Source organism: Spinacia oleracea, chromosome 1 (genome assembly GCF_020520425.1).
Source record: "Spinacia oleracea cultivar Varoflay chromosome 1, BTI_SOV_V1, whole genome shotgun sequence".
Taxonomy (NCBI): Eukaryota; Viridiplantae; Streptophyta; class Magnoliopsida; order Caryophyllales; family Amaranthaceae; genus Spinacia; species Spinacia oleracea.
The window spans coordinates 130,692,359-130,958,777 of record NC_079487.1 but is presented as its reverse complement, the minus strand read 5'-3'; the positions used below and the strand labels follow the sequence as shown (position 1 = coordinate 130,958,777).

The 266,419-nt window shown below is 34.8% G+C and overlaps 25 protein-coding genes, 1 non-coding gene and 1 pseudogene across 31 annotated transcripts; 14 read left to right on the top strand and 13 right to left on the bottom strand.

The window, feature by feature from the left end:
• Positions 1-5,388: 5,388 nt before the first annotated feature.
• Positions 5,389-12,020, top strand: LOC110803976 (linoleate 13S-lipoxygenase 3-1, chloroplastic). The gene is made up of 8 exons (XM_022009528.2): positions 5,389-5,864; positions 6,511-6,791; positions 9,062-9,299; positions 9,402-9,725; positions 9,818-10,011; positions 10,116-10,417; positions 10,611-10,874; positions 11,016-12,020. The coding sequence occupies exons 1-8, from the start codon at positions 5,462-5,464 to the stop codon at positions 11,770-11,772; spliced, it is 2,763 nt and encodes a 920-aa protein (XP_021865220.1). The 5' UTR covers positions 5,389-5,461; the 3' UTR covers positions 11,773-12,020.
• Positions 12,021-16,144: 4,124 nt separating this feature from the next.
• On the top strand, positions 16,145-19,992 carry LOC110802863 (trimethyltridecatetraene synthase-like). The gene is made up of 2 exons (XM_022008324.2): positions 16,145-17,158; positions 19,201-19,992. Exons 1-2 carry the CDS (start codon positions 16,247-16,249, stop codon positions 19,828-19,830), a joined length of 1,542 nt encoding a protein of 513 aa, XP_021864016.2. The 5' UTR covers positions 16,145-16,246; the 3' UTR covers positions 19,831-19,992.
• A 4,680-nt stretch (positions 19,993-24,672) lies between these two features.
• On the top strand, positions 24,673-27,748 carry LOC110803966 (trimethyltridecatetraene synthase). The gene is made up of 2 exons (XM_022009518.2): positions 24,673-25,694; positions 26,972-27,748. Exons 1-2 carry the CDS (start codon positions 24,789-24,791, stop codon positions 27,602-27,604), a joined length of 1,539 nt encoding a protein of 512 aa, XP_021865210.1. The 5' UTR covers positions 24,673-24,788; the 3' UTR covers positions 27,605-27,748.
• Positions 27,749-33,001: 5,253 nt separating this feature from the next.
• On the bottom strand, positions 33,002-35,181 carry LOC110802859 (probable serine/threonine-protein kinase PBL12). The gene is made up of 5 exons (XM_022008319.2): positions 34,576-35,181; positions 34,341-34,476; positions 34,115-34,251; positions 33,716-33,842; positions 33,002-33,495 (listed from the first exon to the last, which is right to left on the bottom strand). Exons 1-5 carry the CDS (start codon positions 35,044-35,046, stop codon positions 33,023-33,025), a joined length of 1,344 nt encoding a protein of 447 aa, XP_021864011.1. The 5' UTR covers positions 35,047-35,181; the 3' UTR covers positions 33,002-33,022.
• Positions 35,182-59,901: 24,720 nt separating this feature from the next.
• LOC110803956 (serine/threonine-protein kinase RIPK) lies at positions 59,902-62,916 on the top strand. Its single transcript, XM_022009510.2, has 5 exons — positions 59,902-60,455; positions 60,759-60,894; positions 61,041-61,177; positions 61,324-61,450; positions 62,178-62,916. Exons 1-5 carry the CDS (start codon positions 60,075-60,077, stop codon positions 62,777-62,779), a joined length of 1,383 nt encoding a protein of 460 aa, XP_021865202.2. The 5' UTR covers positions 59,902-60,074; the 3' UTR covers positions 62,780-62,916.
• A 3,950-nt stretch (positions 62,917-66,866) lies between these two features.
• On the bottom strand, positions 66,867-76,381 carry LOC110803947 (exportin-T). The gene is made up of 15 exons (XM_022009501.2): positions 74,247-76,381; positions 74,074-74,163; positions 73,882-73,971; positions 73,648-73,752; positions 73,215-73,274; positions 72,636-72,698; positions 72,463-72,558; positions 71,304-71,468; positions 70,877-71,050; positions 70,700-70,765; positions 70,531-70,629; positions 68,044-68,190; positions 67,640-67,811; positions 67,487-67,537; positions 66,867-67,371 (listed from the first exon to the last, which is right to left on the bottom strand). The coding sequence occupies exons 1-13, from the start codon at positions 76,002-76,004 to the stop codon at positions 67,722-67,724; spliced, it is 3,003 nt and encodes a 1,000-aa protein (XP_021865193.2). The 5' UTR covers positions 76,005-76,381; the 3' UTR covers positions 66,867-67,371; positions 67,487-67,537; positions 67,640-67,721.
• Positions 76,382-93,503: 17,122 nt separating this feature from the next.
• Positions 93,504-97,930, top strand: LOC110803937 (probable GTP diphosphokinase RSH2, chloroplastic). Its single transcript, XM_022009494.2, has 6 exons — positions 93,504-94,608; positions 94,846-95,031; positions 95,673-96,133; positions 96,270-96,428; positions 96,518-96,869; positions 97,427-97,930. The coding sequence occupies exons 1-6, from the start codon at positions 93,961-93,963 to the stop codon at positions 97,742-97,744; spliced, it is 2,124 nt and encodes a 707-aa protein (XP_021865186.1). The 5' UTR covers positions 93,504-93,960; the 3' UTR covers positions 97,745-97,930.
• A 2,551-nt stretch (positions 97,931-100,481) lies between these two features.
• On the top strand, positions 100,482-103,105 carry LOC110802848 (uncharacterized). The gene is made up of 5 exons (XM_022008314.2): positions 100,482-100,857; positions 101,312-101,740; positions 102,353-102,445; positions 102,639-102,706; positions 102,804-103,105. Exons 1-5 carry the CDS (start codon positions 100,570-100,572, stop codon positions 102,925-102,927), a joined length of 1,002 nt encoding a protein of 333 aa, XP_021864006.1. The 5' UTR covers positions 100,482-100,569; the 3' UTR covers positions 102,928-103,105.
• Positions 103,106-103,835: 730 nt separating this feature from the next.
• LOC110803929 (E3 ubiquitin-protein ligase SPL2) lies at positions 103,836-110,656 on the top strand. Its single transcript, XM_022009481.2, has 6 exons — positions 103,836-104,336; positions 107,009-107,110; positions 108,309-108,479; positions 108,597-108,718; positions 108,955-109,074; positions 110,132-110,656. Exons 1-6 carry the CDS (start codon positions 103,968-103,970, stop codon positions 110,439-110,441), a joined length of 1,194 nt encoding a protein of 397 aa, XP_021865173.1. The 5' UTR covers positions 103,836-103,967; the 3' UTR covers positions 110,442-110,656.
• Positions 110,657-112,506: 1,850 nt separating this feature from the next.
• Positions 112,507-117,481, top strand: LOC110803018 (E3 ubiquitin-protein ligase SPL2-like). Its single transcript, XM_022008479.2, has 6 exons — positions 112,507-113,069; positions 114,133-114,219; positions 115,361-115,498; positions 116,180-116,316; positions 116,421-116,569; positions 117,177-117,481. The coding sequence occupies exons 1-5, from the start codon at positions 112,722-112,724 to the stop codon at positions 116,566-116,568; spliced, it is 858 nt and encodes a 285-aa protein (XP_021864171.1). The 5' UTR covers positions 112,507-112,721; the 3' UTR covers position 116,569; positions 117,177-117,481.
• Positions 117,482-130,720: 13,239 nt separating this feature from the next.
• LOC110802996 (growth-regulating factor 5-like) lies at positions 130,721-133,113 on the top strand. Its single transcript, XM_022008454.2, has 3 exons — positions 130,721-131,186; positions 132,090-132,591; positions 132,814-133,113. Exons 1-3 carry the CDS (start codon positions 130,976-130,978, stop codon positions 132,821-132,823), a joined length of 723 nt encoding a protein of 240 aa, XP_021864146.1. The 5' UTR covers positions 130,721-130,975; the 3' UTR covers positions 132,824-133,113.
• A 2,176-nt stretch (positions 133,114-135,289) lies between these two features.
• LOC110803921 (transcription factor bHLH47) lies at positions 135,290-138,471 on the top strand. The gene is made up of 5 exons (XM_022009469.2): positions 135,290-135,575; positions 136,043-136,178; positions 136,917-137,035; positions 137,160-137,287; positions 137,886-138,471. The coding sequence occupies exons 2-5, from the start codon at positions 136,108-136,110 to the stop codon at positions 138,279-138,281; spliced, it is 714 nt and encodes a 237-aa protein (XP_021865161.1). The 5' UTR covers positions 135,290-135,575; positions 136,043-136,107; the 3' UTR covers positions 138,282-138,471.
• Positions 138,472-141,263: 2,792 nt separating this feature from the next.
• On the bottom strand, positions 141,264-144,218 carry LOC110803913 (uncharacterized). Its single transcript, XM_022009456.2, has 2 exons — positions 143,785-144,218; positions 141,264-141,917 (listed from the first exon to the last, which is right to left on the bottom strand). The coding sequence occupies exons 1-2, from the start codon at positions 144,116-144,118 to the stop codon at positions 141,388-141,390; spliced, it is 864 nt and encodes a 287-aa protein (XP_021865148.1). The 5' UTR covers positions 144,119-144,218; the 3' UTR covers positions 141,264-141,387.
• Positions 144,219-146,297: 2,079 nt separating this feature from the next.
• Positions 146,298-146,371, bottom strand: TRNAV-CAC (transfer RNA valine (anticodon CAC)). Its single transcript has one exon. It is a non-coding gene; the product is annotated as a tRNA-Val (tRNA).
• Positions 146,372-148,721: 2,350 nt separating this feature from the next.
• LOC110803903 (leucine-rich repeat extensin-like protein 3) lies at positions 148,722-150,599 on the bottom strand. Its single transcript, XM_022009443.2, has one exon. The coding sequence runs from the start codon at positions 149,948-149,950 to the stop codon at positions 149,213-149,215; it is 738 nt and encodes a 245-aa protein (XP_021865135.1). The 5' UTR covers positions 149,951-150,599; the 3' UTR covers positions 148,722-149,212.
• Positions 150,600-152,393: 1,794 nt separating this feature from the next.
• Positions 152,394-155,813, bottom strand: LOC110802990 (putative disease resistance protein RGA3). Its single transcript, XM_056834537.1, has 3 exons — positions 155,306-155,813; positions 154,045-155,200; positions 152,394-153,852 (listed from the first exon to the last, which is right to left on the bottom strand). Exons 1-3 carry the CDS (start codon positions 155,811-155,813, stop codon positions 152,394-152,396), a joined length of 3,123 nt encoding a protein of 1,040 aa, XP_056690515.1.
• A 4,278-nt stretch (positions 155,814-160,091) lies between these two features.
• Positions 160,092-165,805, bottom strand: LOC110803895 (AP2-like ethylene-responsive transcription factor BBM). 2 transcript variants are annotated; one of them, XM_022009438.2, is made up of 9 exons: positions 163,964-165,805; positions 163,246-163,735; positions 162,820-162,902; positions 162,574-162,582; positions 161,844-161,932; positions 161,665-161,738; positions 161,485-161,535; positions 161,143-161,219; positions 160,092-160,855 (listed from the first exon to the last, which is right to left on the bottom strand). In XM_022009438.2, the coding sequence occupies exons 1-9, from the start codon at positions 164,202-164,204 to the stop codon at positions 160,332-160,334; spliced, it is 1,638 nt and encodes a 545-aa protein (XP_021865130.1). In that variant the 5' UTR covers positions 164,205-165,805; the 3' UTR covers positions 160,092-160,331. The 2 variants fall into 2 exon arrangements, with proteins under 2 accessions (XP_021865130.1, XP_056684585.1); XM_056828607.1 differs by lacking the exon at positions 162,574-162,582.
• A 1,136-nt stretch (positions 165,806-166,941) lies between these two features.
• LOC110803879 (ubiquitin-like protein ATG12) lies at positions 166,942-171,892 on the bottom strand. Of its 3 annotated transcripts, none has more exons than XM_056828651.1 (7): positions 171,739-171,892; positions 171,561-171,619; positions 169,180-169,239; positions 168,969-169,037; positions 168,826-168,888; positions 167,450-167,545; positions 166,942-167,368 (listed from the first exon to the last, which is right to left on the bottom strand). In XM_056828651.1, exons 1-6 carry the CDS (start codon positions 171,770-171,772, stop codon positions 167,486-167,488), a joined length of 345 nt encoding a protein of 114 aa, XP_056684629.1. In that variant the 5' UTR covers positions 171,773-171,892; the 3' UTR covers positions 166,942-167,368; positions 167,450-167,485. The 3 variants fall into 3 exon arrangements, with proteins under 3 accessions (XP_056684629.1, XP_056684626.1, XP_021865116.1); XM_056828648.1 differs by having other exon boundaries at positions 166,942-167,348; positions 171,739-171,891; XM_022009424.2 differs by lacking the exon at positions 169,180-169,239 and having other exon boundaries at positions 166,942-167,348; positions 171,739-171,887.
• A 4,439-nt stretch (positions 171,893-176,331) lies between these two features.
• LOC110803866 (serine/threonine-protein kinase GRIK1) lies at positions 176,332-184,284 on the top strand. 2 transcript variants are annotated; one of them, XM_056828625.1, is made up of 13 exons: positions 176,372-176,639; positions 176,842-177,169; positions 177,331-177,423; positions 177,515-177,589; positions 177,674-177,718; positions 179,158-179,232; positions 179,796-179,883; positions 180,006-180,130; positions 181,076-181,171; positions 182,921-182,987; positions 183,086-183,201; positions 183,355-183,433; positions 183,815-184,284. In XM_056828625.1, exons 2-13 carry the CDS (start codon positions 176,846-176,848, stop codon positions 183,976-183,978), a joined length of 1,347 nt encoding a protein of 448 aa, XP_056684603.1. In that variant the 5' UTR covers positions 176,372-176,639; positions 176,842-176,845; the 3' UTR covers positions 183,979-184,284. The 2 variants fall into 2 exon arrangements, with proteins under 2 accessions (XP_021865102.2, XP_056684603.1); XM_022009410.2 differs by lacking the exon at positions 177,331-177,423 and having other exon boundaries at positions 176,332-176,639.
• A 691-nt stretch (positions 184,285-184,975) lies between these two features.
• Positions 184,976-188,261, bottom strand: LOC110803873 (uncharacterized). Its single transcript, XM_022009416.2, has 9 exons — positions 188,000-188,261; positions 187,764-187,847; positions 187,617-187,675; positions 187,023-187,118; positions 186,836-186,913; positions 186,687-186,749; positions 186,218-186,391; positions 186,032-186,127; positions 184,976-185,221 (listed from the first exon to the last, which is right to left on the bottom strand). The coding sequence occupies exons 1-9, from the start codon at positions 188,175-188,177 to the stop codon at positions 185,144-185,146; spliced, it is 906 nt and encodes a 301-aa protein (XP_021865108.1). The 5' UTR covers positions 188,178-188,261; the 3' UTR covers positions 184,976-185,143.
• A 2,201-nt stretch (positions 188,262-190,462) lies between these two features.
• LOC110803852 (uncharacterized) lies at positions 190,463-198,940 on the top strand. 2 transcript variants are annotated; one of them, XM_022009402.2, is made up of 9 exons: positions 190,463-190,766; positions 191,616-191,784; positions 193,360-193,543; positions 193,876-193,934; positions 195,708-196,490; positions 196,971-197,102; positions 198,028-198,348; positions 198,438-198,494; positions 198,585-198,940. In XM_022009402.2, the coding sequence occupies exons 2-9, from the start codon at positions 191,656-191,658 to the stop codon at positions 198,744-198,746; spliced, it is 1,827 nt and encodes a 608-aa protein (XP_021865094.1). In that variant the 5' UTR covers positions 190,463-190,766; positions 191,616-191,655; the 3' UTR covers positions 198,747-198,940. The 2 variants fall into 2 exon arrangements, with proteins under 2 accessions (XP_021865094.1, XP_021865087.1); XM_022009395.2 differs by having other exon boundaries at positions 191,613-191,784.
• An 886-nt stretch (positions 198,941-199,826) lies between these two features.
• On the top strand, positions 199,827-208,802 carry LOC110803843 (developmentally-regulated G-protein 2). The gene is made up of 12 exons (XM_022009384.2): positions 199,827-200,052; positions 200,614-200,702; positions 201,035-201,102; positions 201,720-201,796; positions 202,042-202,222; positions 202,394-202,450; positions 202,654-202,728; positions 205,509-205,628; positions 207,155-207,325; positions 207,813-207,926; positions 208,052-208,222; positions 208,449-208,802. The coding sequence occupies exons 2-12, from the start codon at positions 200,633-200,635 to the stop codon at positions 208,542-208,544; spliced, it is 1,200 nt and encodes a 399-aa protein (XP_021865076.1). The 5' UTR covers positions 199,827-200,052; positions 200,614-200,632; the 3' UTR covers positions 208,545-208,802.
• A 772-nt stretch (positions 208,803-209,574) lies between these two features.
• On the bottom strand, positions 209,575-210,169 carry LOC110802981 (high affinity nitrate transporter 2.4-like; annotated as a pseudogene).
• A 2,226-nt stretch (positions 210,170-212,395) lies between these two features.
• LOC110803835 (U-box domain-containing protein 44) lies at positions 212,396-226,206 on the top strand. Its single transcript, XM_022009372.2, has 4 exons — positions 212,396-212,620; positions 216,465-217,033; positions 217,896-218,211; positions 224,471-226,206. Exons 2-4 carry the CDS (start codon positions 216,479-216,481, stop codon positions 226,036-226,038), a joined length of 2,439 nt encoding a protein of 812 aa, XP_021865064.1. The 5' UTR covers positions 212,396-212,620; positions 216,465-216,478; the 3' UTR covers positions 226,039-226,206.
• Positions 226,207-230,272: 4,066 nt separating this feature from the next.
• On the bottom strand, positions 230,273-233,591 carry LOC110803828 (high-affinity nitrate transporter 2.1-like). The gene is made up of 3 exons (XM_022009359.2): positions 232,751-233,591; positions 232,515-232,630; positions 230,273-231,136 (listed from the first exon to the last, which is right to left on the bottom strand). Exons 1-3 carry the CDS (start codon positions 233,549-233,551, stop codon positions 230,488-230,490), a joined length of 1,566 nt encoding a protein of 521 aa, XP_021865051.2. The 5' UTR covers positions 233,552-233,591; the 3' UTR covers positions 230,273-230,487.
• A 4,314-nt stretch (positions 233,592-237,905) lies between these two features.
• On the bottom strand, positions 237,906-241,388 carry LOC110803818 (high-affinity nitrate transporter 2.1-like). Its single transcript, XM_022009350.2, has 3 exons — positions 240,501-241,388; positions 239,586-239,701; positions 237,906-238,816 (listed from the first exon to the last, which is right to left on the bottom strand). The coding sequence occupies exons 1-3, from the start codon at positions 241,299-241,301 to the stop codon at positions 238,156-238,158; spliced, it is 1,578 nt and encodes a 525-aa protein (XP_021865042.1). The 5' UTR covers positions 241,302-241,388; the 3' UTR covers positions 237,906-238,155.
• An 8,043-nt stretch (positions 241,389-249,431) lies between these two features.
• Positions 249,432-253,035, bottom strand: LOC110803809 (high-affinity nitrate transporter 2.1). The gene is made up of 3 exons (XM_022009342.2): positions 252,125-253,035; positions 251,865-251,980; positions 249,432-250,362 (listed from the first exon to the last, which is right to left on the bottom strand). The coding sequence occupies exons 1-3, from the start codon at positions 252,923-252,925 to the stop codon at positions 249,696-249,698; spliced, it is 1,584 nt and encodes a 527-aa protein (XP_021865034.1). The 5' UTR covers positions 252,926-253,035; the 3' UTR covers positions 249,432-249,695.
• Positions 253,036-266,419: the final 13,384 nt, after the last annotated feature.

The following is a 266,419-nucleotide window of genomic DNA, read 5'->3' as shown; positions in this document are numbered from 1 at the left end:
CAAAAATTTGTATCTTTTGTAACAACCTAATAACGATGGGTAAAAATCATGTCGTAAAAGGGCTTTTGCGACGGGGATAACAACCCAACAAAGACGGGAACAACCGTCGCAAATGTCATTTACGGCGGGTTAACGACGAGATTTTCCATTAACGACGACCCCCTTTTATGACGCGTTCGCGACGGAAAATCCCGTCGTTAATCAACAATTATTGACCTTTAGCGACGGGATTTCCCGTCGTTAATAGTACAATTTCTTGCAGTGTGGGGGTCCAAAAAAATTTATGATTTGCTTTTTAATTGATCATATTTGCTCTTTATAGAGGGTTAAAGGTGAGAGGTAAGTACTCGAAATATTCAAAACGCTATAATAAAATATGTGGAGGATTTATGAACTTTAATTTTGGATTTTCATAGCAATAAAACTCAACACCTAGTCAAAATTACAAACAATGACTTGGGCAATTTCAATTGAAAATGAAAAACTCTTATTTACTTTATTACAATAATTACCACTAGAAGCATATCTTATGAAAACACAAAATATTTTTGAAGAAAAAATAACATTACTATTTTTTTGTGTTTTTGTAAAAGAAAAATCATGAACCATTATAGAAAAAAAAAGCGATGAAGAAAAAAAAAATAACATAAAGAATTTAGATGATCAACGAAGGGAACAAGTAAAAGACACACAAAAAAATGAAAATAATCCTCTTTAACTTCGCTTAAAAGGATGAAGCTTGGTCACTTGGGTAACATAGTACTTAAGCAACCATTATGCTAGAAGTACATTTCATTGTCATTAATGTAAGTTAATTATACATAACTTAACTATTTCAAGTGTAATTAATTACCCTCAATATCAATTTTACAGTTTTTTTACAAAAATAATGGGGTCCAAGCTATGTAGGTCCGCCCCTAGTCACATGAATCTAACCCATGTGGATAGGAGAGAGAAATAATTAAGGGGTTTAATGGGGATAAAAGGTTTACCCGAGAGTAAACAAGTTGGCTACTTGGATAGAGTACTTATATGAAGATATAATAGGGATAAATGCTGGATAAATAAGAAAGATTCCAAAATTGACTAATAAAATAAAACAACTCAATATAGAAAAAGGACTTACATTCAAGAACGGAGAGAGTAGTGGCCGGTATTGTTACTTTATTTATAGGCCGTAATCTTGTATATATGTTAAATCCAATGTCAATTCAACTACCCTGCCTTTAATATTAGGTGAACATAAAATCTTATTTATAAGTGGTGTACAATATTTAATGTACAACAGAGTAAAATTTAACTCAAAATGCATAAAAGTTACACTTATACGTAGTATATGTTAAAATTATCTATTTTTTAATGATAATTTTTTCATTTTTATAAAAATCATTTCTTCAATATCAGTAATAGTGTATACAATTAATCACTTAACCCTTTAAAATGTTAATTATCAACTTTTGTTTATAATATAATTAAACTTAGTGAAAACATATTAAAAGTGACAAAAAAACTAGGTAAAAGAGGACTAGAGGGTGGAAATGAGACACATCGAGTAGTCTATCGAGTTTATCATTGCCTTCATAATCTATTACATTATACTAAAAAAGACACCAGGAATGACACATGTCATTTTCTAGTGCAAAATTTCCCCGCCAAAAACTCTTTCCTAAAAAAGATATCTACTTTATTTATTATTTTATTTTCTTTCCTTTTGTATAAATTGCTACGTATGAAAAATATATATTTCGTATAAGATCATAGAATATTATTAGACGATTTTGACAATGTTTTAGTCAAATCGGTATATTAATTACAGAAAACATATTTATTCAATATTTTGGTCAAATTAACACATTAAGCGTATCAAATATTATGGTCAAATTATCATGTTCAACATATAAGATATATAATACGTAGTAGGGAGAAAATTTCATATTAGATGATTAATTGGTACGTTCTAGATTTATTAATTACGCATGGGCTTTTTAAGGGATAAATATTTCAGTTAAATATTTTATAAATGATCAAGTAATAGTTTTCGGATATCCGTGCGTGCACGAGACCTAATCTAGCTTATGAGTATTACAGAGTAGTATTTAAGTACTCCATATCTTTTAAGATTATGCACATAACATTGTGAAAACTGATAGACAATAATTAAAGGAAATAAGATGCCGCTTGGTTATTTTTTTCTCGGTGAAAAGTCGGTTGATTTTTTATTTTCTTAGTAAAAGGACTGTTAATATCTTTTCGATAATCTTCATTGTACAACCAGATATACCATAAAAAAAGATAATAATTATACTATATTTATAATACAATCGATTGTACATAGAAAATAATGAACAATTCCTAGACGAAGAGGCCGGTTAGTTTGTGTACATACAAGAAAAGGCGAGATGCACGGACTCGGCCGTTTTTCGTGGTTTTGAGACATCCTCTCGTTGTTGTGGCCGGTGACAGCAATTTATGGAAATAGTGTAATACTTTCATAACAGTCAATTATTATTACACATGTAACACATGCATTGACTTTTCAAACCCCGACAATTATTTACGTTTTATTCAGTAATTTCATTTCTCTCTCTTCTTCTGATTGCTTACTTGTTGCTTCCTTGTTCCCAACAAGGAATCGCTCCACCTATTTTTACTGCCAATAGATAAGTACTCAAACTTTGAAATTATGCATCATCACATTGCCTATAAGTTTACACCAAATTCGAGTCGCACAAATGGCTTATAATTACACATATTTAAGCAAGATATAGATAAGGGTAAAGAAATGAATTTCAATTTTTTTTTTTTAATTATTAAGATATCCAGCATCGATAACGTACAATAATTAATCATACCTTACATGTTTTAATTACCTTTTAATTAAGATTAAAGTGAGTTGTTGACTAATCCTTTTACCTGTGTGCTTTAATTAAGAGTAAAACGGTGACTAGTGATCTTCAATTAATATATTGGCACTACATAAGGTACAATTCTAGCTTTCACCACTATTTTTCGAGAAGTAAATCAGGCGGCGGATTTCATGTACTATTATTTGTTCTAGCTCCTATATCATTTAAAATGATGAATTAGGTTAGTTTTATGTTAGGGGCTAACCTGTTTTTATTTCCTTATTAGAAAAATAAAATAATACATGTACATCCGAATTATGATATAAAAGGATGAAACGTTTATTACTCAAAAGCTTAGCTAGGAGAGAAAAACCATATCGTGATTTGGGGTGGCCTTGTACACATTTCTATCCTATATGCTTGTAGTTTAAGACGACCGACCCTGATAATTCCAATTCATGAAGAAGTTTCGTACTTTCATGGGAGGATGAACGTAATTATTGCTATTTTTATCTTAAAAGGAATTATATGAAAATGAGGTATTATATGGGTGGTTAAAGTCTTAAGTTAGGTTTAATTTCTCTGGTTTCGTATTTGTTTTAGTACATACTACACTATTTGACTATTCCACTACATGAATAATTTTCAGAATTATCAGTGGTTTCGTAGAAGTTGATGAACCAAGAAATTAAGAGGAGCTCATCAAGTGAATCAAATCAATCAATAATGCATTAATGCCTTTTCACTTTCCTTCACGTCCTTTAATTTGAGCATGATTTTGAGTTTGAGTTTTTATTTTTTATGTTTTATTAGTATTGTTATTATTACGGAGCATATGTGAAAGAAACAAAAGGAAAAGTGGGCGGAGAAATTTTAAATATTTCTATAAGAAAGTAGAAAATGATAACTATGTTCACCTTGTTTTTACTTATTTTTAGAAAAACAGGTCTAGTTTAGATCACCTCCAATGGTTATAGGTAGGGACTAGCTTGAAATTTATAAAAGTTTCGAGCTAATAGCTAGACCATTAGAGTAGAAATAATAAATTAGCTTGGCCAAGCAAATTAGCTTGTTTAAGCTAATTTGCTTGATAACTAGCTCTCAAAATTGTCAAATAATTAATTGACAAGTGGGACAAATTTAATTAACAAGCTGGTTGCTAGCCATTGGAGCACAAATTAGCTAGACAATAAAATAGCTTGAAATCTTATGTGGAATAACAAACTAATTGTCAAATTAGCTTACCATTGGAGATGCTCTTAGTTCAAGTATGTGGGTTTGTTAGGATGCTCAGTTGTCAACGGGCCGGGGCAGATTTATATTAAAGGTCGGGGAATGATCTTGAGAATTTCCTCATTGAAATCAACCATATTCGACTTCTTGTGTACAAGCAGAACATTTATGAAGTGGCTTAAGTGAAAGTTTTGGGAAATCAAAGATTTTAAGAGTGAATCGTGATATAGGATAACAATCAAACGATTATAGAGTTCCATGTAGTGACGTATGCGCTAAAGTTCAGGAAATATAAAAGCTACCCAACTACAATTTATAACTAAAATAAGTTCAGTTAATAAGTGAAAATCAGGTAAATTCAATTAATAAGTCCAATTAAGTTCATATAAATTCAAATAAGATGAGTTCAGAGAATATAACTGAAAATTAGGTAAATTGAACACACCCTAATTTTATAACAATATCATTTGCATGTTGAAGAAAATAGAAATAAAGAATTATATCCTAGGGGGTTTAAAATTTTATTTATCCACATTTTAGAAACTTGGTTAGGTACTAATGGGAAAAGTATTTAGAAATTCCGGAAAGAACGTTTAGGAATTCCAAAAAAAATGGTAAAAGTAGTAAAAAGTACAAACAAGTGAAGATGGTTATAGGTCGGGTCATGTGCCTGATCGGGCCCAACCCAGTCAAGACCGCTTATAACGTGTCAGGCAAGACACAAATTTAAAAATGCAGCCCAGGCATGGCCCATGGCCATGTGCCCTCATGTCGGGCAAGATCATCATGCCTAAGCCTATTATTACTTAATTTAACGAGCATATTCGTGTCATGTTGAGCCTAATTGTGCTTTTTTTTTTCTTCAAAAAATACAGCCTAGACGTATCTTAACCACATCCTACGACTTTGTGTTGGTGTTGGACCGTGTATTTTTCGTACGAAATATAACCCTGGATTTTTTTTTTGTTTTTTTGATAATATAACCTTGTAATTGAACTTTGACCATATTTTAAAAATTGTAGCCGGTAATTAATATAGTCAAGTTACAATTCTATTAAAAAAATAAAAATAAAGTCTAAGTTACAAATTTACAATAGGATGGAAAATACGGAGTAATAAAAAGTGGGGTTTCCACAACTTATAATAGGATCACATCAAATTACCAACTTTTATTTCCAAAAATTAAAATTTTCAATTTTTCATACGGAGTACTATCAGTCGGAAAAATCAACCGTGTTGACTGGACCTTTCTCCTCATTGACCATCGTTCCCATTTCCCAATATAAACACTCCCTTCTCCCACTTCTCCCCCCCATTGCTAACATCGCCCCCATCAATAAAACCTCCTCCTTCCTCCAAAATCCTCCAAAAATAAAATAAAAATGGCAGGATCAAAACAAATAATGGGCACATCAATTCTTGAAAAATCTTCATTAATTTCTTCCACAAAATTAATCAAAACATTCCACAATAGCAACAAAAGAAATTGCCCTGTTTCTTCCAAAAATAATTTCAGAGGGAGAAGATTATTGTCTGTGACACCCGTTGCTGCAATTAGCGAAGATTATTACTTGATCAAGAAATCTCAACCGTCTGATCTGGGTTACAACAATAAACCTGATAATGATTCTGGTGATGCTAAGATCAAGGTTAGAGCCGTAATTACTGTGAGGAACAAGATTAAGGAAGATTTAAAGGAAGCTCTTGCTAAACATTTTGATAATTTCTCTGATAAGATTGGCAGAAATGTTGTTCTTCAACTTGTTAGCACTGATATTGATCCAAGTAAGCATTATTTTAATTCTATTTTGTTCCTCTAATTTTGCGGATTTTCATCTACATCATTGTCCTTTTTCGCCCCTCATTATCATATGACACATATCACATATGGTGACGGTAAAAAGAAATGGTTGTTTATTTTATGGCATTACATTATTGAACGTACGTATGTCGATATTATGCTACATTAAGTAACATTATTAACGACAGGTACTTTTACATAAAAGGTTACTCATAAAATTAATTTTTTATATAGATCCTATAGTTATAGGTAGATTTTGCAAATTGACTATTATTTTATGGGATAAGCATGCAAATAGAATAATTTGGCGTGTATTAGACGAACATAGATCATATGTTCTTGTACGTAATTAATTATAATTACTCCGCATTGTTATTTGTCCGTCATCGTCAGATTTTTTTTTTTTTTTTTTTTTGTGTTAGCACCCGGTTCACCTTTAGGGCTTATACGGATTTGGGGCGAATTTTGGGTGGATAGGTTTCAGTCCCCTCCTAATTATTATCACGGGGATCGGATACGAGTTCTCCCTACCAAGTTCAGTCCCAATCACGACTGAACCAATTCCAACAAGCAATTGGTTCATCGTCCGAATTATTGATTAAACATATGGTGTTTATTTTGGCATAATAGGGGCAAGAGGACCAAAGAAAAGTAGAGAAGCGGTGTTGAAAGATTGGTCAAAGAAATCAAAATTGAAGGCTGAAAGAGTAAATTACTTGACTGAATTTGTGGTGGACTCCAACTTTGGTGTGCCAGGAGCAATCTTAATCACCAACAACCACCAACAAGAGTTTTTCTTAGAGAGTATTACTATTGAAGGTTTTGCATGTGGCCCTGTTCACTTTCCTTGTAACTCTTGGGTTCAATCTTTCAAAGATCTTCAAGCCAAGAGGATCTTTTTCCATAATAAGGTAATTTATCTTTTTACTTTTGCCCTAGTAACACCTCTACATGCACTCTTTTATATTTTCTTGCTCACGTGACCATGCAAGTTTCTCTACTTAAAAGGCCAAAAGGGTGCACCTTATTATTTATTGGTAATTTTACATTTACCCTCTCCTCTTGTGAAAATTTTAAGATGAATGATAAATAGAAGTACGTACTATATGTTATGGGAATAGTGTCGGTAAACTGCCCGGATAATATGAAATGAAGGGTGTAAGAATGATGGAAAAATTGCTTAGTTCCATTCAAATTATTTTGTCTAAACTCATTTTCTCTTATCTTATATGAAATAACTTTATAATAAACTTATTTGTATGTGAAAGTACTATTAACTGAACTTATACACAGTACTACGTATGAACTTGTGTGAATTTATGTGAACTAATATGAAATTATATGAACTTATTTTGCCATGAATAATTTCAAATAAATATAGAGCATACTAAATGATAAGAAATGAGAGAAACAAGGTCGATTAACAAGTTTTTCGATACATATATCATATTATATGGTTATACAAATAAATCGAATGATTTTCATACGATGTTACGTTCGAAGTATTATTATTATTATTATTATTATTATTATTTTTTTTTTTTTTTTTTTATTATTATTATTGAATAGCCTCTTGAAAACAGAAAAGTGACATGCAACCAACAATACGGGTAACGGGTGAGTGGTAGCATACTAGCATTGATAACTCGATATAATTGAATTGCATCCTTTGATTTTTCTTCATTCTTGTCAAAATCATTTTTCAACTTTTTAGTATAGGCTGATTTTTTTATTGTATTTTAGGGTTGATTTCCTTTTGCTTAAAAAAATAAAAGACTGGACTTTTTTACTTTGACAACCCGAAGAAATAATAATTGAAGATGGTACTTAGATTACCATCACTCTCAAACCGCAATATTCGACAAAGGGTTCAAAAGTTTGGAAGACTTTAAAATCTTTACTTTATGTGATATGATCTTGCTTTGTGGCGCTTTTCATGCTAGTAATATAATGCATTTCATCATTTTTTGGCACGTTTTTATTATTGGTTTTTCTCAAGAAACATCTTTGATGGTTTTTATTATTGGTTTTTGTGGGCACCATAATATTATTTTCCACTACTGTTTCCTTTTCTGGGGGTGAAAATAATTTCAGCTTTGTAATAATAATTTTGCAACAATTATCTTTAGCCATCATAAGCTCCACTTTCAATTGTTTTGCTAAATGTCAAGCTTCACAAATCACATCAATGGGCTTCACTCGTTGAGGGGGGGAATTCACTTTTATGTACGTCATCAATGTCCGCCAAGGCTAATATACCTTATGGGAAAGAGTTGACATACACTTGCTCAAATGCAAAATGTGCCACAACATTGCCGATTCTTTTCACATGAGAAATAAAGAAAACCTCTAACGGTGCCGCTAACTCAAAGCTAGATACTCCCTCCGTATTTTAAAAATAAATATAATTTGACCGGCACGTAATTTTAGGAGAATCAGTTGAATTTATTAAAATAAAATGAAAGTGGGGTAGTGGATGAATTATTTATTATACGAAGTAGTAAAAAGATGATGTGAGTAATTGTAAGGACTACATGAAAGAGAAATATTAATAAGATTGGAAGTGGGGACTAACATGTCCAAAAAGGAAAGTGTGTGCTTTTTTTAAAAATACGGAGGAAGTATCTCCACCACAAAAGTCCATTGGGGCTCTGCCAACTTGCTTCTTCTTGATTGCTTTCACAACCTTAATGGAGTCACTTTCACTTTTTTTTATCCATCATAACACACAAAATTTCATATACGGAGTAGTTCTTTTTTTTTTTTTTTAAATGGTTCATATCCATGTGTTTCATATCCCTTTAGTAGAAAGTATTGTGTGTTAGAATAAACATAAATCAATAACAAAAAGGCAATGAAATTTTGTTAAAAGTATAATTCACATGTGAGTATTAGACTAGTAATCCCATATTGAAGAAATAGAGAGACACTGAACAAATAAAATTGATAGTCTACTCCACTTATCACCAGTTGGTGTTAGAATAGAACCATATCAAGCTTATATGTGGTCAGACTCTCTTCCGATATCAACTTTCAAGACGATATTAACAGAGTTGCAAATTACATTTCATGTGATTGTCACCATATGAAAAAAGAAAGTGCCTAGTGTTTTTTTTTACATATGGACATGTAAGTCCCAAGATCACTAACAATATTCCATTTGATTGTTGGTATGGTGCAGCCTTATCTACCACACGAGACACCTGCAGGACTGAGAGCACTAAGGGAGAAGGAGCTGAAAGAATTAAGGGGTAATGGCAAAGATGAGAGAAAAATGTCAGACAGAGTTTATGACTATGACATATATAATGATTTGGGAAATCCTGATAAAGGACCCGAATATGCCCGCCCTATTCTTGGTGGTGAAAATATTCCATATCCTAGACGCTGTCGTACTGGCAGACCTCCTATGGAAACTGGTTAGTTAAAAACCACTACCTCAGTCTGGATTTAATGGTCACACAAATTTATCTTGATTTAATGGTCACATTTATTTATGTGATTTCTCTAATTGTGGCTAGATATCAACTTTGAGAGCCGTGTGGAGAAGCCGTTACCAATATATGTTCCTAGGGACGAACAATTCGAGGAGTCAAAGGCAGGAACATTCTCTTTCTGCAGGCTAAAAGCAGTTCTTCACAACTTGCTACCATCTTTAACAACCAACATCTCCTCTAAGCATGATTTCACCGGGTTCAAGCACCTTGATAGCCTTTTCAGTGAGGGCTTGCTTCTTAACCTTGGTTTGCATGACGAACTTGTTAAAAAGCTGCCACAAGTTGTTCACAAAATTCAATCCACGAGTCAAGGCTTACTCAAATTCGACACTCCAGTCATTATTTCTAGTAAGTCACAACACCTACTTAGGCTTTTGTATCTGCTCATTCTTAATTATAGTCATACCATTTTTCTAATGTAATGCTTGGTAAATTTGCAGAGGATAAGTTGGCGTGGATGCGAGATGATGAATTTGCTCGACAATTTTTAGCCGGTGTTAACCCTGCTAGCATTGAGAGGATGCAGTCGTTTCCCCCAATAAGCAACCTCGACACAGAAACTTATGGTCCGGTAGAATCTGCCCTTAAAGAAGAGCATATTATCGGATACTTAGATGGAATGTCAGTTCAACAGGTAGATAAACTGATAAAGTATTATTAATTTTCATCATGTTTTGCTAATATTTTCCTGTTCTGTTGCTTACGAAAGTGAAAACTTGGTCATGTTTTATTTCTCAGGCTTTGGATGCAAACAGGCTATTCATTGTGGACTACCATGACACATTCCTGCCCTTCCTGGAGCGACTGAATGCTCTGGATGGCCGAAAATGTTATGCAACTAGAACTGTGTTCTTCTTAACCGCACTTGGCACCCTTAAGCCTATCGCCATTGAGCTAAGTTTGCCACCATCTGGTCCTAACTCAATGTCAAAAAGGGTTGTGAGTCCTCCGGTTGATGCCACTACTAACTGGATTTGGCAGCTCGCTAAGGCTCATGTTTGTGCCAATGATGCAGGTGTTCACCAACTCGTTCATCACTGGTACGCTAATCTTTAAGAAAGACCTTACTCCTAATGACTGTTTTGTTTTCTTCATTTGAAAAATGCTTATCTGAACTAATGTGAACTTATCAAAACATCATTTACTTTTGAATTGAAATTGGAAATTGGAAATCCCTATATATATGTTTGAAGATTTTATATTGATTAAATTTGACTTATAATGAATATTTAGGCTGAGGACACATGCAGCACTGGAGCCATTCATCCTGGCAGCCCACAGACAGTTGAGTTATATGCATCCTATTTACAAGCTGTTGGAGCCACATATGAGATACACTTTGCATATTAATGCTCTAGCTCGCCAAAACTTGATTAACGGGGATGGTGTTATTGAGGCTTGTTTCGTCCCTGGACGCTATAGCATGGATATGAGTGCGGCTGCCTACAAGAATTGGCGCTTTGATTTGGAAGGCCTCCCTTTTGATCTTGTCCGAAGGTAGAAAAATATGCAATAAATTTACCTGTTATTTCCCAGTTAAAATATTGGATATGAGTTCAGTTCAGTTAATTTCAGTTCAACTCTAAAGAACAGGGCGTAAGAATCTAATTCTTTTTCTCTTACAATGGTAATTTTCAGAGGAATGGCAGTACCAGATAGCACACAACCACAAGGAATACGACTTTTGCTGGAGGACTATCCATATGCAGCTGATGGTTTACTACTTTGGGAAGCCATTGAGAATTGGATTCGAGGTTACGTTACCCATTACTACAAGGACCCCAACCTAGTAGCCGATGACAGGGAACTTCAAGCCTGGTACTACGAGGCTGTGAACGTGGGTCATGCTGATATACGCGATGCAAGCTGGTGGCCAGAACTGAACAACACAGATGACCTCGTCAGAATCCTCACTACACTAGTATGGTTAGGGTCTGCCCAACATGCCTCTCTAAATTTCGGCCAGTACCCTTATGGAGGGTACATTCCAAACCGGCCTGTTTTAATGCGGCGTTTAATCCCTGACGAGAATGATCCCGAGTATGCAAACTTCATGTCAGACCCTCAGAGGTTCTACCTGTCTGCCATCCCTAGTGTTTTACAGACGAGTAAGTTTATCGCTGTGATTGACACCCTGTCTACCCACTCTCCTGATGAGGAGTACCTTGGGGAGCGAGCTCAACCCTCCACGTGGACTGGGGACCCTGTAATAGTCGAGAAGTTCTTCGAGTTCTCATCGGAAATGAGAAGGATAGAGAAAGAGATTGATCGGAGGAACTCTGATCCTAGTCTTCGGAATAGGTGTGGTGCTGGGGTTATACCTTATGAGCTAATGGCACCCAGCTCTGAGCCTGGTGTTACTTGTAGAGGAGTGCCTAATAGTATAACTATTTAAGGACTAAATAAATAAAATCATGATTTTCTTTTATTATTAGGACTTCAACCCGAATTTAGTGGTTGAAATCTGGTTAAGTAATGCTAAGTGTATTTACTATTTAGAGAGTCAGTCGACTGTATCGTCTATAATGTAATATGCTAATGGGGTTAGACAAGGTTTAGATGAGTATGAATATATGATTTTGTATAAACTAAAATAACTAGAATTTAATCACCTTCTCTTGTATATGAAAACTAGTTTCTGTATTTTTCTTTTGCATATGTTAATCCGGTTTACAATATAAAGGCACCCCTAGCTAGGGGTGGACACGAGCCGAGCCGAACCGAACTCTATATGGCTCAGCTTTGTTTGGTTAAATTTTCCGAGTTCGAACTTGAGCTCGAACTTACCTCGAGCTTAAAAATCCTTATCGAGTCAGGCTTGATAAGAATTTTTCGAGTTCGAACCGAGTTTCGAGCTTTCTCGAGCCTTGACTCAATAAACTAATAAACCATATTCTACCAACAGATACAATAATATATTAATAATTTTCTTAATCTAACATTATAATAGTATTTTTCTTGGACAAGTTATGTAAAATATTTTTCCCTATTTGTCATTCAATTGATAATTTAGACAATGGTATTAAAATTCTCATAAATATACAGTATTATTCTTAAATTAACGAACTTGCAAGCTTTAGAGCTGAACACCGTTGAGTTTGAGTTTGGTTCGTTTAGTTATCGAACCATAAATTTAAGTTCAAACTTGGTTCACTTTCAAACAAATCGAGCTCGAGCCAGACTTTTATCGGATCGATTCCGAACTATTCACGAACTATATATAAGGTTTGTCTCCACCCCTACTCCTAGCTCTTCGCTACACCATTGTCCTTTTAAAGTAGGACAAGTTATTCATCACGTATAATAAAAGGATGATTAAATGTTAAAAGGTCTATAACAATTTTAACTCGAATTAGCTCGGCCTAGAAGTGGTTGTCTTCTACTTGGTAAGTCAATTAGTTTGTGTGATCTTCTTAATTCTTATCAACTTCTATCACATATTCAAGGAATGAAAGTATACGTTTACAATGCTCTTTGCATATACGTAACGACGATTCTTCTTTATAGGCTTGGTGAGCCCGGTCCTCTGGACGGAAAATTTTATAGTGTACTTTAGTTTTAATCCTATTAAAATTTAAATATTACATTGTTTAATTGTTCTGCTATTCCACTTTTCCACACAGTAAAACTAATCAAGATTCGCTGCTGCATATACTATAGAATTGGGAAAATTGGAAAATTCGGAGGTGAGCCGCATAAAAAGAAATGGAAGGGGCTGAGTTATAAAAATATCTAATTCCAATAGATCAAAACGTGGTATTATTGTGTCCCAAAGATGGAATAAGTGGTTATAAATTGCGATCGTAGTTGGGTCAACAAAGAGGATCAGAAAGTATGTAACGTTTTTTTCTTCTTTTTATTATTTCGTGTGGATTGCTAGCTTAGTGTTTTCTGTCTATAATCATGATTCATGATACCATAATTTGGTCAGTTTTTGATGGGAAGTGTCGGTAGACGGTAGCACATATTGCACAAACTGGACTATTTGACTCAAGTTAAAGTTCATGGCTAATATTTATTTTTGTAGTAAGTTATTTTTTACAGTAACACGTAAAAACCCCTTTGTTGAATGGTTTTTGACTTCTTGTAATTTAGATATTATTTTATTTCGCTTTGCTAATTTCATAAGATTTGTGTCATGAGTTTTCTTTCAAAATCATCGTTCACACCCAATGAGTCAACATATATTAGAGTACATAATTTTTTTTTTTCTATACCACTATATGACCTTTATTTTTGAAGCTACAATATTTATACGAAGTATAAAAGATTACGCACACATTGCAATTAAGCATAAAAACTAGTACTCCCTCCGTATTTTTTTAAGAGATACACTTGCCATTTTTGGTAACTTATCAACCCCACCACCTAATTAAATAATATATCTACTACACCTTATGGCCCACCATCCAATTAAAAAATTAATTTTACAACTACACCCACCCCACCCCCACCTAAAGATGGCTGTGGGCCGGCCCGGCCCGACCCGCCACGAAAAAAGCACGGCCCGGCACGAGCACGCAAAAAGCACGGCCCGACACGGGCACGAAGTCGTGGGCCGTGGGCCGGGCCTGGGCCTTAATTTTTTGGAAAAAGCACGTTAAATTTAGTCAAATTAGCCTTAGGCACGACGGGCTGGCCCGGCCGGGCACGAAAGCACGTGGGCTTGGGCCGGGCCCGAGCCTTATTTTAAAATTTTCGGCCCGTCACGACCCGACACAGAACTATGTGGGCCTGGCGTGGGCTCGGCACGAAGCCCGACCCGGCCCGGCCCACAGCCATCTTCACCCCAACTTGTTCAAAAGGACATGGTCCCTACAGTACTTACTTATTAAAATATCTACCCTAACTCCACTTCTTTTATTCTTTTTAAGACCCGTGCCCAACCAAATGTATCTCTTTAAAAAATACTCCGTACGGAGGGAGTAATACGTACATTGTTAGATCAAGCTACTGTTTAAGTGTAATGCTAGTTGGTTATATTCCGCCACCTAACAATTTCTATATTTGCTATAAAAAATACCAATTTAATTAACTATGTATAAACTTACCTAAAATCTTTCCATAATCTAATTGAAAACTTAGACTAAGCCGACTTTTAAGTCATAATAAATTAGCTAGCAACTTTAAAATGGCTACTTGCCTTTTCTACTTGAAGCTAGTTTTGTACGCATTTGGCTTCAATTGAGGTCAATCTGTCATCATTTTATTACAGAACTCGTCATTCTCCACAGGTCAGTCAAAAACCTCTAATGGTCTAAGTTAATGTTTTCCAGCAAAATACTCCGTATATACATATATAAAGACTAAGGTGTCAACAAAATATAATTTAAGGTTGTGTTCCCTTCACTTGATTTTTCCGACTTTTCTAGTTTATGTTATGGTTGTATGTTCTAATTTTTCCTTGTTTGGGTTGGAGGTTTGAATTTTTTTTAGCCTAAACGTTTAACGTAGTGTTTTGATTTTTACTAGTTTGGTCTGATCTGATTTTTTTCCTTCTACCTTTTGACAATTTTGAGTTCTATCATTTGTTGATTTTGCTAATAATACCTCTATTTTCCTTTATACTATATACTGTTTGACTTTCATCCCGATCAACACAAAACTTTAATCAGTAATATCCATAATATATATCGAAGTACTAAATATTGATCATATATACTAATAAATGATGGAAGGAAAATTGCAAAATGAGGATATAAAATGATATATAGTCCATTGGAAGTTGTTTCGTGCCTCATTTATCAATTTCTAAATTCGCCATTGGACATCACCTTCCAAAACTACTTTTGTCCATCCGTGAGCATGTGCAAGTGCAACCATCCATGCAATTATGTAAAGCTGGAATATGGAGCTAGGTGAAGCTTTATCAATTTTTAGGGTTTCTTTACCTTTCAATATACTACGTAGGTTACTAATAATTATTCTTATTCACCGTAACTTGTACTACTTTTTTCGTATCTTTTTGTTCTTTACGTTTTTATTGGGAGTCCTAAAATGTTCTTTACATTTCCTTTTATATTATCACATAAATGCTTTAATATTCTATCAAAATTTGTGTCAAATAATTATTTTAACCAATTAAATTTATTGGGTCATTTAATCTCTCACACTTTCCCAATGGGACATTAAATAATTCATATTTTTCCAATATCAGAATTTTGATAAAAGTGAAAACATTATAAATAAACGTAATTTTTCTTATTTAAATAAAAAAATAGAGGAATCTCAATGTACATTAATTAATCGTTTAAACGCGTGTAAAATACCAAAACATAAGGAACAAAAAGAGACAAATGGAGTAGTAATTAAGTGTGTGGTGGCACTAATTGAGATCAATCATCATTTCGAAAGAACTCGCGCGATCGTCATTCTCCATATGTAAGCATGATCTTCTAACCATACTTTAAAATAATATGGGCAAAGCATCTATTCCAAAAACAAAATTGAGGTCTACAAATAAAAACATTACATTAACTCTGTTACTTTGGTTTTATGCACTACTAATTTACTATTCAATTATACTAAAAACGGAAGTTTAGTAACTGATTAATCGTATTATAAGAAGACGCGCGTCTCTGCTTATGTATTGATAGACACTTTGCCATGACATTATTTATTTTTTGGTGCAAATGAGTCACAAGGGCGGGGATATGCAGGATCATCTGGAATCGGAATGGAAGCTCTAACCAACTGAGCTATTCATCACTCTCACATTATTAATTTATTTAGTTGCTTGTTGATTCACTTATTAAGTTATTATAAAACCCCCAACACTCATAGAGTTAACCAAACCACTTCCTTCTCTTACTTGAAATCCATAAACCACAAATTTATTTCATAAGCTCCACTAAACCATTCACTAATTAATGGAGGCACCAACTTGGGCCGCCTACGCAGTTGCATTGCTAGCGGCGATAACACTAGTACAACTTACTAACCACCTCTTGCTTCGCCGTAAACTTAACCTACCACCGGGCCCAAAACCATGGCCCATTATAGGGAACTTCAATCTTATTGGGCCCCTTCCTCACCACTCAATCGACAAGCTCTCTAAGAAATATGGGCCTATAATGATGCTCAAATATGGGTCAGTACCCGTGTTAGTGGGCTCATCGGTGGAAATGGCAAAATGTTTCCTTAAAACAAATGATGTAATCTTTGCCGGCAGGCCTCAAAATGCTGCCGGAAAGTACACAACATATAACTACTCCGATATTACATGGTGCCAATACGGTCCATATTGGCGCCAAGCGAGAAAAATATGCTTAATGGAGCTCTTTAACGTTAAAAGACTCGAATCATACGAGTACATACGTGTAGAAGAACTTAATTCCGTCTTAAAAGGTTTATATAACATAAACGGAGAATCCACACGGTTAAAAGATCACTTATTTACTTTGAACCTAAATGTGATTAGTAGGATGGTGTTAGGGAAAAAGTACTTGGAAAAAAACGACGACGAAAAGTCGGTTGTAACAATAGAGGAATTCAAGGTAATGCTTGATGAGTTGTTCTTGTTGAATGGGGTGTTGAATCTTGGAGATTGGATCCCTTGTATTAAGTACCTTGATGTTCAAGGTTATGTAAAGAGGATGAAGATTTTGGCTAAGAAGTTTGATAAGTTTTTGGAACATGTTTTGGATGAACATAATGCTAGAAGGGAAAAGGAGAAGGATGATTGGGTGGCTAAAGATATGGTGGATGTGTTATTACAACTTGCTGATGATCCTAATCTTGAAGTTAAGCTTGAGAGAATTGGAGTCAAGGCTTTCTGCCAGGTATTTTTTTGGATCTTTTACCAAATTGACTACTTTTACAATTTTATTTACCAAAATAGCTACTTTTGAATTCTATTTCCCAAACTAGCTACTATTTATTTACCAAAACGACTATTTTGACTTTGGGGCAAAAAAAAAAACAATGAACCGATTTGAGTTTTTTTAGTAGTGAACCGGTTTGGTTTTTTTTAATAGTGAGCCGGTTTGGTTTGAGTTTTTTTTTTTAGAATAGTGAAATGATTTTGTTTTTTAGGGACTCTCGTCCGTATATTTTCTTGGGTTCCTTTTATTTTTCTATACCTAAGTCGATCAAGTTCAATTTTTTCCAATTAACCATCGACATTCATAAACCCTAATGTTTTTCGATTGAAGATTCCAATAGAAAAATTGATAAAAGTATGTAATTTTCTTTCTCTTTGAACATTTAAAGCTTATTATTAATGCATATTATATTTAATTATATTCAATTTTATGGAACTTTGGTTTCATTCTAATAAGAAATCAAAAATTTCTTTGGGTTGAGAAAATTTGAGAATTGTATACTTTGATTGAAAGTTAACGTCTATCATAAGAGAGATTTTAGCTTATGAGGTTGTAAGCCCTTAGATATGTATTTTTTTCTTTATTTTCTAAACTTTGGGTTGGTTTATTGTGTAAGACAATAAAACTTAGTTACAGACCGTAGTATTTGTTTATTTTGCCTAAAACTAATAGGCCTTATTATGATATGTGTGCGATTGGATCAATGTTTATGTTTTCACGGTACTTTATTCTAAGTATAATACGAGTTATTTTTTCTTTAAAATAAAGTAATTATTCTTTAGTTTGTAATTTATGTTTTGGGTTGATTTTATTTGAGTATACTTTGTCTAAAAGTAGCTATTTTGGTATATAAAATAAATGGCAAAAAGAGGGAAAATAGAATGGATCTTTGTTAAATGCTTTGGTTTGATTTTAGTAGCAAAAAGTACTTGTTTTTTAGTCTAAAATAATAATTAAAAAAAAAAAAAACCAAACCAAATCAAACCGGTTCACTATTAAAAAAATCCAAACCGGTTCACTACTAAAAAAAACTCAAACCGTTTCATTATTTATTTATTTTTTGTCTCAAAGTCAAAATAGTCGTTTTGGTAAATAAATAATAGCTAGTTTGGGAAATAGAATTCAAAAGTAGCTATTTTGGTAAATAAAATTGTAAAAGTAGTCATTTTGATAAAAAATCCTATTTTTTTATTCTAATTTTTATGTTTCTAACGTACTTTCTCGACCTGACGTATAATCTTTAAGGGATACAATATTTGAGGGACGGATGGAGTATGTACGAGCTTAATAGTTAATATATTATAATATTATCGATGGTTAGTATGTCTACTTAATTACTTCAACTACTCCCTCAATTCAAGGAATTAAGTACTACGTAACTTATTAAGATATGAACAAAACATTTTTGTTAAAAAGTAATTTAATTAGAATTACGTAGGACCGGTTTGTGGACATGCATAACGTTACATGCAACATGCTTACCTATGTAGCTGTGTTAGTTCGCTATGTAGACATCTTATGCTATTAATTAAATTTGTGACATGCATAAATAAGAGCTTATAAATTGCATACTCCAAAATTCATGATATCATGGTTAAATTTTAGTTTAAAAAATAAGATACTTTAATTATTAAGGTAACTAATTTATTGAACTCTTACCAAAAAAAAAAACTAATTGATTGAAGTTTCCAACCACTTCATCATAGATAGAGTATTTCAAAATAGGATGGATGATAAATGTCGCAAGTTGCGACAACATTTAATTGTCGCAATCTTATGTGTCGGAGCTTAATTGGTACATATAGACGCCACGTAGGCTATGCATCATTAAAATATATTTACTATCAATGCAATATTTTTATTGTGACACAGCTTAAAGGTTGCATGTTGCGATCATTATCATTTTTGTTTCAAATGTCAATGTGTAATATAATTGATTATTATACAAACTATCTAATTATTAACGATATTTTACCCCAAAAATGCATGTGTTTCATCAGGATTTGGTTGCTGGTGGTACGGAGAGTTCAATAATAATCGTAGAGTGGGCAATTTCAGAACTCCTAAGAAAACCAGAAATCTTTGCAAAGGCAACCGAAGAGCTTGACCGCGTAATAGGTAAAAATAGATGGGTTGAAGAGAAAGACATAAAAAACTTACCTTATATCCGCGCAATTGTGAAAGAAACAATGAGATTACACCCTGTTGCACCTATGCTCTCACCTCGTCTGGCACGTGAGCAAGTTCAAATTAAAGGTTATGATATCCCAAAGGGTAGTATTGTACTTGTCAATACTTTTACCATACAAAGAGACCCTAATGTGTATCAAAATCCTGAAGAGTTTTGGCCTGAGAGATTTGTTGGAAATGATATTGATGTCAAAGGTCATAACTTTGAGTTGTTGCCTTTCGGGTCGGGTAGAAGGATGTGCCCGGGTTATAGTCTTGGACTTAAAATTATTGAGTCAAGTTTGGCTAATATTCTTCATGGGTTTGAATGGAAATTGCCTGGTAATATGAAGGTTGAAGATTTAAATATGGACGAGATATGTGGTCTTTCTAACCCAAAGAAGATTCCTCTTACTGCTTGTGCTCAGCCTCGACTTCCTCGTCATATATATCATATGTGATTCGAATATGGGATCATTTTGAGTTTGTGTTAATTAAGCTTGTGCGTTGCTCGGATTTGTAAAAAAAATGTTGTTGTTTTCTTGTCCCTGATAAGAAAGAAGAATAATACTGTGTAATACTTTGAACATTAATCTTTGATCGTGTCATGGTATGAATTATCATTCGGTTTTTTCATGAAATGCCCTCGAGGTTTGAAGAAATTCACCAAATACCCCTGCACTTTTCATAATACACCAAATACCCCTAATTCAAAACTTAATACACCAAATACCCTTGATGACGTCATCAACTCTTAATCAACCCAATTAACATATAATTAACTCAATTAATCCCTAATTAACTCCTATACTCAACCCACCCATTAACAAACCTAATTAACCTATCCAATAACCCAATAACCCACCCATTTATTTTCTCTCTTCCCTCCCTTCTGCCATTAACCACCACCGCCTTCATTGTCAGCTCCCTCCTTCTGCTTCCTTCCTTGTCTCGCAGCTCAGCTCAATCGAAGAAAAACCCGGTCATCCCTCTTCCTCTCTCCTCCCCTTTTTTTCTCCTCTGTATTCCACCGTTTACTGCACCACCGCTCACCGAGAAGTTGGTGCAACAAGGGATGATGTTGAGATTGCTGTTAGCTTCAAATTGGGTCGACACAAGACAAATGGGTAATTTGAAATCCCGCTCACCGATTTTTACTTTTGTTTATCTACCAATTTTTTTTTTTCTAGAATTGAGTTTATTTAATTCTTATAGAAATTAGGGAATTTAATTGGAGAATTGAGGAATCCAATTGGAGAATTGTGAATTTTGATTGGGGAATTTTGAAGGTTCAACATGGAGGAGAGAGAAAGCTTGAACTAACTCCAATGGTGATTCCATGGCAGTGGGGAGAGAAATAGAAGGGAATGGGTGAGATGAGAAACGAGATGGAGATGGGATGGTGGTTGGAGCGAGGTCGGCGGGCAGCAGTAGGCGAGCAATGGTGTCGGGTGGTTTCTATGGTGGATTGGTGGTAATGTGGGAAGGAGAGAGAAGATACAGAGGTGGAAGAAGCAAGTAGGAAAGAAAGAAAAGAGAATAGGAAGAGAAAAAGGAAAAAGACATGTGCTAATTGGAGCTTAACGGGTTAATTATATGTTAATTGGGTTAATTAGGAGTTGATGACGTCATCAAGGGTATTTGGTGTATTAAGTTTTGAATTAGGGGTATTTGGTGTATTATGAAAAGTGCAGGGGTATTTGGTGAATTTCTTTAAACCTCGGGGGCATTTCATGAAAAAACCGATTATCATTTTCATATCAATTGGTAACAGGAAAAGTAGTCTACTGGGCTAATAAGTTAATCATCCTCCCCATTTTCCATCAACATGGAACTAGTTCAAAGTCTTTCAACTCACTTGAGGGTTATATATACTTATTACCTCTGTTTCATAAAGATCTTTATATTTACTACTAGATTAGGTCCCGTGCACGCACGGATATTTAAAAATTATTATTTGACCATCTTTTTTATAAATTTTTTAATTGAATTATTTATCCCTTAAATCTATTGCGTAAATTAATAATCTCGAATGTAATCATTTTATCATATTTTAACTTACTACGTATTATATATTTTATATGTTTAATATGATGATCTGACTAAAATATTTGATATATTTAATATGCTAATTTGACCAAATTATCAAGTAAGAATATTTTCTATTATTGATATGACAGTTTGACTAAAATTTTACCAAAATTTTAATAATGGCATATTCTATAATCCTATATTTTTTTTCCATTCAAACATTTATACAAAAGGAGAGAAAATAAAAAAAGAATAAAATAAATATATCTTTTTAGGAAAGAGTTTTTGGCGGGAAAATTTTCCACCAGTAAGTGACACGTGTCATTCCTGGTATCTCTTTTAATATATAGTAATAGATTTGCACAAATATTAAGACAAAATTAAAAAGTTGGTTGAATATAATAAAATATGGATAAAGTAAGAGAAATGTGTAAAAAGGTGGGTGAGTGTAAGAAAAAAAATTGAATAAAATAAGATAAAATGAGTAGGAAATGATAAATATTGTGGGCTAATAAGGGTAAGATAGTAAATTTAATGTCCAAAAATAGAATAAAGCAAAGCGTAAAAAACATTATGAAACGCACTAAAAAGGAAAATGTAAAGATCTTTTTGAAATAGATGTAGGACTTCGTATATCTTAACGCTATGGTACTAGTTAAGTTAATTAAGGTGTTCTAATGAATCTTAAAAACGACTATATAGGTTAAGTCAACTAATTGAATGTATTAGCTAGCTACTTAGTTGATTAGATTTTGGAAGTATTACCGTCTAACACATATATATATTGAATATCGTGATCTAAGATTTAGACCATTAATTTGTTTTCCAGAGGGTAATGGACCTGTTGAAAAGGAGGACTCGAGTCCTCTATGAGAATTTTTTTTTTTTTGCCGTGAGGTTATTTGTTAAAGGAAATCTAGTCTTGGTCAATCAACTCATACTAGTTTAAAAGCCCATTTGTATATTCAAGGTTTGGGGAAATTTTCACCAAATTATAATTTTGAAATTTCTAAGTTAATTACAACAGTCAAGAACGAAACTCGAGTCAAATTATAAGTTGGTAAAGACAATACAAAGAAACTTACACTTGAAATATTTTGTAAAGTAAAAGAATATGGTATCCATCATCCATGGCATTTTTATTTAACACTATATTTAGTACTCCGTACACTAGTACAGACTCTGTCACATTAAGTTTTCACTAATTATATATTGAATGATTACTACCTAATTAATTACGGAAGGTTTTTTAATGGCTACACAAAATTGGTAGCCATTGTAATTGTTAAAAATCAAGACCCTAGAATTTTGTAGACTTAATCTTGTCCCTTAGATTTTTTGACCAAAAATTTAAGTTAATTATGTTAAAATATTAATCTAGAAAATTCTAGATAATACACTTGTAAAAATCTAGTAGTGAAATGTATATTATGTAAAACAATTCAGAAATATGATTGTACATTATAATGTAGAATAATCTTAGAAAATATTTAGGAGCTAGCCTAGAAAATTCTAGTAATTAAAATGTCTAGAATTATCCTAAGAAAAATCTTGATAAATGAGGGGAGTAGAAGAATCTAGAAATCAGAATACAAACGCTATAAATATGTTGTATTTGCATAAGTTTAGAGGTGATCCAATCAAGAGAGAGCTCCCACACAAAATATGAGAGGTAAAAGGTAGAACCAGAGATTCTACCAAAGAGATAAGTGAGAGACATGAGCTCTCGCAAATATTATTGTACAATTCTTATTAATATAATCAATGATGAAAATGCAATTTTGTTATATTATTCAGGTCTATCAAAATTTTCGCGTGCGTCCTCAAATTTCTATCAAATTCGATTATTTTGATTTCCCTTTAAAAAAAAAACTGCTAAGTGAAATCCAATTATGGCATCATTCAGTGGAAGAAAATGAATTGTGTGACAATCAACTTTCATTTTTAAGGTTGAATTAACCATTCTTCTTTTTAAATCCATGAAGTATTCATAAGCCATGGGCTCATGGTATATAGAACTAGAAGTTATCCAATATAGAGTATAAAAGAAGTAGCATAAATGGGAAAAAAAAAAGAAAAAAAAAACACCTCCATTGGTCTAGTCATGTGTGGATATGGTTCTCTGTAATGTGCCACAAACTCCTTTTCCCACAAAAATTAGAGAGAGATTGGACAGATCATCAATGGATTTCTTTAAAGTAACAGCGCACAACAGAGAATTAGAGAAAAGAAAAGCAGAGGGTAGTATAGTATTTTCCTTTAAAATAAAGTCTTAGTCAATAAAATAGAGGGTGAAGATTTAAAACAAAAAATAAATAGTTCAGATCAAAATATTACAATATTTACAGAATTAGTGTAGCCATTGTAAAATCATCCATTAATTTTTAAGACTCGTACAAAACTTTATATACTTATACACTTAAACTTCTTAATATATATTATGTGGCATGACTTTATTGGATGGGAGATACGTATCTTGGCATACGTGAAATGTTACTCCAACAAAGTTCTGTCTAGAGTTTCTAAATCTAAAACTCATGCACTTACAGACTTATACATGACTTTCTTTATCAAATACCCAAAGATTTCTTGCATGAGATTCTCTCCGAGACTCCCAATAAACACACTCTTAACATTATAAATTGAACTTACGACAAAGTTTCTCCAGCAAAAAAATTTACATTTTTCCATACCTAACTTTTTCACTGTAGAAAAATATTTATGTCGGCTTTAATTATAAATTATACTACGTACTCCATAATAATTTTCTTTTACTCAACTTTCATACTTCGTATCAAATGTATAGGGGTTGGACGGTAGTTCAGTGGAGACAGTACATGAGAGTTAAAAAACATGACTTATACTTGAAAAAGAAACCACGTTGAAAATTGTGAATAAAAAGGGTTACAAAGGTAGAAAAGTTCCTCATAATGTTCAATTAATATATTAAGCACATCTAAGAATTTTCAATAGAACCGAGTCTAATTTCCTGCAAGGAGGATGGACCACTTCACCCCATTGATAACCAAAATAACATTGAAATTTCTGAAACTGAATAATTTTCATATATGGAGTGGAATAACGTGGAAAAGGACCATTGACAATTCCAAACTGACTTACATTATTGAAATTGTCTAGAAATTACATTGCAATATCAATTGCAAATACCAAAAGAGTCAACAAGTCCACATACCAAACTCAACTTTAAGCATTACTAATTCTTTTTCTTTCTTCTTTCTTCCATTATTTCTCCTTATTATTATTATATACACCCCCTTACAATTTTATAGTTAACCCAAGCCACTTCCAACTTCCACTTCTACTTCCCAAAACACAAACCAAAACAAAAAAAAAAAAAAAGTTGTTCCATCACCACCAAAATTCACCAATGGAGCCACCAACTTGGGCCGCCTACGCGGCTGCATGGCTAGCGGCAATAGCCTTACTACTCCTTACCAACCACCTCTGCCGCCGTAAACTCAACCTACCACCAGGGCCAAAACCATGGCCCATCATTGGGAACTTCAATCTTATTGGGTCGCTCCCCCACCGCTCTCTCCATGAACTCTCTAAGAAATATGGGCCTCTAATGATGCTCAAATTCGGGTCAGTCCCTGTATTAGTGGGCTCATCAGTGAAAATGGCAAAACTCTTCCTTAAAACTCACGATGTAGTCTTTGCCGGGAGGCCTAAAACCTCCGCAGGAAAGTACACAACATATAACTACTCTGATATTACATGGTCTCAGTACGGTCCATATTGGCGCCAAGCGCGAAAAATGTGTTTAATGGAGCTTTTTAGCGTAAAGAGGCTCGAATCATACGAGTACATACGTATAGAAGAGCTTAATTCTGTATTAAAAGGCTTATTTAACACTAATGGTGAACCCATTATGTTAAAAGATCACCTCTCAACATTGAGCCTAAATGTGATTAGTAGGATGGTGTTAGGGAAAAGGTACTTAGACAAAAATGAAGAGAAATCGATAATTACACCGGATGAGTTCAAGCTTATGCTCGACGAATTGTTCTTGCTTAATGGGGTGTTTAATCTCGGGGATTGGATCCCTTGTTTAAAGTACATTGATGTTCATGGTTACGTGAAGCGAATGAAGGTTTTGGCTAAGAAGTTTGATAGGTTTATGGAGCATGTTTTGGATGAACATAATGCTAGAAGGGAAAAGGAGAAAGGAGATTGGGTGGCTAAAGATATGGTGGATGTGTTATTACAACTTGCTGATGATCCTAATCTTGAAGTTAAACTTGAGAGAATTGGAGTCAAGGCATTTAGTCAGGTACGTAGTATGTCCTAATCTTACTTTCTTTTTTTATTGTTTAATGACTAGACTTCATTAATTAAACACATTACCAAACGTCTAATTTGTATTATTAGTCTACTTATTTTAATCATTTCTCCTTTGAGATAAGATAGATTACTTAATTTTTATGGTTTCATATGTTAAAGGAGCATGGATGAGATACTCACAATAGTTCGCAATTAATTTGTATCAACTCTTTCCTAGCCTTCAAAATATCTTCACTTCAAGGGGCATGAATTTGCGATAATAATCCTACTTAACTTTTCCAAAAAAAAATTACTTGATTAAGAATATGGTGATTAGGATATTTGAAAGAAAATGTAAGGCGTGTTAAAGATTAGGCTTTCTATAGAAATGGTTTTTGGTGTGCAGAAACTATATTCATTCGGATTATTCTTGTGTGGACCTGGTCCATAATAATATTAGTGTAGACCCAAAATCAATAGTTTTATCTAATACCTTTTTATACTCATAGTGACCTTTATCGCTCTTATAGTAACTATAATAAATTAAACATCTAACCATTTTTTGAAACATAGCAATCCTATATTTTTAAAAGCGAATTGTGACTTAAAATCACATTATTAAGGTACAACATATATCAACGATACTAGTTTGATTTTTGTTTTTTCATAATATTCCTAATAAAATGCCAAAATAAATTGGAAAATTTGGTAATATTAATCCAACCTTTGGCCGATTTTCTTTTATTAATCCCACATACGACATATTTTTTAATAATCCCACCTTTACTACCCAACGAATTTTATTGGGCTTAAATGACCGTTAACCAGTGAAAAAGTCAACAAGATGGTTATGAATTGATGATGATGACTGAATATATCGAGAGAGAGTACTAACACGTAGGGATATATTACCGCCTACAACAAGTTTATTACCTGTTGGGCCCAATAAAAGTCGTTGGGTAGTAAAGATGGGATTATTAAAAAATATGTCGTAGGCGGGGTTAATTAATAAAAGAAAATCGGCCAAAGGTTGGATTAATATTAACAAATTTTCCAAATAAATTAGGAACAACTTGTTGACTTTATTTTTAAGGCATGATCCACAAAATGATAAGAATTGGTGGTATTCTTTGATGTTACTAATGTACGAAAAATGATAAAAATTTTAAAGTACGTGTCTGGTGTCTCCTATTTATTTTAGGCGACTCTAAAAGGGTGACTCGACCCTTAATTAGGGTGTTTTTATAGTAATTACTAATTAATGAGGCAATTGTAAATGAATTACAGGATTTGATTGCTGGAGGTACAGAGAGTTCAGCAGTAACAGTAGAATGGGCAATATCAGAACTCGTAAAAAAGCCAGAAATCATTACAAAGGCAACCGAAGAGCTAGACCGTGTAATAGGAAAAGATCGATGGGTACAAGAAAACGACATACGAAACCTACCTTACATTCGAGCAATAGCAAAAGAAACAATGAGGTTACACCCAGTTGCACCAATGCTCGTACCTCGAATGTCGAGGGAACACGTCAATATCGATGGATATGATATCCCAAAGGGTACTTTAGTACTTGTGAATACATTCACTATACAAAGAGACCCTAATGTGTATGAAAAGTCAGAGGAGTTTTGTCCTGAGAGGTTTATTGAGAAGAATTTTATTGATGTGAAAGGTCATGATTTTGAATTGTTACCATTCGGGTCGGGTAGAAGGATGTGTCCTGGGTATAGTCTTGGTCTTAAAGTTATTGAGTCAAGTTTGGCTAATCTTCTTCATGGGTTTGAATGGAAATTGCCTGATAATATGAAGGTTGAAGATTTGGATATGGACGAGATTTTTGGTCTCTCCAACCCTAAGAAGAATCCTCTTATTGCTTGTGCTGTGCCTAGACTTCCTAAACATTTGTACAATATGTGATCATTATGATTATATTGGAGGTAGTTAAACTAGGATTATGATGTTCTTGTTGACTTAATTATGTCTAATTACATGCTTTGTGTTCCTTATTGTAAGAGACTACCTATCAATAAATAAAGAAATTTCGTTAGATATCTTATATATTGTCTGTTTGTCTCACCAAAAAAAATATATATAATGTCTGTTTGTAACATTTTCAAAACTCAAATTTATATGCGATAAATGTCCCAAAACTTCAAAGGGTTTTAACAATATAAATCTTAATAACGGACATTGTAGATATTTTATTTACGTTGACACCAAAATTCTTAATAGATCTTTTAATAGAGATATGGTGATTAGTTGAAACTTTTTAGGAGTTCGGGTTAATGGTTATGCCCATTTCATTTTCGCTTTAAGAATTCAGTCTAGTATTAGTCCTCTAAAAAGGTGGCCTTTTAATTGGGCCTAGACCCATAATCATTTAATTTTGATTGGGTTATCGTATCCAACAACAGCAGCACAAGATTGGATTATGCCCATTTGAGAGGGCCATTTCTTACATATTTAAGCCCATTGGATTGTAATTGTCATAATTTTCCCTAATTAGTCTAGTGTTGTCCTAATTGTCCCAAATGAAGTTTATGTTTGACTGTTTTGTTGTCAAATAGTGATACATCAATTATATCCTTTCACGTGGAGATCTTGTTAGACTTATATTAGTTATATCAATAAATATTTTAAGATTTTTAGTAAAAGTGACGTGCCAACTGAAAAATAACGCACGAGCTAGGTTCTCGTGACATGAAATTTCCATTACTAATTGAGTGGGGCTAAATATCTCAATTTAACTACACTAGACTGAATTTATTAAAATTCAATCAAATTAAATAATATATTTTGGTGAATTATCAAGGTGTATACCGTCGACAACAGATAAAATAATATCGCTTGCTTATGGACTATTTTGTACTCCGTACTTTGTACAATCTATTAATGAGGCCATTATGACACTTTTTGGCACTTAATTGTAACAATCAACAAAAATAAACTTTCATCGTCCAATCCGAACAATGTAACAAGTAGATTGTGACACATAAACGTCACCAAATTGACCAAAATCGCTCTTTTTCAATCATCCATTGGGTAATATTCTATTGTTCTTCCTTTGGATAGCCATCATTTTTGTTGTTAGTTTGTTACTCTCAAAGCTTACATTTTAGTTTTCACTTTAATGCAGCTTTCATAGTGATGAAAACGAATGTATGATGACATAATTTAATAAGTATTGCAAATTGCAACGATTGGACCTAGTATGATAGTGTCACACACTCACACAGTTTTATATACTGTACGAATTGCAAAATACTTTATTTATATTTTATTTATACGTTAGGAAATACTTCGTACAAATTATGAGACCCTTCTCTAGAGGGTACAAGAGTTGAGGAGTTACGAGCTATTACAAGTGTTGACGAGTTATCAATTCCGAGTAGCTTGTAACTACACTAAGAAATGAGAGATGAAATCAAAAATCAAAAATGGTAATGAAAGAGTTGTTAGTTTGTAACTCACTAAGATAGGTAGGATTTGTCAGTTGGATACGTAATTCAGTATCTGGTTGGCTAGTTTATTTAATGTCACATCTGAGTTTTTTTTCTTTGTACTTTGTTTAATTTCATAAACCAGTCGGAACTTTTAATCTTTAAAGAATCATAAGGTCATAATTAAGATTGATAATGATTTTTACAACATTGTATAACATATCTTGCACAAATTGAAGAGTGCATGTAGCATGCCCCTAGTAACTAAAATCTTCTATTTTGTTAAAATTGTTAGTTATCGGTATTACTACAAAGAAAATGAAATCGGATTATTTAATTTAGTTCAATTTGGATTAATTTTTAAATTTAATGCAGCTTTCAAAGTGATGAAAAGGAATGTTTGATGACATAATATAATAACTATTTCAAATTACGGGCAATCATATGGGCCTAAAATGATAGTATCACAAAGTATGATCTATCGAAAGGTCTTGTATGCACAAGATGTACAATAAATTTATTGTGCACCAACATAACTTTTACCTAGTTTTCTTTAACTTTTACTCAATTTTTTCTAACATTTATATTATTAAAAAAATATTAATAGATAAACATTTTAAAGTGTTAAATGATTAATTTTCTACATTATTAGTTATTTTGGAGATTTTTTTTTATTAAAAATGAAATTTTTTTATTATTAAAAAGTAGATAACTTTTACATATATAAGGATAACTTTAAAGCATTTTACGTCAACTTTAATTTCGGTGTACAATATTTATCGTACACCCCATGTAAATAAGAATCTATGATGACCTATTGTACGGATTGCAAATTATAAGTGTTTTTTTTTGGTTCTTTTAGTTGATAAATAATTAAGGTAAAAATATACGGAGTACATTATGTGACTCTCCTTTGAGTATTGAAAAGTATTCCCTCCGTCTCTTTTTGTTCTTTACGTTTGATATTTTTCACGCGTTTTAACGATTAATTAATTTGCATCGAGATTCCTCAATTTTTTATTCAAACAAGATAAATTACGTTTATTCATAATGTTTTAACTTTTACCAAAATTCTGATATTGGGAAATGAGAAAAATTTAATGTCCTAATGGAAAAATGTGATAGATTAAATTACCAAATGAATTTAATTGGTTAAAATAGTAATTTGACACAAATTTTGATAGAATACTAAGTCATTTATGTGATAATATAAAAGGAAATGTAAAGAACATTTTGAAATACCCAAAAAGGAAAACGTAAAGAACAAAAAGAGACGGAGGGAGTAGTTTGTAACTACACTAAGAAACTAGAGATGAAATAAAAGTAAAAAACGGTAATTAATTAAAGTGTTGTTAGTTTATGCAGAGTAATTAACTACGGTTGGAGCGGTAAAATTTACCAGCTGAGTACAGACTTAAGTTGGCTACCTTACTTAACTCTGGCTCTTTTACTCGTATCTTTATTTCATAAACAAGTCAGTTGTTTTTTAAAGAATCATAGATTCATAAGATTGTGTTTTTAAAAATATTAACACCGTGATTTTAAGTTTTTAACAACGTACATTGTATAACATATCTTGTACAAATTTGAAGAGTGCATGTAGCATGCCCCTAGTAACTAAAATCTTCAATTTTGTTAAAAATGTTAGTTATAATTAAGTTATTACTACAAAGAAAATGCAATTTGATTATTTAATTTAGTCTCATCCAATTAAAATGATAGATGGTACAATGGAATTTATATTATTATACACTTTCCATTGTACTATCTGCCATATTAAAAATATTATAGTATATGAAGTATTATAAATAAATTAAGCCGTTTTTGATTGGGCAAAAAATCAAAGATGAGGTAAGAAGGTTCTAGAAAGGTGACAGTAGGAGTATGTTTTATTGTCTAAGAATTAGGCACGCCCACATTTGAATAAACCCCATTAAAAGGGCACAAAGTCAGACAATTAAGGGATATGTTAGTTGGTATATCAATTCCTTCACTCATGACATCTAACTAATTAATCATATTATGTACTTCTTCCTTAATTATTTCATAAACTGTATTTGGCCGGTTCTTAATTATATGAATCTCACTTTAGTCTTATGAATTAACTAACCAAAAACTTTTTTCTATGTCATAAGTTTCATAGAAAATAGGAATTATTTCGCACCCATTATTATGTTAATTTGGATCAGCCACTGAATATATGCATGTAGGGGATGATTTGGATTATGACTAAATTCTATGGATTAGTGCACCTAATTAGAAGGTACTAAGGTAGTTTGACTACAACTAAAAGATGATTATGATATTATTGAAGAAATGTACTTCAATTTGGGTTTGTAAGTATAGGTTAAGTGAGTTTGGTGAAAATCTATGTGATATAAACTAACTTAATTTAAGGTATATCTCAATTGCTAAATGGTGGAAGAAAAACTAGCTAGTGTCACTTACTTGACTCTAGCTAGTAATTGGGAGAAAAGTCTCACCCGTTACTGAATTGAAAGAGACGACGGGTTTTAAAAATATGTATCACAATAAGGGCCACCAACTTTCACAATTTAAACTGTATTCGAACCTGTAACATGTCGTACACAGTCACATATGAGCTTTTAATCTTAAACGATAGGTCAAGATCGACCTCATTTGTTCCACAATTAAACCAGTAATTTGATCGTCTAATTACCAAGATACTACAAATCAATCTAAATTACGGTGTACGTAAATACATATTTTTGGATATGAGACTACTCCCTCCGTCCCGGAATACTCGACCCGGTTTGACCGGCACAGAGTTTAAGGGACTTGAATTGACTTATTTAATTTAATAGGTAGTACTGTAGTTGATAGTGGGGTATTATTTTAATGTAGTTAGTGGGGGGTGGGTTAAGAGGTGGGGTTGGGGGAGAGTAGGGGTTGAATTTTTAATTATTTTTTGTATGGAGTAGGGGGTAGGTGGGTTAATAGGGGTGGAGTGAGAAATAATATAATATTGGTAGAATATTTCCATTTTTAGAAACAGGTCAAGTATTAAGGGACGGCTCGATAAGGAAAACAGGTCAAGTATTCCGGGACGGAGGGAGTATGTATTTAAAATATCAATATTGAACTTGAAATTACATATAATTTAGATATACAAAGTATGGCCTATGGACTACTCATTACATTATCCTTTTTAATTGTCGATTTACCATTTATACAGTAATTTAGGGGATGAAACTAGATGTTTTATTCGTATTATACGGAGTGACTAACAAAAATTATTAACAATATCAAATCCAAACATTAACATTGTTGAAATTCTCTTGGAAATAATATTCCTATTATATCTCTTTAGAGCTAGTACTCTAATTTCCCGGTATTACTAAGCATAGTTTTATAATTTTCACTCCATTTTTATAATAACGACAAATATTTTATTGCAATAACTTAAACTGTCAATGAAAAGTTACACTAATAATCTACAAACGACAATTAAAACAAAACAGAGAAAGCTAGTTAACGAAGTGACAATTGAAATGAAGGGAGTAGTATTTGCCAAAAGAGTGTATTCTTCTCAAAGTTCCCAACAAGGGCAAAAACAACGTGGAGTACAAAACATCTAGAAATCAATGTACTACGACAAATTATACTTGGTATTAATACTTGTACATCATCTCCGTATTCTTTGATTATTGATGAAAGAATTATAGTACGTACAAACTTAATTAAGCCGTTCGTTGACCATATAGTATTCACATTTTACATTCCTTAATACCTTTTTTTAAGTGTATGTATATTCTTTAAGTTACTAGTCAAAACACCAAAAAATAAATTAAAAAACCCTTTTAATTTGTATGTACATTTCCTTCTCCAAAAGAAGATCATTAATTTTTTTATATTTTACTATGTCTTTAATATATTATCTACCGAATCCAGGGGAATCAACACCATTGCTAAGCCTACTATGTAAAGCATTGTGTCTAACCCTATTATTATCTTTGTTCATTTTCCTTTCTTTAACTTGGTTTGCATATTCTTTCTTTTCTCCTTTTGGTACAACATACACGAAATGGCTCGGAATATCGTTCATCTCCATTAACGGCTCCAAGGTCTTAACCACTGAACTCATTGTAGGTCGCGATTTCGGATTATGGCTAAGGCATTGATAAGCCAACATGGTGGTTATTTTAGCCCCTTGAACCGAGTATTGACCCTCTAGCCTCGAATCCATGATTGTATCCATTTTTCGAGGATCCTTAAGAAGTGGCCTAGCCCATTCGACTAGGCAATGTTCTCTTCTTGGACGAATTTTGTCCATGCATCTTTTCCCGGTCAATAACTCTAGAAGAACTACTCCGAAACTGTATACGTCACTCATAGTTGTCAAATGACCTGCATATTTGTTGTTTATAATTTAGTTTGTTAGAATATTTGACAATTTTATTTTAGTGGTTGGAATAAGTATTTCTTGATTGATATATACGAATTTAAATACCGTAAGTTTATACGTATTGTACGTGACTTTATGTTGTTACTAAATACTAATCGTCAACGTTAAACATACCGAAAATGTTAATTAAGAATACTAATTCAAATTAATGTATTAAATTACCTGTCATGACATATTCTGGAGCAACGTAGCCTTTAGTGCCTAGGATGTGTTCTGTAGTTACATGACTTTTATCTCCATCTGGTCCATCTCTTGCAAACCCGAAATCTGAAAGCTTTGCTTTGAAATTCTGCACACCAAAAACTTATAATATAAGTAACACTAACCCAAAAGTCCGGAAAAAGTCACTGTGTTAAATTTTAACGTAATCTATGTTACTCGGACTCAGATACTCACCCAAGCACTCGGGGTTTAAGATGTACTCAAGTGTTAAACTTGGTTAGTACGTAGTATTTTACAACAAAAGTTTCATGTTTTTGATTCATTTCTCCATGCACGAGTAGGGTAAAATGAAAAGTCCGAGTAACAGATGGCTATAAACAAAATGAAGATCGAACTTACAGAATCTAAGAGTATATTTGCAGCCTTGAAATCCCTTAAAATGACAGGCTTATTGGCACCATGAAGGAATGCGAGGCCTTTGGCAGCTCCGAGCGCGATTTTCATTCTAGTCAACCATGGTAAGGCAACAGAGCATCCTGCATTCATACAATATATTCATGTTAATACTTGATCTTATATTAAAATAAATTCATTATATAACCAAAAAATAAAAATAAGAACATACTTCTGAATAATTGGTTGTCCAAGTTGCCTCTGGACATATATTCATAAACAAGAACCCTTTGTTCATTCTCACAGCAATATCCGATCAATTTTACCAAATGAGTATGCCTCAATTGTCCCAGAAATATAAGTTCAGCCTGAAAAATTTAAGAATCATATGATAATATGTTAGTCAAAAGTTGATAATAAAAATGTGATATATTTGGGGTAATAATGTGAATGCAAGTAGTATTTACCAGCCACTCATTATGGCCTTGTGATCCTTCCAAATCCAAGACCTTAATAGCCACACTTTGAGCTTTTAAACCGGGTCTAAGCTTTTCATCAATGAACCCTTTATAAACAGCCCCGAACCCGCCTTCGCCAATGAAATTGCTAGTGTAAGAGAAGTTGTTTGAGATGATCCTTAGTTCATCCACTGTAAAAACTTGAAGGTTTGACCCGACAAAAGAGGTCGAAAGATCGTTGAACGAGAACTCGAAATTCGGGTTGCTAATGTCTGAGATGGATATCCTTTGAGGAGAACTTGGTACTACTCTTTGTGGTACAGTCTTAGTCTTGGTTTTGGTTGTTGTTTTAGTTTTGGTTGTTGTTTTGGTTTTGGTTTTGGTTTTGGATTTAGTAATGAGTTTAGGTTTGGATTGTGATCCCTTTGGCTTGAAGCAACTTGGGAAAATGGATTCCCATGTAATCTTTTTTGAAGCCATTGTTTTTGTTTTTGTTTTTTGTTGCTTATTTCCAAATTAAGGGGAAATGTATTGAATTGATGAAGAGTAATTGCTAATTTTGAAGTGGGATTTGGATTTGTGATGGTTGTTGTTTGTTTGTAGAGTTGTTTGGTTGTTGGGAAAATGCACCAACTAAAACTAATATTTATAGACAAGTTGTGAAATGAGGAACTTTGTGCCGTCTTCGTCTATAGGTTTGACTTTTGCCTCCCTTCCTTTCCCCCACTCCCTTGAAATTTCTTGTTGATCAAGCTGGCTTAAGTGTTTTAATTATTCAACCAAGAAACTAAAACTATTGGTTACAATTAAGCTAAGGTAGGTATAAAAAGTAAGATCGATCGAGATTAGGCAAACTTTAAATAGAGACTGTCTTAGAGCAAGATTAACGTTGGTCTGAGCAATAGTTTGAGCAATAGTTTTATTGAGTATTAACTTAAGACCTCCCATTTAAGTGTAAGAGTATGACAAAAGTCTGAGCAAGAGTATTTAAGACGTTTAAATTGTAAATTCAATCTCAATTATTATTATTTTTTATTTTTTATTTTTTTATTTTCATAAATTTTAGGAGTCTTGAATGAGTACGAGGGGTAAAGTGGAAAAATTAAGTAAATCTGAAAGGGTCTTGACAAGAATCTGATTAATAAAAAGATGATGTGGAAGTCTTGGCTTATACTAGCGCTAATCTTGCTCTTAGGATTATAAGAGTATAGCTATACTTCATAATTAGACAGTTATCAAAAAATTGAGCAAATACAACCTAATAAATTTTCATATTTGTCAATTACAACCTCAAACTTCTATTTTTATCAGTTACTACCTTAAATTTATGCCTCCATTTAAAATTACAACCCAGAGTCATTTTCCGGCAAAAATCACCAGAAGATGATGCCATAAATGTTATTAAAAAAAACAATTACATAATTTCTATAGAAAAAAATTAAATTAAAAAATGTGGAATAAATAGAAAAATAAAAATTAAAAAGAAAATAACTTTTTATTATATAGATATTATGTATTATGGCATCATCTTCCGATGATTTTTGCCGAAGAATGATTTCGGTTGTAATTCAAAATAAATGGATAGCTTCAAGGTTGTAATTGGCAAATTAGAAGTTTGAGGTTGTAAATAACAAATAGAAAACTTTGTTAGGTTTGATTTGCCAAATTTGTCAAAGTTACCCTCTCCTTGTCAAACAATAATGCTTAGTTTTTAAAAATAATTATGCTTTGTTAGTTATCTTTTCTAATTAATAGAAAAAATTATGTTAACATAATGTTCTCCTTTTAATAGTTATATTTACTATTTAGTACATAGTTTTAGCTTAATAGTTACGGATTATAATTAATTTTGTGTTTGTCATGAGTATAAGACGATTTTACTCAAAATTTGCTCGACTAACCATTGGGCCATTAAATTAACAATGAGCCAAAAGTCTAGCCAACAATATGTACCTTTTTTATTTATGTTTCCTTCTATAAACAAAAACAAACTTTATTTTGTTTCATGATTACCAAGGATATTTTTTGTCACCAAAGTTATCATTTTATAATCATCTTTGTATCGAAATATTGGTATTTATGTAAGTGATGTGTGCGCACCATTTTATATAAATATTGTATATTAAACTATTAAGTATTAAGTATTAATTTAAAATAATATTTTTATTTATAAACTTTGTTAACATTAACAATGGTAGTATAGGGGGACACGAAAAAATTAAGCTCAAGTAGTCAAGTGTCTATTACATTTACTATAAGTAACAGACATCAGGAATGACGCATGTCACTTCCTAGTGTAAAAAATTTCATCCAAAAACCCCTTTTCTAAAACAACATATCTACTTTATATTTTTTATTTTCTTTCCTTTTGTATAAATGTTTATGAATGAAAAAAATATTGGATTATAAAACATGACGGTAATATACAATTTTTATAATATTATAATCAAATCATCATATCAATAATATAAATTATATTTACTCAATATTTTGGACAAATTAACATATTAAGCATATCGAATATTTTGGTCAAATTATTATATTAAACATATAAAATATATAATACGTAGTATGTAAAAAATTACATATTAGATGATTAAATTATTACGTTTAAGATTTATTAATTATGCATTAATTTTAAGTGATAAATATTTCAGTTAAATATTTTATAAAAAAGATGGTCAAATAATAATTGCAATTATCCGTGCATATAAGGGACCTAAGAGCAACTCCAATGGGATGTTGTGGCTAAGTTTGCCACATCAAATTTCTAACCTTAATTGATTAAAACTACAAATTATCACATTGGTGGGCTACAATACTTTATAGCTCCCTATAATATTTAATTTAAATAATTTATTTTTTTGAGCTATATTTTTTGTGAGCTACGTAGCGCAAAATAGCTAAAAGGTTTTAACAGCTGCTTATGTCATTGTTGTACCAATGGCGGGCTACCTGCTCACGTACATGTTCATTTTTTTGTGAGCAGGTCCCTTTTGTAACCATTGGAGTTGCTCTAATCTAGTTCCCTTATAGAATAAAGATACTAGGATCTCTCGTATCTTTTTACGCAGTGATCTGGATGGTATATGATGAGGATAGTCTTATCTATTTCTAATATTCTTCGTAAGACAATATAGGCAGGATTCTATTATACACTTGGATGCATCATTATTACTACTCGGGATGAAATACGCTTACAAAACAAGACAAACAAAAATATGATGAGGATAGTCTTATTATTATTACTTATTTTAGGAAATTTACGAAGAAATACGTACCCTTACAAACAAGACAAAATCAAGATTTTGTACGCGGATGATGATGCCAAAAAACTTGGGGAATAAGTTTCATAAATAAATAATGAAGATATTAATTAAGCTCGTAAGTTAAATAGAAGGTTCTAATAATAAGCAATAGCCCCCTACTATTTTGGCAAAAAATGAGAGTTGACTTAGACCGGCTAATTATCCAGAAATATTGAATTTAATTTTTATGAAAATGGGTTTTAAGTCTAAACGTTGTTGCTAAAAATATAAAATATTCTCAACTCCGTGTAAAAATAGTGCACACTTTTGCGGCCATGTGGCACTTGGATATACCATATACGGAGAACGGAGTACGTAATAGCTAGTTGCTCAACAAAAGTTCCAATTTATCAATGATGCATTCGACTATTGATGTATAGTACTCTCTCCGTTTTTATTTAAGCGATACATTTGGTTGGGTACGAATATTAAGAAGGAGAATTGAATGAAATAAAATAATAAAGTAAATGGGGTTGTGTAGATATTTTAATAAGTAAACAAGTGGAGATCGTGTCATTTTGGTTTGGTGGGGTGGGAGGTGGGATGCGTTTATTATATTATTTGTTTAATAAGATGGTGGGTCATAGGTTAAATTAGATGTATTATTTAATTAGATGATGGGGTTGATAAGTTACTAAAAATGGCAAGAGTATCCCTTAAATAAATTCGGCCGGAAAAAGGTAAGTGCTTAAATAAATACGAAGGGAGTAAGGGTTTGTGTAGTTGTGTATAATAGGTCTTAAGTTCAAACAATGGCGGATCTTAGGTATGGCTGGGGTGGGCCTGGCCTCCCTGACCGAAAAATTTTATAGTGTAATTTTAGTTACGGCCCCCTAAAATTTGTGTATAATTGTATAATTACATAGTATATTGCTTAATTTTTTTCTTCCGGCCCCCCTCATAAAACCGTTCAAGGTCCACCACTGAGTTCAAATATCTCCTTCAAATAGCTTTTAGTGCCCTTTGAACTCATTCACTCTAAAATTAAAAATAAAAAGTTTGAATTTGACGCTTAATAGTTCAAATAAAATACGGAATATTGGTGTTGCTTTTAAAACATTCCAAAGTTATAATGATATCGAAGTATTAATAGCTTGTTTGGATAGCAAGATAGAAGGAAAACAAGAGGAATTTGAGGTGAAAATTAAAATAGGGAGGGAGGAATGTGAGATCCATCTTCTTTCCAAATTTGAAGGGATGGGATTTATTAAGAGGAAAATGAATCTCTTCCTCCCCATCTCCTTCATTTCCCCAACCATTTATCCAAACAGGGTAGATTGTTCTCCTCCCTTTCTGTTTCTCTCCATATTCTCATTCTCAAACAATCTGTAAGGCTTGTTCTTGTCGTTTTGTTTTCACTTAATTTAGTTGTAACAAATTTAAATAAATGTCAATCAAAAATTGTTGCAAAAGATCTTGCACTCACTATGTATGTGTGTAATAAATTTATTGTACATCAAACGCAAGGCTAATTCGTACATACTAGCTCTATTTCCCTCGCTTTTTTTTTACCTATTTTCAAGTGTAGCGAATAGTCAGACAAGTCCATATTCTGTAAGTTTAGGTAAGATAAGTTCTTAATAGATGATTAAGTTTAACCGTAATAAATTCAGATAATAGAGTAGTCCTATCAAAAAAAAAAAAACCTCTTTAAGCGATATTAAGTGGCCCAATTACAGGTTTTAATTAGAACCTCCGGACTAGGTCAGACAAAAAAAAAAGGACAAATTAATTGCGCTTAAGTATACGTAGTTAAATAATAAGCACCCGAAAGGCCGAAAGAATATTTGTTATCACTAATTAAACATTCATAAGATGAAGAACTCGTATTTCGGTATTTGGTTCCTCATCTTGTTTGTCCAATTTCCCGCAGACAAAGAAATTAAACAACTACTTACAAGTTAACAAGGTGCAGGCCATTTGAAATTTAAAACAAGTACAAATAAATTAATAAAGTAAATCCACAACTCTATGATTTATTAAACAATAATTAGAATAAAGAGTCCCGAAGAAGAAATAATTTGGACTTCAATGCGATTCCTATAGAGATTATTTGCTTTAATTGTCATTTTATTGCAATAAAAGAGCTTTAATTTTTCTCTCTTGTGGCTTATAAGTAATAAGAGTTATAATTGTGTGATGATAATATATCTGTAATACATTATACAGCGTATATATAATGTCAAATCAACCGTCCAAAATAGAGATTAGTAGTAGTACATGTATGTGAAATAGTGAATGTTGGTTGTTAACTTGTTATACGATTATATTTACATTTATAAGTATATATCATTCTCTATTGGAATAATATCTTTATGACAATTTTTATACTTTAGTATTAGCTAGTCCCTAAAATTCAAGTAATTTCTTTTACGAAGTACAATACTCCCTTCATCCTTTAATACTCGCACCGGTTTGACTGGTGCAGAGTTTAAGACACTTGAATTGACTTATTAATTTAATGGGTGGTAGTTGATAGTAGGGTTTTTTTTTTTTAATATAGTTAGTGAAAAATGTATAAGTGGTAGTGGACTAGTGGGGGTGTAAATTTTTAAATGATATTTTGAAATAATATAATATTGGTAAAAAAAATTCATTGATAGAATCGGTGCAAATATTATGAGACGATACGAAAAGGAAAGCGGTTCGAGTATTAAAGGAAGGGGGGATTCCTGATGATATGAATTTTACTTTTGATATTCTTAAAAAAGAAAATTACACATAAAGATTAGGTTCGCTTTCTCTCAAGACTATGACCTAATTCATCAAATAGGAGAAAATAATAAATTTTACTATTTGCAAAAGGATCTATGTCTTGGTGGCTATCCATCAAATGTCCAAGTGGAAGCTCAGTAATCTGCAACTCTATTTGCTTTCCTGAATATATGACAAGAGGCAAATGAATCAAACATGCGTAGGATGTTCTTGACATCATCCATGAGTAATTGTATATTTGTATTGAATTTATCCTACAAAATATTACTTCCTCCGTCTTTTAAAACTCGCAATGTTTGGACTTTTGCCACTATTCATATAATCTACTTTGACTATTCGTAGTGTTTTTTGTATAAGATAAAACATAGTCATGTGGGATCTTGTTAGATTCGTCTCAATGTGTATTTTCAAAATATCAACTTTTTATAATTTTTGCATAAAAAGAATTTAAGATATAAATAATCAAAGTTGTGCATTAGCATGCGTGAAACTAACAAACGTTGCGAGTATATATTAAAAGACAGAGGAAGTATTACATAAGATTATCCCCTTCATTCCTTCAACAAAAATGTTCAGTATGCAAATTAATATGAGTATTTGGGTTCCTCACCAGTAAAAGATAAAAGCAAAGACTCCACCTTAATACTTTCTCCGCTTTAAAATAGTTGGAATACTTTATTTTTTGTACTATTTACATATCTACTTTGTTTATTTTTTATGATATACACTGTAGGAAAACACATATTCATGTGAGATCATGTTAGATTCGTCTTAATGTATATTTTGCGAAAATAAATTTTTATAATTTTTACTTATCGATAATTAAATATATTAATTGTTCAAGATATGCATTGGCAAGCGTGAAAAACAAAGTGTTGCAACTAAAAAGAATCGGAGGAAGTACTTCGTAGCATATTTGCGGATTATTATTCTTATTGTCGGTTAATTTTCAAATAGAACATCACTTGATTGATGTTAATGGATTTTTGTCTCTTTCATTTGTTACAATAAATTGGTATCGGGGTAAGGAAGTTTTCTGAATCTATACTAGATATACCATTAAAATGGTATATTAAGGACAAAATAGTAACTTCGGTTGGTATATTAAGGGTTATATGGTAAGTTCATGTAATAAATTGAGTCTGGTCAACGATAAATGACATTTATCTTTGACTTGTGAGTACCAAACTATTTTGTTTGGAACCAAATAAAAATGAAACCATGTTACCAAACTATGTTGTTTGGTATTACATGAGAAAATACAACTACTTTCCTTATACTCAACTACGTGATTTGGTACTAAATAAAAATGCAGAATATTAGTATACCATTTCAATGGTATACCCAGTATAGATTAAGACTTTCTCTCAGAGCAAGATCCAGGCAGATTGTTTGAACCTTCAGATTGACACCATTTGTATTTGGGTTTTTGTGTATTGACAAAGCCTTTATTTGTTGTATTCTTAGAGATATGCAATACACATAGGGTTTGGGAATTTTTAATTTATTTGTCCGTTTTTGTTCAAGGTACATAATCACAAGAGATTGTTCAAATATACCTTCTTGTGAGGGTTTTGTTCGCGAGTACTAGGCATGAGATATAGACCCATACCATGTATTTTGGTTGAAAAAACTTTAAGATCTTTAAACTCATTCCTCAAACGCCTAAAGTATGGAGTTTAGAAAACCAAGAGGGGTGGATTTACTCATACCGTGCCTCTATTCCGGGTACTATATAAAAGAAAAAGACTCATCCACAAATTTGAACCAAACACGTGAAATTAAGAATTAAGTTTCAAACTCATATCACCTTGATATTATTCCTAATTTCAACCCCATACCGCAGACATACCAAACACCCTCTTATCATCTCATGTAAACCAAAGAGAAAATTGATCATATTGTATTACGCAAGAAGACCAATATATGTATTGCTTGGGACTAAAGGTTTCACAAGCTTAATTTCATATTTGCAAGCAACACTATAGTATAAATAATAGTTCATACCAAACACAATTAAATTGATTAACTAATCAACTACTAACCAACCAATAATGTCTAGTAAACCAAGATTAAGAATAAGCTAATACATTGTATTTAAGACAATAATATAACATAACATAAGACAATTATGCATGTATATGTCCAACAAATACGAACGTGTGTAAACGAAACATTCTTAAACAATAACAACAAAGATTTCTGGTCAGTGGTTCTATTGATAAATATCCCATTTAATTTATTTTAATAGATTTGTTTTTCTAAAAGCTAATAATAATGACTAAAACCTTTCATCTGTGTGAAATAATTGAGCTTTTTTTTCTTGAGGTTGGCACCTTTTTTTAATGGAAGTTAAATTAAATTGTATTACGGAGTACAACTTGCTCATTCCGGCTAAATTACGCAAGAAGATCTATTTTAGAAATTTTGTTTACTAATGTCTAAGATTTTCAAATTCTAGCAACCATTTGCTTTTGATTGTTGAATGAGAAATTTGGTGTATATCATAATTATAATTTTGAATGCTTTTTTTTTTGGGGGGTCCAAATAGGAGGAGAGGAAAAATATAGTTCTCGGGATTTGACACTAGATTTTTGGTATGTGGAGTGAAGAAGAAGTAAGAGAGAGAAATGCAAAAATACAAATTAATCGATGTGAATTAACATTAAATAAATCAACAACAGTTAATATGCAAGGGTATATCGAATATTTAGAGTGTTAAAGCAAATATTTTGTTTCCTAAATGGAAATAGTGCAATGTATGTGGTAGTTTCTTAAAAGACAAATGGCAATAATATTGAAACAGATGAATTACAATACATAAAAGCTATTTCGAATTAATGTAACGAGTGTCACTGTCACGTACCGCTATGCACCACTAACGGAAACTAACCAAAATGAGAATTTTTTTTCCTTTTTTCCCACTACAAAAAAGGGTACCACGTATAAGTAAACAATCGATAACGACGGGATTACTCGTCATAGCCATTAGCCACGACGCTAGGAGCAACCTTTGGTAAATCAGAACTACTTTTGGTAAATAGTAGTATCAAAATGTAAAAAGGAAGTCCAAGACTAATTAACCTTAAAAAGCCTTTTTGTGGATTCTACCAAGTCCTTAAAGGTGTGTAGACTTGCTTTTAAAAGGAGGTGTATATGGACGAGAGAAAATTGGTCACCAAACAAATGGATGTTACCCCGTATGTAAGAATATAACTTTGCCAGGTGGTTCGCCCTAATTGCGTACTTGAACCGTAGTAGAAACAAATTTAAATTTTCTGTCTCACAGTTTATGTACTACGTAGCACGTATTTAATTTCTTTTGTTGATATAGGGCGTGTTTCGCGGTAGCGTTTGAGGTAGCGGGTATCGTTTTGACCGAGTCAATACACTACTTGTGAAATTTGTAAGTGTTTGGCGAGTTTGCGGTTTAGGTAGCGGTTAGTGGTAGAGGTAGCGGTTGAATAGCTTTTATCAAACATTAGCGGGTAGCGTTTGACAAATTTATATTAAAGTTTTATATAATATTTCAGCTTTTATTTTATTTTATAATATCAACCGTTACTTTTAACGAACACTCATAGCAGTTACCCGCTACTTTGACAGCTAACCGTTACCCGCTACTATTGAACTCTACCCGCTATGCCAACCGCTACCCACTACTCAACCGATACCCGCTACCGCTACTTTTGCCGAACAAGGTCATAGATCAATAGGTAAGGTAATTAAAGTAGTACATAAATTGTGGAACGATAATTAAGAATTATGTACATTAGTTGCTATTGTGGAGTATAAAAGAAGTAGGTCACAAAAATGGAAATCAAAGAAATCATACAGAAAATTTACAGGTTTTTCTACACGCACCAACCACACCCAATATGATTTAAGATGATGTTCATATAAGACCAAGACTTAGTACTCGATCGTAGTACGGTGGTAGACTGCTTCTGCTTGTGTGGTCTCAACTCTCAAGTCTTGTGTTCTCAAACAAAGAAAAATATCTGATCTTAATTAAGAATTGAAGAACCCACCATTATTAATCTTTTCTTAAAAAAAGCGTGATGCAATTTTACGGATTGTATTTCTTTTTCCATAGTGGAATGGTATTATGGTCATAGATAATAATGTTCATAAACCATAAGCATTCACATGTATGTATGTATATGTATGAACTCCGTTATTACTCTATTTCTTGTTGTGGCTTAGACTTGATGAATATGTTTGAATTAGTTCAAAGTATATATGAACAAATCTTATGTAATAATTACTTCAACAAGTGGTATTGTTACGTTCCGAACATTTTCTTATGACTATGTTTGGTAATTAGCGTTTAGCTGGTTGATCTATAAACTTTAAGATGTTACTCCGTTGATGTTTGCCTGTTTAGGTGAATTAGTTGCTTAGTTAATATAAAGGGTTTGGTAAATTAGTTATTGGAGTAGTTTTTAACTGCTTAATGTGTAAATGGATATTGAAGACATTGACATAAAATCACGTAGGTAGGTAAGTGTTGTATTTTTATTCAATAATAGAATAAAATTGTCATTTAACACCCACTTTTTCAAATCTCTAATTGAAAAAGCTCTTATATTATTGTGTTTTTCAAATTAGGTTTTGTTATCCCAAAATTCTCTTACAAACCTCTAATAACGAAACATTTTCCTTAACTTTAATAGTCAAGCCTCTAATGCACCTAAAAAGCTCTTTTTTATTCAAACCTCTAATGTCCTGTATTTCTAACTTCTAATATAGAAAAAGTAGAACAAAATTAGTTAGAAAATGAACCAACAAGAATGAGGAGCAATGGCCTAAAACCCCACTTCTAGGGCCACTCCACCCCATTTTTTCATCATTTTCTATTTTAAGAGGATGACATTGACATCTTAAAGAGGGCGCATTTGGTTCTTTTATCACTTTTCAATTTTTAGTTTTAAAATTTTCAAACTCATACTCCGTATAATTTAGATGAATTAAAAGGCTGTTATTTCTATAAATAGTCATACGGAGAATTGATTTTGTAAACTAACAACAACAAAACTAGAAGATAACATTTATGGTTTTCATATTTTTATTTTTAGTATGTTTTCTGATCGACACCAAAAAATTGAAAACAAAAAACGGCGGATACCAAATGAGTGCTATTATAAATTATCATAACGAATTCTCCAATTGTCCTCTTTCATAGTAGTTTCATGCATTGACAAGCTAGCATGGGTATAAGATATGGACCATCAATTTCTTTTAGAAAATGGAAAGGATCCCGTCTAATATTTAGTTAATAATCCAACTTAACATATGGTGAATTATTTCACGCATATAATAATTCTGAAAAATCAGTCTATTGGAATAACAACAATTAAACTTGACTACATATCCAAGATTTCTAAATCAGGTATATTTTCCACAGACACCTTGGACTAGTGAGCCATGTAGTATTAGATATTTTTCTTAAAGTACTCGGTAGTGTTTAGTAATTTTCTAATTTGGATAAGTGAGAAAAGACCAAATTAAATGAATTAATGTTAAATCTAACCCCTCAAAATCTATCAATTACGGGTTCAAACTGAGAGAGTGTGTTGCTAAACATGAGCCCCCGTTGAATGAGTTATGAAAAAATAAAAATGTTCCACCCGTTAGACGAGTTATCGGAAATGTTAGCGATTCTCATATTTGATAATTTCTCTCAAAAGGTTTTTGTTCTTAATTACAAAAGAAAATTTTGTTGATTAAATATAATAATGGGTTGTCCTTTTTGATAACTTCTCTCAATAGTTTTTTTTTCTTATAAAGGAAATTTTTGTTGATTAAAAAAAATAAAGGGTTATTTAATTTGCCCACTACAAGAAATTGTATTATTAACGACGGGAAATCCCGTCGCGAAAGGCCATTAATCATTTATTAACGACGGGATTTCCTGTCGTGAACCCGTCATAAAAGGGGACCGTCGTTAATAGAAAATCCCGTCGTAAATCCATCGTAAACCCGTCGTAAAAGACATTTGCGACGGTTATTCCCGACATTGTTTGGTTGTTAGCCCCGTCGCAAAAGGCTTTTGCGACGGAATTTTTAACCCGTCGTAATTAGGTTGTCGTTAAAGATACAAATTCTTGTAGTGGCCGCACACAAAAAAGTAATAAATGAGAACCACCACAAAAAAGTTATATACAGTATGACGATCTTATGCAAAGGAACAACTTCTTAACAAATAATTTATTTTTAATCAAAAAATTACATGCTGTGATTAAATAGTTATGTTCGACATATTATAATCAGTAAATAATTACATTTTAGAATCAAATAGTTGCACTTTATCACCTTTATCGGAGTTAATTAAGCCTATGATTGGGGTCTAAGTTTTGCAAAAAATCACCAAATGGGACCTCACTTTTTTTTGGTTAATAATTGGGACCTAAGGTTAGATTTGTGGTAGTTTAACTCACCTTTAACTCAAAGTTGACTATTCAAACTAATAAAATAAATCAAAAATAAATTATAAGAGTTATGAGTTAATAAGTAGTATTATTTGCCAATTTTTTAAGGGTTTTATTGGATTTATTTTGTTCGTCTTTAGATTTGAGTTCATTGGTACTTGTTAATTTTGTGATTTTAAGTTCTCCTAAAAAATTGTGATTTTTTGTGAGATTAATGATTGAAATTGGTTAATTTTGTGATTTTGAATGATATTAATGCTGCTAAATTTTATTGTTTTTGTGTTGATTTTGATCGATTTGTTATGGTTGTTTGATTTTTTTTTCTTTTTTTTAATGTTCACTTTGTGATTTTATACCTTAATCACATAAGAAGAGCGAACTTTTTGCATGGTTTCTAAATTGTTTGAGAGTAAAATGACATTCGGCCATTGTTTCGGATGAAGATGTTTTTTAAAGGGGTGACATGCAGTGGAAGTATGATAGATTGATACGCTTTCTTTCGTTTTCTTTACTGCTTCACTAAAGTACGAAGTATTTTAAGTTGTGACTCGTATACTAATTTTCTTTTTTAAAAAAATGGGTCGGGACGGGTTGGGTTATGTTAAATGGGTCACTTGAACTGACTAAATATGACTAGTTTATGACCCGAACAGGCCAACTTCATTAAGTTTGGGCCTGCCCCGCCCGCGACATGACCCATTTTATAGTTCTATGTTAAAACATTCAGGCGAACATTTTGGTTTTGTTGGGTTTCTATGTAAAATGATGTGAATATTAGAAATTAGTTACTTAATATTTTTTGATCAATTTATCGCTAACATGTTAACTATATTGGACGAACTTCATTAATAAAGAAAATAATAATAATGGGGTGTAAGTGAGAGGGGGTTCTTTGAACCCAATTGCAATTAGTTTTATGATAGACTTCAATTAGGTTTTGTAAGTGGTCATACTTATCTTCATTCATCCAATAAGAACTTAATTATCTCTATATTCATGCTTGTAGAAGATTTATAGGTTAGATACTTGCAAGTTTTTTGGTTTCAAACTTATTTTAAATTATTTGACTTATTTCTAAAATAAGTTCAGTGACAATAATTTATTTTTTTCTAAATTATTAAAAATAAGTATTTTCAACCAAATAAGTCTGATAAGTTAATTTCAGGTGAACCATACACCGAGCGATCACTATCATACCTTTAAGGCCAATATAGAAATGTTCCCTCATTACAAAAAAATTATACCATTAATTTAACGACGGGAAATTCCGTCGCTAAAAGTCAATAATCGTTGATTAATGACGAGATTTCCTGTCGCGAACCCGTCATGAAAGGGGGTCGTCGTTAATAAAAAAATCTCGTCGTTAACCCGTCTTAAAATACATTTGCGATGGTTGTCTTTGTTTTGTTGTTAGCCAGTTGCAAAAGACTTTTGCGATGAGATTTTTGGCCCGTCGTAATTAGGTTGTCGTTAAAGATACAAATTTTTGTAGTGCCTCCATCCCGAATTACTCGTCTCGCTTTATTTGGCACAGGGTTTTAGGCAATATAATTGAGTTCATATTTAATTATGTGGAAATTGATAGTGGGGAAGGCTTTTCAATGGCTACAATAAAAGGGGAGCCATTGTATTTATTGTAATTCATATCCATCCGATTGTTTGACTTAAATTTTTTTTCAAAAAGAGAACTTTCCTTTTTTTAAAATCACAATAAAAAAATAAAAATAAAAACTGCATTTATATTTTTACGTTGAAGAAAGCGCCTTTATACCTCCAAAATCTTGCATCTCCATTAATGCATTTCCTAAATATCTCCGTTAATACTCTACACCTTCTTCAATATTTCTACCACTATTTATCTTTTCTCTTCCTCATTCTATCCGATTTGTAAAATCCAATTTCTCTCATGCTATTTGTGAAATCGGAGTAATGTTTTAATCTAAAATTTTTAAAAATAAGGAATTTGAATCACATGAATAAGATCGAATGGAAGCAAGGAAAATACGGGGAAGAAGAACTCAATACACTAACAAAAAGAACGAACATACTGAATTTTTTTGTTACTGTTAATTTTTTTATAAAATATTTTTTGTTAAAATATTTTAAATATAAAGTCAATCTCATCAATGGTCCTAATTGAATATTGTAAATTCAAAGGTTCTGGTAAAAAGAAATAGCAATGGCTACAAAATTAGTGTAGCCATTGTACAATCATCCTTGATAGTGTGGTAGTTTTTTAATATAGTTAGTGGAAAATGTGCTTAACTTTTTTAGAAAGTAGAAATACAATTGGGTTATTTAAGTGAGAGAAATTATATAAAATTAGTAATTCATGTCATTTATAAAAATGGGAAAAGTAAATTGAGATGACTTTAGCCAGTTCTTCTAAGATTTTTTTGGCTGAACTGAATTGAAATGAACTGAACTAACTGAATGGAACATAATGAATAAATAAATAATGAATAATGAGTAATAAATAATAAATAATAAATAATAAATAATAAATAATAACGCCCTTTTTTACCGGCCTATCTTCTTTCTATAAGCAAACTCTAAATAATAAATAAAGAATAATAAATAATAAATAATAAATAATAAATAATAAATTAATAATTACAATAGTAATAGTAATAATAATAATGATGATAAAAATATAAAAATATAAAATACAATATAAAATAAAGATGAACATTACAATATAATTAATAGTAATATTTAACATTATAATAATAAATAAAATAAGATCATTAAAGAAGAAGATGAACACAATGTCGTTCTTTTGAACTGAATTGAAAGGAACCTAATGGAGTTGAACTGTACTGAACTGAACTGAGCTGAGTAGGGCTGAACTAAACTGAAGTGAATGGTACTGAAATTAAGTCCAAAGCAACAAGGCCTTTACAAGAAAGCCAGTTCGAGTAATTCGAGACGAATGGAGTGGGTGCTTTCCCTGATAAAGTTAGAGGACACACTTTCCATGAATAATTGCATTTTGCAAAGATGATGATAATTGAGGGTTGACCTCAGCTTCGACTCACATCAAAATCATGGTTTACTTCAAGAACGACCTAGACCTTCACTTTACATGAACTTTGATGTAATTGTGAATTACTCCAATATCTTTAACTAGTCTACTACTTAGGGTCCCATACCCATACATTTTTCTAATATAATGATATTTTCCTTTGAAGTAGATGTTTATATCTTTTCAATTTTATCTTCACTTAAGGGTCTTTCCAATAGTTTTTTCCATAGCTTTCTTTTTCTTATATTAATTTAAGAGGTGGTTTCATTTAATTTGGAAGTGAGCAATTCATTTAGGAAATCCTAATTTCATTTAAAAAAAGAAATATCTGAATTTGATGGTTCTGGTAAAATTATATTTAGTTCACCTTAAAAGTATAATTTTAAAGTACTCTGTGGTAAAAACATGTTTAATATGTGTTATCTGATTTTTCAAGCACACAATATCACGTAAATTATATCACTATCGACATCTTTCACAACCATCATTCCATCAACTTTAATTTTGCAACATAGCGTCACTCATCTACTCTCTCTCCATAATTATCTTACATGGTTAATTTTTTTTAAGATCATACTAGTGTTTTGTTTTCCTTTGTCGTCATTTAGGCACCAACAATCTACATTGTTTTAAATTAGAACTAGATTAAATCCCGTGTATACACGAATTTTGATAATTTTTTTCACAAAATATTTAATTGAATATCTCTCAAACTACTGCATAGTTATAACATTTTTAACATACTCGTTTAAATTTATTCATCTAATAATGCATATTTAAAATTCTAATATGGTAATTTGACCAAAATATGGAGTGATATATTTTCCATTATTAATATAGCGATTTCACTAAAATATTACCAATTTAGAATAATTATTATTATGTCGTATCTATTATTGCCATGATTTGTAAACTAAATTTTGTTTCCATACATAAATAGTTTATAAAAAACGTAGAGAATAAAATTAAAATAAAACAAATACACTTTTTTGGGAAAGTGGTTTTTGACGGGAAAAAAGCGCACTAGGAATTAACATGTGTCATTCCTGGTGTCTCTTTTAGTATATAGATATTTTCGACCCTTTTTCTTATTTATTAGTTCTTTCCTTTTTTAATGTTTTATTCTTCGTCTTGTTTTCTTCATGTGTAAGAGCATTTTTACCCGATTTTTGGATTTTCATTTCTCATATGTGATATGAGTTTTTTATTTGCAGGTTGATAATAATTGGGAAAGTGATATGCATCCAAAAGGGCACATGTCAATCAGGTTTTTCATCAATTCTTCTTCGATCCAAACAATATAATTATAACACGAAATCAAATAGTGAAAACATTCTCTTGAAAATACGTGCAAACACCAATTGATTGTTGGTTCAGTGGTGATTGGGGCTGAACTTGGTAGAATGGTAGGGAGAACTCGTGTTCGATCCCCCGCAACAATAATTGTAGGGGACTGGAACCTAACCACCCAAAACTCGCCCCGAATCCGGTTTAGCCCTAAGGGTGAACCGGGTGCTAACACCAAAAAAAAATACGTGCAAACACTGGAAAATATTGTTCACATCCAGATTGAAGCGGTTAAATTATACTTCCTCCGTTCTTATTTACATGACACAATTGGATTTTCGACACTATTCACACAAGCTCATTTGACTTCCTTTTGTGATTTATACTTAAGAAAAAACATAGTCATATGGGGTCTTATTAGAATCGTCTCAATAAATATTTTTCAAATATCAACTTTTTATAATTTTTTGTTATCCATAATTGAAGATATTAATGTTTGAAATGTGCATTGGCAAACGTGCCTAAATAATTGTGTCATTTAAAAAAGAACAGAGGAAGTAGATCGTGATAATCATTGTAGATCGATAATAACGACTTATTACGGAGTATTAATATATATATTGTTTCTTCCCCCCCCCTAAACAAAAGAAACCTCTCACAATTCAACCATATATATTCAAGCCAACACATTTGACCCTGTTTGGTTAGGAGCTGTTAGCTGATAGCTGGTTTAATTAGCTGTTGGCGATTAGTTGATTTGACTAGCTGGTTGCATTAGCTGTTTGAGTAAAAGTGTTTGATAAATTAACTGATAGTTGTTAGCTATTTAATACGTAAAATACTATTAAGGACATTGCCATATTTTGTTTCTTATTAATATTAGACAAATAGTTTATTGTGTTGATTTTTTTTCTAGTAAACATTGACTAAATAAAATAAATTTATTTTAAAAAAAAAAAAATCGTAATTTAATTTTTTTTATAATACATATTTTTCAAATAGAGAAATATTACTAATGATATTTCAAGCATGATTGCAATATACTTCAATTTCTTCAAAGTACTAATATAAAATTTATTACAACAAAAAACGAATCTAGTAAATAAGGCGAAATGAAAAAGAAAGTATGAGTAATGTTTTTAGGAGAAAAATATGTAGGGTACCATGGTTGATAGTAGTTGTAATTATAGACAATAGTAAGACAAAATAGTCATTTTCATCCACTTTCTCAAACCTCTAATTGCAAAAGGATCTTATATTGAGCTCTTTCAAAATTAGCTTTTTCACCCCAAAACTCTCTTTCAATCCTTTCCTAACCAAACACTCCCAATTAACTTTTTCAATCCTCTCCTAACCAAACACCTCTAATTCACCCCAAAAAACACTTTTTCCCTTAAACCTCTCCTAACTAAACACCCCAAAAAGACAACTTTCAGTTCTCATGGAATCCATGGCCTGATCACATATATTTGTATGTTGATTGGCCTTTAAATGTCAGCGGCAAATCTATTTAATCAAACTCAAAAGAAATAATGTATCACTTGTTCCGTGAGGTTATGTTCTGTCACCTTTTTCATTTATTAGATCAGATTAGATCAAAAAAGGTAAAAAAACACTCACATAAAACATTTAGACCATATTAGATTGGGAAGAATCAAAACCTATTAATTAAATCAGAAGGTAGAAAAATCAGGCCAAATCAAGTAAAGAGATTATCCTAACTTTTTTTTATTTGTTTGTGAAATAGAAAAGATGTTTTGAGTAATTAAGAGAATAAAATAAAATAAAAATGAGATTAACGTGGGTTAAAAATTCAAAATCTCACCAACTTAGGATTGATATTTGTGAACTAATGAGCCATGCAAACCCGACAGCCGCTATTACTGTCTAATGTCTTCGCCCCTCCGTACGTAAGGGGGTGGACTTCAATTAACAGCGTCTCCACTCTCCCTCTCCCCTCACTTTTTCCTTAACTCGTTTATTCAACCAAATTGTTTTAAAGTACTGTACCTGCTTTAATAATATTTGAATTTGCATTATTTTAGGATATTCGGAAGACAAACTACAATACGTATTTTTTTACTAGATACTCCGTATTATGTAAAAATAAATAATCTTACCATCCTACTTAATTAATATCTATCAGTCTATCACAGTATCACAAATTAGTCACCTCTTCGCTTAAGAGACTCATAACTATTTCACAGTTGATAGAGCTCGACCATATGACCTCCAAATTATAAGGCGAGTTCCCGCCCAACTCCACCAACTTATGGTATACGTCCTGTATTAATGTATTGTACTATATACAAGTATATGTTTCGATATATAGTCAAATACTACTACGTGTCTACGTAAAAGGCAATTAATTTCTAATTGATTTCTGTTTTGTATTGTAACCTTTATAATTAATCTGGTTATAGCAATGTCACAATTTGTATTATAAAAATTAATTAAATATCTGAAATAAGAGTTGAATTCATTTAATAATCAAGTATCTATTTCTTGTAAAACATCTTGCGCGCCTATAGAGTTGTGAGTCTGTGACCGTCACTCATGATAGTACATACATGCATGCAGGGTGTATAGTTGTATGATGTACTACCTCCGTTTCATAAAGTTTTTTACAGTTATTATTTGCACGGACTCCAATGCAATATTTAACTAATAATATATTCAATTTATATGTTAAAAAATTATAAAAAGTTGATATTCTGAAAATGAATAACGAGACCAATCTAACAAGATCATGCATGTAACATATTGATGTATATAATAGTGAGAATTTTTGGTCAAAGTTTTCATACTTTTGACACATTTTCCAAAGCGTAGAGAACTTTCTGGAGGTAGTACGATAGTACGAGTATTGTTTAACTGTGTGTTATTTATTTTTATTTTTTTTGACATAATTGTTTAACTGTGTTATTGATAAAAAAAAAGCAGGCCCGGCTATAATGAATGGACCTCCAGCACAGGGCCCTAAATTTTTGAGGCCCAAAAATTAAAATTTGGTGATAATACACATAGCCTAATTATAGGTTAATAGTAAATGCGAAGCTAAAAGATATAAAATTAGCTCTGGGTCAGTGGTGCAACCTTCTTTAATTACTTTGTAAGTTGCTTTCTTAGCTTTTTATCATATTACATAGTTATTACTCATAACGTCTACAATAACCACTTTTATTTACTATTTATTACTAATAATATACTTCGTATTACACTATTAAAAAAATGAGTGTTATTAATTATATTATTAAAAAAGGGCCTCCCGTCAAAAAGTAGAACAGAACATCTAAATTTTCGGAGACGGCCCTACAGAAAATATACATGAGGCAATCAATATGCATGTTCTCGTACGTAATACATACGTAGTACGAAGTAATTAAGACATACTATATATAAGGTTACTATGCCTCAAAAAATGGTTACTATGTCTAAGAATTTTGGTGTTTAATTTATTACCGTTACTATAAGAACAATAAAGATCACTATGAGTGTAAAAATGGTGTTAGAGAAAACTGTTGATTTTGGATCCACACTAATATTAGTGTGGATCAGGTCCACGCAAAAATAATCCTTCTTCCTAAAGGCTAAAATTCACAAGGAGAATATGGCAAATCGATCTAGAACGAATTGAAATAAAGATAATATGTATTATTGTTCCTTGAAACTTCCATGCAATGTAATTAAAAAAGTTGAAATTTCATATGTTCCAATGTAAGACAAGGATGTTATACCTTCTCCCTTGAAAACACCTTATCACAATTGCATGAATTAATTCAACATCCTTATCTTTTAGGGAAACTATTCTTTTGGAGATTCGGTTGTTGCAACTCGTGATTCTTTAATTACTTTGTTTTTTCTTAATTATAGAACATTCTTTAATTAGTTCTACTTAACTTGCTCTCCAAGTGTTTTCTTCTATTCGAAATTTATAATCATGTATACTGGTAGTAGTCAACGTTCGTCAGTTATCAAGGGCATGCATGCATATGCTGTATACTTTTACCGTTTAAAAAAAATTACAACACTTTAATTAGTACGGTTACTAAGATATAACTTTGGCCATAATTATCTCTAATAATTTTTTTCTAAATAATTATAAAATTTAATATTATGAAAGTATATAATGAAATCAAGTAAACAATATTTTACTTAAAATTTGCATTTAATAAATTAGTAAAAATATATGATCAAAGTTCATATATGAATAGTAACAAATCTAAAAGTTTTGCAAATTTTATGAAACGGAAGAAGTATCATGAAATTTCTTATAAAAGTATGACTTCGTACTAATCTTCATGGGCAACATACTTGCTACTTATATGTGGGCTGCACAACTTTCTTCAGTGGGCCATATGTTCTAGGTAATTAAGACTGTAGTGTAGTCTGAGTATGTGTTATTTGTGGGCTGCACAGCTTTCTATAGTGGGCCATATGTTCTTAGGCCTTTTGTGGGCCGGAGTTTCTGTTGTCTATTTATTTGAATTTTATTCGTGCACTGAGTCCATTTTCTTGGCCCACTCTAATTTGTACGAAGTATATATTCTTCTTCCTAACAATCTTCAAATCTGCATCTTCCAGAACATTAAAATTTCCAATCAATCTATCAACTTTCCTCCATCGTCACTAGCTTAAGGGCGGTACATTGTTGTTGCAAATTTTCAAGTAGCTTTGATTTTTTTTAATTAAACTAGATCAGCAAAATTTAAATCAAACAAGATCACACAAGACAATCTACCTTATCAGATTAGAACTTTTTAAATTCAGACCGTAACAATTTTTTTTTTTTTTTTGTTGCGAATGAGCCACAACGGCGATGATGAGAATTGATCATAGGATCGCCTGAAACCGGGATAGAAGCTCTAACCAACTAAGATATCCATTATTCTCATACCGTAACACGTTATTTAGACGAAGGGAACAAACTTTAACTTCAAAAAAGCTCAAATCCAAAAAGACAATTTATCGAAAGAAATATTCTTGAGTGTACAAGTCCAAATAAGCCTCCAATCTTAAATAAAATCTCCGTAACTATCATGTAGTCATAGTCTATTATACGTATTACTTATGTATCATGACCTTTTTTCACACATAGGTAAAACGCGAAACATGAATCTACTATACTTGATGAACAACTTGAAATTAATATCAATAGGAACAAAATACAGTACATTTTTTGTTCTCGAATATTATTCTCTTTTGAAACATTTACATTATTCACAATTGAAGATAATCTTCTAATTTATTTTCAATACGTATTTCAAAACATAAAACAATTTGAAAAGTCAAAACATGACTAATATTTAAGAACGGATGAGAGTAGGAGATTCGGAGATTGGATTTAGAAAAATTAACAGCTGAAAACTATGTAACGCGGGTTTGAAAAAAGGGTAACCTCCTTTTAAGACATGAATTTTTGGTGAAGGATTAAAAAAGAGATGAAATTGTGGATGAATTGCAATAGTTTTGTTTAGGTCTTAGAATCATGAATGAATACAACAAAAAACAAATCACCGAGTTTACAGTATATAGTGACATGTGCCCCCATTCCAGAAAGTGTCTCTGTTCTAACCCACTAACATTTTGGTGGGCCCAAACCCAGCCAAAAGCTCTAAAATGGGCGATGACTATGGGGGCTCACTCTTTTAACCATAATATTCTTTTTCATCTCCAATCTCTAGAAACATAATATCATACTTCAATTATACGGAGTAATTATGATGGTTCAATAAATTATTATCTCTATTATAGTTATACTCCCTCTTCTTATTACCGAGCTTAACATGAAAATTTTGGAAAAAAATTAACCACAAAATATAAAAATAAATATCTTCTCCATAATTATGATGGTTCAATAAATTATTATCTCTATTATAGTTATACTCCCTCCTATTGTTACCGAGCTGACGAGCTTAACATGACTCCAACTGACTATATTATCGAGTAAACTTTGTAAAATTTGACCCAAAAATAAAATATTACCTCCATTTCTCAATACATACATCATTTCTTATTGCTCGTCAATCGACTTTGACAATCTTTCTTTAAACATTATGTACGGAAAAACATAGTTAAGTGATATCTTGTTAAAATTTAACCGGTGCGAGGATTTCAAATATCAACTTTTTATAACATTTACTTGTATGCATTTAGAGATATTCATGTCCAAAGAAACATGTCGGAATATTGATGAGTCATATTTGTATAGGGTATTTTAGGCGCATTTAGGTTGCATTATTAGGCATTTTTATCGTTTTAGTTGCATTTAGGATCACAATTGCATAAGTTATCGTTGTCGTACTCTATTACGCCCCGTTTGTGTTTTCTTAATGTTTCAGGTGATTTTACGGTCATTTGGATGCTTTCGGAGTGTTATGAGTTGATTTGGATGATGAACGGATGGAATGTTGACTCGAGGATCATTGCATATCTCTAGGGATAATTTTGAGTCAATAACGAAGCTAAACGCTATTTTTCTAAGCATCAAAACGGACAAGCGTTCACTCTTTTGATGATATCTCAAGTTCTACATGTCGGAATGAGGCGATTTTTATTGGCCTAGAAAGTAGACTTCAAGAGCTTTCCAACGACAGGTCACACGTCCTTATAGGCATTGTAGAACAAGAGTTATGACATAAACAAGATGGCTCGACTATCCGATTCGCCCGAAGCCCAAAACGATGGCCCAATCTTCCCCTTGGGCGCGAAAACCAGCGACCCACCAGCGGGCCCGCTGGTTTCTCCGCCCAGCTACTTCCATGCGGGTTCGTTGCATCGTTTCTCGTGATCGTTCAATTAAATGATAACTTATGTAATTATTATTATTTTTCCTTTTTTGTTGAGAATTTAGGAAACACTAAAATACCTCAAGGGATTGAATGTATTCCCTTATGCTTTTATTTTTTTTTACGTTTTTTCCCCCGGAGAATTATTTTTCACGTCAGTTCTAGTTTTCTATTCTTCTCTTATTCCATTGTCGAACCCTAGCTTTCAATTTTCAATTCATCAATCTAGAGGTAATTCAATAATTTCTTTTGCTTTTATTCTTTCTTATTATTTTCGTTTCTTAGATTAATTCGTCCTTTGATTATGAATCTCGTTTTCATTATGTATTTCATGCTTGTTAATTCAATTATGAGCGAGTAGTTATATTCTAGGGCTAAGTTAGGGAAGCCATGTTTATACCATGATTGTTATGCAATAAAGTTTGCTAATCTATAGATTATTGCTTGAGTAATTCCAATTGATTTGTTCTTAATCGTTGATTCATGTTATCGGCCAATTTCATGGATTAATTATCTAGCTAATAGGAATTAGAATCGAAAGATCGTGTTTTTAGAGGCTTTGTACAATTGGCAATTCTGATTATGTTAGCGATCGTACTGCATATGTTGAATTGAAAGTGTTAAGACCCGACCGTAGGATTAGCATGTACTTTAATTACTCGGCCTAGTTTATTCGTTGTCGAATTGAATTGTGTTATTGGATTGGTATAAGCATGGTGAACCGAACAGACGCCCTAGACCTTTAATTCATTGATAAATTACGCATTTTTATTATTGTTTTAGCTTTAGTAGTTAATACTCAAACTCAACTTTCGTTATTGAAATAGTTCGTATAATTGGGCAAAAACTAATAGAACTTGTCTCCCTGTGGGATCGACCCGTATTTGCTAAGTATCTGCTAACAACAGACACCGTGCACTTGCGGTATCACTTTTTAATCTATCAAATATGTGCAAAAAGAAATGTTGCATGTATTGTGGAATGGAGGTAGTATTATGAATCGGAAAGAATATAAGCTAACTCCTGAGAAGTATAGTACTCTCCAAAAATTACCGATACCCATATTTTTTGTACAAAAAAGTAGCACATTTTTTTTTTGAAATTTAAAACAAGCAACCCGTCCCTATAATTTTTTTACAAGTATGTAAAGTTGAATCCAATTAATTTAAATGTGTTTAGTTGAGTGAAATAAAAGACTTGCATCTAAGACATTATAGAAAGTAAACTTTCTTAGCACGTTTTGATTATTCGCAAAGTAACCAAAAGATCCCTAATTTGTCTTGCATTTTAAAAATAAAACTTTGTAATCCGTCATTAAAAGAGAGATCCAGTCTTATTTTTACAAGCTCAATAAGGTTTTACCTAAAATCACAAGGCAACAAGGACAATAACTCCTTTCACGTATCTCATTTATCATTGTCAAACATTCACAAGTTAATTATTTGGGTTTAGCTTGCCCTTTATATTTCTCTCTACACCAAAAGCACATGTATTATTTGAAAAGAATATATTTCAAGACTAATAAACTTCTTATTTTCACCAAAAAAATATCCTTTATTTAGCTTATATTCGATCCGAAGAATATAAAAACCTTCGAATCGAATTTCATAAGAGTTTGCCTCGAAGAAATAGAGTACAATTTCAATTATCAAAAAAATTGCAACCTCGTGTGCAACAAGGACCACAAAACCATTTTAATATTAAAATAAAAAAAATAAAAAATATAGGATCACAAGGTTCATAAACTTGGCTTAATTGAACACTTTGGCCTTTCAATTTTGGCCGGTCTTTCTTTGTTAAAGTATCCTTTAAAAAACAAAAGGTATTCTTCCAAAACCACAAACCCATTTTCCACTATCATTTCTTTTCACATCAAACTATACTCATTTTGCTTAATCTTCAAGCTCTTCCCTTAAATTGGAAGACCAAACCCCAAAAATAACAAACAACAAAAATGGCACTTAAAATGGCCATGTGTTGTTTTAGCAATACTCTTGACACAAATGATGAACTTGTTCATCCTAAACAAACTCCCTTACCTTCTCCTCAAAGAGTATCTCATTTAGGTTTAACCAATACTTACCTTTACACCTCTGATATGTCGATCAACGAGCTTTCGAACTCGATTCCTGGTTCAAACCTCCATGTTTTTAGCCATGATGAACTTAGGTTAATCACTAACAACTTCTCCTTAAGTAACTTCCTTGGTGAAGGTGGGTTCGGTGCGGTTTATAAAGGCTTCTTACATGATAGTCTTAGGCCTGGATTAGAGGCTCAAGCTGTTGCTGTTAAGGTCTTGGATTTGGAAGGAACACAAGGCCATAAGGAGTGGCTGGTAAGCTACTTCTATTTACTTTTTTGCCCCTCCATTACAACATATCCATGAAACTTTAAATAACCAGCACAAAATCTATCTTGTATTCGGATACATCTGCAGCTAGATGTTTTGTTTTTTAGTCTAAATAAGCTACAAACACAGTATAAACACTTACAGTTAGATGTACCCAGTAGTATTTTGTAGTATACAAGGTGATCATAAAAATCACAAATTACAACAATAAAATTTGTTACTATCGCAGTTTGCGACCTTTATGATATAATTACATACTTATATGAGTGTGCACAAAATTTGTTATAGGCTGAAGTGATATATCTTGCGCAATTAAGGCACCCTAATTTGGTGAAGTTAATTGGGTATTCATGTGAAAATGACCAAAGGCTCCTTGTGTATGAGTTTATGGCAAGGGGTAATTTGGACAAGCAACTTTTTAGCAGTAAGTATATATATCCGATCCTCTTTATCATTGAACAATCAGTGAAGAATAACACTGTTTTATTCTATCTTTATTGTTTAATTCCAATTTTGACCCTACCCTAATTTAATTACTTTCGGTTTGTGTTTCTAATTATGTGAATGTAGGACGTTCTGTTCCGTTGCCATGGTTGACAAGAATCAAAGTTGCATTAGAAGCTGCAAAAGGCTTAGATTTTCTTCATGAACTCAATAAACCAGTCATTTTCAGAGATTTTAAGGCTGCTAACATACTCTTAAATGCTGTAAGCCTCCGTCCATTACTAGTTGTCGCGTAACCAGTTCAAATTGCACTGTTATATCTATAAACGTGACAATTAATTCCAGACAGATGACGGAAGTTTCCGGATTTAATTTTACCCTCCAACTAATAATTTGTTGGTTTGTGTAGGATTATACTGCAAAACTCTCGGATTTTGGGTTTGCAAGAGATGGGCCAGGGGAAGATAAGAGTCATGTTTCAACCAAGAACATAGTGGGCACTCACGGCTATGCAGCCCCAGAGTACATTATGACAGGTAATTTATTAAAGCCATTCTTTCGGGACAATGATTTCTAGGCCCCGTAGTGTTACACTACACAAACAATCGCCTTTTAAGACCTCATTCCTTTCACGTGATTTTCACAAAATAGTTTAATGTAGAACTAATTAGAGTGACTTAAACTTGAGTTGTACTAGTCAAAACTAATATTTGTTGATTCACCAATGTTTATCTTATTGAATAAGACCTTGTTCTGTCCTACTATTTCAAGAAAAAATAAGTTATGACAATATAACTTCAGGAGGAAAAAAAAAGGTGAAAATCAAGTAAATAGAACACATCCTTAAAACTCTGTTTGTTTTTGCAGAAAATACTTTTCTGAAAATTTCCGTTTTTTGTTTTCTCAGAGGTGGAAAACAACTTTCCTTTGAAAAGAAAGAATGCCACATTTTTCTCTCAAAACCCCTTACATTTCTTTTTCTCTTCTCCTACCCATCTTTCATTTTCACTTCTACGTTTTTTTTTTTCTTTATAACTTTTCTTGCAAGGAAGTGAACAAAGAAAAACTATTTTTCCTTTATATTTTCCCTTGAAAATTGTTTTCAGGAAAATTCTATGTAAGGAAAAACAATAACATTTTCTTTTGAAACAAAGTATAGTCAAGGAGAACATGACCTTAAAGAAGTGTAAAAAGTAATTCAATCATAACGAACAATATTGTACATTAAGTAACATCCTATGTATTGCTTGAAAAATAAACCAGGTCATTTGACAACCATGAGCGATGTCTACAGTTTCGGGGTAGTACTACTAGAGATACTAACAGGAAGAAGATGTATGGACAAAAAGCGCCCGAAAAAGGAGCAGAGTTTAGTAGAATGGGGGAGACCTCTACTCAAAGATCCTCGAAAAATCGAAGGCTTAATGGACCCGAGACTAGACGGGCAATACTCTATCGAAGGTTCGAAAATAGCAGCTCAATTGGCCTACCAATGCCTAAGCAAGCACCCCAAAACACGGCCGAAAATGAGTGCAGTGATCAAAGTGTTGGAACCCCTTTTGGAGCTCAATGACATGCCATTTGGGGGTACTTTTGTGTATGTTGTACCTAAAGAAGGTACTCAAGTAATAACCAAGAAAGAACAATCATTGTTATGTGATGTTAAAGATGAGGATGTTAATATAATTGATGTAAAAAATGAAGTGGTGAAAGTTGAATTGGAAGAAAAGGAGGTTGAAATAGGAGAAAACAACAAACAAGAAGAAGTTCAAATTGGAGAAAAACAAAGGATTAGAGAGCATAGAAGATCATTGAGATCTAGGGCTGTTAAATCTGATTCAGATCTTTGTAAAGCTCAACAATAGGAGGCTTTAATTTGTTTTAATTAGTAATTATGATTTAATTCACTGCAAGTGTACAAAGTTTTTTGTTGGAACAAATAATGAGTTATTTCAGTTGTGTAACTAATAAGAAGAAAGCTATGGGCATATTACAATCAAAACTCTAATGAGGTTTTGGTATGCTGGTTAAAACTGAGAGTCTGTGTACGGTAGATCTTAGAATGTTTATTCGCACCCTAATCTATAACTTGTATCGCCCTAGTGGCTCATTCGCAGTTCGCACCCCAAAGATGAAAATAAAAATAAAAATAAAAATACAATCAAGGCTACTTATTGAGTTATTTTCATGTGCTAACAACAATTAAATAAAGTTTGGTCGTATCATGCACAAGACAAAAATGATTGTATATAGAAAATTGCCTAAACTTTGTTTGCCAATTTTTAAATTTATTTGAACATTTTTTTCCGTAACGACGTAAACTTAATTTCTTTATTTAAATTATCTTATATATTTTATTCGAGCTTACTAACACTATCTGAAATTACTTAAGAGTGCTACCTTACCTACCAAGAGAAGGTTATGTGTATTAGTTTACATCTTCATTTTGTCAATTGGAGTGGTTAATTATTTAGATGAATCATAATATCATAAGTTTTAAAGAATGTTCAAAATAATTATAACATCCTAAAATATTAATAGAAAATATCATAAAAATATAATTTTTGTATGATATTTTAGCCCCTCGCTTTTAACTTTAGCAAAGAAAAATCAATATTTTGGAAGTAGATATAGACCTAGCTAATTAGCGTTAAGTTTTCCTACAAAAGCAAAAACATCTTTTTCTTTTATAATGGACCTTTCCGTAATCCCATTATAAGCTTCTCATTTTAATAGAATAAATTATTACTTCGAGTATGTTCTATATCCAATCCCATGAAATTAAGATTTCGAAATTGGCAATAATGCTGTTTAATTATTCTTATTAGTAGTAGCTTAAAGTGTCCACCTCAAAAACCCTTTTCCTCTGCTAGCTAGGTTACTAAAGTTAAGTTTACAGTCTCAAATCTACTGAGATTATTTAACTTTATCGTACGGATACCGATTTGGTTAAAAAATTTGAAGATCAAATCATGACTATATCATTACAATTTGTGACTCCACTACAAAATTATGCATCAATTAGAGATGGATTTTGAGACGTATACAACAAACGTCTCAAAATTGAGACGGATTACTAAATTTCGTCTCTAAATTAAATTTGAGATGGAATTATATGAGGAGTTTCAAAAATTCCGTCTCAAATTTGTAATGGATTTGCAAGAATTCCGTCTCAAATTATTTTGAGACGCTCTCTATAGAGACGCCCTACTTTCGTCTCAAATCCGTCTCTAAGCATCATTTTGAGACGGATTTGGATTATATAGAGACAAAATTCCTCGTCTCTATAAAATGATTATTTTATAGTGTTCTTTCTACGCGCGTGCACATATACACACCAAAAGAAAAAGAAAAACATATGAGAAGTAGAGAATTGAGATGAATGGTGGTCCATGAATATTGGACAAGACATAATGCATGTCATAATGAGGAAAAAGAATAGAGAACCATGTTCTTAATTAGCAAGTTAGGAGTCGTGGACTCTCCTTGTTCATCAAACGCCAAAAATTAAAGACAAACTTGGAATGGAAAAGTGGAGTATTGAGTATAAGGGTCCTAGACTCCTTACCCAAACGTTCTTATTAAGGGTAGGGATGTCAATGGGGCGGGGCGGATGCGGATGTAGGTCCCTCCATCCCCATCCCCACCTAAAATTTTCATCCCCATCCCCGCCCCATCACCCATGGCGGGTACAAAATTCATCCCCATCCCCGCCCCAACGGGTGTAAGCTAAAATCCATCACCGCCCCACCACCCAACTGGGTATCCATCCCCATCTTATCCCCGCTTCATACCCGCGCTAATACCCGCCTAATTTTTCTTATTTAGCAACCATTTGCCATATATACGGAGTAATGAAAGTTAACTATTGAAAAAATACATTATGACTAAAGTTAACATATATAATCGAAAATAATACTCGTCATAACAAAAAAATTCAAACAAAAAACTTAGTCTCACCTAAATTCATATTACCACCTAAAGATGCAAATGAATCCAAACTCACCCATCACTCATGGTGGGTATGAAACGGGGTAAGTGGGGATGGGGCGGGGCGAGTGGGGATGGGGCGGGGCGGGCGGGGATGGGGCGGGGCGGGCGGGGATGGGGCGGGTTCAACACAAAATCCACACCCGCCCCATCACCCATTGCGGATACGATTTTTATACCCATCCCCGCCCCATCACCCGCCAAACCTACCTCCATCCCCGCCTACTTGGGGCGGATACGGGGCGGGTCTCCCGCAAAACCCGCCCCACTGACATCCCTAATTAAGGGATAGGTAAAATTTAAAAGCTCCTCAAAAAGTCCTTTTTCATCGAAGCTACTGATTGCTAGTTAGGGGTCATGGGCTCTCATCTCATGGCATGGCATGTGTTCATCAAACAAAGCTTAAAAATGGTTCTAGCATGCCTTAATTTTGTTTTGATCGAATTCTTGATCATTGGTACCTGTTTTTGCTAGTATGAGATTGTGTTTGGTTCGCAATTCGCTACCTAATTTGTCAAGACCCAAAAAATAAATTACTTTCATGTTATAATTCGTTTTTGGATTCACAATCCAAGGGTGATTAGGAAATTAGGTAACGCTGATCTTGATGCAAGACTAATTTTTATTCCACGAGTATAGCTTACACGGAGAGGGATACCAGATACATGTACAAAAGGGTATATGTTACGCATTTTATTAACCAACATATATATAAGTTGGTGGAGTTGGTGGGGAACTTATAAGGTCAAGCCCCATCAACTGTGAAATGCTTGGGAGTGGGTCAAGCGAATACTGGGTTGGTTAACTTGTGCTAAGTGTTGGTTCAGTAGGGTTCCTTCTTCTTAACTAGTAAAAAAAAGGACGCATTTTATTTACGTGATTGTCACTTACCTAAATCATGAAATTATAGACTCCATCAACTTGATCATTTTTAATGAATTTTAAGCGAAAATAAGGTCAAACATAAAAAAAATTACTTATTACTTCGCTCTTATGGGCTATGAGCCTATGATGCCTTCATGGCTTCATGCCTATATACTCCGTACTTAACACTCGGGGATTTTGGATCTGGGCACACTGCTCCAAGCTTATTAACGCTCTTATCTGTATTAGTTAAGCTCCTGTGTATTTTTATATTCCTTCCGGTCCCTTAATACTCGCACCGTTTTAACTGGACACGCTTGTCAATGCACAACTTTGACTACCAATATTGCATGATATTTAATCAAATCATCCTACTTAAGCTAACACTGACACTGTAGCTACTTAGCTAGTGTGGGGGTGAAAGATTGCTTAAACAAAATTACAGACATTAATTTCAGCACCGATGTGGACGGTGTAATACATTCGGAGTATTCCATATTGTAATACTCCGTACAAATCGTGAGACAAAGGAACCTTCCTACTTAGCAAGGATGACATTAATGATTGACACATGAATAAATATTGAAATGCCTAATTGACTAATTTCGAATAACATACTTTTAAGTACACCAACTCCCATTACTAATTTACTCTTCTTTAAGAAATGAGAATATTCTATGCATAAGCAAAGCCAGAAAGCAGGACATGTCGATCATGAGTGAAATGGTCGAGAACTGATTTTAGCACACCTATCCATAAATTGATCGAGAACCACCACGTCTAAAGTTCATTTTCGATAGTCGGTAAGACAAAAGGTTTATTAGAATGACAGTGTTACCACGTTACTCTCGTATGACATAGGGAAAAACAAGGCCATTCCAGAAATAGTAAGCGTAAACTTAAAGGCATATTGAATGAATTACGGCAAGTACTCTGGTCAACACGCAATATACCATAGGCATTCTACGCCTTGTGAATGTCCTAATTGATTCTCTACTGTAACCCATCAAAAGTTCAAAACAGCACATTCTTTTTAGTAAAAAGGAAAGCTCGACGTAAAAAGGAAAGCTCGACGAAGAAAACCAACATCTCCCAAAATTAAACAAACTACGCTCATAAATTGTAATTTCAAGTAAATACTCCAAAAAACAAGCTCGTATAAGAAAGACTGGTAACTACTTTCGGTCTTGGCATGACGGGCGCCAGCTATACAGGAAAGGTCGGGTGTAAGAACCTGACGCCCCATTCCGTTTGGGGAGGGGAGAGGGGCTAACAGCTAACGGCTAATCCATACTGATAGTCACCTAACTATGTAAATTAGAATAAGAGTAAGATTACATTCAAGTCTAGTAAAGTTACTTACAAACCAAAATTTTTATGGGATCAAATATCCCACAAATTCAAAGAATATGCCTTCTAAGTTCTACCCCATAACTAAACCTGAAATTCACCGCATGTGTTTTTTTTTCATTTTCTGTTCTATTTCTTTCAATTCCCAAATGGCACAACATCTTGGACACAAATTGCCACTTTCACTTACCATGACAAAAGTGCTTTCAGATTTCCATTTTAGAACCACAAAACTGCTTCCCAGAATTTACACCTGTTTAAGGGAAGTAACAAAACTAAGTCAGAAACCCTGATACCTATCTGCTTCTTGTAAAGCGAGATTGCTAATTGGATAATTGCTCAAGGAAAAAGACCAGCCGCTTCCTTACCTCACGGACCAGTGAAGTAACGCAATAAATATTTACAGCGGAGGACAAAACCTGCAACATTAAATAACATCAAGAACTGTCAAAAGATATTTGTCAAAAGAACTATTGAGTCATTAATGAGCAGGCATTATCAGAAACAGAGGTATAGCTTACCTGTACGGGAAAAAAAAAAGTAGAGCCATAATAAACGACAATGAAATATGGAACATCGATAGTCATATATCCTTTGAAAGTGCTATCTGAAAACGAGGCTTCCATTCTGTTGCTGTCTTAGATTTTCTACGAGGGACTGGTAGAACGATTTAAGAGCTTTGGTGTCATTGCTCTGCAAATCAAGACCACCGGCACAGGAATAACAAGTTAAGGTAATTGCTAACTCAAAGCAGAAGAAAATGAAAACCAAAATGCAAAATCATGTTATACCAGACTACCAGGACACCATTAAGAACTATAACTAAGCAAGAACTTCTGATTCAACTATCATCAGAGATCATAAACCTACGCCTAATATACAAAACCGTAAGATTTAGAAAGGAAGCACTGAAAAATTTCCTAACCTGCAATTTCTGACGATACTGCTCAGCCAAATTTTGGGAACAGTTTGCAGCGAGAAAACCCTTGGATACAAAATTGGCAAGAAAGTTCTCACCAAATTTCTCATACATGACCTTCTGAGCCGTCATTATTTCTCCAAACAATGCATGCTGGCAAATAACAAAAAGAAGGTAAGTATTGTTACCAAACAAGGATAGAAATCATAAGCTAAAGAAAAACCACATATTGGAACAATAAAATTAATGTCGTTAAAACACACCAAATTTACAAATCTACAGAAGATGGATAATACTTATGACGTACACGAAAAACAAAATGGAGAAAACCTTGACAAATAAAAAGCTATAGTACAAAAATACACAAGGAAACGCACTACTGGATGATATGAGACTTGAATTTTTGGACTAAAAAACGGTAAGATTTGAATTTTTGGACAAAAATACACAAGGAAACGCACTACTGGCTTCGCAGACTATTGGGGCAGCTTTTCCAATGCCCCTCAACAGTTGACTAAGTTGTTATGCAACACTGCCATTAAGTCAAATACACATGGTCCTTTGCCACAGATGATGTTGAATCTCACATCAGATGTAGAGCGTTGTCCATCTCTTTTAGAGGAAGGTAACAAGACACTCGTAATGTGCCAACTCATGTCTGGTTTTAGAGTCTAAAAGGAATTCCTAGAAATAGAGATAGGAAACTATACTAAAACCAGCCAGCCAATGCTTCATGTAGCCTGCCCTGAAATTCGTAAATGAAATGCCAAAAATTCTTATAAATTGGAAAAAAAAGAAAACAGCCATCCGTCAAAAAAAAAAAAAGAGGAATCAGCCATAACAGCAAACATCACAGAACATGTCCAGTTCAAGTTCTGTAGGCCGTAGCCTGAGCCCATCCAAAGCCTGGAGCCAGTACTTTCAAGGTTTAGCTTCACCATCTCTGGATTGGTCTGATCCAGCTGACCTCCACCTGTAGGGATGTAGATCCCCGCACAATTAGCGTCCATACAGGAAACTACCAAACTCTCAACTGCATTACCATTAAAGAACAGTGAATCCTTATTCAAGATGATTTTAATCATTGGATTTTCAGTCAATCATACCACAGGGTAAATGCTGCCAACTTTCCTGCTGAATCGTGAATTATCTTAGAACTATTATAATACTATCATAGCCTGTTAATAATAGTGGTACTAACAGCTTGTTTGATAGGAATTTAGGAAGAAGGGTTGTCGGGGGGGGGGGGGGGGGGGGGGGGAGGAGGAGGAGGATAGGATTGGCCAAGAAAAGGAAGGGATTAGGAGGGATAGGTTTTCCTCCCTTCCTTGATGAAGGAAACTAGAAAGGCCCGTGGGTTTTTTTGGGTGTATCTCTCAAGAAAATGTTTGCCAATTGGATTCATATAGCAATGGAACTATTGCCAGTTGTGAGTTGGGTGAACAGTTATGAACAAATACATGTCACTGTAGCTAGGTTTAGACATTTAGTGGTAGGGCTTTCTAGTGAATTGAAGATTCTCAAAATGAGGAAATGGTGATTTTGGTAAGAAACCATACAGGTGACAAGTTCCATGAACGTCTTCATTTTCAATCCTCAGCATCTCATCAAACTGTTCTTCTGGCTGCTCCGCTGCTGTATCCGTGGCACTGGTCATCCTCCTGCTAACTTTGCATACAGGCTTCAAATCCTTTCCTTTCGCAATTGTTATCCAACCCCTTCTCCCTCCCCTCCCCTCCCCTCCCCACCACATCCTTAAATCAAAATTTCAAACACACTGAAGCAATTAGTTCATCTCCAAAACTAGAGTTACCCTACCCATTATTAACTTAAAATTTAGCTTAGGAAACGACAAAATGACCACTTTCTGCGAATGCTGCCCAATCACTTCATGTTTGACATTGTCTAACATACTATGAGAGATTAATATTTGAACAATTAAAAGTCTGGCCAAACTCATACACACTTCAGCAGACACTCTTAAAAGATGGTCATGAGAAACCATCTGATAGAAAGCCTTAACAGAACACCAGTGCTATACCAGAAAATACAGAAACCAAAAGTAAGAAAGTGTACAGAAGCACGAAAATTCTAGCAGCACAAGTGAATAATTAGAATACCTAGATGCATAAAATAAAACAAAGTAACGTGTGCACAGATTCTACCATGAGCATACCACTTGCAAATGGGACACCTAGAAACGCACAAAAGACTGTAAATACAACAAAGGGTTCCAGAGGAAATACAAAAATTGGGATCGTTAAGCACGGAACAAGATTGGGTAGAATAGTGAAAATTGAATTCACTACTACAACGATATGAATAAAAAAGATAAAAACCAAACAAACCATACTGGGCACTTAGCATCATTATATTTTGAAAGTTGTTCACATAACTATGATAAAAGAAAAAAGGAATGAGAAGCAATAAACAATTTGGTGAAAGATATTGTGCAGAACAATGCAGTAAATAATTCAGAGTATTTCAACTCACAGAATTTGCATCCCGAAACTCAAAAGACTTGTCCAGCACGCTGTACAGACAACAATTTGCAGCAAAGGTTTCAAGTATAAAACTCTGAAACCCGGGTACCTGGAAAATACCCGTCTTAATACAATCTCTCTGACTAAATAAAATCACAGAGGAAATTCCGAGAACAAACCTTCTCTTCTCCATATTGACCAGTGCACCAGTCTTTGATTAGTCTGATAAATATCTGCACACATACCTAATTGAAAGAAGCATGGTTAAGATTAAGATCATAATAAGTTTCCACACAGAAAATCAGAAGGAACCCGTAAGAAAAATCAGTTGAACTAGAATGGAGAGAGGAGCACACCTTCCTCACAGTAATATCCTTATGGTTACAACATGAATACAATAGCAGCTGCATTATTCGATCGAGGTAAGCACGGCATTTAGGAGAGATGAAAACTGAAGACAAGTCATGTGTGGCTATGGCATTGAGAAATATGAAAAATGTACGCTGAAGTTCCTGAAGCTCACGAATTTCCTACAATGGATTAAAATAAATAGTATGAGCATAAAAATAAAATCTTCAAAGCCTTATTTATTGGGAAGGATAATTCAACATTGGATGCTCTTCATAGTTCTAAGCAGCTTGATGTGGTATATTCTGATTCTCTGTATACAAATCCAGTTTGCCATCCTCGGGTATGAAAAAGAATCACTTTTTTCATGATTAGGGAGTGAAATATAAACATCAAAGCTATCAAAGTATGATGACCACACCACTGTAACCATACCTCTGTGATGCCCCCTGGTCCACAAGGAATTGCATCCTGTGGAAGAACAGAAAATACCCTACTAGCAATAGCAGGAAATACTTCATCCACTATGTCATGAACTGAGGTGCTGAATTTGCAAATAAGTTGATTAAGTAACACAAGAACTCCAACCAACTCTTTTGGCTGCCACAGAAAACATAGTAAAGTTAGCTACATAATCAAGGAAAACTTGAAGGATGCCAAAGCAACAAAATAACATCCGAGGTATGAAAGCTCTAGACCGAAACAGAAAAGATATACTACAAATACACAATGAATCTTTCAGTACATTCCTTTTGCTATATATTTATTGTAAGGCATTACAGGGTAAGCGACTATAACAGAAAACAATCATGTCTTTTCATTTATATTTTAAAAGGTAACATTCAAAGCAGGGTGACCACACCATAAGCTCCATTTTCACAGCAAGAGCCATTTTTTAATCTTGAAGGAAACCCGGACAACAATTAACACATTACATTACTGATGAAATTGCTCAAAGACCAATTGCTTCGGATTGGTTAAAGTACAATTATTGTCTGATTTGCCCCGAAAGGCTTTTGCTTCATCATTCTGATTCAAAATCAATCCTCATTAAGTTTTCAACTATCTCCTTCTCAGAAAGTGATGGACACTAAAAACATTATGAATTCTTGCAACGTTAATGGTCATTGTGTTTGATAATTTGCTTCCAACATCCTGACTTTCCTGAGTTAGAAAAAGTAATATCCTAGGAACTTGAAATTTGAAATTATGTGCACAGGGGAAAGGCTAAAAAAATAAAGCGAGAGGAACGTTAACTCCAAAGTCCAGGAAGATTCTCCAAAAGCACAACAAGCTTCAGTTCACAACAATTTTAAGAACTTAAAGAATCATACTTACAAGACAACAGATATTCCGTTTCATATCAACATAGAGTTAAGTATATATTGAAACAATAAAAGAGCACTAAAACAGAGAAGCATGTTGATAAGCAGGCAATAACTAGGATACTCAACCAAGAAAAAAACCGACCCTACTATCCTAGAGCACGGTTCAGGTGGAAGAATGGGACTATGGGAGCCACCTCACACAACAAAAGCAAGCAAAAGAGGAAGCAGTAAAAATGCAACTCATGACCCACTACTTCAAAAATTACCTCAATATCTGCAAGCAACTGTTCCACTGCCTTTGGCAAGTAAGGAAATACAGATACACCCAAAGTTTCAACCATGCGGTGGACAAACGATGTGACCTAATAAATAAATAAATAAAAGTAAGATTAGCAAGGATCAATTAAATAACCCCGAGACAGAGTAATATGAAATATACCTTACTGCGCAAGGACTCCACTTTTGGATAGACAACGAGGATTTGAAGTAAAACATCTAACGTCTGCATCGCAAGTAAAAAATAAAACTAGTTATGTAACTCGACAAAGTAAACACTTAAGGGGAAAGTATTATTTAAAGATAAAGCATAACCCCTGAAAGATTGAGATAACTGGTACCAATAACATAATCCCAACATTGAGGTACTAAAGAAAGGTAACACCGACTTAAAAATTGTCAAAAGCAGGGGTGGAATATTTCTTGTATAGGCATTACACCGGTTAAGATCACAGAGTTAACTACAAATCAAGCAGGCAGGAGTCAGACACCAAAATGTGTCAATAAGTTTCACAACCACCACATGGACTAAACAGACAGTTGATATCCATTAGAGGTCAGGAGGTCAGGTCACAATTAGTGTAAAAATTATCAGTATCAATTGTGGTTGATACCTAAAACTTAGCACTTACTGAATTGTCATTTCAAGTAGTTAAAAAATTTCATCCATATTCAACGAACTAATACATTGTGAAAATAATGCAATAAAGTAAGCAGCAAAGAGAGGCATAGCAAATCAAACCTGCTTAAACATGAGACCGATGGCTGGACGGCTGGCAGTTACAAGATGTTCATTAAAACCCTGCATCCATAATTAGTACTAAATCAGATCGACCAAATCTAAACATACGCAGGGGAGGCCAGACCAAAAGCGGCATTCAAGCTCAAAGGTTGGATATAGTTACACATTTCATTTATGTACAGGATGATAACACAGCCACAAGCCTACAACTAGCAAAGACTAGCCCTTCAACTGTTTCAAGTATAATATTCCAGACAAAAACCGTATCGCTGGATTTAGCTATTGAATTGGAATGAGACTAAATCAAGCAATTAACGGCACGAACTACTTGTCAATGATCTGCCCTAACTGGTACTTTCGTAGTCGATTTAAAATCTGTAAGCACACCAGTATAACAAGATATTTATGTAGCGAATATCAAAGAGGGGCAAACCTTGCTGAGTGCATTAATTGCCATAATGATTTGCTGAATGATTAAAACAGTTGCCGGAGAACCTTCTGGATTTTGTATTTTCCCACTCCTGAGCAATGCCTCCACCTGTAAATGGAAATTTTTTAAGACAAATGTTTGATACCATAAATTAAGGTTTAGCACTTAATCAACATATTATAAAATACACAAACATCAAAAAAGATTTATTTAGACATCATAGCCACAAAACTTAACCTGCTGACATAGAGGTGTGAGTAACGAGGAGAGATAATCAGTTTGCTTCTCAAGCGGCACACTTTCCATCCCAATCAGAATACCAATCGCCTATGGAACATAAAGAAAGCAACAAAGTTTCCATATCAGATCAAAGAAAAACAAGCGTAGTAGTTTTCAACATTTTATCTACATCACAATAGCATTAAGAACCTCAAAAATGTGACTTCCATCTTCAGCTCCAATCATCTGTTTAGCTGCAAAGTCCATGCTGGTAAATCGAGCAACGACGTCTTGTAAACTCTGATAGTATGTTGAGGCAGAAGTTTAGGCAAGCAAAAAGAAAATCAAAAGGTCCTAAAAGTTCATTAGAAATGCAAAATCACCTGTAAAATTGTCTCAATATAAGGCACCAGCTTTGATCTAAGCAATTTCACAAGTCTCATAAAGAGATAACTTGCCCTCCGACTGACATTGATATTAGGGTGGTGTATACCTCTTTCGTCAAGAAAAGCTGCCAGGGCCATGGGTATACACTGAGCATTCTCCTGAACATACTTCATGTACCTTGTAATTGTCTCCAAATATGTAAGAGCAACAAGCCTATTAGAGTGGCATGGGAACCTTGTTGATAAAAGCATGGTCACTAACTCTCCTAAAAGCCTACTCCCTGTTCTCATTGCCTCATCACTCAATGATTCCCCAAGCGCATACAAGAGCGAAAGTGCAGCTTCTACCTCCTCAACATTCCTCTCAGAAGAAGATGCAACCGCACTACCAAGTGAATTTTGGATAAATAATTGAGTCAAATCAGGTGCTACACGCCCCACACTACGGAGCAAAACAAGAAAGTCTTTTCTATATTCAAGCATCCTGTCCTCTTCTTCAATCCCTATTTTATCCAGTACATCAAGGTGATCACGGTAAATGGGATCATAGCATATCTGTGCCCTGATCACTTCTAAAATCTGACGCACATGAACCAGCTGTTTTTCAGTAAGTGGAGATAGATTCTTCATGGTAGCTACATAACTAGAAAGGAACTGCACTGTACTAAACGTAGCATCTACCTCACAACTTTGCATTACATAGAAAACAGACGGCAAAACCTCTTCTAGAAGCTCGGAGGAAACTCGCTTACCTTCCTCGGAGCTTAACCTCTTTGCACATTCCAAAATCTCAGTTGCATATCCAGTGAGCAAGCTGGCAATGCTAGAGACCAACTCAGTATCAGTTTCATCACTAATCAAACCAAATACACGATTGATTTGCAGACTCTTTAACAGTGTAAGTTTCACTTGTGAATCCATTCGCTTCATTACCACAGCCAACACACAACCCGCGGAAGCACTCCTAAGCTGCTCAGGCAAACCTTCAACCAAGAGTAACTCAAACAACAGTGGTATAAACACGTCATTAGCAATCAAACTTATATCTATCCAGGAAATGTATCTCCTCATCGAATCCAAAACGCTTGCACAAATCTCGGAATCTGAGTTCTTATAAGCTGTAACAATGTCATACCACAATCTAACTATCTGAGGGACACATTGCTGTCTCATGGCATCCTTAACTCGACCAGCAACCGCCACATCATCAGCATTGCGAGGATAGTCTAAACTAATCAATTCATCATCTAAAGCAATCAACAACCTACAGAACATATCTATAACCACTGCCCCCCGATTCAAATGAGGCAAGAAATCCACAAACACAGAAGACCATATTGACGGGTATTCGAAATAAATCAAAGTAACCAAAACCTGTGCAAGCTTATTCTTAATAAAAGCAGGGCTATCTAAAACCCTAACAACTGCATTGTTACTGTCATCAACTCCCTCATAACAAGCCATGGCGAACACAGATTTTCGAATGAATTCCTTTTCTTCTATGCCCATCGATGACGAATAACGAACTCGAACTGCGTCGTGCAAGCATTGCAAGCACCAGAACTGAACTTGCACTAATTTACTGGTAAACAAACGCTCAACACAAATGCTACAAATTGTCGGGGTTTCCTTAATTTGTTGGCAATACTCGATTGCTTGCGACTTTAACACGGAATCAATAGTCCCAGATTCATCAAAACTAATCAAAATCGCTCTCTCTAGGTCATCCATATCACGATTAATCAACAAATTCATCAAAAAAAAAAAACCTAGAAAAATTCAATCTTTAAACCCTTAGTTCCGAGTATTTATCATCAAATTCACACTATATTAATATATAAAGTTAACGAAGTTCATTCAATATTTTTGGGGGAATGGTGAATTTAAGCAATGCTGTAAGAAGTGAATTTGAGGAGAGAGAAAGGGATCTGGCGGAAGTACCAAACTAACCTTCAAATTTGATTTAGGGTTTGATTTAGGGTTTTTGAGTGCTGTAAATTTGGTTTGAAGAGTATGAAGTAGGGATTTGAGGATTTGGGGGAGAAAAGGGGAGATCGTGTTCTTCGTGTTCTCGGAGTGAGGTTATGGTTTCAGAATTTGTAGACGGAGGTTATTTTGTAGGGGAGAGTTTTGGGGCATTTTATATGAACCTTTTTTTTTACGAAATTAGCCCTAGGTGCTGCAAATTGCAAAATTCTGTGAATAATGGCTACTGTTGCTTTGCTTACCCAATGGGAATCGTCTGAGCTGGAATTTTAACATATGAGATGGCAAAATTTAGAAGGGACCCAAATTGATAATTGCACTTTAAACCGAAAATCTGAATTGATATAGATGAGATTTGATCGCAAAAGTACTGTATATAAAACTGCATCTTTTTAAAACTATAAAGATGTATTTTATTACTAAGGATTTCTATTTTATAAAAGAAATTCTTGAGGTCATTATCGTAAATGATCTTTTTGTGTTCTCTAAAGTTTAAAAAAAACCTCTACTATTTACCACCTATATTAACATTCAGATATTCTTAAATGGACTTGGTCCACACTAAATTTATTGTGGACCATGCTTTAAAATAAAATCAACAACTTGTTCCTAATTTATTTTGGCATTTTATTAGGATTATTATGGAAAAAAATATCAAATTAGTGTCGTTGATACATGTTGTGCTTGAATAATGTGATTTTAAGTCACGATTCGCTTTTAAAAACATAGGGTACTATGCTTCAAAAAATGGTTACTATGTCTAAGAATTTTGGTATTTAATTTATTATAGTTACTATATGAACAATAAAGGTCATTATGAACATAAAAAGGGTGCTAGAAAAAACTATTGATTTTGGGTCCACACTAATATTATTGTGGACCAGGTCCAAGCAAAAATAATCCATTAACATTAATTGTAAAATAAAATAAAAATGCATAAATGAAAATCAATTAATCAAATTTAATTACAGCTGACAAAATGGCAAATATAAAAAAAGAAAGTCATAATCATATACTTAATCACATCAAATAGTTATCACATAATTTATTTATTTCTTTTAAGTATTTTATTATTTCCACATTTTGATATATCCACAAATAAAATCATACTCCGTATGAAATATTTTAATTTATTTATTTTTGAACAAAATTTAACCTAACAAACCTAATAAAAGTTCATTCCCCAATTGTTTAGTTGTCAACCTTTTAATCAGAAAAATTTTGCGAATGATTATTTCGAAATAACATAGTTTTGCCTTCTTAAATTTCTTTACACGCATTACGAGCATATGATACTAGTTTAGTTTAACGTAAACCATACAACCCTCTAAAATGTACTGAGTATTACTACGTATGAAATACTCCACGGACTTACGGAGTACTGCTTGGTTTAAAGAAGGCCCAGTAGTGCAGTATGAAGGTTTATTATTCAGACAGCCTAGTCGTACATTGATAGCATGTACAGGCTACAGAGTACATATCTACTTGGAACATTGAAGCCCGATTCTAATTTGGAGTACCATACAAATGATACAATGTTAGTGAAATCAGATGATTAGTTAAGTGGCCCAAGCCTAACTGTAGTCTAATTCTACCCAGGGCCTAGGGGTGTCAATCAATGGGCTGGATTGGACTTGTCAAAGTCCAAATCCAATCTAAACTTTTTTACTTGGATCCAGCCCAAATCTAATCAATTTTTTTTTTGCATGAACTCGGATTCCTCTTCTTCTGTTCTTCACCCCAAAATAAATAAAATAAATGTAGAAAGTACATACTCCATATATTTTATTTTATTTTGGTGCAAATGAGCCACAAGGGCGGGGATGAGAATCGATCCCAAGATCACCTGAAACGGGGATGGAAGCTCTAACCAACTGAGCTATCCATCACTCTCACATACTCCATATATTAGTTTGAAATGATTTTATTTTCAAAGTTAGTTGAATTTATTATTTATTCTTACAACTTTGAGACATTAATAAGGGTATAATAGAAATTTTAAAAGAAAGACATCAAGTCATAAAGAGTTAACTATAATAGAAATTTTCCCTCAAAAAAATAGAGATTAGGAATGAAGGAATTTAATAGTGGTTTAAAACAATGATTGGGAAAGGTGAAAGAATATTTTTGTTTCCCAAAGGAACAAATAAATTAATTAAAACAAATAATCATAATATAATTTGGTGTTTCCCTCCTATCGGTATTTAAATTATTTTAGTGGATTTGTTTGTCACTTTCCTCCTCCAATTTCTACCAGCCTGATAAACCTGTTGGATTCAATACTTTTATACTGAAGTAAATGGATTCAATATAAAGTATATCATGGAAAAAGGATTATAAGTTTGTTTATTTTATGTAATTCTCAAAACATAAGGCCCCTAAATTCCTAAATTTACTCACAATAGATACATTTTATGATGGCAAAAGGATAATCACGGTACATTCATACTAGAGATCGAAGTAGTTATTTGTAATAAATAATTCTATAATTTCAAATCTGTATTCAAGTAATAGTAGATATTCCACATACCTACCCCGATTCATTACCTACCTATCTACCATACATAAAAGTCAATTTCTCATTATAAACTATAAAGGGAGTATGGTACCACTGAATGTTAGGAATTTTACATTTCTACTCCCATGTTTTTCAAGTTTAGGCAATTTAATGTTAGAGTTATGGTATGTCTAGGGTTCTAGTATATTTAGGAAACTATAGTTGTGTTAGTTTAGAAATCTAATAGAGTCGTCATAAATCTAATAGATTTATGTTATGGTTTCCTATATAAATCAATGATGTAACCGGTTATGTTTAAGACATTAAGTTATATTATCATCAATCAATATTATTATCTTTTGTAGTTTAACAATTAAATTAATTTCAAACGCTAAGAGTAGAGCATATGATGTTTATTGCAGACACATAAACATAAATCCAAAAATGAAGTACATCATCATATATAGCAAGTAACGGGTTGAATAATAATTTTATATGTTCAACCCAAAATTTTGCAATTCTTAGAACGTGGGAGGAAAAGAAGACACTTGGAGCGTTTAAATAAGTAGACATTTAAATTTCAAAGGCAGGCTTGAAGAAGAAGAAAACTAAATTGTGAAATAGTAGTGAGAAACATAAACTCTCCTTAAGAAGAATTGAATGAATTGGATTGTTGTGACAATAGTTTTGGCATTTAGTTTTAAAGGTCCTCAGACTCTTCACATCTTGTTAATTAGGTACTGGTTTAACAATTGCCATCCAGCAAGAGCAAGTAAAAGTTAAGTTATTGACATGTTGAAAACGTTAAGGCAAGAGGATTAGTTAGTTAAAGAGGAGTCATGAATAGTGGCAATAATATTGATTGGGAAAGACTTCTAATATGTCGCGCATCTAAATTGTCCAACTCATAACATGCACGCGGCTACCTCATTGCTTCCACGCTAGCTATTCATCTAAAAACAATGTTTGCCCCACGCAAATTGTCCGCAACCTCGATCTGCACCTTCCTTCCACTCCTTAACTAATTTGTAATTTCACTTCCTTCTTATTATCCAATTGCCGACATTGTCTACCAGGGGCGAAGCCAAACTCGGTTATTAAGGGAGGCCGAATACTAATTAAGCAACCGGGCTTAGCCGCTTAGGGGGATCAGTCCAATAGAAAACTATCTAATGTTAACTTATTAGTCTTTTATTTAATAGGTGTGGTTGGGCCTTCAGGGGGGGTCATGGCCTACCTAGGCCTTCACTATGCTTCGCCCCTGTTGTCTACCATCAAACCAAATTTATCCGACCTACTTCATCTTGCATTCAAGTATATCAGATCATACTTCATATTATGTCACACCTAGTTTTAAGTGCACCCGAGTATAAATATACTATTTCATTTTATCTTAAGGAATAAATTAACCGAAACTCTAATACTTCATCCGATCATATTTACTCGCAATGTTTGTCACTTTCACGCATGCCAATGCACAACTTTGATATTTAATATTTTTAATTCCCTTTAAGCAAAAATTATTTAAAAAGTTCATACTTTGAAAATAAACATTGAAGACGAATCTAACAAGATCTCACATGACTATATTTTATCTTACGTATAAATCACCAACAATGGTCAAAGTATAATAGGTGAATAGTGTAAAAATCACAAACGTTGCGAGTATTAAAAATCGGAGGAAATATATTGTTAAATGTCAATTATCAATTTGTTTGAGTATGGTTATTGCAGTTCATGTTAGATTCAAAATAGTAACCTACATGTAAGTTAAAACTAATGGTTTCACTTGAAAAAAAGAAGAGAGGCGATGATTGGCATATAAGATATGTGAGTTACTCCACTTATGGCTAATTATCTTTATTTTTATCTTTATCTTTATGAAAGCTAGACCTTTTAGTGTTTTGATTTGTAAACGTAGAACAACCCGGCCTGCGGAGTGAGGGCATGTATTAGGACTATGGGCTTAAAGGCTTTAATTATACTCCCTATACAACGCGCAGGGTTTAAAGATTCTCTAATTAGTGAGGAGTCGTATTCGTCCTTCGTACAAATATCATTAATTACTTCTCCGTATTTTATTAAGTGATGCACTTTTTATAATCAATCTTATTTCTTTAAGCGTTGCACTTTCCCTTATGAAAACTTTTGTTAGAATAGTTATGTGATTAGAAGGCAATTTAAAGTCTACCCTGGAAGACTAGAAAAGTTCCAAGTTGATGAAAAATCTTCTATTAAGATATAGAAGCAAGTTGGCAACTGATTTGACTCGACCACTACCATTCTAAATTTCTAATTAAAATTTACCAAATAATAAAAATAAATAAAATGAAAATAAATGAGCAAAATGCATGCACCCTCACAATCAAACATATTGACAAGAGTCAACATGGTCCATTATTCACTGTTTGAATGATCATGCATATCCCAGCTTACGTGGCTCATCACCGTTGATTTATCAGATTCACCTTCAATATCTCCCTGCATTACGGGTCGACAGCTCTCACTACAAGAAATTGATTAATTACCAACCGCCAAAATTGGTTGGTAAAACACGAAAAACGGTTGGTAAAAGATTTGGCAATACAAATTGGCAATACAAATTAAACACCCAAAAAAAACGGATTAGTATTAAAATATAAGAGTACGTCATATTTATAAAAAGGTTGTATTAGTATTAGCATTTAATAACCAACCTATGAAGAACAACTAATAACATAATGTAATGTAGTCGGTAAGTAACCTTTTAAAATATGCAAATCAATCAATAACTGGTATTTAAAAAGGATAATCATATATGATTAGTTTACACGTGTCATCCTACCATATATGATTAGTTGACACGTGTCACCCTCATATATCTTTCATCCATAAATTTATTTAATTTTTTTTCCAATTTTTCATTTCGTTGTTTGTAATACGAAATATTTTACAACTTCAACACCTATTTCACTTCATCTTCCTCATTCAACGTCAATTCACAATTTAATTCATATATTCATTCAATCGCTTCCACCCGACTACTCCATCTCCCTTTGTAACACTCAAATTAATTCACCATTTAATTTATATTATTTTTTCAACTTTCACCTCTATATGAATCATCTATTCCCACTAAATGCAAGCCCTTGGTAAAATTAGCACTTTAAAAGACGGCTTAATAACCACTATATAATAATGAACGGGCTCAAAAGCTAGTTTTATTAAACAAATATGACAATACGTACAACACAAACTAGACACGAAAAATAATATATTTTGGGGTTGTTTGGTTGATCGTGGAAAGTAGAATTCTTTAGGAAGAAACTTTTACTATAAATAACCATTTCTCAGGATATGGATTATAGTGTTTGGTTAAACATGAGAAGCAAATTCCCATGGAAAGTTCCACTCATCTAGGAGAACCTAGTTAAACAACTTCCTCCATTTTATAGGAAGTTGACTTCCCATATTTTTGTCAACCAAACAATTTTAAAATCTTCCACTTCCTAAAATGTTATACTTCCCATAATTTTTCATATCAACCAAACATCACCTTCGTATAACGTCAAGGGTTTTAAGTTTTAACTTAACTAAATGTTGAATGTGACGTAATAATGAGTCGAGATATCTTTAAAGTTTTAACCCATTTAAATTCGACACAAATGCGAGTATACGACCGACACGTTTGCCTGCTCAACTATTGGTGACTGTATGTGATCATGGGCCCTGACCTGTTTTTTATGCTTGGTTAATTTACTTTATTTTAGTAGTGCTGGCGGCTCGGTTTTGTTACGTGTGCGCTTGGTAGTAGCCTAGAAGATATACGTGGCATTGAGAGTGCAATGGTTGACAGTGACACGTGCAGGTCACGTGTTTGATGAGAATAGGAATTCTTCTTGAGTTTTTGTGGAGGGAGATGGATTGAAAAAATGGGAATGGTAGGTGCAAGTAGGAAGCCGTAATGAAGGGAAAGGGATTCCGCCCTTACGAGGAAAGTGCCCTTGTTCATTCATGGTACTTTTTATATGGTTTATTGTTATAATATAGGACATACGGAGTATACGGAGTGTACGGAGTATAATAGTGTTATTAATGTTAATATTGTAGAGTCCTATTTATGTTAAGTTACTTGTTTAACCTTCTTAGGTTAATTACGTTGTAATATATATACGTGGTTAATGAATGAGAAGAACAGGAGTTTGAGCCGTATTTGTCATGGTATCATGAGCTTAGGTTAAAACCCCTAATTTTTTCCGCAATTGAGAGATTTTGGAGTTTGAGAAACGCAATCATCGTGGTTGCTTGAGAACGTGAGTTTGCCTATTGATTTAATCATGGGTACGGACGACGAAACACCCAAGGTAGACACCACAGTCGATCTCGACTACTATCTTGGATCGGGAGATGGTCCGGGTGCTTTAATTACGCCGGTCAGATTACGTGGGGCTTCAAACTACGATGAATGGGCTAAGGCTATGCGACGTTCCTTGATTTCCAAATGGAAATATGGGTTCATTGATGGTTCAATTGTAGAACCAACGACTGATGTGACAAAGAGAAGGCATTGGATTGCCGTTAATTCCACCGTAGTCTCTTGGATTACAAACACGGTAGATGAGAGTTTGAGGTCTACATTAGAAGACTTTGATATTGCTGTAGAGTTATGGGCACACCTGAAGACAAGGTTTTGTGTGGTGAGTGGTACACGGGTGTGTCAACTCAAGATGAACTTGAGTGCGTGTAAGCAGACGGCGACCGAAACCATTACTGAGTTTTATGGCAGACTTTCGAAAATTTGGAAGGAGGTGGTTCAGCATGCTCGGGTTCCGAGGTGTTCGTGTGGAGGATGTAAGTGTAACATTGCCCTACAAGTAAGTGAGATTCGTGCCGAAGATCATTTACACTATTTTCTGATTGGGCTTGATAATCAGTATGAAGATCGATGTGCTCAATTATTGGCCCAAACACCACTGCCTTCGGTAGATGAAGCCTACCAATCTGTTATTAATACCGAAAGCCTGCGCACCAAGTCTGGAAAGGAGAAAGAGGCAGTGATGGCATTCAAAGTAGAATCAAAACCAAGACCGAATGATAAGTTTTGTAATCACTGTAATCGTGAGGGACACAATGAGGACACTTGTTATCAATTGATTGGCTTTCCTGACTGGTGGGATGAGAAGAAACGTGGTGGTAGAGGACCGGGAAGGGGCGGCAGGCACACTAGTTCACGAGGGGGCAGAGGAGATCGTAGTATACTTGGCAGGGAAACGGGTGCTGCTGTCACTCGTGCTAATGCAATCAGCACGGGCAACAATTCTTCACAGGCAACAGCGTCAGTAGCTTCACATGGACTTGCGGGTGTGTCCGATAATCAAGTGCAACAGATTATCGAAATCTTGAATAAGCCTCAACCTAAATTGCAAGGTAACACAGACTCGCGATGGATTATTGATTCCGCAGCGTCTAGTCATGTGACTGGAAATTTGTTGAGTTTGAGTAATATCAGAACGTCCGGAAATTGTCCGGTTGTGTTGCCAGACGGTCAGACAGCCAATTCGAATCAATATGGTTCGGTAACTTTGGAGGGTGGATTGGTGCTTAATAATGTTTTATTTGTTCCTAAATTAAACTGCAATTTAATTTCTGTAACTCAATTAAGTGACGAATTACATTGTTCAGCTCAATTCACTAACAAAATATGTGTATTACAGGACCACTTGACGAGGACGGTGATTGGCGTGGGTGATCGACAGGAAGGGCTATATTTTTTCCGTGGGGTTCCGAGAGTGCGGGTGTTTGCTGTGGATTGTGTAGTGGATTTGTGGCATCAACGTATGGGTCATCCATCGGAAAAAGTACTGCAGTTGATCCCTCCTGTGAGTCATACTATTAGGAAGAGTAATAATATTTGCGACGTGTGTCCACGTGCAAAGCAATGTAGAGAGAGTTTTCCTGTTAGCGAAAAACATGCCAGTAGAATGTTTGAATTAGTTCATATTGATTTGTGGGGTCCCTACAAGACGCCCTCGTCTTGTGGAGCCAAGTATTTTTTAACAATTGTTGACGATTTTTCAAGAGGTGTTTGGATTTATTTACTTAGCAATAAAACAGAAGTTGAGTTGATGTTCTTAATTTTATTGCTATGATTAAACGTCAATTTGATAAAGTTATTAAGGTTGTTCGTAGTGACAATGGTACGGAGTTTAATTGTTTGCAAGGATATTTTTTTAAGCATGGCATGTTGTTTGAGTCTTCGTGTGTTGGTACCCCTCAACAAAATGGGAGGGTTGAGCGTAAACATCAACATATTCTCAATATAGCGAGAGCATTGCTTTTTCAAGGAAATTTGCCTAAAAAGTTTTGGGGGGAATGTGTAATGGCTGCATGTTATTTAATCAATCGTACACCTACCCCGTTACTTGAAAAAAAGACTCCGTATGAAATGTTGTTTGGAAAGCCGCCTTCATATGTTCCTATTCGAGTTTTTGGTTGTCTGTGTTATGCGTATAATCAACGAAGTAAGGGTGACAAGTTTGAGTCGAGAAGTAGGAAGTGTGTGTTTCTAGGTTATCCATTCGGGCAGAAAGGGTGGAAATTGTATGATCTAGAAACACGTGAATTTTTCGTTTCTCGTGATGTCAAGTTTCATGAACGGGTGTTTCCGTACGCGGATACATCAAGTACGTCGTTGTTGGTGCACAATCACAAGGGTGAGAGTGAGGATATGTGTGAAGGCGTGGGTACTATTGATCATTGGAGTTTGGAGGAATGTGATGAGAATGGGATGGGGTCTGTGTGTGTGATGGGCAGTCATGGGAGTGTGAGTGTCCAACAGCCACAATGTGAGGTTGTGCAGCGTGGGAGTGTGGAGCGAAGAAATGAGGAGCAGCCCTTTGTGAGCGAGGCGCTGAGTGATGCGAGCAGTGAGGCGCCAGGAGAGGCGCACAATGGGGCGCTGGGCGATGCGAATGGGGTGCTGGGCAATGCGCAGGAAGCGCTGCAGGGGTCGGGTGCTGAGGCGCTAGGCAATGTGTCTGATGTGCAGGGTCAGCAGCAGCAGCATGGTGCGCAAGGGAATACAGGGCGTACTGCTGTTGTGTGCGAGAAGAATAGAGAGCAAGGGAATGCAGGCCTTGCCACAGCTGCGTGTGAGCAGCGTTGTGAACAAGGGAGTGAGGTAATCCAGCCAGCAGTTACGAGTGATGAGGGAGTTCGTGGGGATACGAGTCAGGAATTGGGAAGAGGGAAGAGGGAAAAATTTCAGTCGACGAAGCTGCGAGGGCATCTCCTGCATACAATACGGGAAAAATATAGCACTTCTACAGACTCATCTACGACATCATCTTCCTTAGGTACTCTATATCCTATCACATATTTTGTTAATTATGAACGTTTTTCTCCAAAACACAGAAATTTTATTGCAGCTTTACAGGAAGAAAAGGCACCTAAAACATTTAAACAGGCTATGCAACATGAGGGATGGCGAAAAGCAATGTCTGCTGAAATTGATGCTCTTGAGGAACAAGGCACTTGGACATTAGAGACCTTGCCAGCAGGAAAGAAAGCACTTGGGAGCAAATGGGTGTACACAGAAAAACGTGATGAAGATGGGAAGCTGTTGCGCCTTAAGGCAAGGTTAGTTTGTTTGGGTAATCATCAGGAGGAGGGATTGGATTACAATGAGACATTTGCTCCTGTGGCAAAAATGTCAACAGTTCGCACTTTCTTGGCCGTTGCCGCGGTTAAGAATTGGGAGGTTCACCAGATGGATGTCCATAATGCATTTTTACATGGTGACTTAGAGGAGGAGATTTATATGAAGATTCCACCTGGATTTCAGAAGAATAATTCTGATAAAGTATGCAGAATGAGAAAGTCGTTGTACGGTTTGAAACAGGCTCCTCGATGTTGGTTTGAGAAATTGTCTACGGCCCTATTGTCTTATGGGTTCCAGCAATCGTATTCTGATTACTCTTTGTTCACTCTTTCCAAAGGTTCGTTGCAATTGAGTGTGCTCATTTATGTCGACGATATGATTGTTGCAGGAAATAATACTTTTGCACTTGAGAGTTTTAAAGCATATTTGAGTGAATGTTTTAAAATGAAAGATATTGGAGCCTTGAAGTACTTTCTCGGCCTCGAGGTAGCTCGCAGCAGTCTTGGTTTCTATGTTTGTCAGAGAAAGTATGCCTTGGATATTATTACAGAAACTGGGTTGTTGGGAGCAAAGCCGGTTGACTTTCCGATGGAACAGAATCATAAACTGGCATTGGCAGAGGGAAAGGAGTTGGAAGATGGAGAGAAGTATAGACGTCTGGTTGGCCGTCTGATTTATTTAGCAGTAACAAGACCAGACTTGGCGTACTCTGTTCACATTTTGTCACAGTTTATGCAGGCACCGAAAGAGGAACACTGGGATGCAGCCCTACGTGTTGTTCGGTACTTGAAAAAGTGTCCGGGTCAAGGGATACTCCTCCGCTCTGACAGTTCGTTGCAACTAGAAGGTTGGTGTGATTCTGATTGGGCGAGTTGTCCGTTGACTCGTCGTTTGTTGACTGGTTGGTTTGTTCTCCTTGGGTTGTCTCCGGTGTCCTGGAAGACCAAGAAACAACATACTGTTTCTCGTTCCTCGGCAGAAGCAGAATATCGTTCAATGGCAGCTTTGACATGTGAGTTGAAATGGTTAAAGCAACTACTGAGCGACTTGGGGGTGGCGCACAAACCAGGTATGAGCATGTTTTGTGATAGTCAGTCTGCATTGCATATTGCACAGAATCCGGTGTTCCATGAGAGGACGAAACACATTGAGGCAGACTGTCATTTTATTCGTGATGCGATTAAGGAAGGGATTATTTGTCCGTCGTATGTTTCGACAAAGGTACAGTTGGCAGATATATTCACCAAAGCATTGGGGAAAGCGCAATTTGAGTTTTTTCTTGACAAGATGGGCATTCGAGATCTTCATGCTCCACCTTGAGGGGGGATGTTATAATATAGGACATACGGAGTATACGGAGTGTACGGAGTATAATAGTGTTATTAATGTTAATATTGTAGAGTCCTATTTATGTTAAGTTACTTGTTTAACCTCCTTAGGTTAATTACGTTGTAATATATATACGTGGTTAATGAATGAGAAGAACAGGAGTTTGAGCCGTATTTGTCATGGTACTTTTTATATGGTTTATTATTAATCCATACTCCATAGTCCTATGTTTCGAATTAATGGTTATAATTTATCTTGTCATATTCATTAATAGTAAATGTTTAAAGATTATATCTCTATATTTTCTTAAAAGTATAAAAAAATAATATTTAGAACGAACATATCGTTACAAAGTAAACAAAATCTCACACGACTATATTTTTCCATACGTATAAATCATAACGGATAGTCAAACTGAAATTCGTAACTAGTGTGAAAAAAATCAAAGTTTATCCATTGTTTCATACGGGATGTAGTATAGGGTAAATTTCGAACAATACAAAGAAAAAATAGTATGAAATTGTCTTTTCCTTGAAAAATATTTTAAAATATTTTATATAAAATTAAAATTGTTTTTCACTAAAAAATTTGCAATAAAATCAAACAAATTCGTAGCGAGAGATACCTTACAGATCGTAACTCCGATAATTGTAGCTATAGATTTACTTACAATTTACAAAAAAAGTAAGCTATTAGTTTAATCATTGAAGTTATTAAATTAGCTTAGCCAAACTAATTTGCTTTTAAAAAAATTGTCCATAAATATTTAAGTAATAATTAAAATTAAACTGAAATTAAATAAGGAATTATAAAAGTGAATCATTTAAAGGTATATTAAGGTAGTTTAGTAAATTAACTTACTATGGAATTTAAATTAGGATTTTTTGGATAAAACCACCTTTTAAAGTTCAACTTTTTGAAATAACCACCTTATATGTTTTTTTTTTTTTTTAAAATCACCTTAAACTTTCAAAGTTTAAGAAATTACCATCTTCTGTTAACTTCCGTTAAGTGTTCCGTCAGTGGGGCCCACATCCAACGGCCAAACATTCGGAAGTTAATGAAACATTTGACGGAACATTTGACGGAAGTTAACAGAAGGTGGTGATTGTTTAAACTTTGGAAGTTTAAGGTGATTTTTTTAAAAATAAAACATATAATGTGGTTATTTCAAAAAGTTGAACTTTAAAAGGTGGTTTATCCATAAAATCATATAAATTAGCTTAAAATTTTATGTGACACGTCATTCGAGTTGTTTTGGGGGTTGGTAGGGACACACTAGCCACTAGCCACTAGCCAGAATGCAACTAAGATGAATTTGGTGGGTATTTTTGTAGGATGCTTTATCTTTGAAGGGATTCTTCTTTGTTTTCCTTCGTCATAAGGAGAATCTTCTATTCCCATCGACCACCGTTCAAACACATGAACAAATCTAGTCGGTCCCATCTCTATACAACTTGTTTCCCCATGCATTATGACTAGGGATGGCAATGGGTCCAAGACCCGACCCAGATCCGGTTGGACCCGGTCCATTTTTAAGGGTCTGGGTCCAAAAAAATTAGACCCTGTGGATCTGGGGCGGATCTGGGTCTTTGTTCAATGGGGCGGGTCTGGGTCCGGGTCCAAGAATTAAAGATCCAGATCCGGTCCAGATCCGACACACAGACCCATATATATAATTTTAAAAAAATTATTAAAATTTAAATATAATTCAATCTTTGCGTGCTAAACTTTATTCAGTTCTTATGATACTAAACTATTTAAAAATTGTTTGATGTGACATATAAATAATAATATTAGAAACTTTAAATACTTATTGTATCACAAGGCTAATATGATTTTTTTTCCTAAACAAAATTAACGAATATTCCATATTTAGTGGTTTTATTAAAGCAACGTTACGTTTACATACAAAAAATGGGCGCAAAAAATTACATATTATAAGAAAAATGAGGGACAATTTTTTTTGGAAAACAAATACGCTTAGACCCATTTAGGACCCAGATCCGACCCTAAACCCATTAGACCCAGTGGATCTGGGTCTGGATCTGATTTTTTTGGACCCAACGGATCTGGGTCGGATCTGGATCCACCTCTTAAAAAGCGGGTCTGGGTCTGGATCCTGTCGGACCCGGTCCAGATCCGACCCATTGCCATCCCTAATTATGACTAGGCAATTTACCATCCATTGGTTTCCTTTTAGGACAAATTAGTATCCGGGTTCGGGCAATGCCCCGAATTATTATGTGAATATTAATTAATTATTAATTCGCATATTCTTTCATAAAATTATGTTTTAATTTTGTTAACTAGATAATTATTATATATTAATTGATATTAATTTTACAAAGATAGCATGTAAAAGGTTATATTTCAATTGGATAATGGTCTACTTATGGATTGAAAGAGAGCGTCATGTGGGTGTGTAGACATTTGTTGAAACGGCCTTTTAGTATATAGTACTCCATAAATTACAATTACAATACATGATCGAAGCGTATAATTTTACCATATTATGCTTAGCCTAATGAAAAAGATCCCATCTCCTAATTTTAAGGTTTAAGTGTAATTCCTATTACATGTATTCTTTCTTTCTCTTATTGTTTGCCTTGTGCATCAAATATATTTTATGTGGGAGTAAAATTGTGATTCGGTGATTATTTTTAGTATTTGAGTACCATTTTAGGAACTTACCAAAATGACAAATAGGACAAACAAACAGAGACAGACGGAGCAGTTTATTAGGATGTAGAATATTCTTTTACATTTTCTCTTACTTATAAAGTTTATAATCGCTAATTCAAATCGAATTGACGAATTGACCAGTTGACCCAATTAAGATGAGAATTTACATGGCGAAATCATTATGTAAGTACCTTAAGAAAATAAAATTTATACTTTTATTCTAGAAACTTTTTATATTATAATTTATGCATCATGTGAAGATCCTCACTCATATAAGATTTTAATCTACAGTATTAATTTATAAGCTATAATGTAGTTCTACATGCAACCGGGTTTAAAAAAAACTACGTAGGAAATCTAATGGTTTCGGTCAATGAAAAATATGATCTCGTAATTATTTTGAATTAAAAAGTCTAGTTCCACGCAGATAAATAATGAAGTGCCACATAGATATTTTAATTTATTAATTAATTATTAATATTACGCATATACAACTTTATCAAAAAAACACAATAAGAATTAAAAAAATAAATATAAAATGAAATTCAATCCAAAAAAAAAAAAACTAATCTAATATAATATATAAAATATAACAGTTGGTATATACAGGAGTTTTATTTAAACTTAACAATTAATACGAGATAAAATCTAGTATATATATAACAAACGAGGCATATTTGCTGAATTATTAGAGTGCCGTGTAGGAAATCTTGTGTTTTCTGCCAATGAAAAATAAGATTTCTAATTTATTTTTGAATTAAAAAACAGAGTACCACGCAGATAATTAATTATGTGTCACATAGATGTTTTAATTAATTAATTACTAATATATACAACTCCATCCAAAATCAAACACTCTAATAATTAGAAAATAAATCTAAAATAAAATTCAATCCAAAATCAAACACTAATAAAAAATAAAGTTCAATCCAAAATAAAAAAACTAATCTAATTTTTGAGAGCCACGTGGGAAACCATTCTAATGGTTTTGGCTAATGAAAAGTAAGATTTCGAAATTATTTATGAATTAGAAAAGTCGAGTGCCACGTAGATAAATAATTAGGTGCCACGTAGATTTTTTTTTTTATTAATTAACAAGATTTTATCCCGTGCGATGCACAATTTTTATTATATTACTAAGTTAAAACAAAACTCATATATACCAACTGCTATAATTGATCTATTAGATTAGATTAATGTTTGATTTTGAATTGAATTGAATCTCATTTTACATTTATTTTTTTTAGTTATTAGAGTATTTGATTTTGGATGGAGTTGTATAAACTCCGTACGTAGTAGTAACTACTCCGTAATTAATAAAAAATATCTATGTGACACCTAATTATTTATGTACGTGACATTCGACTTTTTAAATTCATATATAATTTCAAAATCTTATTTTTCAGTGGCCAAAACAATTAGATTTTCGATATGGCGCTCTAATATTGGAATGGTGTTTGATTTATGATTGAATTTTATTTTAGATTAGTAGTTTATCTGGGTTGAATTTTATTTTAGATTATTTTTAAAAAACGTATTACAGTGTTTGATTTTGGATGGAGTTGTATGTATTAGTAAGTAACTAATTATTTAAAATATTTATGTGGCACCTAATTAACATCCATGTGTCACTCGATTTTTTTAATTCAAAAATAGATTACTAATACTATATACAACTCCATCAAAAATCAAACACTTTAATAATAAAAAAATAAATCAAAAATGAAATTCAATCCAAAATCAAATAATAATCTAATATAATATCTCGTATATGAAATATATCAATAAGTATATATAGAAGTTAAATTTTAACTTAACAATTTAATAAATCCGTACATTCGCACAAGCTAAACCCAGTAATTATTATACTGCGTAATTAACAAATAGAATTACTGGATAACGCAAAAAATATGTGAATCGGTTTCATAATGACTCTTGGCTAAAATTAATTAAAAATTAATTTGTCACAAATAATAAAATATCCTTACAGTGTCTCAAGCTGAAAAAGTCTCACCCAAAACCCATTAAAATAATACCATTAGCTATTCATTCGGCTAAACTTATCCACAACCTCCATTATCATAATGAGTAATTTATCCATTTCAACACAAAATCATTTAAAATTTGGCTAAAGAGGTAGATCTATAATCTAGTCGTTAACTTGCCTAACTGGACAACTAATCCATTCTAAATTTAATCATTGCAAATCTGCTAACTTTCTCTAATTTTATCCTTTTATCCTTTACCAATTTTCGCAATTTATCGATAAATTAGAATATTAAACGAAATTTTAGTACTCCGAAGTAGACCTGGTTATTGGACAGGGTAGTCCAATGGATATAGTGTTAGAGTCAAGTTAATAGGCTTTTATTGGTCAGGGTTCTTATTGGACAGGGCCTTTATTGGATAGGGTCATTATAGGGTCAAACTTATACTACAATTATTTTGAAAATTAAAATAGTAATGATACAAAAAATTACGTGTATAGCTTCGTATTCACTTGTACTTGCACATGACTCTTTTGTTTTTCATTTTTCATTGCTCGTTTATTGACCCGCCCACTAATGACCCGCTATTGAAATGCGACCCGCTTTTGACCCGTCCATTATCGAACCGCTAAAAATGACCCTTTCAATACCCGACCCTCTTTTGACCCTCCCCGACCCTGACCCGACCCGCCCCGCCCGATAACCAGGTCTACTCCGAAGTAAATTTCAAAATCTATATTACGGAGTATGTTAGAGCATATTACATACATCCGAATCTATATTACGGAGTATGTTAGAGCATATTACATACATCCGAATGTATGATACACCTTCTCGCATATATTATTAACACGTAATATGTGTTTTCTCAACATCAAAATTGTTCATTATAGATTTTTATCTCGAACAATCACAGATATAGTGACATTAGTTATAGATTTTTATCTTTGTTTGCTTGGGGCTTTGCCCTCCTTTATCACCAAAAAAAACGGAGTTAAAGTTAAAACTAAAAAAAAACAAATCAAAGCATCCGTAATTTGCGGTACTTTCCAAGGGCTATCTAGTCTTTCTACTGTGTCACTCCTCCTGGCCATTAACCGAAATAAGAGAGGATGGAGATGAAGCAAGCAAAGTATCTGAATATTGTAAAACCATTATTGCTTTAATAAATACTCCGCCCGTAATAAAATAAATCCCCTTATTTTAAACATATCTTCTCCACACATACGCCTTTTCTTCTCTCAAATTTCTCTCTCTTAAATTCTAGGTTTAGGGGTCGTCGTCAATTTCCCCAATTCATATTAATTTCTTCAAATTTAGCCTTCAATTTCAATAGCAGCTAAAAAAAATTAGATTCACACTGAAATTTCAATTCGAAAACCTGTAATTAATCTTCGTAGTTGTAATAATTTGACTTTTTGATTCTTCTTCTTCTTCCTTTGTTTTTACCCTAATTCCAAAAAAATTAGTCACCTCAGATCTGCCTAATTCAATATTTCCATTGTATATATAACCCTGTAATTAGAAGATAAGTAAAAAATCTGCAAATTTCAGCTCAAATTTCAAAAATTTATTTGAGGTCCATTAATGGCGGTTTCAACAATTGCGCTGTATGCAAGTCCACCGAGTGGCATATGTTCTACACCGCATCCTTCAATCAATTCTCACTCTTCCTATGATTTCGATCTTAACGGAAGATCTCCATCCACGAGCTCGCAATCGTCATCATCAACCTCTCAAAGGCCGATAATCGGCGGTTTATCGCATCTTCTTAAACACTCTCCCACGTCGGTAAATGAGGAGTTTCAGAAAGTAGGGTTGGATGATCATCATTATCATCAATACGGCAGTTTGAGCAGCTCATTTCGGTATTCGAATTGCTCGCCGTTGAGTTCTTCGTTGAAGCGAGATCTTCAAAGTCCCGTTTCGGTGTTTCAGGGCCCGGTTTCGGTTTCGGGTTCCAGTAGCTATAATACCGTAGCTTCAGGATCATATTCGGGTTCATTTCGGGTAAATAATACTACGAATGGGTTGTTAAATGGGTTTGTGAGGAATTCTTTGGGGTCGTGTTTGGATCGTGATGTGGAGGAGCTTACGTTTAATATGGAGGAGCAATTTGTGTTTGGTGGTAGTGTTGCGGAATTGTTGGCAAGTGCTCAAAACAGGCATAAGATTTTCTATGAAGATTTTGTGATCAAGGCGTTTTATGAGGCTGAAAAGGCTCATAGAGGGCAGGTAATTCATTTTTTTTAATGTAAATTTGTATTATTATTTCACAATCAGCAATTATTTTTGAAATTTCCGATCTTTTTTATGCTTTTATGTGAAAATGCTGCAAAAATATAGAAATTTGAGTAGTATGAAAGCTGGGAGTAACATTGGTTGACTACATTATTTTATCAAATAGAAAGTAATGTTGTGTTGTATTTGATTACTCCGTATGAAGTTTATGTTTGGCGTTTGTATGTGTAGGTGAGAGCAAGTGGGCATCTATACTTGCATCACTGTGTGGAAACCGCTGTGCTTTTGGCTACCGTAGGAGCAAATTCGACCGTCGTAGCTGCTGGGTTATTGCATGATACCATTGATGATTCGATGGTTACATATGACTACATCCTAAGCATTTTTGGATCTGGGGTGGCTGATCTAGTTCATGGGGTAAGCCTTAAAAGATTCAAGTTTTAATCAGCACTAATGTTTTGTTTGTTTGTAAAATGCTTATTTGGACTTCCCAGGTTTGTGAAGCTGTGATGATTTTGTTTGCTTATGAATCAGTTGGCCGAACTTCATGTTTCTGTTTTGCTTATGTATATGGGTAGATCAGTTGCTTGAAGTAAAAGATGAGGGTAGACTTTGATTGTTTAATTGATCATGCAGTTTTCCTTTGATGTATGCATTGATCTTCATGAGTAGCATAGGTGTTATATGTCTAAGCATCTGATCTCTATGAGATTCAATAGTTGGAGAAGAAGGTATTAGTTTTTTATACGTGGTGCATAGATGCAGGACACTTTATTTCGTTGTAATTTGTGCTTCATAAGGTGGATTCTTTGACATACTTTTATGACTCTTGCACTTGCCATTGGAATACGGGATAACTAGGCAATAGACATGAAGACCTTTCTCTTTTTATTACTGTGTGTCCTCTCTTTTTTAAAGAGGAATTGTTAGTAAATGGAACCTTAATAGTTACCTTGAAGCTGTTGGATCGGATTTGTATACGAAGTATGAACAATGAGGGATATGCTGCAATCAGTTCCATTGATGGCTTACTTATGGTGGATGCTATTTTGTTTCAGGTGTCAAAACTAAGCCATTTGAGCAAGCTTGCACGTGAAAATAATATAGCAAATAAAACCATAGAAGCTGATCGGCTGCATACAATGTTTCTTGCTATGGCAGATGCCAGGGCAGTCTTAATTAAATTGGCAGATCGATTGCATAATATGATGACACTCGATGCATTACCCTCTCATAAACAGCAGAGGTTTGCGAAGGAAACGTTGGAGATATTTGCACCACTGGCTAACAGGCTTGGTATCTCTACTTGGAAAGAAAAATTAGAGGACTTGTGTTTCAAGCATCTTTACCCAAATCAACATGATGAATTGTCTTCCAAGCGTATGAACTCATTTGATCAAGCAATGATCAAATCAGCAACCGAGAAACTTGAAGAAGCTCTTAAGGATGAAGATATATCTTACCATGACTTGTCTGGTCGTCACAAAAGCTTATACAGCATTCATCGCAAAATGTCGAAGTATGCTTTGTCTCTAATCTTTTTCTCCTGTTTGATGGAGTACGCTATGTGCCAGACGTTTTTACTTACTCTGGCATAGTGGGTATGTGTTCCTTTTTTTGCATAGTTTGCTAACTATATATTCAATGACATGTAGGAAGAAGCTCACAGTTGACCAGATTCATGATATTCACGGGCTGCGATTGATTGTTGAGAATGAGGATGAATGTTTCAGAGCACTTAAGGTTGTTCATCAGTTGTGGCCTGAAGTGCCTGGAAAGTTCAAAGACTATATTCATTGTCCAAAATGCAATGGGTAAGTTATTTGTTTAATACTCTTATGTTGCAAGGCGTAAGTCTTCTGCCGATTATGTACCTGATATTTTTTCTCTTTGTTGTCTGTAGATACAAATCCCTTCATACTGTTGTGCTCGGTGAAGGAATGGTTCCAATTGAAGTTCAAATACGGACTAGGGAAATGCATCTACAAGCAGAGTATGGATTTGCTGCACATTGGAGGTATAAGGAGGGTGATTCTCAGCACTCTTCTTTTGTGCTTCAAATGGTGGAGTGGGCTAGATGGGTGGTCAATTGGCAGTGTGAGACAATGAACAAAGACCGACCATCAATGGACTATGCTGATTCCCTCAAGCCTCCATGTAAATTCCCAACTCACGCTGAAGGTTGTCCATATTCCTACAATGCTCAGTCTAATCAAGACGGACCTGTATTTGTCATCTTGATAGAGAATGACAAGGTTAGTCTTTGATATCCTCCTCCTCTTCCATTTCTTTTATGAACAACAAAGCTTTATGTTTCCCATGTTTCCGATTAATTTGGTAAGTAAGAGATAGTGAGCGGTTTACTGTGGTCGATTCAGTATGTGTGGTCTAGAAAGGGAATCTGAGCTGAATAAAGCTCAACTAAAACTCCTGGTCCTCCTTCTCGACTGTTTGGTCTCATATAACTTTTCCTTATCATGTGCCCTTTATTTTTAGTTTCTGATTCGTCCTTTTGAGATACTTCCTAGTAGAGGGTGAACCTAGTAAATTAACAGGACATTCGATTGGATCAGTCATATTATGCTTGGTTTTGTGTCTAGTTTCTTTTGCAGTGCATTGTTTTTTAATTGGTAACTTACTGTGTCTGGACTCTGGAGTGATATAACTGTATAGGACTTGATAGTAAGCGAAAATGTTATTTCTATTTGGGTCCATGATTCTCATGGAATAACGGCTTGAAATTCCAAATATATCTCTTCTGTTAGTTCTCAGTTCTGTGCATTTATAAGTTTGGCATCCTGTTTTATTCCAGATGTCTGTTCGGGAGTTCCCCACAAACTCCACCATGATGGATCTGTTAGAAATGACAGGCCATGGTAGCCCCCGTTGGAGGTCTTATGGCTTCCCCGTGAAGGAAGAGTTGAGGCCTCGGCTGAACCATCATCCCGTGAGTGACCCAACTTGCAAACTGAAGATGGGAGACGTGATTGAGCTAACTCCAGCCATTCCCGACAAGTCTCTAGTTGAGTACAGAGAAGAGATTCAACGCATGTACAATCGGGGTGTGTCGGTGTCCCCCAAACCCGCCTCTGCTGTCACAAATGCCAGTGTGGTTGGCTGGAGTAGTTGACGAAGAACGCATATGTATCTTTATTAGATAGGATTATGGTTGAATAACACAATCTGTTCATGTAAATATATCATTTGTACAGAAAATTTATGTTCTTGTATCGTGGGAAATATAAGATTGTGGCTAACTGAATTTGTTTATTGAAGAAATGAAAAGATCGAAAAAAAGAACAGATATTCCCACAAATGGCCTGACATGGTTTTTACCTCTTTTTCGATTCGATTTGTTCATACAGTGATTGAGAATCGAAACTTTAGGAACTGGTAATTCCTCTCATATGCGAATCAGTTGATGAGAGCGATTTCTATGATCAGTCAAAAGCACTGTCAAGCTGACGACTGATACATCGTGTTATTCGTCTGTAAGATTCTTGAAGTAAAGGGGTTGTTATGGAGAATATACTATGATGGGAGATGCAATGTTGAACGTGAAAAAAACACAAGCATAAAAAATGTTGGTAAAAAACCCCAAAAAAGGATATCTTTTGTCATGATTCTCTCTGAGTCTTGAGGGTGATAAATCGGTTCATATATCAATGCGTTCTATAATATACTCGTATTGATTAAGCAATCCCCATTACGCATGTCTGCTGTGCAGAGAAGTTGTTCTCTGATTATATGATCAATTAATTACAGTCTAATTTTCATGTTACTGATCAGAAATTGGTTTTCTGATAATCTGATCACTTAATACTACAGTTAGTTAATTTCTGATAAAAAATAATAGCTGAGTAATGATCAAATGTTCATAAATCTGCAACAAAAAATGCCCTGTATATTATTCAACCTTCTGAAACTTAGAATTACATTCTGAAATCACTAAAATAGACAGTTCTTTCTATCAGAAAACACAAGAGTAGCAGACACTAGACAGGCAGTGATTTCTCTCATTTCCAAAGAAAATGTTGAACAGAGTCTTGCCAGGACAGAACAAGCATCAGCATTACCAGAACCCCAGCAAGTCCCAATGAAGAACCACCAACCCTAAACACTGATGACGAGTCTGATGACAAGATTGATCTTCGTTCCCCTGACATCGACGAGGATGATGGTGATGAGGTGGTTTTAATCGCGATTATGAGTCCTGCTAATACCATTGGCAGAACAAACCCAGAATTCCATCTAATGTCATAACGTGTGTCGTTGCTCCTAGTCGTGTATAATGGGGATAGTATTACAGCTGAAACTAATGCCAGTGCCATGGCTATCGGTCTTTGAGATGTTATTTGGGTTGAGTATGCGTAGGTACTAGCCATTTTTGGTGAATCTTAATGCAGAAGATTCACGAAGAGAAGATGGTGCAAGAGTGGAGAAGAAGGTTGATAATGTAGAAGGGGGTGTATATATAAGGGATGAAAGGGTATATAGACGAAGGAATCTGGCTGTAAAGTATGGGGTTTTGGGTGGCAAAAAGACATAAAGTAGCCGTCCATAAAGTTGGAAAAGGTAATAGACATATTGATTGATATTGGGATGGGGGGAAGGATTTGAATTTGAGAAGTTTTGGAGGTAAGGTATATACTTCTCTTTTATGGTTCTACAGTTCTTGCTTTCACACCTAAACTTCGTTTCTATTATGTAAGCCACGTGTCACGGATGGGCCTTTTGACCGCCCGCGTGGCACCTAAATGTTTTGGACTTGATCGATGCAAGCCAGCCTAACTCATATGTGCAACAAGCATCGAACACAAAATAATAGAGGAAATAACACGTAATAATAATAACATGCAACAAGATACATGCATTAGTAAAGACACACATGCTCATGGGAGTTGCCTTATATGTGACACGTTGGGCCTTAGCGTCGGAAAAATGTAAATGCATGACAAGCTCCCCCACCTAAGCCACAAAAGCCCTCGTATCTTGTCGCTTCCCAATGCACATATCACGCATGCAACTCTTGTACAACACACGTGACATGCACCCACCGCGCTCGCCTAACTATCAACAAGCTAGGATGCTAGCACAACGAATCTCACTCCTTAGCACCACAACACATCTCCTCTTTGGACACCTCGCTTGTTGTACACATTTCTCCCTGATCGCTCAACACGTCTATTCATAACAGGTTCCGCCACGTAGTAGTCACGACATACCCCTCGGTCCATCAGGGGCTCTCCCCTCAAGCTCGCTCGCCTAGTCCCATTGTCAACACGTGACTCAAGGCTAAAGTTGGTACTTCGTATATCCTACTGATATGTGTTGTAATGTATGTGACTATAAGAGATGTTATCGTGTGTCTATCTCATACAAGATTTCGTTGACCTTCTCCCTAATTGTTGAGCCTCTTATCTTAGAGCGAAATACACATCAGTCCGTCCACTCCCAAACATTTCGCAGATAACAGAACTCAACCCTATGATCTCCAAGTCACAACATAAACTCCCCACAAACTCCACCAACATTAGTTGGTCTCTTATCCACTCATGTTATTGACACGAAGCAATAAACTAAACAAGACTCGCATTTAAGTAGAATACATAAAAGTTATCGCTTTTTGGACGTTAAAGCTAGAAACTACACATACAACCGTCATGTTTAGTTTCTTAAATTAAGAAAGATACTTCTTTACACAAAAGACACATCTCATTGTCATCCAACCTTAGCAAAGAAGTTAAAAACTGTCAAACTGTCCAACTTATCAGGCATATTTCATGTCATCCGATTCCTCCATTCTTTTTTTTATTCTTCTTTTTTTAATATAAGATTCCTTCATCGTATATATAACTAGCAAGTTCAACCGTTCCTACAAAATTAAATACTTGGTTAATTCAGAATCAAGAAGAGTAATTGAGGTTAAGGTAAGAGATAATAGTAGATGCAACAATGGTGTATGCAAAGGTATTTCGTAGATATTTCTTCAATTTACTTATGACTATCAATAAAATTATCACAAACGTAACAAAGTTAAACCTACCACCTATATTTGTCCCAATAGCTCATTTCTTACTCTCCTTGTACTACAAATATTGTGGTCTCTCTCCATGCACCGTTGATTTGGATGATCAAACTACCATGCATTTTTGGATCTCTAACCATAAGCGCCATGGTCGACCTAACCTAGTCCTCATCCATGGTTGTGGTGGAGATGCGCGCTGGCAATTCCTCCCCCAGGTACGGACTATATATACCTAGTTTTTACTAATAAATCCTGAACATACTCATTTAATTAACACAGTAATATCAGGTCAACTTAATTAATCTTACATGGCGAAATGATATGATTGCTCAATTTAGTAATTTTGGTTCCTTAACTGTCAAAGGACCAACTCAACCAAAAGCTTAAGCTGATGGTTGAAGCCCCGAGATTAGTTTTATACTCTATCACGCCCCCTCACATGAAAGCCCTTTGGGCTTGAAGTGTGGATGTAGCATAGGCCTCTTCATACCTAGCGCGAAATATTCCACTTTGAAAGGAGGGGTGGATGAGATTCGAACCCGTGACCTTTGCGTCACGTTGGCTCTGATACCATGTCAAAGGACCAATTCAACCAAAAGCTTAAGCTGATGGTTGAAGCCCCGAGATTAGTTTTATACTCTATCATTAACATATATGGTTATTGAGCAGATAGGATCACTATCGAAATCATTCAACATATACATGCCAGATTTACTATTCTTTGGAGAATCATACACCAAAAACAAAGACCGTACGCCTCGTTATCAAGCCAAGTGTATAATGGAAGGGCTAAAGAAGGGATTTGGTGTTAAGAAGTGCACAGTTTACTCAATCAGCTATGGAGGGTGGGTAGGCTATTCAATGGCTGAGATGTACCCTTGTGTAGTGGAGATGAACGTGATCGTTAGCTGCGGTGTAGGAACAACCGTAGATCAGAAGCAGGATCAGTTAATTAGGGTAGGGAAGCAACTAGAGGAGGTGCTTGAAGTGGTTGTACCAAAGGATCCTGATGCTATTAGATTGTTGGTACAAAAAGCTGTTTACAAGTATGATCTTACAAAATGGGCTCCTAATTTTATACTTTGGGAGTTTATCAAGGTTAGTTTTTGTTTGATACCAAGTACTTCCTTTGTTTATTTTTCCTCGCAACGTTTGTCACTTTTACGCACGTCAATGCACAACTTTGATCATTAATATCTTTAATTTCCTTTAAGAAAAAATTATAAAAAATGTAATATTTTGAAAATACACATAACGAATCTAACAAGATCCCGCATGACTATGTTTTATCTTACGTATAAATCACCAACAATGGTCAAAGTATAATATATGAATAGTGTAGAAATCACAAATATTACGAGTATTAAAAGTCGGAAAAAAAATTAGAGATTGATTTTGAGATGGATACAATAAACGTCTCAAACACGAGACACATTACTAAAATTTTGTATTTAAATTAAAATTGAGATGGAATTGTATATGGAGTTTCAAAAATTCCGTCTCAAATTTATAATGGATTTGCAAGAATTCCGTCTTAAATTTTTTTGAGACGTCCTCTATAGAGACGCCCTAATTCTGTCTCAAATCTGTCGCTAAGCATCATCAGGTAAATGAAACGTACCATAAGTTAACCATTTACTTTTCTTGTTTCCTGTTTCGTGGACGGTTCGGGGTTCAATGAGACTAATGCTTTGTTTGTTGTTGTTTTAGACAATTGAGAATAAGAACAGGAAGGAAAAAGAAGAGCTTATGAAATGTGTAATGTTTGAAGATGCAGATTCCAAGATTTCTGCTTTGTCACAGGTAAGTTCTCGTGTCGGATCCTTCACAAGTCAACACAGGGTACGAATACTTAACACGTACCACATTTTAATCAAAATCTACCACATATATATGACATCACATGAGTTCTCGAGTCCGAGTAACATAAAATTGAGTTACTTGACTATAGTATGTGTTATCTGCAAGAAAATGAAGTATATATACTGTATGGCAGGAAACACTTCTAGTATGGGGCGATCAGGACTATTTCTTCCCAAAAGAGATAGGCCATCAACTTCAAAGGTGAATCAATAAATCACTAATCAGTAATCTGTAATTAGTGCATAATTGTAATATTAATCATGGTTGCTAATTGTTAAATCAAAATGAAAACCTGCAGGAAATTGGGGCCTAAATCAAGGTTAATGATAATTAAGGAGACCGGGCATGCAATAAACATTGATTCACCCAAGGAGCTTAATGAGTTGATCAAATCATTTGTATTTGGTCAACTAGATAGATAGCAAAAATCACTTCAAATGTAACTATTCAGCAAGTTATGTGTTTGGACTTTGGCTGATCAAATTATTACCCCTTTCTCAGTTTTCTTTTATTTATATAATTCGAAAATAAAACGAAAAATCAAGAGATGCTCCAATAATTAGAGTATTAGACACATTATTCTCGTAATTGAGAGACTCAGTATTTGATTCTCAAAATTGTTTGACATTGTGCTTCGCATTTTTAAATGAAAAACAAACAAACATTCACAAGTATTCGCTACTAATTGGGTGTTTGAACAAGTTATTCCATAGACGGAGTACATTTTAGCTTAACACTGCCAGTACCACTGCTACCAAAACTTAAATACTCCATTCGTTCCGGAAATATCGCACCATGGTTGACTTTTACTCCTCTAACCGTTACTTTAACTCTTAATATCTCAAATCGTGTGTAAGCAAAAATTTAAAAAAAAAAAAAATTAGAAAATATATATCGATACGAATCTACTATGACTCCACATAACTAAAATTTTCTTACGTACTCATCACGAAAAATAGCCAAAATCGTAGGGTGAATAGTGTAAAAGAACAAGTGTTGCGATATTTTCAGAACGGAGGAAGTATACTAACATCGGTAGACATCGACAATTTGTTTTCAAAATTGCTCCTTAAATAATAAAACTAGTCTTGTATTAGACCATTTGATAGTCTTTTACAAAAAATTGGCTTTGATCAACTCAAAGAAATACTAAGAATTAATGTTGTTGGCTTTTGGGCTTGCAAACATGAGCATTTGCATTCAAAAGTTGGACTTGGCAAACATAAATGTCGACCAGACGACCAAGTAAATTGTGTCACAAGAAATTGTCATTTTTATCTATCATTCCTTCTATTTAAATCCAAACAAGCCCACAATAATCCAGTAACCACTTTTCCCACTATATCCAAGTGGTAAAATTACTAAACCACCCCTCCGTCGACCGATACATATTTATCTCCGACCACTAACCGCCTTTCCCCAACTCACTCTCTCTTTCTATCTCATCACAAGTATACGAACAATGTCGGCGGGGGACCAAGCGGCGGTTGCGATTGCGGCGCAGTTACTTCTAGCCGGCGACGGCGCATGTCTAGGATTAGCCCTTGGCTACGTCGCAGTCCGAAGCCTTACAAAATTTGCCGCCACGTCGTCGGCGCTTCGGAAAATTGGCGACGCGCCTTCCGTGCAAGTTTCCGATCTACGGTTCTTAATAAAGGAAGATTCCGGTGGTGGAGATGAAGGAGAGAGAAATTCGGAGGTTTTAGTGGTTGTGCGAGGTTTGGTGGCGTCGAAATCGGCGGTGAAAGGAAGTTGGAAGAGTTTGTGGCCTGATGTACTTGTTTCTCACGAATCTGGTGATCGTGGTGTTGTTCTTCAGCGATCTCAGAAGGTACAACTGTATAATTCTTGTTTTCTTGAATGCTGAAATGGAGATTATTTTGGTGGAAATTAGAAGTTACCGTAGTTGAAACTAGTGTGATTTGTTTTGGAATTGACATTTCAGGAGTAATGAAACTGTTGACGTCGTTTGCTTTGATGATATAGACTGAGAATTTTGTGTAAGGCAGTGGACGGTTCTAAGTTTTTTTTTGGGGGTGTTTTCCTCATAGGATGAATATGCCACTTGAATTGAATGTTGTATGACTTGTCAGTTAAAAACACCGATGCAATGTTGCTTATCGTTTGCAAGTAGAGTCGCTTATTTAGGACTGGAGGAGTAAAAAATGGTTGATAATTGTGTATGTCAGTTGACTTTGTTAAGTGCGATAAGGTGTAGGAACGTAGGATAGTCAATTTGATGCAGTTAAATAAAATGGAAGGAAATGAATGAACTTTTCACTGAAATGAGGGACTTGATATTTAGATAGGTTGGAGGATGGGTGTGGACTGTGGAGAATACAAAATGGATAGAAAAGAGGATTGAATAGACCAAAATGCATTGATATAATGCTTGCTTGGGTCCTGGAGGGGTTGAAAAGGTTAGGAGGCAAAACAAAGAGACGGAGTTACATGAATAACTAGTTGCAATATATAAACATTCGGTATCTTTATTTGTATATGTAAACTTCTGTTAAGGCTGTTCTTTCGCTGTATGAACTTCTCTTATAAGAATTTTCTGAGGCAAATTAAGCTCATGATATGAGTTCTCTGCTGTGTGCCTTGTGCCCCTATTACGTGTTAGCCAATCTTCAGGCATCAACAATTGTGCCATTCAGTCACTGGGCTTATGTCCCACCGCGATAGATAATGTTCAGTATTATCATTAATATTAGCTCCTTCATCATTGTTCAATTATCCCTGAGTAGGTGCAGATATTATACTGTTGTGCTGCTGCCATAATGGGGCTCAATTTGGTTTCAAACTTTCAACAGATTTTGTAAAATGCAGAGATGGAAATTAAGTAGACACTAATTTAGCCTAGTTCATCTGGTAACCTTAGCCCTTAAGCGTAATGCACCGTCTTGTTCATTGCAGTATTTTAGTGATAGGTACTACTTTTTGCTTTAAGTACATGAAATGTTACACTTGAGTTTGTGATCCTGGAGTGAGAGTCCACAGAATAAAACAATTGATAAATTGGTAGTAACTTTTTGTCATCCCAGTAGGATTTTGCTATAATTGGATGTGATCTTGCCCTTTTTGTAGGGTGGTTCTGATGCGGTGGGCATGAACCTCAGTCTAGCTGTGTTACAATGGGATGGTGTTGGGCAGGCAGCAATTATTGTCATGGCTTAGAAAGAATTGGTGAGGCAATAACTTGTGGTGTCTTGACATTGGTGAGGAAGACACTAGCATAGGAACATAGGCATTGTGCAATGGCTTGCGTATTATGCTTTTAGTGAAGCATTACTTTTTCCTTAAAACTTGCGTGATGTTCCAAAATCAAGCCACAGTTCCTCTTTTAAAAAGTAGTAATGTTAGTTTCGGAGCTTGCGTTTCATTTTCCTTTTCATTTTAGTTTATATACTGGCGGTAGTTTTTCTCGTTCCAGTAGGTGTTCTAGTTACCTTGTCCAACTAGGACTTCAAACTTTTATCCCAGTTACAATCATGTAAGGGATCATAGCTTACTAAGTTATTCAGTTTGTGCAAATTTGATAATTTACTTCAAAATTAAGAGGGAGTCTTGTTTCTCTCGAATTTTAGTTTCAAGTTTCTTTTCTGTTTGGTTGTTTGATTATACCTGGTTGTTTTTGTTCTGTTTGATTCAAAATCTTGCCCCGGATTGTGTTATCTCCGGATTTTGAATTAGTTTGTATTTGTCTCTTTATTCTTATCCAAGTTATGAAAGTTCCTTTTGAAGGAACTTCTGGAGGACTTATGAGGACTTCAGTTGCAAGAATGGCAACAACAATTTTTTTGACATACCAATGTGAGATTATTTTGCTGAAAATAAGTTGTGCCACAAGAGATGAACAATACAGAGTACTGTACTATTGAAAAGTTGCAGATTAATAGACGTTCTTTCTCTTCTGAATCAAGCTTTCGTCTTTGAAAGAAAGCAGGAAAACTAAGGAAGTTGAAAATTTTCTTTATTTAGTTTCTTGTGCTGATGCTGAAAATTTGACGTTTTAAAATTCTGTATAATATGATGTGTATATGGTGCTCATTACACACTTTTCGTCTGTAGGACTTCAGAGGAATTATTTTAGACCCGATGTGCTGCATCTTATATGCTTAAAGTTACTGGTAAATATGAAGAAACTTCCAGATGCTGTGGTTTTAAGAAGAATACTTTATTCCATCCTACTGAAAAAGAAAAAGGGGCATTGTGTTTGGATCCCTGAATTTAAGCTTGAAAGGGAGTGGTCTTTATAGAGTTATGGGCAATCCACATCTTGAGACTGCAAGTTAGCTATTTGTCATCACTAACTTGTATGTTTGATGATGCAGCTTTGTTCATTTTATGCTCTTGGCATCGTTCAAAATTAATATTATTTTTACTTTAGGCCTATCATCTTATGATAAGATTGAAAGGCATCTTGTTCTGAGATTTCTCTTTGTTATTTACACATTGCCTTTTCATGTTGTATCTTACTGTGGTCTTTCCTCCGCTGTGAAGTGTATATACAATGAATGGAGAGGATTTTTTGGATGGTATCCAGATCTACGTGCAGTCTTGTCCAAAGCCTGGAGAGAACAGGGTACTACCTCCACTAGAACGGTAATTTTCTGTTGGTCTTGTTATTCCTAAATGGGGCAATCTTTTCTCCGCTTCCTTGCTTCTGTGTTATGCATATTGTAAACGCTAGCTTGCGTATCTCAGAATTAAAGGGAATCTGCTTCATGATTAGAAATGTTTAAATTTGATAATTGTGTTACATTGGTTACTGACTACTTTCAAGTACACTGTAAGATGAGTTCATCTGTTCGCTAAAAATGGTAATGATTTTTAAGCAATACCGTGGAGAACCAGAAATTGAAAAAGGCAGACCAAGATACGGAGAGGATATCAAAGTGCAAATTTCAGGGTTTTTAGTGACCATTTTTGGAACATGGCAAGCATATTTCCCAGCCACTATCATACAATTTTGTTCTGTATTTTATTCTTTTGCTTTCATCTTCTAGGTAATTTTGCGTCTTTTAGCTTTATCCAAGAATCCAGGGTATATGAAATTGTGTTTTTATTTTTAAATTATACTGTTCGCCTGTTCGGAACCTTTAATGTCCGTTTCTGATTTCTTTTTCCGATTTTGCACCTAAGAAACATCTTACCAGGGCATTTGACTATTTGAGGATGTGAGCAGAACTATCTTGTCAGAATTTAAGTAGCATACACTAGATAGTAACAATATACAGAAAAATGGGAAGATTTAAGGACATAATCATGGTAGCGTAACTGGATGATGTCAGATTCTCTATTAGAGCTCGCCTGTTCCCCGCCCCGATAGAATAAGAAAAAAGAGGTACACTGAGAGGGTGCATGGAAATAAGTGAGGCAATACTGGTTAGTAGTTTTGGGGCTGACCTGAGGTAACTGTGCAACGACTAAAGATTTGTGCTACATCCGTTTCACAATACTTGCATCATTTCCTTTTTCACGTATTCCAACCCGTTTCTTTGCATCATCTCTAATTGCATATTAGTAAAGATTATAAAAAGTTGATATTTGGAATCCTCGCATTGATATGAATTGAACAAGATCACTTGACTATGTTTTTTCTTACATAATGGTGAAAGAAAGATTGTCAAATTTGGTTGATAAATAGTGCCAAATGAGAAACGATGCAAGTAAAGCACTGTCCAGCTAATTTAATTTAAGATTTTTTCCCTGTCATATCTTTTTAACACTGAGAAACATGATTTTGTTGAGCTTGTTCTAACGACGTTAAAGTGTAGTTTTTACGATGTTCTTTTTTCAGGTCCCTTTTGTTCTTGTTGATGGTCGTCAACAGACACAATCTGAATATGTCGTGGTTGACTTGGATGGTTCAAATCATCCACTACCTCTGACAACGATCTACCAGCATATGCAACCAATTGAAGCCTCTCCTTATACTTTTCTTCAGGCACTTTTTGGGCATGAATACCCTGTGAGCTGCTAACTTTCCTGTTCACTTGATCGTGATTTTTTTCCCTTCTTTCTTCCTCAATCCTTAACTTCATATTCTCTTGCTTCTTCTCTAATGCAAAATGTGACTGGCTCTAAGGTTGGCGTGCTTGACGAAGAGAAAATTCTTCCGCTGGGAAAGGAGGTCACAGCAGTTGGCATCTGTTCTTCAAAAAGTGGGGCTCTTGAGATAAAGTCATGCAGAGATCTTCCTTGCTTTCTGTAAGGCCATCAGATCTACTGTTGTAAATAATTTTATTTCAATACCTTTCATGTAACTGGACCTACAGTTTTGTGCGCATTGGGGTGGGTGCTCATAATCACTATTGTCTTTGAACCTTAAAGAGAATGAACATAATTTTTAATTAACAGGTTTAGGTTGTTTCAGGAATGTTGTGTGAGAACTGGTTCCCAATCTTGCCAGATAATTTTATCATATTATGTTGTTTCTTTTGCAGGTCTGAGTTGTCCAAAGATCAGATATTAGTTCAACTCTCTTTCAGGACGAAGATCTTACTCTGGAGCGGTATTTTTATTGGTTCAGTGTCGATCGGCATACTTGGTTATGCAATTGTTAGGTATTATTACAGATGTGCAATCCTTTTATATATATTGGTTGCTGCTTTTCTGTTCATAACATAGATTGCCAGATTGGACTGGAATTAAAGTTAACAACATTTGAAGATTATGTGCCTCTGAATGTGCCTGTGACTATTGGTGTCCTTGTTTTGTTTTTTTTTTCTTTCTTGGTAAGATAAGTGAAATACGTAGTATTAAGAAAGTACTAATTACAGAGTATTTGTTTTCCATTTCAGAGTAGGTATTATCATTTTTTTTTCTATGATTGCATGTATGTTGTGCTGCAATGTAATTTACTGCTACTGGTCATAGCTGGTAAACTGGATGTTGGTTGAAAGCATTTGATTTTGTTTAGTGAGTGATATATACAAGATTTGTTGAATTCTTGAGCAGGAAGTGACATTCTTTTGTTTAGCTGTTTGATTTTCCCTTTACCCTTCCTTCTACTAAACTAGGTGTCATTGAATGAAGTGTATGTTCCCCTTCAAAACATTTACATACACTTAGGCCGCAATTGATTTGGTGTAAAATGTTTTCAGTGCAAAATGATTTTCCAAGGAAAACACAATTCCAAACTAGTTTTCCTTTGTTTGGTTCCTTAAAAAAAAGGGAGAAGATGGTGAAGATTGAGGGGAAGGTAAGGAGGAAAGGAGAAAATGTGGAAAAGTGGTTTCGCCTCCTTCAAATTGAAAAAGTTTTTCCACCTATGAGGGAGTTATGGAAAATTGTTTTTCATCCCTTGCCCAACCAAACTTCCTTATGAAAACCGTTTTACACCCTACCAGACGGAGCCTTAATCTATGCTAATGAAATACTTACAGAAAGTAAAAGGATGGAAAGGATGGAATACTGTTGAGAGTAGGCAAAGTTAGAGGCATTCGAGTGAATTGTGATTAGGAACTGTTTTTCCAACTTTTGACTATTAATTAAATATGGATAGTGATTAAAGGCATTCAAGTAAATCTGATAGTGATTAGAGGCATTCAAGTAAATCTGAGATTGATTTGTCGCTCATTGTTGGCCTGTTTTCAACTGCTTGCCTCTGATTTCTTGCAGGAACTGGAATAAGTGGAAACAATGGCGGGTGCAAAGGAGGGCAGAGCAACAAAACCATCCCGCAGCTGCTGAAAGTGACAACAGCAGTCCCGAGTCTGAAGTTGAAGACGTTGATGAAGATGTGGGTGATGTTCCTGATGGACAGTTGTGTGTAATCTGCCTTATGAGGAGACGACGGTCTGCATTTGTACCGTGTGGACACCTGGTTTGTTGTAGAAGGTGCGCGTTTTCTGTTGAAAGAGATTTAGCACCGAAATGTCCTGTTTGCCGGCAGTCTATTCGTGGTTCTGTCAGGATCTATGATGCTTGATGTATTCAACAGATATATGTCCATGTTTTAGAAGTAGCCTAACAGACAAGGAGATGAAGCTTTTGTGAATATGTCTCATTGCTGAATAAACTGACAAATATTTAAGGAAATGTTTGAAGGCTTCACTTCCTTTTTCTGTGTATGAAGTATGAACTCCACTGTTATGTTTATGATGTTTAAGCATCCTTGACGGTGGAGCAGGGTTTCACCATGTACATAGTTTATCTCTTCTCTTATCTCAAATTAATCCCAACTTAGCGATGAAACTCTTTTCTCTTTTGTGATTCCTGGCACTCTCAGAGAATATATTTTAGAATGCTGTGCAGTACTACGTTGTACAAAATTTTAACGTGGAACCTAATAATTGATTTTGAATGAAACGTAATGTATTTAGTTGAACATTTGACAACCCTCTTTTCATTGTTCCGGGTTCATTTTTGTGAGCTAACCACTGTCCTCTGACCATGGAGTTATTGTTTATACATCGCCTTTGTGTGTGTTTTTTAGGGAATTCATCTTGTGAAGCACAAAACTTTTTGATTTCAACTGAATAGTGATAACTATAATCTTTTATTTTAATCTCATTAATTACAATATTTTTGAAACTAAATCCATACAAAATTAAAATTATATCACGAAAAGACGTGAAATCAATAACATTCAAATCCATTTTTAAAATTCTACAAACATACCGAGTACATGCAATACTGCCAGAATCTCAGTCACAAGTCTAACAATACAAGTGCAAGCAATCCGACCCAGTGAACCCGATGGGTTTGTCCAATAGTTTAGAATACGAACCGTTTAGGACCCACGAGCTAAAATTTGAAATTTGATCCGGTCCGATATATTCAACCCAAACCCGACCCAACTCGCTTATGTTAATCCGATTAAGATCCGAGTCCGATAACAGACCGATCCGTTACAATCCGTATCCGTTTAATCCGAACCGAAGCGATCCGAAATCCGTTTATGATCCGATCTGTTTGAACCCGAATCCGTTCCATCCCGAGAAAAATCCGTATAATCCGATCTGTTGTAATAAGTGACTCGTTTAATCCGAATTGTTTCAACCGATGGCCCGTTTAATCCGAACCAATTTCGATCTGAACCCGTTTAACCCAAACCGTTCACTACCCATAAGAGAACATTAATTATGTTGCACTTACTTTATTAATTCGTTATAAATTATACTCGTTAACTATTACTTTATTAGTTCATTAATAAATGTTTTGCTAATACGACGTAATATATTTTATTACTTCAGTTCCCTAAAGTTATTTACTCTTACTATTTTGCACGGAATATAATGTAATATGTAACCACTAAGATATCCAATTCAGTATATGAATGGACCTAACCTGGATTCCAACCCGCTACTGAATAACCTGATCCAATATGAAACTGAATCCGATGTAACCCGACTAAATCTGTTTCAATCCGACCTATGTTAGTCCGTTACGTGATTAATCCGACCCGATATGAACCCGAACCCGTTATAGTCCGGCTAAACCAGTTAACGATTCATCATGTTTCAATCCGATCCGATCCGACCCAACCCGACTACAATCCGACCCGTTTCATACCCGATCCGATATGAACCCGTGCATAAAAAATCCGACCCGTTAAGTTTTAAATCCGTTCCGATCCGATCCGATAGCTAAATGAATCCGTTTCAACCCAATCCGTTTCAATTCGAATCTGATGAGTCCGACCCAAATAAATCCGATCCGTTGATCCGATTTGACATCCCTAGTTATATTCGACTTATTTTGACTTAAACAAGATAAAGTTCAATAAAGTTGAGAAAAAATAAGTATTTTTTTTTTCTCCTCTTCACCCTTCACTACGGAGATTCGTTCCTAGGATATCTCACACATAAATAAGTTTATTTCAGACAAAATTAATAAGTCTTTTTAGATAAAATAAATACAGATAAGCTTAAATACTATAAGTTACAAAGTAAAGCCAATATAACGATAATTAGGTTTATATTTTTAACTTTATTACTTGACAGGAGTCATAATAAAAGGATAAATTTAAAAAAAAAACGTATAGCTTATGAAGTATGCACCGCATAGGTTTCTGAATTTCTTGACCAAAAAGTCAGCTAAACCCTGGACTCATATTCATATAATCATATCCCATTAACAACAACATATAAGATTAAGAACACTACCTTCCTCTTCCTCCATAAAAGTAAACCCCCATTAATTTAACAACGTATAAGCCTTCTCTCGATCATATACAAATTAAGAACGTAAAAACCAATTAAGAAGAATGTTAACACTATCTGCCATCTCCTCGGCTGCCCTGGCCTTTTGGGCATCAGAACAAAAGGCTAAGATCAAGGAAACCAATGCCATGGTCGACACCCTTAATGCCACATTTGAATATCCCATGTCCTGTTTAGGGTCACTCTTAACCAGTCTTCCCCACCAAGATGTGAAAAAACTCGTCTTTATTCGCGGTGTTATTTTGCCAACATCTTTTGCCAATATTGGTGGTCTTGACAAGGTCTCATCGTCGTCGTCGTCGTCGCCTAATCAAGGTGTTGGGTCAGCAATCAATATACTCCGCTCTCCTAAGACCGGTCAGCATGCTGTTGTAGTTGAAAAAACTACCACGGTCAGTATCATCCTTCACCATATCAAAATACTACGTACAATGTCTATAGGGTTTATCTTTTTTTTAAAAAAAAAAATTAAATTTGTGAGGATTAAATTCATAGATTGTTTTTTTTTTCCTGTGTGTTAGCACTTGATTCACCCTTAGGGCTAATACGGATTTGGGGTGAGTTCTGGGTAGATTGAACACGGGTCCTCCCTACCAAGTTCAGCCTCAATCACCACTGAACCAACAAACAATTGGTTTAAATTTATAGGCTTTTAAAAATCTTTAGTAATTTTTTATCAAATAGTTACACATTGGATCAATAGTTTTATGTTCATTAATTATAATCAACCAAATACTTTATTGCGGAGTAAAAGTTTTATGTTCATTAATTATAATCAACCAAATACTTTATTTTCTAATCAAGCTGCTACACTTTATTATCATACGGAGTATAGTTGGTGGTCTTACGGAAGTTCTACTCGGACATTGAATTTATGATTTCCACATCATGTTAATGTGTTGTTTGAACATGTTAAATTTAAATTGTGGGTGATGGAAAAGGTTGCAAGTTGCGAGAATATTTAGTTGTCGCAATCGAGTTTAATTGGTAATTTGGTACATATAGGCACCACGATATGCGTTATCAAAATATTTTTACTATGAAAATAGGTAAATATGGTATTCGATATAAAGAAGGAAACAAATTAGAATATTAAGATTTTTCTAACTTTTTTATGAAACATTTAAATATTTTAGTTTACAATTTAAATCATGATAAATAAAGGCACGGCTTAAAGGTCGCAACACATTTTCGTTAAATTATTTCATTATTCGAACCACGCAGTAGCAATTTCATTATAATGGCCCTGAATTTTTTTATTTTTGACAAGGGAACTTTTTGGTTGCTAATTCACCAAGTTTAAGAAAAGATTCATGTTAAAATTCTCCAACAAAAAAATAAAAGTGACTTTGTGAGTTAATAGAAAAAAAAAACAATTTTGGCAATTTTTGTTCTAATACTCCGTTGGTAGCTGATTTCTATAATTTTTTCTTTCGTCATGTATAAATATTGAAGCACGTATACAATGAAACATCTACCAACTTGATGGGCGACAACAAGAAACAAGAGGGAACTAAAATTGTCTCCAAGGCACGGAAACAGGTAATATGATACAATATGTTTTTTGTTCAATATATGGCTCATAGTCAAGTCAAGTTAATTGTTAGGATTAGACCTGTAAAACAGGTCGGTCGGGTCGGGTTGGGTTGTAAAAAATTATTTTCGGGTTCGGGTTAGATCGGGTCGGTCACTTTCGGGTTCGGGTTTACAAATGCTTGTTCAAGACCCAGAACTTTCGGGTTCGGGTCGACCCAACGGGTTGAGAGATTTTAAAACGCGCATTATATTTTCATTAATTTAGGTGATAAATATACAAAATATGGGCACAAATTAACAAATTTTCCTACATAAGTTTATATTTAGTCAAATTCAACCGTAAAATGGCGTATAATTCAAATTAAAATCATATTACACACAATAATAGTAAAAAACAGCGTGTTTATTATGCTTAAATTTTCTCATAATCGCATTTATTACTATAAATACAACGATTTTCAATCGGTCGGGTCCAAAACGGGTTCGGTCGGGTTTTGACCCATTACTTTTCGGATTGCTCGGGTTCGGATAAAATCGGGTTACGGGTCGCAAAATCTTGTTCAGGACCCAGTATTTTCGGGTCGGGTTCGGGTCGGTTTTCGGGTCGGGTCGATTTTTGACAGGTCTAGTTAGGATTATTACTCAAAACAATTCCATGTCAACAAATTTGAGCTCCAGTCGAAGAACCCTAGCAAATCCAACATGCATGTCCAATATATACTCCCTCTGTCCCTTAATACTTGACCTGTTTTGACCGGACACGTTTGTCAATGCACAACTTTGACCACTAATTTCTTTAAGATGAAGCCAACAAAATATTATATACTAACATTCGTTTTCATACACTAGAAATAAAATAGGGTCAAAGTGAATTATGTGAATAGTGTAAAAAGTCAAAATGGGTCGAGTATTAAGGGGCGGAGGGAGTATATGCTGATCACTTGATTAGCTAGCATATACTTTGTACCTAATATTATATATTAAAACGAATTTAATAAAACCTCACATGAAAATACTATTTCTTATGGATAATGAGAAATCATGGTACAAGTTTGAGCCGAAAAATTACAATAGATAATCTTTTAGGTACGGAGGAAGTGTGAATTATATGATGGATCCCAGTATATGTAAAATTGTGCGAGTGCAGGTTCCCTTTATTATTGCGGATCACATTTCAGTACCATGCAACGAATACGTGGTAATCAACTTAGAGGGTGCAGATGTTGAAGTTCCTCTACAGAAAGTCTCTTATGATAAGAAACATATTTTTACTCACAATCACAATGTAAGTAAGCATATTCGATCACATACATGATACATATATTCCCGATTGTTTAAAAGTTTGAGGCAAATTTGTTAAAAAGGACCTTTTATAATCCAAATTTTGCGAGAAAGGACCTTATATATTTTTTTTTGTGAAATAACACCTTAATGTAAATTTTTTTGCGAGAAAGGACCTTATATAATTTTTTTTTTGTGAAATCACACATTAATGTAATTTTTTTTGCGAAAGACAACCAAGAGTAAATTTCCGGCATTGACTGAGTTTTTTCCGGCCATTGACTTGCACGTGAGAAGCACGTGTGGCATTATTTTGCTAATCACACCCAATTTTCCTCCAAAATTCTAAGCTTTAAAACCTAAAGTTGAAAAGAAAAACCGAAATAAAATCAAGTTTGAAAATTCAAGAGTCAGGAAAATCATTGTCTTTAGCCAACGTAAGCCACACGTGCTGCTCACGTGCAAGTTAATGGCCGGAAAAGCTCAGTCAATGCCGGAAACATTCCTTAGGTCCTTTCTCGCAAAAAAAATTACTTTAAGGTGTGTTTTCACAAAAAAAATTATATAAGGTCCTTTCTCGCAAAATTTGAGTTATAAAAGGTCCTTTTTGGCAAATTTGCCAAAGTTTGACGAGAAATATATACGGAGTAATAATTTGTGGCGTATTATATATAATTAATTACAGGGGCGTGAATTACAAGTTGATGAGGTTACTGAAGAAGAAATCCTTCCAGTGGGTACAGTTGTTACTGCTGTTGGCATCTTTAGCTCTGAAAATGGGATTCCAACTATCAAGCCCTTTCAAGATCTTCCCTATTTCCTGTATATTATTTATTTATCCTTTTTTTGGATTAAAACATCTTAATTAATTAATTAATTAATAATTTTGATGAATTTGTTGTTAATTAATGTGTATTATATTGTAGAACATCCAAGACCAAGAATGAGATGATTGCTGAAGTATCTGCTAAGTTCAAGAATTTAAGAGATACGTCTGATTCACTGTCGCGCTGGTCAGTTGGTTGTGCCTTCTTTGCCTTTGGTGTTTATTTAACACGCCTCGCACAATCTTAAGGTATTTATTCACTACCTACTTTTATAATTGAGTTGCATAAACTGTATGTATGACCATGTTCGGCAAATTTAGTTGTTAACCACGCCTCTTAATTTATGTATTTATCCACTACGTACCTACTTTTATAATTGTGTTGCATATACTATATGACCATGCTCGACAAATCTAATTGTTAACCACACCTCTTAATTAAGGTATTTATCCACTACGTATCTACTTTTATAATTGAGATGCGTATACTGTATGACCATGTTTGGAAAACCCAGTTGTTAACTACACCTCTTAATTAAGGTATTTATCCACTACGTAACTACTTTTATAATTGAGTTGCGTATACTGTATGACATGTTTGACAAACCTAGTTGTTAACCACACCTCTTAATTAAGGTATTTATCCACTGCGCACCTACTTTTATAATTGAGTTGTATATACTGAATGACCATGTTCAGTTAAGATATTTATCCACTACTTACCTACTTTTATAAATGAGTTGCGTATATTGTGTCTGAATGACCATGTTTGGCAAACCTAGTTATTAACCACGTCTCTTAACTAAGGTATTTATATATATGGACTTTCCTAGTGATGCCTTTTCTTTTTATATAGGCATATGATATGATGCGGTGAACAGAGGATATTCCAACACAGAGGCCTGCTTTATACTTGAAGGGCCTACGTTCACTCATACTTATACTACTACATTTACAGTTTGAGAAGTTAGACGGTTATTCTGTTTTTTCTTTTTAATATTCGTGTTTGATTAACACTAGTCGGAGTATAATTAGCATAGAGTATTTGGAACTAAGTCTATATCATCATATATCATTGGTTGTTTTATGAATTTTTCGGTGTATGGGATTACCATGGACCATGGAATACCGTATTCTATGCAGAAGTATGAACTAGTGACACTCCTTTCGTACTCTTTCCTACCGCCCGAAATTAATAGTCACAAAAATAATATTATCCATACTCTATATGTGAATTAATTATTTCATCCATTCCAAAATTAATCGAACTTTTTCATGCTTCCACTTGGTTTCGTGTTTGGTATATGTTTTTTTGATCTTGTTCTATCCTCCTTTGTGCTACTTGCATGTTGGATTCTCCATGTACATTTTCTAAACCAAAATTTCTCATAACCGAAAAGGATAAAAGAATCACTTTTACACAATACATATTCTCAACCCGCACGATCGATCCAATTAAGGCACCGTTTGACAACATTAGCTAAAAATGGACTGAAACTGATAAAGTAGCTGAAATGGGTAAGATAACACCTGAAATTAATAAGGTTCTGAAACTGATAAGGTACCTGTTTGCATTAATTGTTTGGTAAACTAATTTCTTAAGTAACTGAAATTTTTAAGTATTATTTTATTAATATTTATGTATCTAAATATTTCATTATAAGTATAGTTGCAAATAACTCTAAAATTGTTTATACTATCAATACATTAAAATTACAGAGGGAATGTAAGATTTATTACTTTTTTTTTTTGAGGTAAAAGTATTAATGACAGGATTTCCCGTCGTAAAAGAACAATTACAACGTGATTCCTTTACAAGCTCGTTGTGAATGTGGGTTGGATCGTCATAATTGACTACCTCGTCATATTTCACTTAAAATATGGGATTTGTGCCCGTCACAAATAGCCCTTCGTTAATGAGATTTTTTTGTGTGTGTGTAATGTAGTTGTATATATAGAACATGGTAGTTGACTCCTAATAAAATTTATTTATTATTATCTTTTACTAAGTATTTATTTATTATTTAGACTCCTAGCAAAATTTATCTGTTATTGTCTTTTACCGGTATTTGACTTCTATTATATTCAATTTTATCTCACTATTTTTTATTTAGACTCCTAGCAAAATTTATATGTTCCTATTATATTCAATTTTATCTCATTATTTATCATTTAAAATTAAAATTAACATTTGATTACGTGACTGGACAATCTTACGTGAATATTTTAATGTGAATATTTATACAACTTTAAAGATAACCTTATTTTAAAAGAATTAAATAATCCCAACCCTTCATCAAAACCAAAGAAATTTCCTACCTTAAAAAATTAAACTAAGTTGCCTACCACTCAAGTCCCCAAGGCCCAACCTAGAAGCCAACATGTGATATTTCTCTCCTCTTCTTCTTCTACATTTCCTTCTTCTAGTTCAATTCTTTCATATTACCCGAATCTCCTTTCGTTCCTTCAATCCTTCATGTGAAAAAATAAATTAAAGACTCGAATATTTGCCATCTCTGCTATTGTTACTGGGGTTTAAGCGTATCAAATTTGTGATATTTGTACGTAGATTTTCCGGATTTTTTATTTTTTTCGGGAGTTTATAATCTTGTCTTTTGACAGGAAGAAACGAACGAATTTCAGCTGACTGATTTTCAAACGTTACTTTAGATAACGTCTTAATTTCAGTCCATTAACCCATCTTAAATTTTATTTCAACTCTTTCCCAAACGCTTCTAATCATTTAAGGGTAACTTAGAATATTAGCACCTACTCATTTAAGGTGACTAAAAGTGATTGTCAAACAGAGCCTCAGAACACTGAGAGACTGAGGGGTATCAACATGGGACAAAGGGTAAAGTGTTTACCCCCACCCCTTTAAGATTAGTTTTTTTTTGACATAGGAATAAATTAATTGTTACTCATTGTTAAGATTTAGAACAAAAAAATATTATACGGAGTAGTGCGTTAGCGCAACGACTTTTGCGTAAAAAGAAACCAAGTTAATCCAAATAAATCGGTGATAGGTGCATTGTTCCTTCAATTTTATACGTTAATCAACTCACACGTAGATTAATTTTCTTAACAGAAAACCTAACTCATCATTTCGGGTAAGATATTTTATTTGGTTTATCTTACATGTACCAAATGAAGAAGGATTTATCGTTGCATGCATTCCAAGTTTGTAGCAAGTAGTAGTAGTGGAGTAGGTGCTTGTATTTTGGAGGCCACATATTGCCATATTCTTTCATTCATGATTCGTCTTAAATAGCCGTGGAATTTTGTTATTGTACATGATGTTTTGTCCCAATTACACACAACAACAAATATCCAAGTGAGGACCATTTCCATGCATTCAATTGCTTTTGGAGCTGCTTTAACTACGTTGTTGGTTTATGCGACCGATTTCTTGCATTTCTCATTTCAAGGGACAACCATAGTTACGTAGTATTCATTAGTGTTATACGGAACAAATGAAATTGTAAAAATATATGAGTGACTATTTTCGTTCGTACCAACTAGTACTTGATCTAATGGTAAGCTTTGTCGTATCCGAAACCTCAAGCCTCGTATAACCAAACCCCACTAAGGCACTAGTTGGTGATCGATTTTCCTTCGGCACTATTTCTGCGAAAAAAATACTAATAAAAATAGGGAAAACTTCGACAACCAGACTGTTGTTTCCTTCAATCGGGATTTTATTTCTTTAGTATTTAGCTGTTGTTTTTCCTGGCCTATAAAAGAACAAACGTAAACTGACTCGAGGGGTTCCCGAGAAAATCCTCTCCGACGCTCAAGTCAATTCTTGTAGAGAGAGAAAGTAGTGAGAGAGTAAGGTTATGAATAATTGCATACCTGAGTAATGATTAGGTGGGTCATATTTATAGTAATACTGGTGGACATTATTAATAAATATGAGCAATGGTAGGAGTATGAAACCTTGCCTGTAGGAGGTTGAAATATGGGTTTGAGCCCATTAAAGGGTTTGTGTTTAAGGGTAATTGAGTAAATTTCCTTAACAGGGATATTTTGGTAAATTTACCTTAAAAGTGGGTCCTACTAAGGGGTCCAAAGACTCCAAACAAATACCATTTCCCACTCCTCTAACCTATTACTTGGGCCAGTTTGATAATTTGTCTACCCGTGTAGGAGTTGGTTCAGATATTTAATTGGTATTTGGTAAGATACACTTCTCCTTACCATTAAGATTATACTACAACTTTATAAGTTAATACTTTAAAATTAGTTTAACTATGAAATGATTTGCTCTCAACAGAGACCATATACTTTAAAATTAGTTTAACTATGAAATGATTTGCTCTCAACAGAGACCATGTGGTCGTTCTAAATCATAGATACATCAGACTAACTCTTAATTATTTACATACTTGTAACAGTTTTTAATTAATTATTCAACCAAGTATAAGAATTATAACACATATATTCTGAGTTATCCTAAAACGTGAAATGTCGAACTTTTCCAATGTAAGAGGGTATAGAGATGTATGTTAGCCATCTACCGACATAAGCATGCAACGCCAAAACGTCGTAGTATCGTGTCAAATCGTACTTTACTGGTATAATGTTGTGTACAACTTTTTTTTTTTTTTTTGGTCGGAGACTTTTTTTTAATTTTGCAATGGCTTTGGACCTCTAATATTTATGCAATGTGTCGATAAGATGAGATAATAATCAATTTAATAATTATAAATACAAGTTCAATCATTTCCATTGGTAAATAGCAACCATTTTTTAAATTTTATTTTATAAAAAATGGTTGGTTTTTTGTGTTTAAAATTTAGAGATGGCAGAGCATCGAATCTAAAGTAATGTCAGAAGGGAAATGCAAAGGTAGATAAGATGCGAGGGGAGTAGGAACGCTATACGAAACATCTAATCTTACTTACAAAGTAAAGTCATTAAAACCGTATACATGAACTCTTGAAATCGAATCTCATCTTATCTTATCTTATCTTACTCGATCTGTAGACAAATCTCATTTTGATACTTAAAAATATCGATCGATCTTCGTTTCGCCTTTCCGAACCGGATCGGAACGGAGTGAAATTGAATTCGATCTGAATGACAAGTTTGCCACCTCTAATAAATGTTACGACGTAGCCTTATAAATGTCACAATCGGAGTTAGACACGTAACCTAGAGGGTGTTAAAACGCAGAATGGGGGGTGTTAGGTCCTTGTTCCAAGTGTTAGAAAGGAAATGGAGTAGCATGCAATATAATTCCCATCTCAAACATCATTATCACTGAGACACTGACGATGGGTAGTGGCACCCTTTTCCAAATCGTCCCATGCAATTCTACAGAGTCGTGCTTTAATTTGTTATTTTTTCTTAATTGCTTGAAAGTGATTTTTCCCACACCCCCATAATTAAATTACCACAATTGTCCCTCCAATAAATCCATCTCTATGGATTGGGAATTTCTGAACCCAACTCCATCTACCTTTAGCATGTGTCACTAACCTATCTTAAATAAATACGGAGTACGGAGTATATCTTAAATAAATACAGAGTATATATCATGTATTCATGCTTGTATCCGGAAAGTACAGTTGCATACATTATTGTTTTTATAATGTTCGGAAATAATTACGTAGTATAAAACTTTAAACACGGATTTGGATATATAAATTATCTTAAATATGGAGTATCATTGCTTATAGATCTAACACGCCAGATTGTTGCATCACTTGTATGGACTACGGAATAGTTCGCCTTTGCTGATCGAAGGGACAAAATATCAACCTAAATCGATGAAATACAAAGTCTATGTTAGCTAGGAAACTTAGGATCGAGTTAGGAGTTATGCGTAATTGCATATAGTTTAAAAGTTGAACTAAAATCACTTGAGCATGTATATTCTCATACTAAACACCAATCTAAACAAGTTACGGAGTATTACATCTTGTATTGTATCTTATAGGGGGAAAAAAAATGAATTACAGAATGCATTTATAGTCCTATTATTGCCTTTGTAACTTATTTGCATAATAAAGCAAACACTATACAGAATATTTTGTAGCACATTTATGAAAACAGTTTTAGTAAAATGACAAGGAGTCCTAGTATTGGAACAAAAGAATATTTGAAGGGGAATAATATGTTGTTGAGAAGCCAGTTACGTACGTTGCTTATAGGTCTAGCTAGTTAGGGTAATGTTTTTTATACGGAATATTTGCTAATAATTGGATCCGAGGGATAATTAAGAGTCAGAGTCGTGATTACTTTATCCTAATTGGTAAATCATTAAAATTTCAAAAGAAATTCTTCAAACATAGCTTTATATCTTCCATTCTGTTTTGAAATAATGACAACACCTTATATTTTCACGATTTTTTTTTTTTTTCAACGCTTCTCATGTTATCATTATAGGAGCTGATTATTTATGGTTATTGATTTATTTTCCTTACACAAAAGTTGTTACAAGTTAGTTAGTCCTAGTCAGCAAGTTGTTAGGCTAAGCTTGTAGTATTGTTGTATTTAAACTGCTGCTTTCTCTTTTCTTCTTTCTCACGAGATTCAGTTAATGGAAAACTGATAATTCTCTCCAAAATATCTTCATGCTTGCGCCTAGTTTCTATATGGTATCAGAGCTTAATCTCTGGTAAGAGATTGAGGTTGCTTGATCTTGAGGTTTTTCTCATATTATTAACAGATTAAAGATCTGTTTTCGATCATCTTATCTGAAAATTTGTTGCGAAAATTTCTGCGATTGCGAAATTTTCTTGCGCAAAGTTATAGAATCAGATTGATTGTTCACCTAAGATTGTGATGGCGTTTGATGATTCAGAAGAAAATCAATCACAAACTCAAAACAACAATATGAATCAAGGAGGTAATAGTGATAATCTTGATCCTTATTTCATTGCAAATTCTGATAATCCGACTTCTGCATTAGTTGCTGTAGTATTTTCTGGTACAAATTTTGTGCGATGGAGCAGAAATGTTAAACGAGCCTTAATTGCTAAGAACAAGGAGGGTTTCATCAATGGTGAGATAGCTAAACCTGTAATTAATCATAAGGATTACTTAAAATGGAAGCGTGCTGATTTTATGGTAATCAGCTGGATCTTAAGCTCAATGAATCATGATTTAGCTGATGATTTTGGATACATTGACACTGCTGTGGAATTATGGAGAGAATTGACTGAAAGATTTGGTCAATCCAATGGACCATTGGTCTATCAGCTGAAAAAGGAGATTGAGAATTTGACTCAGCAAAACATGACTATTGTCAGTTATTATGGAAAACTGAAGAAACTTTGGGATGAAATGCAGAATTTGAGGGCATTTCCTACCTGTTCTTGTGGTGCTTTGTTACAATGCAGTTGTAACTTCATGAAGAAGGTAGCTGAATTTGAAGAAGAAGACAAGATGATGAAATTCCTACTTGGTTTGAATGGTGGATTTGAAAACACTGTGACTAATGTTCTGTCAATGGATCCATTACCTAGCATAAACAGAGTATTTTCTATTACTCAACAGATTGAAAAACAGAAAGAAGTGCACTACAAGAAATTGATTAATTTCCGACCGCCAAAAGTAGTTGGTAAAACACGAAATACGGTTGGTAAATGTTTTAGCGACCGCCAACGGTCGTAAAAGGGCGGTCAGTGTTCACCTGGACGGTAATTAAGAAAACTCCGACTGTAAAGCGGTCGCTAAACTTTACCGTCTGAAATAGCGACTGCTTAGGAGTTGGTATTTTATCGACTGCCGTTACAGTCGGTAATTTAATTTAGCGACTGCCATAGCAGTCGCTAATTTAACGACTGCCTTGGTAGTCGCTAAATTAACGACTGCTAAAGCGGTTGGCAATTTACTAATTTACCGACCAACAAAGCAGTCGGTAAATTACCGACTGCTTAGTTGGTCGTTAAATTAGTAAATTTCCGACCGCTTTGGCAGACGGTAAAATTAATTAAAAAAAAAAATCAAAACCATCCAACTGGAAAGAAAACCAGTGAATGGTTTTGATTTCTTCAAAGCAAAATAATTTGAGTTGGCGTGCTTCAATAGTCTTCAATATCCAAATCCAAGATTCACAATTGAGGATAAATTAATTCCCAAAACAATAACCCAGCTTAATTAAGAACAATTACACGGAACAAAGAAAATGGTATGAATTAATTACCAACATACACATATAGAGATAAAATAACAATTTATAAAGAGAGCGCTTAAATAAATCCAATCCAGAAAATAGATTTATATATCTGAATAAAATTAATTACAAGGATGCAAAAAAATAACCACCCAAAAATTAAGACTAATATCAAGAATAATCTTAAAAAATCTAGATCTACAACTAAAACATGATAATCATGTACAAAAACCACTAGTCTTGGATTTTTCACCAAAAAACATCAATCTTGGATTCTTTATCAGAAATCCAAATCTTTTTCACCATAAAACATCAATCGGGATCCTCCATTCTTTGACTAAAACCTAAAAACCAACCTTTTCCAGTGATATTTTGTCGGAGATGGAATTGCAAGTCGGGATCCTCCATTCTTCCACATGTGATTTGGTAGATAGAACGATATTTTTTGGGGATTATAGGGCCGCCGCAACACGGAGGCGGAGGTCGAAGGTAAAGGGCAGAGAATTTTGATTAAGAGAGGAGGCGGAGATCGATGGTTGAGGTTGATACTAAAGGTAGGCAAATCGATATAAAACACCAAAGTTTGATGTTATTGTGTTGAATTTTTAGTAGGAAAAAGAGTGGGGGGATGAAGGGGGAGGTTTCCTGGTGAGAGAAAGAGGAGCTTGTGAGAGAAATAGGGATAAAGAGGCGGAGAGGATGGGATTTATTAGGGTTTTAAAACGAGAGCAGTAAGTTACATATTCTTGGAAAAACAACTTTTTTTACCGACTGTTATTGTGGTCGGTAAATGATTTTTTACCGACTGCCTTATGTGCGGTCAGTAAATAGTTTTTTTAGCGACTGATCAAGCAGTCGGTAAATAATTTTTTAACGACTACCTAGTCTACGGTCGGTAAATTACTTTTCACCGACTGCTTGGGCGGTTGGTAAAATGTTAAATTTATTTTGGAACTAGTCGGATTTTTACCGACTGCTATTTAGTCGGGACACATGGGGGAGAAGTCGTTAATTTAGCGACTGCTATAGAGGCGGTCAGTAAATGTAAAAATTAACGACTGCTTCTAAACCGGTCGGTAAATTAACGACCGCTTCCAAAGTGGTCGGTAAATATTGTTTTACCAACTACTTTTCTGGCGGTCGGTAAATTTAGTCGGTAATCAAGCGCTTTCTTGTAGTGGTGTGTCATGCTGCAGTGGAAAGCAATGCTATGAATAGTAGTGCAATGGCTGCACAGGCTTACAGAAGTGTTGGATCAACACAAGGGAAGAAAGATTGGAAAGATCTGAAGAAAGATAAAATGAACAGGCAGTGTACACATTGCAAAGGAAAGGGTCATACTGTTGACCAGTGTTTCAAGATCATTGGATATCCTGATTGTTACAATACAATCAAAGCTTCCAAGGGAAACAGTTCACAAGGTGGCAGAATTGCTGCAAATGTTCATACTAACATTGACTTTGCAGACTGTCCTCTGGATGATACTGGAGCTGAAAATACAACAGTCAACAATGAAATGCTGAATGCTATTTGTCAAGAGGTCATGAAGGCCATGAAAGGCAAGCAGTCACAGAACAACACCAACAATGGAATGGCTTGTTCCTATGCAAACTATGCAGGTATAATATCTCATTCCCTCAACTGTTCTGTGAATGAAATGCTTGATGATTGCTTGTGGATTGTGGATTCTGGTGCATGTGATCACATGACTTATAATGAACATATGTTAACCAACATAAGAACACTTAAAAATCCTATTAAGGTTGGATTACCTGATGGATCTCAGTTAACTGTTGAAATCATGGGTGATGTTGTTTTGAGTGATGATCTGGTTCTGCACAATGTTCTGCTGGTTAAAGGTTTCAAACACAACTTGTTATCTGTTGGTAGATTGATAGAACACACTGGCATTAAAGTTGAATTCACCACTGTTGGGTATACTTTCCAGGACCCATCTAAATCTGTCTTGATTGGCACTGGAAAGAGGACAAATGGACTTTACTATTTTGTTGCAAATTCTGGAAATAAGCAGTCAAGTATTGGCATACAACAAGGAGAGGCTACCCAACATACAAGTTGTAATACTGTGGGAAACCTAGTTGATGTGAACCATTTGGTTTTACCAAATAAAACTAGTACTAGTATCTCTGTAAATAAGGAACAGCATAGAGTTGATCTTGATTTACTGCATGCTAGGCTAGGACATGCTTCTTTGTCCAAGATGAAATATGTTAATGCTGATTTTTGCAAAGGAATAACTGAATACAATTGTGGTGTATGTTTTAGTTCAAAACAACACAAGTTTCCTTTTGGTGTGAGTGAAAACAGATCACTTGCATGTTTTGACTTAATACACATGGATCTATGGGGTCCTTATAAAGTCAAAAGTTTGGATGGGGCATCCTATTTTCTTACTATCCTTGATGATCACAGTAGAACTACATGGACATTCCTGTTGCATAACAAAATGCAAACTGAAAAAGTCATATCTGAATTCTTATCCATGGTTGAAACTCAATTTAACACCAAGGTTAAGAAAATCAGATCTGATAATGGGACTGAAATAGTCAAAGAGTCATGTAGATCCTTGTTTGCTGCTAAGGGTATCCTACATGAGAAAAGTGTGCCATACACACCTCAGCAAAATGGCAGAGTTGAGAGAAAACATAGGAGTCTTCTTGAAATAGCTAGGGCTTTGAGATTTCATGCCAATCTTCCTAAGAAATTCTGGGGAGAATGTATTCTGACAGCAACTTCTTTGATTAACAAGATTCCTTGCAAAGTGTTTAATTGGAAAACTCCTTTTGAGATCATGTTCCAAGTTCCACCAGTTTATGACAAGCTCAGAGTGTTTGGCTCTCTTTGTTTTGCTCACAATGGTCACATTCACATAGATAAATTTGATTCTAGAACTAGAAGATGTCTTTTCATTGGATATCCTTGTGGGTATAAAGCTTTTAAGCTCTATGATTTGGACACTCATACCACATTTGTCTCAAGGGATGTTATTTTCTTTGAAAATATATTCCCATACAAACTGTCTTCTCAGTCCAAGTTATCTCCCACTCCTCAATTGGTTCATTTTGGATCTGCTGATGATTCTGGAACTGCTAGAGCACAAGACAACAATGATTTGTTTACTGAGTCTGATACTTCTATTTCTCTTGATTCTTTTCAAAATGTCAATACTGAAAATGACATTTTATCTCCACACAATTCCCCAAACACACCTATTGAATCTCTTTCTTCTCACAATTCTCTTTCTACTTCTGATTCTACTATTTCCCCTCTTTCTGAACATGTTCCTATTCTAAACCCAAACACAGATTCTATACCTGTTTTAAGGAAATCTACCAGATCAATTAAACCTCCATCCACCTTTAAAGACTTTGTGGGTGGCTATGTACCTCACAGAGATAGAACACTTCCACCAAATAGTGCTGACAGTGAATCTCTTTCATTCAATGTCAGCAATACATTTCCCAACATTGATTCTACTTCTACCATGGAACCTGGTGATCTCTGGTTACTTTCTCTAGCATTGAATGACTATGACACTTGGGAGTCCCTTGCCTTTTCTGTGTGTGTTTCTTCTTCTGATCCAAAGCATTACAACCAAGCCAAAAATAATGAAAATTGGGTACTAGCTATGGAAAAGGAAATTCAGGCTCTTGAAAGTAATGACACTTGGGATTTAACTGAGCTACCTGAGAACAAGAAAGCTATTGGTTCTAAATGGATTTTTAGAACAAAGCTCAATCCAGATTACACAAGTGATAAGCATAAGGCAAGACTTGTTGCTATTGGTTATCAACAGATAGAAGGCAAAGATTTCAACCAAACTTTCTCTCCTGTGGCTAAACTTGCTACTGTGAGAATAGTGATTGCCCTTGCAGCCATGAAAAATTGGACACTGTATCAGCTTGATGTCAACAATGCTTTTCTGCATGGTTTTCTTGATGAGGAAGTTTACATGACTCCTCCTGCTGGTTACACTAAGGCAAAACCAGGAGAGGTTTGTAAACTCAAAAGGTCCCTATATGGTTTGAAACAGGCATCAAGACAATGGAATAAAGAGCTTAGCAAATTTCTTAAAACACTGAATTTTCAACAGTCAATACAAGATTACTCTTTGTTCACTAGGAATCTTGATGGTGAGTTTCTGGTGTTATTTGTCTATGTTGATGATATACTCCTCACTGGAACTTCTAAATGTCAAATTGATGAGGTCAAAACTGCTTTGGATCAAGCTTTCACCATTAAAGATCTTGGCCAACTAACTTATTTTCTTGGGATAGAGGTACACAGAAATGACAATGGCATCTTCCATTCTCAAAGGAAGTACATCAATGATATTTTGGTTGATGCTGGCATGGAGGACTGTGATCCTGTTTCTACTCCATTGTCATGTGGATTAAAGCTGTCTACTGATGTTGGTGATCTAATTGCTGAACCTGAGGTATACAGAAGATTGGTAGGAAGACTTTTGTATTCGAGCATCACCAGACCTGATCTGTCTTACTGTGTTCAACACCTCAGTCAATTTGTTCATTCACCAAGAACACCTCATTTGCGTGCTGCACTGCATGTTCTTAAGTATTTGAAAGGCACTTTAGCTGATGGCTTATGGTACTCATCAAGTTCTGATATGCAATTGTCAGCATACAGTGATGGTGATTGGAGCTCCTGTCAATACAGCAGTAGATCTCTCAGTGCATATGCTGTGTTTCTTGGTCCTAACTTAATTTCATGGAAAACAAAAAAACAGAGAAGTGTAAGCAAATCATCTGCTGAGGCTGAATACAGAAGTATGTCAGCAACAGCTAGTGAACTTGTTTGGATACAAGGCTTACTTGAAGATCTTCAGGTCAACATTCCTCTTCCCATCACCTTGTACTGTGACAACACTTCAGCTGAACACTTAGCTAAGAATCCCATGTTCCATGACAAAACCAAACATCTCAAAAGGGATATGCATTATGTTCGTGAACAGGTAGAAGCTGGCTTCATACACACTAGTCATGTATCAAGCTCTCAACAACTTGCAGATTTGCTCACAAAGCCTTTGGCTTCTTCTCAACATCACTCTTTGTCTGCCAAGCTTGGACTTTTATCTAAAGTCCAGCTTGAAGGGGGAGTATAGGAGCTGATTATTTATGGTTATTGATTTATTTTCCTTACACAAAAGTTGTTACAAGTTAGTTAGTCCTAGTCAGCAAGTTGTTAGGCTAAGCTTGTAGTATTGTTGTATTTAAACTGCTGCTTTCTCTTTTCTTCTTTCTCACGAGATTCAGTTAATGGAAAACTGATAATTCTCTCCAAAATATCTTCATGCTTGCGCCTAGTTTCTATAATCATCAACATCAATCTCCTATCACTGAGCAGAGTATGCTTGAAATGTCAATAACACACCCTTTATATTGAAGTTATGTTTGTCCATCTCTAAAATGGATTTACCCCTTACCCCTTAGACCCTCCAAAGATTAAATAAAAAAAAACCAATGATATAATTCATTGAAAATTTTAAAACATTTAACTTTACTCTTGATATTAAACCTATATTCCATAAGGAAACTCCTGCAGTCATTAACATTTTATTGTCCCTCTATAGGATAGTTTAAAAATTAAAATCCCCCTAACAAAACTTATTATATGGATAAATCAGCATAATTGACAAATTAAATTTACCATTGACAAATCAAAGGCAATAAAAATATAAAAAGCAACTTATTTACTCAATGATTTACGTCTAAAAATCAATTATCTTCCTCTTTACGGAGTAATTATTAGTTTATTTGTTTTATATTTATTTTCGCACGCATCTATTATTTTTTTAATATTGTAGCCTCGTCGGTAAAAAAAAAGAGTACTCCCTCCGTTCCTAAATAAATGTCCATTTTGAACATTTACACGGGATTTAATAAAACTGAATTGTGTGTAAGAGGTAGTGATTGAGAATGTTTTTTTTTTTTTTTGGAAATGAAAAAATAGATAATTGTTTATTGATAAAGTACAAATAAAAGTGGATGTGGTGATTGAAAAGTGCAGAATGTATACGAAAATGTAATGATGATTTATGGAAAAGTGGGAAAAGTACGTGGAAAAGTGAGAAAAGTGTATGTTCAAAAATGGAAAGTGGACACTTATGGGACGCTATCTTTGAAAAGTGGACACTTATTTAGAAACGGAGGGAGTATAATAATTGGGGCCCTAATTAGGGTACAAGATAAAATTGATGATAAATAAGAGCAGACTACAGCTACAGCAGTGCAGACATGCATCTTATTTCTCTCAGGTCTACCACAGTGCACTCTGCACAGTATAATAAGAGTTAGCTAGCTAGCCACTATTATTACATCTTCACAACATTTTCCATTCACCCAAAAAAAATTAAAAGAACAAAACTTTCTGCAAAAATCCCACTGATAAAAAAAAGAAGTTTCAGAGTTTTAGCCCCATATATTTTCTCTAAAAAAAAAAAGAACATTCAGGGTTTCAAACCTGTAAATTTCTTTGGAAAAAGATCAAAGATGATGATAGCAGGAAGAAATAGCTGCAAGTCTCCTTCTTCTCCTTTCCCTTTCACAGCAAGTCAATGGCAAGAATTAGAGCAACAACTTCTTACTTTCAAATACATTATGTCAGGAATTCCTGTCCCACCTCAACTCTTCTCTACTGTTTTAAATAACCCTTTTTCTTCCTCTTCTTCTCCCCTCTTCCCTCATCAACAATCACTACCTTGTAAGCTCTCTTTTTTTATCTTCAATATTCTTCTGTTTCAGTAAATTAATCAGTAATTGTGTTGGGTTACGTTGTATATAATTTGAGATGACTAAGTCTGATGTATGAGGAATCTGTCCGTTTGTATGCAAGATAGGTTTAATGTTTTCCTTAATTCTAGATGGATATGTGTGTTTATAAGTGTGATTTATCCATAAAATATGAATTTTAACTTTTGTGGCTAAGAAAAGTAAGTATCACATCATTTGAGAATCATGGTCACCAACCTTAATTGGGCTAAACACATCCTAAATTATGTTGTTGAAGTTATGATTATTGATTTGGGTCAACGCTTTTTGGTGGTAGGGTCAATGCTGGTCAATTGTGAATGTTTATGGAGACAAGGGAGGGTTATGCCTTTGTCCCTAGCCACATAAATCTTATCGTTAATTTAGTGTCATTTCACTACTGTTACAACATGTTTGTGTCCAATATTGGCTCAATTTTTTTTTAAAAAAAGCTACATATACTCTCAGGGTATGATACCCTTGATTGTGATATGCTTAAAATTTTAAATTTTATGTGAGGTTGCTATTTTAGATTTAAATTTTAATCTCATGTGGGATTACTTATGTGAAAACAACCAATAGGAGACCAGAGTATGTAACTATTTGACACCCTGGGGTATATGTAGAAGCTTCCCAAAATTAAAGATTCATACGTATCCAATATAACCTTGTTTAAATTTTTGATACAGATAGATGTAGCACAGTCGTTACATGATAAAATTTTCCTCTCATCTGCTGGTGGATGTAGCTAACACATTTTTAATGGACTTTAAATATCTATGTTCTTTATTTACGTTTTTAATTATATTTCTTGCTTCCGTTATAACAACACGGTTTTTTTTAATGTTAATGGCAGTTGGATGGGGTTGTTTTCAAGTGGGATATGGAAGAAAAATAGATCCAGAGCCAGGAAGGTGTAGAAGAACAGATGGTAAGAAATGGAGATGTTCAAAAGAAGCATGTTCAGATTCAAAGTACTGTGAGAAACACATGCACAGAGGCAAAAACAAATCTAAGAAGCAAATTCAAACAACACTACAATCATCAACAACAACAACAACAAATGAAACCATTCTTTCAGCAACAACAACAACATCATCTCCTACAATGAATCTGATGAAAACTTGTGTTCCAAATTCCTCCTCTGTGATTTCTTGCTCTGATTCTCAATCTAATGATGCCTCCACTAATAATTATCCTTATTACTCTAATAATTACCCCACCACTTTTTACCCTTTTCTTTCACCACAATCCTCCTCTGATTCTACTAGTTTTACTCAGTCGTCAACTCAGAATTTTAATGCTCCTCACTGGCTTTTGGACTCTGACTCATATGATCAACCTAAGAAGGAAATGAGGTTTGACTTTCACTTATGAATTCTTCTACATTTGCTTCTTAGAGGAACTTTTATTCACCGTATAGGTAATTGTTTCACAAAAATAAGTTCAGATAAGTTCTGATAACCATTAACTCAGTAAGTTCAAGAATATACTAAGATGAATAACTTTGTTGTGCTTGTGCATTGTTATGGTTATTGTATGTTGGTAACTTGGTAATTTGTGTTTTTCTTGTATTGCAGGTACTTTTAGATGGAAAAAGTTGAAGAAAGAAGAGAAGAAATTGAAGTGAAAATGTAAAATTTGAGTTAGCAAAGAAGTAATTCCATCACTACTTAGGTTACTAACAAGTAACAAGAGTTCATGACCCATGATTAAAATTAGAGAAATAAGAGAGGGTTAGTGACTAATTACTCCATTTCTAAAATGTAATCTTTTAAGCACATATTACATGTACTGATGTACTAGTACGTGTTTTGATTTTGTGACACCCGTGTATTTCAAATGTTTTTAATCAAAGGCCCTGTGTGAAGTTCATCAGATGCTCTCATGTGCACGTTCACAATATCTCAATAATACAACCGTAAAAGTTTTTGGGTAGTGATATTCTATAACAACTTGGAATCACAATATTCACAATAAAATTAAACAAGTCCATTATTAAAGCAAAATGGTGAAAGATAAGGGTTGAACAAAAGGTCATCTAAGCTATCTTGCTCATTAAACATTATGGACCATTAATCTCGTTTGATTGAATTTTGTCCATTGCATTTCCCTAATCAATATCACAACAAAATCTATAACGGACTATCACCACTTTAGACGAAATAAAATAGGGGTGATGATAAAGGTCGCAAATTGTTACTATATTTAGTTGTCGCAATCTTACGTGTCGGAGTTTAATTGGTACATATAGGCGTCACGTAAGATATGCGTCATCGGAATATTTTACTATCAATGCAATATTTTTACTATGAAAATATGTAAATAATGTAGTCGATATAAAGAAGAAAACAAATTAGAATATTAAGATTTTCTTACCTTATTTTTGTAACATGTATAATAGGTTATATAATTTAAATATTTTAGTTTCTAATTTAAATAATGATACATAAGCATGCTATGTCATCATTTTTATTGATTTATTCGTGCTATAAGTTTAACGAACTCCAACAACTATAGATTTGATAGTTCGGCCCATTGAATTGAACATAGATCTTGTCATATAGTATGAGTGTATGACCCAAAACAATTGGACTTTATCTAGCCCGCTCCAGAAACTTGTCTCTATTTTATTTGAGTGCGTAAAACAACAAGCCAACAAACAAGTAAACAATCCTCCGACATACTCTATGGGCGTGTTCGGCGGTAGCGTTTGAGGTAGCGGGTAGCGTTTTGACCTAGTCAAGACGCTACTTGTAAAATTTGTAAGTGTTTGGTAAAGTAGCGATTTAGGTAGCGGTTAGCGGTTGAGGTAGCGGTTGGGTAGCTTTTGTCAAACGTTAAAATTAGTAGCGTTTAAGGTAGCGGGTAGCGTTTGACAAATTTATAATAAAGTTTTAAATAATATTCTTGCTTTTATTTTTATTTTTATAATATCAACCGCTACCTTTACCGAACACTCATATTAGTTACCGCTACTTCGACAGTTAACCGTTACCCGCTACTATTCACCGCTACTCGCTACTTTAACCGCTACCCGCTACTCAACCGCTACCCGCTACCGCTAATTTTGCCGAACAGAGTTATTAATGTTAAATTCTTTTTTCGAATGGCTCAAAAGTCAAAATGAGAAAACTGCCCAATGGCCATTAGGATTATTAATGTTAAATTCTTTTTTCTAATAATGTTATGTTTATGTTCTAAGGTAGACAACAATCACATTATGGAGTATTACATTATTTACACATGATGGTTCATTATGTTATTTTAGGTTGGAGTGTTCAATTGGCTTCTTATTTGGGCTAGATTAAACCGTATTAGGAAAAAACCAACAAATCAAATCAAGCAAAAAGAACAAAGTCTAGTCTAAATTAGAGTGAAATCCTATAAATTACAAAGTCTAGCTACCAAGAATAAATGCTCTGTAAATAGCCACCAAATGAAAAGTCCCAAATTATGATGGTTCATTTTAATCTATATTCTATACGCTTGTTCGAAGTAACTAACAAATACACTTATTTCTCCATTAAGCTAACTTAGTCAAATGGGTTTGTCGAATAGACCCACTATACCGTATTAATTATTCTTGTATGTTGGATTATACATCCCAAAGTACTAATCCATCGGTGTCTTCCACACCTCGTAAGAATCAACCTCATTCGAGGTGATTGATCATACTTGAATATCTCGAATTAGCTCATGTTAATAATTTAACTAGTATTTTATAATAAAATTTAGAAAATTTAAAATTTTTATATACTTTATCACATAAATCGTGATGATTTTAACACGTTCACCATTCGTGTGGCAGTTATAAAACAAAGAATCTTTATCCTAATCAACAAACAACATTTTCAGTAATATGCATTTGTCAATTATAAAACTTTATTATTGCTCCATCCACCAAACACAATATTGGAAACCCTTTATCTAAAATCAAAATTAGTGAACAAGTTGTCCTTTTGTAGTTTTGTACTCTCTTCACAAAGCTTATGGAGAACACACGAAATATGACAAGCACATTAAACAAAATGGTGGATTGCGTGGAGTGAATAATCCACGTAGGATTTCAGGAATACGGCACTACCTGGGCGTGTGGAAAGCTTGTGCATTTTCATCCTCTACTAGTGGAGGGTTGCGCAATTTCGTGTGGAACTATGAAATGACAAATTTTATTTACTCTTATAATTGAATTTATTTCGGCCAAAAATCAAATTAATAATTAGGTGAAGAACTCCTCCATAATCGCTTCAATCAAACCCCCTTGAACTTAATTTTGGGGAAGCAAGAACGATTTAAACCCACCAATATTTGCTCGTTCTTTGTTCTAATTAATTTCCCGGTAAGTTTTAATTACTTGTTTTTTCAATTTTTGATGGGTATTGAATTGGGTTTGTGTTTTTTCTTTGTTTAAAGGTTGAATTTTTTATATGGGTAATTGTTGAATTTTATTTTCATGGTGGATTTTTATTGTTTAGTTTGTGGTATTGTATGATTTATTAGTAAGTGATTATGATCAGGGTATTGAATTTGATGTCTCCGTGTTCAAGTATTTTGGGTTCGTCAAGTTTTTGTTGTTGTTGATTGGATTGATTAAGTTGTGGTGAATGAACAGTAAAGCTTTTGAAGTTTTTTTCTGATTGAAGTTAGAAGATTATGCTAAATTATACTGTATTTTGATCTTGTTGTATGTTCGATTTTTGGGTAATTACTACTTCAAGCTCTTTGTATATAGAATTAAAGCTTCTGGTTGAATTAAAGCTTTCTTGACTTAACTGGAGCTTTGGGTTTGATTTGGTTTTTTCTCAGGGTAGAAAATTTTCAGCAATCCCTAAAATTAAAGGGCAAGGTTGTTTATTGGTGACTAGTAAAGAATGGGTTCGGATGTTCTTGATGATCCCGTTGTTAATGAGGAGAGCGATGTGCCGGAAGATGTATTGGATGAGTAAGTAATTTGATTGAGCTTATGGTAGTATATGTATCTAGTATGGTACTATGTTTAGTGCAAGAAAAGATTTTGCATTGTTATATGGTGATTAGTTTAATTTTGTTCTTCACATTCATTTCGTGTTTGAGAATAAAGACCCTTTTTTCTTCATTATGTGGACGAAAAAGTGGATCCGGCTTTACTTTGTGTGAGTTTTACAACCATGGTCCATGGATAGGTTCAACATGATGAGGTTACTACTTACTAGTGTTATGTAGTGAATCATTTCATCAAAGATTTGTCTAGTTCGTGCTAGTTTTCATTGCCGATTAATGATCATAACCGAAAGGGAAATCTCGTTCTGTTTATAGACAAACTAGCTCCAAATGCAAATGGATGCATAAATAATGCAATGGTGGTTTCAGGGAGCAGGAAAGGTGGACATGTAACCCGGAAGATACAGCAGATGGTAGAGCATACAATACAATTTCAATGGAGAACTTAACTTAAACACAATGAGGGATGATTGTCACGAAAATGAGGCCTCAATATTCTTTTCAAGTTTGCTTGGATTATGAATTGACCTAAAAAACTTATATGGCTAAGCATTTGGACCCAAATAGAAGACTTGATTATGCTTGTTGAGTTTGCTCGAAATATGAACAAGCTCCTACCTTCTATTTATGTGAATTATATATATGGGTGTTTTTATTTGTGATTAAAGCATGTTTTCATATAAAGATTTTTTATTTGCAGTTCTCACTCTAACAAAAGAAAGCGAGGTAAAGTACCGAAAAAAGTTTTGAAGGCAGAGAGAGAAAGATTAAAGCGTGAACAGCTGAATGAGCTTTTTGAAAAACTGGCTAGTGTTCTTGGTAATTCACTTTCTGACTTTGGTAGACTCGTTAAAATAGACATGAAAGTTGAGTTATACAATTTTATTGGTTGGAAGACAGGGTGCTTATTAGGTCAAAGACTCATTCTTTGAATTCCATGCAGAATTAAATCAAGAGAACAGTGGGAAAGCCTCTGTACTGAACGAGACAATTAAGCTAATGAAAGATCTGGTTTCTCATATAAAAAGCCTGAGAAAGGAGAATGAAACTCTGTTGTCAGAATCTCAATATGTAAGCTCTTAAACTTCTACCATCATGTTTCAAATTTATGCTGTAGGATTCTTGTTTTTTCAAGATCATGAATTAGGCATTCAAAAGCTCTACTATTTATCTTTGATGCTTGAAATCACAGGTTTTGAGATTACATTTGTACATGAGGTGTCAGTTTGCTCTCTTTTCGCTTTTCTTATCCCCCCTTAGGCTCCGTTTGGTTGGTTGGGTGTAAAACATTTTTTGTGTAAAATGATTTTCATAGAAAACTATTTACAACGGAAAACAAAATTCCACAATTAGTTTTCCGTTGTTTGGTTCCATGTAAGAAAATTGATGAAATGAAAGGGAAAGTAAGCAGGTAGTGAGAGGAGTGTACAAGAGAGATAAGGAAAAGGAAGGAAAACAGTTTTCCCTTCATTTCGAAGGGACGATGATTTTCCAGCAATTTTACTCCTAGGGGAAATGGTTTTATACTCCTTTGCAAACCACACAATGTAAAACTGAGAATAGAGGAAAACTCTTTTCCATAAAAACATTTTACGCCCTACCAAACGGAACCTTAATGTTCTTTCTTTCCATAAAACAGTATTTCCTGACGTGGTTCATGTCTGGGTAGATGACAGCAGAGAAGAAAGAGCTGAAAGAAGAGACTACTGCACTTGAAGTACAGATAAGGAAAATGCAAAACGAAATGGAAGAGAGATTAGGCCAATCGAAGCCTGATCTAAATGTGAGTCCCTCTCTTGATTGTTGGCACGCAGAAACGCCTTCACACTTACCACCAATGGCAACAAACACAGATCGATCTTCACAGCAACCACCAATTCTTGGGCCGCTCTATGTCATTCCTATCAATCCTGACTTGCAAGCTTTTCAAAAGGTTGATACAGTTTCTAATCCAACCATAACTGTAAGCAAACCTCATGCTAGATATCCCACACCAGCTGACTCATGGCCATCGCAGCTGCTGTTGTCGAAGCAGGCAGAGGCAACCATAAGACAGTCATCATAGATAGCGACTTAAATTAGCTAGCATGGTAGCATTAGCAGATAGGCAAATTGGTGGACTCAACTTCAATATCCTCACTGATTAGAGTATTTAAGCTACATATATATAGGATGTCACTGTATTTTCTCATCTTTGTAAATGAATTGGAGTTTATTTTTTTTTAGTGTTTATAACAAAATCAATTCTTTATGAATATGCATGCTAAGTTGCTACCAAAATCAATTCTTTACTGTATGCATTGCACTCGGCCAGGCCAACATGGATGCATTAATGTGTTGAGCTGTGGGCTGTAGTTTTGAGTTGGAACTTGGAAGCACAGCATTACCCATAACACAAATTCGGGTACAAGATTGACCCATTATCGAAATGAGCTCTTAATATATATATATATATTTTTTTTGACAAGTAATGAGCTCTTAATATCCCAGGTGTCAAAATGTCGGAGAACAACTTTGATATCCTTGATGATGTTGTGATGTTGTGGAGTTTTCAAGGGGTATTCCAAATTCCTCTAACTAAATTGATGATGAGAAGATCGTCACATTCTATAAGAAGTTTTTTTTTTTAATGTTGAGTTTATTAGCTTTTTGAAAATCTTTATAAAGAGCACTAGTTTCTGTCATAAAAGATTGGGTGTTATAGTATTATCCATATTTTGCTGAAATTTTGGTTGTTGGCTCTCTTTCTCTCTCCTCTTTTCTACACGAGCCCTCCCCGTTAACTCTTTTACGGCCCGTTTTGCCTTTTCTCCTTCTTTTACTCCAAATAAATTCCTTTCACGTTTTTTTAAAAATTTAATAGTCATTTTCCCTTATATTTTGTGTCGTTATTTTTATGACTTTTTATAACGGCCAGTCGACCACTGACATAGTAACATGGTGTTATCCATGAGTATTAAGAGGTTTACTCACACTTGACTACTTGATCATAACTTCGTATATTGTTACAAAGGAATTCCGCCCGTGGTCAACGATTGGCCTTAAACTTGGCATGCTTAATTCTTGGACGAGTCCACGTCACCGAGTTCAAGAAGGCTCTAGTGTAAAGACTTTGAGAATTCAAGAACGGAATGGTCTAGAAATGTTGTGTTATACTTCCTCCGTCTTTTAATACTCGCAACGTTTGTTAGTTTCACGCATGCCGATGCACAACTTTGATCATTTATATCTTAAATTCTCTTTATGCAAAAATTATAAAAAGTTGATATTTTGAAAATATACATTGAGACGAATCTAACAAGATCCTACATGACTATGTTTTATCTTATATAAAAAACATTATGAATAGTCAAAGTAGATTATATGAATAGTGGCAAAAGTCCAAACGTTGCGAGTATTAAAAGACGGAGGAAGTATAACATTTTAGGGTAACTATTTTGTTTGAGTTGTATACTTGTATCTAGAATGAGTACGTCAAAGAATATTCTAGGGTATATACATTGTGTAAGGTATATAAATACATTTTATATATTTTACGGAGTAAGAGTGAATGTTATGTAGAGTTTCATTTTCAAATACTTGTGTGCTATCATAAGACTTGAGGTGAATAAAATATTATTGAAGTGGAAACTTGATTTGTATTCTCAATCCCAAAGCATTTATACCGTAGGTATAGAAAGTAATTATGATAAAACACAAATATTATGAAACAATCCGAGGTGTTATCAACTACTTTCTACTCCGTATAATATAAACATATGGTATCATGTCTTCTCGCAAACGCTTGATATTTTGTCATACCTTACCATCTTCTCGCAAAGTTAATGATAATATCATTTGATGAATTGAACTTATGAGGGTTTTTTATATCAAAATCAAGCTCAAATCCATCTAGTTGTTTCTCACGACACACAGGTAACCAAGTCATGTCTCATGATATAAGGTTAGCAATTATCCTTACATAAGGAGAGCTAATTGTACAAAGATAACGATTATTCCTTCGTAAAGAGAGTCGAATTTGGGGTGAATGAACTATTGTGGTTGATGAATCAAATAAATAAGGTAAATCAAATTTGGTGGAGTTGAAGAACCAGATTAATTAAGTTCAATAAATACGATGTAATCTTGTTGCGTTATTTATTTATTTCTTATTGATCGGAAATTGTCGGTTGATCGGAAAACTTGTGTGAAATATCTATAGCATATATAAAGAAAGTAATTATGTTAAACCACGAAGGTTAAACAAAATATCCTAAATGTTATCAATTAATTTCTAGAGTTGATGAGATTTAGAACACAACTTTCTATCTAATTCATCTTAAAATTAGACCAAATACGAAAATTCAGAACAGACCAAACCAAAAAAATTCAGAACACACCAGAAAAAATATCATTTAAACCATACCAGTTCAAAAAAAATCAGAGCAGAAAAGCAAAAATAGTCACAGAAACAATTTAAACCATAAACTTAGAAACAATCAAATCAGAACTGTTGAAGAGAATAGAGATAATTGAATTCTACACAAAGCATGGTTAATAACCACTCTAATATCTCCATTTCTGCACTCGTATTCACCTATTCAATTCTACAGGGCTTTAAGATGGTTGTTGGCCGGGCCGGCCCGAAGTCCGACCCGACCCGGCACGAAAAAAAGCACGGCCCGACACGAGCACGCAAAAAGCACGGCCCGGCACGGGCCCGAAGTCGTGGGCCGGGTCTGGGCCTTAATTTTTTGGAAAAAGCACGACAAGGCACGGCACGACTCGACCCGGCAAAGCACGTTAAATTTAGTCAAATTAGCCTTAGGCACGACAGACTGACCCGGCACGAAAGCACGTGGGCTTGGGCCGGGCTTTCTTTTTAACTTTTCGGCACGGCACGGCACAAAACAACGTGGGCCTGGTGTGAGCCCAGCCTGGTTAGGCCCACGGCCCGTGGGCTTGGCACGAAGCCAGGCCCGGCCCAGCCCACAGCCATCTTTATTCCGCTTTACTAATTTTTAATTTTGTTTTTTTAGAATATCCAAAAACAAAAGTTCAAACTCAATTATCTCCGCACATAACAATCTAATATTATGTAGAAACATTTATCTGCCTTGTCTGAAACATGTAAAGGAAAATCAAATTTTGATTTCATCAAAAAAAAAAGAACAAAAAGAAAAATCATCTGTCTAGGTTGCTCTTGGTGTCGCCCATTCAACCCTAAGAATGAGATTATCATAACCATATCCATTGAGCTTATTGATAGCTCGCTCAGCCTCTTCTCGGATGGCAAAGTTCACGAACCCGAAACCTCTGCTTAACCCAGTTTTCTGGTCAATGGCAACATAAACTCTGGTGATCTGACCAAAAGTCCTGAAGAGCTCATGAAGATCAGCTTCTCTGGTATCCTCTGAGAGGTTGGTAACACGAACTGAGTTCTCTTCATTCCTGCGCTTCATATCAGTAGGAGTTCTCTCAGCACCTGCCCTCAAACTCGGAGGAACATAAGCTCCTTTAGAGCCGGTGGTAGAAGCAGCTGCTGGTCCATCTGTGGGAGGCTTATCAGCAAAACTTTCAGGAGGTGGTGCGAGATCCTTGTAGGGACACATCGCAGTCCAGTGGTTACCCTTTTTACCACAGGTCCTGCAAATCATGAGCATAGCACCTTTGCTGCCAAAGGGGTTATCCCCTGCAGATTTGGTCTCTTCTTGTTTAGCACCTGTCAAGAAAAAACAACATAAAAGGCAAGCTAAAACAGGGGCTTCTGATAATTCCAGGAAGAATATCACCAAAAAAAAAATCCAGGAAGAACATAGTCACTGAGAATTCTATGAAAATAGAACTATGCAATCATAGAATATGACAGCAATGACCAGAACAACAATAACAGTAGCAACCACAGAAAACATATTGTTCTATGTATTCAGAATGTTCTCCAACTTCCCACAATTACAATAACTACTTAAATTCCATTTACCCACCAATTAGTCACGGAATTAATTCCATGTGTTTTTTATGGTCCAAATGTTACGCAAGTGTCCTTAATACTCCCTACACCATAACAAGAATAACAAGCCGCACCCACCAATCCAGACACAAAGTTGTTGTCATTGTTGATACTCCCTCCTCCCTAATTGTTTGCCCCATGCTCCAAATGTGTTTTATTAAGGGTTGGGTAGATGAAATTGAGAAGAGACAAAAACGGTGTGACCAAATGTAGTTTATGAGAGTAAACATTGTGGCCCCATGTTCATTTTTAGTTATGGAGCCATCTTTTAGGACGGACCAAAAATGGCAAATGAGGCAAACAAAAGTGGACAGAGGGAGTACGTGCAGACCACCAATCTACCTATGTTTATCAAACCAAATTTATAAATGTAATTACAATAAATCTACGGAGTATCTCTTAATTAGATCTGACACAGGAAACCTTTTAAGTCTTATGTAAAATCTCAAGCCTACCTCGATACCAAACGAACCCCTGATCCCATTCAAATTCCCAATAATTATCCATCAACAAATAAAAAATATTCACCATGCACCAAATCTTTAGATCAAACAAAATGATTGTCATATTCATCCACACCTTCCCTTCAGCCAAAAATACTATACCAGCACACTCTATTTCAACCTTAAAAGATCAGAATTCATAGAACTGCAGATTTCTGAAGCATTGTCATGTATTAAAAAATATTCCTCAAGTTCTTTTCTTTTCGTAGTGATCCCTTCAATCTCCCATCTACATGCTCATCGATCAGAATAACTCAAAATTACTTCAGATATCACATATACCAAAAGACACAAAATTTACACCCACTCACCTCTAATTTCCCTGAGTTCGATCAACAGCCCTTAAAACATGAAGATCAACAAATTCACAGCTCTACGTTAAAGGAAATTACAACACAGCCTCATTATCGTCCTTCATTATGACACCATAAATCAAGAACCCTATTCAGCTCCAATTCCCCCAAAATTCTCAAGAACGTCATCGGTAAGAACAGTTAAACCCCTGCTCTCTTCCAATTATGCCGCAAAAAAACATTCTTTTACGGTGTGCTTGGATAACAAGATATAATGGAAAAGGTAGAGGAGATCGCGTTCAGAAAAAAGGAAGGGGAGGGAGGGAAAGAGGAGGAAGGGTATGGGAAAGAAAGGGAGGGGGAGGTGAGCTTCATTTTCCTTCCATATCTCCCCAATTTTGGAGGGATGATGTTTATTAAATAGTCCTTCTTTCTCTCAACCTTCTATCCAAAAAAGGGAGCTTGTTACCTCCCTTTCCCTTCCCTTCCCTTCCCTTCCCTTCCCTTCCCTCCCTTTCTCTCCAATTCCTCTTATCCAACCCATACAATTCACTTCCAGTGACAAAATCAATCAAGCTAGCAAAATCATTTGCAAATCAGTAAAAATCAACTTCAATAAGAAAAAATTAACACAGCCAAATTCAACCATATGAAAGGATCAACAACAACGACGATTAACACAACAAAATCAAACAGCAAAATCCAGCAACAAAACGGCTCGCAACAAAATTCAGGAAAATTAAGCAAAATCGACTAGAGAATAAAGGTGAAATCGAAACAAACCATGAGGCTTAGGGCGTTCAAGGGCGATTTCTTCGGTAGAAACCATAGTAAGACGGGCGCCGACATCAACGTGAACGGCATCGCCGAATTTAGACCAAGACCTACGCTCAACTGCCTTCTTGCTGAGGTGAGCTTTGGCTAGCTTACGAACCCTAGTTGTGGTGGTGATCTTAACCTTGCTTCCATCATCTTTGAATTTATACTCGATCACCTTTTTGACACCGTTGTCATCTGGGCCGATTACCTGCCTTGGAGGTAGCAGGAAATCCAAATCTTCTCCTTCGTCTTCGTCGAGTTCTCCCCACCGAACCTTGTTTTGCCCACCGTTCTGCATCGTTGTTGAGGAGAGAGAAACAGTGCGCCGGGGAGGAGATAGAGAATTAGGGTTTCGAGAGGGAGTCTGCAATTTGGGGTGTGATGGATAGAAAGAGTGAGATGTCCGAGAAGTTGAGCATTAACCCGATTTGGGTATTTGAAAGGTTTCGGGTTTACCGAAATGAAGTCGGTTTAGCCCATTGGACCAATATTGATATATGGCCCACGTTGGGTTGTCTTTAATATAAACGGAGTATAAATCAACTACATATAAACCCGCACGATGCTTCAATTAGACCTGATCAATTATAGTCTGGCCTGCTGACCGATCCAACCAGGACCAAAAAAGTGCAACACCGAGCCCTATGCGAAGCCTGTTGCGGCCCGTAAAGCCCGCACCAATTTATAAGTTTTGACATGATTTTTTATGTTAAAATCCGACCCGAATTTGATCACCTTTATTTCAATTGCATTGCAAAATTTGTGAAATAGTTCCTTTCATAATCTGTATATCCGATAAAGGATAAAATCTGTGTGCCCAATTATAACTTTATCGGGTAAATATGATCTTCTTTTTACTTAGTTTAACAAAATAAATCCAACTAAATTCAGAAAAAGTAAGTGAAAATCATGAGAATATAATGCACCCTAAAAGTATTATAAGCTCAAATAAGTTAAAATAGGGTAAATAAAATAATTCTTGGTATTTCTTTGTCTTTAGTTTAAAGAATAGTATAGATTTTGACAAGTAGTGTTCCTTGATAACACCAACTGAATTTTCATCGCCATTTCAATATTTCTGTAGTCTCAAATTACAAGTTTGTTGCGTACTTGCGTTGATGGTGTGGTAATTGCTATGGCCTATGGGTAACAAGGAAGAGGGTCATATAGTCATCTTCTAACTCAACACACCCTTAAAGTTCACGGCCTTAGGTCATATCCCGGCGTTGATGGTGTGGTAATTGGTATGTAATTTGGTTTTAAATAGATTGATGACATAGTATTCCAATTGATTTAGTCGGAAGATGATATGAGGTTGTAATTAAAATGGAGGGTTAAGTATAAGTTTGTAATTCAGATATCTAAAGGTTTGAGGTGGTAATTAGCAAAGAGACAATTTTATTGGGTTGTATTTGGTAAAGGATATTTTGGATAAAACCACCTTTTAAAGTTCAACTTTTTGAAATAACCACCTTATATGTTTTTTTTTTTAAAAAAACCACCTTAAACTTCCAACTTTTAAGAAATCACCACCTTCTGTTAACTTCCGTCAAATATTCCGTCAGTGGGGCCCACATCCAACGGCCAAACATTTGGAAGTTAACGGAATATTTGACGGAAGTTAACAGAAGGTGGTGATTTCTTAAACTTTGGAAGTTTAAGGTGGTTTTTTTTTTAAAAAAAAAAACACATAAGGTGGTTATTTCAAAAAGTTGAACTATAAAAGGTGGTTTTATCCAAAAAATCATTTGGTAAATTTTCTTTAAGTTTTACTACGGGTGCAAATGAGCTGAGACTCTCAATAAACTACTCGGGTTCGGCTCGGTTAAAGCTCCTTCACGTTCGTTTATTTAATAAATGAACTGAGCTTGAACAACTTTCGAAGCTCGTTTAATGAACATGAACATACGTATGCTCGTTCATTTATGTTCATGAACAACTCGTTTATTTAAATTCATGAACAAACTCATCTATTTGTGTTCATAATCAAATTCTCCATACATAATTGTATGATCATAGAGAAAAATCATGTTCTTTTTTGTCCGAGAAAAATCGTATTCGAACTTTAATTTTAACAACGAAAAAGAATATCATAGAATAAAAATATTTTGAATTTAAATGGCTCAATTAGTGCACGTTCAAAATTATGTTTTCAAATGGTTAAACTTTTAAGTAAAAAGCTCGTTTAAGTAAAAAGATCGATTATGAACTCAGCTCGGCAAATAGACGAGACGTTCATGAATCGTTCACGAACACAACTGTCTTAACCGAACCGAGCTTGAACAGATTTCTGAGTTCGGCTAAAAACTCGGGTTCGATCTCGAGCTCGTCTAAATTAAATGAACATAAACCTGAACATGAATAGGATAGTATTTGATTTAGCTCGGCTCGTTTGTACCCACAAGTTTTGGTATTAATGAAAACTACACACAAGTTATGCAGAAAATAAAAAAAAAATACCCAAAAACAATTAATGGTGTCTGAGCCCGGGTTCGAACCGGGGACCTCTAGTGTGTGAGACTAGCGTGATAACCGACTACACCACCCAGACTTTTTGTTTGCTATTCAGATATAAAAGTATATAAATTTAAAAAAACCACCCAAATTTAGAAGGAGTTCCCATTAATGTCTCGGCTACCAACCAAGAATAAGATCTTTTGATCCTTACGTTCTTCAACTATAGGGTTCCAATTTATCAATGTTGGGTAAGGAGGGGGAAGTTAAACACCAAGTTCAAATTGATAAAATATACTTAATGACCATAAAGATAGAAAAGCAGGTTAAGGTTTATGCTCCCAACTTTGTGTACACAATTAAAAGGGCAAAACATGCATGGAGAATTGGAGATTATCATTGTGAAACAATGTCATCTTATACACTACTCTACTAGTGATTAGTGAATAATAAGAAATACCGATTGGAATGTACTACGGACTTTGTACTAGACTACTAGTTTACAATGACATTGTTGGTACACAACACGAATATACCAATGATGTCTTGAGTGAGGGTCTGTGTACAATAGGTCTTAGGTTTGAAATCCCACGCCCCCATTTGTAATTTATATTGCCCTAATTGTTCAAAAGTTACGAACAAAAACATGCTGCAACGAGCTTGGTGTATTCGAGTTCGAATTTGAATTTGAATTTGAATTTGTACACAACACGAATGGACTAATTGTTCAAATTTGTTACTTTTTCGGACAGAAAATCATCCCAGCCTTCTCTTATGGAAAAAGAAATCAAGTCGCCATGAAATTATATATTATATACTCGTACGAAGTAATCAATATCCATATCTGCCATCTACCTTCACCCTTTGTTATTCCAGGAACACAGATCATAAAGGACATATAAACTTAAACTTATAAAGGAAAGAAAATAATACTCCTAGTAAATTGACTGGAGTATAAAATAAAAAAGAAGAAAAATCAACCAATTCTTCCTATCACCTGCAGTTTTATTTTATAAATTGATCTTATCACCATCTTTGGAAAATTCAGAGAATAGTTCCACAAATTGAAAACGTCAACAAAAGAAAACGTCAAAGTCGTTGAAAGGATATTTGAATACTTAAACTTAAACCTGACAAAACCACGAAAAATTTGATATCCGAATACTGCATACCATTGTGTATTCTGTATTTGATTTTGCTAACCCATAAGAGTACGGAGTACCTGTCAAAGGAGGTCAGTAAGGGTCGTCTTGCACCTGGGAATTTCTTTGAGTCGTCAGCCATACATTGTGTGATTAAGGACGAGTAAGCTATCTCAAAGCCGCGACCGAAAGTTTAATAATAGCAACAGCTGCACATGCCACATAACATTGACTGCTTCATTTCTCTTTTTGTTCAAAGGAAACCACACTAACCCATTACTCAATTGTAGACTTAATAAGTAAGCCTTAACCACCAAGTATTCAAAGGACAGACAGCCCAAGTTTCCACATGAAGATGTTCCCACAATTGCTAGTTTGTTACTCACCCTTCCCTTCAACTTGTACACCGTATTTCTCAAATCTCAGACATTATTACAAGCTGTTCTGTCGTAGTCTACACTTTCAACTCGCCTTGTCTTATCGCTAACATACATCCAAAACATTATATGGTCATCCAACATATCTGTTGCAACTTCTTCTTAAGAACAAACACATAACCTAACACTAATTCTAAAACAGGCAACATAAATCTGAGAGATATGATCGTTCCAAGTCTCACAAGGCCAAAACATAAGCTTAAAGATTATGGCACTGACTAAAGGTTACATCTTGCACTCTGCATCTAGCTACTAACTTGTTTGAATGAAGAAGCCAAATTAGATCCATATCACCACAAAAAGAAAGCAACAATATCCAACACCATTAATATCAAACAAAATCAGGCTCATGAACATGAACATGAACATGAACATGAACATGAACATGAACATGAACATGAACATGAACATGAACATGAACATGAACATGAACACGAACATGAACACGAACACGAACACGAACACATCAGTGACATTTTCTTGTTCCAATGTCAATTGCAAATAACAGAACAATTGACAAAGCTTTTCTGGTGAGTTGGACTGGTGACTACAGCCTAAACCAAGTGACAAACTTTAACTCTTTCTAGCATCAACTCTTTGTGTAACTCTGGATGATGAATCGTGTTCCTCATCTGACATAAATGCAATAAAACAGTAGAAGAAGGCACTGGAAATCGCTGAACAATAAACACATTCATGATTCATCCATCATTGCGACCAAGAAGACAATTTAGTGTCAAACCAATGTATAATGAAGATGTAGCAAACACAATGACAACAAAGAAATCCGCTAATAAGATAACTCACAAAACTCATCTTAGTTACAGTCAATAATAGTACTCCGTACAATGTTAGCCGTCTAGATCAATTGTTAGCAAAATGTATAGAGCCAATACATAGAATATATGGAGGGGAAAAACTCCATATTCCCAAGTATGAATTGTAAAGTCAATGTATTGCAAATAAGATATATGGATCTCAACACAAATTTAACAAGGAAAGAAATAGAAAAACAATCAAAGATTTACCCCCATTTTTTACAGAAATGTAGATAACCAGGAGAACCCCAAATCACTTATCCTCAATTGCTCCAATCCCGATCCCTCAATTAGAATCTTCCATGCCGGCATCGAATCATCCATAGACTGATTAATCCTATCACTCCTCTTCACCGCATTCACAGGCTATACCCACCAATTTAATCCAATCAAATCGAATCAGGCGATATGATCGCCGCCATTATGCCTCAACCGCGAAAAAAGAATCACTATAACTCCTAAACAATTTAGTACTGTAATGAATAACAAGTGAAATACAGGAAAAGAACGCTATTCCATCATCATTATAATCCAATCATTTTTAGTCACGCATCTTATAAAGTTGTTTCCTTTTAAAAGCAAGGAAACTCACCACCCCAATTTGCAAGATCACAGCAATCCCTGCAAACAATAATCCAACCTTCTTGCCCAAATTGAGCTTGGAATTCTGCCGCTGATTGCTCCTTAATGCATTAGCTTGAGTATTAGGGTTTGTCATACGGGGTGATCGTTGAGGTGGAAGGGGCTGTGGCGATGGTGGGGGAGGCAATGGTGGAGAAGGAGGAGGTTGTGGCGATGCCGGTGGAGGAGATGGAGGAGACAACCCTACTGGCAGCAGTTTTGGTGGCGAAGCCAGAGGTAGAGCAGGAGGAGGAGAGATAGGGGAAGGAGGAGGAGAGAAAGGGGAAGGAGGAGGTGAGATAGGGGAAGAAGGAGGTGAGAGAGAGGAAGGTGGAGGAGAGAGGGGGGAAGGAGGAGGGCGAAAGATAGTGGAAGGCGGGGGAGAAAGAGTGGAAGGAGGGGGAGTTAGACGGGGAGTTGGAGAGGAAGGCGGAGGAGAGAAAGGAGAAGACGGAGGCGTAGGAGTTGGCGGTGGTTGTGGTGGAGGTTGTGGTGGCGGTTGTCGATCAATTGGATTTTGCCCATTCTGTGATTGTTGAGATTGCTGTGGTGGCTGTGGTGGTTGTTGTTGGGATTGTTGTTGTGATTCAACAACGATAAACAAAGCAAACAAAAGCCCCAAAATAAGAAGCTTCATCAATGGCGGCCTTGGCTCCATTGCAAGATCCTTGTCTTCTCAAAATTTACCGATTTCTTACATACCCATCAAATTTAATAGATGGGTTTTCCCCAAATCCTCCAGAATCCAACCAATTCGTGAAATTAACGAAATGGACAGCTCGATTAAGCTTCCAATTGGACTAATTTCAATCAACTCGATCTTAATCTTCCCTCAAACCCACCAAAATCAACGAATTGGGTATCTACAAATTGCATCAAAAATGACAACCCTTTGATTTTAAGCTCAATCATCGAACAAAACAAGCAAACCCACAAAATCAAAAGAGGAATCTAGGGTTAGGGTATCAAAAAATTCAGGGTTTGCCACACATGAATTTTTATTTTTCTTTCTGAATGATTAAAGAGATTAAAAGATAAGGATTGAATATGACAGCTATGAGGTGTTGATTTCGGAATTGTGAATCTGAATTTTGGGCAAAGAAAGAAGAAGATTAGGAAGGGGGTAGGAGAGAGAAAGAGTAGCGCGGGTGACAAAGTTTATTAATCTGGGGAAAGGGATTTGATCTCCTTCCCCCCACCCAGACAGAGTATTACACGCTGTATTCTAGAGAGAGAAAGTGCAGCTACGAGGAAATTGAACGACTTCTTTTTTTCTCTCTGTCTTTTTTTTTCTCCCTGTCTTTTTTATTCCATGTTTTTCTATTAGAAAGATGATTACTCCGTATTTATTTATTTGGCTAAACTGTTTTTTTTTATACGGAGTACTTTATAGTTTTTGGCTAATATACATCATTTATCAATTATTAGTCTTATTACCAAGTAAGGGAATAAGCTAAATTATAAAATGAGCTATAAAAAACATTGAACTAATATAATGAGAAATTGTGCTCATTTAACTTAGCATTTAACTTGTAAAATAGGTTGGTGGATTCAAATTGATATAAATTGATTGTTCGATGAAACTATAGTTATTCGTTCGTTAATTCCGATTTTGGATCAATACCTATTCAAAGTTTTTGATTTTCGAGCGGGTACTAATCATAATCTAAGTCAAGATTTTTTTAGTGTTAAATCTAGATAGAGAGGTTTGTTTTCATTTTTATATAGTGTCTAGATAGAGAGGTTGTTATGCCATATAATTGACATGAATGCAACATGTAACATTGATTGCAAAGGTATGGTACTTAAAGTACCCAAAATTCGAAAAATGGAGTATTGGCCCAAACGCCTAGTGGTTAAAATTGAGTTTGCTTGCGAAGTTACGATACTTAAAGTACTCAAGTATTGGCCCAAACGTCTAGTGGTTAAAACCAATGACTTATGTACAATAAGTCACATGTTCAAATCCCCATCATCCATTTGTATTATACATAGAAATTTTTGCATAACTATATGTTTAATTTTGCATCAATTTTTATATAATATAGTCTTTCGAACTTAATCTTATATAATGTCATTTAGAGTGTGTTCTTTACAACTTAAAAATACATATTTTAGACCTAATAAGTCCAGATAAATTACAATCGGGTCCAACAAGTTTACTCTCTTACTATTAGGTCTAACAAGTTATAATCAACTTAAAACAAGCATAAGCATTGTTCTCTTCTAATGGTCTGATATGAATTTTCTAGCTATGATCTGATATGGTCTGATTTTTCCTGGTCAAGTATTATCTAGTCAGAATTTTCTGATTTGGCCTGAATTTTTCTTATCTGGCATGTATGATTTTTAACAAAAATAAGTACTCCGTACTACGGAGTAAGCAATAAGAATAATGAGAAAAGATCCGTAGAAACAACACCTTCATAGAGAGCATTGCCAAGATGGATGGAGGACGGAGAGGCGGCTAACCGTTTTGTATTATTGTTCTTTTTTTTTATACCGTTACCATTATTCTTTTTTTTTTATATCATTGTTTTCATTTTTAATACCATTAAATGTTCAATATATTTACAGAATTGTCATATTATGCTTTACTTATACATAACAATTATTGAAATTTATTTCCTAAGATGGATATAATTCCTTGCCTTATTGGGTAACTTTAAGGTATACCAGTTTGGTAAAGAAATCCCGTCATATAAAACGGGATAAATGATAAGACTTAGGGCAGCCCAATTACTATATTAGTGGGCCCAAAATTATGAGTGACCTTGCTTACAAAATTACCAGCTTTACAAAGGGTAAGGGCCCAATGTTTGCCGTTGGTTTTGTGTTTGGGACAAAACGAATATATTTTTCATCTATCAGAATTCAGATAGACATCCTCTGCTCCATCTTTTCACTTCACATTTACTTACATAGTTAAATATATAACTAAATGTGAATGTTATTAATATAGTAACTCGGGGCATTGTCCGGACCCAAAAATTAGTTACAAGTAAAACCAGAAGGTCAGTCACCAATACATATATGAGTTTTGCAGTATATATACTTGATGAGATACTATTTGAGATATAGGAAAATACAGAAGGACCAAATTACAAGGAGATTTCGATGGAAGGGATGTGTTGAATGTGTGGCCAGTCCATCCCTGTTGAACGTTGGCATCTTTGTTTGAGTTGTGCTGAACAGTACTCAACAGAAAGCCGAGTGAGCGAGGTAAGTTTGGGCATCCAATCCGGAAATGATTCTAGTCTGTAACAAAGTTTAATTTCAAGGGTTTGGAGGGCGGTCAAGTACTGTATCCAACTAGGTAGAACCACCAGCACCGGGAGATTAACCAATTCCAAATGTCGGAGGGAATGTTGGAGGGATCGCCATGTCACCACACTGACAATCTTTCCCTCTTCTGATAGGCTCAAATCAGGGCTATCGTCGATCTTTAACGACTCCAAGGCAGTCAGATGCACCAATCCTCCACACACACTCTTTAATTTCGGGCATTTACCAATTTTCAATTCTTGCAACGAAGACAAGCAGTTACGAAATAACTCTCCTACTTCATCCAGACTCTCTATTTCCTTGTCACTGTCTATCTCCAGAATTTTAACACTGTGAAAAGACTTTTTGGGCAATGAAGGTAGCCGTGTCACCATGTCTAACCCCAGATGCCTTAATTTAGGAAAGTTAAATGAGAAAATACTACTTGATTCCCCATTCTCATCCCCTGTTTCCGTATCATTTATCACCCTTTCAATAATTTGCAATCTTTTATTGGAATTCGATACAGACAAGTATTCCACTACGGGGCACTGCAATATGGCTGTGAGTTCCTGGCAATCGAATATGACCATTGATTTCAATTGAGAAAACAGAAACTGTGGCATGCTACTGCTACTGCTGCTGATATCGAGCTGATCATTATCTTCAACACACCATCCTTTCAACTTTGGCAGTTCCCATAAGAAAAGTCCTTCAAGAGATGGAAAGAAAGACGACCCTTGAGCTTGTGTAGAAGCAGCTCTCGTATGTCTTATGCTATTCTCTGTTTGACCGTTTCCAATGTACTCCAAACTCAGCAACTTTTTAAGATCCAGGTTTTTCAGATGCAACAGGTTTCCTAAGCATGTCAAGTACTGCAATTTCGGACATTTATCAATCTCTATTGCAACAAGATTTGGGTAATACGTTGCCAGATTATCTCCCCTTGCCCATCCCGGCATTCTTATACCACGGTATCCCTTCATCCCAAGTTCCTTGATATTACAATGTGGCTGCAGCTCTTCCACTAATGCTTCATCGCTATGCCCTTTTCTATCACCCTCCTCTTCACAAAACTCAAACTCTACACAATTTAGATGTTCCTTTGTACTCAGGGATCCTCCCTCCCTTGAACCATATTCCTTAACATTTGTAATCTTGTTAGAGAAGATGTTGATTTGAAGACGATTTTTCAATTTCGTTAGATCTTTTAGTTCTTGCTTCCAACTTGAACTCAATTCATCATTTACTACAAAATTAGTGAGTGTGTGAAGGGCAGTAAACTTATCCATTCCCCTAGGCATACAAGTCAACCCATAACAACATTCTATGTCCAAGATCCTAAGATTAACTAGTTTGCTCATATCTTTTGGTAACTCTATAAATGTATGTAGGCACCCTCTTAATATGAAAGTCTACAAATTATACAGTTTTGTAATTGATATGGGGAGCACTATCATAGTTGAATTGTGAGAGAGGTTTAAATACCTTAAATGCAGCAGGTCACCTATCAAGTCTGGCAGACTTTTATGTGACCAACTCAAGTCCAATGCCCTTAAGTGCTTCCAATTAGCTAGTAATGCATCAGCAAAATGTTGGTCCATCTTGTCAGCCGGTATCCAACTACCAAAAACAAGGCATGAACGTATATAGGTCTTGTTGAAAGAGTGCCTTGCAAATTCGCTTTTTATAACAGAGGTGTGTCGAACTTTTTTATCCACAGTATTGCTGGTGATGATATTTGTTGAGCAAATCTCCTTTCCTGCTACTTCTAGAGCAACATCGTGCATCAGATCATGTATCATAAACCGTTTTATATCACCAGATTTATCTCTCCACACGTTTTGGAAGAAACATCTCCGCAACAAAATCGAAAAGTATTCCTCACCAATATCTTCCATGCTTTGACAATCGTCTGGTACAATGTAACCTTGAGCAATCCAAAGGCTAATCAACATCTCTTTCTCTATCCCAAAATCCTTAGGGAACATTTCACAGTAACTGAAACAACTCTTCAATGGGGATTCTAGGTGATAATAACTGAGCTTCAGTATAGGCATGATGCCATTATTGGATTCTTTGATCTTTGCTAATCCAAATTCCTGGAACATTAGCCACTTACGTTTATCTTGACCATAGAGAAGACTTCCCACCACTCTTATGGCAAGAGGGATGTTATCACAATGATCAAGAATCTCTTGGCCAATTTTAGCCAAGTCATATGGAAGAGCTCTTGATAGTTGTGATCCAAATGCTGTTTTTTCAAACAAACGCCAAGAATCCTTCGTTGACAATCCTTTGAGCTCGTAAGTTGGACCATCTCCAATAATTCTCCCCGTCTCTTGTGAACGTGTAGTCACCACAACCCAACTTTCACTTTGACCTCCCATCAAGTACTCTACCAGACCGCGCCATTGCTCACGATTCTCAGTCCACACATCATCCAAAATAATCAAGTATTTTCTTCCTGCCAGTTGATTCTGAAGTTGGCTTTGCACCAAATTCATCGAGGAATCATGATGTTTGACATCAGTAGCTGATTCGAGAATCTTACCAAGGATTTCTTTCTTGTCCAGCTGTTTTTGATCTTGGTCAGAAACACATGTCCACAACTTCAATGGAAATGCACTTTTGACCCTTTCATCTTTAAACACAAGTTGCGCAAGAGCAGTTTTTCCCAACCCTCCAATCCCCACAATAGTAAGGAAAGAAACATCTCATTGCACATTATTAGACTCCAACAACATACCAACAATCATCTCCAAATCAACCTCTCTTCCAATTATATCATCTGCATACACATAGGAACAAGTCTCTGGCCTTCTACTCTTGATCGGCTTAGGGTCAAAGTTAAAGCTAAACTGACTATTATAAGCAATAGCATCCAACTTTCTCTTGATTTTCTTAACCCCTTGAGCCATGTTGTAAGCAACCCCAAACTTGCTAAATACAGAGAACAGACGCACCTTGATACCCTTGGTGAGCTTCTTTTGTTGAGCAAGAGTGACAAACTCGTCAAACAGATCATCTGCTTCATAAACAGCATCCTTGAGATTCTCGACATAGAGTTGTTCTTGTTCAGACAGCTCTTGCTTGGCCTCCGCATCCCGAAGCACAGCTTTGATTCTGGAGACAGTTCCACGGAGCTGATCTAGTTGTGACTTGTAACCAGCAACGGAACATATGTCTTTGAGATCAGAACATTCAAGCGCTGCAAACAAGGTTTGAGCAACACACATGGCTGTTCCTAAGTCCATTTTAGACTTACAGAATGTAAATATATGTTAATTACGCGATTGTAGTAGTGAAAATTACTCCCACTCTACCAGAAAATTCAAATTTGATGGTATATTATTGACAGAAAAATCTGTAATACACACACAAATGCACTACGCTAGTAAATTATAGTGCTAAACTGCTATAGTATTGCTTCATTCAGCTTTTCCAGGCCTCATTTGTTGACTGGTAATAGTCATTATTCGTACTTTGTACTCCGTATTAGTTTAAAGTTTGGGAGTGGAGGACTTTGAAAAATGGACATCAACACAAAGTCTAGTTTGCTAATTTCAACTTAGCCAGCTTCTATTATGCTTTTTGGCTTTAATAGTTGTCAATTAGGTAGAAAAAAATCCAACTTTAAAGAAAAATGTGGCTTCTTTTACAAAAGTTATTTACTCCTACTTGTGTTTTGCAGACGACATTCGAGATCGCCATGATTGATTCATGGCTGTCTGAAAGTCTGATACCACAGAAGAGGAATTGATAAGTTGATCATACATAACCCGCCCAGGGTCGCAAAAATGACGGGTTTGGGCAGAATTTCACACTCTCCCCTAAATTATGTTCAACCTAATTAAGCTCATTTCTCTTTCTTTCCTCTTAAACTCTAATCCTGTCTCAATCTTTCCATAATCCAAAAAAATCTCTTTTATTCCTCCCAGGGAAATCTTCCTAATCAGGCCAATCTTCTCCCACAATCATAATCGATTGTGCTAAAACAATCAGTTAGAAAATACAAAATCGAGAACATTAGGAGAAAAAAAAACCTAAATGAAACCTAGAATTTAAAACATTATAGTCAATTAAAATTGAACATCATACTATCAAGAATTGAAGATGCAAAAAGATTCAAAGCATTAAATTTCACTGAAATTGCACTCAAATCAACACAGAATCAAATTTCAAAAAAACAAAAGAGAGATAGGCGACCACCGCCCACACTATGCCACTATCAGCATCCCATGGCAGCCTCTGGCCCTCTGCCAACCTCTATCTTCAACACTGCCACTGCCACTGCCAACAGAATCTCCATAGATTGAAAAGTAAATCGTAAACAAGAAGAAGAATTTACATACCTTACTCTCCTGATCATGAATTTGGATCATGAATTTTTGTTTTTGGCCATTAAAATCCTGTCGTTCCAGATAGTACTTTAATGGATAAATTCAAAAATTAAGAAGTCCGTAAATGATGGTTAGTGGCATACTGGCATTGCATGAGAAACGAAGGCGTCATATCGTCGGTGAAGGTGGTGGTGGTTGTACTGGTGGAGACGGAGACGGGGTTGTGGTGGAAAGGTGAAATATTTTAATACGAGAAAGTAACATAAATTGATAAAACATCGGAATTAGGTTCATAAAAGAAATTAACTTAAATTTCACGAAAAAAAATAAATAATTTCTTTTTTGGAATAAGGGATAATAGAATTACAAATGAGTTTAATGTGGGTAAGAATCCGTTTTATTCGACTTATTTTGTATGAACTTATATTATTTTTACGTATTTGAACTTATTTAAATATATTTGTCTGAAATAAACTTATTTATGTGTAAAAATGTATGCAAAACATTTATTTTATCTGAACTTATCTGCATTTATCTGAATTTAACTAAATTAATTTGTAGGAAAGAAGTCAATATAAGTCGAACAGAACAGAACATAAAAACTTTTAAAGTGTGCAAATAAGAGCATTTCATAATTTTATCTTGTTTGGATATGAAGATGGAAAAATATTAAAACAGGAAATATGAGGAAATTTGTGGAAATCTCTTCGTTAAATTTTGACTATGTTGTTTTCCATAGTTTTCCCTGATCTCCTCAAAAGTGAGCAATTTGAAATTTAAACATTTATTTTAAAAATCAATTTTTTTCTTCTTCCCAACATTAGATACGGAGTATTCTATTTTACATAGTTTTCTCATAATAATACACCAAACAAATTATAAGATTTTCACATCTTTATGCATACAAAGTATTTAATTTACTTTTCTATAGATTTTTACGGTTGTACTCCACTTTTTCTCACATGTCCAAATTAAAATAGTTCCCAAACACGGTGTTAAAGTCTAGATAAGTTCAGCCTATTCAAGTGTAATAAATTATAGGAAAATAATAAATTTAGGAATAAATGTAGATATTCGCATGACTCTAATAAGAGTTAATCTTACCCTGCTTACCACGAAGTCATGAACCACGAGATCGTGTGTGATATTCACCTTCTTCTCGGCAAAGGGGTACACAATCGTGTGCACCTAAACAGTCGTGTGGTCTGTCTCTGATACTCCCTCCGTCCCGGAATACTCGACCCGGTTTGACCGGCACAGAGTTTAAGGGACTTGAATTGACTTACTTAATTTAATAGGTAGTAGTTGATAGTGGGGTATTATTTTAATGTAGTTAGTGGGAAATGAGAGTAGGGGTTGAATTTTTAATTATTTTTTGTATGGAATAGGGGTAGGTGGGTTAATAGGGGTGGAGTGAGAAACAATATAATATTGTTAGAATATTTCCATTTTTAGAAACAGGTCAAGTATTAAGGGACGACCCGATAAGGAAAACAGGTCAAGTATTCCGGGACAAAGGGAGTACTTTTCAATATTGATTCACGTCTTTACATGATTGTGCATCACACGCTTGTCCGATCATGCTCAACTCCGACAATGTTTATGCCTAGGTAACATCTCCAGAGTCCAACAATCTACTTATAACTAATAAGTTCAAATAATACAAAGTGAAATACTCCCTTTGTCCCTAAAATATTTACTTATTTGACTTAATGCGGTCTTTAAGACACGACTTAAAACTTAAATATTTCTAATTATATATGCGTAAATTATAAAAATTTGATATTTCAAAAATACATATTGAAGCGAATCTAGCAAGATTTAACATGACTATATTTATTTTTTATTGACTAATGAGAATTCATGACCAAAGATTTTAAAGTTTGACCCAAAAGTTATAATGTGACACAGGGAGTAAAAAATAAGTAAAATTCGAGTGAAACAATCATCACCCCAATTCTGCCAAATACTCCCACCAGTCCCTTAAGACTCGACCCAGTTTGATTTTTTGTACTATTCACATAATTTACTTTGACCCTATTTTATTTCTAGTATATGAAAATAAATGCTAGTATATAATATATTGTTGACTTCATTTTATAAGTTTTTATAGTATGTAGTTAAAGAAATTGGTGGTCAAAGTTGTGCATTAACAAACTTATCCGATCAAAGATGAGCCTAAAGTCCGAATGCAGGGAAGAGGGGAAAATGAAAAATTAAGGGCTCAGCGTTTATCTAGTGTTGAGCTAGCTAGCTATTCTGCGCACATAACTGCGCTGCAGTTTCTTCTCTCTCCTGCATTGTCCCATCTAATCAACCTGTTGGACACTAGCCACCACTATTTAGCTTGGGCTTCGAGCCACTAGCTATATGACATTTTAGCTCCCACATTTAATTTATAAATAAATAAATTTAAATCTTGATCTAGGGAGTATTCGTACTGAGGATTGCTTTGGAATGGTTGACCTTAATTAGCTAAAAATTGTCAAACTGGTGAGAGAATAAGATTTGATTTCTGAGCTTGTTTTTATGTGAGTATTACACTACGAGAATCTAACAAATTTAAATTATTATGAACAATGTTAGAAAGTTTACTTTAAAACTTCATCTTTATCTTTAATTTTGTCATTTAGAGAGTATTTAGTCTATGTTCTTTTCATCTTGTTCTTATTATCCGCTTCATACTACGGATCAAAGTACTTCTTTTTATTATGATCAGATAAGAAAAAGTCAGACTCAATCAGACCATACTAGATCAGGCGAAGAGATCATAGCTTAATACATTTAGATTATGAACCTTTAACATTAGCACCGGGCCCTGGCTTGGTGCTCGTATTGACTATTGAGACAGCCTTTGTATGCACTATGGAGTCGAACCAAGGCCATGGCCGATGGCTCCTACACGGCCTTTGTCTTATTATATGAAATAGACCAACAATAGATTTTATTTCTCTATAGCCTTGTTAGTTGTTACTCTGTATTTCACTAAATTTTTTCAACAATTGTTACATAGAGGTTATAGCTTCTCCTCCTGATTGGCTGAAGAGAACAGAGCCTTAGTGTGTGTCACTTATACACTCAAACACTGCATCACATGCTAGTTGGAAAAACACAATGCATTACGGAGTATAAGTTTGTAACACCCCGGATCAATTTAAATCACATCTAACAAAATTAGCAAAGATTACATAGTACTACGACCATCCAACTCATTCATCCATGTAATTCAATGTCAACATTACCAATTGTTATAACAGTGCACAAAATCTAACCATTTAACCGATTTATACGACCATAACATAACCCCCAGCACCATATCAATTTCCTACACAAAATTAACAACTTCTGTAGCTAACTTTCCTCAAAAACTAATAATAGTTTAGCTTAGCTTCCTATGTTAATATATAATCCTCTAGCAAAATGCAACCAAATTCATTCATTCCAAAGCGCGAACATTGGAACCTGCTGAGGGACAATACCTAGATTATGTTTACTTAGGCGATCACCATCATTACTAATCGTGCATTCTTCATATTTCTGACCATGTAATGGTAAGTACGAGTTGCTCCCATCAATGTTTCTCGAAGGTAAAACCAAAGACATTGTGTTGTCTTGAGCTTCACTTTGATCATTTCCTTGATTGTTCCACATAATACTAGGCAAGTTATTCGAGGCATTGTCGCTGCCATTTATGATAGCAAGTGGTTGTGGTTCAGAGCAAGCATTGTGGTCTTCTAGGGCAGGCGGTGGTGGTGGAGGTGGTGGTGGTGGTGGTGGTGGTGGAGTTAGTTCCTTATTTGGTGATGGCCGCTTTGCTAAATCACCACCGATGAGAGTTGAGCTCGACCCTATTCTCTTGACATCATACCTGCTCATATCGAAATTGGTTACAGCACTCGTGCCTCTGAATTTTATGGCTGCTATGTCATACGCCTCTGCTGCTTCCTCTTGTGTGCCTAACATTAACATAGGAAACTATTAATGAAACAAGAAATTGACTTAATTTTAGTGTAGGAGCTATTTTAATGTACTATTTTTAAGAATGGCATTTCATTGTAAATTAAAACTGTAAAAAACTTAAAGCACGCCATGAATATGATCATGAAAAACTCACTACATAAAACGTTAAAGGTTTAAGGTTTAGACAATAACAGACGAGGTATCTTTTAGTTACCACGAGGATGAGAAAGGATGAAATCATCATTAGTTTTTTCTCGAATACCAAAATGAGATAAAAGCTTACTAAAAGTGCCAAGGTACAAGTCCTTGTTGCCTGCTACCCGTCCGATTCGAGCCTGCCACCTTCCATGTTGATGATGCCTATGAAAGCAACAACAAGAAAAACAAACTTAGCCAATTACAGAAATTTTAAGATGGATCTATCTTTACTCATTTACTAAAATTGTATGTGCAATGCAATAGTTATTCACATGCAATTATCCATATACATTATGCATTTTACCCCCAATTATTTGAAATTGATGATTGAATATAAAAGCTGCCAATTTTGCACTATTATTGAGTACTCATTTAATTTGGAGTATTATTGTTCAAGACTTCAATTGTCACATAATGGAGTACATACCTTGTTACACCTCGGTACATTGATGCTCCTCTTGAAAATCCACTACTTTGTCTGTGACACGCGTATCATAAACAGTAAGGTGTAAGTATTTTCTATGTCCGATATTATATTAGTCGCATTAATAGTGTAATTTGAACTAGTTCATCAACACAAATCATCAATATCCGAACAAGGAAGTACCTCCTTAGATGGGCAACAAATTCTTGTCTATTCATGTTCTTCATATCTTCAAGTTCTTTCTCATAATCAGTTATCTGGGTTTTAGATAAAGGAAAGTAAACATCAAAAGATAATTAAAGTCAACTCAGGTTACATTTTATTTGCTTAATTAAGTAATGTTTGACTTTAAAAAAACTTACAGGAAAATTTATATGAGTAGTTGGGCCCCAGTATTTCAGTGCTGCTAGATCATAAGCTCTGGCTGCCTTTTCTTCTTTGTCATAACCACCTGATACATACAATTATACAAACAGTATTAGAATGAGTAGTCACTCATGACATATAACAACTTTGAACAACGTGTGATTTTGTCATGAACATAAATCAACAATTATATCCCGGCTTGAGTAATGAACTAATGATATTTATCCATAATCGTTTACGGTTAAGGAAACTCTTATACTGCATTTCTTAGTATGTTAAGAGTGTTGGAAATTCTTGTTGGGAAATACAAAAGAAAAGAGAGTACAAATGTGAATAGTATTTTTGTCCATAATCCATCCATATCCATATACTACTTCGTAATCGGAGTTCAAATGTAACCATTAATTCTGGACAGAAGGAGTATCATTGTATTATTGTCGTTAACCATATAGATTAAAAACACTTTTGGATACCATGAGATGCATCATTCCTAGAAACTTTTACAATAAATCTTAACAAATCAAATATGATTAGATTCCAAATACAAATCCAAGTAGAAATGAAAACCATCGGTTAATAACTTATAATATCCAACATTTTATTCTTTTAATGCATGTAATTTGAATTTTAGCAGAAAAAAAGTACATGCAATTTGACTTTATGTTACATGTAATAAATAAAAATTAACCATCTACTCGAAAACAAAATTGAAGAAGTTTCACATACCGAGGTACACTGCAACGTTGCATAATTCCAAAACCCAGAAAGTAAGAAATATGAAGAGGAAGAAAAAAAAAGTCAGTTTCACGTGAATATTACAGCACAGATGAAGTTGAGAATCAGAGAAATGTAGAACCAATATTCACCCATCGATGAAAGTTGTCCTTGTCGTAAAAAAACCAAGCAATAAAATTCTGTATAGTGTAGAATTTTTGTACTCTGTTTTGGAACAAAAAAAAAAAGTTTACTAACCTTGCCTTCCTTTTCTCGTTTGTCCCTCTTTCCTACAGCTATTATCCCATAAATGGGCTTCATATCTTCCTGTCCACCTATGCCTGGCCCAACTTTTTAATGTTAAAAACAGAGCGCAACCATACAAAATAAAAATATTCGTTCCCAAAATATTGCATCATTTGTTCTTTACACTATTCACACTACGACTTTAGCTATTTTTTTTGATTCATACGTAAGAAAATTTCAGTCACATGAGGTGAGGTTAGATTCAATATATATTTTCTAAATATTAAATTTTTTATAATTTTTAGTTGCACATGATTCGAGATATTAAGAGTGAAAGTAATGGTTACAGGAATAAAAGTCAACCATAGTGGAAAATCTATTTTCGAAATGGAGAAAATAATAATTTGACAATATTTTTGAGACCCAAATAAAACTTACTTGGTAACCCCGCGATATTGAGATGTTCTGTGACCGAATGTATCAAGAGATTTTCTAGGGACGAGTTCTCCACCGCCATTGAGCGACTTAGAGTGCCCTCTTTTCTTGCTATCGGCCACTGGATTCACGGCGAGGGAGAGTGATTGGAGTTGACCACCACCATCACTGCCACCCATATTCGGCGGAGTTTGTCTAAGCCAGGATTTGAACTGGGAAATGGCGGCCCCGTCGAAGGGGGATGATGAGTATTGATGGCATTGAAGCGATTGTGAGCAACCGCCGTTGAGAATAACACCTCCATTTTCACCCCCGCCGCCGCCGTCTTGATAAGGGCACGTTTGGATTTGGAGTTGGTTTGAGGAGAATTGGTCTTGGGGAAGTGCATTGACGTTGATAACCATCTTGTTTTCTTGGTCTTGAGACGTTGAGTAACAACAACCCATAAAATCTTCCAGCTTTGGGTGCTGCTCTTCATTCCCATACTTCCACTCTAATTTCCCAAAACAAAACAACAATAAAAAAGTTACGAACTTTACTAATATGACACTAAAATAATCTCCGGTGCAACAAATTGAATAAAAATCAAAACCTGAACAAAGAACATAGAATTTCTAAGATTTTATCACGATAAGTTATATAATTCAGACAGTATGCAACCTTATCCTTAATTAAGTTACTACTGTAAGTAAAAATAAAATAAAATAAATGGTGCAAGTACCTTCAAGTTGAGGGTTGGGAGCAGAAAAAGGAAGATTGTGAAAGCCGTTAGAGAGGGCGGTAGTAAAGAAGGAACCATCATCGGAACGGAGCGGTATGAAGGAGGTGGCGTTATTGTGACGCGGCGGCGACGACGACGGTGTAGAATTCACTTCTTCTAGTTGTTGTGAGTTATGAACATCATCAGTTATGTGATGGAGTTGAGGGTGTGGAATGAGAGAGAATCCTAACCAATTGCTCATTTTATTTCTTCTTCTTCTTCTTCTTGTGTTTTTTTTGGTGTTGTAAAATGTGCAAATGTTTGTAAGAAATAGGCAAAACCGACCTTGGGTTTTGTACCACTCTCCCCCTGCTATCAGGGCTAATAAATCTAGTGCTCGACAATGTGTAAGACAAAATCTATTCAAACTTCTCTTTTCTACCTTTCAAATTTATCTGACGTTTTTACAACCTTTTTATTTTTATTTTTATTTTTATTTTTATTTTATATATAAAGACTTTGTTTGATAATTGAATTGTTGGAATTGGTTTATTCGACTTGTTTGATGAACGTTACTAGTTACTACTCGTGATACGGAATTGGTTTACTCGACTCCATATTCTATTACTCTGTAGTATTTGATCCGGTAAAGGAATATTCCAAATAAAAAAAAAAGGTTCACATAGTGTAAAAAATAGTGTGAATGTGGATTGGAAAAAAAGTTGACATTATCAAACTTTTTCACAAGTTTTAAATAATCACATAAAATATTAAAATCACTCGTACCTACAATAGAAAGTAAAATTAAACTTGAGTAAAATTTAATGAGTCTAATATTAGTAATACCATCTAAGCACTATAATACCAAACATTTATTACTACAAATGATCCAAAGGACATTGAAAATTATGTTTTTCTTTACAAAATGGCATTTTGCAGATATAACTTGGCAAGGATACATACCAATTGAGGTTGGCATGAGTGGTTAAAGGCCTCTTGCTCCTTAATCAAGGTCTCGGGTTCGAGCCTTAGGAATAGAAAAAATCTCAACTGGGAGGGATGCTGCCTATCGAGGTACCCATATAAACTCCCGCGGGAGATTAGTCCACTCGCCGAAGGCGGTGGAAGCTCCTCGTAGTAGAACCAAAAAAACTTGGCAAAGACACATAAAACACAAGTGTATGTAGAACTGTAACAAAACCTTGTTTACTTTTATTGGTTGAACACTGGAGTAAAATTGATCAAAAGTAAGTAACATTCCGTACATATTACCTAAACGAAATCCTTGGTAATTGGCAAAAATCATTTTAAACCATGAAAGAATATAATTTACGGCCTGCTTTGTTCACCTTATTTCCACAAGTTCATATAAGTTCAGTTAAATTCAAATACGTTCAAATAAGATAAGTTCAGGAAAATACGGGTTGGCCAATTATAATTTATAAGTTTTGATAAGTTTTAATAAGTTTAGATAAGTTCATATAAGTACGGATAAAATAAGTTCAAGAAAAATAAGTGAAAATCAGGTAGAATAGAACGCAACCTTAGTAAAATTGAAGAGTAAAAAATTAACATGTACTCACATGGCCGTAACTCTTGCTTGAAGTCCAATGTAAAATTTGATTTTTTGTTGGAGTAATTAGTTAGCCAATGGGTACAAATAAATTGTAAAAATGGATGAAGAAATCTTGGGTATCGTGCCTTGAATGAAATATCCCTCTCCCCTTCCCCCGTTTCAGTTGTTGCAGAGGGTAAGCCAATTAGCCATAATACAGACAGCAACAAAAATTGAAAGAACAGAGACCAGGACTCAGGGAAGGGAGTGGCAAGATTTTATCCACTGTGTCAATGTCTATATCCATCACCTTCTCACCTCTAATCTCAACCGTCCATTAAACCAACATATAATCGGTTGATACGTACTTGCATAGGGTGGTGTGCAGTGTTACCAACAACAGCTGAGGCGTAGGTGATCTATGATCAACTAGGAAACATTTTTGCTTTTATATAAGCCGTTGCATTTTTTATTTTAAAAAATATTTTAAAGATATTTTGATGGTCCAATATTTCACATTACTTTTTCATTAATTAGGATTAAATTAAAAAAAAAAAAAAAAAAAAAAAAGAGGAAAAACGTAAATTTACTACTCAGTCTAACTATTGAGCAAAAGAAGGCGCCAATGAGTAGAAAAATAGTGTCAGGGATCAGCTAACCAGACATGGGGTTGGGAGGTGCAGGTGCATCCTATAGTCATTGGACTGGCTCACATTATAGGACCAAAAACTCGACCTTAATTCGGCATGGGATATAAATCAAATTATTTTAAAGGAAAAATAATGTAGACGAAATTTAAACTCGAATACAATAGACCATCTGATTACTTGAAAGGAATTATACAAAGTACGTATGAAGCAAGGGTTTTCTATAACCCGGAAAATGAAGTGAAAATGTGCTGAAGCTAGTGGATCCTCTGTCCCAAATCCATGTCCTATTCAGTGTCCCAACTCAACAAAATTATATTAATTCCATTTACTATGATAAAATTGGTGACTTGTTGGTTAAGGTGAGGGAATTTCAATGAACAGTAGGTGATTACTTATTGAAAACAAACTTTTTGCTTGAGATTTATGAAAAAATCATTCTCAGATTCTCAATAGGTAAATAAACCTCATTTCCCCAAATAAAATAATACTGATCACGCTATAAATGACATTTCTTAAGGTGGTAGATGACTAGAGGGTGTGCACTGTGCACGAGTCAAAAAATGAATTATTTGTATTCATTGGAATTAGTTGGGACACTAGATGGGACACAGATTTGGGACAGAAAAATGAACCAAAATTTCAAGTTTTATCAAGCCTCCAAAATGCATGTTTCAATTCTCATAAACACGATAAATTATGTGCTTGACAAACCATCATGATAAAATATTGATTGAAACAAATGTTTAGTGAAAAAGGAGAAGCAAAACTGCAAAGTACAACGAAACAAACCCAAGTACCCAAATGTTGATTATATAAAAATAAAAATAGCCCAGCCTGAATTGGGCCCAAATGGGCCTTATACTGGCCTGAAAAGTCGGGATTAATTATGAAATGATCTATAATATTTTTAACAGAAAAACAACCAGACTCAAGAAAAAAGAGGGAAGACGAGCAGGATGCATAACCGGAAGAAAATTCTTCTGCTTTCCACAAACATTAACAGAAATGATGTCAACTTTACAAGTGAAATAAATACTAAAATCATGTAAATTTTGCTATTGTAATGACACATTAAGAGGGGAGAGAGAGTCAGCATACAGCATACTCCACAATCTATCAGCCAACCAACAACTGAAGCAGTGTCCGGTGTCCCTATACATGGCCTCAGAGATCGAACATATAGCACGTCGAATGTACATTTCTGATCAATTCAACAAATCACTGTAAATACAGGAAGTATGCTTCAAACTTGTTATCAAACATGGTTCTTCATAGGAATTTACATAACATTCAAAAGCTTACCGGTAAAATGAAATAGCTGTATCAACAATTCAACAGTCAGCCCCAAGCCATGGAACAAGCATAATTGACAACCAGCTTACCATCAATTCCAAAGTTCTACAACAAGAAATCAACAGTTAGCTTATTGAAAGTCGTTTCAGCACAGCAAAAGGCTCTGTATTATTTTATTTTCTTTTATTCTTTTTTTGGTGGGGAGTGAGTCGGGTTCAGGTAGTTGCAGCTAGTCTGGAACGAGAAAGACACCGTGATATACAGAAGAAACACCGTGTTTCAGTCATCAAACTAAGCATTATATTTGGCAGATCTAACCCCATTGAATTGTGACAATGCCTAACCTTATTCAGCTAGAACTTTTACAGTGTCCCGAAACTTCTAAACTATTTCTAAAATCAGCAAGCAATTCTTTTACACAAGCTGCAATGTAAAACTAAGAACACCTGATTCTCACACTGGTGCAAAAGGTTTTACAAGTACGTGGAAGAAGTAGAACTACTCTAGGAGCTTATTTTAGAGGTCTCTACACTGCGAAGGAGCTTCACATTTGAAATGAACCCTCTATGCAATCAAGCAAGAGGTGGAATCAACTAGCTATAAACGGCTCTTAGATTCCTAAAAAATTATAAGCATAAAAAAATCATGCAACAAAAACTCCAAAGTTGTTTGCTTTAACCTAGATCCACTCTACACAAGGTCTGCAAGAGCACTAAGTTAAGCCTCATAATTCAGGTTACTGGTTCTCAAGCCACCTGATAGGCTGCTATCCACAACTGAAGGTAAGGACACAGCGAAGGAATTCAATGGTAAGGCCTACCAATTTGGAGGTAAATCAAGTTCTTTGCCATGCACCAATTGACTAGTGAAGTTAACCCCACTAGTTACTGCCATGGCCCATCTTTCAAGGGAACCGATTCTACAAATCCGGATATAAGTGGACGACCAAATTCTGACATACTAGGTTATGAGATCAAACTAACACTCTTCAATACAAATCTTATTGACACAGTAGAATTCATCAAAATCATCAATATGGCTATATTTTGGGAATTCTAAAGAATATAAACGCTAGTGAAGGTTGTTGATCTTGAACACAACATGTAGCTATCTAGAATCCTAGATGGACCTAAGTTCACATAATTTCATATAAAGTAGTTTGTTAAAACAATACTCCCCCTTTGATACTATTAAGAACCATCTAAAATTGAAAACAAACCCAAACATGGAGGGGGACACATGACAGTACTAGTGACATATATTGCAAATCAAATTTGTTAGATCTTCTGTGTGCAAGAGGACTTATAGCAATAGTATTCCAACAATATCTAGTCCTACCAAGATCTCAAACTCATTTGCTTCCATCAAGAAAAAAGAATACTTACATTGTAGAGATCTATCACCGACTCATCTGGATTAGGAGAAAAGGCACTGTTGATGTACACAAACTGCGCAAAAATACACAAAACTAAAAATATAACGATCTATCTTAGGAAGAGGAAAACAAACAACATAAAAAGCCACCTACCAAGGTTTCTTTATGAAGTTGGCGACGTAGAAAATCAATAACACTAGCAAACCTGTCAGTGCCAGAGACCTGAAAGACGTACACATAAACAGTATTCAGGATAATGAAAGCATAACAGAGAACTATAACGAGAAGAGTCAACAAATCAGGCAAACTGTTGCTCATTCATCAATTAAAAAAACAGATAAACCACACACAAAAGAATACATACAAGTATAACAGATGATTTCTTAGAAATAAAGGTGCCAAGAACAAACCCATCCTTAATTTTCTGCTGACATGACAATACTTTCTCATTAGCGCTTTGAACGTGGATAATAAAAAATTCATATAACTATACAAGTCTTACGGAAACCTCATATGCAGATGGCATCTTATATGAAGAAAAAACAAGAAATTTTAATAAGCAGTATGGGACAGGCTGTAAAAATCTATGCTGAGAAGATAAAAAAGAAAAAAGCCATTAACCCACGATTAAATAAAAAATAATACTAGTACTAAGTTAAAGCATAAAAGTCAAATAGAGAAAGAGAAGTCGTTAAAAGCTGCTATCATAGCCTTCATACGGAGTATGTCACAATATATAAATATATATGGTAAGTGCTAAAACGCATCCTCAGTTTCTGTAGTGTAAAATAATAACACCGTGAATGAAAGCATGGAAATTTAAAATCTTTAAACCTTTCATGTTCGGTTACAGAGAATGTAAATCTGCACAATAAGTTTTGCCTGTCAGTTTTCCACAGTTTGCATTCAAATAGGTAGAGAGCCTATGTAAACTGGTCAGTGTTCATTCTGCAGCATAATTAAAAATAAACTAAAAACAAAAGCACTTACAATTCAGTCATCACCTGAAACTGATGACTAATATCTTAACCATCTTCTAGACCAATTACGAAGTATAATTTTTTTTATAAAATAAAGGGTTTGAGGTAGTCCCAGGCTCCCAGCGCCCTTCCCGGACTAAAAAATGTTATGTGCAGTGCCTTGCCCAATCTAATCAATACGATGGTGTTACTAGCATTGACTAACTTAAAAGCGATGGTAGCAGCAAAGGTCCCAATATGACAGCCCAATACATAAGATGTGCTATCAATACTCTACACAAACTACAAAAGGTATTACCGCAGTCATAAAACACTGACCCCTATAGAAACTTCAACACCTTTTTCCAATGATCACAACAACCTCAATAGATCATGCTTGGGTTTGTTTATATATAGAGAATATTAGGGAGAGGGGAATCATGCTGAATATTATTGAGAGCTTATTGTTAGTTTGTTTTGCATTTTGGGAGAGAACAAGTCTCTCAAATGCTTGTAACTTCCATATATTATTGCTGCTTTCCTGATTTTATAATCAATCAAACTTCATCTTCTTCCCTTTTCTTTTCTCAATCTATCTCTTAAATTTGTCCCAGCTATGTTAGTTCATAGCACAACTTCAACACCTTTTCCAATGACCACAACCTTAACAGAGTGCCATATTTGATAAATGAATGATACTCAATGACAGCATAAGTAAATGGCCTCTTTCATCCTTCAGTCTAATTGATCCAACTTAAGTACCCCTAGTAAATTAGCAATGCCATTTTTCTCAATGATTGTCTTTGATGCAAGTGCTACTGACAATAAATTGAAAAGATCCTCAACAGTTCCTAAAGTGCACTCAGTCAATATTGTTTGTGTGGTAATTCCTCGTGTTCTCTCTTCTCATCAAACTTTATTGTGTCGTTATGCCCAGGACTACACAGTAGCACACTAGCACATTGTTACAGGCAGAAATATGCGGCATCAAAGTAGAAAAATAATCTAGCTGTCTACCTCAGCTCAACCACTCCACTACACTGATAACCTAAAAGCAAATATGACCACGAAATCAAATGAAAAAAGCAATTCACCATTTGTTAATTCTCGAGAGAAATGAATAACAAAGTGACGTCAGGATAATTGTATCATAAACAACATATAAACAAAATAATATGCCTTGTTCTTCGACTAAACATACTACATTGCACTTCTCCTTTTTACAGTGTCAGTCATCCCATAAGTTCCTCTAAGCAAACATCCATAATTTCATGATCAAATAGCTCTGAAACCACGGTTCACAGAACTAATTCCTAATATAAGCCAATATACCTATAACTTATTTTACTATGCCTTTTCTCTCATATAGTATCACAGTTGTATTCTTGTCAAGCCCCTCCAAACAGCTCAATTTCCAAGATGATCGCTTCACCTTGATCACAACGGAGTCAGTAACCCTAATTTCAAAGAACCATAAAAGTAAAACGCTTGCGATGCACCGATGCCGCCCCTAGTTCGGGATGATGTATAAGAATGCCAGTGTATACCACTCTCCGTGAATTCTTGATCAGTCTAGTACCAAAAATTTGTCATTCAATATATGAATTTTTCTTAATTCGCTATCTTCCCATTAAAATTATTCCAAGAATAAAGAAATTGGTGTCCCTCTTCTTCAATTAGCAGTACATTTCTAGGTCTTCCAATAAAGGAAAAAACAATTCAACGAGAAACAATAAAATTGGAATTTAACAACAACAATAAACCCGAAAAGAAAAACAAACAAGACCTTGAATTTTTGTTGCTTGAGTATGGGAGCATCACCAGTTGCCCTCAAGTGAATCACGACTGCAATACACCAAAAAATAGCACGAAAAAAGAGAGAAATTAAAGAGAGATCAAATATTAAGGGGAAATATAATCAACAGTAAAGTTTGGATTTAGCAGTGGTAATTGAGGATTTGAACCTTTTCGAACAGCGCTGGGGGATTCGGAAGCCATGGGGAAAGCTTCAATCAAGAATACGTCGAAAGGTGGAGCAGTGAATTTGCCGGAAATTCTCGAAGAAAGTCCGACTCTTTGAACATTTTCTGTTGAACTGAACCGAATATAATTGAACCGAACCGAACCGAACTGAACCGAATATAATTGAACCTAATTGAACCGAACCGAAATGAATTGAAATTAATTAAATTTTTTGAGGGGAAACTGAGATTAATTGAATATTCATGAACTAAACTGAAATTAATTGAATGTTCCTGAACTAAACTGAATTATATGCTCCGAATTTAATTTAATTTAAGTGAACTGAACTGAAAAATAAACTCTGAAATTAACGTGAGATTATGTGTTTTTGGTATTGTCATATTTTGGGTTGGTACTAAGAGCAAGATTAGCGTTAGTATAAGCTAAGACTTCCACATCAGCTTTTTATTACGAGTAATTTTTATTTATTTTCAATTTCTCAGATTCTTGTTGAGACCTTTTCAGACTTACTTAATTTTTTCACTTCACCCCTCGTACTCATTCAAGACTCCTCAAACTTAAGAAAATAATAATAAAAAAAAAGAAAAAAATAATAAAATTGAATTTACTGTTTAAACGTCTTAAGTAGAGTCTTGAAATTCCAAGACTCGTGCTCAGACTTTTTTCATACTCTTCTACTTAAATGGAGGTCTTAGGTTAATACTCAAAAAGGTCATTGCTTAGACTATTGCTCAGACTAACGCTAATCTTGCTCTAAGAATGGTTGTTTTTTGGGCCACTTGTGTCCAATACAAGCCACTTGATGTTTAACATTCCTCAAAGTTCTCGTTGGCAATTCCTTGAAATTCTCTTTGGCTTGTGTAATATGCGTGTTTTTTGTTGGATTTTTGTAATAGAGAATCGAGATCGCTCATTCACATACTCTGCATCGTGTAAGACTGTTTGACTCAATGTTACAACCATCCAATCTCTAAAAGAACATTGTGTGAAATTAGAGCTTTAAACCTTGTTCCAATCATATTATGGGAATGACGTTACCTTGAAATTCAGAGTAAGGTTTAGATTCGATAATTTGTATATAGGATTTGAGATAAGTTTCATTCAAGTCGATAAACTCCAATAAGTTTTACTCTTATTCATTTGGATTTACTCGATCTGATTAAAATAAGAAACTTTCATGTCAGACCGCCTGGTGGCTAACTAAGAACATCGTTCCATAGTCGTGCTAACATCAACATTTGTATTTTTAATTTTTAATTATAATACTGCGTAAAAAATAGTACATGGACTAAATCGATATAGAACATTACTAAAAACAATAAGCAACCAAAATTTAACTAATTCAAGAACAAAATATTATAGTATAAAACAAATAGTTGCACTTACGAGGCAAACCGTAAAGTTCTTATAAATAGTTGCACTTATGAGTCGAATAGTTAAGTTATTGAATAAATTAATTACCATATAATACAAGTAGTTGGACACTTGCACTTGTGCGTGATGCGGTGAATAGTTAAGTTCTTGTATAAATTATTTAAAGTATAATACAAATAGTTGCACTTATAATCATAATATTTAAGATATTGTATATCAGTATAATACAGATAGTTGCACTAATTAACCGAATAGTCCACAAACGCTCGCTTGAAAAAAGAAAAAAAGATGACGTCAGTACCACGGATGTGGCCTTATAGTCACAAGACTATCTTTTTAGACACTTGTGTAGAATAAACTTGAGATAACAAACTTATTAGACTTGATTGAAACCAACTTGAACTACGTATTAACCTTATTGGAATTGATGTGGTACGTCTTGCTTACACCTGGTGCACATTAATACTAATGTACATCACAAATGCGGTCTTGCTTACACCTGGTGCACAGTAATACTAATGTACATCATAAGTTTTCACGTGCCAACTTTAGAGATTTCCCAAATTTTCAAAAAATCTAATGTGATATACAGAGGAGAAAGAAAACTAAGAATATATATATATATATATATATATATATATATATATATATATATATATATATATATATATATATATATATATATATATACTTCCCCAAAATTGCTACAATTGATTCACTATCCCTGGGCCACCGTGCTTCATACCCATCAACTTGACCCGAATATCCTTACTTACGTGAATTAAAAAAAATAACAAAAATCTAAACTTGAACAAATCTTTTATGTGTTTGGATTTGTTTGTAGTACATCATAGGTGAAATATGAATTTAGATGAGACTTTTAAGTGTGTTTGTTTGTATTCTTTTTTGTTATGGCAGGTACTTTTTCCCATTATACTTCGTATATGTTATTTTTACTTGTAAGGTATTTTTTAAAAAAGTTGATTTTTCATTTCACATGTGGTCAGGTGTTTGCTAAAAAAGAAAAAGTAGGCGGGTATTGACGCGGATATGTGGCGGAGACGGGACGAGGATGAATACCCAGGCGGGTGGTAAGGCGTGAATGGGGATGAAAATTTCAGGTGGGGATAGGGATGGAGGGATCTACCTCCGCCCCCGTCCCATTGACATCCATGTCCCTTATCACTTGGAAAGACAACCTTCAAAAATTGAGAAATAAGGCTTAATGGACTCCGCATGTGTGAGTACGTCCATTAAAAACTACCCAGGTCTATTCAATTGTTTTAATGTACAATAATTTATTACATATATACCAACCTTAACCCAAGAATTTGTTTCAGTTTGATTCCCATCCTATGAAAAGAATGCACCCTAAATTGAATATTTTATAAGTGGGGATTTGACAAGTAAATCTCCTGGCAAAAGACTTGTAGGATGAAAGAAGCTTATTGTAAAGAATTTCAGATGAGTTTTGTTGTGTGTAATTCAGGAGGAATGAACTCCCTTATTTTCATGTGTAGACTCTTTATTTGCTGGTATTTTATTTATGTTATCATAGCTTTGCATAAGTATAGATTAAAAATGTAGTTGAGATTACTAACCCTCCTATAGACAAAGTACCTTTTTTTCTTTGTTTTTTTTTTTTTTTTTTTTTTATCTAGTAACCATATGCAATAAATAAAAATAAAAATTTACAAACGATATTGAGTTAAAAAAGAAAACGACATTATTAACTAAGACATACCATATTTGATCATGCTTCATATATGATATCCATTTACCACCAATTTTTTTGTTATATTATTTTTTTGTAAATTATTTTTCAAGACATATTACAATTATGTTCAAATGAAATGTACCGAACTATACTAAATGTAACTGAAATTAAGTTTAAAAGAACAAGACATTACTTTTGGATCATTGACCCTCATAGCCCATCCACACTAAACTAAGAGTAATAACAATAGACTAAACTTCAATTAAGTTTGATGCAATGCCACATCATCGTCTTATAAATCTTAAACCTATACAAATATTTATTTGTGGGAGCAATTATCATTCATCGCATCTAAAACAAAGCAAAAGAAAATCAATATGTTTTACATACATAACAAAACAAACCACTTACTCTTTAGTGAACATTGATTTTGAACTTTTTACAGCAATAGTGAGGTTTGTCTACAAACCTATTGATAAAAACCTCTTACTTCATTCGTTCCACAAATATCACACTATCTTATTTTTTTATACTATTCACACTAGGGGTGGGCGGGACCGGGTACCCGGTCAAAATCTAAGAAACCGGTACCGGAACCGATCAGAATCTGGTCCCGAATTTTGGAACCGGTCCCGGTACCAATCAAACCAGGTCAAATTTTGTTGGAACCAGTACCGGAACAAGTGGAACCGGTTCCGATTTTGGGTATTCGATTAGCCTTCACTTTAAATTAATGCTTGCTTAATTAATAATTAAGTTAAAGATGAATTTCATACTTCAGTTTTTTTTCTTCTAATAAACTATCAGCTTGACAATTTTTAAGTTGTTTTTTTCTAGAATTTTTAACTCCAAAATAACAATTAATGATTATATTTTGAACTATTTGTCTCTCGTTGGTACCGGGTACCTGGTCCCAGAACCGGACCCACTGGGTACCCGGTACCGGAACTGGTACCAACTGGGTACCCGGTACCGAAACTGGCACCAACGGGTACCCAATGGGTAACAGGTCCTAGAAATCTAGATTTGGAACCGGAACCGGTTATGACCGATTCCAAAAATTTGGAACCGGAATCAGTCCCAACGCTATTGGCTCTGGCTTCGACTCCGGACCCGCCGGGTCCTTTGCGGTTCCGGGTTCGGGACCGGTTACCCAACATTTCTGCTCACCCCTAATTCACACTTGATCATCTTTTGCGATTTATACGTAAGAAAAATTGTAGTCAAGTGAGATCTTGTTAATTTGTATTGACATATATTCTAAATATCGACTTTTTATAATTTTTAATTATATATAATTCGAGATATTAAGAGTAAAAATATGTATTGAAATACATTAAGTCAACCAGGTACGTACAATATTTAAATAATAGACGAAATATTATTATTGACCTATGGCGTTACATTTAATTTCATTCGATCAAAATCAAAATAAAAATAAAAGTAAAAACAAAAACAACGTGACATTATTATTACTCGATCATTTTAATTTTTAACCAACAAGGACTCAAGGAGGACTCTTCGATTTGACGAAACGTTGTCACGTACGGAGTATATGTCAAAAAGTATAACGTTGAGTCGTTGAGCACTCCAGCCTTTCTTCTTTCTCTCTCATCTGATCTTCGGAAAACCCTAATTTCACGACACAGAATCATAATCAAGGAGATATTTTCCCTAAATTCATTGATTGCTCGAGATTCTTTCCATAATTCAATATTTTTCAAGCTACAAAACCAAGATTTTTATGGTGTTTTTCCCATTGAATTGCAACTTATGACACTTCTATAGCAGGTAATTTTATTCCTCTCTCCTACTTTTTTCAGCTTCATCAGATGAAATTTTGTTATTGTTATCAAATTGAGCGAATTTCTTGTCGTTATACTGAAAATTGAATGAAATTAACGAGGATTGAGTTTATAAGTTTATTTGATCATGTTTTTTTTTGATAAGTCAATCAGATGAGATCATACAATGCTTGTATTTGTACTTTCAGACTGATGGAAATGGGCTGCTGTGGTTGCTTTGGGTTCTCGAGAAGGCATAAAGCAATTGCAAGGCCGAAGTTTCGAATTGATGCCTTTACGAGTGTTCTTTCTCAGACGCCTTTGTTAGATGATGGAGACGATGATGCTGATGCTGATGAGGATGTGGATGATGGTTTGTATAATGGGGAAGATACTAGTATGACACAAGGGTATGATGAAAGTGAGGTGACTGGTGGGGCACAAAGAGCAGAAGAGATTATTAATTTCAAGATTAGAAATGGGTTGATTTGCAGGCAATTTGAGGTCAAGGAAACTCGCAAACTCGTGCGTTCGGAGGTGAGCACAATGAGAGCAATGAAGAATTTGGGATTGCTTATAAATTGTTGTTGTATGGAGTTTATATTCGTTGCAACTTCTGTGCTTGATGCAATACTATTTTGGGTTTTGCTTTTTTGATGTTCATTTTGATTTGAAATAAAGTTTTGTACTTGGTGAAGGTAAAATTGCAAGCATCCGTAATTAAAAGATGTCATGCAATCTTGAAAATGCTGGATCCATGTTGGTGTGGTTTTATGATGTGTTCGCTAAAAGCAAGTCAATTTCTTTTCTTTTAGATGGTTGCCTTGTTTATGTTGTTTTATGGTATTGAACAAGATATTAATCCCATTCTGGCTTTACCAGGATGAAAATGGGACTAAGATGATCAATGAGTATCTTCGCGAGTTTAAAATTGGGTCTGGGAGTTACGCCAAAGTGGTAAGAATTTTGCTAACTCACTCTTATGTTATTGATGATAATTTGATTTGATATCTCTCTGATGTATAACTTATAATCTGACAGGTTCTTTACAGAAGCAGCATTGATGGAAAACATTATGCTATGAAGGTTGTTTTTCCTTTTCCCTATTCTGTCTTTCCTAGCATGATTATATTTCAGTATACATCATGATCATACTTTCTCGTCTTTCATTAGTAATGTGTTGTTGTTCAAATTGGGATCATGGAAAGAACTGTGTTGATATTTTTCTTTTACCTGGTGAGAAAATCTAGAGCTTATTTTTTCATAGCCGGAAGTTACACGTAAATAAGGAATCAATTGAAGGATAAGAAAGGGCTTAAACATTTGATTTTTAAAAAAAATGTTGTTTTGTTGGTTTCAAATCGGTTGTGCTTTTTTTTATAATCCTTCTGGCCTTCTGGGTCACATTGTCTTCACTCTGCGAGTTAGTAGCTTTTTTTATGTTTGTTTTGGTGCTATGGAAAGGTAGAAGAAATAACAAGGGGTGGAGTCTCATGAATCCAATTCGTTTGGCCTTTTATCGAGGAACTGCTGATAGTGTAGTTCATACGTAGTATATTCATTTGATACTTCAGTGTTGCCTTGTTCTATCTTGACATAACCGAGTACCTTAGACATTTTCTTCTTTATTGAATTTAGTAATCACTGGTAATCAAATGTCCACATGCATGCCTTGCCAGTAATTTTTATGGTGTGTTGGTTCTCCATGATGCTGTTCGAGTCTTCTTGAGTAGGATGCAAGCTTTAGCCTCCTTGTCATTCTAATTTCCTCTAAAGAGATAAATATTCGTTACACTATCTGGTGAATAGGATATTTTCTATTGGATACCTGGAGATACTTTAACATGGCTAACCCTTTCCCTGTTGGTATTATAGAGAAATAGCTTTACACTAGGACTAAGACTAGGACAAATGCAATGTAAGCTCGAAAGGATAAGAACAATTTTAGGGAAATTGCCTGATTTGGAAGTTAAACTTACTGTAATCTACAACCTTTGTATTTTTCTGATGGGTGTACTAAGACAGAAACTCATATTTTGGCAAACACTTGTCTTAAATGCCCCCAACAAGATTACACTAGCTTTTGGGTGATGAAATTTCAGTAAGATTCTTGTATTTTTTTGCTGCTTAGTCCTTTATTGGGATAGGACTCGGACGTATGTAGGCCAAAATTTGTCTGTGTAGGATCTTGTATGATTCATTTCATAATTGGGGACTTATGATACACAGTTAGCATAGTTTGCTTCCTACAGCAATAGACCAGCTCATTTTATTCGGGTTTCTCTTCAATGGTTTTTTTTTCCCTTTTTTGCATGTCAAAATAAATGAAATATTTCTTCTTTTGTCAAGCTTACTCGTTTTCACACTAATTTTTGGTATTATCACTCCAGGACTCTATGTTATATGTGTTTACATTACTTTACCCCCTTCCTCTTAAGCATGCTACGTGAGAACGTGCCAACTCTAAACACTTCACTGAAATTAGGATGGAGGGAGTAATATGTATTTGGTATTCTGTTATGTAGGCATTTCACAAGTCTCATTTGTTGAAGCAACGAGTTGCACCTTCTGAGACTGCTATGACAGATGTTTTTCGGGAGGTAATCTCTACTTCCGAGCTTGTATATTCTACTAAAATTATTGCTTCACATCTTATAAGACAAATCTGAATTTTTTAACACCTTATCTGTTTTTTTAGCTAACTATCCGCTGCTTTATTAATTTTATGTAAGTTTTTAATTTACCCCTCAGGTTAGATTTTTTTTTCATCTAGTGCGGTTTGTGGATGGAGAAATTAATTATAAAGGTTCTTGATTTTATAAGATTCACTTTTGTGCCAGATTAACCATTATATGTTGAGAGTTCTGATACAGGACTGTTCTGCCAAACCTTTTCATTAAGCTGGACCGTAGAAAATCCTGTTTGCCATAATGGTGGGGGTGGAAATTGCGTTACGGAGTAGATTTTTGTTTTAAGAACCAGAGTTTGTCAAGGCTGGTTTTGGGAAGCAATTGCGAATTGCCAAATTTTATCTGGACTGCATTCTATGATGATTTTATAGTTATCAGAAACAACCTTTTTCTAAATTGACTAGGGTTTATTGTCTACATTATTATCTCCCTTAATTTATTTGAATCTCTGAGTACTCTATTATTGCTTGTAGGTGCTGATTATGAAAATTGTAAGCCATCCCAACATAGTCAATCTTATCGAGGTGATTAATGATCCAGACACAGATCACCTCTACATGGGTATTTTTCCACCATTTTCTTTCGTATCACACTTCTGAAATTTTGTTTGTCGGAGGCTAAATGGATCTGGCTTTTATTTTTTTGGCCTTTTAGTCAATGAAATTGTAATTTTCTTTGTTCAGTTCTTGAGTACGTGGAGGGCAAATGGGATTGTGAGGGTGCTGGACCACCTGGTGGCTTAGGGGAAGCTATCACGAGACAATATTTACGAGATATTGTTTCTGGGTTAATGTATCTTCATTCACATGTAAGATCACTTTAGTTCCATTTTAAATTTTGTTGCCCCCAAGGTCCATATTGTCTTATTTGTAATTCGCTTTTCAAAAAAATTATTTTCTGCTCGGTGCTATTTTTTTTTCCTATTCGTATGGTGTTGGGAATCCAGAAGAGTATATGGGGATTCTGACACTTTGTTTACTGCATTTCCTACATCAAAAGCATCTTAAATGTTGTCCCAATGCCTCTAAAAGAGGCTCCTGATCATTTTAGGGTAAAGGAGGGTTGGATGTAGGTAGCTTCTTTATAAGATGAAAGATAGGTGGCTTCCCATTGATGTGTGATACCCTTAAAAAATTGATCTGTGATTCAGAACAAGAACTGAATTACTGCCTCACTGCCCTACCTTTTTTCTCAGCGCAAAAAACTGTCTCCTACTTTACATTAAGAAAGAAGTGCAGAGAGTTTACTGATTTATTTGTAATTTAGCATTAAGATGTGAAGTTTACTGCAGTTAATCTCTTTAGAAGTTAGAATCTTATGTAGTTCTCCTGGTGTTTTTCATTTGCAGTTAATCTAACTCTATGATAGATTGATAGGTTGTAATAGATGATCAAGCTTAATGTAGTTCTATTACATTCATAACTTTTTCCACGAAGGTTTTGAATAAGGAGATAAGAGGAATGGCAGGGGATTCTTCATACACACTATTAAATCTGTTATTCCAAACTTAGGGCTTTTTCTTTGGGTTGTGGTGTTGTTCTGTTTAGGTTTCTTTTGGTTATAACTATTTACTTTTGACTTGTTCATTAATGCATATTATTGCTGAAAGGAGAAGAAACAATGAGTTTATTCTAGGAGTTATTTTTTTTCTTCTAAATTTGGCACTTGATCCATCTGAGTTGTAACTTCATTTTCTCACGTGGCTATTGGCATATATTGAATCTTAACAATTTTCTTTTCTTTTGAGAAACAGAATATAGTGCATATGGACATAAAGCCTCAAAATCTTTTGGTTTCGCGTAATGGCACTGTAAAGATTGCAGATTTCAGTGTCAGCCAAGTTTTTGAGGTAACGGAATAGTATCTCATTATGTTAATATCAATTTATTTTTATTCTTGATAACTTTGTGCATTTGATCTTTTCCATTCATTATTTGGTTGAGGATACAATGATTTTATTTGATTCTGTTCCAAATGCAAATATATCATAACATTTCTAGAGACAACATGTTAGTACCTACATGCAGAGGTCAGAAGATATGGGAAGTGGAACTATTGTCAATCTTTTCGTTGACAGTTGTATCTGCGAAGATAATTCTCATAACTTCTATAGTTCTAACTTCTATGAATCTTATTTTTGTTTTTAAGTGACCATATACTGATATTACACGTTCTTTGTGCGTCTTTCTGATTATCTATCAAGACTATTGTCAATTTGACATCTTTTTTCTTTTCTTATAATTGTGTGTATGTGTGTTGGGGGGAAGGGAGAGAATGTTCACATTTTACCCCCCGTACCATAAATGGCCATGAAGGGCCACTATTTTATTCTCATGATTATGAGTGTGGCTGTGTCATAACCTCCTAACTCACCTAGCTCTAAGTGGGAGTCTCATTGGAAGCATTAGGGTAATGGTGTGGTATGTTATGTTCCAAAAGTTTGGCTAGGAAATTACCACTTCATCCGCTCCATATTGATTGATACATTTAGACTTTACACACTCCCTTTGATCACCCGTGAGACTTATACCCTTATACGTCTTATACTTGCAAAATATCAAACTTTTTATAAATTTTACTTGCAAGCAATTGAAGATATAGGAACAACATAGTCATGTGAGAATGCGACATGTTGTGGACGTTTTCGCTTTTGCTGGATAATTGTGTATTGGATCTAAATACCCTTCAATTTTAGCCCCTGGCTTTAGAAGACCGAGGGACTCAAAGTTCCCCTTAAAAAGGTCTTGAAAGTATGCAAGAATGTGACGTACAACTATATGGGTTTGTCTTTCGTATTGATGGCCTCTTTTAACCCCTGGAATCTCTGTGTTATTACATGTGAATTAAGACTTATGCTGTTGAGATCCCCTGTTTTTTTATTTGTTCAGAGCCACAGTGCATAAAATGAGCTGCATTTTTTTTTCAGCACTCATTCCCTACTTTGTTTGAGAATGATGGTGGGAGAAATAAGGGTAATAGGCTCCTTTTGTTTGTACTTCATATCCTCCCCTATGTGGGTATTTGGCAATGAGCATGAAGAAACCAAAATTGAAACTAACTCATGGTAGAAAATGTTTTTGTCTAAGTTGCCTTTATAAAAAATTAAAAGAAGTGATGAGAATTGACAGGAAAAAAAATTGTAGAATAATGCTTTAAATGCGTAGGAAGATAATTGGGTTTTAGGATATTCATTTCGAAACATATCAAGAAGGAAGCACGGAAGCAATATGAATGGAGGGAATATTTAGGAACTTAGCTGCCCAGAAGTTTAAGTAAATGGATTAAATCATAAATCGAGAAATTGAGGCCCGAGATTAATTTGGGCAACCCTTTTACACACTATCGTATAAACTTGTTTGCTCTGGTGCTTGCATGCACAGGCCTTGCATTTGCTTATTGTATAGTAACTATCAAGAATGGGGCTGGATAAATGTGAACTGTGACCATATAATCTTGATATGTGCTGAATGCGGGAAGCTCAAGATAGATTCACATTCTATCATACTGCTTTTCTTTTTTCTTTTTGTGTTAGAGTTTGTGTTTGAAGTAAATGATATATCTGTTGTCTTCCACTTTATTTGAATTATAATTTCTGCAGGGTGATAACGATGTGCTACGCCGCTCTCCTGGGACACCTGTTATAACTGCACCTGAGTGTTGCTTAGGTTAGTATCATGCTGCTAACGACTCTCCATTATAGGGTTTCAGTATTTGAAACTGTTGAAATATATGCCTTCAACTTGGGGTTTTCTGTGCCAATCAGGTCTTACTTATCATGGCAAAGCTGCTGATACATGGGCAGTTGGTATCACCTTGTACTGTATGATAACGGGCAAGTTTCCCTTTATTGGAGAGACACTACAAGATACATATGACAAGGTGCGGTGGTTGCGCATCCCTTGCAGCTCCATGTGTTAAAATGCTTATTCAATGTTCAGGCTTTATTTTTATCTATGCTCCATGTGTCAAAATGATTATTCAATTTTCAAACTTTATTTCTTATCTATTCTGACTATTGTTTTGATGCACCAGATTGTTAATGACCCCATTGATCTCCCAGATAATCTTGATTCGCAGCTCAGGAATTTAGTTGAGGGACTCCTCTGCAAAGGTGAGTGAAATGTTACAAGTCTTTTCATTACTTGAGTTACCATTGCACTAATATACATTTCTTCGATTTTTTTATGGTGGTGGTGGCGGGGCTTAGAATGGTGCCCCTTTCTTATTTGCATCTGCAAAATCTTGTAGCTCGATTAAAATTTACCTCAATACTTGACCCTTAAGAATTCTGAACACTTCGTATTAGTGGTTCTAAATAGCCTTATTGATGCTTGCATGTTCAGGCTGAGGGGATTTCCAATACTTCTTGTTTTCGGTGCTTGACAGCAATGAAATCAATTGTTTGTTTTGGGCAATTGACATTGGTTGATGATGTATTGTTCACATTCTCAGCTACAAACTATTCTCACCGTAAATCATCCTTTATTGACAGATCCCGATCAACGGTTGACATTAGATATGGTTGCTGAGCACCCGTGGGTTATTGGGGAAGAGGGGCCACTTCCCGAGTTTTTGTGCTGGTGCAAGCAAAATAGCTCGGGTAGGGATTTGCATGATGTGGATAAAGAGGTACTTGCACGAGGCTTGGAGGAATAACAGAAAAGAAGAGGTTAATGTTTTGACTAACCCATTATTGGATTTTGCGGATAGTCAGTTTTGTGTTTCTTATACACTTCTTGCCCTTGTCCGTTTTCATCAATGGTGTTTATGTATGTTGTACAGTATCAAATTCTAGGAACTGTATTAGTGATACTAACATTGAGCAGAAGAGAGAAAGGAGGAATTAGAAGGGTTTTTTCGGGGGGGCCTTTTTATGCCAAGAGAAGTGTTTTTTTTTAATATATTGATGAGACCACAAAGTTATTCATGCAATTTAAAGGTTTATTTTTGCCTCCCTGTAAAGTAAGTACTCTGTACCTTGATGGCATTTCTACTCTTTTTCTTTTGCTATATCTCTTGAAAAGAAAAACAATGTAGTATTAATAATATGTTTGTGTTGATGCGGTCATACCCATCTTTGCCGTCTGTAATTCTGTTCTGAAAATACAATTAGGGTTATAGAGAGTTGCAAGAAACTATGGTGTATAGATGTTTTTGAGCTTAGTAATCAAGTAAAGTTATTGTTTGCTCCTTTTAGGTTCCGGTATTTTCTTTTTGTTGCTATTTTTTTACGGAACACATTTTTGCTAGGGCTGACAATTGTAATATACGGTTGTGTAACTTGTGTTCGTATTGATCTGAAAGGCACCAACATAGAGTTGGCTCAAGTAGTAAGCAACTTGATGCTGCTTAAGGGAAGTTTCGGGTTCAAGCTTCGCCGTATGCAAAAACTCTTGTTAGGAGACTTACCCACTATAAGCGAGGTGTGCGACACTGGTCTGATCCAGATGTAGTCGGAGCTTAAGCTCCGGTGAACCGGTTGTGCTATGCGTAAAAAAAAAATTGATCTGAAAGGCTGGAATAACCGCTATGCTTTATATTTTCCAGTTGGAATTCTTTTACTTGCCGGTTTTCAGGGTCGTGTGTGTGGATTATTTTTTGCACCTGCAGGAAAGGTACATGTAATGTTGTCCGGAGTATGTGATATACAGTATGTTCAGTTGCAGTTCCAATGAAAGAATAAAACCAGCTACGGAGTAAAAATCTGTCAATATTTTTTACAAACAAACTAATTAACAGAACATGAAATTGTTCTTTATCCTCCCCTTTTGAAACTCTGACTGATTCTTGAAATGTCATGAATTGGCTCTCATCATCATCATTATTGGCCTTTCCCCTTCTCCATCAACTCTGTAAATTTCTGCTTCCAGTCTGAAACCTTCTCCTCTCCGTTGACAACCTGTCAATGCCAATGGTGGCGGAGCCGGAAAACTTTTTATTCAAAGGTGCCAGACATGTACAAGTATAACAATTAAGTATAACAATCAAGTAGAAGAAAATTAAACTAGTTATGTTCCATAGGCCGATTATACCATTGTACAACACTTAATTGGCTATGCTCTAATGTTTTCCCCGTCTCTGTTCCCACATATACTCCCTGTCCTAAAAGATTGCCCCATTTGACTTTCACGATCTCCATGACACGACTTAAAACGTAAATATCTCTAATTCTACCCACGTAAAAATTATAATTTTTGTTTGAAAATATATATTGAAACAATTCTAACAAGGCACGACATGACAATATTATTTCTTATCTCAATTCTATAAGTAAGCTCTTAAGGTTGATTTTTTTTTAGTGTCCCCTATAAAATACCTAAATTACCCCCATTAATTAATGTTAATCTAGGGAATATTAATTGTTCCTATATTTCAGAATATAAAATTACAATATATGTAGAATAAAATATCACTGCAAGTAACGCGTACAGAAACATGAGTAGGCTAATGAGAGAATTCGTGGGTAAAATTTTCAAAGTTTGACAAAAAAAGTTGCAATGGAGCAATCGTTTAGGGACAGAGGGAGATGTAATCAAAGAAATAACTTTCGTACAACTGGTACGAGTAGTATTTTCAGAAGTGGCCACAACTCCTGTCACTCTACCAGCCGCCTTAACTCTCAGAGATCGTTTCAGATGGTCTGAAACGACACTCTTAAAATATGCAGGAGTTCGTTGATTAAGTTCATTTTGAAGTTTATTTGACTGACCTCAACTACGAATCCAGTCTCTGGCACTAAGCTAAGGGCCTCAACACATATGAATGCGGCATCTTCCTTGCTGAGACTTCCCTTTGCCGCACAATCCTGTTAATAACTCAAACCATTTGAGTGACTGGTAGTGATATTTTTCCAGGCATTAAAAAAAGGTGTATGCAACCAAGTCTGTAAGTATACCTCTTGAAAGCTAAACCCTTGTGATCCACCGGGTGTATTTTCCAGAGATCCAGCACTGATAATAGTATAGGGAATTCCTGAAGCCATTAACGTTGATTCATCTTCTTCAGCCAACTTTTTTGCATTGCTCGTTATAAGAGCTTGAATGCCATCAGCACCTTTATACACAGATAACTGCAATCTTATCAAACAAACATGACACAAAAACAGCTTTCCCTCCACGATACTCATACATCATGGAATCCCAAGAGTGTGTTCTATTTACCCGATTTCCACCTATTTTTTCTGAACTTATCAAAACTTATTTTAGTTGTAAATCCCTTATTTTTCCCGAACTTATATGAACTTATTTTTCCTAAAATAAGGTGAACAGAACAGAGCCTTGAGTAAAGTTTTGTTCGAGTTCCAAGCGCCCTGGTAATACGAGTCTGACACGATTTACAAGGCTAAAAAGGTCGGGAATATGTACCTGAGATAAGAGAACAACATGTTGAACTCCTTGCAGGTTCCCAACTTTGGACAGGAAACCCTCCTGCAGTAGACTCAACAGATTAAACAGGGATGCTTCAGGAAAAAAACAGCCATGAATAGAGATAGGTTTAAGGGTAAATTACATACAGTTGGGCATACAACTGCTCGAACACCCTTCAAGGCCTTCTTCAAGAAGGCCATGTTATTTGCATCTCCGGCTAATGACTTTCGGCCAAACCACCAGAAAATTAACATATTAAAAGAAGAGAAACTAGGAAAAAATGAAGGGGAATGGGATACAGAAAGTGGTCAGAAAGATTTAGATATAGTATACCTCGACATAGGTTCCAAAGGCTTCTAGAGCAGCACGTCTATTTTTAACCAGTGCTTTTACTCGGGTTCGTTTTACAATCAAGGACAGAATCACCATCTAGATAAGCTAGAAATCAAGAGGCTCAGTATTCATTCATGATTCATGCCAACCTAAGCAAAAACAAAGACGTACATACAATCTGCAATTAAGCATTTAGACCCCGTTTGGTTTGGTGTAAAACGTTTTCAGGCTTTATTTGGTTTGGTGTAAAATGATTTTCCATGGAAAACACAATTCCAAACTAGTTTTCTTTTGTTTGAGTCCTTACAAGAAAATAGAAGAAGATGGTGAAGATCGTGGGGAAGGTAAGGAGGAAACTTTTCCACATCAGAGGGAGTTATGGAAAGTTGTTTTTCCATCTCTTGCCAAACCAAACAACATAAAATGATTGAAAATGGAAAATACTTTTCTTGAAAAAAGTTTTACCTCCTACCCAACGGAGCCTTAAGCGAAAACTGAAAACAACAATTCATGGCAAGATAATGCTGAATTGTTAATAGTCACAGATTAGCACTGAATATTCTGAAGTGGAAGATAGCATTTGATATATCATACCTGGGCGATTTCGCTATCTCCATCAGTGACTAGAACAGCATCTCTGGTTTCTTCTACATCTATTTTTAGATTAATGTTTTAAAGAACAATTCAGACCAAATTATCCCTCAGAAAACAACTAATTGATTATGTAATGATAGGTTATACCAGGAACATCCTCTTCTTCAGGTAATGATCCATCCTTTGGGAGTAGATCAGGTGCTCCATACCATTTTCTTAATTTAGGCCCACCTGCATAATCATGATATACAGAACGAAACCCCTATGTAAATTAAAGTAATCACCAATCTGTTGCACAAAATAAAGATTTAGTTGTTACTAGTTCAAATTACACAATCAAATGCGACTACTGAATTCGGACCTTAATCACAGTATAAGTATACCTTCAATATAATCGAGAATTTGATCCACAAAGCTGGGTTTCTTGCTAGCATTGCAAACCAAAAGAGGAGTACGATGAGTAAGATTTTGATGGTATAAAGTTTTAGTTGGATTTCGTGGGGAAAATGAAGGAGTTGAACAAGTGTAGAGAGAGAAAGTTGAGGGGATAACACGAGCCATGTACGTGTGTTTGTGGATAAAAAACTTTGATCTCTCCTCCGAATGATATCTATTTGTTGGGAGCCCTTTCTTTTCCCACCAATTTTTATGCTTGACCCTTGTTAGGAGAATCTCTCTTTTATATCTTTCTTTCTTTTTTTTTCAAAAAAGTTACTGAGTATTGCTTTTGATTAGACCCGATCAAACGACGGGTCGTGGCCGGGCCAAAATTCGGGTCAAATGTGTGCCCAACCCCGTTATTTTCGGGCCTAAAATGCCGTGCTTTCGGGCTATTTTCGGGGCGACCAAATTTATGATTAAAAAATGTATTTTTGTGATTCCAAACCCCCCCCAAATTAAATTTTCGAGCCGGGCACGAAAATCGGGCAGAAAATTCTGCCCAAACCCACAAAAAATTTGGGCGGGCAGGGCTCGTCTTGATCAGGTCTACTTTTGATGGTTAAAAAGAAAAATTATCGTCGGGAAAAAGTTTAAAAGCGTATGACGATTTATAGTGTGTTTTATTCACCTAATTTTACTTATTTTTTCTAAACTTATTTAAAGTTATTAGGACTTATCAAAACTTATTTTAATATAAATTGTACTTGGACAACTCATATTTTTTCTGAACTTATCTGGATTTTTTTGTACGTGTGCTTATGGATAAAATAAGGCTCTGTTATATTCACCTTATTTCCGCTTATCTTAGGAAAAAGTTCAGATAAATTCAGAAAAAGAAGGGGTTGCCAACATACAACTTATAACTAAAATATAATTTTGATAATTTCATATAAATTCAGGAAAATCAGGTGAAAATCAGATGAATAAAACACACTTTTAATCAGGTGAAAATCAGGTGAATAAAACACACTTTTAATCAGGTGAAAATCAGGTGAATAAAACACACTTATAATTTCATGTAAATTTAGTGAAAATCAGGTGAATAAAAAAACACTTTTAATCATCTTAAACAATTGTCCAATTAGATTTGTTATCTTAAGTAGATATGTCCATTTGAAGAGCGGTTTTTTTAACATGTGTGCATCATATAGTATCATTGATTTGATTCGACTTTATTTGACTTACACCGAAAAAGGAATAAATGATAAATAATTAGCCTTGATTAGATCATGCATCTAAAAGGAAATTTCAATCCCTGAGGTTATTTTGGATATTTATGTTCAAACCCGTCTCATTTTCATTAAATAAATAATGTGATTTTCGCGTTACTTCGGAGATCATTAGGCTGGGACTCTGGGAGCGCCGCTTTATAGTTACTTTCTTGATATGTTTCCTAGTAGGGTGATATGAACTATCCTTTCAAAGAGAAACTCCCCTCCCCCCCCTTAACGTGCAATAGTAAATGTTGTAAGAATTCAATGTTTAAGTACTGATTTGGAAATTGCTTAACGGATCTCTTTTTCTTCAGAAGCTTTCCATCAGTGAAAACTTCCCAAAATCAATCGAAAGTTTAAAGCAATGTTTTAAACTAACTACTACTATGCATAAAGTACCGTTGAAACTGAAACGACATACAATTTTTTTTCTTGAAACTGATTTCCTTCATTCAACCAAACAATGATAAAACATGTCATCATAACAACCTCACAATCAATCATGCATGAGCTCAAAAGTTATCACCATCTATGAGTTAAGAATTATGAGTAATTAATTGTAAAATATTGGGGGCAACTAATTTAATTTTACATTCCTCCAATTCAAACAAAAAGCCCATGAATCCTGACCAAACCGTGTAAATTGATCAATGAAAGCACATACAACTGATGATAGCCATGCACCACCTGTGTCTACGTTCCCTAATAAGCTTTAGCTTTAAAAGAAGCAAGGGCGGGTTCCTCACGAATTCATTCCATATTTGAAAAAAATGTACCAGCCTTAAATCAAGGAAGAATCAATTACCAATTCAACTCTCCGATTACGATGACATCTAATTTATCTGAGAAATATGCACAGTCCAGAAAAGAAATTTCACCAAGAAAAACCCATCATCATGCAAAACACTTTAGTTTTTTAGCTCAATTTTGAGGTTAGCTGCTATCATACTCAAGTGGCCTGGTGGTGGGTGTCTTTGGTGCGAGATTTTGCCTTTAGAAAAAGCTCATGGGTCCATTACAACTTTACAAGTCACAACTACCAAAACCCATTTTACATTTGGCAAATGGCAACTGCCGATTTGCTTCCCAAAAAATAAAAAAAGATGAACAATATCTCGGACTTGACAATATATTAATTAAATAGAGCTAATAAAATCAATTTGAAATCCGGGGAACTGTAAAGCCAGAAAGACTTGTTGAGCAGCGTAGTCAAAAAGCTCTCATTCTCTCTCCTCTTTTCTACTTGGCTCGATTAAAATTTTCTTGCTTGTTAAGCTTCACCAAAACTTAAATCCCCAGTAAATTTCTGATAGTCATTTTCTATCACTTTCATTTTTCTATTTTTGCCGCTAATTTCACAATTTCACCCCTTTCTCTCTCTACTTTCTCTTTCTGTGCTTTTGTGCACTGCACTGTGAAGCCCCCTGATCAATTTTCAATGAGAAATCGCAAATTATGAAGTGGGTTTGCAAATTTGGCGTTGATTTTCACATGGGTCAGTTCAATTTTGCTGTTTTCTTGGTTAATTTTTGTCAATTTTGATTCTTTTTTGGGTAATTTCTGTTTGATTTTTATTTTTATTGTGCATTTATTGAAGTTTTAAATTCCCTTTTTTGAATTTTTTTAAATAATTTTTATGTGTTGTGTAATTCAATTGAAGAATTGGATTTTTAGTGTATTAGACAAAAAAAAGTGTGGACTTGGAAGAATTTGGGGTTGAGTAAAGTTTCCCCAAATAACTATTTTTGTTGAATTATTGTTCGCTATATTTGGAAAATTTAGAATTTTGTGCTGGTGTTGTGATTTTGAATGTAATTTCAGGGAACTTGCTATTGAAACATTCATTACTATGATCAACATTTGCAAGTGCAATTATTTTAATTTTCTCCTTTTCAAGTTTCCTTTTCTAAATTTATTGAGTTATACTCCGTAATTATTTGATTGCGTTTGTTATGTGCTGTGGACTTCTGTGTAATTTCTAGAAATTTGATGCCCAGATCATCTTTTTGATGGTTGAGTTTGTAAAAACAATTTGGGTTGACAAGAATCAGTCCGCAATTTGTATAATACATTCAAAATTTCGCACAGTTTTGTGTGCTTGAAGTTATATTAGTCCCTGCATTTTTTCATGTTTGCTGTTTACTGTTTTGTTGTAAAATTATTCAACTGAGCCACAATCTTTGTAATTGCATTTTCAAGTGTCCATAATTCGTAGATGGTTCGTTCAAGTTATCACTCGGAAGACCTTGGGGTTTTCTGTTATCGCGGTGTTGACTGTTGAATTTAGTTTATTATAGTAACAAACACTGAGTTATGTGTGTATGTTTTTGTTTGGGTTCAGCAGGGCTATCTTGAATCGGATGTAGTGAGGACGTGAGGTTTCCATGAAAATGGTGGTTGGGGTTGAGGAAAATGAGGAAAGAGCTATCAAGGATGTTGCAGCTGATACACACAGTTCTGGTTTTGCTCCATTGAAGCAAGACTCTGATCCTATTGTTTATAAGCTTGTTCGGGTAAATGGCTTAACACAAATCTGATTATTAGTCAAATATGCTGTTTATAGTAATATTTCCACATCCCTATAGTTTTTTATTCAATGGACTGAATTTAAAGACTTCACTGATTGATATTGGTCTTAGCGGCATTAAGTATAATGTTAAGCTGTCCTGGAGAATACGCATAAGTTTGCGCATGAAATAATCCGGGAACTTGAGGATCTAGGTGTATAACTGGTCCTAATGTGAATGAAAGAATTCATAGCAACTTTTATGTCATTAATTTATTGGTACCAGTGTAATGTTGACAAGAGCAGGCAATTTATTGTGTCACTAGATGCTTGTTGTCAGCATTTGTTCTTTAGGGTTACACATCTTTTTTGCTTGTCCCTTTGATGCTTCATGGTTCAAGTTCCTGGACTGCATATCTGCTGATTAACTCTTTTTGAGGAATCTTACAGGTTATATGGTTAGGCAGTTAGCTACTCAGCTCAAGATATTATTTCTCGAGGAAGTGGAGATTGCTGTTTATCTTTGTGGGGCTTCTTGTTGGTAGCTCTTAAGTAGATTGGATGTTTCTCATCTTTTTCCAAGCGCAAGTGTGGTTTTTTCTTGGTTAGGAATATAATTATTGCAGAACAGGATACATTACGTTCTCTTAATTTCACAATTTTTTTTGCTGAGCTGGAACCCTTATTTGAGTTGCCGTTCCTATTCTTTTCTCACTTCCTAAAAACTCTTTACGGGGATGTTTGGTTTGGATAGTGGTATCGGTTGAAGTCAGGAATGATATCTAGATGGTATGGGTTTAGAATTTGATTCTTAGTACCATGTGTTTTGCTCAGTTGAGGAATGGGTTTTTTTTCCCTTTTTATCTGATACATGGAGTATAGGTATGAGCCAAACTTACCTCCCCTCTAGGTTTCTAAACCCCATACCTTGGGGGCTTGTGGTATGAGTTTGAAACTCTTAAATTTATCAAACAAACACATGGTATGTGTTTGTTTTAGCTGTCACCCGTCAAAAGTTTTTCTCTTTTTGTCAACTCCCCTCTCTAATATCTCTCTCCTAGATAGACTATGCTCAATGACTTTGTACTTTCTTCATCATTTTTATTAAATCTGTAGTGTGAGTTTTACAATTAAAGCTTCTTCTGAATGCAACAACTGTGTGCTTTACTGCTTTATAAAGGAGACTCCAGACGTTTTTTGTCTCAATCAGTGGGAGAGGGGCAATCTTTCTTTGTTTTCATTAATATATCTGAGTTTTCACACAAATTGCTGCATTTCTCCCACCTTTCCCGACTCATACAGTGAAGTACAAAGATTGTTTTGTACATGAAACATCCCTGATGTTTGCTTTGGCTTTTACCTTGTTAATGTTCAATACGACTGGACATCTTTATCACTCTATTCTACCGTTGTACTATCCACTTGAATACTGCGAGGTTTAAAACATGTTTAAGAAATTTGTGCTCAATATTCACTTGCCTTTGTGTTGGGTTTTTTTGTCTGCTGTCCGGCTGTCCCCACTCCCCAAACCCTTTACTGCAATGCACTGTAGTTGACTTGTTATTTTGTTTCTGCTATATAGGTTGATTTTGATGGAAGGTTTGTTCCTGCTACTGATGATGAGCTTATGGAGGTTGAGGATTTGTTGGAGATGGAAAAAAGTGAAATGCTATCTATACCTGATGTTGTAGAGGCAGCATCACATATTCCTGATAATGATGAGTTGGATGAATCTTTTGAAAAGCCTGACATAGAGAAGCATGAAGGTTAGATTATTTTTACCCTCTTAACATTCTTTTTCGTGTCAGTAATCTTGAAAATCATTTTCCACCAAAAAGTCCTTTTGGTTACTTTGCCATTAGTTTGACATTTTTATTGCAGTTATTCTGCAGAATGGTCAAATTATAACTACCCATTGGAATGGTTGTTTGGCATATTTATTTTCAAGACTAATGATTGTCATGGGCTCATGGCTAACCCTATCAACTAGCTGTATGCCTGTATCCGATCTTGATTATCAGCAGTTATAATTGAAATAGGTTGTGGTTGGTAGTTCATATTTTTAATTGTCTAATTCTGAAAAAAACTGGTCTGTTAGGTTTGTCACAAATCAAGCTCGCCAAGGTTGATCAAGAAAACTTAAGACCTCAGGCCGAGGTATGTTTTATTTAGAGTTAGAATATCTGTTGCTGGCCACAGTTAACAAATGCAGAGATGCTGATATCTATTTCAACTTGAGTTATAGTATTTTACAATAAAAAAAACCATCAATGTGTTGATCTTGATTTCTTTCTTTTTTTCCGTTTTGAATATTGTGTGTTGGTGATGTTGGCTAGCAGGGTGATTGGCAAAGACCTCTTTATCATGCATATTTGAAATTCTGATGCCAGTGAAATTTGTACTTAGATATACCTTTGGTCAAGTTCCAGGTCATGGTACCAAGAAAGAAAATTCCCTTGAATTCGCTGAAATTTTATGGGATTACATTTTTTTGATGTTTAAGCAGACTTTGAACTTTTGCTGTGCAGACTTATGTCTTACATGATAGGTTGGGAGATGACCAATAGTGTCTAGTGTGCAGACTGGATATTTTCTTAGCCCATTTCCGAAGGCCTATGTTAGTTGAACACTGTTCGTGACTCAACTCGTTTCCATGGTAAAGGTGTTAGGTGGAAAGTGCATATGTTGTAAGGCATGAAGAATCAGAAATGCTTAGAGTGTTTACAGAAAAACAAAGAAAGAGGGCTTTACATGGTAGAACTATACACAAGTATCATTGCCTTTGCCCTAAATTCTTACCTTGGATTAAAGAAGCTGTTAGGCGACTTGTGCAAGTCTTCCTTGCTTTAGATATCTTGTTGACCATGGCGCTTTATGTTAGAGATTTTATATTGATAGCCGATTAATTTTCCTTTCATTGGATGGGTGAAATGACGAGTTGTTTGGGGCAGTCTACATGTTGGTTCTGTGCTAGAATATGAAACAAAATTGTAAAACAAATAAGGGAAGAAATCACGGGTGAGTGAGAGACACCTATCAGAACCTTGAGAATGCATAGTTAACAGTAAAGAAAACAGTTTTTGGAGACGAAATGAATACCTTGTATCACAAAGACCTAGAGAGAGCTAAGAAAGAAAAGCTACTAGACTCCAACAAGACTGGACTATTAAAATGAAGGACTATTATAAAGTTATGACTAGAGGTGCAGGAAAAGACTGGAAGGTGGGGAAACTCATGACATAATAAGATTAAGAAACCTCTAGAGGAGAAAGAAAGTCTCATTTTGAGAGGGAAAATCTATTCGTTACATAGTAGTATAGTGGTACTTCATAATCACGTAGCATCCTCTCCTTGAGTCACCTGCTCCACCCCATTCGATTGAAGGTTTGTATGGAGGTCAGTCGTCAGAGACAACGGAGCAGGGTTAGAGCACGCCATGACATTGATAGTTATGGCCTTATGGTTGATGAAACTGGAAAGGATGAGGTGGCAGCTGTTTTGCTTTAGGCATCTAGGGTGGTGGAAGTGATGGTTGCTTCGCGGGAAGAAGAAAAACCGCCATCTCGCTCTTTCCTTTCTTCGGTGCTACCTTTTTCTTTCCAAAGGATGGAGTTAGAGTTTATAAAGCCCTTGTAATAGTATTATATTTTGTGGAGATTAGATAGGGTTGTTTTAGTAGTTTAATGTTGATTTTGTTTTTCATATTCATTTTGCGTAGGGTTTACCTTTTCTGTAATTGAAATTAAGCAGAGATGATATCTTTGTGCTACTTGCAGTATAACCGGTATTCATGCGGTATTTTAGTAAGTTGAATTTTGCTACTAACCAGTTAGCATGTGGATCATCCATCTCTGTGCTTTCATGATGCTAATCTACGGGAATGATTTTCCTACTATTGACTGGAGGTATTGGTCTGGAATTCTCTTGCAGGACTCTTTGCCTAAGTCTACATCAAGTTCTAAAGACACACATGTGAAAGAATCTGCGAATATGGGAGAGGAGTCAAGCTCTAGCCTCCATGATGGGCTAAACAAAAATGGATCTGCTGGTTCCAGACCTAACTTTTCTTTGACAAAGGGCGAGATAGATTTGGACAAATTAACTATTAGGGAACTTCACGAAACATTCAGAGCTACATTTGGGCGTAAAACTTCTGTTAAAGACAAGATGTGGCTAAAACGAAGAATTGCAATGGGATTGACTAATTCATGTGATGTATCTGTTACAAGTTTTATAATCAATAATGGAAAGCTCCTGAAGAAAAAAGAACTCAGTAATAACTTGGATTGTGGAAATTCAGCGGCTGGAGAGATCTGTAGTGCTAGAAATGATGGTCCAGTGAACTTGGTTGTTTCAAATTTAAGGGAGGATACCATTGATGATGATGAATTGGGGAATTCTTTCACAGAATCTGGATGTAGAAGTGATGATAACCTTGAGCACAGAGCTGCAAAACGTGCTAGGAAGCCTACAAAGCGATACATTGAAGAGTCATCCGATACAGAAAAGGAATCCAGTGGAAAGTCGTTGTCCCCATCCAAGCGTTTTGGACAGGATAAAGCTTCTTTAAAGGAAGCAATCAGACCTGCATGGGGTTCCTATTTAGGTGATTTTGTCACCAGGCCTGACTCCATCGGAGGATCTGGTGTTCAGGTGCCATACGTTTCTCGGGTTCGGAGATGCCGTCCCCGAAAAAGTATAACGGCCCTTACGGTAAGCCAAATTTTCCAAGTTGTACATTGAGATTACATTTGTCGGTTAGATTAGAACTGCTTCATTTGTCAGTCAGACTAGTAATGATTACATTTCTGAAGTATATTTCTTCTGTAGAGTGATTGGGCAATGGTTCTATTGTGAGTTAAATAGTATCCTGTCATAGACTACTTGGTACCACTTTGTTTCCTGACACATTGTCCACAATACTAGTCTTTGATTCTACTTCTAGTATTACAGGTATTAGTAACATTTGCTAGGCTGCATGTTGATCTTTGTTTATATGCCTTTTTATCCTTTTTTTTTTTAATTTCGTCTGACTAGGAAATGGAGCACACGTTGGAGTGTGCACATTTCTTGTTTACGGAGTTGTAGCATTAGAACTTGCTAGTGAAGACAGGTTTGGAAGGCTAGCTAGATATCTCTATGTATCTTTTCCTGCTGTCTGTCTCTCATGATCTATTTGGTTCCGTCCTGCAGAAGTTCAATTCAAGTGATGTCGCGTTGAACAGGAAAATTGTTGAGAGTTCTGTTGCAGAGTTTAAGCCACCGCCTGATGATCATAGCAGGGTTGAACTTTTGGAGACTAAATCTATCCAGTTTGGAAAGCTGGTAAGCAGAAATAATCATGTCAATGAAAAATTCCCATTGTCCTCCTTTCTGCCTTTATTTCCTATGTTGTGAACATGTTTCTTTTGGGAAAAAAATAGGGGGGGGGGGGTTGGATGTTGGAAGTTTAGACAAAAATAAGTCTGCACAAAATAAGTTTAGATACAATAAGGTCAGGTAAGATAGTTCAGAAGATCTGTTGTACCAAACCGAGCACATTTAGCAAATGGGCAGTTGTGTGAAGTATGTGTTCTGTTATTTAACTGGTGTAATGGTTAATCTGTTAATGCTGTGAACTTTTAGGGATACGGTTTGGATATATGTCATGAGCTATTTATAACCTAGTAGTTTAAGCCTATGCATGCTTAGTTTTTAATTTTGTTTTAGACAGTATGTTGAATGAATGGAACAAGAAGTCTGAGGCATTATCATTATCAGTTCATCTTGGACAACTTTTGCAAACTGGGCTTAAAGTACAAGTTCTGTATGTTTCTTCTAATCATCATAAGGGTTTCCGTTGCACTGTGACCGTTATAGATAATGATAAATATTTTGAACTACAGGAACCACCCTTTAACTTTTATTTTTGATATTTTTGATAACTTTTATTTAACTTGATTTCGTATATGACTACTGTATTTGATGATTGGAAACATTACCTGGAACCTTGTTAATTGTCTTATCTGTGAATTCTGAAAAGCTACAAACCTACTATACTACTATCACACGAATTAGATTGCTGTTATTTTATTATTGCTGTTGACTATTTTTAACATCATTATTAACTCAAATGGTGGGGGATATAGATAGTTTGATGACCTTTATACGAACTAGATTACTGTTATTCAGGTCTCTATTTGGAACACCTTTTTATTGTAGAAATTTCTGAAATGTGGTTATTACCTGTGGATGTATTTATCCTTGGCAGATTGTCTCAGAAGAGGAGAGAGATAAACGATGCTTGACTAGTAAGTTTTCAGATGGTATTTCTCAAGCTGCGGAACCAAAAAGTGTGGATTCAGTGGATAGTACTTCACTAGAGAACGCATCCGGCAACAATTCTGATGATCATGTAACTACTATTCCCACTGTGAAGGGTGGAATGAGAAGAAAGCACCACCGGGCTTGGAGTTTGACAGAAGTTACAAAGCTTGTTGATGGTGTGGCTATGTTTGGAGCTGGACGTTGGTCCGAAATCAAACGGCTTTCCTTTTCATCTTATGCTCACCGCACTTCCGTTGACCTGAAGGTATGAATCTATACTTGTTCCCGTTTCTGGGCTCAAACTACAAATTATTGGTTTGCTGAAAGAGTAGTGTTCTGTTCTTCACCTTGCAGGATAAGTGGAGAAACCTTCTAAAAGCTAGCTTTGCTAACTCTCAAGCAGAAAAAGGGGTAAGTGATTTATGTTATTCACAAATGGGTTTCTTGCCATTGTTAGATAACCTTAACTACTAATATTCGTACTTCTTAATGATGATGCAGATGAATCCGCGAAAGAATGCACCATTACCAATACCTGCATCGGTTTTAGTGAAAGTGCGGGAGCTAGCAGAACTCAATGGGCAGGCTCCACAGGTTTCAAAAGGCAGTAGCAACAACAATAGTGGGTCAAGTGTAAATGAAAATAGATCAGGATACTCATGACATCTTTTGTAAATACTTTCACCATCACATCTAGAGTCAGTTTATAGGGAAACAATAATGGTGCTGGTGCTGGTGCTGGTGCTGGTGCTGAGTGGTCGCCATGCAACTGCCTTGCAGTTATCTGTAATAGGTACCTGAATGTCAGTTCTATGACAACTTTTGCGGTATATGCTAGTTCGTGCTTTTTAGGTCCATGTTTTTTGTTTTGAGTAGAGTAGACACAAAAATGTAGTCATTATTTTGATCTTTCTACAGCTAGGTATATTTTGCCAGAAGCATATAATTGATGATAACGGTAGATGTCCAGTTCATATGGCATCCAGTCCTTGGCACAATCCATGGTAGATAAAAGGAGTATCAGGCATTAAGCGTCCAATTTAATGTAAATTTTGTGATGAGAACATGTTCGGATGAAGTGATTAGGGCACACTTTTGGGCAAGTGTGACAAGTTCAAGACTTGAACTTCTCTAATAAACCTAGTTAATAAGCATCTTATAAACCTAGTTTAGACAAAATAATCTTTTCCAGACAAATCAAATTAGATGTGGTTTTGTGCTATTTTAGTTGTAATCATGGGAACATAAGACCGATATCGAATGGAATGGAAGAGGGGAAGATGAATGGAAGGACGCTTTCTAATCACATGAATCTTGGGATGTTCTTCGAAAATTTTAGAAATTGAGAATAATATTTAAATCGACCAACAAATTCAAAAGATATAACATAATGCATACTCGTATATTTTATAATGATATAACTCGAAAAATTCGGCCTCAAATTTTTAAACTTTTTTGTCGTGGAGCCTCCTAGATTTCTATAATGCTCCATCAAACAAGTGAAACATAAGTAGGTTTTACTCTGTTTGTTGCTAACATAATTTTCCACTTGGATTTTTTGTAGTTCACGGTATGCCATTTTAAATGACAAATATTAATTAATAAAGCTACGGAGTATAAAACTGCGATTTTTTTAAATTATCCTCCGTCCTATTTTATTTGCATTGTTTGATTAATTTTTGAGACATTTTGGTAAAAAATAGAACAAATAAAATGAGAAGAAAAAAATATATCGATCAAGATGAATCTTAGAAGATACAGAAATGACCAAAGAAAATACTTCAATAAAAAAACTTTCTTTTCTTTTCTTTGGCTTCTTTTGGGTCCCCAACTTTGAGCATTCTTCTAGTAATTGCTGAGGAGTGAGGAAACCTCCGGAAATAAAATTCTTGCAAACCCTAGAACTACATCGATTCCTCACATCATCATCCGAGCTCAGTTCTCCTGCAATTCGATTCACAGTCAACAGGTTCCAATATCTCTCCTCATCCTTCATCTTCTTCGTTTTCGTTTTCAATATTTCATGCCGAATTTTGCAATTTTTATTTAATTTTTTTTTGTTGAATTTAAGCATCAACAATTTACATGGTTTCATCAATTTTTAATTTTTGGTCTTCCCTAATAATTGGACTGCTTGATTATTCACTTCTCCAATCAGTGTGAGTTGGAGGTCTGAAGAACAAAGATTTCTGCTTTTATCAATTTATCTTAACCCTGAATTTGGATTTTGTTGTGGACAGAGATTTTGATTCTCATGCTTATTATAACTTTTATTTCGTAGCTCATTTGAAAGATTTTGGGAGCATATACTGTACATGTTTAGTTGCACCATGTGATGGCGATTATGTCGATTTTCTTAGTTCAGCTGAATGAATTGATCACTCATAAGTATAATGTCAACTTAATTGATGTTGTTGATGCTGCCTTTTAGCCTTTACCTATTGTATAATTCTGTCTGTACTAGATGTTGGTGTTTTTTGGGTGAAATCGCTTGTTGTGATGCCTTTTTTCTTTTTTCCTTTGCTGCCAGTAATTGAAATTCAGGAACAATGGGGATCATAGAAAGGATTAAGGAAATCGAAGCCGAGATGGCTCGGACACAGAAGAATAAGGCTACAGGTGTGTGTGATAAGTTTTTGAGAGAGATTATGGATTGAAATATATGTTGTTCATGACATTTTATGCCTTTTCTCCTTTCCAAGTGGAATCGGTTTCTAGTCATTCATGTGTCATTACTTGCATTGCCTTTTACTTTGCATTGTTGCTCGAAAAAATACACTCCTCAATCGTTGCTTACTTCCTTTATTAATTTATTCACAAAATGTTCTTAATGGCATAGGGAAGTTTAGATGAGTACTACTTCGTATTGAATAGGTTTAGCTGATATGTTCAGATATATTGGTGTTTGTTATACTAAGAAGTAAGAAGTCTATTATTTGTTTTTCTTTCAGAGTATCATCTGGGTCAACTGAAAGCAAAGATAGCAAAGCTCAGGACGCAGCTGTTAGAGCCTCCCAAAGTATGTAATTCCCGGGGAATTTTGTTCTTTCTTGACACTTGAGTGATTCTTGATATCTTGTAAAATTTTCTACCCGTGACCAATTTCTTCGCAATTTGCCTAAATATGTGGAGTATATGGAGATTGGTTCTTTCTATTCCTATATATCGTTTACTTTATTCTATGGAACTGAATTCATACGAGTCCTAAAGAGCTCCGTTTAATAAAGGGTGACAGGTTTTCTTGTGACTTGTGCTTCGGTTGTAGTGTTGTACTTCAAATAAATCTCAACGCGTCACTAAATTGGTCTTTTTTATTTCGGGGGGGGGGGGGGGGAGGAGAGGTGAGAGAGGAAATGTGGACATGAGGAATTGTGCCCAATGCATGACTAAATGCTGTAAATGTAATTTTAGATCAAATTTTATTGCTCCGATATCGGTAATTCGGTACAATTTCTCTCTTACCTTTAAATTAAGTTTTCCTCTGGAACAGGACTCTTTGTTTTAGGTATCGTTTTGCTGCTTGTTATCTTTCCTGAACTTTTGGTGTTTCAGTTTGTTTCTCTTTTTAATTGGTCCTAACTTTCTTGATTGTCTGCTATAATATTGGTTTGAATTTTTATTTGAACTGTGTGTCAGGGTTCGAGTGGAGGAGGGGAGGGTTTTGAAGTTACAAAGTTTGGGCATGGACGTGTTGCACTGATTGGATTCCCAAGGTTTTCCATCTCCAGAACCTATACATTGGCTGTTAAAATTTGTCAATGTTTAGCTTCTTTAAAACAATTTGATAGTTTTCATCTTTCGTTAGATGAGATATATGTAATGGCTTGTCATGGTGCTGGACATCAGACATGGGAGTTGTGGTTATTGACAGCCAAATTATGTTGTTAGCATTTTGAAAGTGTACACACTAAGTGACATTCCATGCTGGGAAAATTCTCATTATATGTTCTTGCTGCAGTGTGGGTAAGTCAACACTCCTAACCACTCTTACTGGAACTCACTCAGAAGCTGCCTCGTATGAGTTTACTACACTTACCTGCATCCCTGGAATTATACACTACAATGATACTAAGATTCAACTGCTTGATCTTCCTGGAATCATTGAGGGTGCTTCTGAAGGAAAGGGGCGTGGAAGGCAGGTAAATCCGGGCTCCACATAAGATCGTGTCTTGTGAATTTTAATTGTTAGCTTCTTTTGATGATAATTATTGATAATATGGAGTTCCTGACTTCCTATTGAGAAATATTAATGTTGCCATGTGTTTATGTATTTATTTAAAGTTTCTGATTAAACTACTTATCTTCTTCAGGTCATTGCTGTAGCCAAATCATCAGATCTTGTACTCATGGTTCTAGATGCCTCAAAAGTAAGTAATAGAAACTTTGATATGCATGAATGCATTTTGATTGGAGGTATCTGGAGATAGCATTTGATTAGCATATTAGTTTTTATCTTGCAACTCCTGTATTTGTCCACCAGTGGTTTCGTTTGCAAGTTATGTCAAAATTCAAAACGCTTCTGCTTGTTTTCCTGATTAATTTGTTGTTGACTGTATGGAATATGCATTAGAGTGAGGGGCATCGGCAAATATTGACTAGAGAACTGGAAGCTGTGGGATTACGTCTCAACAAAAAACCGCCTCAGGTAAGGTTTTCTATCATAATGCAAATTTAAGGGAGCTTTTTGTAAGATTATATTAGGACATCTATTTAAATTACTGAAAACATGTTAACTTAGAATCACTAACATTTTCACTGCGACCTTAGGATTTCTTGTTGTCTATTCATCTTTAAGTTGCTCCCATCTTTTCTGCAGCTACCTTTTCCAACTAACTTGTCTATGTTTGTGAAAGTTTAGAATATTGACTGTACCTTGCTGAGTGTAATGAACTGACTATATTTTTGGCAGAAAATTAATGACAGAAATTATATTAACTAGCTTGATGGATGAAGAACACAAAAGGGGATAAAAGTAGTGACTTGAGGCCACCAATCTCTAGGTTTAGTGACTTGAGGTCACAACTCTCCAAAGCCTAAGCTTTACCAAATTCTCAACATACCTCTCCTAACCTAATGTGCCCTTATTTATAACCATTCTACTACAACTATCTAATTTGTCTTCTACCTAATATTACTTGCTACCTATTATGCCCTTCCCTTACACTTGATTCATTACAATACCGGCCCCCTAAACTTCCACCTTGTCCTCAAGGTGGGTAGTAATTCGCATTGACTTGCCAGCCTTGGTAGTAGTCATTTTTATCGTTTCTAGGTCTAATGCCTGGCTTCCATTGGTGCTCAAGGTCTTGGTTGATGAGGTCTCTTGGTGATTCTGGTTGCAGGGTGAAATGAACATGAAGATTATGGAAAGCAGTCATGAAGTGAGTGAGGTTGGGTAAAATGATTATGGGTGGGGAAAGTGGGTTTTGAGTGAGAGTAGTCAAACATGGATTTGGGAGCATAGGTGGGATGGTTGGGTTTATAATCAGCCTCTGTGGGCTGTAATGTTCCTCCTTTGAAGGAGTTGTAAGTGTGAGGTTTGGGAAGTAAGAAGGGTTTTCTTTTAAAATATGGGTGGAGTAAAATGGGTTTAGAAATTGGTTGGAAGAGGTGGGCTTTAAATTGACAATTGCTAACATGGGCCAATCCAACACATTCATGTTTGGCCTTAATATGCCAAGATTCTCCATCACAAATCTGATGTTACCCAGCTCCAACTCACCCTTTTCTTTAAATTTCTCTGGAATCTTCCCCAATGATGAGTGGTGAGCAGCAAGTATGGTCCCACCACCAACTCCCTTGTCCTCATATAATCTGTTTTGGTCAACAATAAGCCCCTTTACCGTATTACCCCTACTAACATCATCTTCTAAACTTGTCTTCTTCTCTAAACCAGTGAGCAACTCAGCAAAGCTCCTCCCACACACCACTCTTTTTGGAATATTCAGGAATTCTCCATTGAAGCACCATCTTTTGCCTCCAGTCATACCTCCGGTGACACCAGAACAGTGGCAGCCACTCACGGAGTAACCCGGCCCCCCACCAGAACCACTAGCTGCTCCTGATCCTCCCTTCACGAATCTCTCTCCTTCCCTCTCCAGGCCACCGCAAGTGGTGGTTCCACCACCAAAATTGCACTTACCGTTAAAGGAACCACGACCACCATCAGATCCGCAACCTTCGTCACGTCCCCTCGCAAATAACCACTTCTTCCGTTCACCTCTGAGAACATCAACCACGCCACCAGCAAATCCTTCTAGTCCCTGGCCTCCGCTCATCCCACCACCCGAATCCTTGACGATGAAGCCTCGCCTACGTTCGCCACGGTGACCACGTGGACAAAAATGGGACTCACAGCGTGGATTATGGCATGAGGCGCCTTTTCCACACCCTACACCATTTGGTGCCACCGCATTTTCGCCGGCGATGAAGGGTGGATATTCTCCAGATCCCCTTTTCTGCAGATATTCCTGTTCCACCACTTCCGCTTCAACCACCTCCGAATCTGCTTGGTTCTCTTCCTCTTTGAGTATCTCTTCTCTAATTTTAGTAAACTTCTCTCCTAATTCCTTCAATTTTTGCCGGAACGAAGAAAAAATCGGAGAAAGACCTTCCATAATGTTTTTCACCAGATCTTCCTTACATTTTTGGAAGATCTCATCCCACTTCTCTTGAAATTTCGGATCAGATCTGTTGAACTCCATTCTTTTTTTTTTTTAACCCTTTTTTTTTTTTTTTTTTTTTTTTGAAACTCAGAAAAATCAGATCAATAATCCCTCCCAGAACTGTACCGCTCTGATACCAAGTGTAATGAACTGACTATATTTTTGGCAGAAAATTAATGACAGAAATTATATTAACTAGCTTGATGGATGAAGAACACAAAAGGGGATAAAAGTAGTGACTTGAGGCCACCAATCTCTAGGTTTAGTGACTTGAGGTCACAACTCTCCAAAGCCTAAGCTTTACCAAATTCTCAACATACCTCTCCTAACCTAATGTGCCCTTATTTATAACCATTCTACTACAACTATCTAATTTGTCTTCTACCTAATATTACTTGCTACCTATTATGCCCTTCCCTTACACTTGATTCATTACACTGAGTCACAAAATGGATATAACCATGACTTTTATCATATAGACTTGCTCAAATCTTCCTAACTCTCTTATTTAATTTCTCTATTTAATATCTTAGGCAACTTAGTATTTGGTGGATAAATTGCAGACAAGGGAGAAAATTCTTGCACCTCCCTGCTTTACCTTTCCCTTATCATTCCAGTCTTCACTGTCCTCAGAATGGATCTTTGGACATTTCGTTTCTCTTCCTGGAAAAATTGTTTTAGGATGCCTTGTACTTAGGAATGGTTGTTTCTTCACCTTAGTTTCTTTTGCTTTTGGTTCTCACTTTGTGGTATTTACTAGATCTACTTTAAGAAGAAGAAGACTGGGGGCATTTCTTTCAACAGTACAATGCAGTTAACACATGTGGATGAGAAGCTTTGCTATCAAATTCTTCATGAGTATAAGATTCACAATGCTGAGGTAACTTCAACTCTGCAATAAGCTCCAAAAGGAGATTTGTATATTATCTTTTGTGCTTATGCTGCATTGAGTAAAAAAAGAAAATAAAATGTTCCTTGTGCTTATATTTCATGTCCTTCTGCACTGTAGTATTATACAATTAGTTACAATTAGGGGGTACACCAGTTGCGACTTGCAAGGCATGACCTTAATGTCCGTTGATTGGGTATTTTTTTTCAAATAACATATTATACATGGCCAGCTTTGGAAGGACTTGTCCCCTCTACCAAAGTTGGATAGTGTGGACAGTCTAAGTTACCATCTAAAGTTCCCGCCCTAGTGTATTTTGTATCTTTGATGAAGCGGAAAACTGAATTGGGGAAGGAGTGAAGGACAAGAGGGGGGCCAAGGACAAAGTGGATTAGATCTTATTCAATTCTTGAAATTCTAGAAATTGATCAATGGCTGCAAATGGTTGGCAACCTTGACTGGAACTCATTGCCCAATTTTGTTAAAACCGTGAGAAGAGTTTCTTCGTGTGTCTTCTTAGCTCGAGAAAATTAAGCTCATGAAAGAGAATCTCGGAGTGCTTGAAGCCTTGTGTCTTCCATCTTTCTACCTTCTTCCTCATTTTCTCTTTGAAGAATTCTAACACTGTTTTGTATGGTGAGCTCAGACAAAAGCCGGATATCCTTCTCTGCCGTGTTGTTGATACACCGTAAATGGTGATTAAGAATAAACTTTCCATCCAAGCTTTGTGATGCTGGAGCATACATTGTCAAACCTGGGTTTTATTCTTGAAGATTTATATTAGATTTTCACGTGCAATAGTTTGGTTTAAAAGAACCAACTGAAAGTTTTATCACTCAACTGGGGAATCTTTGGTTGTTTTAACTATGGAGTAGAGTTTTTTGGCTTTTGAATAAAGCCTAAGGTGAGTTGAAAGTTTGGGTTATGGGTAAAAGGCAAATGGAGGCAAGATCCAAGAGGGGGAGTGAATTGCAGAGGCCATTGGCCAAGTAGCATGCTGCACAACCTAAGAATTGCTGCATTCGTGGATATTACTTGCTATACTTTAAATTGTAAGAAACCAGATGAATGGTTCATACATAAAAAAAGGTTCTATAATGATCAACATAATGTTTCTGGAATAAAGATTACTAGGGTTCCAGATATCCTATAATTCTGCAACTGGCTCAATATATACCCTTCGGCCTTATTTAAGGTGATGGAATTTACTCGCTTATTATGAAAAGGGCTCTCTGCAATTGCAGGGGTAAGGTTGTGTACGTCTGACCCCCCTTTCCCCGCTTCTTGCGGGAGCCTCTTTGAGGCAATGGGATAATGATAGTGATAATGAATGATTATGAAAAGGGCTAGTAGTTTGTAACTCATTACTAAAGACTAGAGCCTAATTTAGTATAGAAGGTGTGAGTTGATGCACCATTAAATCTTATACAAGTTATTGCTATAACCTTTTTGAATCTGCAGATTAAAGAGGGTGTTTTGACATCTTTTGACTATTTGTCTTTTTGCCTTGGCTGCAGCTGTTATTTCGTGAGGATGCAACAGTTGACGATCTGATTGATGTGATTGAAGGGAACCGTAAATACATAAAATGTGTATATGTATACAACAAGATAGATGTTGTTGGTATAGATGATGTTGACAGGCTAGCAAGACTTCCGAACTCTATTGTCATTAGTGCCAACATGAAGGTACTTTTTTGACATTGGCTAATTTAAATTATAGCTGTGGGTAGCTTGCTACTACTTCTAGTTACTGTATTGCTTATTGAAATATCAAAATATTAGAGACTCTGTAAAGCACAGCATGGCAGAAGCGAAACAATTTGTAAGATAGTTGGAATGTTGATGCACCTGCAGTATGAAACTCCTATCTGTTAGGTGTTCTAAGGACATACTGTTCTAAGTGTCCTTCCTGTGTTTGTATCAAAATGAAACAAACAAAAAAAAATTGTCGTTTCTGTTTCTACATTAGAAAGACGAGATATAAAAAAAACAATGGCGTGCTGATCATGCTCCTTTCTAGTTTCGCTTGGAAATGTTCTCACTTGACAGCTGAGCTGAGTAGCTGACTATCATGTTTTTGTTTTAGTCGATATATTCGATCTAAATAATAATATTTCTTGTGCAAATAATGTGTACTTCTCCTAATCAGATCTTTGCTATGTTCCTTGAACAGCTTAATCTAGATAGATTGTTGGCAAGAATGTGGGCGGAGATGGGACTAGTTAGAGGTTATACTAAGCCTCAAGGCCAGCAGCCAGATTTTTCTGAGCCCGTGGTTCTCTCTGCGGTATGTTCTGTTCTCTCTCCCTCTCTCTCTCTCTCTAGGCAGACATTTGATATTTCTTATAAGACCTACTGTTTATCAGATTTGTGACTTTCCTGTCATGTGTATGTCTTTGTGGTTCTGTACAGGATCGGGGTGGTTGTACGGTTGAGGATTTTTGTAATCACATACACAGAACACTAGTGAAGGATTTAAAGTATGCTCTTGTTTGGGGCACGAGTGCAAGGCATTATCCTCAGCATTGTGGACTTTCACATGTTCTTCAAGACGAGGATGTGGTTCAAATTGTTAAAAAGAAGGTGGGTTTTGCTATTATTTGAATCATCACGTATTTCTTGAATAATTCATTTAAACATTAAGGAAAGTTTAATAACAAAGCACAAAAAAAGAAATGTTTGTTAAGACTTCTATAGCTCGCTCAACTTGTGTTAATTCTCCTTCCCACAAGACAAGATCATAACAGTGTGATTGTGTGACATCGAACTTTAATAAAATGATCTAAAATTCATATGTTATGTTCTCCAGGAGATAGACGAAGGAGGGAGAGGGCGTTTCAAATCACACTCAAATGCCCCGGCCAGAATCGCTGACAGAGAAAAGAAGGCGCCACTTAAACAATAAGACTTGTGAGCAGATGATGGTGTGGTTCGAGTCTATCTGGTCACAAGGTAGAGACTTCCAACGGAAAAGAGGTATTATTAAAGATCCTCGACAAAGTTTCAGTCAATTACAAACTGATTTACGGAGTACTCATTTTTGTCCTTGTCAGATTAGTATTTGATTTTATGTCTACGGTTCATTTGTTGTAACTTCATGACTAATACAGTTATACATCCATTAGTTATGGATTTGAAAGAAATTATCTGGATTTTCGCTTTATTTATTTATATCCTTATATATCCTGCCTGTTAAAATAAAAAAATTGCGGAATTCATAAATACATGTTTTGAACATTTTGTTGTTTCATACTCTGTCCGTTTCGAATTAATTGGCTTCTTCTAATGTATAATGTCATTTAATTAATACGAAGTACTCCGTACTCCGTATGTTATTCATAAAAAAAAAAATAGAATTTGTTGTAGAACGGAAGGAGTATTACTTATCACTTTTATTCTACCATGGATATGTTAGAACTTGGAAGTAATGTGGAGTATATTTTTACCTTGTGTTATTGAAAGTTTACTTACTGGTTTACTAGACTTTTTTTTAAAAAAATGTTGATCCCTTTATTGTTGCCACATAGTTCATCGCCCATGCTCTTGGTTGGGTACACGTACACTTAATTGTTTTCCATGTTTGTCTATTTATTGTTGAACTGTTGATTCAGTTGGCATAGCAATCTAGCTACTCTCTAACATCGGGGAAGAAGATAAGATATACTCCGTAACTATTAACTAATCAAATAATCAATCTGTTCTCATAGCCGAAGTACGAGTATGAAATTACACATAAGATGAAATTATTTCTTGTAACAAACAAATTTCACTAGCCTCTCAAACTGGAAGAGTAATTTGATGATGTAGTTCCATCACCTCACACACCAAAAGTATCAATTGAAACCATGATCTTTTAGCTCATTACAGAATTGCATACACTTAAGTTGTAGGGTAAACAACCAGAAAAGAAATACAAGTTTGATTGTATGGTTAAATTAAGCATGTGTAGGTGGAGAAGAGGAGCAGAAACCACCTTCCTTTCCACGCTCGGTTCGAGCACTTTCAGTTAACTTAATATTCCTCTCGTGCATTCCTTTACTCTGTAGTCCTTGTTATACTCGGCAACATAATAAGCCTCCTCATAAGCACTCTTAGATGGAGGGAAAAACATACTCCCCCATTGCGGGAAATGCACCAAAGCTATCGGGAGTGTACAAGCAATGGACATAACACCCATGTACAGAAGACCGTCTTCCGTGCTAAAACAATTTCCAGCGAAGAAAATGAACTGTGTCAATGCGGCCCCCACGTTGCCTCCTGCCCCGGTATGGCCCGAGATGATCCCTAGGGATCGCCGAAAAATGAAGGGCACAACCCCAAATGTGGCCCCACAAGCAGCTTGAGCCCCAAGGGCTAATAGGATTAAGGCTACGGTTGTTGTGGTTAGATCTTTAGCTAACCCAAGCCAAACACAGAAAAAATTCACCGGCTGTTAGATCCATAGGGTCCATAGACGGGCCCCTCATGCCTAAGTAACGACACTATAGTTCGAGGCTAGCCCACCTAACGGAATTTGGAGTAGCACGCCATCATCATAAGTGTTTTCCCCCTTTTTACCCCTATCCCAGCTTATTTCTTTACTTAAATTATTAATTTCATTACGTAATATTTTTTTGATGATACGGACATTTATTTTTGTAACAAAAGGATTTAAAGTCATTATTAAATTAATATAATACAAAGAAGTTTAAAATGTTGTTAAAAGTGTTGAAAATTATTTCTTTTATAAATTAATCAATACACAGTACTTTTTTTTCCCAAATAATAATTTATATAACGCATATGAGAGATATATGCTACAATTAACTTTCTATAATAAGGATGGATGACAAAGGGAAGAACACCAAATACCTCTGAAGTCAACTTCAGAATCAAAAACACCAAATCTTGCAGGGTCTGGGTTTCGGTTCTCAAATCGAAATCGAATAGATTCCTATTTGCATCTCAGTCCATCAATGTATGGAGAGATTTCAAAGGGAAGAACATTATTTTTCTATTGTTCTTTCCAAAAGAAGATGATTAGCGTTCGAGTCCTCGATCCATCAAGGAAAATGGATCATAATGACGCTAGTGAAGTTAGTACACCAATGGAGATTAGTCACCCCCCTGTTGAAGGGCATGATAGGTGTGAAACAACTCCAAAGTTGGCGCATGAAGATCTTACTACAAGTGTGGCAATTCAAGCGGCAACGAGTGAAGCTACGTCGTCGTCTTTGATCCTTCCAAATGCAAAATTTCTGTCTCCGTTGAAGTGTTCTGTTCGTCCAACCTGCTCTTCCTCTCAAGACACCCCGATGACTGTCTCTTCTTACTCTCGCCCAAGATTAAGAAGAGGTAGAAGGCCCGGATTTTCTACTAACTCTTGGTTTTGCAGGATAAATATTGGTTTCAAAAGAAGTTCGTCTTGCCTCGTTGAAGACTCTTGGTTTTCTGTTAAAAAGAAATTCTATGACTCCATCCCTCGTGTTTTAATTTGTAATGTAATTCCTGATTAGTGTTGTAATGATTTAGCTTTTGTCAAAAAAAAAAAAAAGGGATGGATGACTATGACAAATATTTTTTTTCTCAATTTTTGTAAGTTTTATTAACATAGCTTCTAAATATGCAGAAAATATTTTCTTTATGTAGAAATTTAAATTACCAAAAGGTCTTTCATTAATTAATAAAAAAATTATTAAAAAAATAGAATAGTTCGGAATAATAGATTGTGCTCGTCAATCTGAATTTTGTGCTCTCTTCGCATTGACCGTGCTTGGTCGGCCTCCCCTAATTACGTTACTATATTTTTTTTGAGGTCAATTACGTTACTATATTGTATTACCCTGACTTACATTTTTTTTAAAAGAAAATTAATTTGTTAGTATGTTTTAACTCAAATAACGAGCAAGCACCTATATATACTTCGTATATTACAAGTAGTTGACTCCCACATCTACTCTAACAAGGATTACTAATTAGTCCTACGTCAAATGTATTTCTAAGTGTACTAGTTTACTTAATACTCTTAATAATCTATCTCAACATATGGTCACACGTAATATATAATTAGAAAGCTGGCCAACATATAATTTTACTCCTTCTATTATTTGATACTGCTAATATTATTGCCTAAGTTTGTATGTATTAGGATTCTAGAGTTAGTTGTTCACATCAAGAGCATGGAGAAAAGGACAAATACAATAAGTTATTTTGAATATTATGTTTTTATGTAGTAATGGGCAATAATATTTATTAGGTACGTACGAACGATTAATTTTATATATTATTAGTGATTTTTATTTTTCTATGTATTTCAAGTACGTTATGTAAAAAAAAAAAAAGTACGTTATGTCGTCAGTAACGAGTACATTAGTATTTTATGGGTATTGATTATTATCGAGTACATTATGTCGTCAATATCCTTGGCTCACATTCATTAGGTGTTAGTAAGTAATATTATGCATCATTATTGTATAGACTTCTACATTATGACAAAAATTTAAGCCTAAATAGACTTCTATAATTTTTTTTTTCTAATGTAAATTAATTAAATATCCATATCATACAATGTTGTTAAAATCGCGACCAAGATCGTAGGATAGTACGATCCAGATTTTACAAAACGATCCGAATCGTTGCTGAAATCGTATCTGCGTCAGTGGAATCGCGATCCTACCAAAGACTCTATACGACCCTGGGTTTTAACCTTTGAAATGAAGCCCAAATTTGAGCAAAGCGTGTTTGAAGCCCAATATAAAGAAAAAACCTGTTTGAAGCCCAATACAGAGCCAAAAAAAACGCGATTTTCTCTGTCACTGTCACGATTCCCCAGAATCGTCTTCTCCGCTTCTCCCCTCTTCTTTGCTCGAATTGAAGCTGACCATAGTCGTATGCAAAGATCAAATTGAAGCTCGAATCAAGGCATCCCCTCTCTTCTCTTAATGAATCAAAGTTCTCCTTTTATTTAGGAACGAGTTCAACCAAGTTTTCGACTAATACAAGGTAAATTTTTGCTTCTTGTTCTTCACCTCTTCAATTTGAGCAATTGAGATATTCTGTTAAAATTTTCGCAACATTCATTTGATTGATTGATTTTATTTTCGAAATTTTAATTTGATTTATGTATTATCGAAATTTTAATTTATAAATGTCCCGCCCAAATCAATTTCATTGAACTTAATGTTGTTAATTAACTTGATCTGATGCGATTCATTCCTGATCAATTTGTGAGTAAGCGAGTTAGTGTGTGACTGTGAGTGAGTTAGTGTGTGACTGCGAGTTAGTGAGTGAGTTAGTCTGCAATTCAGTCAAGTGTTTTATTGCAATTACATGTTAGTTTAGTTATGGTAGTCTGTAGACTTGTGGTGCTGGCGTGCTGCTCCCAATTCCCATATGATATTACCATGTTTTAGTTGGTTAGTTTAGTTATTGTGATTTATGGTGCTCCTGTTTTAGTTGGAAAAAAGCTACGAATCCCATAATTACTCTTAGTTTGGAATGTTTCATCTTCAAAAATGCGAAAACCAACTCTCATTGTTCACTCAAATGAAGAAGTGAAGTTGCCTTCCATTTTCCAACCTTTTTTTATTACAGTAGGTTGATTACAGGTACTAAAATATGGCAAGTTCTACCAGAAAAAGGAAAAATGCACCAGGAATTAAGTTAATTAATACAAGTTGTAATGTCAATGTCACGGGAACGGGAACGGGAACATCAAGAGATTTGCTGATGAATTTAATTAATAAAGTTTAGTTTAGTTTAGTTTAGTTGAATTTAATTTATATACAGTATACTGTATAATTTACGAGTTTGATTGAATAAGAATCTGGGCATTTCTTTTTGTAATTAAGTTTTTGAATTTGAATTATGGAGCTTGAGGAAATGTAGGTCAGTAGGTGGTGGTGGTTTTGTTCATGGGAAGATAGTGTATTAGGTGAGAGTCAAACTACCGATTCCACAAGAAGGCCTCAATGCCATCACACACACCACTGCAACGATTCGGCCTAATTTAGCAGGCTTTTATTTATAACCCTTTTATGTTAGGATGGAAACTATGAAAATTTGCCTTCTCCTCATGCCCAAGATGGAGCCCCTCCTGCCCGGGGCAGGGATGGGTCTGGAAATTTTGTTCTTATTAGTTTGGAGTGCATTTTCAACAAAATTAATGCTTATGTCATATGGGCTATTAAATATCTGGTATCACATATGCTCGGTTTTTTTTAACTATTTGATTGAAGTTGATGAAAGATATACGCAAGACTTGAAACTAGAAGGATGGACATGAATAATATCTGTACCTAAAGAGAATCAATTTGAAATAAATGTTTGTAAGAAAATAATTTGTAAAAGCTAGTTTTAAACTTTATTGCGAAACAGAGTGATTTAACGGCGGGTCTGCAATTGGGGTTTCTCAATAAAATCAAAGATTTTAGTTGGAAGCTTCTCTTAATTTTGATAAGTGGAGCCGTAGGCTCTTTTTCTTAATTTAAATTTATACAATTAGTCGAAATATATTTGTGAAAAGATTACTCTTGGCATTAGTGTTGTTGGTCAAACTATTTGAATCCTCTTGTCCTTAGGCATTTTCTTTCTAATTAGTTACATTTAATTAATAAACTATAAATGGGACTATTAAATTTAACTTATAAAAAGTTGTGATCTTATCAAATTTACCAATCTGTATGGGTCGGTGATTATAAATACTTATATTAGTAATGATTTTCTGTACACTTTTGCCAAAAAAGTTCTACGACAATTTCTGTGATCATGCAACTTTACCCCTGTGTACATGTTTTCGCTCACAAGTTTCCATTACCATCTCCGAAGAAAAGCATATACATGGGTGGAGTTACATTATCATAAAAATCGACATGATATTATCCTTTAGTAACACTATTACACAAACTCATCTATCAGTTCTGGTTTTCTACCATTTAGTATTGCCTCATGTCATATGAGTAAAGATTACTAATAGGAAGAGCATCAATAGGTCCACTACTGACTTCTGTGTTTGCCTATTTGGTGAAGGTTCTAGTTAGTAATTGAATTACTCATATTATATAATATAATTGCAGTTTGACTTATTTTCGTACGATTCAAGACCCTCATGTTGTATTCAATAGTCATGTACAAATAGTAGCACCAAGGTTGTCAGGATCGGGTTCTTGCCGTGGATTGATAAAGGGGATATGATCAGATCGGATCGGATCGTAGGATCGTAAGACCCTACTAATAGTAAAGATAATGTTTATATTATTAAAGTACAATGTAAAATCATGTATTCTAGTAATCTTAATACTTAAAAGATCATTTTTTACATACATAGATTAATACTTGTGTAGATTCAAGTGCAATTGAGATGTGCGCAAGGTTGTTGAAATTAAGAATTTAAGTGTGATTAACTTCAAGTGTTGATTGATAACATTATATGAATTTCTTTACTTTTTAGTAAAAATGGTAGTTCTTCTTTTATAACAAATTAATTCATTAATAAAAAAGTATGGTATTTCTAATGATATATGATTATGAACCATTAAGTAATAAAAAAAATGATTTATTATGTTGAAATATTGTATGCTGGATCGGATCGTTGGATCAGATAGTAGGACCGTATTTAGATCCTACCACTCAAAATTTTTACCGAAGTAGGACCGTAGACATACTAAAATCCCACCTAAGATCCGGATTGGTGGTGTGGTTTTGGATCGTAGAGTCATAGGATGGTAAGATCCAGATCGGGAGTTTAACAACCATGAGTAGCACTACTATCACTCCCCCTCTTCTCTCAAAAGAAAACTTTAGTCTCTATCTTCTGTGATCAAAAGGGTTATCACTTGCCATCAGCCTATCAATGTTTAACAATGGATTTTTCGCCTCTGTTTCTTCATTTGATACTCCCTCTGTATTTATTTAAGGGATACACTTGCCTTTTCCGGCCGTATTTATTTAAGAGATACACTTGCCATTTTTAGTAACTTATCAACCCACCATCTAATTAAATAATATATCTATACCCCACCCCCACCCCCACCCCCCACTCCTTAACATGACATGGTCCCCACTTATTTTTCTTATTAAAATATCTACTCAACCCCACTTGTTTTATTACTTTATTTCATTCAATTCTTTTTCTTAATACCCGTGCCCGGCCAAGTGTATCTCTTAAATAAATACGGAGGGAGTATGTTTTAATAGTTTATTAACAAGTTTCCTTTCGATAAATTTATTCTCTTTGGTTGTGAAACTTAGGCTCTGTTTGATTCAACTTATGTTGACTGGACTTATCTTATGTAACTGAACTTATCTTATGTCAACTTATATGAACTTATCTGAACGTAATCATTAGTAAATCACTAGTTAGCTTTTGGAATACTTCTTTTTTCTAGATTTGTATTTTGTTGAGTTTTAGTCTTGGTTTCACATTCTACTAAACTAATTGTTGATAGAATCTTCTTTTCCTTGAAGAAAAATAAATGTTTCAAGAACACTTTACACCTTAGACTGGAAATTGAATGAGCAAAGGAAGAAAAACATTAAAACAAGTATTACAAAGGATGAATACTCCTTGCCTATCAACTGTGTGACTCTAGGATTAGGAATAGGAGAAATACGGCCTGTGTATCGTCATGTAGGAGAAATAGGTCGTATCATTCGGAAATGGAGGCATTATGTGAACACTATTTTGCTTCTGGTCCAGGAGGTGCTAGTTGAACATACTTGAGCTATATCATTGCTCGTAGATATGAATAGACTATAGAATGTCAGATCAGTATGCTGTGACCTACCTCTCTTTTTCTTTATGGAGTCAAATCGATACTTGATTAATTTGTATGCGATTGTGTTATAGGTTCTCTGCATAATATGGCCGGGAGTTCAGGTGGCAGTACTGACCTTGATAGCCAGTCAGATGATAGCTCACAAGTCGAGAAACTGCATGTAGAGCCCATCTTCAGCCCATTTGTTTGTCCTTTAACAAAGCGGGTCATGCGCGATCCCGTAACCATAGAAAACGGGAACACTTTCGAACGGGAAGCAATTGAGAAATGGTTTAGAGAATGTAAAGAGAGTGGCAGGAAACCTGCATGTCCATTAACTTTGGAAGATCTGAAAAGCACATATTTGAACCCGAGTATAGCTCTGAGGAACACAATTGAAGAATGGACTGCTAGGAATGAAGCTGCACAGCTTGATATGGCCCGCAGGTCATTATCAACAGGCACTTCCGAAAGGGATATTCTTCAAGCATTGAAATATGTGGAATATATTTCAAAAGATAGCAGATCAAATAAAAAAGCGGTTCATAATCCAGAGATAGTGCAAGCAATTGCTGAAATGCTTAGAAACGGCAGCAGGAAAGTTCGATGTAAAGCGTTGGAAACTCTTCGGGTGATAGCAGAAGATGACTCTGATATGAAGGTTTTTCCTGGTTTACTAATTCCTTGTTGACTTCCTTTTTTAAAAGAAAATCGTCAGAATCAATATGAAGTATTTGTTTATTGTGAAATACAGTACAAGTTCATGAAATTTCTCCTAGCATCACCAATTGTCGATGTATACATACAAAATGACACACAGTTGACAAGCTATAGAATTTTCTTGGTACATACCTCTAGGAAAATTTTGATACTAATAAAAGTCTTTCCTCCATTGACAATCCGTCCTAGTTCAGCTTAAATTATAACATTTTTTCACATGAGTTATAATTGGTATTGCCTTTATATCTCTCCTTTTCCTTTTCCTTGAATTTGATTCTAGTAAAAAAAGTTGGTTTCCAAGCTTTTTTAATCTACTCCCACTGTTTCTTTTTGGCATTTGACAGTATTCACAAGTTTTGCCTTGGCCTTGGTAGTGATTGATACATAAGGAAAAATATAGTCATATGAGATCTTGTTAAATTCATCTCTATATATTGAAATCAGTAAATTTCTATTTATTTTTTTTCATGGTATCAAATTTTTGTAATTTTTACTTATTGATAGCCGGAGATTTTTATGGTCAAATTTTTATAATTTTTACTTATTGATAATATTAATTACTGAATGTTGAAGTGTGTAGACTTAAAAGAAACGGAGGTAGTATTAGTTCTTTTCTGCAGAATATCCCGATATTGGTCTACTATGTTCGTTTTGCTTAGGTCCAGAATTGGTGATGCTGGGAGCAACTTCTAAGTTTGTCTTATCCAACAAATGAGTGATACTTGACATTGTATTCTACTCCCAGTTTTTCTTTGGAAAGGTTTTGTAATTGAAGTTGCAAATAAAACTCTATGTCCCTGCAGGAAGTAATGGGTGAAGGGTTTACTGTACGTACCATAGTGAAATTTTTGTCCCCTGAGCAGACCTTACGAAAGGAAAAGGAAGAAGCCATCTCTTTGCTATATGAGCTTTCTAAATCTCAAAATCTTTCTGAGAAAATTGGTTCAATCAATGGAGCAATTCTTATCTTAATTGGGATGGCCAGCAGTAAGTCGGAAAACATTTTGAGTGTTGACAAAGCTCATAAAACACTGGATAATCTGGCACAGAGCGAAAATAACGTTCGACTGATGGCTGAAAGTGGTAGACTGCAGCCTCTTCTGACACTACTTCTTGAAGGTGATTTCTCTCTCTCTTTAACATATTTAATGCATGTTTCTCTGATTTGTTTACTTTAAAAAAGAGACATGGATATGCTATCTTAAAGGACAGTGTAGGTGAGCTACTGATGCATGTTGCTCCTAAATTATGTTCCTTAGTTTTGGACAGTAATTTTGTTACAAGCTTGTGTCTGCATATGTTGCAGAAATATGAATGTAAATTATCTCACTTAAACCTTTACTTTAGGTCATTTCTCAAAATTATCCTCACACTTTTACCTCTTGAAGGTAATCATAAAGTGGGAGTACATCATTAGATTGTATGGGAAAACGGATGATTTTTTATTGATTCTCCCATTACCTTGCATTTCTCTCTACTTTCTCAGTTTTCTCCTCTCCATCACCTTATACCCCTCTTCACCCCCCGTTGTCAAGGAAAAATACTAGAACAAGAATAAGAATGAGTTTAGGAAATTGTTGCGTCGTGGTGACCAAACCATTGCCTTCAAAACGAGATTTGGTGCAACCGGGGTGCACAATTGTATTCACCTATTCGTTCCCTAAGGTTTACACAACTCTCAACACACAATGACACTCTTGGGTGTGAGATGATGTCATTAAAACTTATGCCCAAAAGATAGAAAAGAAGATGAAAGAAAGAGATAACAAGTGTGTATATTTCTCATGCTGGTTTTCCAAAATGGAAGAGTATATATAGTATTCAAATCAAGAAGTAAAAAGGAAGCTATGCAGGTTTTGGGGAAAACCAACAACAAAAAGAAGTCCAACAAGTTGATCAATGACAATCAAGAGTAATAAAATGACTCATAATAATGAGAGATTAATTATCTCCATAAACATGGAGAATAATCGCAAAAGCCACTCATCAAAATCAGTAAAGGAGAGGTTACATATGATTTAGTGGAGGAATCAAAACAACCCAAGGAAGTCAAGAGACTCAAATGAATCCAATGACCATCATCAATATACTTATGTATGATTATGAAGAGTTTATTAACCTCCTCAATCAAGAGGATCACCAAGAAACTAACTCAGAATAATTAAGTCACTTAAAACATCATAAAAAAGGTTGTTACAAAAGGAATCCAAAGGAAGCAAAGAAAAACCGGAAAAAAAAGGCTTTTGGCATTCGCCCAATCAGGCACGAGTGAAACTCGCCCGGTTTCCCTCTCTCTCAACATCCTTTGACCACCAACACCTTCTAACCCACCCGAAATCAATTGTACTTGAATACTATCGAATTTGAATTGCACTGAAATCGACCGAATTTGAATTATAGGGAAGCAAATTAAGCCTCCTTCAAAGCCGTAACAAAGACAAAGAAGGTTTCCTAAAACTACCCCTGAGAGGAAGATGGGTGGTGGTGGGTTAGTTTTCTGAAGAGGATGAGGGGTGGCAGTGGTGGCCTACTATCCTAAATTGGTGGTTGTACTTTCTTGGGCAGGTGCTGGTGGTGGTCTGGGAGAAAGAAAGGGGATGAGGCCTGTGCAGCATAGTGAAGAACTACGTTGGGATCAAGGTGGCAAGCAAGTTAGTTGGTTAGGGTTTAGTTAGGTCACCTGGTAAGTCAAAGTCATTGGAATCGGATTCCCGGTAACTGGAGTCTTTTTTGGGTCTATTGTCAATAGGGTTATTATGATGATCAATCAATATTAGTCACCCGGGTTGGGTAAATCTAATTTTAGATACTTCTTCCAATTTTTTTTTACATGCACCATTTGGGTTGGTCACAAACATTAAGAAAGGAAGTGAATATCAAGAATGTCCATGTGATAACAAACAAATTTGGTAGAAAATTGTATTAATGGTAAATGTAAATTATGTATAAGGGTAAAATGGGTATTTGGTGTATGAACACGCTTGGGTAATTGGTGTGTGAACACACCAAATAGCATGTGAATATTTCCCCTTTATCAGTCCCCTTTCCTTATTGAGTTGTTTTTTTATTAGTCTCTCTTGAAATATTTCCTTATTTGTCCGACATTTATCCTCTTTATACCCTTATAGACATCCAACTTGTTCACTTGTTTACTCCCAAGTAAACTTTTATCCCCATTTTCATAACGTAGTTATACAAAAGTCGTGTAATTTTTAAAGTAGTAAATACCAAAAATCCTAAGTAAGAATTGCTTGAATGATAAGTTAAAGGTATCAATTTCGCAATCTATAAGAGAATAAGAGATACGGGGAAACTTTCCACTTTAGACATAAAAAGGGAGAAGTAAGACCAGCAAAAATAATAGTTTTTGAACATTTCAAGATGTAAGCAGTCTACAACTGTAAAGCAGGGGTTTGAAAAACATATAAAGAGGGAGGGAAAAGAAAGAAAAGGAAAGGAAGAATATACTGAAAAAGTAATAACCGGATCATTAAATTGGCAGTGGAAAGTGGAAACCATGTGTTAATAATGTTTGCCAAAAAAATTGTAATAATGATAGTAAAATGTGGCTAGATAGCTTAATGAGTAGTTAGGAGTGTATGCTTTGTTGGTTGTTTAGGTCTTTGGTAGGGTGGCCCTTGATAGAAGGTAAGCCCCTCCTTAGGTCTTAGTTATACTTTTGTAAAGTTTTGTTTATGGTGTTTATACTCCCTCCGTCTTAAATTAGTTGTTACATTTACCTTTGCACAAAGTTTTAGGTGATAAGTGGTTCTTTGGTTATCAATTGTTATTTTATTGAAAAAGTAGATGTGATAGGAGTTAGTGGGGTATTTTTTTAATTGAATGAGAGAGGGTGTAAGGACCAAAAAAATTTAGTGGGAAGAGAGACAATATAATAATTGTGAGGTCATTCCTAATTTAGAAGTGATTTTCTTACTTACTGATTGACAAACGATTTTTGCGTCGTTGACGAACACCTCTTAATCAAACAAAAATTTATAAGCTCCTAAACAAATTAACTATATTGACTATAGTGGCAAGCGTAGGGATCGTCCCAAGAGAATGGATACCTGTGATTTTCCAAATTAATTGAATTCACAAGCTAGCTCAAGCGGAAAATGTGTGTATGTATGTATAAATCTACTGAAATTAAAATGTATGTAATATGCACAAGTAAAGAAACTCTAGAGATTTCGGGAATTAGCAAAGGGATTCGAATTGGGAGTTTCGGAGATCCTAAAATCTCATGACATGCAACGACTAAATGAATGAATGCAATGACCAATATATGGCTTCGAATACCTTTTGGTTTCAAGCACTAGTCAACTAATCCTAATCTAGCTTTCGCTACAATCAAGATTTGAAGAGGAACTCATGAACGAACAAGCCAAAGTAATGTAAGCCACGAATCACGCTTTAGCGCCAGTTCGAAGCCAAACACTCCAACATTCTAGCAATCTAGGTTAGCTAAACCTAAACTAACTAGATATGGAATCAAACATCATTTAATCAATTTAATCACAAAAACAATCACAAAATAATCTCCAAAATCCCCAATTTTAAATCCAAAGCTTCACCCCTAATCTCTAGAACACAAACTATTCGATAAGCATAATTAGAACTAGAATTAAACTAGAATGACACCTAATCATGAAACTAATTAAAGAAATCAAACAAATTCAATCAACCAAAATCAAACATGAAAAATCTATGCCAAAAATTCACCAAAATTTAATGTGCAAAATTAATCCAAAATCAAACATTGAAATCAAAGTATAAACGAATCTATGAAGCATTTAAAGAATTTAAGAACAAATTAAAGAAGAGAGTAAAGAATTATACCAAAATTGCTTGAAATTGAAAACCAAAATGTGAAGAACTTGAAGAACATAATCTGAAAATTGCGTCAAAAGAGCTATGAATTTGATGAACGAAAACAGAAATTTAAGTGTTTAATCTTGAGAATTAAAGCCTAAAATCTAATCCTAATCTATCCTATGCTATCTACCTTGCTCTCCTCTCTACTCGCTACTGTACTGCTCTATTCTATCGCTGCCCAAAACTCTCTCCTCTTCGAAATGCTGCTGCTGCTCTTTTATCGGTTCAGCCCCGTGCAGCTGTGCGCACGCACAAGAGGGCTGTGCGCGCGCACAGACCCTGCTCTGCGCCCCCACACAGCAAATCTCTGCGCACGCACCAACTTCCATCACACTCTGCCTATTTCGTGCGCCCCCACGAGGCAGGTCTGTGCGCGCGCACAGACCTGTAGCTACTGTTATGTTGATGTTTTGCTACTGTGTGAATGCTGCTATGGGCTATAGCTGCTGCCTGCTTGTGCATTGACCTGCTGTGGTGCGCTAAATTGCTGTCAAGTGCAGTGAGCTGTTCGAATGCTAAGTACGTGCATAGGCTTGTGCATATGGTGCTGCGTCGCTGCATATTGACTTGGTCGTCGCTGCACATTGGTGCATCGTATAGCATAAAATAGAATCCGCCGCTGCACAAAATAAAGCGTCGTATAGCACGTTAGAAAACCGTATAGCACATTGACGAATCGGGTAACATATCATAAAAATCGTAAAGCACGTTATTAAAATCGGAAAGCATATTATTAATTCGTCTAACGTTTTTACAAATCGTAAAACATATTACTCGTCGACAAGCATAATGACACGTTATTTAACACGTTAATACTCCAAATGATCCTACGCAATGAAAAAGAGCATAAAAGGCACGTTTAGAGCAAAAACTACTAAAATATACGCAAGACGGGAAAATGTCACGATTAATGCAAAAATGTGAAAAACGAACTAAAAACAACAAAAATAAGTAAAAGTAAGAATAAAATGCTAATAAAACGAAATAAAATCCTAGGCGAAGAGCGACATAAATGTCCCTCATCACTGATAAAAAAATTATGTTTCTTTGTAGCTTTTTGTTATTAACTTTTCAAATACGGGATAACTTGTTCACAATTTCACATGTGGAGTATTTAGGAAAATAGCCACATTTTGTTAGAGGTCGTTTTTAAGAAATTCACTCCAAATTACATAATTATCCTTTATAATTTATATCACAATTCTATGGATCTATCATAACAAAGTAAGAGTAATATGGGAGAATTCACTTTACTTAGTAGGTTTGAATAGTTGCCTATTTTTTTAGGACATACCAAAATGAAAATGCAGTGAATAAAATTGGGGCGTAGGTAGCAACATTTTGCTAAGATTTGAACTGTTTGTCTTATCTTAGAGGTAGTTGGATATAGTTCTATCTTTTACTTGTGTTATTCACGGGGAGTATCCAATTAAGCCCATAGGAAATGCAAACAGTTAGTGTATAAATCAATGAGAAATATTGAATCGCAAAACTAATGAGGGAAGGACGAGGCCAATGTTATCATAACGTTTTCCCCATAATTGGTTGTTACTACGTCTATAATTAGTTTTCTTATCCTTTTTACAATTGTGATTTGTCTACAACTCCAAGTAGAACGCAATAGCCTGGACATTAAGGATAGAAAAACAGCAATTTGTAATTCTATCATGAGTAAAAAAATTGGAAATATTTTATTTTCACGACAATAATTTTAATTGCGTGGGTGGTTTCCTATATACTAATTCGAACATGTAGAAAAAACACTTGGCAGCAAGTAGGATGCCAAGTGTAAAACCCCATGAGCAGCCCTTAGTTTTTGCTACCATCACTCTCTCTCTGTGTGCATCATTTTCCTTGTCTTGCAGAGTAATTAGATAAAATTTTATGGGGCACTGAAGTACTTAGACTGTGCAAACCAACTGGTGCTGTTGAGGAACCTACCGGCTACTGTATTCACTGTTAAATATAGTTGAAGCATATTAGGTTAGAGTGGGAATCGAACTGAATATCGAATGTCACAGTTATTTGTGTGAGATACCAGTTTTTCACATTAGGATGGCACGCCCCACCTATCAGCCTAAATTAGAACTAGGAGAGGGTTTGCTAGTTGGAATTAACGGCATGAGATAAAGAACAAGACACACCACCAATGAGCCTGTGTTTGCACAAGCACATAACAGAAATTTTGACATGTTTTGTTTTTCTTGTTTTGGCTATTTGTCTCTGCAAGAGCTCTTCCTATCTGGGCATGAGAAGACAACGGGGTAACTTGGCTAGGTTACGTGAGATTGGTCACTAATCACTATGTTTAGAGCATTTAGACATGCTTGTCAAATAAATATTTACCTATTTTCTCATTCATTTATCTACTTTTTTTCATATCTGGTTTTGTTATTTCAAAATTCTGTACTTGGCAACAGTACGTGTTGGAGACTATTCCCTTGATAAGGATGCTATGGGGTTAGACTGAAGCCTTCGTATTGCTTGCATATCTTTGCAGGAACTCCTGAAACTAAATTATCCATGGCTTCATTCCTTGGTGACCTGAGTCTAAACGCCGATGTCAAGGTTCAGGTAGCTAAAAGTGTGGGTTCATCACTTGTGAATCTCATGAGAAATGATGACATACAATCTAGGGAAGCCTCCTTGAAAGCCTTGAACCAGATTTCGTCATACGATGCAAGTGCGAAGGTATTAATTGAAGCAGGAATTCTTCCTCCCTTAGTGGAGTACCTGTTTGGTATTGGTGTGAAACATCTTCCCATGCGACTGAAAGAGGTTTCAGCTACTATTCTTTCAAATGTGGTGAATTCAGGGTATGAAATTGATTCAGTAATAATAGGGTCTGAAAACCAGACATTAGTTTCTGAAGAGATACTACACAACCTCCTCCAACTTATCAGCAATACTGGTCCATCAATTGAGTGCAAACTTCTCCAGGTTCTTGTTGGACTGACCAGTTACCCAAAAACTGTTGTAAATGTGGTTGCAGCCATCAAAAGCTCTGGTGCTACTATCAGTTTGGTCCAGTTCATTGAGGAGCGTGAGTTGCGTTTAGCTGCGGTGAAACTTCTGTATAACCTTTCTTTTTTCATGGCGCAAGAACTAGCTGATGCTTTACTTGCTGCTGGCCAGCTTGGGGCTCTCATCAGAATTATATCAGAGAACAATGGAATTACTGAAGAGCAAGCTGCAGCTGTTGGCCTATTGGCTGAACTTCCTGAAAGAGATCTTGCACTCACTCAGCGAATGCTTAAAGAAGATACTTTTGGGCTCATCATATCTAGAGTAAAGAGAATCAGGCAGGGGGAAGCTAGAGGTGGCCGTTTTATGACTCCATACCTAGAAGGGCTTGTACGTTCTCTTGCAAGGGTTACATATGTGTTAGCTGAAGATCGCGATATACTGGCTTTCTGCCGTGACCAAAATCTTGGATGGCTATTCACTGACTTGCTACAGGCCAATGGGATTGACAATGTGCAAATAGCTTCTGCTTGGGCTTTGGAGAACCTTTCTTCAGAATCCAAAACTTTGACGAAAAAGCCAGAGCTTCCCTCACCTGGTATGTTGGGATCAATCTTCGGCTGTTTTATCAAACCACCTACAATATCTGGATTGTGCCCTGTTCATCAAGGTCTCTGTTCTTTAAAGGAGACATTTTGTCTAGTAGAGGGTCATGGTGTGGATAAGTTGGTAGCACTTCTAGATCACACGAATGAGAATGTTGTCGTGGCATCACTTGCCGCTCTATCCACCTTGTTGGATGATGGAGTTAACATTGACGAAGGGGTTATTACCATACATAAAGCTGATGGTACCAAACCCATCTTGGATGTTTTGGTGGAAAAACGTACAGAAGACCTGAGAAAGAGGGCGGTTTGGGTGGTCGAGAGGCTGTTACGGGTTGATCTAATAGCATATGACATTTCTAATGATCAGAACGTTGGAACAGCACTTGTCGATGCTTTCCAACATGGAGACTATCGCACTAAACAAATTGCTGAGCGTGCATTGAAGCATGTTGACAGGATGCCTAACTTCTCTGGGATATTCCCCAATAATGGATAGTCTATCACTTTCTTCACACCAATCTTCAGTGTTTGTGGGAAACGGTGCCGAAAATGTACAAGTGTGTATTATGTTTTTACGTTTGTTGTAAAGCCCATTATTTCAATCTTCTTTTGTTTTGTAACATATACCAAGTAATATATACAGAATACATACAGCTTCTTTATAGTCAGTGCTTCTACTTTCTTTCAGTCTTCTTATCATTAAAACGTCAGAAAAAAAAGCATAAAAAAAACATAATTACTTGGTAACTTGTTGATTCGTCTCAATAAGTAGTTTAATAATATCAAAGTTTTATATTTTTTTATTAACGTATAATTATAGAAATTAACGATATAAAGTGTGATAAAAACAAATTTAACCAAGGAAAGTGAGATGAATTTTCAGAAAACGGAGAGAGTATAACTGAGTGAAACTTCTTGTTATTCCTTAGCCGAAACAGGGACTCCTTCCCACCAATCTATCTTAATTAGCTGGAAATTTTCTCAAGAACTTTAAGGTGTAGGGAAGATGTATTCTCGAAGAAAATTCAAGTTTAAATAAATGATCTTCTTGTCGATTAGAGTAATTAATAACATTTTTACCATGTTTTCTTAATTCTAAAAAATAAACCATGTAGCAAAAGATAAGCCGCGAATTGGATATAGAGATTCAAAAGATAAATGAGGAGTGCATAATCAACGAGATGCGTACATCTTTATCAATTTGTCCCACGAATCTTTTGGGTTATTATCCTCTAAACGAATCAGGTTTCTAATCTTCCAAAGTCTTGCGTAGGTCTTGATGTATTAATTGTACTTTGCCAAACGAGAAATTCGTCTCCCGGTTAAAAGTTTCTACCTTGTACTTGTCCTGATATCATCCATGGCTAAACCCATCTCTTGATACCTGGTATAACCAAACACATGCCACAGGCGATTAGGAACAAACTCTTCAACTACAATATCAAAAACAAATAATAGAGGACACAATTTTCTATGATGAAATTTATATTTTCTGCCTCAAATAATATCGTATTATTAAGTTCAATTGATGATTTCTCTTACCAATATTTTGCGATGCGTGCAAGATAACTATTTGAAAGGTAACTGCAAGATAATTGTTTGAAAGGTTCCAAATTAAATGTCATCTCTATTTAAAGCATTTACATAGTGAAACAATGCAATACTTATGCCCTTATAGACGAAACATCTAAATTGTAGAATCAAAGTAAACAAATTAATTAACATCTAAAAATGGTGTAGTTGTCATATTTTTTTTTATCCCTCCATTTGGACCTTCAATCTTGCACACTTGATTTTTCGTTTTCGACCATTATAAAAATCTAAAGCTACCTATTATTTTTACCAACTTTACATTTTTTTGTGTAAACGTTATTACAACATTACGATAATATTATTTCACTAATTACTCATTAAGCCAAATTTCTTTCAGTAATAATATCATTTTTTATGGTGAAATAAAAATCTCTATTTTAGAATATCTTTATTCCATAAGAAAAATTTCAGGTCATTATATAGAGTTCCACTACTTTTTTCCCATTACTCGTTGATTTGATTAGATAATCAACTATATCGTCAGGAATTGTTTAATTGATAGTGTAACTAATCAAATTTTGTTTTTGTTTTGTTAATTTGTGCAGGGTTTAGGAGAAGAATATTCTTACGTTTATCAACGAATATGCGCAACTTTAGCCTATAGAAAAACAAAAGATCTTGCGCGCACAAGGTGTACAATAAATTTATAATAGCTTGCAATTTTTTGGGATGAACACAGTATTATTTTTTGATTTACTTCTATTTTTGTAAATTGCATAGACTTGTATTACGTTTATTTTGCAAAAGTAAATTGATTGATTTTAGTTTTTCGTATTTAGTTATTTTTTTATTTTGGCAATTGTATTAAATTCTGGAATATTATTTTATTTTTTTTCATTTATAGATTGTTATTTATATATTTAACATGGAAAAATCATACGGAGTATGCGATTGAATAATTGCTTCTATGTTTAAAAATTGAGATTGCAACCGTTCACCATTAAATGAGACTTTTTGACTTCTATTTTCTTCTTTATTGTTTTTACGATATGATGCGTAAATTACATAAATTTTGTTTTCCTTTTTGTTGTTATAATTGACAGGCTAAATTTCATTCCTATCAAAGATAAACTTAACGTTCATCAACTAAAATATAGTAAGGGAAGTAGGGATCGTATCCACATGGAAACTGGCGTTCTTTCTACTATTAAAACTAAGGTCTAGACTATCGGGAAACATAAAATTGGTTTGGTTTGAATAACTAAACTGCGACAGTAATTAAATAGGATAAAACAATTAATAAAAGGACTAGGGTATAGGTTCACCAATGAACAATAATCTGGGATGATAAACAATCACTAATAATAAATAAAAAGCGGTTAATCAGACTTGCATGTTCTCTCGAATCGATACTAATCATAGACTTGGAATTAACATGCTCTCGCTATGTATTAACCCCAATTCTACCTAATGACACAAGCCTAAACATCAAATTGCATCTCTCGAATCTTAACTTGATATTGCTAGAATAATACAATTAAACCTGCACAAATCTAATCGCATAGTAGATGAAATCAATCAATAGGAAATCAATCAACAATACCAACAATTAACAAATAATATATAGTTCATCCCTTCATATTAGTTCATGGATTCCCAAAACCCTAGATTAAAACTACTCACGCATAATTGGAATAAACAAAGAAATAATATTAAGTAAAAACATGATTTAAAGCAATTAATAAAACAAAGAAATGAATTGAAATCGAATAATAAAGTTAAGAAACGAAATAATACCTAAACAAAGAACGAGGGAAAATCCGAAAGATTGAAACTTTAATTAAAATAAACTATGACTTTTTGACAATATTTGAGAGAATAAAAACTAAGTTAAGAATAAACTAAGTGTTGAACACTAGGTAATAAGATTATAACTAAGGGCTATATTTATAGTCTTTTCCAAAAAACAAAACAAGAACCGGAAATAAACTTAATGAAAAGCGCGCAGGCCTGTCGTCGCCCGATCGGGCGCTGGGCCGCCCGACGGGCGTCCATCTCGTAACCCGCCCGACGGGCATGCATCCGCCCGTCGGGCGGATTTATATCCTTCATCAGTTTCTTCGGTGTGGGCGCTCGATGGGCTTCGAGGGACGGGCTCCCAATCGGGCGCGTGCTGAAAGGGATTTTCTCCTTATGCTCGCCCGGTTGATCTCCCTTCGCCCACCGGTCGTAGGGCGACCGGCTCGACGCATCATTCTTCACTAATAACATCGAGTCTAACTCTTGGGGCTCAAACATGAACATCATAGGCTCCCAAGAGTTGACAATGATCGTCCACAACCTACTCGAGATCGTGTAGTGGCCCGAAATATCCCGGAACGAGCCTAAAAAGGCAATTTCCCATCAAACGTCCTGAAATCTCAAGGCACACTCGATAACACATATTAGTACTCAAAATGGCTTCTAAAAGCTTATTTAACACAGAAAATTACTAAGGGACGGGGGTAAATACTCTATATAAAATGCATACATCAAACTCCCCCAAGCTAGATCTTTGTTTGTCCCTAAGCAAAGAAATCATCGATGAATACACAAACCAACTTAACCCCCAAAAACATATAGATATTGGGCTTGGCCCCTCTCAAAACTGGTGCGGCCCGTTACGTCGGGCAGGATAAACATGGCGTTTCTCTGAAACATCCAAGACATATGACCAGGACGGAGCATCTGATGTTCAGATTATAGCCGGTGAATGCCGCCGAAATAAGCCAAATCTAACAAATTACTCCCTGGAACCGTAGTATGGTCCCGATCAACAAAATTGGCTACAACGATAGAGATGTGGGTGATCAACCCCCCAAGAACGATTCTCGTTTTATAACGAAAGACTGCAGTGGCAAGGAGACGGTCGGCTAAGTGATAAGCCAAGTTCATTCTATAACCAGCATTTCCCTCTAGCACATAACCTCCCATAATTTCCAACTCCGTACTCTTCACATTTTGATTCTCCTCTCGATCTCTCCCAAAGATAGTAAATCCGATAAACTCGAAAAACACAATGGGGACAGGATGTTGCACAATAAAAGCGTGCATATGTTGCATATTAGGGGGTGCGTAATCCCCCGTCAAACTAGTAACTAATCAAGTAATCAATATGTTCTCATATCCGAAGTACGAGTATGAAATTACACATAAAATGAAATTATTTCTTGTAATAAACAAATTTCACTAGCCACTCAAGCTGGAAGAGTAATTTGATGATGTTAGTCTCATCACCTCACGCACCAAAAGTATCAATTGAAACCATGATCTTTCGGCTAAATAAAAAGTTGCATACACTTAAGTTGTAGGGTAAATTAACAACCATAACAGAAGTACAAGTTTGATTGTATGAAAGTAGGTAAGGATTAAATCAAGCATTTGTAGGTGGAGAAGAGGAGCAGAAACCACCTTCCTTTCCACGCTCGGTTCGAGCACTTTCAGCAAACTTAATATTCCTTTCGTGCATACCTTTACTCTGTTCGTCCTTGTTATACTCGGCAACATAATAAGCCTCCTCAGAAGCACTCTTAGATGGAGGGAAAAACATGCTCCCCCATTGCGGGAAATGCACCAAAGCTACCGGGAGTGTACAAGCAATGGACATAACACCCATGTACAGAAGACCGTCTTCTGTGCTAAAACGATTTCCAGCAAAGAAAATGAACTGGGTCAGTGCGGCCCCCACGTTGCCTCCTGCCCCGGTAAGGCCCGAGATGATCCCTAGGGATCGCCGAGAAATGAAGGGTACAACCCCAAAGGTGGCCCCACAGGCAGCTTGAGCCCCTAGTGAAAATAGGATTAAGGCTACGGTTGCCGTGATAAGATTATTAGCTAACCCTAGCCAAATGCAGAACACTCCACCGGCTGTTTGGAGGATCCATAGGGTCCAAAGCCGTCCCCTCATACCAAAGTAACGGGCGCTATAGTCCGAGGCTAGCCCGCCCAGTGGACGAGAGAAGAAGTTCGCTAATCCAAAGCTGGCTGCTATCACTCCTGCTGTCTGCAGTTTTAGGTTAAACCTGTTGACATGACCACACACGCACGTTAGTATAAACTCCCTCCATTTCGAAATAATGGAATAACTTATCTTTTCACGCTTGCCAATGTAAATGTTTAAAAATTAATATTTCTAATTTTGTATTCGTAAAAGTTATAAAAAGTTGATATTTCGAAAGTAAATACCGAGATGAATCAAACAAGGACTCACACGACTATCTTTTTCCTTATCCATAAATCACAATTGATAGTCAAATTGACATTTGTGAATAGTATCAAACGTCGAAGTGTCCCTATTATTTTGAAATTATGGTAGTTCGAAAGTACCAAATTTGTAACTGACATGTTTTACTTATGTAAAAAAATCTTCATACATATTCATAAAAGTACTACACATAATCTAATTACGCCCTAACAATTGAATAAATCCCCTATAGTTTAACCTTTGTTTTCGTATAGATCATTTAATATGATTTTCAATGATTAAAAATTAAGAATAGTAAATATAATTGGGAAAACTTCTCAAATTTTTTAAGTATGGATCGAGTACGAAGTACGGAGTATATTCTAGAGTACGTTTCTTAGGTCATAAGAAACCGAAGTACGAAACATTAAAAGTAACATGAAAATGATATGTATAATGTATATTATTATATTACATGCTAAGGTCTAAGGGTGTAGGAATGAAGGAATCTGGGGGGAATATTTGGAATCCAGACAGATTCAAAGATTTGTAACTTTCTAATAGTTCTTTCATTAAGATTTAGAAAAGGACTTGCACATTATCTAGAATAATATTATGATTAAGTCAAACAAATATACTACAGTAGGTCGAATTGATGGGATCTGAATATGCACCTAGGGTCGTGGATTCATGTCAGATTCTATGTATTAAAAATAAAAAAGATAACTTAATTAGAGATTCCTTAGCCATAACTCGATCGATATTATTAAGGACCTTAAATCAATTGCCAGCTTGATAATGGAATCTCATGTTAGTAATAGCTTGCGTCATATTATAGTAATATGAGAGAAGATTCTTCTCATTCATTTTTACACCTAGTTTTTGGCCAAAGAATAATTAAGTATGCATAGACTTCTTAGTAATTCTTACCTTTGAAGGGAATTCAATTTGGTGACTTTTTAGTTGTATAGCTTATGTTGTAATGCATGTTTGTGGAAAATACATGAATTAAGAACGGGCGCTCTCCTATCAGACCGTATAATATATACGTAATACGTAGTATTTAACGGTTACACACTTACACATCGCTTAGTAGTGTGTCAGTCGTGTAGGGAGGGTGACGTGACATGTAACATGATAATTTAGGAACTGTCATATAATTGTTCACGAGAACTAATAGTTAAGAAAAACAATTAAGTAAAAAAGCATCAAGATACCTGTCAAAAAAGTATTCTGCAATAACATTATCGGTTGTTAACTCCACACCTAAGGAGTATCCGTAGAGGAGCACAAAGATCCATGTCCGGTAATTGGAGACAGCATACCAAAGCACCTAAATTAAAAACATATTAATAACGTTAATTAAAAACATTGGACTATAATTTCATAAAAATTACTTTTTGTTTAATCTAATTAATTTTTTTATTACTGAAAGTAGTAGTATTAGGTTTACCTTAGGGAGCTTGTCTTTAGCAACCTCACCCTTCTTTATTAGGGCACCAAGGTTACCATCAGGCAAGTCTTGACCAAGAGTAAGCACCAAGAGCCCCATAATAATATGAAGCAACCCCGGAATGAAAAACGCAATCCTCCAAGCAACGAACGACGTGGCCCCCGCACGACGGATAATCTCATACACCACCGGCATAAGAAGTTGGGTTGCTCCACCACCGGCATTGCCCCACCCGGCCGCAGTCCCGTTTACAAGCCCGATAATCCGGCCGTTAAACATGGTACTCATCCAATATTGGCATGACACAAAGGTGGCTAAACAAAACCCTATCATAAACCTAACCGCCACGTAACCTGATGCGTCGGTTATCAACGACATGCAAAAGACGGCTGGGGCTATCAACATGACTAGGAATGCACAAGCGTACCTTGGTCCCATCAGGTCACAAAGTGTACCCATGACTAGCCTTGAGAACACACTTCCCGAGACGGAAGCGACTCCGGCGTTACCAATGTCGTACTTGGTGAGGTTGAGGTTGTCCCTTATGATAGGGACCAAAGGTGCGGCTGCAAAGGTTGATATGAAACATGTGCAAAAGGATATCCAACTTAGGTGAAATGTTGTCATATGGGGTTTGGCTAAGGAGAGGATTTTGAATTTTGTGGCCTTGTGTTCTGTATCGACTGGCAAACCAAACTTGGCTGTAGGGTCCGTTGGGACCTCAGATGGGGAGACGGAGAAGGCATGTGACTGCTCCTTTCCCGTTACCCCATGCATTGAGCTTCCTGGCTCGCCGGCCATTGTGTTTAGTTTTTTTTTTTTTTGTGAGGGGGGTGGGGGGGTGTGGGTTTGTAAGGTAGCTAGTATTAATTAGCTTGCTTCTTTTGGTTTTAATTTTAGAGACAAGTCCTTAACACCACTATATATAGTTGTTTAGCATTGACATTGTTAATTAGCCAAAGGAGATTGCAATGAGGTAATTAGAAGTAATCAAATGCAAAATAAACATATTTTGTTACAAGGTTAGCCTTTTAGATATTTTAAAAGTGTATTAATGAAAGTTTAACAAGGTCAAACACGCATTAACAATGACAATGGAATCCAATTGGTGGAATCTATAAGTATATACAACTATACAAGTAGTGGCCAAGTGGGATATATACTTGTTATAAGTAAGTTAAATACTTGTACGGGACGTTAAACCACTTTACTAGCTTAGAGGATTTTTACTTATGTCATTTGAAAATGAAAAAAATTATAGGTACTAATAAGTGACGTTTAATTTAATTTGTACTTTATTTGTCAGCTTGTAGGTACATATTTTGGTCAGATATATGTATTTCGCTAAAGAATAGGGAGAAAGGTAAAGAAAAATCCACTTCTAAGCACCTTTACTTCATAAGATTCGAAGCCAACCAAACCGGCTACATAATAGTACCGTCCAATCTGTGGACTATGGATTATGGTGCACGATGAGCATGGTGCACTAAAAGAGCATATGTGTATAAGCAAAAGAACATGATACTACGACAAAAAAACATGCGATATAATATTTCACGTTTTTGTTTAACTATTTATTAAAAATATAAATAAAAAGCATATTCATGTTCTTTTCACATAAATAAATGCACCATGATTCACCTTCTAAATTACGTACTCCGTATAATGTAAGAACTTAAGCTTTATCGATACGGAGTGGTTTGTCCATCTTGTATTTTCTAATTCTTGTGGTTAAACTTGAAAATTAGGGATGTTTTTTTTTTTTCCTTACATCCATCCACAGTTTTAAACTTCTCTCTTAGATTATCTATATTTTATTATATTGATCCACCTTTTTACACACTCTCACTTTTTTGTCTTAATATTTGTGCAATAATAATGGTATATATTATTTTGAAACGGAGATATTATAAGTTGTATGAGTTTTCATTTTAATTAATTTTAATGCATATTGTAAAGTTTTATTTTTTGATGGAAGCACGTATTATAAAGATACTTACTTTAAATACAATTAAAAAAAATCTCATGGAAAATCTTATTGGTCTTGCAAAAATTGAAATCATGTGTAGGATTTCATGTGGTTTTTCTTCTTCTTCTACCCCATCAGAACACTATAATTAAAACTAAAATAATTAGAATGTAGATCCACTGATACATATGACATGATCATATTGTATAAAAGATAATTATAAATTTATATATAAGGAAGCCTTCAAGAATTTGGAGAGGATATGTACGAAGGGTATACGAAGTCAAAACTCAAAAAGAGTATTTCCTCCGTCCCGGAATATTTGTAACAGTTTGCCTTTTTGCACTATTTACATAATTCATTTTGACCCTATTTTATTTATAGTATATGAAAACAAGTGTTAGCATATAATATATTGTTGGCTTCATCTTAATATATATTTTCAAACACTACAAGAAATTGTACTATTAACGACGGGAAATACCGTCGCTAAAGGTCAATAATTGTTGATTAACGACGGAATTTTCCGTCGCGAACCCGTCATAAAAGGGGGCCGTCGTTAATGGAAAATCTCGTCGTTAACCCGTCGTAAAAGACATTTGCGACTCTTATGTGACAGGATTTTTACCCGTCGTTATAAGATTGTCATAAAATATACAAATTTTTGTAGTGAAAACATTAATATTTTATAAGTTTTTATAATATATAATTAAAGATATTAATAGTCAAAGTTGTGCATTGTCAATCGTACAGTCAAAACGTTGCAAGTATTCCGGAACAGAGGGAGTATTAAGGGAATAAATACATGAAATTCGGTACGCCGCACCGTATACATACACGAATGTAGAGTGTGGCTTGGCTTACATAGGTACCTAAAGAACAAAGGACAATGGAATCCGCTTCGCCGAATCTGTCCATTTTACGAGTTGTTGACCTAGCCATTCCTTATTTATACTCCTACTTGACACTATAATACCATTTCTTACTTTTCTTTCAATTCCCTAGCTAGCTAGCTAGCCAGGTGTGTAAATGTGCAATTGAGCCGAGTCGAGTGTTGTCTTAATTGCAACGTATAATATGTACAATAAATTTATTGTATATCAGAATAACTTTTACCTAACTTTTTGTAATTTTTACTCAGTTTTATTTATAATTTTTATATTATGAAAATTATTGATGGGTAAATATTTTAAAGGGTTAAATAATTAACTTTCCACCACAAGAAATTGTTCTATTAACGGGATTTTCTGTCGCAAAAGGCCCATAATAACGGGATTTTCTGTTGCGACCCCAACACAAAAGAGGGTCGTCATTGATGGAAGAATAATTTTTATTAAAATGAAAAAAATTATCTATAAAAAATAGATAATTTTTACATATATCGGAACAAAAAATTATTTTGACTTAATTAACTTTTACTTCGATATACAATATTTATTATACACCACTTACAAACTAGAATTTGTGTTGTCAGTTGGCTGTCAACCGAGCTAGAGTAGGTCATAGACTTATATGCTACGTATATCAATTACATCTATCATTTTTCATTTTACACCTAACGAAGTCTTAGCGTAGCGGTATTGAGGACCGGATTACTATAGATTTTAGATTCGAATCCCCCGCCTTCATTTGTGATTCACAAACTTTTGTTTAAAAGTGGTGTACAATAAATATTGTATATCGAAATAAAAGTTAACTCAAAATGAATCGGAAGACACATTCAATATTCGTACTTCCTCTCTCTAATGACTTAATCATCGGTTAGATTTTTCTCGGCTAAACCCCTAAATTAGCTAACATTTGCTCTACTTAACAGGGTAAAGTGTCTCATATCATCCCTTAATTCCACACCCGGAAGTCCGGAACACCACATTACTACTACGTCTTACGGTCGTAAATAAGTTTGATATTCAGTTACGTCCGCCTGAATATATATTAATTAGTTCAACCTAGCTTAGTTCTAAATGGACATTGATAGAGTGACCCTAAGGGTTGGTAACCCTTTCAATATTGAATTTTGATTGGTTACAAATGCATTGAAACTTTACATACAACACTCTCTCTCTTCAATTAATTATGCATATATATTATTTCATGTTATATGTATCTTAGGAGTTGTCAACCCTTAGGGTCAACCAAACATTTTCCGTTCTAAATGAAACTTAAGCAACATAGCGTTTGACATATTCAACCTAAATACAGTTACCTAATTAAATAATGTTTAATACTCCGTCTGTTCAAGATCCCTAAAAAAACCCTATCAGTCTCCTTGTAATAAGGATTGAACACTAGACCTCTTGAATTAAAAGTTATCATTCTTACCATCTTGGCTAGCCACAATGATGTTATATTTTTCTATTTAAATAATAAATACAACCAATGAATAATAACGAATTAAAGGGAAAAAAACAAAAGGGAATTAATTACTTAACTTATAAATGTACAATTCTTCTCTTCTCAACTTAAGCTTGAAAAATAAAAAAAACATAGGGTAATGGAGTGTAATTATGAGTGTGGAAGAGGAAAACATTAACAAGAGTATAATAATCAACTAATCATGAAGAAGAGAACTCGACTTTGTTTTGATTTTCGGATATGGGAAGGAAGTTTGTTGATCGGCCACTGATCTTGCATGGAAATCAGATAATAGCACCACATAAGCACATATTTAAAATAAGTAAATCTCACTAAAAGTAAAACCCGAAGCAACGCCCGGGCCACAAACTAGTTGTTAATCAAAACACGAAAAGTTACTTGTACATTAATCAAAGTTGTGCATTGGCATAGATAATAGTGATCAATGTTGTGAGTAAAACGAACGGTTGAATTCGATCATACTACAAAGTAATACTCCTTCTGTCCCGGAATACTCGACCCGGTTTGACCGGCACGGAGTTTAAGGGACTTGAATTGACTTATTTATTTTAATAGGTAGTAGTTGATAGTGGGGTATTATTTTAATGTAGTTAATGGAAAATGTGTAAAGGGGTGGGGTTGAGGGAGAGTAGGGGTTGAATTTTTAATTATTTTTTGTATGGAGTAGGGGGTAGGTGGGTTAATAGGGGTAGAGTGAGAAATAATATAATATTGTTAGAATATTTCCAGTTTTAGAAACAGGTCAAGTATTAAGGGACGACCCAATAAGTAAAACAGGTCAAGTATTCCGGGACGGAGGGAGTATAGAAGTAGTATAACATGTTTGTTATTGCAAGCAAAATTCACTTGCTACATTACATAAACTGGTAGAGTACGTATTTCCACTCATGCACCAAAACTATCATAGATTCGGCGCAACACTTTAGTTACATACTCAAAGTGATCATGTATTAGCAAGTACGATTCGTACAAATGTTTTATCAAAGAGAAAACTCAAACCAAAACAGAAAAACAACTTCCAATTCAACATTGAATTGAATGGAAACAATTCAATTAATTATTAGATGTTGTTAGGGTTGGGACTTTGTGTGGGAGTAGCAGAAGAAGCCACCTTCCTTCCACGCTCAGACCGCGAACTTTCAGCAAACTTAACACTACCTTCATGCATACCCTTTCTCTTCTCATCATCATCATACTCAGCCACATAGTAAGTCTCTTCATTACCATTTTTAGATGGAGGGAAAAACATGCTACCCCATTGTGGGAAATGTACTAACGCAACAGGCAAAGTGCATGCAATTGTCATAACACCCATGTACTTTAGACCATCATGTGTGCTAAAATTATCCATTGTGAAGAATATGAATTGGGTCAACCCGGATCCAATATTGCCTCCTGCACCCGTGAGACCCGATATGATTCCTAGGGAACGTCGAGAAATGAAGGGCACTATCCCATAGGTGGCCCCACACGCGGCTTGAGCCCCGAGTGAGAAGAGGACTAGTGCTACGATTGCAGTGGTTAGGGTGTTTGCTAACCCTAGCCAGATACAGAATAGGCCACCGGCGGTTTGGAAGATCCAAAGGGTCCAAAGACGACCTCTCATACCGAAGTATCGGGCGCTGTAGTCTGAAGCTAGACCTCCTAATGGGCGGGAGAATAAGTTAGCCATTCCAAAACTAGCGGCAATGATTCCTGCTGTGTGTAGCTTGAGATTGAACCTGTTAATCACACCATCATGTTAGCAAGGTCTAAAATTTGGTATTTTTTTAAAATACACATGATTAAGAAATCATAGACATAAATTATTATATAGACTAAAAGTTTCTAACTTGGCCCTAGACAATAGTAAATAAGGTCTTTATGTCTTACTGAATAGTAGTTTTCGATTTTTAGTTAAGTTGTCGGTTTTCAAAATCAACAACATTATTATAAGGGTGTCAAATTCTTATGCAACTTATATCATACTCCCTCCATTCCTTAATACTCGCACCGTTTTGACTTTTTGCACTATTCACATAATTTACTTTGACCCTATTTTGTTTCTAGTATATGAAAACAAATGTTATTATATAATATATTGTTGGCTTCACTTAATATATATTTTCGAAATATTAATATTTTTATAAGTTTTTATAGTATGTAGTTAAAGGTATAGGCGGTCAAAGTTATGCATCAGCGAGCATATCCAGTCAAAACGGTGCGAGTATTAAGGGACGGAGGGAGTAGTAGTATGAACTTAAAAAGTCATAAACCAAAAACTGGAAAATGATAGTGATATCAAACAGGTCATGTTAGCTAGCTGTTATACCGTTTATGTTTCTTGGGTTGGACAAGTTATCCAGGCCAATATAATGAATATATCAGGCCGGCTGCTTCCAACAATTATGGAGTTATTAATATACTTTTATAGTTTTATGTTTCTCTTTCAAATATAACTAATTCTTCATAATGCTGATTCATGTTTACATATATAAACAAATTAATTACCTGTCAAAGAAGTATTCTGCAATGACGTTATCGGTTGTCAACTCCACACCCAAAGAGTATCCATAGACGAGCACAAAGATCCATGTCCGGTAATTGGAGATTGCGTACCAGAGAACCTAAATTAATTAATCAACGAAACAAAAACAAATTAGTCGATGTAAAATGCTAGCTACTTTCCTTTTATGAAGTTTTAACCTATTTGCATATTTTACGTCATCTTTAATACTATAGACACCTCTAGGGTGCATACTATGTAACGAGTTTCGATAGTTCAATTGTTCTGTACAATACACTATACACATTATTGAAACAGATCTAACTATACCAAATTCGATAACGTATTTTCAGGTTTAATTTGTAGGGTAACAAATATCGTTAGTTTGGAGGTCTGATGTTCATGCATTTGCACCGTAAACAACTAAACATATATAATTAAGAAAATAATAAGTTAGGACTCCAAAGACCAACATAGGCGGCATGTTATGTTGTTTGTTATACTTGAACATAAGCATTAAGAAAGAACGTGATACACATAAATGGCCGGAAATTAACCGTAGATTTAGTCTTAGTAAAATAATAACATGCGCAATTTGGATTATACACCCGGGTGCACAGTGCTCATTGTGCACCCTGTTGAACATTTATTGAAAATCTAAAGAACATTGAGAATGATTTTAATGTACATGTACTAGTAAAATAATTAAATTATATGTTCTATGGATTCGAACTATATGTTCATTGGCTATATGTTCTTTGAGTACGAACAATATGTTCTTTGTATTTCAACTATATGTTCATTGAAAAACAGGGTGCACAGTGAGCATTGTGCACCCGGGTGCATAAACCATATTTTGAATGGCCTATAAGAATTAAAACAAAGATTATGAGAAGATTATAAAGAGTATATTTAATTACCTTGGAGAACTTATCCTTTGAAACCTGACCCGTCTTTTGCAAAGCACCAAGATTACCATCAGGCAAGTCCTGACCAAGTGTAAGCACCAAAATCCCCAATATTATGTGAAGTAATCCTGGAAGGAAGAACGCAACCCTCCACGCGACGAAGGCGGTAGCACCTGTACGGCGGATGATCTCAAACACCAACGGCATTAGAAGTTGGGTTGCACCACCTCCTACATTCCCCCACCCTGCAGCCGTCCCGTTAACCAGTCCGATGATTCTTCCGTTAAACATGGTACTCATCCAATACTGGCACGATACAAAGGTTGCAAGACAGAAACCAATCATAAACCTCACCGCCACGTACCCCGCCGCGTCGTCAATCACCGCCATGCAAAACACCGTTGGGGCGGTTAACATGACAAGGAAAGCACAAGCGTACCTTGGTCCCATGAGGTCACAAACGGTTCCCATGACTAGCCTTGAGAACACACTTCCCGAGACGGATGCAACCGAAGCATTGCCTATGTCTCTCTTGGTTAAGTCAAGGTTGTCCCTTATGATAGGGACTAAAGGGGCCGCCGCAAATGTGGAAATATAACACGCACAAAAAGACATCCAACTGAGGTGGAACGTGATCATGTGAGGTTTTGCCATGGAGAAGATCTTTAGCTTTGTAGCCTTATGCTCTGCGTCGACTGGTAAAGAAAACTTGGCCGTAGAATCTACTGGGACCGTGGAGGGGGAGACCGAGAAGGCGAACGATTGTTCCCTCCCCGTGACTCCATGCATTGAGCTTCCCGGCTCACCAGCCATGGTTTAATATTATTTTTTTAATTTTTTTTGAACACAATTAGAAGATGATAAAGAGGTGTTAGCTAGTTAATGTGTTACGTTGTTGGAGACAAGTAGTCTTTAGAAAAGTCTATATATAGTAAGGTAACGTTGACATGTTAAAGGAAGATAATAAAGCCAATGGGGATCCCAATGGGTAGATTACGTAAGCAAATTATAATTAAATGGAAGAATATGGAAAAAAGTGTTAATGAAGGGTTATTATTCTAAATAAAGAAAGAAAATAATTGGAGAGTTTACAAAGTCAGAAGTTTAATTAACATAATTATATTAATCAAACTGAATCCTCTTTGCCGCATCTGGAATATACGAATGATGTGGGGCTTATCGAATTGACCAAAAGATAAGTGCCTTTTTGTGTTCCCCTTTAGCTAATCACTCTTATCTCTTTTTGTAGTAAATTTAATTTACAGAAAGTTAATTTAAAGTCACGTTACATTGTTACATGCATTCTCAAAGGATATATTGAGATTTGAGATGCGTCTCTCTCCCCCTCTTCTCTCACACACTCACTCTCTCTCAAACCCTAGTCTCCATTATTAATTTTTACAGCAACTTTTGTGTAAGACCGCCTTACCGGAAAGACCACTTTGATTGTTAATTTTTGATGCGGCTTTATCGATTTTTACCGGTAGAAAGCCTCAATCTTTATTTCTTTTTGCTTTTCTTTTTGCTTTAATTGTCTTTTTGGGTTGTTTTTAGGTTAATTTTCAATAACGATTCCTCCTTCGCAGGGATCCTTTCTCCCTCAAAAGACAGGGTTTTACTTCTCGCCTTTTCGTGGGAGACTTTTTCTTGTTTTTCTATTGTCCAGGGTCGCAAATCTAATAGATTACCGTGAAATTGAATAATTGGTAGAGGATTATGCGGAATCGCAAAAGTTATCAATTTGTCGAATGCAATCAGATGAAAACCAACCTCACGACTACAACAAATCGTTAGATCGTCCATCCAAAAAGGTTGTATATTCCATAAATATGTGTGAGAGATGTCCCACAGTGCAAGATCTACTCAACGATCGTTGTTTTGATGAAGGAAACATTTATTTGATTCGATTTGTTATGTATTTGTTAGATTCAAATTTCTTTTGTAGATGTGGTATGACTTTTAGTTAATGAACTACTTTTACTATAATAAAATTGTTACGGAGTACATGCATTCTTTACAATTTATATATGTTTGTTTATGTAGAAGTGTAACGACAAAAGTTTAATATGTAGTACATATTGTGGTCTTTACAGTTACTATTTATACAAATATTAAGATAAATGAGGAACAGAATGTAAAAAGGTGAGTGAAAATAGTAAAACAAAGATGAAGTAAGAGATATGTGTAATAATGTGATAGGCCGGTGTAAAAAAAATGAATAAAGTAAGAGAAAATGAGTGAAAATTGTAAATCTTGTAGGAAAAGGTAATAACTTTACAAGTTTACATGTCCAAAAATAATATAAAGTGCAAAGTACTAAACGGATTAAATCATTTTGAAACGGAAGTAATATATTGCAATTTGCAGTGGGAAAAAATTCATCTATTCAATTCGTTCAAATTGCATCAATAACTTTTTAGTGCAAGCTTTGGCTGTTGTATCAGAGTCGTTGTGTGATGCAATTTCGGTTTTCTAAACTCAGGTTAGTTCAGTTCGCCTTTCTCCCTTCAAGCACAAGTCTAGTTAACTCCTTTGCAAGCTAAGTAACAACTCTAGGGTCGGGATTCCTTGTATTTAGATAACAAATTACAGCTCTGAAGCCGATGTTGGAATTGGTGACTCGGTTAATCGAATAGAGGTAACGTTCTGTCAAAGGACCAACTCAATCAGGGGCGTATCTATGGTGTGAATAGGGTAGACAGTTGTCTACCCTCTTTGAAATAATTTGATGCATATAATAACGATGTTAAAGGACTACGTTAGTTGACAATCTCCTTCAAACATTGTATACAAGCAACCCGAGTTCAAGACCCGTCGAGCAATTTGATTTTTTTTTTTTTCTTTTAAATTTTTTCTCTTTTCCTTAATGGGTTATAACTTATAATCTCTAGTTTGTCATTGTATTTACTTATTCAGCATTTCATTTATTTAACTTTTAGAAATGAAATTGTAAAAAAAAATATTACGTAGTACAAAAGATGTATGTTTCTATATTTATATATTTTGAAAAGAATATAATCTAAAGATAATTATAACATGCATTACAAATAAAAAAAAAATGATAAAAGATATCAATTAGATTAAACAATGATTTTCTATATATAAAAAAAAGAATGATGAGATTCTTTAAAATATGGTGAAATTTATTCGGCAAAAATAAAAAAGGAAAAAATATCAAGGACTCACTAGGACATTTCTGGTGTGTATTTTAGTATATAGTAAAATGCTTTTGTCTTATGAAAAATGAATGTGTCATATCTTTTAAAAAAATACATAATGAAATTAATAATTTAAGTAAAGAAATAAGCTGGAATATGGGTAAAATGGGGGAAAAGAAAAAGTTGCAAAAAGAAATATGAGAAACTTTTTATAAAGAACTGAAAGAAAAAAATAATTGGCAAATTGTTACCTTATATTGAAAATAGATATGAATACACTTATTTCAATGAATATTAGTTTAGATAAATTTAGTTTGTTTTTTTTACTTTATAAACAAATTAATTCTTTGATAAAAAGTCATACGACATCTACATAAAGAATTAAATCTAGCAAATACATAACAATCGAATCAAATAAAAACTTCCTTTCACCATAGCTACGATCGTAGTATATCAAACATTTTGTATACCCTCTTTTATATCGTTGTGATTTACAGCCTTCATTGACGAGGGGGTCTATAAATCTGTTGTAGCCGTGACAAATATGATTTCCTTCTGATTCGTCTGATTGTAGTCGAAAAATTGATATTCTCTTCGATATCGCATAAACCTTTACCAAAGAAACAACATGAACTAAACTAAACACACAAAACTTAACTAAAAACAAACCCACCATAGGGGTACTTACTACAATGAAACAATCAAACCCACCATAGGGGTACTTACTACACTGAAATTATGTAGTTATATTGAGATTTAACGCAAAAAACAAAACTAATTTCCGCCCTAAAAAAGCCTAATTTTTGTAAATCCAAAAAAGAGAGAGAAAGGAGGGAGAGAGGGGAGAAGCGACTTGTAAGTTAAGCACGATTGTTAATTAAATCATTGGTAAATTTAGTTAACTTAAGGCTTTGTTTTATTCGACTTATTTTGTCTGAACTTATATTATCTCAACTTGTTTTATTTGAAAAAAAAACTTATTTTGGCTGAAATAAACATATTTGTGTATTAAAATGTCTGAAAAAAACTTAATTTTTTTTAATTATTTATTTAGGAAAAATTAAATAAATAGGTTGTTGATGAACTTATTTACAAATTATATTTTATTTTATTAACTTTTCTGTAAATGATTATTAAATTATTAAAATTATTACATAAAATATTTACGGAGTAGTAATAATCGTGCGTTGCACGGGTACTAAACTCAATCCGTGGACTATGGACCGGGGTGCACATAGAGCATGGTGCACCAAAAGAACATATGTGCATAAATAAAAGAACATGACACTACGGCAAAAGAACATGCGATATAATATTTCACTTTTTTGTTATAAAAATAATATATTGTTTTACTATTTATTAAAAATCTAAATTAAAAAAAGTACTCAAGTTCTTTTTTCGTAACCAGATGTACTTTCAATTATATACTAGTGTTCATAAGGTGCATCATGCTCTATGGGCACCATGGTCCACCTTCTAAATTGCGTACTAAACTAGTTTTATTTTACTTCAAACTCCGTATTAAGTACTTATTGAAAAAAATGTCTAACCTACTTTAAAATCCTGGATACGCCACTGCACATGGATATGTTGACAGCGAGGTATCTGCTTATGTTATCACCTACGATATGGCTGTAGGGACAGGTTCATCGGGAGCTTCTGTTGTCAATAGAAGGGGAGAGATAGTAGCATTTCATGTAAGGGGAGAGAAAGCTCATATGTTCTCTGGTGAAGAGGAAATAGGGCATACTGCAGATGTAGTAAAATATAGTCTTCCCATTGACCATATAAGACGAGTGGTAGGACCTGTGGTAAAATGTGTGGTAAAAAAACTTAATGAAAAAATCCAAAATCTCTATCTGATCAGTTGACGTTCCTATTTACTCATTTGAAAGCGGAAGCAGAAACTAGCCGAAGCAGTGAGGAAAAAGGAAAGAGCAAAGAGGAAAAATAAAAGAGCAAAGGTAATTAGACGCTTCCTAATTAAATATTTCAAAGAGGGAGTGGAAGCAGCGAGGGGAAAGGAAAGAGCAAAGAGGAATAATAAAATAGCAAAGGTAATAAGACACTTCCAAGAGTTCCATTGGTGTTGATGAACTCATTTACGAAATATATTTTATTTTATTAACTTTTCTGTAAATGATTTTAAATTATTAAAATTATTAAATAAAAATATTTACGGAATTGTAAAAATCGTGCGTTGACTGGGTACTAAACTAGTTTTATTTTAATTCAAACTCTGTATTAAGTACTAATTAAAAAAAATGTCTACCATACTTCAAAATGCTGGATACGCCACTGAACTCAACCAAAAGCTTAAGTTGATAGTTGAAGTCTCAAGAATAGTTTTGTACTCTATCATGTTTCCGCACATGAAAGCTCTTTGGGCTTGAATTGTGGATGCAGCGTAGGCCTCCTCATACCTGTCGCTAAATATTCCACTTTAAAAGGGGGTGTCCGGATGAGATTTGAACCCGCCGTGACTACCTTAATTTGTGTAACATTGGCTCTGATACCATGTCAAATGACCAACTCAATAAAAATCTTAAGTTGATTGTTGAAGCTTCAAGATTACTTTTATACAATATCACATTCAAAACACAAGTTCAAGCTAAACGGACATGATGATCTACTCATTTGTTTGAGGTGAAAGAATATTTCAATAGCTTTTCAACACCAGGTCATAATCTCCTTTTAGATTAGAAATGAGAGAGTTATGTTAATTTTACAACAAGTTGTCCAGGAACAGGGGTATACAGATGCATGAGTAATTTGGGAGGTTTTATAGTAAAAGCCTTATGCGTCACTTGTAACGTAGAAGGTGACACATAAACTAAATTATGGTGGGTTTTATAATCTTCAATTAGGACATTGCTTGAAAGATTTTTCCACCTCCCAATTTTTGTGTCATCTTGCATTCAATATGTTATTAATTATTACTCCAATAATCACCAATTGTTGAGATTCCCTACATTATGTAGAGGCCCGAAGTTTTATTCTTGATAACCTAATTAGGTTTCTAACGAACAATAAAGGCTTGTATATCCACTAAGTTAAGTAATATTTCTTTTCAAATAAAACATATTAGCAAACTTAACTAAATTATTAATAGATTATTAATCAATTAATAGTTTTTAGTAGTATTTCTTTGAAAAGAAAGCAAGTATCGGGTTCTATGCAAATTGGTTCAACAATGACATGGCATCAATCATGATCTTGATACTCTATAGTTTTTTTATTTAGAAACACTACAAGAATTTATATCTTTAACGACAACCTAATTACGACGGGTCAAAAATCCCGTCGCAAAAGCCTTTTGCGACGGGCTAACAACTAAAGAACGACGGGAATAACCGTCGTAAATGTCTTTTACGACGGGTTTACAACGAATTTACGACGAGATTTCTATTAACGACGACCCCCTTTTATGACGGATTCGCGACAGGAAATCCCGTCGTTAATCAACGATTATTGGCCTTTTGCGACGAAATTTCCCGTCGTTAATAGTACAATTTCTTGTAGTGAAAGCCTTAGGACTTTCTAGATGCTGAGATCATGATAAGTACAACTCATGCATTGCTCGAGTATAACGTACTTATCAAAGTTTATATAAATTAAACAAATGTATTATTTGGCCGTATATGAGAGGTCACTTTTGATCATACTTTATATTATTCTAATTAATCATCATCTTAAACTCGTTAATTAATGGCAACTAACAACACAAATACACAATGATCTTTGTATGAATGGGAATTAATTAGGAAAATATCTACGTACACCAAATTCCAGATGTTAATTTATAGTCGCTGGTGTCAACCATTGTAGTCTACAATTTGTAGATGTAAGTGTTGCAATAAAGAGCATCATTTCACATTAAATAAGTTGGGCTCCATATTCACTCTTAACCACCATTTAACAAGATCAAAATTTTAATATTTAAAACAAAAATCACGGTATTCAATTCACGAACGAATTTAAAATCGGCTTGTAATTTTCATTTTTGGACATCTACATGTTATTTTTTTTTAAATTAAAAAAATGCCGTCCTTACTTCTTATCCTCCAGCAAATTGTTGACGGGGAAATCATTAAAAAGATATACTGTTTTAATTAAATTGTTTATATTATAGGAAAAATAAAATAAAAATGTACACAAAATAACCGGCACAAATACATATTTAATTTAGAAGAATCGTCTCTTCTGCTTATCAAAGAGAAAAAATCATAGAGTATATTCTTTAATAAGCAAGTGAGCTGATAATAATTAGAGGCAATCAGTGTTAGAAATGATAAGAAGAATATTTCTTTTCTTGATTTGTATAATCAAAGGGCAACGTTAACTACGGAAATCGGTATATAATTAATTAGATTAATTACAAAGTGTAATCATGAATATCCTAAGTAGGAAACATCTTCAACTAACAGATGGAGGAAAGTTATGGATATGTAGACCATGTCAAACTTGGAAAATTTTGGGAAACTTAAGATGAACATAATTAATTTGAAAATTATTGCTAACTAATGAACACAATATATATGAAAATCTCGTTTTTTTTTTTATAATCATAATGAGTAGTTAAATTTTTATCAAAATATACATCACTAGCTAAATTAGAGTTGGGCTTAGCAGCTTTCACTTGAAATTGTGTATAAAGTTTTGACTTTTGAGTTAGTTAGAAATCGATCACCTTATAAGGCTGTCTTCGCTTGTGTTTGATTATGGGAGGACGGGTTTATTGAAGGATAAATTACGCAATTATTTAAAATAACTCATATGGTTAGGGCCGGGTTAGGACCTAAAAAGAGTCATTTGGACAGATTAAAGGTTGTATTTTGCTTTTAACTGATACAGTATAAAACTAATTTTGGGCTTCAACCATAAGTTTTTGGTTGAGTTGGTCCTTTGACATGGTATCAGAGCCAACATGACGCAAAGGTCACGGATTCAAATTTTTTCAAAGTGGAATATTTCGCGCTAGGTATGAGGAGGTCTATGTTGCATCCACACTTCAAGTCCAAAGGGCTTTCATGTGAGGGAGCGTGATAGGGTATAAAACTAATTTTGGGGCTTCAACCATAAACCCATTTTGAATTGAATAGTTTTTTCTTAATTATAATAACCATTTTCCTTCATTTTGATTTGGATCCTAGCTTGTTAGTAAATGTATCGACATGCAGTAGAAAACACCTCTGGTTCAAGTCCATATTCAAGTCCTTAATTTGTGTATATATAGTTCAAGTTTCATATGACATATATAGACGAAGACGACTTGCTAGTCCATGTAATACTTTGCAATTGTCTCTAAGCTCATGTCAACCCAAAAAAAAACTTTGCAATTGAGTTCATTTTCATTTTCAATTAGTTTTGAATCGCCATCAGTAGTCACTACAAGAATTTGTATCTTTTATGACAACCTAATATGTCTTTTACGATGGGTTAACGACGGGATTCACCATTAACGACGACCCCCTTTTATGACGGGTTCGGGACGGAAAATCCCCTCGTTAATCAACAATTATTGGCCTTTTGCGACGAGATTTCCCGTCGCTAATAGTACAATTTCTTGTAGAACTCCCTCCGTTTTGAAATAATTGGGAAAATTTACTTCTCCATGTTTGCCGATGTAAATGATTGGACAATAATATCTCTAATTTTGTATTCGTAAAAATTATAAAAAGTTGACATTCCGAAAGTACATATCTAGATGAATCAAATAAGACCCCACACGACTATATTTTTCTTTTCACAAATTACAAATGATAGTCAAATTAAAATTTGTGAATAGTGTCAAAAGTCAAATTGTCCCTATTATTTCAAAACGGAGGTAGTACAGAGTATATGCTAGCTACATTATTGTTCATTTAGTAGGATCTTTGAATCAAATGCGCGCATGAGTACAGTCTGTGAACACACTTGGAGCCAATTTGTGGATACAAAACTACTGGATTTTCATATATTATATTACAAAGTTACCCATTCTTACTAACTCATATAAACGACTTTGAATTTGGACACGAAAAGCATAAAATTAAACACAATTAACTTATTAAACATTGACATTAGGGAGTGGACTTTGTGTAGGTGGTGTAGGAGCAGAAGCCACCTTCCTCCCACGCTCCGACCGAGCACTTTCAGCAAACTTAACACTACCTTCATGCATCCCCTTTCTCTTTTCATCGTCATCATATTCAGCCACATAGTAAGTCTCTTCATTACCATTTTTAGATGGAGGGAAAAACATGCTACCCCATTGTGGGAAATGTACTAACGCAACAGGCAAAGTGCATGCAATTGTCATAACACCCATGTACTTTAGACCATCATGTGTGCTAAAATTATCCATTGTGAAGAATATGAATTGGGTCAACCCGGATCCAATATTGCCTCCTGCACCCGTGAGACCCGATATGATTCCTAGGGAACGTCGAGAAATGAAGGGGACGATCCCATATGTGGCCCCACACGCGGCTTGAGCCCCGAGTGAGAAGAGGACTAGTGCTACGACGGCGGTGGTTAGGGTATTGGCTAACCCTAACCAGATGCAGAATAGGCCACCGGCGGTTTGGAAGATCCAAAGGGTCCAAAGGCGGCCTCTCATACCGAAGTACCGGGCGCTGTAATCCGAAGCTAGGCCTCCTAAGGGGCGGGAGAATAAGTTAGCCATTCCAAAACTAGCTGCGATGATTCCTGCTGTGTGTAGCTTTAGGTTGAATCTGTTAATCATAACATGTAAACAAGGTTACATATAGTCCGACTGTATATCTTCATAACCATATAATTAATTTCTAAAATACATGAGAATCGTGAGAATTTACAATCTAAGTTTTCACATAACGTACTACTTATTATAAACAAAGTTATAATAAGTTCTTTGATTAATGAAGTGTATTTTATATACTACCTCCGTTCCTAAAAGTTCTTTACGCTTTCCGTTTTAGTCCGTTCCTGAAAGTTCTTTACGCTCCTACTTTATTCCATTTTTACTCTTATTTGGCCCACCATAACTTACCCACTCACAATACTTTAATATTAGTTTTCACCCACTCACATTGTTGGACAATTTATAGCCACTCATTTTCCATTTGTTACCCCCACCATCACATGTTCACCAAAATTCCTTAATTACCGTGCAAATAGTAACCGTAAAGATCATTTAGGAAGGGAGGTAGTATATATTTAATTTTATATATTTGTATTAAAATAAACAGATGAAGTGTATGACTGCAAGTATCTCTAGGGAAGAAAGTGGAGTTGTTAGCAATTTTAATACTTAATTGGTATTGATTAGTTGCAAACTTGCAAGTTATGGAGTAGCAACTTAAATATCCAAGAATCTTACAGACATTACAGTATTATATAAATTCGGATACTAATTGAATGAATCAACTTGTCTGTCCTGTTCAACAGTTGGCAAATTTAGACGTGCGAGATCGGGATTCTTGGAATTCTTTCAGATTCTAATAATGTAACCACCTACTCGTATATATTACGGAATATATAAGGATTAAGGAGATATCGCATCTAAGTTGAAAGTCAATTAACACAAGTGGCTAGATGACGTAGGATTGAATATTCAAAACAAAACGATCAACATAATTTATTACTCCCTCCGTATTTTTGTAAGAGGTACACTTGCCTTTTCTGGCCGTATTTATTTAAGAGATACACTTGTCATTTTTAGTAACTTATCAACCCCACCATCTAATTAAATAATACATCTAATATACCCTACCACCCACCATCCTATTAAACAAATATTTTCATAAACACACCTCACTCTCCACCCACCAAAATGACATGGTCCCCATATATTTAATTATTAAAATATCTATCCAACCCCACTTGCTTTATTATTTTATTTCATTCAATTATTCTTCTTAATATCCGTGATCAGCCAAGTGTATCTCTTAAAAAAATACGGAGGGAGTAGTTTTAGCTGTATTTCACTAGATATGTTGTTGTATGTTGCTGAATGTAAAATTCAAAATGATTTAAATCAATTACAAATGGGGGTGGGGGATTCGAACCTGAGACCTATTGTACACAGTCCATCAGTTTTAATCACTAGGCCAAAACCTCATCGGTATGCATTGTAAAATATAAGTATATGTATTTTGTATTATAATTTTAATGATTGTTTTTAAATCACTCTGATGTCTCAGTCAAAAACAAAATTTTGCAAGTCCGTTACACAAATATAAACAAAATTAATTACCTGTCAAAAAAGTATTCGGCAATGACGTTATCGGTTGTCAATTCCACACCTAAGGAGTATCCATAGACGAGCACAAAGATCCACGTCCGGTAGTTGGAAATTGCATACCAGAGAACCTAAATCAATTAATTAACCAATGACATAAACATAATTAATTAGTCAATATTTTTCCCATTAATCAAGATTATTTTATAACTAAATCATGGAATTAATTAGGAGATTAACCTATATGATAATGAGTAATTAAAGAAGAAAATCACCTTGGAGAATTTATCTTTGGAAATCTGACCCGTCTTTTGTAAGGCACCAAGGTTACCATCCGGCAAGTCTTGGCCAAGGGTAAGCACCAAAATCCCCATTATAATATGAAGCATTCCAGGAAGAAAGAAGGCAACCCTCCATGCTATGAACGGAGTAGCACCGGCACGGCGGATGATCTCGAAAACCAACGGCATTAGAAGTTGGGTTGCACCACCTCCTACATTCCCCCACCCTGCAGCCGTCCCGTTAACCAGTCCGATGATTCTTCCGTTAAACATGGTGCTCATCCAATACTGGCATGATACAAAGGTTGCAAGACAAAAACCAATCATAAACCTCACCGCCACGTACCCCGCCGCGTCATCAATCACCGCCATGCAAAACACCGTTGGGGCGGTTAACATGACAAGGAAAGCACAAGCGTACCTTGGTCCCATGAGGTCACAAACGGTCCCCATGACTAGCCTTGAGAACACACTACCCGAGACAGATGCAACCGAAGCATTGCCTATGTCTCTCTTGGTTAAGTCAAGGTTGTCCCTTATAATAGGGACTAAAGGGGCCGCCGCGAATGTGGATATGTAACACGCACAAAAAGATAACCAACTGAGGTGGAAGGTAGTCATGTGGGGTTTTGCCAAGGAGAAGATCTTAAGCCTAGTGGCCTTGTGTTCTGAATCGACTGGTAAAGCAAATTTGGCTGTAGGGTCCACAGGGACCGTGGAGGGGGAGACCGAGAAGGCAAACGATTGTTCCCTCCCCGTAACTCCATGCATGGAGCTTCCTGGCTCACCGGCCATTATTATGATGATATGTGTTTGTTTTGAGTTTTAGGGTTTTAAGTGTACGTTGTTGTACACTAGTGTGTAGTAGAAGGGTTGAATTGGTGTATGGTTGTTGTAATACGTTGTTGGGGACATAAGTATATATAGTAAGTTAACGTTGACATTGGGAAATGTGATAATAAAGCCAATGGAGATCCCAACAGGTACAATACGTAATCATATTTAATTAAAATTATTAGTAAGGAAAAAAAGGGTTGAAGTGTTATTATTCTAAATGAAGAAATAAATTAAATAATTGAAGAGTTTAATTAGAAAATCAGAAGTTTGATTGACAATTATCAAATGGAATCCTCTTCGCCGCATCTGAAATATACAAGTGTGGAGGCCTTATCAGATATTCCAAAAGATAAGTTCCTGTTTAGCCTACAGGATCCACCTAACAATTACTCCTCCAAATTAAGCAACTTGTATTTTTTTTTTTTCTTCATTTTATGGGGGAAACGGTTGTTAAGAAATTTCCAAACTTATTTACTCACCGCATCCTTCATTTTCAGCCTAATATATTAATCGAGATATAAATTTCTAAACTAATTTTTTAGCCCGGGCGATGCCTCGGGTTATTACATTAATAACATTAACATTTACTTATATATAATTTATGTTGTAATGATAACATGAAACATGTAATAGCTTAGCGGTAAAAGCTTTGATGTTTAAACTCAAGATCATGAGTTCAAACCTTACACAAATGATGTTAGACATTTTTTTCATGTAGATGAAGATTACATGGGGCGAACAACCCGTAAGGAGAGCGCCACGTGTCACGTATACTTTCTTGTAAACGCCTTTTAATATATAGTATAGACTAGTTAGAATGGAAATGAAGTTTACAAACTTTTCTATAAGGCGGTCTTACACAAAATACTACCTGTATAGGGGGCTTACCCCAGCTTTCGCTTTTTTCTTTTTATCAGAGCAACTACAGACCGTAAAAACCAGCTGTAGTCACTCTGAGGGGGCTAGTTGTACGGGTAGCCCTACCGGTATGCCGGTAGGACAACCCATAACAGCTGTAACATAGACATATACTCACAAGAAGCACCAAAGGTACAGTCGGCATCCAGGGTTTACAAACCCAGTCGGCAGTTCTCTGACATCATCTGCCTATCAGAGCCGAAAGGGAGGATCCGGAACCAACGGGTAATAACCCGGGTCCTCCGTACAAATAACCCGTCTATATATACGGACCCCCATCAATGCCAAAGGTACGCAATTCCAATCCAATCATTCTTATGAGCATTTATTACAGAGCTATCAGCATAATCTGACTTAAGCATCGGAGGGGTAATTCTCGGATCACCCCCGAGGCTAGTTAACGGTTTCACTGTGCAGGATCCAGTCAGCAGCCTCAGTCGGGAGTCAGTCATCCTTTTCCTGTTCCGAATCCGAGGCCGGAACACTACCTTAGTATCATACTTCCTCCGTCTTTTAATACTCGCAACGTTTGTTAGTTTCACGCATGCCGATGCACAACTTTGATCATTTATATTTTAAATTCTCTTTATGCAAAAATTATAAAAAGTTGATATTTTGAAAATACACATTGAGACGAATCTAACAAGATCCCACATGACTATGTTTTATCTTATATAAAAAAAACTACGAACAGTCAAAGTAGATTAAATGAATAGTGGCAAAAGTCCAAATGTTGCGAGTATTAAAAGACGGAGGAAGTATAAGTTAAGCAATGGAACCAGTTAGTTAAGCATTTGAGCTAATTAGTTAAGCAAATGAATCAATTAATTAAGCAATATAACCAATTAGTTAAGAAATTGAACCAATTAGTTAAGCAACCAAAGTGATCTTTCCGGTAAGGCGGTCTTACACAAAAGTTGGCGAACGAAGTTAGGAATACAAGTAAGTTTTTGTTTGTTTTTCGTTGATGCTAGCTTGTAAGTAATATATTATTGTGTAATACAAGTTAGATTTTGTTTGTTTTCGTCAATGCTAGTGTTAGAGTTATAGTATATCTAGGGATCTAGTATGTTCAGGAATGTTAAGATCTGACCCATGAAATATCATGTGTTGATCGAGGGTCCCACATTGATAGAAGCGAAGAGAGTTAAACACTTAATAAGGCCAAAGGCCGGGCTACTCTCCTTATTGTCATATGGTTTTAAGGTGGAACTTCATTTGGTCTTGTTAAGTAGGCGCTCTATCTCGATGACGGACGCGACCTAGACCCGTATTTAACGAGGAAACTAGAGTTGTGTTAGTTTAGGGATCTAGTAGAGTCTTAAATCATTCAGTTATATTATCGTCAATCAATATTATTCAACTATAATAGGTTTAGGACTCTATTAGATTCATAAACTAACCCAACTCTAGTTTCCTAAACATATTAGAACCCTAGATATACCATAACTTGTAATATAAGTTAGATTTTGTTTGTTTTTTTGTTGATGCGGTTCGATTGTTACGTACGTTCTCAATTTCATTCATTAATAAACCAAACTACTCCGTATTGAAATTCTCCACGGTGGATCGTAACAAACCAAACCATGGAAAATTGATCTCGGCTCGTACACTCCTCTGACAAAACAATTAAACAAATCAAAATGTTTCTGGTTATTTATTCTTTAAATTGGTCTCTTGTTATGACAAAGGTAAGTACGTACGATACTCGTATAATAATTGCTGACGTTCTAATTGTACGGATGTACCATTAATGTAATTAAGCATTTCAAGACATTTTTTAGAAAATATTTTGATTGGATTTTGGCCTCATCTGTTTTATGAAGGTGGATCTCGCAAGGGAAAGAAAATAAGAAGGAAAATCAAAATTGAAAGTCTATATTTGAAGCAGAAAACGATGAACTTTACTACAAGAATTTGTATCTTTAACGACAATCTAATTACGACGGGTCAAATATCCCGTCATAAAACTTTTTACGACGGGGCTAACAACCAAACAAAGACGGGAACAACCGTCGCAAATGTCTTTTACGACGGGTTAACGACGGGATTTTCCATTAACGACGACCCTCTTTTATGATGGGTTCACGACAGGAAATCCCGTAATTAATCAACAATTATTGACCTTTAGCGACGGAACTCATTTTTAATTTTACAGATTCTTGTTAAAATCCTTTCAAGCGTATTGTAATACCCCGGAATTTCAAAACTCGATTAATTAAGTTTAATTATTTTTTTTTTTTCGCTTAAAATTCGTTTTAAATCGTAATGTCACATTTTATTAACAAAAGTTTTAACTTTTAATATTACTTCACGATTTACTTTCTATATTATAAAATTTCAAATCGTATTTTCGAGAATAATTACGTTTTAAATATTTCGTAACTTATAAAAGATTTTAGAATAACGTTTTCGTTAGCGACTTATTCGGAAACTAAATTTAATTATTTACACTTTATAAATATTATTTTCAGAAATTAATTTCGTCAAAAATTGTTATTTTAATTTCGGTTATTAGTAATTAATTTCTGAAAATTAGCTCAAAAGTTACTAAACTACCCTTATTAGCATCTAAATGAAACAAAGTCAGCCTTCTCTTTTCTTCTTCTTCCTCACGTCACTTTGGCCATGGGAGTCAAAAGCTCCACTTTCTACTTGTCACCACCTCAAGGCAACTCAATCTACTTGTCACCACCATATTGCAATTCAAACCTTACTCATCAAACCTACTTGAATATCTGGAAATCTAGAACTAGAATAGCTCATCTTATTCATCAATTTCTTTGATTCAATCTCTTCCACTTGTCAATACAATCAAGCTGAGTTGTTGCATTCATGGAGCCCCATGACAACTATAAATAGCTGCTCAATCAGCCCAAATGCAACACAAATCAGATTAATAATCAATTACAATTTTCACCATTGAAATCCATAAAATTTCTCACCTTTACTGTAATTTCAAATCGAACCACCACCACCACTCTTGCCACCTACTACCGCCACCACTCACCGCCACCACCACCTCCTTATTTCTCCGGCGAAAGCAATCAGCCCAGAACCACCACACCTCCCTTCGCCATCCACTATTCCCGCGCCCAGCCTCCCCTTCGCCGTCCCTCCTCCGTGCCTGACTCCCCTGATTTCTCTCCTTTCCGCGCTCGAACCATAGAAACCACCGGCGTTACCGCCCTCCTCCAGCCGCCGCCCAGGCGCACAAACCAACCACCCTCCACCTTGCTTCCTCTTTGCGACCCTCCTTCCTCTTCGTGCGTCATTCCCCTTCGTGCCTGCTCTGCTTTTACGTGATATCAGAAACCAAATTCCAAAATTTGGAATTGTGGTTTTCTTATAACCCCAAAGTAAGCCCAACTTCTCTTGGCCCAACTCTCTTTACCAAGTTGTTTTACTTATTTACTCCAATATGGCTAATATGTTTTACTTAATATGTTTTACTCACTTATCCAAATAAAATTAATATGTTACACTTATACAAATAAATTTGGTTTTATTTATTTATTTAACATTATACTATATGCACTCACGTAAAACTAAAAATTAATTATAAGTTTTATTTAACATTTACTTGATTTATGAATTTATCAACTAATTATATTATTTGGAAAATATTAATCGTTTCAATATTAATTTTACAATATTTATCATTTTATATATTCATTCAATAGTTTAATCTTTGGAAAGATAATCTTTTGAAAGAATTTGGACTCGGAGCTCAGGACGAACGAACCAACGAAAATCCTTAGCAAAATCGTGGAAGTGAGGTAACGGCTATTGCTAGTACCCGCAATTCCCTTATAAATGCGTTTATGAAAATACAATGTTATGATTTATTTATGAATTGAATGCTTTGACATGTTTTATGAATTGCGGGAAATGAAATGTGATTTGATTGAATTATTTATTATAATATGATTGATTGAAATTCTTATAAAACGATCTTTATAAGAAACCATGAATGAAATGATGTCTCTATGATGCCAGGAAAGAAATGATATTTTATGGATCCCAGGATCTAAATGATGTTTTATCATGATCTCATGATCTAAAGGAATTATGTTACTTCTACTGAAGTAAAAAGGCTAAAATGTAAAATTAAACGAAACATGATAAATGAAAGTGAAATTCCTAGTCCGTTTGGCAGTATATGTTCACAGGTTACGATTCTCGGTCATGCATGTACCTATGGGGCATTCGCCCATTGAGCCAAGGCTCTCATGTTTTCGGGCCAAGGCCCCATGTTTATGGACAGCGGTCCATCGTGGAAGACGTTCCACCATGTCATACTTGCCACGACTAGCATGTGCACCCTAAAGTTGAAAATGAATTAAATAAAGGACTTTATAAATTGTTTTACATTATTCTATTCTCCCTGTGTTATTAAATAAAATGAATTGAAATGAATTTACGTTGCTAGAATAGTTCGTTACTGAGTCTTCGGCTCACCGTTATTTTGTTTTCTGTTTTAGGTACCGCTGGGATCGATGGGAACGAGTAGTGGCGAGGATTTCACTTTAATAATTCCCACCTAGTTTATGCCTTAAGTTTTAATAGTTTAATTAAAGACTTTTAGTAATTTATGCACCTTTATTTTGGTAATATTAAAGATTATTATATTAATTTTTGGGATTTAATATCTTATGATTGATGGTTGCCTTGTAATTCCCAAGAGGGAGTTACGGCAGGTAATGCCCCGACCAATTAGGTTAATTCCGCTTCTAATTATGCTTTAATAATGTAATTAGAGGTCGGGGTGTTACACGTATACTCATTTAAGTGTTGTGAAATAATAAAATTAAAAAATATAAATTTAATTGAGTTAGAATTTATTGCTTAATCGTCTGAGATAGAGTCTTGATATTCCAAGACTTTAGGGTGAGTTTATTCCCGGACTCACCTTCAATCTTCATACTCTGCCACATCATCTTTCCATTAACTTTTTCATTATCTAGACTCACACAAAACTCACCCTATTTTTAAACATTATCCCCAGACTCACCTCAGACTCTTAAAATAATATTTTATGTATATATCTTTTTTTTGGTACATTTTCTAAATAATATTGAAACTATGTTTTCTTATATATAAACAAAGTAGACCCGGTCAAAAGGCGGGCCGGGCCGGGCCGAGGACATAAAAATTTTTCCATTACGTCGGGCCGTGTCGGGCCAAGCTTTGGGCCAATTTTGTATGCTCAAAACCCGCTATTTCAGGCTAAAAATAGCGGGGTTTTTGGGCCGGGCCAAATTTATAACTAGAATTGTTGTTTTGCGTTGTCCAAAGGCCGTAAATTTTTATTAAAAAATCGGGTCGGGCCGGGCTTTCTGCCCAACATCCGGTAATTTTCGAACCGGGTCAGGCCCGGCCGGTGGTTGAGGCCCATGTTGATCATCTCTAAAACAAAGTAATTTATAATTCGAGAAAAAAATGAGAAAAAAACAGAAAATGTTATTTCGATATTGACATATATTCCGTACAAATTAGAAACAATAATACAACATATTAAATTCAAAAGATCTAGAACATAAATTTAAAGGCAAATGAAATAAAATAATACATAAACCATCAATAATTCAGTTGGGTGAAATAAGATAAATTAAGTTTGATAATGTGCATGATTTAATTGGAGGAATAAAAAAGTAGAGTCTTAAGTGAGTTTTGAGTGAGTCTTGGATTTTCAAATTCACTTCAAGACTTAGTATAGTCTTTTACCACATTATCCTAAAATTTAGGCTTGAGACTCATCTCGAAACTCCCTTCAAGACTAGGGATAAACTCACCCTTAGCTCAGACTTTTGTCACTGTCGAGAAACGCGTTCTACCCCATGAAACATGACACGTGACTAAACTACAAAGGCACCTCATGTATGTGAGGGAGTGTTGAAGTATAACATTTCCAAACAACTCATTTGAGTGACCCGTGTTGATAAAAGGTGAGAGCGTTAATATAATCACTTAATAAGGTCAAAGGGGTTATTTCATTATTGACATATGGTTTTAAGGTGAAACCTCCTACGGTCTTGTAAAATGGACTCTCTCGATCTCCTAATGACGGGTGCGACCAAGACCCGTATTTGACAGTCATACTCACCCACTTAATGAGAGCTATGTTTTTAGAGTAACCAATAACTATATACACACAATCCTATAAACTAATTTGTTAAAAAAAATTACTTAATTATATACGAACTCCGTTACACCTTGGAATATGTGTACAAGTTATGAAAACTTTAATCGTAAATTTTCACTAGCATATATGTAGTGCTTTATAACGTTATCATGTACTTCCCCTGTTTCTTTCTAGTCGCAACACTTACTTTTTGCAAACTCACCCTTACTCTACTTTTTTTTATATTTTATGATCTATATTTAAGCAAAAACATATTCGTGTGATATCATGTCAGATTCGTCTTAATTTATAGTTTCCGGATATCTATTTTTTATATTTTTTTATTAATAACTAAAGATATTAATTATTCAAGTTATACATATATTGGCAACGGTGTTATACATGAAAAACAAAGTGTTGCAACTATAAAGAAACGGAGGAAGTGTGATCTTGTTAGATTGATCTCGGTATGTATTTTCATAATATATTAGCGGTTAAATATTGCATTAGAATGCGTGTAAATAATAAGTATAAGTAACTTTAAGGAACGGAAGTATTATGTACGTAATTGATGTTTTATACTACGTACCAGAAGCTATTTGTATATAATTAAGGTTTGTGTTTATCATACACAACAGCAACACATAAGGTTGATTAAAGGGTCAACTTGAATACTACTGTTTAGTAATTCCGTATTTTTCCTAATGTGGCATATACAACGTTCGTTCTTTACAATTATGTGTCGACATTTTTGTGTTCTTTCTCATGATTAGTATAATACACCGTACACCTGGAATACGACGTGCTTATTAATCAATTATTGCCGTCCAAATAATGAAATATATACTCCCTAATATTCAGCAAATCGATGTCCTTATATATATAACATATAATTCGTATGTAATATTACGGAGTATTGGATTACAATAAGGCGATGTTTGGAAAAAAATTCTTGTGTTTATAATCGATAAGAATCTTTGATTAGTTGTTCATGTGTTATGATAAGAAGGGATAATTGATAAGAACACGTCTGAATGAAATTTTTGTAATCAAAATAATGTATATTAGATTTCAGCTCTTGCGATGCACGGATTCTATTAAATTGTTATGTTTAAATAAAAATCTTATCTATATACCACTTTTATATATTAGATCAAATTAGTTTTTTATTTTGCATTGAATTTCATTTTAGATTTTTTTTTAAATTTATGAGAGTGTTTGTTTTTGCATAAAATTGTATATGCATAATATTAATCATTAATTAATAAAAATCTACATGGCACTTAATTGTTTATCTACGTGGAACTCAACTTTTTTTTAATTCAAAATTAATTTTGAAATTAATTTTTCATTGGCCAAAACCATCAGGCCGGTTTCCTACATGGCGCTCTAATATTGGATTAATGTTTGATTTTAAATTGAATTTTATTTATTTTATTTTAGATTAGTGTTTGATTTTGGATGAATTTTATTTTAGATTTTTTTTTTTTATCTACGTGGCACTCGACTTTTCTAATTCATAAATAATTTCGAAATCTTACTTTTCATTAGCCAAAACCATTAGAATGGTTTCCCACGTGGCTCTCAAAAATTAGATTAGTTTTTTTATTTTGGATTGAACTTTATTTTTTATTAGTGTTTGATTTTGGATTGAATTTTATTTTAGATTTATTTTCTAATTATTAGAGTGTTTGATTTTAGATGGAGTTGTATATATTAGTAATTAATTAATTAAAATATTTGCGTGACACCTAATTAATTATCTACGTGGCAATTGATTTTTTTAATTCAAAAATAAATTAGAAATCTTATTTTTCATTGGCCGAAAGCATTAGTAATCCTACGTGGCGCTCTAATAATTCAGCAAATATGTCTCCTTTATAAGACAGCAAAACAAAAATTGTACAAGGAAAAAAAGATGGACAGGGGTAATAGTTCAATTATTACTGGTAAAAAGTTGGCCAATTCACCAACCTAACCCAAATTCAACACAATAATAAAGGGTTGGGTTAAGATTTTCAACTCGTTTATTTAAATAGGTCAACCTAACCCGTTTAATTAAAAGGGTTTGATCAGGTTGAAATTTTAAACCCGAAAACCATCTGCACTCTCGTTTAAGTTCAAACAAGTTTATAATATAAATTCGTAAAAACTAGGGATGTCAATGAGCCGATACACTTGTGAACAGCTTGTGAACAAGCTCGGTCAAAGCTCGGTCAAATCTTGTTCATTAACAAATAAATGAGCATGAACACAAATTTTAAGCTCGTTTAATAAATGATACTAGCTCGAACAACCTAGTGTTCGGCTCGTTTAGGCTCGCGAACAACTCGTTCTGGTTCGTTTCCAAGCTCGTTCGTTTAAAAGCTCGTTTATATTAATTTTTTTAAAAGTATGACTAATTTTTATTTATAGTAAATATATGTTGCAATTATTTTGTTAGATTTTGATTTTGAGAGTATTTTTAATTTATAGATTATAATTTATAAAATAGTATTAGTAAGTATACTATGCTAACTTTTTAATTATTTGGGTTTGGTTATGTGTTTATGTTTTATAATTTTTTTAAATAATTTTTTGTTTATAAATATGATCGTTTAAATTTGATCTTGCTTGTTCATTAAGGCTCGTTTGTTAAAAGCTCGTTTGTTAATAGGTCAACTCGGCTCGAGCTTGAACTTAAACAAGCTACTAGTGAGTTAAGACCGAACAATGAAAAACTTAAATGAGCCAAGCTCGAACAGAGAAAATGAAAGCTCGGTTAAGCTCGACTCGAGCTCGAGGTCGGAAATTTCTTATCAAGCCTAGCTCGAACGGCCAAATACTCGGCTCGGCTTGGCTCGTTGATATCCCTACGTAGAATGTTATTTGAAAGATTTTATTTCTCATCGTTTCCTTCAACGTTATCAATCATTTGACGTTTTGATTCATGTCAAAAATGTTGGATAAAATGCAAAGGGTGGGAAAAACTCTTATTATTTTGGGGAAAAGTTTTTGTCCCACGTTGGAAGAGAAATGACGTTTTTCCTTGTTAAATATGGACATCTGTTGTATATACTTTGAAGTACTCCCTTTAGTGGTTTGGGCTAAAAGGAGGCATACACATGCGCACGTCGCCGCCGCTTGATTCGTGTTCGTGACACGTGATGTGGGGCCTCTTTTTTGGGCAAAGTCGTAAACTGACGGTCCAACTATTTTGGGCAAAGTCATAAACTTGCGGTCCAACTACTATGAGACTATTTAGTTACGAAATTCTTTCCACAATCTTAATTGATGTTGTAATTGTCGCGTGATTTCCGAAAACGCTCTTTTGATTTTCGTCTTTTGTTTAATTAATTGCCTCATCGATTTTTGATTTTCGGGTAAACTTTGAGTTGGGTTTAAAATCGTTCTTGGGAAGTTTTTCAAAACACAGAGTCAGAAAATCATTCTTCTTCTTCTTCTTCTTCTTCTTCTTCTCTTTTCTGTTTTCCACAACCGTTGTTATGAGCAGATTATGAGTTCCTAGGTAGTTCGTCTTTTTTGAGTGCATATTAATTAAGACAGATCGCTTGTGTAAAATCTTGGGGGAAACGACTTTTTTCGATTGCACCTTAGTCGGGGCGAATTTTGCTTCTAATACAATGCTCTTTAACACGTCACGACTTCACAATACAAATCTAATATTCAGCGCACATTTACATAACCATTTTCGAATTTTTGCAGTACTGTAAATGAAAGTAACATACTCCATCCGTTTATTTTTGTTTGTTACGTTTACACTTTTGCACGTTTATTAACGTATAATAAATATACTTTTTCTTTTTTATTTTAAATACTTTAGATTCCATCATTTATGTTAAATAAATAAACTCAAATAAAACCTCAATTCACTAATCATTACAACAAGTCAACAACCAATAAAATTGTTTTATTTATTAAAATGAACCAGTAGTGGAAAATCACACAGATTGCTAACTTAACATACTTGGAAATGCCTTGTGGCTCATACGCACCAAAACCAAAAAACATACTTGAGAATTGTAAAGAAATTTAATGAGTTGAAAAAATTGGACCAATTAAAATTAAAAGATTTCACAAAAAATGACAGTATAATAAGTTTATAAAAGGAAAGATTATCCCACGTAACAAATATTATGAAACACCTTAATTGGTACTACATATATTGACAGTCCTAAAACTAGTGTTGTAGACCGCGCGGTAGGCAAAAAAGTGAAAAATATATCAACTAAAATAGTTGGTGCAATGGTCGCTCCATTTGTAAGGTTGTAAAACATTTTCATGTAAAATGATTTTCCTCTTCTCAATCATTTTACGTTGTTTGGTTGGGCATGGGATGGAAAAAAATTCCATAATCCCCAAAAAGTGGAAAACCCTTTTCCATTTGAAATAGAGGGAAACCATTTTTCCTCCTTTCTCCTTTCTTCCCCTCATTCTTACCCATCAATCTTCTCCCAATCTCCCATTTTCTTTTAAGGAACAAAAACAAATGAAAACTAGTTTGAAATTATATTTTTCCTTAAAAAATATTTTCCATGGAAAATCATTTTACAATAAAAACGATTTACGGAGTACACCAAACCAAAAGGAGCTTACATTCACGGTCCACCTAGACATTAAAAAATATTTTGCAATCGTTGTCGCTAGGTTTGTGAATGGCCCTAATATTTTTGAACAGATTCGTTAATATATATTTTTGTAAAAGAAATTGGTTCACAGAAGTTTTCACTTGACTAAAAATGTGTCCTTTTATTTTTTTAGTGTTTTTGCCTTATTTGGCAGATAGGGTTTTTAAGTTGTAGTGATAAATTTTATTTTTTGGGTGGATTTTGTTTAACTCAATTTGAAATTCGCAGCATTATCACCTGGGTCGAACTTCATTTTTCTTATTACTGGGTGTTTCTGAATTTTTGGAAATTTCAATTCGTATACGGTAACTAGAGATAATTAATTAACTACTAATATATTTTTAAAAAAATACCACATATGTAGTACTATTATACATTTTAAAGTGTTTAGAGAAAACTCAATTCCTAATAATTGATGATACGCACTTGGACATCTATTCTACTATCTCCGTTTTAAAATGATTTTTATGCTGTCTGTTTTAGTCTGTTTCATAATGTTCTTTACACTTTGCTTTATTTTATTTTTTGACATAAAAATTTACTACCTTACACTTATTACTCAACGATATTTATAATTTTCCACTCACTTTCTCTTTTTTTTTTTTTTTTTTTTATACCCACCAAATTTTTTACACATTTCTCTTACTTTTATCCATATTTTATTATATTTAACCAACTTTTCTACTCCATACGTTTGTCTTAATATTTGTGTAAATGATAACTGTAAAAATCTTTATAAAACAGATGTAGTATAACATTTAGCACACCACATACGTATTACGATTGTACAATTTTATTGTAATAAATCACGATTATACTCTACTCCACGATCGAGAAAAATGAATAATCATAGGCAAATGAAAAAAAAATCCTTTTTCTTTTGTGCAAAATGACTAAACGAGTCACAAGCTAGAACATAATAGTTGGGAAGGGAGTTGTAACCGCTTATCTTACATTGTCCCTATGTGTTTTCCATTAGGCCAAAATATTATTTATATAATAGCCTTCTTATGATGCATTCTATTCAACTTAATTATCTGACCTAAGCTAGATTTATTGAAACTTGTTAAAACTTATCCAAACTAATTAAACATGATTGGGCTTGATTGGACAAGATTGGAACTTAATAATAATAATAATTAATATTATTATAACAAGGAGACCACGCTTCTGATTGGCTTAGGGCGGTTCCGATTTCAGGGTTGGGGCAGAATATGAAGGGCAAGATTTATCGATGCTTGTTGTGTTACGTGTTCCCTTGTTTTTCATTCCCAAGTCGTGTTCTACTTGCTCCAGGGTTTTTATGGTGATATTTATGGGGATCATGATGTGTCATGTGTTGGTATTGTTGGTATTAAATATCGGCATAATGTTGTTCGTGATACTTTGGTAGATGTCTGCTGCCGTTTTGGGATCTCAGCTAGCAAAGAGGTTGATATTGGCCGGGTTGTGTGGGGGCGACGATAAACCTCTCCGCCCTGCGGACGTTTTACTATACTCTTGGGAAGGAAGACTTGATGTGTGTGTGGATTTAACAGGGTTATCGCCTTGACACAATCTGGGATGTGTGACTTCAGTCCAGGGATGTAGGGATGTATCAGGCTAAGTGTACGGTAAGTGGGTATGGTTTTTTACCTTTCTCCTTTTCTTCTTTGTGGAACTTCTTTGGGGAACTAGAGACATATGCTATTGCCTTCTTAAACGGATACAAAAGTTCTCCAAGCTCAAGATATTGGAGCGCAGGCTGCTACTCATATCTTCACTTGCTAAAGGAGTGAGGGC

Bases quoted from the DNA above. Each gene is read 5' to 3' on its own strand.
- LOC110803818 (XM_022009350.2), bottom strand. From the start codon at position 241,301: ATGGCTGGTGAGCCGGGAAGCTCAATGCATGGAGTCACGGGGAGGGAA. The intron at 239,702-240,500 runs GTAATTAAATAT...TAATTAATTTAG, and splicing joins CAAAGGATAAGTTCTCCAAG to GTTCTCTGGTACGCAATCTC. The intron at 238,817-239,585 runs GTAATTAATTTG...TGTGATTAACAG, and splicing joins GCAGAATACTTCTTTGACAG to GTTCAATCTCAAGCTACACA.
- LOC110803966 (XM_022009518.2), top strand. From the start codon at position 24,789: ATGGAGCCACCAACTTGGGCCGCCTACGCGGCTGCATGGCTAGCGGCA. The intron at 25,695-26,971 runs GTACGTAGTATG...AATGAATTACAG, and splicing joins GAGTCAAGGCATTTAGTCAG to GATTTGATTGCTGGAGGTAC.
- LOC110803903 (XM_022009443.2), bottom strand. From the start codon at position 149,950: ATGGAGCCAAGGCCGCCATTGATGAAGCTTCTTATTTTGGGGCTTTTG.
- LOC110803843 (XM_022009384.2), top strand. From the start codon at position 200,633: ATGGGGATCATAGAAAGGATTAAGGAAATCGAAGCCGAGATGGCTCGG. The intron at 201,797-202,041 runs GTTTTCCATCTC...TTCTTGCTGCAG, and splicing joins GCACTGATTGGATTCCCAAG to TGTGGGTAAGTCAACACTCC. The intron at 202,451-202,653 runs GTAAGTAATAGA...AATATGCATTAG, and splicing joins TGGTTCTAGATGCCTCAAAA to AGTGAGGGGCATCGGCAAAT.
- LOC110803852 (XM_022009402.2), top strand. From the start codon at position 191,656: ATGAAAATGGTGGTTGGGGTTGAGGAAAATGAGGAAAGAGCTATCAAG. The intron at 193,544-193,875 runs GTTAGATTATTT...CTGGTCTGTTAG, and splicing joins TGACATAGAGAAGCATGAAG to GTTTGTCACAAATCAAGCTC. The intron at 197,103-198,027 runs GTAAGCAGAAAT...TATCCTTGGCAG, and splicing joins CTATCCAGTTTGGAAAGCTG to ATTGTCTCAGAAGAGGAGAG.
- LOC110802990 (XM_056834537.1), bottom strand. From the start codon at position 155,813: ATGGACTTAGGAACAGCCATGTGTGTTGCTCAAACCTTGTTTGCAGCG. The intron at 155,201-155,305 runs GTATGTTGTTGG...TTGTGTTTAAAG, and splicing joins TGATTTGGAGATGATTGTTG to ATGAAAGGGTCAAAAGTGCA. The intron at 153,853-154,044 runs GTATTTAAACCT...TTGTATGCCTAG, and splicing joins GGTGACCTGCTGCATTTAAG to GGGAATGGATAAGTTTACTG.
- LOC110803937 (XM_022009494.2), top strand. From the start codon at position 93,961: ATGGCGGTTTCAACAATTGCGCTGTATGCAAGTCCACCGAGTGGCATA. The intron at 94,609-94,845 runs GTAATTCATTTT...TTGTATGTGTAG, and splicing joins AAAAGGCTCATAGAGGGCAG to GTGAGAGCAAGTGGGCATCT. The intron at 96,134-96,269 runs GTATGCTTTGTC...AATGACATGTAG, and splicing joins ATTCATCGCAAAATGTCGAA to GAAGAAGCTCACAGTTGACC.
- LOC110803873 (XM_022009416.2), bottom strand. From the start codon at position 188,177: ATGGCTCGTGTTATCCCCTCAACTTTCTCTCTCTACACTTGTTCAACT. The intron at 187,848-187,999 runs GTATACTTATAC...ATGATTATGCAG, and splicing joins AATTCTCGATTATATTGAAG to GTGGGCCTAAATTAAGAAAA. The intron at 186,392-186,686 runs GTACATATTCCC...ATAAGATTGCAG, and splicing joins ATGTTGTTCTCTTATCTCAG to TTATCTGTGTATAAAGGTGC.
- LOC110803913 (XM_022009456.2), bottom strand. From the start codon at position 144,118: ATGCAGAACGGTGGGCAAAACAAGGTTCGGTGGGGAGAACTCGACGAA. The intron at 141,918-143,784 runs GTTTGTTTCGAT...TTTTCTTGACAG, and splicing joins TGAACGCCCTAAGCCTCATG to GTGCTAAACAAGAAGAGACC.
- LOC110803947 (XM_022009501.2), bottom strand. From the start codon at position 76,004: ATGAATTTGTTGATTAATCGTGATATGGATGACCTAGAGAGAGCGATT. The intron at 73,972-74,073 runs GTTCTTAATGCT...TATGTTCCATAG, and splicing joins ATGGAAGTCACATTTTTGAG to GCGATTGGTATTCTGATTGG. The intron at 73,753-73,881 runs GTTAAGTTTTGT...TTCCATTTACAG, and splicing joins TCACACCTCTATGTCAGCAG to GTGGAGGCATTGCTCAGGAG.
- LOC110803879 (XM_056828651.1), bottom strand. From the start codon at position 171,772: ATGGCTTCCGAATCCCCCAGCGCTGTTCGAAAAG. The intron at 168,889-168,968 runs GTAGGTGGCTTT...ATTTTTGCGCAG, and splicing joins AACTTCATAAAGAAACCTTG to TTTGTGTACATCAACAGTGC. The intron at 167,546-168,825 runs GTAAGTATTCTT...TTCTTGTTGTAG, and splicing joins CGGTGATAGATCTCTACAAT to AACTTTGGAATTGATGGTAA.
- LOC110803921 (XM_022009469.2), top strand. From the start codon at position 136,108: ATGGGTTCGGATGTTCTTGATGATCCCGTTGTTAATGAGGAGAGCGAT. The intron at 136,179-136,916 runs GTAAGTAATTTG...TTTTATTTGCAG, and splicing joins CCGGAAGATGTATTGGATGA to TTCTCACTCTAACAAAAGAA. The intron at 137,288-137,885 runs GTAAGCTCTTAA...ATGTCTGGGTAG, and splicing joins TGTTGTCAGAATCTCAATAT to ATGACAGCAGAGAAGAAAGA.
- LOC110802863 (XM_022008324.2), top strand. From the start codon at position 16,247: ATGGAGGCACCAACTTGGGCCGCCTACGCAGTTGCATTGCTAGCGGCG. The intron at 17,159-19,200 runs GTATTTTTTTGG...GTGTTTCATCAG, and splicing joins GAGTCAAGGCTTTCTGCCAG to GATTTGGTTGCTGGTGGTAC.
- LOC110802996 (XM_022008454.2), top strand. From the start codon at position 130,976: ATGATGATAGCAGGAAGAAATAGCTGCAAGTCTCCTTCTTCTCCTTTC. The intron at 131,187-132,089 runs GTAAGCTCTCTT...TGTTAATGGCAG, and splicing joins TCATCAACAATCACTACCTT to TTGGATGGGGTTGTTTTCAA.
- LOC110802859 (XM_022008319.2), bottom strand. From the start codon at position 35,046: ATGGCTTCAAAAAAGATTACATGGGAATCCATTTTCCCAAGTTGCTTC. The intron at 34,477-34,575 runs GTAAATACTACT...TAAATTTTTCAG, and splicing joins AAGGCCATAATGAGTGGCTG to GCTGAACTTATATTTCTGGG. The intron at 33,843-34,114 runs GTAAGTTCGATC...TTTGGTGTGCAG, and splicing joins CAAATATACTCTTAGATTCT to AATTTCAAAGCAAAGCTTTC.
- LOC110803929 (XM_022009481.2), top strand. From the start codon at position 103,968: ATGTCGGCGGGGGACCAAGCGGCGGTTGCGATTGCGGCGCAGTTACTT. The intron at 104,337-107,008 runs GTACAACTGTAT...TCCGCTGTGAAG, and splicing joins TTCTTCAGCGATCTCAGAAG to TGTATATACAATGAATGGAG. The intron at 107,111-108,308 runs GTAATTTTCTGT...TTCTTTTTTCAG, and splicing joins GTACTACCTCCACTAGAACG to GTCCCTTTTGTTCTTGTTGA.
- LOC110802848 (XM_022008314.2), top strand. From the start codon at position 100,570: ATGGTGTATGCAAAGGTATTTCGTAGATATTTCTTCAATTTACTTATG. The intron at 101,741-102,352 runs GTTAGTTTTTGT...TTGTTGTTTTAG, and splicing joins TACTTTGGGAGTTTATCAAG to ACAATTGAGAATAAGAACAG. The intron at 102,446-102,638 runs GTAAGTTCTCGT...ACTGTATGGCAG, and splicing joins AGATTTCTGCTTTGTCACAG to GAAACACTTCTAGTATGGGG.
- LOC110803809 (XM_022009342.2), bottom strand. From the start codon at position 252,925: ATGGCCGGTGAGCCAGGAAGCTCCATGCATGGAGTTACGGGGAGGGAA. The intron at 251,981-252,124 runs GTGATTTTCTTC...TAATTGATTTAG, and splicing joins CCAAAGATAAATTCTCCAAG to GTTCTCTGGTATGCAATTTC. The intron at 250,363-251,864 runs GTAATTAATTTT...TATGATTAACAG, and splicing joins GCCGAATACTTTTTTGACAG to ATTCAACCTAAAGCTACACA.
- LOC110803835 (XM_022009372.2), top strand. From the start codon at position 216,479: ATGGCCGGGAGTTCAGGTGGCAGTACTGACCTTGATAGCCAGTCAGAT. The intron at 217,034-217,895 runs GTTTTTCCTGGT...ATGTCCCTGCAG, and splicing joins AAGATGACTCTGATATGAAG to GAAGTAATGGGTGAAGGGTT. The intron at 218,212-224,470 runs GTGATTTCTCTC...ATATCTTTGCAG, and splicing joins TCTGACACTACTTCTTGAAG to GAACTCCTGAAACTAAATTA.
- LOC110803895 (XM_022009438.2), bottom strand. From the start codon at position 164,204: ATGAGCAATTGGTTAGGATTCTCTCTCATTCCACACCCTCAACTCCAT. The intron at 162,903-163,245 runs GTAAGTTTTATT...AAGTTGGGCCAG, and splicing joins CAATATCGCGGGGTTACCAA to GCATAGGTGGACAGGAAGAT. The intron at 161,739-161,843 runs GTAAGTTTTTTT...TCTAAAACCCAG, and splicing joins CTACTCATATAAATTTTCCT to ATAACTGATTATGAGAAAGA.
- LOC110803018 (XM_022008479.2), top strand. From the start codon at position 112,722: ATGTTAACACTATCTGCCATCTCCTCGGCTGCCCTGGCCTTTTGGGCA. The intron at 113,070-114,132 runs GTCAGTATCATC...TAAATATTGAAG, and splicing joins TAGTTGAAAAAACTACCACG to CACGTATACAATGAAACATC. The intron at 114,220-115,360 runs GTAATATGATAC...GTGCGAGTGCAG, and splicing joins TCTCCAAGGCACGGAAACAG to GTTCCCTTTATTATTGCGGA.
- LOC110803976 (XM_022009528.2), top strand. From the start codon at position 5,462: ATGGCAGGATCAAAACAAATAATGGGCACATCAATTCTTGAAAAATCT. The intron at 6,792-9,061 runs GTAATTTATCTT...GGTATGGTGCAG, and splicing joins GGATCTTTTTCCATAATAAG to CCTTATCTACCACACGAGAC. The intron at 10,418-10,610 runs GTACGCTAATCT...ATGAATATTTAG, and splicing joins CACCAACTCGTTCATCACTG to GCTGAGGACACATGCAGCAC.
- LOC110803956 (XM_022009510.2), top strand. From the start codon at position 60,075: ATGGCACTTAAAATGGCCATGTGTTGTTTTAGCAATACTCTTGACACA. The intron at 60,456-60,758 runs GTAAGCTACTTC...AATTTGTTATAG, and splicing joins AAGGCCATAAGGAGTGGCTG to GCTGAAGTGATATATCTTGC. The intron at 60,895-61,040 runs GTAAGTATATAT...ATGTGAATGTAG, and splicing joins GGACAAGCAACTTTTTAGCA to GACGTTCTGTTCCGTTGCCA.
- LOC110803828 (XM_022009359.2), bottom strand. From the start codon at position 233,551: ATGGCCGGCGAGCCAGGAAGCTCAATGCATGGGGTAACGGGAAAGGAG. The intron at 232,631-232,750 runs GTAAACCTAATA...TTTTTAATTTAG, and splicing joins CTAAAGACAAGCTCCCTAAG to GTGCTTTGGTATGCTGTCTC. The intron at 231,137-232,514 runs GTATCTTGATGC...TCATGTCAACAG, and splicing joins GCAGAATACTTTTTTGACAG to GTTTAACCTAAAACTGCAGA.
- LOC110803866 (XM_056828625.1), top strand. From the start codon at position 176,846: ATGGAAATGGGCTGCTGTGGTTGCTTTGGGTTCTCGAGAAGGCATAAA. The intron at 177,424-177,514 runs GCAAGTCAATTT...TGGCTTTACCAG, and splicing joins TTATGATGTGTTCGCTAAAA to GATGAAAATGGGACTAAGAT. The intron at 180,131-181,075 runs GTAAGATCACTT...TTTGAGAAACAG, and splicing joins TAATGTATCTTCATTCACAT to AATATAGTGCATATGGACAT.